We start from the raw sequence: 288,358 nt of genomic DNA, 5'->3' as shown, positions 1-288,358 counted from the left end.
ATTCCACCGCTAACTCCCCAAACATTCCAGCTCTAACTCCCCAAACATTCCAGCACTAACTACCCAAACATTCCACCTCTAACTCCCCAAACATTCCAGCTCTAACTCCCCAAACCTTCCAGCACTAACTCCCCAAACATTCCAGCTCTAACTACCCAAACATTCCAGCACTAACTTCTCAAACATTCCAGCTCTAACTGTTCAAACAATTCAGCTCTAACTCCACAAATATTCCACCGCTAACTCCCCAAACATTCCAGCTCTAACTCCCCAAACATTCCAGCACTAACTACCCAAACATTCCACCTCTAACTCACCAAACATTCCAGCTCTAACTCCCCAAACTTTCCAGCACTAACTCACCAAACATTCCAGCTCCAACTCCCCAAACGTTCCAGCTCTAACTCCCCAAACATTCCAGCTCTAACTCCCCAAACATTCCATTGCTAACTCCCCAAACATTCCAGCTCTAACTTCTCAAACATTCCAGCTCTAACTCTTCAACCATTCCAGCACTAACTCCCCAAACATTCCACCGCTAACTCCCCAAACATTCCAGCTCTAACTTCTCAAACATTCCAGCTCTAACTCTTCAACCATTCCAGCTCTAACTCCCCAAACATTCCAGCACTAACTACCCAAACATTCCAGCTCTAACTCCCCAAACATTCCAGCTCTAAACCCCAAACATTCCAGCACTAACTACCCAAACATTCAGGCTCTAACCCCCCTAACATTCCAGCTTTAGCTCCTTAAACATTCCAGCTCTAACTCCTCAAACATTCCAGCTCTATCTCCCCAAATATTCCACCTCAAACTCCCCAAACATTCCAGCTATAATTCCTCAAACATTCCAGCTCTAACTCTTCAAACATTCCAGCTCTAACACCTCAAACATTCCAGCACCAAATCCCCAAACATTCCAGCTCTAACTCTTCAAACATTCCAACACGAACACCCCAACCATTCCAGCTCTAACTCTGCAAATATTCCAGCTCTAACTCCCCAAAGATTACAGCTCTAACTCCCCAAATATTCCAGCTCTAACTCTTCAACCAGTCCAGCTCTAACTCTTCAAACATTCCAGCTCTAACTCTTCAACCATTCCAGCTCCAACTCTTCAACCATTCCAGCTCAAACTCCCCAAACATTCCAGCTCTAATTCCCCAAACATTCCAGCGCTAACTCCCCAAGCATTCCAGCACTAACTCCCCAAACATTCCAGCTCTAACTCCCCAATCATTCCAGCACAAACTGCCCAAACATTCCAGCTCTAACTCCCCAAACATTCCAGCTCTAACTCCTTAAACATTCCAGCTCTAACTCCCCAAACATTCCAGCTCTAACTCCCCAAAACGTTCCAGCGCTAACTCCCGAAACATTCCAGCTCTGACTCCCGAAACATTCCGGCTCTAATTCCCCAACCATTCCAGCTCGAATTCCCCAGCTATTCAACACAAATTCCCGTAACATTCCAGCTATACCTCTTCAACCATTCCAGCCCCAACTCTTCAACCATTCCAGCTCAAAGACCCCAAACATTCCAGCTCAAACTCCCCAAACATTCCAGCGCTAACTCCCCAAAGATTCCAGCTCTAACTACTTAAACATTCCAGCTCTAACACCCCAAACATTCCATCGCTAAGTCCCCAAACATTCCAGCTCTAACTCCCCAAAACATTCCAGCTCTAACTCCCAAACCATTCCAGCTCGAATTCCCAACTATAACACCTCTAACTCCCGAAACATTCCAGCTCTAACTCCCCAAACATTCCAGCTCGAACTCCCAAAACATTCCAACTCTAACTCACCAAATGTTCCAGCGCTAAATCCCCAAACATTCCAGCTCTAACTCCCCAAACATTCCAGCTCTAACTGTTCAAACATTTCAGCTCTAACTCCCCATATATTCCACCGCTAACTCCCGAAACATTCCAGCTCTAACACCACAAACATTCCAGCTCTAACTCCCCAACCATTCTAGCTCTAACTCCACAACCATTCCAGCACTAACTCCCCAAACATCCCAGCTCTAACTCCCCAAACATTCCAGAGTTAACTCCCCAATCATTCCAGCACTAATTGCCCAAACATTCCAACTCTAACTCCCAAACATTCCAGCTCTAACTCCCCAAACGTTCCAGCGCTAACTCCCCAAACATTCCAGCTCTAACTCCCCAAACATTCCAGCTCTAACTGTTCAAACATTTCAGCTCTAACTCCCCAAATATTACACCGCTAACTCCCGAAACATTCCAGCTCTAACACCCCAAACATTCCAGCTCTAACTCCCCAACCATTCTAGCTCTAACGCACCAACCATTCCAGCACTAACTCCCCAAACATTCCAGCTCTAACTCCACAAACATTCCAGCGCAAACTCAACAAACATTCCAGCAATAACTACCCAAACATTCCAGCTCTAACTCCCCAAACATTCCAGCTCTAACTCCTTAAACATTCCAACTCTAACTCCCCAAACATTCCAGCTCTAACTCCCGAAACATTCCAACTCCAGCTACCCAAACATTCTAGCTCTAACTCCCCAACCATTCTAGCTATAACTCCTCAACCATTCCAGCTCTAACTGTACAAACAATTCAGCTCTAACTCCCCAAATATTCCACCGCTAACTCCCCAAACATTCCAGCTCTAACTCCCCAAACATTCCAGCACTAACTACCCAAACATTCCACCTCTAACTCCCCAAACATTCCAGCTCTAACTCCCCAAACCTTCCAGCACTAACTCCCCAAACATTCCAGCTCTAACTACCCAAACATTCCAGCACTAACTACCCAAACATTCCAGAACTAACTCCCCAAACGTTCCAACTCTAACTCCCCAAACATTCCAGCTCTAACTCCCCAAACATTCCACCGCTAACTCCCCAAACATTCCAGCTCTAACTTCTCAAACATTCCAGCTCTAACTCTTCAACCATTCCAGCACTAACTCCCCAAACATTCCATCTCGAACTCCCCAAACATTCCAGCACTAACTACCCAAACATTCCAGCTCTAACTCCCCAAACATTCCAGCTCTAAACCCCAAACATTCCAGCACTAACTACCCAAACATTCAGGCACTAACCCCCTGAACATTCGAGCTCTAACTCCTTAAACATTCCAGCTCTAACTCCTTAAACATTCCAGCTCTATCTCCCCAAATATTCCAGCTCTAACTCCCCAAACATTCCAGCTATAATTCCTCAAACATTCCAGCTCTAACTCTTCAAACATTCCAGCTCTAACACCTCAAATATTCCAACACCAAATCCCCAAACATTCCAGCTCTAACTCTTCAAACATTCCAGCACTAACTCCCCAACCATTCCAGCTCTAACTCCCCAGACATTACAGGTCTAACTCCCCAAACATTCCAGCTCTAACTCTTCAACCAGTCCAGCTCTAACTCTTCAAACATTCCAGCTCTAACTCTTCAACCATTCCAGCTCTAACTCTTCAACCATTCCAGCTCAAACCCCCCCAAACATTCAAGCTCTAACTCCCCAAACATTTCAGCGCTAACTCCACAAACATTCCAGCTTTAACTCCCGAAACATTCCAGCTCTAAATCCCCAAAATGTTCCAGCGCTAATTCCCGAAACATTCCAGCTCTAACTCCCGAAACATTCCGGCTCTAATTCCCCAACTATTCCAGCTCAAACTCCCCAACTATTGCACCGCAAATTCCCGAAACATTCCAGCTCCAACTCTTCAACCATTCCAGCTCAAAATCCCCAAACATGCCAGCTCTAACTCCCCAAACATTCCAGCGCTAACTCCCCAAACATTCCAGCTCTAACTCCTTAAACATTCCAGCTCTAACACCCCAAACATTCCATCGCTAACTCCCCAAACATTCCAGCTCTAACTCCCCAAAACGTTCCAGCGCGAACTCCCGAAATATTCCAGCTCTAAATCCCCAAACATTCCAGCTCTAACTCCCCAAACATTCCAGCTCTAACTGTTCAAACATTTCAGCTCTAACTCCCCAAATATTCCAGCTCAAACTCCCGAAACATTCCAGCTCTAACACCCCAAACATTCCAGCTCTAACGCCCCAACCATTCCAGCACTAACTCCCCAAACATTCCAGCTCTAACTCCACAAACATTCCAGGGCAAACTCAACAAACATTCCAGCAATAACTACCCAAACATTCCAGCTCTAACTCCCCAAACATTACAGCTCTAACTCCTTAAACATTCCAACTCTAACTCCCCAAACATTCCAGCTCTAACCCCCGAAACATTCCAACTCCAGCTACCCAAACATTCTAGCTCTAACTCCCCAACCATTCTAGCTCTAACTCCTCAACCATTCCAGCTCTAACTGTACAAACAATTCAGCTCTGACTCCCCAAATATTCCACCGCTAACTCCCCAAACATTCCAGCTCTAACTCCCCAAACATTCCAGCACTAACTACCCAAACATTTCACCTCTAACTCCCCAAACCTTCCAGCACTAACTCCCCAAACATTCCAGCTCTAACTACCCAAACATTCCAGCACTAACTACCCAAACATTCCAGAACTAACTCCCCAAACGTTCCAACTCTAACTCCCCAAACATTCCAGCTCTAACTCCCCAAACATTCCACCGCTAACTCCCCAAACATTCCAGCTCTAACTTCTCAAACATTCCAGCTCTTACTCTTCAACCATTCCAGCACTAACTCCCCAAACATTCCAGCTCTAACTCCCCAAACATTCCAGCACTAACTACCCAAACATTCCAGCTCTAACTCCCCAAACATTCCAGCTCTGAACCCCAAACATTCCAGCAATAACTACCCAAACATTCAGGCACTAACCCCCTGAACATTCGAGCTCTAACTCCTTAAACATTCCAGCTCTAACACCTTAAACATTCCAGCTCTATCTCCCCAAATATTCCAGCTCTAACTCCCCAAACATTCCAGCTATAATTCCTCAAACATTCCAGCTCTAAATCTTCAAACATTCCAGCTCTAACACCTCAAACATTCCAACACCAAATCCCCAAACATTCCACCTCTAACTCTTCAAACATTCCAGCACTAACTCCCCAACCATTCCAGCTCTAACTCCCCAAACATTACAGGTCTAACTCCCCAAACATTCCAGCTCTAACTCTTCAACCAGTCCAGCTCTAACTCTTCAAACATTCCAGCTCTAACTCTTCAAACATTCCAGCTCTAACTCTTCAACCATTCCAGCTCTAACTCTTCAACCATTCCAGCTCAAACCCCCCAAACATTCCAGCTCTAACTCCCCAAACATTTCAGCGCTAACTCCACAAACATTCCAGCTTTAACTCCCCAAACATTCCAGCTCTAACTCCCCAAAATGTTCCAGCGCTAATTCCCGAAACATTCCAGCTCTAACTCCCGAAACATTCCGGCTCTAATTCCCCAACTATTCCAGCTCAAACTCCCCAACTATTGCACCGCAAATTCCCGAAACATTCCAGCTCCAACTCTTCAACCATTCCAGCTCAAAATCCCCAAACATGCCAGCTCTAACTCCCTAAAAATTCCAGCACTAACTACCCAAACATTCCACCTCTAACTCCCCAAACATTCCAGCTCTAACTCCCCAAACATTCCAGCGCTAACTCCCCAAACATTCCAGCGCTAACTCCCCAAACATTCCAGCACTAACTACCCAAACATTCCAGCTCTAACTCCTCAAACGTTCCAGCTCTATCTCCCCAAACATTCCAGCTCTAACTCCCCAAACATTCCACTGCTAACTCCCCAAACATTCCAGCTCTAACTTCTCAAACATTCCAACTCTAACTCTTCAACCATTCCAGCAATAACTCCCCAAACATTCCAGCTCTAACTCCCCAAACATTCCAGCACGAACTACCCAAACATTCCAGCTCTAACTCTCCAAACATTCCAGCTCTAAACCCCAAACATTCCAGCACTAACTACCCAAACATTCAGGCTCTAATTCCCCGAACATTCCAGCTCTAACTCCTTAAACATTCCAGCTCTAACTCCTCAAACATTCCAGCTCTATCGTCCCAAATATTCCAGCTCTAACTCTTCAAACATTCCAGCTCTAACTCCCCAAACATTCCAGCACGAACTACCCAAACATTCCAGCTCTAACTCTCCAAACATTCCAGCTCTAAACCCCAAACATTCAAGCTCTAACTCCCCAAACATTCCAGCTCTAACTCCTTAAACATTCCAGCTCTAACTCCCCAAACATTCCAACTCTAACTCCCCAAACATTCCAGCTCTAACTCCCGAAACATTCCAACTCCAGCTACCCAAACATTCTAGCTCTAACTCCCCAACCATTCTAGATCTAACTCCTCAACCATTCCAGCTCTAACTGTACAAACAATTCAGCTCTAACTCCCCAAATATTCCACCGCTAACTCCCCAAACATTCCAGCTCTAACTCCCCAAACATTCCAGCACTAACTACCCAAACATTCCACCTCTAACTCCCCAAACATTCCAGCTCTAACTCCCCAAACCTTCCAGCACTAACTCCCCAAACATTCCAGCTCTAACTACCCAAACATTCCAGCACTAACTACCCAAACATTCCAGAACTAACTCCCCAAACGTTCCAACTCTAACTCCCCAAACATTCCAGCTCTAACTCCCCAAACATTCCACCGCTAACTCCCCAAACATTCCAGCTCTAACTTCTCAAACATTCCAGCTCTAACTGTTCAAACAATTCAGCTCTAACTCCACAAATATTCCACCGCTAATTCCCCAAACATTCCAGCTCTAACTCCCCAAACATTCCAGCACTAACTACCCAAACATTCCACCTCTAACTCACCAAACATTCCAGCTCTAACTCCCCAAACTTTCCAGCACTAACTCACCAAACATTCCAGCTCCAACTCCCCAAACGTTCCAGCTCTAACTCCCCAAACATTCCATTGCTAACTCCCCAAACATTCCAGCTCTAACTTCTCAAACATTCCAGCTCTAACTCTTCAACCATTCCAGCACTAACTCCCCAAACATTCCACCGCTAACTCCCCAAACATTCCAGCTCTAACTTCTCAAACATTCCAGCTCTAACTCTTCAACCATTCCAGCTCTAACTCCCCAAACATTCCAGCACTAACTACCCAAACATTCCAGCTCTAACTCCCCAAACATTCCAGCTCTAAACCCCAAACATTCCAGCACTAACTACACAAACATTCAGGCTCTAACCCCCCTAACATTCCAGCTTTAGCTCCTTAAACATTCCAGCTCTAACTCCTCAAACATTCCAGCTCTATCTCCCCAAATATTCCACCTCAAACTCCCCAAACATTCCAGCTATAATTCCTCAAACATTCCAGCTCTAACTCTTCAAACATTCCAGCTCTAACTCTTCAAACATTCCAACACGAACACCCCAACCATTCCAGCTCTAACTCTGCAAATATTCCAGCTCTAACTCCCCAAAGATTACAGCTCTAACTCCCCAAATATTCCAGCTCTAACTCTTCAACCAGTCCAGCTCTAACTCTTCAAACATTCCAGCTCTAACTCTTCAACCATTCCAGCTCCAACTCTTCAACCATTCCAGCTCAAACTCCCCAAACATTCCAGCTCTAATTCCCCAATCATTCCAGCGCTAACTCCCCAAGCATTCCAGCACTAACTCCCCAAACATTCCAGCTCTAACTCCCCAATCATTCCAGCACAAACTGCCCAAACATTCCAGCTCTAACTCTCCAAACATTCCAGCTCTAACTCCTTAAACATTCCAACTCTAACTCCCAAACATTCCAGCTCTAACTCCCCAAACGTTCCAGCGCTAACTCCCCAAACATTCCAGCTCTAACTCCCCAAACATTCCAGCTCTAACTGTTCAAACATTTCAGCTCTAACTCCCCAAATATTACACCGCTAACTCCCGAAACATTCCAGCTCTAACACCCCAAACATTCCAGCTCTAACTCCACAAACATTCCAGCGCAAACTCAACAAACATTCCAGCAATAACTACCCAAACATTCCAGCTCTAACTCCCCAAACATTCCAGCTCTAACTCCTTAAACATTCCAACTCTAACTCCCCAAACATTCCAGCTCTAACTCCCGAAACATTCCAACTCCAGCTTCCCAAACATTCTAGCTCTAACTCCCCAACCATTCTAGCTCTAACTCCTCAACCATTCCAGCTCTAACTGTACAAACAATTCAGCTCTAACTCCCCAAATATTCCACCGCTAACTCCCCAAACATTCCAGCTCTAACTCCCCAAACATTCCAGCACTAACTACCCAAACATTCCACCTCTAACTCCCCAAACATTCCAGCTCTAACTCCCCAAACCTTCCAGCACTAACTCCCCAAACATTCCAGCTCTAACTACCCAAACATTCCAGCACTAACTACCCAAACATTCCAGAACTAACTCCCCAAACATTCCAGCACTAACTACCCAAACATTCCACCTCTAACTCCCCAAACATTCCAGCTCTAACTCCCCAAACATTCCAGCACTAACTCCCCAAACATTCCAGCTCTAACTACCCAAACATTCCAGCACTAACTACCCAAACATTCCAGCTCTAACTCCCCAAACATTCCAGCTCTAAACCACAAACATTCCAGCACTAACTACCCAAACATTCAGGCACTAACCACCTGAACATTTGAGCTCTAACTCCTTAAACATTCCAGCTCTAACTCCTTAAACATTCCAGCTCTATCTCCCCAAATATTCCAGCACTAACTCCCCAAACATTCCAGCTATAATTCCTCAAACAGTCCAGCTCTAACTCTTCAAACATTCCAGCTCTAACACCTCAAACATTCCAACACCAAATCCCCAAACATTCCAGCTCTAACTCTTCAAACATTCCAGCACTATCTCCCCAACCATTCCAGCTCTAACTCCCCAAACATTACAGGTCTAACTCCCCAAACATTCCAGCTCTAACTCTTCAACCAGTCCAGCTCTAACTCTTCAAACATTCCAGCTCTAACTCTTCAACGATTCCAGCTCTAACTCTTCAACCATTCCAGCTCAAGCCCCCCAAACATTCCAGCTCTAACTCCCCAAACATTTCAGCGCTAACTCCCCAAACATTCCAGCTCTAACTCCACAAAATGTTCCAGCGCTAATTCCCGAAACATTAAAGCTAAAACTCCCGAAACATTCCGGCTCTAATTCCCCAACTATTCCAGCTCAAACTCCCCAACTATTGCACCGCAAATTCCCGAAACATTCCTGCTCCAACTCTTCAACCATTCCAGCTCAAAATCCCCAAACATGCCAGCTCTAACTCCCCAAACATTCCAGCGCTAAATCCCCAAACATTCCAGCTCTAACTCCTTAAACATTCCAGCTCTAACACCCCAAACATTCCATCGCTAACTCCCCAAACATTCCAGCTCTAACTCCCCAAAACGTTCCAGCGCGAACTCCCGAAATATTCCAGCTCTAAATCCCCAAACATTCCAGCTCTAACTCCCCAAACATTCCAGCTCTAACTGTTCAAACATTTCAGCTCTAACTCCCCAAATATTCCACCGCAAACTCCCGAAACATTCCAGCTCTAACACCCCAAACATTCCAGCTCTAACTCCCCAACCATTCTAGCTCTAACGCCCCAACCATTCCAGCACTAACTCCACAAACATTCCAGCTCTAACTCTCCAAACAGTCCAGAACTAACTCCCCAAACGTTCCAACTCTAACTCCCCAAACATTCCAGCTCTAACTCCCCAAACATTCCACCGCTAACTCCCCAAACATTCCAGCTCTAACTTCTCAAACATTCCAGCTCTAACTGTTCAAACAATTCAGCTCTAACTCCACAAATATTCCACCGCTAACTCCCCAAACATTCCAGCTCTAACTCCCCAAACATTCCAGCACTAACTACCCAAACATTCCACCTCTAACTCACCAAACATTCCAGCTCTAACTCCCCAAACTTTCCAGCACTAACTCACCAAACATTCCAGCTCCAACTCCCCAAACGTTCCAGCTCTAACTCCCCAAACATTCCAGCTCTAACTCCCCAAACATTCCATTGCTAACTCCCCAAACATTCCAGCTCTAACTTCTCAAACATTCCAGCTCTAACTCTTCAACCATTCCAGCACTAACTCCCCAAACATTCCACCGCTAACTCCCCAAACATTCCAGCTCTAACTTCTCAAACATTCCAGCTCTAACTCTTCAACCATTCCAGCTCTAACTCCCCAAACATTCCAGCACTAACTACCCAAACATTCCAGCTCTAACTCCCCAAACATTCCAGCTCTAAACCCCAAACATTCCAGCACTAACTACCCAAACATTCAGGCTCTAACCCCCCTAACATTCCAGCTTTAGCTCCTTAAACATTCCAGCTCTAACTCCTCAAACATTCCAGCTCTATCTCCCCAAATATTCCACCTCAAACTCCCCAAACATTCCAGCTATAATTCCGCAAACATTCCAGCTCTAACTCTTCAAACATTCCAGCTCTAACACCTCAAACATTCCAGCACCAAATCCCCAAACATTCCAGCTCTAACTCTTCAAACATTCCAACACGAACACCCCAACCATTCCAGCTCTAACTCTGCAAATATTCCAGCTCTAACTCCCCAAAGATTACAGCTCTAACTCCCCAAATATTCCAGCTCTAACTCTTCAACCAGTCCAGCTCTAACTCTTCAAACATTCCAGCTCTAACTCTTCAACCATTCCAGCTCCAACTCTTCAACCATTCCAGCTCAAACTCCCCAAACATTCCAGCTCTAATTCCCCAAACATTCCAGCGCTAATTCCCCAAGCATTCCAGCACTAACTCCCCAAACATTCCAGCTCTAACTCCCCAATCATTCCAGCACAAACTGCCCAAGCATTCCAGCACTAACTCCCCAAACATTCCAGCTCTAACTCCCCAATCATTCCAGCACAAACTGCCCAAACATTCCAGCTCTAACTCCCCAAACATTCCAGCTCTAACTCCTTAAACATTCCAACTCTAACTCCCAAACATTCCAGCTCTAACTCCCCAAACGTTCCAGCGCTAACTCCCCAAACATTCCAGCTCTAACTCCCCAAACATTCCAGCTCTAACTGTTCAAACATTTCAGCTCTAACTCCCCAAATATTACACCGCTAACTCCCGAAACATTCCAGCTCTAACACCCCAAACATTCCAGCTCTAACTCCACAAACATTCCAGCGCAAACTCAACAAACATTCCAGCAATAACTACCCAAACATTCCAGCTCTAACTCCCCAAACATTCCAGCTCTAACTCCTTAAACATTCCAACTCTAACTCCCCAAACATTCCAGCTCTAACTCCCGAAACATTCCAACTCCAGCTTCCCAAACATTCTAGCTCTAACTCCCCAACCATTCTAGCTCTAACTCCTCAACTATTCCAGCTCTAACTGTACAAACAATTCAGCTCTAACTCCCCAAATATTCCACCGCTAACTCCCCAAACATTCCAGCTCTAACTCCCCAAACATTCCAGCACTAACTACCCAAACATTCCACCTCTAACTCCCCAAACATTCCAGCTCTAACGCCCCAAACCTTCCAGCACTAACTCCCCAAACATTCCAGCTCTAACTACCCAAACATTCCAGCACTAACTACCCAAACATTCCAGAACTAACTCCCCAAACGTTCCAACTCTAACTCCCCAAACATTCCAGCTCTAACTCCCCAAACATTCCACCGCTAACTCCCCAAACATTCCAGCTCTAACTTCTCAAACATTCCAGCTCTAACTCTTCAACCATTCCAGCACTAACTCCCCAAACATTCCAGCTCTAACTCCCCAAACATTCCAGCACTAACTACCCAAACATTCCAGCTCTAACTCCCCAAACATTCCAGCTCTAAACCACAAACATTCCAGCACTAACTACCCAAACATTCAGGCACTAACCACCTGAACATTCGAGCTCTAACGCCTTAAACATTCCAACTCTAACTCCTTAAACATTCCAGCTCTATCTCCCCAAATATTCCAGCTCTAACTCCCCAAACATTCCAGCTATAATTCCTCAAACAGTCCAGCTCTAACTCTTCAAACATTCCAGCTCTAACACCTCAAACATTCCAACACCAAATCCCCAAACATTCCAGCTCTAACTCTTCAAACATTCCAGCACTATCTCCCCAACCATTCCAGCTCTAACTCCCCAAACATTACAGGTCTAACTCCCCAAACATTCCAGCTCTAACTCTTCAACCAGTCCAGCTCTAACTCATCAAACATTCCAGCTCTAACTCTTCAACCATTCCAGCTCTAACTCTTCAACCATTCCAGCTCAAGCCCCCCAAACATTCCAGCTCTAACTCCCCAAACATTTCAGCGCTAACTCCCCAAACATTCCAGCTCTAACTCCACAAAATGTTCCAGCGCTAATTCCCGAAACATTAAAGCTCTAACTCCCGAAACATTCCGGCTCTAATTCCCCAACTATTCCAGCTCAAACTCCCCAACTATTGCACCGCAAATTCCCGAAACATTCCTGCTCCAACTCTTCAACCATTCCAGCTCAAAATCCCCAAACATGCCAGCTTTAACTCCCCAAACATTCCAGCGCTAACTCCCCAAACATTCCAGCTCTAACTCCTTAAACATTCCAGCTCTAACACCCCAAACATTCCATCGCTAACTCCCCAAACATTCCAGCTCTAACTCCCCAAAACGTTCCAGCGCGAACTCCCGAAATATTCCAGCTCTAAATCCCCAAACATTCCAGCTCTAACTCCCCAAACATTCCAGCTCTAACTGTTCAAACATTTCAGCTCTAACTCCCCAAATATTCCACCGCAAACTCCCGAAACATTCCAGCTCTAACACCCCAAACATTCCAGCTCTAACTCCCCAACCATTCTAGCTCTAACTCCCCAACCATTGCAGCACTAACTCCACAAACATTCCAGCTCTAACTCTCCAAACATTCCAGAGCTAACTACCCAAACATTCCAGCTCTAACTCCCCAAACATTCCAGCTCTAACTAATTAAACATTCCAGCTCAAACTCCCCAAACATTCCAGCTCTAACTCCCCAAACATTCCAGCTCCAGCTACCCAAACATTCTAGCTCTGACTCCCTAACCATTCTAGCTCTAACTCCTCAACCATTCCAGCTCTAACTGTTCAAACAATTCAGTTCTAACTCCCCAAATATTCCACCACTAACTCCCTGAACATTCCAGCTCTAACTCCCCAAACATTCCAGCACTAACTACCCAAACATTCCACCTCTAACTCCCCAAACATTCCAGCTCTAACTCCCCAAACATTCCAGCACTAACTCCCCAAACATTCCAGCTCTAACTACCCAAACATTCCAGCACTAACTACCCAAACATTCCAGCTCTAACTCCCCAAACGATCCAGCTCTAACTCCCCAAACATTCCAGCTCTAACTCCCCAAACATTCCACTGCTAACTCCCCAAACATTCCAGCTCTAACTTCTCAAACATTCCAACTCTAACTTTTCAACCATTCCAGCACTAACTCCCCAAACATTCCAGCTCTAACTCCCCAAACATTCCAGCACGAACTACCCAAACATTCCAGCTCTAACTCTCCAAACATTCCAGCTCTAAAAACCAAACATTCCAGCACTAACTACCCAAACATTCAGGCTCTAATTCCCCGAACATTCCAGCTCTAACTCCTTAAACATTCCAGCTCTAACTCCTCAAACATTCCAGCTCTATCGTCCCAAATATTCCAGCTCTAACTCTTCAAACATTCCAGCTCTAACTCCCCAAACATTCCAGCACGAACTACCCAAACATTCCAGCTCCAACTCTCCAAACATTCCAGCTCTAAACCCCAAACATTCCAGCTCTAACTCCCCAAACATTCCAACTCTAACTCCCCAAACATTCCAGCTCTAACTCCCGAAACATTCCAGCTCTAACTCCCGAAACATTCCAACTCCAGCTACCCAAACATTCTAGCTCTAACTCCCCAACCATTCTAGATCTAACTCCTCAACCATTCCAGCTCTAACTGTACAAACAATTCAGCTCTAACTCCCCAAATATTCCACCGCTAACTCCCCAAACATTCCAGCTCTAACTCCCCAAACATTCCAGCACTAACTACCCAAACATTCCACCTCTAACTCCCCAAACATTCCAGCTCTAACTCCCCAAACCTTCCAGCACTAACTCCCCAAACATTCCAGCTCTAACTACCCAAACATTCCAGCACTAACTACCCAAACATTCCAGAACTAACTCCCCAAACGTTCCAACTCTAACTCCCCAAACATTCCAGCTCTAACTCCCCAAACATTCCACCGCTAACTCCCCAAACATTCCAGCTCTAACTTCTCAAACATTCCAGCTCTAACTGTTCAAACAATTCAGCTCTAACTCCACAAATATTCCACCGCTAACTCCCCAAACATTCCAGCTCTAACTCCCCAAACATTCCAGCACTAACTACCCAAACATTCCACCTCTAACTCACCAAACATTCCAGCTCTAACTCCCCAAACTTTCCAGCACTAACTCACCAAACATTCCAGCTCCAACTCCCCAAACGTTCCAGCTCTAACTCCCCAAACATTCCAGCTCTAACTCCCCAAACATTCCATTGCTAACTCCCCAAACATTCCAGCTCTAACTTCTCAAACATTCCAGCTCTAACTCTTCAACCATTCCAGCACTAACTCCCCAAACATTCCACCGCTAACTCCCCAAACATTCCAGCTCTAACTTCTCAAACATTCCAGCTCTAACTCTTCAACCATTCCAGCTCTAACTCCCCAAACATTCCAGCACTAACTACCCAAACATTCCAGCTCTAACTCCCCAAACATTCCAGCTCTAAACCCCAAACATTCCAGCACTAACTACCCAAACATTCAGGCTCTAACCCCCCTAACATTCCAGCTTTAGCTCCTTAAACCTTCCAGCACTAACTCCCCAAACATTCCAGCTCTAACTACCCAAACATTCCAGCACTAACTACCCAAACATTCCAGCTCTAACTCCCCAAACATTCCAGCTCTAACTCCTTAAACATTCCAGCTCTAACTCCCAAAACATTCCAACTCCAGCTACCCAAACATTCTAGCTCTAACTCCCCAACCATTCTAGATCTAACTCCTCAACCATTCCAGCTCTAACTGTACAAACAATTCAGCTCTAACTCCCCAAATATTCCACCGCTAACTCCCCAAACATTCCAGCTCTAACTCCCCAAACATTCCAGCACTAACTACCCAAACATTCCACCTCTAACTCTGCAAACATTCCAGCTCTAACTCCCCAAACCTTCCAGCACTAACTCCCCAAACATTCCAGCTCTAACTACCCAAACATTCCAGCACTAACTACCCAAACATTCCAGAACTAACTCCCCAAACGTTCCAACTCTAACTCCCCAAACATTCCAGCTCTAACTCCCCAAACATTCCACCGCTAACTCCCCAAACATTCCAGCTCTAACTTCTCAAACATTCCAGCTCTAACTGTTCAAACAATTCAGCTCTAACTCCACAAATATTCCACCGCTAACTCCCCAAACATTCCAGCTCTAACTCCCCAAACATTCCAGCACTAACTACCCAAACATTCCACCTCTAACTCACCAAACATTCCAGCTCTAACTCCCCAAACTTTCCAGCACTAACTCACCAAACATTCCAGCTCCAACTCCCCAAACGTTCCAGCTCTAACTCCCCAAACATTCCAGCTCTAACTCCCCAAACATTCCATTGCTAACTCCCCAAACATTCCAGCTCTAACTTCTCAAACATTCCAGCTCTAACTCTTCAACCATTCCAGCACTAACTCCCCAAACATTCCACCGCTAACTCCCCAAACATTCCAGCTCTAACTTCTCAAACATTCCAGCTCTAACTCTTCAACCATTCCAGCTCTAACTCCCCAAACATTCCAGCACTAACTACCCAAACATTCCAGCTCTAACTCCCCAAACATTCCAGCTCTAAACCCCAAACATTCCAGCACTAACTACCCAAACATTCAGACTCTAACCCCCCTAAGATTCCAGCTTTAGCTCCTTAAACATTCCAGCTCTAACTCCTCAAACATTCCAGCTCTATCTCCCCAAATATTCCACCTCAAACTCCCCAAACATTCCAGCTATAATTCCTCAAACATTCCAGCTCTAACTCTTCAAACATTCCAGCTCTAACACCTCAAACATTCCAGCACCAAATCCCCAAACATTCCAGCTCTAACTCTTCAAACATTCCAACACGAACACCCCAACCATTCCAGCTCTAACTCTGCAAATATTCCAGCTCTAACTCCCCAAAGATTACAGCTCTAACTCCCCAAATATTCCAGCTCTAACTCTACAACCAGTCCAGCTCTAACTCTTCAACCATTCCATCTCTAACTCTTCAACCATTCCTGCTCAAACTCCCCAAGTATTCCAGCTCTAACTCCCAAAACATTCCACCACTAACTCCCTGAACATTCCAGCTCTAACTCCCCAAACATTCCAGCACTAACTACCCAAACATTCCACCTCTAACTCCCCAAACATTCCAGCTCTAACTCCCCAAACATTCCAGCACTAACTCCCCAAACATTCCAGCTCTAACTACCCAAACATTCCAGCACTAACTACCCAAACATTCCAGCTCTAACTCCCCAAACGATCCAGCTCTAACTCCCCAAACATTCCAGCTCTAACTCCCCAAACATTCCACTGCTAACTCCCCAAACATTCCAGCTCTAACTTCTCAAACATTCCAACTCTAACTTTTCAACCATTCCAGCACTAACTCCCCAAACATTCCAGCTCTAACTCCCCAAACATTCCAGCACGAACTACCCAAACATTCCAGCTCTAACTCTCCAAACATTCCAGCTCTAAACCCCAAACATTCCAGCACTAACTACCCAAATATTCAGGCTCTAATTCCCCGAACATTCCAGCTCTAACTCCTTAAACATTCCAGCTCTAACTCCTCAAACATTCCAGCTCTATCGTCCCAAATATTCCAGCTCTAACTCTTCAAACATTCCAGCTCTAACTCCCCAAACATTCCAGCACGAACTACCCAAACATTCCAGCTCCAACTCTCCAAACATTCCAGCTCTAAACCCCAAACATTCCAGCTCTAACTCCCCAAACATTCCAACTCTAACTCCCCAAACATTCCAGCTCTAACTCCCGAAACATTCCAGCTCTAACTCCCGAAACATTCCAACTCCAGCTACCCAAACATTCTAGCTCTAACTCCCCAACCATTCTAGATCTAACTCCTCAACCATTCCAGCTCTAACTGTACAAACAATTCAGCTCTAACTCCCCAAATATTCCACCGCTAACTCCCCAAACATTCCAGCTCTAACTCCCCAAACATTCCAGCACTAACTACCCAAACATTCCACCTCTAACTCCCCAAACATTCCAGCTCTAACTCCCCAAACCTTCCAGCACTAACTCCCCAAACATTCCAGCTCTAACTACCCAAACATTCCAGCACTAACTACCCAAACATTCCAGAACTAACTCCCCAAACGTTCCAACTCTAACTCCCCAAACATTCCAGCTCTAACTCCCCAAACATTCCACCGCTAACTCCCCAAACATTCCAGCTCTAACTTCTCAAACATTCCAGCTCTAACTGTTCAAACAATTCAGCTCTAACTCCACAAATATTCCACCGCTAACTCCCCAAACATTCCAGCTCTAACTCCCCAAACATTCCAGCACTAACTACCCAAACATTCCACCTCTAACTCACCAAACATTCCAGCTCTAACTCCCCAAACTTTCCAGCACTAACTCACCAAACATTCCAGCTCCAACTCCCCAAACGTTCCAGCTCTAACTCCCCAAACATTCCAGCTCTAACTCCCCAAACATTCCATTGCTAACTCCCCAAACATTCCAGCTCTAACTTCTCAAACATTCCAGCTCTAACTCTTCAACCATTCCAGCACTAACTCCCCAAACATTCCACCGCTAACTCCCCAAACATTCCAGCTCTAACTTCTCAAACATTCCAGCTCTAACTCTTCAACCATTCCAGCTCTAACTCCCCAAACATTCCAGCACTAACTACCCAAACATTCCAGCTCTAACTCCCCAAACATTCCAGCTCTAAACCCCAAACATTCCAGCACTAACTACCCAAACATTCAGGCTCTAACCCCCCTAACATTCCAGCTTTAGCTCCTTAAACCTTCCAGCACTAACTCCCCAAACATTCCAGCTCTAACTACCCAAACATTCCAGCACTAACTACCCAAACATTCCAGCTCTAACTCCCCAAACATTCCAGCTCTAACTCCTTAAACATTCCAGCTCTAACTCCCGAAACATTCCAACTCCAGCTACCCAAACATTCTAGCTCTAACTCCCCAACCATTCTAGATCTAACTCCTCAACCATTCCAGCTCTAACTGTACAAACAATTCAGCTCTAACTCCCCAAATATTCCACCGCTAACTCCCCAAACATTCCAGCTCTAACTCCCCAAACATTCCAGCACTAACTACCCAAACATTCCACCTCTAACTCCGCAAACATTCCAGCTCTAACTCCCCAAACATTCCAGCACTAACTCCCCAAACATTCCAGCTCTAACTACCCAAACATTCCAGCACTAACTACCCAAACATTCCAGAACTAACTCCCCAAACGTTCCAACTCTAACTCCCCAAACATTCCAGCTCTAACTCCCCAAACATTCCACCGCTAACTCCCCAAACATTCCAGCTCTAACTTCTCAAACATTCCAGCTCTAACTGTTCAAACAATTCAGCTCTAACTCCACAAATATTCCACCGCTAACTCCCCAAACATTCCAGCTCTAACTCCCCAAACATTCCAGCACTAACTACCCAAACATTCCACCTCTAACTCACCAAACATTCCAGCTCTAACTCCCCAAACTTTCCAGCACTAACTCACCAAACATTCCAGCTCCAACTCCCCAAACGTTCCAGCTCTAACTCCCCAAACATTCCAGCTCTAACTCCCCAAACATTCCATTGCTAACTCCCCAAACATTCCAGCTCTAACTTCTCAAACATTCCAGCTCTAACTCTTCAACCATTCCAGCACTAACTCCCCAAACATTCCACCGCTAACTCCCCAAACATTCCAGCTCTAACTTCTCAAACATTCCAGCTCTAACTCTTCAACCATTCCAGCTCTAACTCCCCAAACATTCCAGCACTAACTACCCAAACATTCCAGCTCTAACTCCCCAAACATTCCAGCTCTAAACCCCAAACATTCCAGCACTAACTACCCAAACATTCAGGCTCTAACCCCCCTAAGATTCCAGCTTTAGCTCCTTAAACATTCCAGCTCTAACTCCTCAAACATTCCAGCTCTATCTCCCCAAATATTCCACCTCAAACTCCCCAAACATTCCAGCTATAATTCCTCAAACATTCCAGCTCTAACTCTTCAAACATTCCAGCTCTAACACCTCAAACATTCCAGCACCAAATCCCCAAACATTCCAGCTCTAACTCTTCAAACATTCCAACACGAACACCCCAACCATTCCAGCTCTAACTCTGCAAATATTCCAGCTCTAACTCCCCAAAGATTACAGCTCTAACTCCCCAAATATTCCAGCTCTAACTCTACAACCAGTCCAGCTCTAACTCTTCAAACATTCCAGCTCTAACTCTTCAACCATTCCAGCTCCAACTCTTCAACCATTCCAGCTCAAACTCCCCAAACATTCCAGCTCTAATTCCCCAAACATTCCAGCGCTAATTCCCCAAGCATTCCAGCACTAACTCCCCAAATATTCCAGCTCTAACTCCCCAATCATTCCAGCACAAACTGCCCAAACATTCCAGCTCTAACTCCCCAAACATTCCAGCTATAACTCCCCAAACATTCCAGCTCTAACTCCTTAAACATTCCAGCTCTAACTCCCGAAACATTCCAACTCCAGCTACCCAAACATTCTAGCTCTAACTCCCCAACCATTCTAGATCTAACTCCTCAACCATTCCAGCTCTAACTGTACAAACAATTCAGCTCTAACTCCCCAAATATTCCACCGCTAACTCCCCAAACATTCCAGCTCTAACTCCCCAAACATTCCAGCACTAACTACCCAAACATTCCACCTCTAACTCCGCAAACATTCCAGCTCTAACTTCTCAAACATTCCAGCTCTAACTCTTCAACCATTCCAGCTCTAACTCCCCAAACATTCCAGCACTAACTACCCAAACATTCCAGCTCTAACTCCCCAAACATTCCAGCTCTAAACCCCAAACATTCCAGCACTAACTACCCAAACATTCAGGCTCTAACCCCCCTAAGATTCCAGCTTTAGCTCCTTAAACATTCCAGCTCTAACTCCTCAAACATTCCAGCTCTATCTCCCCAAATATTCCACCTCAAACTCCCCAAACATTCCAGCTATAATTCCTCAAACATTCCAGCTCTAACTCTTCAAACATTCCAGCTCTAACACCTCAAACATTCCAGCACCAAATCCCCAAACATTCCAGCTCTAACTCTTCAAACATTCCAACACGAACACCCCAACCATTCCAGCTCTAACTCTGCAAATATTCCAGCTCTAACTCCCCAAAGATTACAGCTCTAACTCCCCAAATATTCCAGCTCTAACTCTACAACCAGTCCAGCTCTAACTCTTCAACCATTCCATCTCTAACTCTTCAACCATTCCTGCTCAAACTCCCCAAGTATTCCAGCTCTAACTCCCAAAACATTCCACCACTAACTCCCTGAACATTCCAGCTCTAACTCCCCAAACATTCCAGCACTAACTACCCAAACATTCCACCTCTAACTCCCCAAACATTCCAGCTCTAACTCCCCAAACATTCCAGCACTAACTCCCCAAACATTCCAGCTCTAACTACCCAAACATTCCAGCACTAACTACCCAAACATTCCAGCTCTAACTCCCCAAACGATCCAGCTCTAACTCCCCAAACATTCCAGCTCTAACTCCCCAAACATTCCACTGCTAACTCCCCAAACATTCCAGCTCTAACTTCTCAAACATTCCAACTCTAACTTTTCAACCATTCCAGCACTAACTCCCCAAACATTCCAGCTCTAACTCCCCAAACATTCCAGCACGAACTACCCAAACATTCCAGCTCTAACTCTCCAAACATTCCAGCTCTAAACCCCAAACATTCCAGCACTAACTACCCAAACATTCAGGCTCTAATTCCCCGAACATTCCAGCTCTAACTCCTTAAACATTCCAGCTCTAACTCCTCAAACATTCCAGCTCTATCGTCCCAAATATTCCAGCTCTAACTCTTCAAACATTCCAGCTCTAACTCCCCAAACATTCCAGCACGAACTACCCAAACATTCCAGCTCCAACTCTCCAAACATTCCAGCTCTAAACCCCAAACATTCCAGCTCTAACTCCCCAAACATTCCAACTCTAACTCCCCAAACATTCCAGCTCTAACTCCCGAAACATTCCAGCTCTAACTCCCGAAACATTCCAACTCCAGCTACCCAAACATTCTAGCTCTAACTCCCCAACCATTCTAGATCTAACTCCTCAACCATTCCAGCTCTAACTGTACAAACAATTCAGCTCTAACTCCCCAAATATTCCACCGCTAACTCCCCAAACATTCCAGCTCTAACTCCCCAAACATTCCAGCACTAACTACCCAAACATTCCACCTCTAACTCCCCAAACATTCCAGCTCTAACTCCCCAAACCTTCCAGCACTAACTCCCCAAACATTCCAGCTCTAACTACCCAAACATTCCAGCACTAACTACCCAAACATTCCAGAACTAACTCCCCAAACGTTCCAACTCTAACTCCCCAAACATTCCAGCTCTAACTCCCCAAACATTCCACCGCTAACTCCCCAAACATTCCAGCTCTAACTTCTCAAACATTCCAGCTCTAACTGTTCAAACAATTCAGCTCTAACTCCACAAATATTCCACCGCTAACTCCCCAAACATTCCAGCTCTAACTCCCCAAACATTCCAGCACTAACTACCCAAACATTCCACCTCTAACTCACCAAACATTCCAGCTCTAACTCCCCAAACTTTCCAGCACTAACTCACCAAACATTCCAGCTCCAACTCCCCAAACGTTCCAGCTCTAACTCCCCAAACATTCCAGCTCTAACTCCCCAAACATTCCATTGCTAACTCCCCAAACATTCCAGCTCTAACTTCTCAAACATTCCAGCTCTAACTCTTCAACCATTCCAGCACTAACTCCCCAAACATTCCACCGCTAACTCCCCAAACATTCCAGCTCTAACTTCTCAAACATTCCAGCTCTAACTCTTCAACCATTCCAGCTCTAACTCCCCAAACATTCCAGCACTAACTACCCAAACATTCCAGCTCTAACTCCCCAAACATTCCAGCTCTAAACCCCAAACATTCCAGCACTAACTACCCAAACATTCAGGCTCTAACCCCCCTAACATTCCAGCTTTAGCTCCTTAAACCTTCCAGCACTAACTCCCCAAACATTCCAGCTCTAACTACCCAAACATTCCAGCACTAACTACCCAAACATTCCAGCTCTAACTCCCCAAACATTCCAGCTCTAACTCCTTAAACATTCCAGCTCTAACTCCCGAAACATTCCAACTCCAGCTACCCAAACATTCTAGCTCTAACTCCCCAACCATTCTAGATCTAACTCCTCAACCATTCCAGCTCTAACTGTACAAACAATTCAGCTCTAACTCCCCAAATATTCCACCGCTAACTCCCCAAACATTCCAGCTCTAACTCCCCAAACATTCCAGCACTAACTACCCAAACATTCCACCTCTAACTCCGCAAACATTCCAGCTCTAACTCCCCAAACCTTCCAGCACTAACTCCCCAAACATTCCAGCTCTAACTACCCAAACATTCCAGCACTAACTACCCAAACATTCCAGAACTAACTCCCCAAACGTTCCAACTCTAACTCCCCAAACATTCCAGCTCTAACTCCCCAAACATTCCACCGCTAACTCCCCAAACATTCCAGCTCTAACTTCTCAAACATTCCAGCTCTAACTGTTCAAACAATTCAGCTCTAACTCCACAAATATTCCACCGCTAACTCCCCAAACATTCCAGCTCTAACTCCCCAAACATTCCAGCACTAACTACCCAAACATTCCAGCTCTAACTCTTCAACCATTCCAGCACTAACTCCCCAAACATTCCAGCTCTAATTCGCCAAACATTCCAGCACTAACTACCCAAACATTCAACCACTAACTCCCCAAACATTCCAGCTCAAACTCCCCAAACATTCCAGCACTAACTACCCAAACATTCCAGCACTAACTACCCAAACATTCCAGCTCCAACTCCCCTAACATTCCAGCTCTAACTCCCCAAACATTCCACCGCTAACTCCCGAAACATTCCAGCTCTAACTTCTCAATATTCCAGCACTAACTCCCCAAACAAGCCAGCTCTAACTCCCCAAAAATTCCAGCACAAACAACCCAAACATTCCATCTCCAACTCCCCAAACATTCCAGCTCTAAACCCCAAATATTCCAGCACTAACTACCCAAACATTCCAGCTCTAACTCCACAAACATTCCAGCTCTAACTCTTAAACATTCCAGCTCTAACTCCCGAAACATTCCAACTCTAACTCCCAAAATATTCCAAATCTAACTCCCTAAACATTCCAGTTCTAACTCACCAAACATTCCAGCTCTATTTCCTTAAAAATTCCAGCTCTAACTCCCCAAATATTCCAGCTCTAATTCCCCAAACATTCCAGCTATAATTCCTCAAACATTCCAGGTCTAACTCTTCAAACATTTCAGCTCTAACTCCTCAAACATTCCAGCACGAACTCCCCAAACATTCCAGCTCTAACTACCCAAACATTCCTGCAGTAACTACCGAAACATTCCAGCTCTATCTCCCCAAACAATCCAGCTCTAACTCCCCAAACATTCCAGCTCTAACAATCCAACCATTCCAGCCATCTCAAACTCCCCAACCATTCCAACTCCAACTCCCCAAACATTTCAGCTCAAACTCCGCAAACATTCCAGCTCTAACTCCCCAACCATTCTAGCTCTAACTCGCCAACCATTCCAGCACTAACTCCCCAAACATTCCAGCTCTAACTCCCCAAACATTCCAGCGCTAACTCCCCAAACATTCCAGCACTAACTACCCAAACATTCCAGCTCTAACTCCCCAAACATTCCAGCTCTAACAACTTAAACATTCCAGCTCTAACTCCCCAAACATTCCAGCTCTAACTCCCCAAACATTCCAGCTCTAACTCCCAAAACATTCCAACTCCAGCTCCCATAACATTAAAGCTCTAACTCCTCAACGATTCCAGCTCTAACTGTTCAAACAATTCAGCTCTAACAGCCCAAATATACCACTACTAACTCCCCAAACATTCCAGCTCTAACTCCTCAAACATTCCAGCTCTAAATCTTCAACCATTCCAGCACTAACTCCCCACACATTCCAGCTCTAATTCCCCAAACATTCCAGCACTAACTACCCAAACATTCAACCTCAAACTCCCCAAACATTCCACCGCTAACTCCCGAAACATTCCAGCTCTAACTTCTCAAACATTCCAGCTCTAAATCTTCAAACATTCCAGCACTAACTCCCCAAACAATCCAGCTCTAACTCCCCAAACAATCCAGCACTAACTACTGAAACATTCCAGCTCTAACTCCCCAAACATTCCAGCACGAAACCCCAAATATTCCAGCACTAACTACCCAAACATTCCAGCTCTAACTCCCCAAACATTCCAGCTCTAACTCTTAAACATTCCAGCTCTAACTCTTAAACATTCCAGCTCTAACTCTTCAAACATTCCAGCTCTAACTCCCGAAACATTCCAACTCTAACTTCCAAAATATTCCAACTCTAACTCCCGAAACATTCCAGTTCTAACTCACCAAACATTCCAGCTCTATCTCCTTAAACATTCCAGCTCTAACTCCCCAAATATTCCAGCTCTAACTCCCCAAACATTCCAGCTATAATTCCTCAAACATTCCAGGTCTAACACTTCAAACATTTCAGCTCTAACTCCTCAAACATTCCAGCACTATCTCCACAGACATTCCAGCTCTAATTCACCAAACATTCCAGCACTAACTACCCAAACATTCCAACTCTAACTCCCCAAACATTCCAGCTCTAACTACCCAAACATTCCAGCACTAACTACCTAAACATTCCAGCTCTAACTCCCCAAACAATCCAGCTCTAACTCCCCAAACATTCCAGCTCTAACACTCCAACCATTCCAGCCATCTCAAACTCCCCAACCATTCCAACTCCAACTCCCCAAACATTTCAGCTCTAACTCTTCAAACTTTCCAGCTCTAACTCCCCAACCATTCGAGCTCTAACTCCCCAACCATTCCAGCACTAACTCCCCAAACATTCCAGCTCTAACTCCCCAAACATTCCAGCGCTAACTCCCCAAACATTCCAGCACTAACTGCTCAAACATTCCAGCTCTAACTCCCCAAACATTCCAGCACTAACACCCCAAACATTCCAGCTCTAACACTCCAACCATTCCAGCCATCTCAAACTCCCCAACCATTCCAACTCCAACTCCCAAAACATTTCAGCTCTAACTCCCCAAACTTTCCAGCTCTAACTCCCCAACCATTCTAGCTCTAACTCCCCAACCATTCCAGCACTAACTCCCCAAACATTCCAGCTCTAACTCCCCAAACATTCCAGCGCTAACTCGCCAAACATTCCAGCACTAACTACCCAAACATTCCAGCTCTAACTCCCCAAACATTCCAGCTCTAACTCCTTAAACATTCCAGCTCTAACTCCCCAAACATTCCAGCTCTAACTCCCAAAACATTCCAGCTCTAACTCCCAAAACATTCCAGCTCTAACTCCCCAACCATTCTAGCTTTTAACTCCTCAACGATTCCAGCTCTAACTGTTCAAACAATTCAGCTCTAACTCCCCAAATATTCCACCACTAACTCCCCAAACATTCCAGCTCTAACTCCTCAAACATTCCAGCTCTAACTCTTCAACCATTCCAGCACTAACTCCCCAAACATTCCAGCTCTAACTCCCCAAACATTCCAGCACTAACTACCCAAACATTCCACATCTAACTCCACAAACATTACAGCTCTAACTCCCCAAACATTCCAGCACTAACTCCCCAAACATTCCAGCTCTAATTACCCAAACATTCCAGCACTAACTACCCAAACATTCCAGCTCTAACTCCCCAAACATTCCAGCTCTAGCTCCCCAAACTTTCCAGCTCTAACTCCCCAAACATTCCACCGCTAACTCCCCAAACGTTCCAGCTCTAATTTCTCAAACATTCCAGCTCTAACTCTTCAACCATTCCAGCACTAACTCCTCAATCATTCCAGCTCTAACTCCCCAAACATTCCAGCACTAACTACCCAAACATTCCAGCTCTAACTCCCCAAACATTCCAGCTCTAAACCCCAAACATTCCAGCACTAACTAACCAAACATTCCAGCTCTAACCCCCCAAACGTACCAGCTCTAACTCCTTAAACATTCCAGCTCTAAATCTTCAAACATTCCAGCTCTAACTCCCGAAACATTACAACTCTAACTTCCAAAACGTTCCAGCTATAATTCCCCAAACATCCCAGGTCTAACTCTTCAAACATTCCAGCTCTAACACCTCAAACATTCCAGCACCAAATCTCCAAACATTCCAGCTCTAACTCTTCAAACATTCCAGCACTAACTCCCCAACCATTCCAGCTCTAACTCTGCAAATATTCCAGCTCTAACTCCCCAAACATTATAGCTCTAACTCCCCAAACATTCCAGCTCTAATTCTTCAACCATTCCAGCCCTAACTCTTCAAACATTCCAGCTCTAACACCTCAAACTTTCCAGCACAAACTCCCCAAACATTCCAGCTCTAACTCCTCAAACATTCCAGCGCTAACTCCCCAAACATTCCAGCTCTAACTCCAACTCCCCAAATATTCCAGCAATAACTCCCCAAACATTCCAGCTCTAACTCTTCTAACATTCCAACACTAACCCCTCAAACATTCCAGCTCTAACTCTTCAAACATTCCAGCGCTAACACTTCAAACATTCCAGCGCTAACTCTTCAAATATTCCAGCGCTAACTCTTCAACAATTCCAGCTCTAACTCTTCAAACATTCCAGCTCTAACTCCCCAACCATTCCAGCTCTAACTCTTCAACCATTCCAGCTCTAACACTTCAATCATTCCAGCTCAACACCCCAAACATTCCAGCCATCTCTAACTCCACAACCATTCCAACTCCAACTCCCCAAACATTCCAGCTCAAACTCCCCAACCATTCCAGCTCTAACACTTCAAATATTCCAGCTCTAACTGCCAACCATTCCAGCTCCAATTCCCCAACAAATCCAGCTCCAACACTTCCAACATTCCAGCTCTTACTCAACAACCATTCCAGCTCTAACTCTGCAAATATTCCAGCTCCAACTCCCCAAACATTCCAGCTCTCTCTCCCCAAACATTCCAGCTCTAACTCTTCAACCATTCCAGCTCTAACACTTCAAACATTCCAGCTCTAACTCTTCAACCATTCCAGCTCTAACTCTTAAACCATTCCAGCTCTAACTGTGCAAATATTCCAGCTCTAACTACCCAAAATTTATAGCTATAACTCCCCAAACATTCCAGCTCTAACTCTTCAACCATTCCAGGCCTAACTCTTCAAACATTCCAGCTCTAACACCTCAAACTTTCCAGCACAAACTCCCCAAACATTCCAGCGCTAACTCCCCAAACATTCCAGCTCTACCTCTTCTAACATTCCAGCGCTAACTCTTCAAACATTCCAGCGCTAACTCTTCAAACATTCCAGCGCTAACTCCTCAACAATTACAGCTCTAACTCTTCAAACTTTCCAGCACTAACTCCCCAACCATTCCAGCACTAACTCTTCAACCATTCCAACTCTAACACTTCAATCATTCCAGCTCAAACACCCCAAACTTTCCAGCCATCTCAAACTCCACAACCGTTACAACTCCAACTCCCCAAACATTCCAGCTCTAACTCCCCAACCATTACAGCTCTAACTCCCCAAACATTCCAGCTCTAAGCCCGAAACATTCCAGCTCTAACTCCCCAAACATTCCAGCTCAAATTCCCCAACCATTCTAGCTCTAACTCCTCAACCATTCCAGCTCTAACTGTACAAACATTTCAGCTCTAAATCCCCAAATATTCCACCGCTAACTCCCCAAACATTCCATCTCTAACTCCTCAAACATTTCAGGTCTAACTCTTCAAACATTCCAGCACTAACTCCACAACATTTCCAGCTCTAACTCCCCAAACATTCCAGCACTAACTACCCAAACATTCCAGCTCTAACTCCGCAAACATTCCAGCAATAACTCCCCAAACATTCCAGCTCTAACTACCCAAACATTCCAGCACTAACTACCTAAACATTCCAGCTGTAACTCCCCAAACAATCCAGCTATAACTCCCCAAACATTCCAGCTCTAACACTCCAACCATTCCAGCCATCTCAAACTCCCCAACCATTCCAACTCCTACTCCCCAAACATTTCAGCTCTAACTCCCCAAACATTCCGGCTCTAACTCCCCAACCATTCTAGATCTAACTCCCCAACCATTCCAGTACTAACTCCCCAAACATTCCAGCTCTAACTCCCCAAACATTCCAACACTAACTCACCAAACATTCCAGCACTAACTCCCCAAACATTCCAGCATTAACTACCCAAACATTCCACATCTAACTCCCCAAACATTACAGATCTAACACCCCAAACATTCCAGCACTAACTCCCCAAACATTCCAGCTCTAACTCCCAAAACATTCCAGCTCTAACTCCCCAACCATTCTAGCTATAACTCCTCAGCGATTCCAGCTGTAACTGTTCAAACAATTCAGCTCTAACTCCCCAAATATTCCACCACTAACTCCCCAAACATTCCAGCTCTAACTCCTCAAACATTCCAGCTCTAACTCCCCACATATTCCAGCTCTAACTCCCCAAACATTCCAGCTATAATTCCTCAAACATCCCAGGTCTAACTCTTCAAACATTCCAGCTCTAACACCTCAAACATTCCAGCACCAAATCCCCAAACATTCCAGCTCTAACTCTTCAAACATTCCAGCACTAACTCCCCAACCATTCCAGCTCTAACTCTGCAAATATTCCAGCTCTAACTCCTCAAACATTCCAGCTCTAACTCTTCAACCATACCAGCACTAACTCCCCAAACATTCCAGCTCTAACTCCCCAAACATTCCAGCAATAACTACCCAAACATTCCACATCTAACTCCCCAAACATTACATTTCGAACTCCCCAAACATTCCAGCACTAACTCCCCAAACATTCCAGCTCTAACTACCCAAACATTCCAGCACTAACTACCCAAACATTCCAGATCTAACTCCCCAAACATTCCAGCTCTAGCTCCCCAAACATTCCAGCTCTAACTCCCCAAACATTCCACCGCTAACTCCCCAAACGTTCCAGCTCTAACTTCTCAAACATTCCAGCTCTAACTCTTCAACCATTCCAGCAGTAACTCCCCAATCATTCCAGCTCTAACTCCCCAAACATTCCAGCACTAACTACCCAAACATTCCAGCTCTAACTCCCCAAACATTCCAGCTCTAAACCCCACACATTCCAGCACTAACTACCCAAACATTCCAGCTCTAACACCCCGAACATTCCAGCTCTAACTCCTTAAACATTCCAGCTCTAAATCTTCAAACATTCCAGCACTAACTCCCCAAACAATCCAGCTCTAACTCCCCAAACAATCCAGCACTAACTACTGAAACATTCCAGCTCTAACTCCCCAAACATTCCAGCACGAAACCCCAAATATTCCAGCACTAACTACCCAAACATTCCAGCTCTAACTCCCCAAACATTCCAGCTCTAACTCTTAAACATTCCAGCTCTAACTCTTAAACATTCCAGCTCTAACTCTTCAAACATTCCAGCTCTAACTCCCGAAACATTCCAACTCTAACATCCAAAATATTCCAACTCTAACTCCCGAAACATTCCAGTTCTAACTCACCAAACATTCCAGCTCTATCTCCTTAAACATTCCAGCTCTAACTCCCCAAGTATTCCAGCTCTAACTCCCCAAACATTCCAGCTATAATTCCTCAAACATTCCAGGTCTAACACTTCAAACATTTCAGCTCTAACTCCTCAAACATTCCAGCACTATCTCCACAGACATTCCAGCTCTAATTCACCAAACATTCCAGCACTAACTACCCAAACATTCCAACTCTAACTCCCCAAACATTCCAGCTCTAACTACCCAAACATTCCAGCACTAACTACCTAAACATTCCAGCTCTAACTCCCCAAACAATCCAGCTCTAACTCCCCAAACATTCCAGCTCTAACACTCCAAACATTCCAGCCATCTCAAACTCCCCAACCATTCCAACTCCAACTCCCCAAACACTTCAGCTCTAGCTCTTCAAACTTTCCAGCTCTAACTCCCCAACCATTCGAGCTCTAACTCCCCAACCATTCCAGCACTAACTCCCCAAACATTCCAGCTCTAACTCCCCAAACATTCCAGCGCTAACTCCCCAAACATTCCAGCACTAACTGCTCAAACATCCCAGCTCTAACTCCCCAAACATTCCAGCACTAACTCCGCAAACATTCCAGCTCTAACACTCCAACCATTCCAGCCATCTCAAACTCCCCAACCATTCCAACTCCAACTCCCAAAACATTTCAGCTCTAACTCCCCAAACTTTCCAGCTCTAACTCCCCAACCATTCTAGCTCTAACTCCCCAACCATTCCAGCACTAACTCCCCAAACATTCCAGCTCTAACTCCCCAAACATTCCAGCGCTAACTCGCCAAACATTCCAGCACTAACTACACAAACATTCCAGCTCTAACTCCCCAAACATTCCAGCTCTAACTCCTTAAACATTCCAGCTCTAACTCCCCAAACATTCCAGCTCTAACTCCCAAAACATTCCAGCTCTAACTCCCAAAACATTCCAGCTCTAACTCCCCAACCATTCTTGCTTTTAACTCCTCAACGATTCCAGCTCTAACTGTTCAAACAATTCAGCTCTAACTCCCCAAATATTCCACCACTAACTCCCCAAACATTCCAGCTCTAACTCCTCAAACATTCCAGCTCTAACTCTTCAACCATTCCAGCACTAACTCCCCAAACATTCCAGCTCTAACTCCCCAAACATTCCAGCACTAACTACCCAAAGATTCCACATCTAACTCCACAAACATTACAGCTCTAACTCCCCAAACATTCCAGCACTAACTCCCCAAACATTCCAGCTCTAATTACCCAAACATTCCAGCACTAACTACCCAAACATTCCAGCTCTAACTCCCCAAACATTCCAGCTCTAGCTCCCCAAACTTTCCAGCTCTAACTCCCCAAACATTCCACCGCTAACTCCCCAAACGTTCCAGCTCTAATTTCTCAAACATTCCAGCTCTAACTCTTCAACCATTCCAGCACTAACTCCTCAATCATTCCAGCTCTAACTCCCCAAACATTCCAGCACTAACTACCCAAACATTCCAGCTCTAACTCCCCAAACATTCCAGCTCTAAACCCCAAACATTCCAGCACTAACTAACCAAACATTCCAGCTCTAACCCCCCAAACGTACCAGCTCTAACTCCTTAAACATTCCAGCTCTAAATCTTCAAACATTCCAGCTCTAACTCCCGAAACATTACAACTCTAACTTCCAAAACGTTCCAGCTATAATTCCCCAAACATCCCAGGTCTAACTCTTCAAACATTCCAGCTCTAACACCTCAAACATTCCAGCACCAAATCTCCAAACATTCCAGCTCTAACTCTTCAAACATTCCAGCACTAACTCCCCAACCATTCCAGCTCTAACTCTGCAAATATTCCAGCTCTAACTCCCCAAACATTATAGCTCTAACTCCCCAAACATTCCAGCTCTAATTCTTCAACCATTCCAGCCCTAACTCTTCAAACATTCCAGCTCTAACACCTCAAACTTTCCAGCACAAACTCCCCAAACATTCCAGCTCTAACTCCTCAAACATTCCAGCGCTAACTCCCCAAACATTCCAGCTCTAACTCCAACTCCCCAAATATTCCAGCAATAACTCCCCAAACATTCCAGCTCTAACTCTTCTAACATTCCAACACTAACCCCTCAAACATTCCAGCTCTAACTCTTCAAACATTCCAGCGCTAACACTTCAAACATTCCAGCGCTAACTCTTCAAATATTCCAGCGTTAACTCTTCAACAATTCCAGCTCTAACTCTTCAAACATTCCAGCTCTAACTCCCCAACCATTCCAGCTCTAACTCTTCAACCATTCCAGCTCTAACACTTCAATCATTCCAGCTCAACACCCCAAACATTCCAGCCATCTCTAACTCCACAACCATTCCAACTCCAACTCCCCAAACATTCCAGCTCAAACTCCCCAACCATTCCAGCTCTAACACTTCAAATATTCCAGCTCTAACTGCCAACCATTCCAGCTCCAATTCCCCAACAAATCCAGCTCCAACACTTCCAACATTCCAGCTCTTACTCAACAACCATTCCAGCTCTAACTCTGCAAATATTCCAGCTCCAACTCCCCAAACATTCCAGCTCTCTCTCCCCAAACATTCCAGCTCTAACTCTTCAACCATTCCAGCTCTAACACTTCAAACATTCCAGCTCTAACTCTTCAACCATTCCAGCTCTAACTCTTAAACCATTCCAGCTCTAACTGTGCAAATATTCCAGCTCTAACTACCCAAAATTTATAGCTATAACTCCCCAAACATTCCAGCTCTAACTCTTCAACCATTCCAGGCCTAACTCTTCAAACATTCCAGCTCTAACACCTCAAACTTTCCAGCACAAACTCCCCAAACATTCCAGCGCTAACTCCCCAAACATTCCAGCTCTACCTCTTCTAACATTCCAGCGCTAACTCTTCAAACATTCCAGCGCTAACTCTTCAAACATTCCAGCGCTAACTCCTCAACAATTACAGCTCTAACTCTTCAAACTTTCCAGCACTAACTCCCCAACCATTCCAGCACTAACTCTTCAACCATTCCAACTCTAACACTTCAATCATTCCAGCTCAAACACCCCAAACTTTCCAGCCATCTCTAACTCCACAACCGTTACAACTCCAACTCCCCAAACATTCCAGCTCTAACTCCCCAACCATTACAGCTCTAACTCCCCAAACATTCCAGCTCTAAGCCCGAAACATTCCAGCTCTAACTCCCCAAACATTCCAGCTCAAACTCCCCAACCATTCTAGCTCTAACTCCTCAACCATTCCAGCTCTAACTGTACAAACATTTCAGCTCTAAATCCCCAAATATTCCACCGCTAACTCCCCAAACATTCCATCTCTAACTCCTCAAACATTTCAGGTCTAACTCTTCAAACATTCCAGCACTAACTCCACAACATTTCCAGCTCTAACTCCCTAAACATTCCAGCACTAACTACCCAAACATTCCAGCTCTAACTCCGCAAACATTCCAGCAATAACTCCCCAAACATTCCAGCTCTAACTACCCAAACATTCCAGCACTAACTACCTAAACATTCCAGCTGTAACTCCCCAAACAATCCAGCTATAACTCCCCAAACATTCCAGCTCTAACACTCCAACCATTCCAGCCATCTCAAACTCCCCAACCATTCCAACTCCAACTCCCCAAACATTTCAGCTCTAACTCCCCAAACATTCCGGCTCTAACTCCCCAACCATTCTAGCTCTAACTCCCCAACCATTCCAGTACTAACTCCCCAAACATTCCAGCTCTAACTCCCCAAACATTCCAACACTAACTCACCAAACATTCCAGCACTAACTCCCCAAACATTCCAGCATTAACTACCCAAACATTCCACATCTAACTCCCCAAACATTACAGATCTAACACCCCAAACATTCCAGCACTAACTCCCCAAACATTCCAGCTCTAACTCCCAAAACATTCCAGCTCTAACTCCCCAACCATTCTAGCTATAACTCCTCAGCGATTCCAGCTGTAACTGTTCAAACAATTCAGCTCTAACTCCCCAAATATTCCACCGCTAACTCCCCAAACATTCCAGCTCTAACTCCTCAAACATTCCAGCTCTAACTCTTCAACCATTCCAGCACTAACTCCCCAAACATTCCAGCTCTAACTCCCCAAACATTCCAGCACTAACTACCCAAACATTCCACATCTAACTCCCCAAACATTACATTTCGAACTCCCCAAACATTCCAGCACTAACTCCCCAAACATTCCAGCTCTAACTACCCAAACATTCTAGCACTAACTACCCAAACATTCCAGATCTAACACCTCAAACATTCCAGCTCTAGCTCCCCAAACATTCCAGCTCTAACTCCCCAAACATTCCACCGCTAACTCCCCAAACGTTCCAGCTCTAACTTCTCAAACATTCCAGCTCTAACTCTTCAACCATTCCAGCACTAACTCCCCAATCATTCCAGCTCTAACTCCCCAAACATTCCAGCACTAACTACCCAAACATTCCAGCTCTAACTCCCCAAAAATTCCAGCTCTAAACCCCACACATTCCAGCACTAACTACCCAAACGTTCCAGCTCTAACACCCCGAACATTCCAGCTCTAACTCCTTAAACATTCCAGCTCTAAATCTTCAAACATTCCAGCTCTAACTCCCGAAACATTCCAACTCTAACTTCCAAAATGTTCCAACTCTAACTCCCTAAACTTTCCAGCTCCTACTCACCAAACATTCCAGCTCTAACTCCTCAAACATTCCAGCTCTAACTCCCCACATATTCCAGCTCTAACTCCCCAAACATTCCAGCTATAATTCCTCAAACATCCCAGGTCTAACTCTTCAAACATTCCAGCTCTAACACCTCAAACATTCCAGCACCAAATCCCCAAACATTCCAGCTCTAACTCTTCAAACATTCCAGCACTAACTCCCCAACCATTCCAGCTCTAACTCTGCAAATATTCCAGCTCTAACTCCTCAAACATTCCAGCTCTAACTCTTCAACCATACCAGCACTAACTCCCCAAACATTCCAGCTCTAACTCCCCAAACATTCCAGCAATAACTACCCAAACATTCCACATCTAACTCCCCAAACATTACATTTCGAACTCCCCAAACATTCCAGCACTAACTCCCCAAACATTCCAGCTCTAACTACCCAAACATTCCAGCACTAACTACCCAAACATTCCAGATCTAACTCCCCAAACATTCCAGCTCTAGCTCCCCAAACATTCCAGCTCGAACTCCCCAAACATTCCACCGCTAACTCCCCAAACGTTCCAGCTCTAACTTCTCAAACATTCCAGCTCTAACTCTTCAACCATTCCAGCAGTAACTCCCCAATCATTCCAGCTCTAACTCCCCAAACATTCCAGCACTAACTACCCAAACATTCCAGCTCTAACTCCCCAAACATTCCAGCTCTAAACCCCACACATTCCAGCACTAACTACCCAAACATTCCAGCTCTAACACCCCGAACATTCCAGCTCTAACTCCTTAAACATTCCAGCTCTAAATCTTCAAACATTCCAGCTCTAACTCCCGAAACATTCCAACTCTAACTTCCAAAACGTTCCAACTCTAACTCCCTAAACTTTCCAGCTCTAACTCACCAAACATTCCAGCTCTAACTCCTCAAACATTCCAGCACTAACTCCCCACATATTCCAGCTCTAACTCCCCAAACATTCCAGCTATAATTCCTCAAACATCCCAGGTCTAACTCTTCAAACATTCCAGCTCTAACACCTCAAACGTTCCAGCACCAAATCCCCAAACATTCCAGCTCTAACTCTTCAAACATTCCAGCACTAACTCCCCAACCATTCCAGCTCTAACTCTGCAAATATTCCAGCTCTAACTCCCCAAACATTATACCTCTAACTCCCCAAACATTCCAGCTCTAACTTGTCATCCATTCCAGGCCTAACTCTTCAAACATTCCAGCTCTAACACCTCAAACATTCCAGCGCTAACTCCCCAAACATTCCAGCTCTAACTCCAACTCCCCAAATATTCCAGCAATAACTCCCCAAACATTCCAGCTCTAACTCTTCTAACATTCCAACACTAACCCCTCAAACATTCCAGCTCTAACTCTTCAAACATTCCAGCGCTAACACTTCAAACATTCCAGCGCTAACTCTTCAAACATTCCAGCGCTAACTCTTCAACAATTCCAGCTCTAACTCTTCAAACATTCCAGCTCTAACTCCCAAACCATTCCAGCTCTAACTCTTCAACCATTCCAGCTCTAACACTTCAATCATTCCAGCTCAAACACCCCAAACATTCCAGCCGTCTCTAACTCCACAACCATTCCAACTCCAACTCCCCAAACATTCCAGCTCTAACTCCCCAACCATTACAGCTCTAACTCTTCAAATATTCCAGCTCTAACTCCCCAACCATTCCAGCTCCAACTCCCCAACCAATCCAGCTCTAACTCTTACAACATTCCAGCTCTTACTCCCCAACCATTCCAGCTCTAACTCTGCAAATATTCCAGCTCCAACTCCCCAAACATTCCAGCTCCATCTCCCCAAACATTCCAGCTCTAACTCTTCAACCATTCCAGCTCTAACTCTTCAAACATTCCAGCTCTGACTCTTCAACCATTCCAGCTCTAACTCTTCAACCATTCCAGCTCTAAATCTGCAAATATTCCAGCTCTAACTCCCCAAACATTATAGCTCTAACTTCCCAAACATTCCAGCTCTAACTCTTCAACCATTCCAGGCCTAACTCTTCAAACATTCCAGCTCTAACACCTCAAACTTTCCAGCACAAACTCCCCAAACATTCCAGCTCGAACTCCTCAAACATTCCAGCGCTAACTCCCCAAACATTCCAGCTCTAACTCCAACTCCCCAAATATTCCAGCACTAACTCCCAAAACATTCCAGCTCTAACTCTTCCAACATTCCAACGCTAACCCTTCAAACATTCCAGCTCTAACTCTTCAAACATTCCAGCTCTAACTCTTCAAACATTCCAGCGCTAACTCTTCAAACATTCCAGCGCTAACTCCTCAACAATTACAGCTCTAACTCTTCAAACATTCCAGCTCTAACACTTCAATCATTTCAGCTCAAACAGCCAAAAAATTCCAGCCGTCTCTAACTCCACAACCATTCCAACTCCAGCTCCCCAAACATTCCAGCTCTAACTCTTCCAACATTCCAACGCTAACCCTTCAAACATTCCAGCTCTAACTCTTCAAACATTCCAGCTCTAATTCTTCAAACAATCCAGCGCTAACTCTTCAAACATTCCAGCGCTAACTCCTCAACAATTACAGCTCTGACTCTTCAAACATTCCAGATCTAACTCCCCAACCATTCCAGCTCTAACTCTTCAACCATTCCAGCTCTAACACCTCAATCATTCCAGCTCAAACACCCCAAAAATTCCAGCTGTCTCTAACTCCACAACGATTCCAACCCCAACTCCCCAAACATTCCAGCTCTAACTCCCCAACCATTACAGCTCTAACTCCCCAAACATTCCAGCTCTATTCCCGAAACATTCCAGCTCTAACTCCCCAAACATTCCAGCTCTAACTCCCCAACCATTCTAGCTCTAACTCCTCAACCATTCCAGCTCTAACTGTACAAACATTTCAGCTCTAAATCCCCAAATATTCCACCGCTAACTCCCCAAACATTCCAGCTCTAACTCCTCAAACATTCCAGGTCTATCTCTTCAAAAATTCCAGCACTAAATCCGCAAAATTTCCAGCTCTAACTCCCCAAACATTCCAGCACTAACTACCCAAACATTCCAGCTCTAAATCCCCAAACATTCCAGCTCTAACTCCCCAAACATTCCAGCACTAACTATCCAAACATTCCAGCACTAACTACCTAACATTCCAGCTCTAACTCCCCAAACAATCCAGCTCTAACTCCGCAAACATTCCAGCTCTAACACTCCAACCATTCCAGCCATCTCAAACTCCCCAACCATTCCAACTCCAACTCCCCAAACATTTCAGCTCTAACTCCCCAAACATTCCAGCTCTAACACCCCAACCATTCTAGCTCTAACTCCCCAACCATTCCAGCACTAACTCCCCAAACATTCCAGCTCTAACTCCCCAAACATTCCAGCGCTAACTCCCCAAACATTCCAGCACTAACTACCCAAACATTCCAGCTCTAACTCCCCAAACATTCCAGCTCTAACTCCTTAAACATTCCAGCTCTAACTCCCCAAACATTCCAGCTCTAACTCCCCAAACATTCCAGCTCCATCTCCCAAAACATTCCAGCTCGAACTCCCCAACCATTCTAGCTCTAACTCCTCAACGATTCCAGCTCTAACTGTTCAAACAATTCAGCTCTAGCTCCCCAAATATTCCTCAACTAACTCCCCAAACATTCCAGCTCTAACTCCTCAAACATTCCAGCTCTAACTCTTCAACCATTCCAGCACTAACTCCCCAAACATTCCAGCTCTAACTCCCCAAACATTCCAGCACTAACTACCCAAACATTCCACATCTAACTCCCCAAACATTACAGCTCTAACTCCCCAAACATTCCAGCACTAACTCCCCAAACATTCCAGCTCTAACTACCCAAACATTCCAGCACTAACTACCCAAACATTCCAGCTCTAACTCCCTAAACATTCCAGCTCTGGCTCCCCAAACATTCCAGGTCTAACTCCCCAAACATTCCACCGCTAACTCCCCAAACTTTACAGCTCTAACTTCTCAAACATTCCAGCTCTAACTCTTCAACCATTCCAGCAGTAACTCCCCAATCATTCCAGCTCTAACTCCACAAACGTTCCAGCACTAACTACCCAAACATTCCAGCTCTAAATCCCCAAACATTCCAGCTCTAAACCCCAAACATTCCAGCACTAACTACCCAAACATTCCAGCTCTAACCCCCCGAACGTTCCAGCTCTAACTCCTTAAACATTCCAGCTCTAAATCTTCAAACATTCCAGCTCTAACACCCGAAACATTCCAACTCTAACTTCCAAAACGTTCCAACTCTAACTCCCTAAACTTACCAGCTCTAAATCCCCAAACATTCCAGCTCTAACTCTTCTAACATTCCAACGCTAACCCCTCAAACATTCCAGCGCTAACTCTTCAACAATTCCAGCTCTAACTCTTCAAACTTTCCAGCTCTAACTCCCCAACCATTCCAGCTCTAACTCTTCAACCATTCCAGCTCTAACACTTCAATCATTCCAGCTCAAACACCCCAAACATTCCAGCTGTCTCTAACTCCACAACCATTCCAACTCCAACTCCCCAAACATTCCAGCTCTAACTCCCCAACCATTACAGCTCTAACTCTTCAAATATTCCAGCTCTAACTCCCCAACCATTCCAGCTCCAATTCCCCAACCAATCCAGCTCTAACTCTTCCAACATTCCAGCTCTTACTCCCCAACCATTCCAGCTCTAACTCTGCAAATATTCCAGCTCCAACTCCCCAAACATTCCAGCTCTATCTCCCCAAACATTCCAGCCCGAACTCTTCAATCATTCCAGCTCTAACTCTTCAAACATTCCAGCTCTAACTCTTCAACCATTCCAGCTTTAACTCTTCAACCATTCCAGCTCAAACTCCCCAAACATTCCAGCTCTAACTCCCCAAACGTTCCAGCTCTAACTCCCCAAACATTCCAGCTCCAACTCCCCAAACATTTCAGCTCTAACTCCCCAAATATTCCACCGCTAACTCCAGAAACATTCCAGCTCTAACTCCCCAAACATTCCAGCTCTTAGTCCCAAAACATTCCAGCTCTAACTCCCCAAACATTCCAGCTCTGACTCGCCAAACATTCTAGCTCTAACTCCTCAACCACTCCAGCTCTAACTGTTCAAACATTTCAGCTATGACTCCCCAAATATTCCGCCGCTAACTCCCCAAGCATTCCAGCTCTAACTCTTCAACCATTCCAGCACTTAGTCCCCAAATATTCCAGCTCTAACTCCTCAACCATTCCAGCTCTAACTGTTCAAACATTTCAGCTATGACTCCCCAAATATTCCACCGCTAACTCCCCAAGCATTCCAGCTCTAACTCTTAAACCATTCCAGCACTAACTCCCCAAACATTCCAGCTCTAACTCCCCAAATATTCCAGCTCTAATTCCCCAAACATTCCAGCTATAATTACTCAAACATTCCAGCTCTAACTCTTCAAACATTCCAGCTCAAACTTCCCAAACATTCCAGCGCTAACTCTTCAAATGTTCCAGCTCTAACTCTTCAAACATTCAGCGCTAACTCTTCAAACATTCCAGCGCCAACTCTTCAAACATTCCAGCTCCAACTCACCAAACATTCCAGCTGTAACTCCCCAAACATTCCAGCTCTTACACCCCAACCATTCCAGCCATCTCTAACACCCCAACCATTCCAATTCCAACTCCCCAAATATTCCAGCTCTAACTCCCCAACCATTCCAGCTCAAACTCTTCAAATATTCCAGCTCTAACTCCCCAACCATTCCAGCGCTAACTCCCCAAACATTCCAGCTCTAACTAACCAACCATTCTTGCTCTAACTCCTCAACCATTCCAGCTCTAACTGCCCAAACATTCCAGATCTAACTGCCCAAACATTCCACCGCTAACTCCCCAAACATTCCAGCTCTAACTCCCCAACCATTCCAGCTCTAACACCCCAAACGTTCCAGCGCTAACTCCCCAAACATTCCAGCTCTAACTCCCCAAACATTTCAGCTCTAACTCCCCAAATATTCCACGGCAAACTCCCGAAACATTCCAGCTCTAACTCCCCAAACATTCCAGCTCTAACTTCCCAAACATTCCAGCTCTTAGTCCCGAATCATTCCAGCTCTAACTCCCCAAACATTCCAGTTCTAACTCCCCAACCATTCTAGCTCTAACTCCTCAACCATTCCAGCTCTAACTGTTCAAACATTTCACCTATAACTCACCAAATATTCAACCGCTAACTCCCCAAGCATTCCAGCTCTAACTCCTCAAACATTCCAGCTCTCACTCTTCAACCATTTCAGCACTAACTCCCCAAACATTCCAGCTCTCACTCCCCAACCATTCCAGCTCCAACTCCCCAACCAGTCCAGCTCAAACTCTTCAAACATTCCAGCTCTAACTCCCCAACCATTCTAGCTCTAACTCCTCAACCATTCCAGCTCTAACTGCCCAAACATTCCAGATCTAACTGCCCAAACATTCCACCGCTAACTCCCCAAACATTCCAGCTCTAACTCCTCAAACATTCCAACTCTAACTCTTCAACCATTCCAGCACTAACTCCCCAAACAATCCAGCTCTACCTCCCCAAACATTCCAGCATTAACTACCCAAACATTACAGATCTAACTCCCCAAACATTCCAGCTCTAACTCCCCAAACATTCCAGCTGTAACTCCTCAAACATTCCACCGCTAACTCCCCAAACATTCCAGCTCTAACTCCTTAAACATTCCACTCTAACTCCCCAAACATTCAAGCTCTAACACCCCAAATATTCCAGCTCTAACTCTTCAACCATTCCAGCTCTAACACCCCAACCATTCTAGCTCTAACTCCTCAACCATTCCAGCTCTAACTGTTCAAACATTTCACCTATAACTCCCCAAATATTCCACCGCTAACTCCCCAAGCATTCCAGCTCTAACTCCTCAAACATTCCAACTCTAACTCTTCAACCATTCCAGCACTAACTCCCCAAACAATCCAGCTCTACCTCCCCAAACATTCCAGCATTAACTACCCAAACATTACAGATCTAACTCCCCAAACATTCCAGCTCTAACTCCCCAAACATTCCAGCTGTAACTCCTCAAACATTCCACCGCTAACTCCCCAAACATTCCAGCTCTAACTCCTTAAACATTCCACTCTAACTCCCCAAACATTCAAGCTCTAACACCCCAAATATTCCAGCTCTAACTCTTCAACCATTCCAGCTCTAACTCCCCAAACATTCCAGCTCTAACTCCCCAAACATTCCAGCGCTAACTCCCCAAACATTCCAGCTCTAACTCCCCAACCATTCTAGCTCTAACTCCTCAACCATTCCAGCTCTAACTGCCCAAACATTCCAGATCTAACTGCCCAAACATTCCACCGCTAACTCCCCAAACATTCCAGCTCTAACTCCCCAACCATTCCAGCTCTAACTCCCCAAACGTTCCAGCGCTAACTCCCCAAACATTCCAGCTCTAACACCCCAAACATTTCAGCTCTAACTCCCCAAATATTCCACCGCTAACTCCTGAAACATTCCAGCTCTAACTCCCCAAACATTCCAGCTCTAACTCCCCAAACATTCCAGCTCTTAGACCCGAAACATTCCAGCTCTAACACCCCAAACATTCCAGCTCTAACTCCCCAACCATTCTAGCTCTAACTCCTCAACCATTCCAGCTCTAACTGTTCAAACATTTCAGCTATAACTCCGCAAATATTCCACGGCTAACTCCACAAGCATTCCAGCACTAACTCCTCAAACATTCCAGCTCTAACTCTTCAACCATTTCAGCACTAACTCCCCAAACATTCCAGCTCAAACACCCCAACTATTCCAGCTCCAACTCTCCAACCAGTCCAGCTCTAACTCTTCAAACATTCCAGCTCTAACTCCCCAACCATTCTAGCTCTAACTCCTCAACCATTCCAGCTCTAACTGTTCAAAAATTTCAGCTATAACTCCGCAAATATTCCACCGCTAACTCCCCAAGCATTCCAGCACTAACTCCTCAAACATTCCAGCTCTACCTCTTCAACCATTTCAGCACTAACTCCCCAAACATTCCAGCTCAAACTCCCCAACCATTCCAGCTCCAACTCTCCAACCAGTCCAGCGCAAACTCCCCAAATATTCCAGCTCTAACTCCCCAAACATTTCAGCTCTAACTCCCCAAATATTCCACCGCTAACTCCCGAAACATTCCAGCTCTAACTCCCCAAACATTCGAGCTCTAACTCCCCAACCATTCCAGCTCCAACTCCCCAACCAGTCCAGCTCTAACTCTTCAAACATTCCAGCTCTAACCCTTCAAACATTTCAGCTCTAACTCTTCAACCAATCCAGCTCTTACTCCGCAACCATTCCAGCTCTAACTCCCCAAACATTCCAGCTCTAACTCCCCAAACATTCCAGCATTAACTACCCAAACATTCCACATCTAACTCCCCAAACATTACAGCTCTAACTCCCCAAACATTCCAGCACTAACTCCCCAAACATTCCAGCTCTAACTACCCAAACATTCCAGCACTAACTACCCAAACATTCCAGCTCTAACTCCCCAAACATTCCAGCTCTAGCTCCCCAAACTTTCCAGCTCTAACTCCCCAAACATTCCACCGCTAACTCCCCAAACGTTCCAGCTCTAATTTCTCAAACATTCCAGCTCTAACTCTTCAACCATTCCAGCACTAACTCCTCAATCATTCCAGCTCTAACTCCCCAAACATTCCAGCACTAACTACCCAAACATTCCAGCTCTAACTCCCCAAACATTCCAGCTCTAAACCCCAAACATTCCAAAACTAACTACCCAAACATTCCAGCTCTAACACCCCGAACGTTCCAGCTCTAACTCCTTAAACATTCCATCTCTAAATCTTCAAACATTCCAGCTCTAACTCCCGAAACATTACAACTCTACCTTCCAAAACGTTCCAGCTATAATTCCTCAAACATCCCAGGTCTAACTCTTCAAACATTCCAGCTCTAACACCTCAAACATTCCAGCACCAAATCCCCAAACATTCCAGCTCTAACTCTTCAACCATTCCAGGCCTAACTCTTCAAACATTCCAGCTCTAACACCTCAAACTTTCCAGCACAAACTCCCCAAACATTCCAGCTCTAACTCTTCAAACATTCCAGCGCTAACACCCCAAACATTCCAGCTCTAACTCCAACTCCCCAAATATTCCAGCAATAACTCCCCAAACATTCCAGCTCTAACTCCCGAAACATTCCAACACTAACCCCTCAAACATTCCAGCTCTAACTCTTCAAACATTCCAGCGCTAACTCTTCAAACATTCCAGCGCTAACTCCTCAACAATTACAGCTCTAACTCTTCAAACATTCCAGCTCTAACTCCCCAACCATTCCAGCTCTAACTCTTCAACCATTCCAGCTCTAACACTTCAATCATTCCAGCTCAAACACCCCAAACATTCCAGCCGTCTCTAACTCCACAACCATTCCAACTCCAACTCCCCAAACATTCCAGCTCTAACTCCCCAACCATTACAGCTCTAACTCTTCAAATATTCCAGCTCTAACTCCCCAACCATTCCAGCTCCAATTCCCCAACCAATCCAGCTCTAACACTTCCAACATTCCAGCTCTAACTCAACAACCATTCAAGCTCTAACTCTGCAAATATTCCAGCTCCAACTCCCCAAACATTCCAGCTCTATCTCCCCAAACATTCCAGCTCTAACTCTTCAACCATTCCAGCTCTAACTCTTCAAACATTCCAGCTCTAACTCTTCAACCATTCAGGCTCTAACTCTTAATCCATTCCAGCTCTAACTCTGCAAATATTCCAGCTCTAACTACCCAAACATTATAGCTCTAACTCCCCAAACATTCCAGCTCTAACTCTTCAACCATTCCAGGCCTAACTCTTCAAACATTCCAGCTCTAACACCTCAAACTTTCCAGCACAAACTCCCCAAACATTCCAGCTCTAACTCCTCAAACATTCCAGCGCTAACTCCCCAAATATTCCAGCTCTAACTCCAACTCCCCAAATATTCCAGCACTAACTCCCCAAACATTCCAGCTCTACCTCTTCTAACATTCCAACGCTAACCCTTCAAACATTCCAGCTCTAACTCTTCAAACATTCCAGCGCGTACTCTTCAAACATTCCAGCGCTAACTCTTCAAACATTCCAGCGCTAACTCCTCAACAATTACAGCTCTAACTCTTCAAACATTCCAGCTCTAACTCCCCAAACATTACAGCTCGAAAACCCCAAACATTCCAGCACTAACTCCCCAAACATTCCAGCTCTAACTACCCAAACATTCCAGCACTAACTACCCAAACATTCCAGATCTAACTCCCTAAACATTCCAGCTCTAGCTCCCCAAACATTCCAGCTCTAACTCCCCAAACATTCCACCGCTAACTCCCCAAACGTTCCAGCTCTAACTTCTCAAACATTCCAGCTCTAACTCTTCAACCACTCCAGCACTAACACCCCAATAATTCCAGCTCTAACTCCCCAAACATTCCAGCACTAACTACCCAAACATTCCAGCTCTAACTCCCCAAACATTCCAGCTCTAAACCCCAAACATTCCAGCACTAACTACCCAAACATTCCAGCTCTAACACCCCGAACATTCCAGCTCTAACTCCTTAAACATTCCAGCTCTAAATCTTCAAACATTCCAGCTCTAACTCCCGAAACATTCCAACTCTAACTTCCAAAACGTTCCAACTCTAACTCCGTAAACTTTCCAGCTCTAACTCACCAAACATTCCAGCTCTAACTTGTCATCCATTCCAGGCCTAACTCTTCAAACATTCCAGCTCTAACACCTCAAACTTTCCAGCACAAACTCCCCAAACATTCCAGCTCTAACTCCTCAAACATTCCAGCGCTAACTCCCCAAACATTCCAGCTCTAACTCCAACTCCCCAAATATTCCAGCAATAACTCCCCAAACATTCCAGCTCTAACTCTTCTAACATTCCAACACTAACCCCTCAAACATTCCAGCTCTAACTTGTCATCCATTCCAGGCCTAACTCTTCAAACATTCCAGCTCTAACACCTCAAACTTTCCAGCACAAACTCCCCAAACATTCCAGCTCTAACTCCTCAAACATTCCAGCGCTAACTCCCCAAACATTCCAGCTCTAACTCCAACTCCCCAAATATTCCAGCAATAACTCCCCAAACATTCCAGCTCTAACTCTTCTAACATTCCAACACTAACCCCTCAAACATTCCAGCTCTAACTCTTCAAACATTCCAGCGCTAACACTTCAAACATTCCAGCGCTAACTCTTCAAACATTCCAGCGCTAACTCTTCAACAATTCCAGCTCTAACTCTTCAAACATTCCAGCTCTAACTCCCAAACCATTCCAGCTCTAACTCTTCAACCATTCCAGCTCTAACACTTCAATCATTCCAGCTCAAACACCCCAAACATTCCAGCCGTCTCTAACTCCACAACCATTCCAACTCCAACTCCCCAAACATTCCAGCTCTAACTCCCCAACCATTACAGCTCTAACTCCTCAAATATTCCAGCTCGAACTCCCCAACCATTCGAGCTCCAACTCCCCAACCAATCCAGCTCTAACTCTTACAACATTCCAGCTCTTACTCCCCAACCATTCCAGCTCTAACTCTGCAAATATTCCAGCTCCAACTCCCCAAACATTCCAGCTCTAACTCTTCAACCATTCCAGCTCTAACTCTTCAAACATTCCAGCTCTAACTCTTCAACCATTCCAGCTCTAACTCTTCAACCATTCCAGCTCTAAATCTGCAAATATTCCAGCTCTAACTCCCCAAACATTATAGCTCTAACTCCCCAAACATTCCAGCTCTAACTCTTCAACCATTCCAGGCCTAACTCTTCAAACATTCCAGCTCTAACACCTCAAACTTTCCAGCACAAACTCCCCAAACATTCCAGCTCTAACTCCTCAAACATTCCAGCGCTAACTCCCCAAACATTCCAGCTCTAACTCCAACTCCCCAAATATTCCAGCACTAACTCCCCAAACATTCCAGCTCTAACTCTTCCAACATTCCAACGCTAACCCTTCAAACATTCCAGCGCTAACTCTTCAAACATTCCAGCGCTAACTCCTCAACAATTACAGCTCTAACTCTTCAAACGTTCCAGCTCTAACACTTCAATCATTCCAGCTCAAACACACCAAAAATTCCAGCCGTCTCTAACTCCACAACCATTCCAACTCCAACTCCCCAAACATTCGAGCTCTAACTCTTCCAACATTCCAACGCTAACGCTTCAAACATTCCAGCTCTAACTCTTCAAACATTCCAGCTCTAACTCTTCAAACATTCCAGCGCTAACTCTTCAAACATTCCAGCGCTAACTCCTCAACAATTACAGCTCTAACTCTTCAAACATTCCAGCTCTAACTCCCAAACCATTCCAGCTCTAACTCTTCAAATATTCCAGCTCTAACACTTCAATCATTCCAGCTCAAACACCCCAAACATTCCAGCCGTCTCTAACTCCACAACCATTCCAACTCCAACTCCCCAAACATTCCAGCTCTAACTCCCCAACCATTACAGCTCTAACTCCCCAAACATTCCAGCTCTAGGCCGGAAACATTCCAGCTCTAACTCCCCAAACATTCCAGCTCTAACTCCCCAACCATTTTAGCTCTAACTCCTCAACCAATCCAGCTCTAACTGTACAAACATTTCAGCTCTAAATCCCCAAATATTCCACCGCTAATTCCCCAAACATTCCAGCTCTAACTCCTCAAACATTCCAGGTCTATCTCTTCAAAAATTCCAGCACTAACTCCGCAAAATTTCCAGCTCTAACTCCCCAAACATTCCAGCTCTAGGCCCGAAACATTCCAGCTCTAACTCCCCAAACATTCCAGCTCTAACTCCCCAACCATTCTAGCTCTAACTCCTCAACCAATCCAGCTCTAACTGTACAAACATTTCAGCTCTAAATCCCCAAATATTCCACCGCTAACTCCCCAAACATTCCAGCTCTAACTCCTCAAACATTCCAGGTCTATCTCTTCAAAAATTCCAGCACTAACTCCGCAAAATTTCCAGATCTAACTCCCCAAACATTCCAGCACTAACTACCCAAACATTCCAGCTCTAACTCCCCAAACATTCCAGCACTAACTCCCCAAACATTCCAGCTCTAAATACCCAAACATTCCAGCACTAACTACCTAACATTCCAGCTCTAACGCCCCAAACAATCCAGCTCTAACTCCCCAAACATTCCAGCTCTAACACTCCAACCATTCCAGCCATCTCAAACTCCCCAACCATTCCAACTCCAACTCCCCAAACATTTCAGCTCTAACTCCCCAAACATTCCAGCTCTAACTCCCCAACCATTCTAGCTCTAACTCCCCAACCATTCCAGCACTAACTCCCCAAACATTCCAGCTCTAACTCCCCAAACATTCCAGCGCTAACTCCCCAAACATTCCAGCACTAACTACCCAAACATTCCAGCTCTAACTCCCCAAACATTCCAGCTCTAACTCCTTAAACATTCCAGCTCTAACTCCCCAAATATTCCAGCTCTAACTCCCCAAACATTCCAGCTCCATCTCCCAAAACATTCCAGCTCGAACTCCCCAACCATTCTAGCTCTAACTCCTCAACGATTCCAGCTCTAACTGTTCAAACAATTCAGCTCTAACTCCCCAAATATTCCACCACTAACTCCCCAAACATTCCAGCTCTAACTCCCCAAACATTCCAGCACTAACTACCCAAACATTCCACATCAAACTCCCCAAACATTACAGCTCTGACTCCCCAAACATTCCAGCACTAACACCCCAAACATTCCAGCTCTAACTACCCAAACATTCCAGCACTAACTACCCAAACATTCCAGCTCTAACTCCCTAAACATTCCAGCTCTGGCTCCCCAAACATTCCAGCTCTAACTCCCCAAACTTTACAGCTCTAACTTCTCAAACATTCCAGCTCTAACTCTTCAACCATTCCAGCAGTAACTCCCCAATCATTCCAGCTCTAACTCCACAAACGTTCCAGCACTAACTACCCAAACATTCCAGCTCTAAATCCCCAAACATTCCAGCTCTAAACCCCAAACATTCCAGCACTAACTACCCAAACATTCCAGCTCTAACTCCTTAAACATTCCAGCTCTAAATCTTCAAACCTTCCAGCTCTAACTCCCGAAACATTCCCACTCTAACTTCCAAAACGTTCCAACTCTAACTCCCTAAACTTTCCAGCTCTAACTCCCCAACCGGTCCAGCTCTAACTCTTCTAACATTCCAACGCTAACCCCTCAAACATTCCAGCGCTAACTCTTCAACAATTCCAGCTCTAACTCCCCAAACATTCCAGCTCTGACTCGCCAAACATTCTAGCTCTAACTCCTCAACCATTCAAGCTCTAACTGTTCAAACATTTCAGCTAAAACTCCCCAAATATTCCACCGCTAACTCCCCAAGCATTCCAGCTCTAACTCTTCAACCATTCCAGCACTTAATCCCCAAATATTCCAGCTCTAACTCCTTAAACATTCCAGCACTAACTACCCAAACATTCCAGCTCTAACTCTTCAACCATTCCAGCACTAACTCCCCAAACATTCCAGCTCTAACTCCCCAAATATTCCAGCTCTAACTCCCCAAACATTCCAGCTATAATTACTCAAACATTCCAGCTCTAACTCTTCAAACATTCCAGCTCTAACTTCCCAAACATTCCAGCTCTAACTTCCCAAACTTTCCAGCGCTAACTCTTCAAATGTTCCAGCTCTAACTCTTCAAACATTCAGCGCTAACTCTTCAAACATTCCAGCGCTAACTCTTCAAACATTCCAGCTCCAACTCCCCAAACATTCCAGCTATAACTCCCCAACCATTCCAGCTCTTACACCCCAACCATTCCAGCCATCTCTAACACCCCAACCATTCCAATTCTAACTCCCCAAACATTCCAGCTCTAACTCCCCAACCATTCCAGCTCAAACTCTTCAAATATTCCAGCTCTAACTCCCCAACCATTCTAGCCCCAATTCCCCAACCAGTCCAGCTCTAACTCTTCAAACATTCCAGCTCTAACTCTTCAACCATTCCAGCTCTAACTCTTCAGACATTCCAGCTCAAACTCCCCAAACATTCCAGCTCTAACTCCCCAAACATTCCAGCGCTAACTCTCCAGACTATCCAGCTCTAACTCCTTCAACATTCCACTCTAACTCCCCAAACATTCAAGCTCTAACACCCCAAACATTCCAGCTCTAACTCTTCAACCATTCCAGCTCTAACTCCACAAACATTCCAGCTCTAACTCCCCAAACATTCCAGCGCTAACTCCCCAAACATTCCAGCTCTAACTAACCAACCATTCTTGCTCAAACTCCTCAACCATTCCAGCTCTAACTGCCCAAACATTCCAGATCTAACTGCCCAAACATTCCACCGCTAACTCCCCAAACATTCCAGCTCTAACTCCCCAACCATTCCAGCTCTAACACCCCAAACGTTCCAGCGCTAACTCCCCAAACATTCCAGCTCTAACTCCCCAAACATTTCAGCTCTAACTCCCCAAATATTCCACGGCTAACTCCCGAAACATTCCAGCTCTAACTCCCCAAACATTCCAGCTCTAACTTCCCAAACATTCCAGCTCTTAGTCCCGAATCATTCCAGCTCTAACTCCCCAAACATTCCAGTTCTAACTCCCCAACCATTCTAGCTCTAACTCCTCAACCATTCCAGCTCTAACTGTTCAAACATTTCACCTATAACTCACCAAATATTCAACCGCTAACTCCCCAAGCATTCCAGCTCTAACTCCTCAAACATTCCAGCTCTCACTCTTCAACCATTTCAGCACTAACTCCCCAAACATTCCAGCTCTCACTCCCCAACCATTCCAGCTCCAACTCCCCAACCAGTCCAGCTCAAACTCTTCAAACATTCCAGCTCTAACTCCCCAACCATTCTAGCTCTAACTCCTCAACCATTCCAGCTCTAACTGCCCAAACATTCCAGATCTAACTGCCCTAACATTCCACCGCTAACTCCCCAAACATTCCAGCTCTAACTCCCCAACCGGTCCAGCTCTAACTCCACAAACATTTCAGCTCTAACTCCCCAAATATTCCACCGCTAACTCCAGAAACATTCCAGCTCTAACTCCCCAAACATTCCAGCTCTTAGTCCCGAAACATTCCAGCTCTAACTCGCCAAACATTCTAGCTCTGACTCCCCAACCATTCCAGCTCCAACTCCCCAACCAGTCCAGCTCAAACTCTTCAAACATTCCAGCTCTAACTCCCCAACCATTCTAGCTCTAACTCCTCAACCATTCCAGCTCTAACTGCCCAAACATTCCAGATCTAACTGCCCTAACATTCCACCGCTAACTCCCCAAACATTCCAGCTCTAACTCTTCAACCATTCCAGCACTAACTCCCCAAACATTCCAGCTCTAACTCCCCAAATATTCCAGCTCTAACTCCCCAAACATTCCAGCTATAATTACTCAAACATTCCAGCTCTAACTCTTCAAACATTCCAGCTCTAACTTCCCAAACATTCCAGCTCTAACTTCCCAAACTTTCCAGCGCTAACTCTTCAAATGTTCCAGCTCTAACTCTTCAAACATTCAGCGCTAACTCTTCAAACATTCCAGCGCTAACTCTTCAAACATTCCAGCTCCAACTCCCCAAACATTCCAGCTATAACTCCCCAACCATTCCAGCTCTTACACCCCAACCATTCCAGCCATCTCTAACACCCCAACCATTCCAATTCTAACTCCCCAAACATTCCAGCTCTAACTCCCCAACCATTCCAGCTCAAACTCTTCAAATATTCCAGCTCTAACTCCCCAACCATTCTAGCCCCAATTCCCCAACCAGTCCAGCTCTAACTCTTCAAACATTCCAGCTCTAACTCTTCAACCATTCCAGCTCTAACTCTTCAGACATTCCAGCTCAAACTCCCCAAACATTCCAGCTCTAACTCCCCAAACATTCCAGCGCTAACTCTCCAGACTATCCAGCTCTAACTCCTTCAACATTCCACTCTAACTCCCCAAACATTCAAGCTCTAACACCCCAAACATTCCAGCTCTAACTCTTCAACCATTCCAGCTCTAACTCCACAAACATTCCAGCTCTAACTCCCCAAACATTCCAGCGCTAACTCCCCAAACATTCCAGCTCTAACTAACCAACCATTCTTGCTCAAACTCCTCAACCATTCCAGCTCTAACTGCCCAAACATTCCAGATCTAACTGCCCAAACATTCCACCGCTAACTCCCCAAACATTCCAGCTCTAACTCCCCAACCATTCCAGCTCTAACACCCCAAACGTTCCAGCGCTAACTCCCCAAACATTCCAGCTCTAACTCCCCAAACATTTCAGCTCTAACTCCCCAAATATTCCACGGCTAACTCCCGAAACATTCCAGCTCTAACTCCCCAAACATTCCAGCTCTAACTTCCCAAACATTCCAGCTCTTAGTCCCGAATCATTCCAGCTCTAACTCCCCAAACATTCCAGTTCTAACTCCCCAACCATTCTAGCTCTAACTCCTCAACCATTCCAGCTCTAACTGTTCAAACATTTCACCTATAACTCACCAAATATTCAACCGCTAACTCCCCAAGCATTCCAGCTCTAACTCCTCAAACATTCCAGCTCTCACTCTTCAACCATTTCAGCACTAACTCCCCAAACATTCCAGCTCTCACTCCCCAACCATTCCAGCTCCAACTCCCCAACCAGTCCAGCTCAAACTCTTCAAACATTCCAGCTCTAACTCCCCAACCATTCTAGCTCTAACTCCTCAACCATTCCAGCTCTAACTGCCCAAACATTCCAGATCTAACTGCCCTAACATTCCACCGCTAACTCCCCAAACATTCCAGCTCTAACTCCCCAACCGGTCCAGCTCTAACTCCACAAACATTTCAGCTCTAACTCCCCAAATATTCCACCGCTAACTCCAGAAACATTCCAGCTCTAACTCCCCAAACATTCCAGCTCTTAGTCCCGAAACATTCCAGCTCTAACTCGCCAAACATTCTAGCTCTGACTCCCCAACCATTCCAGCTCCAACTCCCCAACCAGTCCAGCTCAAACTCTTCAAACATTCCAGCTCTAACTCCCCAACCATTCTAGCTCTAACTCCTCAACCATTCCAGCTCTAACTGCCCAAACATTCCAGATCTAACTGCCCTAACATTCCACCGCTAACTCCCCAAACATTCCAGCTCTAACTCTTCAACCATTCCAGCACTAACTCCCCAAACATTCCAGCTCTAACTCCCCAAATATTCCAGCTCTAACTCCCCAAACATTCCAGCTATAATTACTCAAACATTCCAGCTCTAACTCTTCAAACATTCCAGCTCTAACTTCCCAAACATTCCAGCTCTAACTTCCCAAACTTTCCAGCGCTAACTCTTCAAATGTTCCAGCTCTAACTCTTCAAACATTCAGCGCTAACTCTTCAAACATTCCAGCGCTAACTCTTCAAACATTCCAGCTCCAACTCCCCAAACATTCCAGCTATAACTCCCCAACCATTCCAGCTCTTACACCCCAACCATTCCAGCCATCTCTAAAACCCCAACCATTCCAATTCCAAATCCCCAAACATTCCAGCTCTAACTCCCCAACCATTCCAGCTCAAACTCTTCAAATATTCCAGCTCTAACTCCCCAACCATTCTAGCCCCAATTCCCCAACCAGTCCAGCTCTAACTCTTCAAACATTCCAGCTCTAACTCTTCAACCATTCCAGCCCTAACTCTTCAGACATTCCAGCTCAAACTCCCCAAACATTCCAGCTCTAACTCCCCAAACATTCCAGCGCTAACTCTCCAGACTATCCAGCTCTAACTCCTTCAACATTCCACTCTAACTCCCCAAACATTCAAGCTCTAACACCCCAAACATTCCAGCTCTAACTCTTCAACCATTCCAGCTCTAACTCCACAAACATTCCAGCTCTAACTCCCCAAACATTCCAGCGCTAACTCCCCAAACATTCCAGCTCTAACTAACCAACCATTCTTGCTCTAACTCCTCAACCATTCCAGCTCTAACTGCCCAAACATTCCAGATCTAACTGCCCAAACATTCCACCGCTAACTCCCCAAACATTCCAGCTCTAACTCCCCAACCATTCCAGCTCTAACACCCCAAACGTTCCAGTGCTAACTCCCCAAATATTCCAGCTCTAACTCCCCAAACATTTCAGCTCTAACTCCCCAAATATTCCACGGCTAACTCCCGAAACATTCCAGCTCTAACTCCCCAAACATTCCAGCTCTAACTTCCCAAACATTCCAGCTCTTAGTCCCGAATCATTCCAGCTCTAACTCCCCAAACATTCCAGTTCTAACTCCCCAACCATTCTAGCTCTAACTCCTCAACCATTCCAGCTCTAACTGTTCAAACATTTCACCTATAACTCACCAAATATTCAACCGCTAACTCCCCAAGCATTCCAGCTCTAACTCCTCAAACATTCCAGCTCTCACTCTTCAACCATTTCAGCACTAACTCCCCAAACATTCCAGCTCTCACTCCCCAACCATTCCAGCTCCAACTCCCCAACCAGTCCAGCTCTAACTCTTCAAACATTCCAGCTCTAACTCCCCAACCATTCTAGCTCTAACTCCTCAACCATTCCAGCTCTAACTGCCCAAACATTCCAGATCTAACTGCCCTAACATTCCACCGCTAACTCCCCAAACATTCCAGCTCTAACTCCCCAACCGGTCCAGCTCTAACTCCACAAACATTTCAGCTCTAACTCCCCAAATATTCCACCGCTAACTCCAGAAACATTCCAGCTCTAACTCCCCAAACATTCCAGCTCTTAGTCCCGAAACATTCCAGCTCTAACTCGCCAAACATTCTAGCTCTGACTCCCCAACCATTCCAGCTCCAACTCCCCAACCAGTCCAGCTCAAACTCTTCAAACATTCCAGCTCTAACTCCCCAACCATTCTAGCTCTAACTCCTCAACCATTCCAGCTCTAACTGCCCAAACATTCCAGATCTAACTGCCCTAACATTCCACCGCTAACTCCCCAAACATTCCAGCTCTAACTCCCCAACCAGTCCAGCTCTAACTCCACAAACATTTCAGCTCTAACTCCCCAAATATTCCACCGCTAACTCCAGAAACATTCCAGCTCTAACTCCCCAAACATTCCAGCTCTTAGTCCCGAAACATTCCAGCTCTAACTCGCCAAACATTCTAGCTCGGACTCCTCAACCATTCCAGCTCTAACTGTTCAAACATTTCACCTATAACTCCCCAAATATTCCACCGCTAACTCCCCAAGCATTCCAGCTCTAACTCCTCAAACATTCCAGCTCTAACTCTTCAACCATTCCAGCACTAACTCCCCAAACAATCCAGCTCTACCTCCCCAAACATTCCAGCATTAACTACCCAAACATTACAGATCTAACTCCCCAAACATTCCAGCTCTAACTCCCCAAACATTCCAGCTGTAACTCCCCAAAAATTCCACCGCTAACTCCCCAAACATTCCAGCTCTAACTTCTCAAACATTCCAGCTCTAAATCTTCAACCATTCCAGCACTAAGTCCCCAAATATTCCAGCTCAAACTCCCCAACCATTCCAGCTAAAACTCTTCAAATATTCCAGCTCTAACTCCCCAACCATTCTAGCTCCAACACCCCAACCAGTCCAGCTCTAACTCTTCAAACATTCCAGCTCTAACTCTTCAACCATTCCAGCTCTAACTCTTCAACCATTCCAGCTCAAACTCCCCAAACATTCCAGCACTAACTCTCCAAACTATCCAGCTCTAACTCCTTAAACATTCCACTCTAACTCCCCAAACATTCAAGCTCTAACACCCCAAATATTCCAGCTCTAACTCTTCAACCATTCCAGCTCTAACTCCCCAAACATTCCAGGTCTAACTCCCCAAACATTCCAGCGCTAACTCCCCAAACATTCCAGCTCTAACTCCCCAACCATTCTAGCTCTAACTCCTCAACCATTCCAGCTCTAACTGCCCAAACATTCCAGATCTAACTGCCCAAACATTCCACCGCTAACTCCCCAAACATTCCAGCTCTAACTCCCCAACCATTCCAGCTCTAACTCTTCTAACATTCCAACACTAACCCCTCAAACATTCCAGCTCTAACTCTTCAAACTTTCCAGCACAAACTCCCCAAACATTCCAGCTCTAACTCCTCAAACATTCCAGCGCTAACTCCCCAAACATTCCAGCTCTAACTCCAACTCCCCAAATATTCCAGCAATAACTCCCCAAACATTCCAGCTCTAACTCTTCTAACATTCCAACGCTAACCCCTCAAACATTCCAGCGCTAACTCTTCAACAATTCCAGCTCTAACTCCCCAAACATTCCAGCTCTGACTCGCCAAACATTCTAGCTCTAACTCCTCAACCATTCAAGCTCTAACTGTTCAAACATTTCAGCTAAAACTCCCCAAATATTCCACCGCTAACTCCCCAAGCATTCCAGCTCTAACTCTTCAACCATTCCAGCACTTAATCCCCAAATATTCCAGCTCTAACTCCTTAAACATTCCAGCACTAACTACCCAAACATTCCAGCTCTAACTCTTCAACCATTCCAGCACTAACTCCCCAAACATTCCAGCTCTAACTCCCCAAATATTCCAGCTCTAACTCCCCAAACATTCCAGCTATAATTACTCAAACATTCCAGCTCTAACTCTTCAAACATTCCAGCTCTAACTTCCCAAACATTCCAGCTCTAACTTCCCAAACTTTCCAGCGCTAACTCTTCAAATGTTCCAGCTCTAACTCTTCAAACATTCAGCGCTAACTCTTCAAACATTCCAGCGCTAACTCTTCAAACATTCCAGCTCCAACTCCCCAAACATTCCAGCTATAACTCCCCAACCATTCCAGCTCTTACACCCCAACCATTCCAGCCACCTCTAACACCCCAACCATTCCAATTCTAACTCCCCAAACATTCCAGCTCTAACTCCCCAACCATTCCAGCTCAAACTCTTCAAATATTCCAGCTCTAACTCCCCAACCATTCTAGCCCCAATTCCCCAACCAGTCCAGCTCTAACTCTTCAAACATTCCAGCTCTAACTCTTCAACCATTCCAGCTCTAACTCTTCAGACATTCCAGCTCAAACTCCCCAAACATTCCAGCTCTAACTCCCCAAACATTCCAGCGCTAACTCTCCAGACTATCCAGCTCTAACTCCTTCAACATTCCACTCTAACTCCCCAAACATTCAAGCTCTAACACCCCAAACATTCCAGCTCTAACTCTTCAACCATTCCAGCTCTAACTCCACAAACATTCCAGCTCTAACTCCCCAAACATTCCAGCGCTAACTCCCCAAACATTCCAGCTCTAACTAACCAACCATTCTTGCTCAAACTCCTCAACCATTCCAGCTCTAACTGCCCAAACATTCCAGATCTAACTGCCCAAACATTCCACCGCTAACTCCCCAAACATTCCAGCTCTAACTCCCCAACCATTCCAGCTCTAACACCCCAAACGTTCCAGCGCTAACTCCCCAAACATTCCAGCTCTAACTCCCCAAACATTTCAGCTCTAACTCCCCAAATATTCCACGGCTAACTCCCGAAACATTCCAGCTCTAACTCCCCAAACATTCCAGCTCTAACTTCCCAAACATTCCAGCTCTTAGTCCCGAATCATTCCAGCTCTAACTCCCCAAACATTCCAGTTCTAACTCCCCAACCATTCTAGCTCTAACTCCTCAACCATTCCAGCTCTAACTGTTCAAACATTTCACCTATAACTCACCAAATATTCAACCGCTAACTCCCCAAGCATTCCAGCTCTAACTCCTCAAACATTCCAGCTCTCACTCTTCAACCATTTCAGCACTAACTCCCCAAACATTCCAGCTCTCACTCCCCAACCATTCCAGCTCCAACTCCCCAACCAGTCCAGCTCAAACTCTTCAAACATTCCAGCTCTAACTCCCCAACCATTCTAGCTCTAACTCCTCAACCATTCCAGCTCTAACTGCCCAAACATTCCAGATCTAACTGCCCTAACATTCCACCGCTAACTCCCCAAACATTCCAGCTCTAACTCCCCAACCGGTCCAGCTCTAACTCCACAAACATTTCAGCTCTAACTCCCCAAATATTCCACCGCTAACTCCAGAAACATTCCAGCTCTAACTCCCCAAACATTCCAGCTCTTAGTCCCGAAACATTCCAGCTCTAACTCGCCAAACATTCTAGCTCTGACTCCCCAACCATTCCAGCTCCAACTCCCCAACCAGTCCAGCTCAAACTCTTCAAACATTCCAGCTCTAACTCCCCAACCATTCTAGCTCTAACTCCTCAACCATTCCAGCTCTAACTGCCCAAACATTCCAGATCTAACTGCCCTAACATTCCACCGCTAACTCCCCAAACATTCCAGCTCTAACTCTTCAACCATTCCAGCACTAACTCCCCAAACATTCCAGCTCTAACTCCCCAAATATTCCAGCTCTAACTCCCCAAACATTCCAGCTATAATTACTCAAACATTCCAGCTCTAACTCTTCAAACATTCCAGCTCTAACTTCCCAAACATTCCAGCTCTAACTTCCCAAACTTTCCAGCGCTAACTCTTCAAATGTTCCAGCTCTAACTCTTCAAACATTCAGCGCTAACTCTTCAAACATTCCAGCGCTAACTCTTCAAACATTCCAGCTCCAACTCCCCAAACATTCCAGCTATAACTCCCCAACCATTCCAGCTCTTACACCCCAACCATTCCAGCCATCTCTAAAACCCCAACCATTCCAATTCCAACTCCCCAAACATTCCAGCTCTAACTCCCCAATCATTCCAGCTCAAACTCTTCAAATATTCCAGCTCTAACTCCCCAACCATTCTAGCCCCAATTCCCCAACCAGTCCAGCTCTAACTCTTCAAACATTCCACCTCTAACTCTTCAACCATTCCAGCTCTAACTCTTCAGACATTCCAGCTCAAACTCCCCAAACATTCCAGCTCTAACTCCCCAAACATTCCAGCGCTAACTCTCCAGACTATCCAGCTCTAACTCCTTCAACATTCCACTCTAACTCCCCAAACATTCAAGCTCTAACACCCCAAACATTCCAGCTCTAACTCTTCAACCATTCCAGCTCTAACTCCACAAACATTCCAGCTCTAACTCCCCAAACATTCCAGCGCTAACTCCCCAAACATTCCAGCTCTAACTAACCAACCATTCTTGCTCTAACTCCTCAACCATTCCAGCTCTAACTGCCCAAACATTCCAGATCTAACTGCCCAAACATTCCACCGCTAACTCCCCAAACATTCCAGCTCTAACTCCCCAACCATTCCAGCTCTAACACCCCAAACGTTCCAGCGCTAACTCCCCAAATATTCCAGCTCTAACTCCCCAAACATTTCAGCTCTAACTCCCCAAATATTCCACGGCTAACTCCCGAAACATTCCAGCTCTAACTCCCCAAACATTCCAGCTCTAACTTCCCAAACATTCCAGCTCTTAGTCCCGAATCATTCCAGCTCTAACTCCCCAAACATTCCAGTTCTAACTCCCCAACCATTCTAGCTCTAACTCCTCAACCATTCCAGCTCTAACTGTTCAAACATTTCACCTATAACTCACCAAATATTCAACCGCTAACTCCCCAAGCATTCCAGCTCTAACTCCTCAAACATTCCAGCTCTCACTCTTCAACCATTTCAGCACTAACTCCCCAAACATTCCAGCTCTCACTCCCCAACCATTCCAGCTCCAACTCCCCAACCAGTCCAGCTCAAACTCTTCAAACATTCCAGCTCTAACTCCCCAACCATTCTAGCTCTAACTCCTCAACCATTCCAGCTCTAACTGCCCAAACATTCCAGATCTAACTGCCCTAACATTCCACCGCTAACTCCCCAAACATTCCAGCTCTAACTCCCCAACCGGTCCAGCTCTAACTCCACAAACATTTCAGCTCTAACTCCCCAAATATTCCACCGCTAACTCCAGAAACATTCCAGCTCTAACTCCCCAAACATTCCAGCTCTTAGTCCCGAAACATTCCAGCTCTAACTCGCCAAACATTCTAGCTCTGACTCCCCAACCATTCCAGCTCCAACTCCCCAACCAGTCCAGCTCAAACTCTTCAAACATTCCAGCTCTAACTCCCCAACCATTCTAGCTCTAACTCCTCAACCATTCCAGCTCTAACTGCCCAAACATTCCAGATCTAACTGCCCTAACATTCCACCGCTAACTCCCCAAACATTCCAGCTCTAACTCCCCAACCAGTCCAGCTCTAACTCCACAAACATTTCAGCTCTAACTCCCCAAATATTCCACCGCTAACTCCAGAAACATTCCAGCTCTAACTCCCCAAACATTCCAGCTCTTAGTCCCGAAACATTCCAGCTCTAACTCGCCAAACATTCTAGCTCTGACTCCTCAACCATTCCAGCTCTAACTGTTCAAACATTTCACCTATAACTCCCCAAATATTCCACCGCTAACTCCCCAAGCATTCCAGCTCTAACTCCTCAAACATTCCAGCTCTAACTCTTCAACCATTCCAGCACTAACTCCCCAAACAATCCAGCTCTACCTCCCCAAACATTCCAGCATTAACTACCCAAACATTACAGATCTAACTCCCCAAACATTCCAGCTCTAACTCCCCAAACATTCCAGCTGTAACTCCCCAAAAATTCCACCGCTAACTCCCCAAACATTCCAGCTCTAACTTCTCAAACATTCCAGCTCTAAATCTTCAACCATTCCAGCACTAAGTCCCCAAATATTCCAGCTCAAACTCCCCAAACATTCCAGCTCTAACTCCCCAACCATTCCAGCTAAAACTCTTCAAATATTCCAGCTCTAACTCCCCAACCATTCTAGCTCCAACACCCCAACCAGTCCAGCTCTAACTCTTCAAACATTCCAGCTCTAACTCTTCAACCATTCCAGCTCTAACTCTTCAACCATTCCAGCTCAAACTCCCCAAACATTCCAGCACTAACTCTCCAAACTATCCAGCTCTAACTCCTTAAACATTCCACTCTAACTCCCCAAACATTCAAGCTCTAACACCCCAAATATTCCAGCTCTAACTCTTCAACCATTCCAGCTCTAACTCCCCAAACATTCCAGGTCTAACTCCCCAAACATTCCAGCGCTAACTCCCCAAACATTCCAGCTCTAACTCCCCAACCATTCTAGCTCTAACTCCTCAACCATTCCAGCTCTAACTGCCCAAACATTCCAGATCTAACTGCCCAAACATTCCACCGCTAACTCCCCAAACATTCCAGCTCTAACTCCCCAACCATTCCAGCTCTAACTCTTCTAACATTCCAACACTAACCCCTCAAACATTCCAGCTCTAACTCTTCAAACATTCCAGCGCTTACTCTTCAAACATTCCAGCGCTAACTCTTCAAACATTCCAGCGCTAACTCCTCAACAATTACAGCTCTAACTCTTCAAACATTCCAGCTCTAACTCCCCAAACATTACAGCTCGAAAACCCCAAACATTCCAGCACTAACTCCCCAAACATTCCAGCTCTAACTACCCAAACATTCCAGCACTAACTACCCAAACATTCCAGATCTAACTCCCTAAACATTCCAGCTCTAGCTCCCCAAACATTCCAGCTCTAACTCCCCAAACATTCCACCGCTAACTCCCCAAACGTTCCAGCTCTAACTTCTCAAACATTCCAGCTCTAACTCTTCAACCACTCCAGCACTAACTCCCCAATAATTCCAGCTCTAACTCCCCAAACATTCCAGCACTAATTACCCAAACATTCCAGCTCTAACTCCCCAAACATTCCAGCTCTAAACCCCAAACATTCCGGCACTAACTACCCAAACATTCCAGCTCTAACACCCCGAACATTCCAGCTCTAACTCCCGAAACATTCCAACTCTAACTTCCAAAACGTTCCAACTCTAACTCCCTAAACTTTCCAGCTCTAACTCACCAAACATTCCAGCTCTAACTCCTCAAACATTCCAGCTCTAACTCCCCACATATTCCAGCTCTAACTCCCCAAACATTCCAGCTATAATTCCTCAAACATCCCAGGTCTAACTCTTCAAACATTCCAGCTCTAACACCTCAAACATTCCAGCACCAAATCCCCAAACATTCCAGCTCTAACTCTTCAAACATTCCAGCACTAACTCCCCAACCATTCCAGCTCTAACTCTGCAAATATTCCAGCTCTAACTCCCCAAACATTATAGCTCTAACTCCCCAAACATTCCAGCTCTAACTTGTCATCCATTCCAGGCCTAACTCTTCAAACATTCCAGCTCTAACACCTCAAACTTTCCAGCACAAACTCCCCAAACATTCCAGCTCTAACTCCTCAAACATTCCAGCGCTAACTCCCCAAACATTCCAGCTCTAACTCCAACTGCCCAAATATTCCAGCAATAACTCCCCAAACATTCCAGCTCTAACTCTTCTAACATTCCAACACTAACCCCTCAAACATTCCAGCTCTAACTCTTCAAACATTCCAGCGCTAACACTTCAAACATTCCAGCGCTAACTCTTCAAACATTCCAGCGCTAACTCTTCAACAATTCCAGCTCTAACTCTTCAAACATTCCAGCTCTAACTCTCCAAACATTACAGCTCGAAAACCCCAAACATTCCAGCACTAACTCCCCAAACATTCCAGCTATAATTCCTCAAACATCCCAGGTCTAACTCTTCAAACATTCCAGCTCTAACACCTCAAACATTCCAGCACCAAATCCCCAAACATTCCAGCTCTAACTCTTCAAACATTCCAGCACTAACTCCCCAACCATTCCAGCTCTAACTCTGCAAATATTCCAGCTCTAACTCCCCAAACATTATAGCTCTAACTCCCCAAACATTCCAGCTCTAACTTGTCATCCATTCCAGGCCTAACTCTTCAAACATTCCAGCTCTAACACCTCAAACTTTCCAGCACAAACTCCCCAAACATTCCAGCTCTAACTCCTCAAACATTCCAGCGCTAACTCCCCAAACATTCCAGCTCTAACTCCAACTCCCCAAATATTCCAGCAATAACTCCCCAAACATTCCAGCTCTAACTCTTCTAACATTCCAACACTAACCCCTCAAACATTCCAGCTCTAACTCTTCAAACATTCCAGCGCTAACACTTCAAACATTCCAGCGCTAACTCTTCAAACATTCCAGCGCTAACTCTTCAACAATTCCAGCTCTAACTCTTCAAACATTCCAGCTCTAACTCTCCAAACATTACAGCTCGAAAACCCCAAACATTCCAGCACTAACTCCCCAAACATTCCAGCTCTAACTACCCGAACATTCCAGCACTAACTACCCAAACATTCCAGATCTAACTCCCTAAACATTCCAGCTCTAGCTCCCCAAACATTCCAGCTCTAACTCCCCAAACATTCCACCGCTAACTCCCCAAACGTTCCAGCTCTAACTTCTCAAACATTCCAGCTCTAACTCTTCAACCACTCCAGCACTAACTCCCCAATAATTCCAGCTCTAACTCCCCAAACATTCCAGCACTAACTACCCAAACATTCCAGCTCTAACTCCCCAAACATTCCAGCTCTAAACCCCAAACATTCCAGCACTAACTACCCAAACATTCCAGCTCTAACACCCCGAACATTCCAGCTCTAACTCCCGAAACATTCCAACTCTAACTTCCAAAACGTTCCAACTCTAACTCCCTAAACTTTCCAGCTCTAACTCACCAAACATTCCAGCTCTAACTCCTCAAACATTCCAGCTCTAACTCCCCACATATTCCAGCTCTAACTCCCCAAACATTCCAGCTATAATTCCTCAAACATTCCAGCACTAACTCCCCAACCATTCCAGCTCTAACTCTGCAAATATTCCAGCTCTAACTCCCCAAACATTATAGCTCTAACTCCCCAAACATTCCAGCTCTAACTTGTCATCCATTCCAGGCCTAACTCTTCAAACATTCCAGCTCTAACACCTCAAACTTTCCAGCACAAACTCCCCAAACATTCCAGCTCTAACTCATCAAACATTCCAGCGCTAACTCCCCAAACATTCCAGCTCTAACTCCAACTCCCCAAATATTCCAGCAATAACTCCCCAAACATTCCAGCTCTAACTCTTCTAACATTCCAACACTAACCCCTCAAACATTCCAGCTCTAACTCTTCAAACATTCCAGCGCTAACACTTCAAACATTCCAGCGCTAACTCTTCAAACATTCCAGCGCTAACTCTTCAACAATTCCAGCTCTAACTCTTCAAACATTCCAGCTCTAACTCCCAAACCATTCCAGCTCTAACTCTTCAACCATTCCAGCTCTAACACTTCAATCATTCCAGCTCAAACACCCCAAACATTCCAGCCGTCTCTAACTCCACAACCATTCCAACTCCAACTCCCCAAACATTCCAGCTCTAACTCCCCAACCATTACAGCTCTAACTCCTCAAATATTCCAGCTCGAACTCCCCAACCATTCGAGCTCCAACTCCCCAACCAATCCAGCTCTAACTCTTACAACATTCCAGCTCTTACTCCCCAACCATTCCAGCTCTAACTCTGCAAATATTCCAGCTCCAACTCCCCAAACATTCCAGCTCTAACTCTTCAACCATTCCAGCTCTAACTCTTCAAACATTCCAGCTCTAACTCTTCAACCATTCCAGCTCTAACTCTTCAACCATTCCAGCTCTAAATCTGCAAATATTCCAGCTCTAACTCCCCAAACATTATAGCTCTAACTCCCCAAACATTCCAGCTCTAACTCTTCAACCATTCCAGGCCTAACTCTTCAAACATTCCAGCTCTAACACCTCAAACTTTCCAGCACAAACTCCCCAAACATTCCAGCTCTAACTCCTCAAACATTCCAGCGCTAACTCCCCAAACATTCCAGCTCTAACTCCAACTCCCCAAATATTCCAGCACTAACTCCCCAAACATTCCAGCTCTAACTCTTCCAACATTCCAACGCTAACCCTTCAAACATTCCAGCGCTAACTCTTCAAACATTCCAGCGCTAACTCCTCAACAATTACAGCTCTAACTCTTCAAACGTTCCAGCTCTAACACTTCAATCATTCCAGCTCAAACACACCAAAAATTCCAGCCGTCTCTAACTCCACAACCATTCCAACTCCAACTCCCCAAACATTCGAGCTCTAACTCTTCCAACATTCCAACGCTAACGCTTCAAACATTCCAGCTCTAACTCTTCAAACATTCCAGCTCTAACTCTTCAAACATTCCAGCGCTAACTCTTCAAACATTCCAGCGCTAACTCCTCAACAATTACAGCTCTAACTCTTCAAACATTCCAGCTCTAACTCCCAAACCATTCCAGCTCTAACTCTTCAACCATTCCAGCTCTAACACTTCAATCATTCCAGCTCAAACACCCCAAACATTCCAGCCGTCTCTAACTCCACAACCATTCCAACTCCAACTCCCCAAACATTCCAGCTCTAACTCCCCAACCATTACAGCTCTAACTCCCCAAACATTCCAGCTCTAGGCCCGAAACATTCCAGCTCTAACTCCCCAAACATTCCAGCTCTAACTCCCCAACCATTTTAGCTCTAACTCCTCAACCAATCCAGCTCTAACTGTACAAACATTTCAGCTCTAAATCCCCAAATATTCCACCGCTAACTCCCCAAACATTCCAGCTCGAACTCCTCAAACATTCCAGGTCTATCTCTTCAAAAATTCCAGCACTAACTCCGCAAAATTTCCAGCTCTAACTCCCCAAACATTCCAGCCCTAGGCCCGAAACATTCCAGCTCTAACTCCCCAAACATTCCAGCTCTAACTCCCCAACCATTCTAGCTCTAACTCCTCAACCAATCCAGCTCTAACTGTACAAACATTTCAGCTCTAAATCCCCAAATATTCCACCGCTAACTCCCCAAACATTCCAGCTCTAACTCCTCAAACATTCCAGGTCTATCTCTTCAAAAATTCCAGCACTAACTCCGCAAAATTTCCAGCTCTAACTCCCCAAACATTCCAGCACTAACTACCCAAACATTCCAGCTCTAACTCCCCAAACATTCCAGCACTAACTCCCCAAACATTCCAGCTCTAAATACCCAAACATTCCAGCACTAACTACCTAACATTCCAGCTCTAACTCCCCAAACAATCCAGCTCTAACTCCCCAAACATTCCAGCTCTAGCACTCCAACCATTCCAGCCATCTCAAACTCCCCAACCATTCCAACTCCAACTCCCCAAACATTTCAGCTCTAACTCCCCAAACATTCCAGCTCTAACTCCCCAACCATTCTAGCTCTAACTCCCCAACCATTCCAGCACTAACTCCCCAAACATTCCAGCTCTAACTCCCCAAACATTCCAGCGCTAACTCCCCAAACATTCCAGCACTAACTACCCAAACATTCCAGCTCTAACTCCCCAAACATTCCAGCTCTAACTCCTTAAACATTCCAGCTCTAACTCCCCAAACATTCCAGCTCTAACTCCCCAAACATTCCAGCTCCATCTCCCAAAACATTCCAGCTCGAACTCCCCAACCATTCTAGCTCTAACTCCTCAACGATTCCAGCTCTAACTGTTCAAACAATTCAGCTCTAACTCCCCAAATATTCCACCACTAACTCCCCAAACATTCCAGCTCTAACTCCCCAAACATTCCAGCACTAACTACCCAAACATTCCACATCAAACTCCCCAAACATTACAGCTCTGACTCCCCAAACATTCCAGCACTAACTCCCCAAACATTCCAGCTCTAACTACCCAAACATTCCAGCACTAACTACCCAAACATTCCAGCTCTAACTCCCTAAACATTCCAGCTCTGGCTCCCCAAACATTCCAGCTCTAACTCCCCAAACATTCCACCGCTAACTCCCCAAACTTTACAGCTCTAACTTCTCAAACATTCCAGCTCTAACTCTTCAACCATTCCAGCAGTAACTCCCCAATCATTCCAGCTCTAACTCCACAAACGTTCCAGCACTAACTACCCAAACATTCCAGCTCTAAATCCCCAAACATTCCAGCTCTAAACCCCAAACATTCCAGCACTAACTACCCAAACATTCCAGCTCTAACTCCTTAAACATTCCAGCTCTAAATCTTCAAACCTTCCAACTCTAACTCCCGAAACATTCCCACTCTAACTTCCAAAACGTTCCAACTCTAACTCCCTAAACTTTCCAGCTCTAACTCCCCAAACATTCCAGCTCTAACTCTTCTAACATTCCAACGCTAACCCCTCAAACATTCCAGCGCTAACTCTTCAACAATTCCAGCTCTAACTCATCAAACTTTCCAGCTCTAACTCCCCAACCATTCCAGCTCTAACTCTTCAACCATTCCAGCTCTAACACTTCAATCATTCCAGCTCAAACACCCCAAACATTCCAGCTGTCTCTAACTCCACAACCATTCCAACTCCAACTCCCCAAACATTCCAGCTCTAACTCCCCAACCATTACAGCTCTAACTCTTCAAATATTCCAGCTCTAACTCCCCAACCATTCCAGCTCCAATTCCCCAACCAATCCAGCTCTAACTCTTCCAAAATTCCAGCTCTTACTCCCCAACCATTCCAGCTCTAACTCTGCAAATATTCCAGCTCCAAATCCCCAAACATTCCAGCTCTATCTCCCCAGACATTCCAGCCCGAACTCTTCAATCATTCCAGCTCTAACTCTTCAAACATTCCAGCTCTAACTCTTCAACCATTCCAGCTTTAACTCTTCAACCATTCCAGCTCAAACTCCCCAAACATTCCAGCTCTAACTCCCCAAACGTTCCAGCTCTAACTCCCCAAACAGTCCAGCTCCAACTCCCCAAACATTTCAGCTCTAACTCCCCAAATATTCCACCGCTAACTCCAGAAACATTCCAGCTCTAACTCCCCAAACATTCCAGCTCTTAGTCCCAAAACATTCCAGCTCTAAATCCCCAAACATTCCAGCTCTGACTCGCCAAACATTCTAGCTCTAACTCCTCAACCATTCAAGCTCTAACTGTTCAAACATTTCAGCTAAAACTCCCCAAATATTCCACCGCTAACTCCCCAAGCATTCCAGCTCTAACTCCTCAACCATTCCAGCACTTAGTCCCCAAATATTCCAGCTCTAACTCCTTAAACATTCCAGCACTAACTACCCAAACATTCCAGCTCTAACTCTTCAACCATTCCAGCACTAACTCCCCAAACATTCCAGCTCTAACTCCCCAAATATTCCAGCTCTAACTCCCCAAACATTCCAGCTATAATTACTCAAACATTCCAGCTCTAACTCTTCAAACATTCCAGCTCTAACTTCCCAAACATTCCAGCTCTAACTTCCCAAACTTTCCAGCGCTAACTCTTCAAATGTTCCAGCTCTAACTCTTCAAACATTCAGCGCTAACTCTTCAAACATTCCAGCGCTAACTCTTCAAACATTCCAGCTCCAACTCCCCAAACATTCCAGCTATAACTCCCCAACCATTCCAGCTCTTACACCCCAACCATTCCAGCCATCTCTAACACCCCAACCATTCCAATTCCAACTCCCCAAACATTCCAGCTCTAACTCCCCAACCATTCCAGCTCAAACTCTTCAAATATTCCAGCTCTAACTCCCCAACCATTCTAGTCCCAATTCCCCAACCAGTCCAGCTCTAACTCTTCAAACATTCCAGCTCTAACTCTTCAACCATTCCAGCTCTAACTCTTCAGACATTCCAGCTCAAACTCCCCAAACATTCCAGCTCTAACTCCCCAAACATTCCAGCGCTAACTCTCCAGACTATACAGCTCTAACTCCTTAAACATTCCACTCTAACACCCCAAACGTTCCAGCGCTAACTCCCCAAATATTCCAGCTCTAACTCCCCAAACATTTCAGCTCTAACTCCCCAAATATTCCACGGCTAACTCCCGAAACATTCCAGCTCTAACTCCCCAAACATTCCAGCTCTAACTTCCCAAACATTCCAGCTCTTAGTCCCGAATCATTCCAGCTCTAACTCCCCAAACATTCCAGTTCTAACTCCCCAACCATTCTAGCTCTAACTCCTCAACCATTCCAGCTCTAACTGTTCAAACATTTCACCTATAACTCACCAAATATTCAACCGCTAACTCCCCAAGCATTCCAGCTCTAACTCCTCAAACATTCCAGCTCTCACTCTTCAACCATTTCAGCACTAACTCCCCAAACATTCCAGCTCTCACTCCCCAACCATTCCAGCTCCAACTCCCCAACCAGTCCAGCTCAAACTCTTCAAACATTCCAGCTCTAACTCCCCAACCATTCTAGCTCTAACTCCTCAACCATTCCAGCTCTAACTGCCCAAACATTCCAGATCTAACTGCCCTAACATTCCACCGCTAACTCCCCAAACATTCCAACTCTAACTCCCCAACCAGTCCAGCTCTAACTCCACAAACATTTCAGCTCTAACTCCCCAAATATTCCACCGCTAACTCCAGAAACATTCCAGCTCTAACTCCCCAAACATTCCAGCTCTTAGTCCCGAAACATTCCAGCTCTAACTCGCCAAACATTCTAGCTCTGACTCCCCAACCAATCCAGCTCCAACTCCCCAACCAGTCCAGCTCAAACTCTTCAAACATTCCAGCTCTAACTCCCCAACCATTCTAGCTCTAACTCCTCAACCATTCCAGCTCTAACTGCCCAAACATTCCAGATCTAACTGCCCTAACATTCCACCGCTAACTCCCCAAACATTCCAGCTCTAACTCCCCAACCAGTCCAGCTCTAACTCCACAAACATTTCAGCTCTAACTCCCCAAATATTCCACCGCTAACTCCAGAAACATTCCAGCTCTAACTCCCCAAACATTCCAGCTCTTAGTCCCGAAACATTCCAGCTCTAACTCGCCAAACATTCTAGCTCTGACTCCACAACCATTCCAGCTCTAACTGTTCAAACATTTCACCTATAACTCCCCAAATATTCCACCGCTAACTCCCCAAGCATTCCAGCTCTAACTCCTCAAACATTCCAGCTCTAACTCTTCAACCATTCCAGCACTAACTCCCCAAACAATCCAGCTCTACCTCCCCAAACATTCCAGCATTAACTACCCAAACATTACAGATCTAACTCCCCAAACATTCCAGCTCTAACTCCCCAAACATTCCAGCTGTAACTCCCCAAAAATTCCACCGCTAACTCCCCAAACATTCCAGCTCTAACTTCTCAAACATTCCAGCTCTAAATCTTCAACCATTCCAGCACTAAGTCCCCAAATATTCCAGCTCAAACTCCCCAAACATTCCAGCTCCAACTCCCCAACCATTCCAGCTAAAACTCTTCAAATATTCCAGCTCTAACTCCCCAACCATTCTAGCTCCAACACCCCAACCAGTCCAGCTCTAACTCTTCAAACATTCCAGCTCTAACTCTTCAACCATTCCAGCTCTAACTCTTCAACCATTCCAGCTCAAACTCCCCAAACATTCCAGCACTAACTCTCCAAACTATCCAGCTCTAACTCCTTAAACATTCCACTCTAACTCCCCAAACATTCAAGCTCTAACACCCCAAATATTCCAGCTCTAACTCTTCAACCATTCCAGCTCTAACTCCCCAAACATTCCAGGTCTAACTCCCCAAACATTCCAGCGCTAACTCCCCAAACATTCCAGCTCTAACTCCCCAACCATTCTAGCTCTAACTCCTCAACCATTCCAGCTCTAACTGCCCAAACATTCCAGATCTAACTGCCCAAACATTCCACCGCTAACTCCCCAAACATTCCAGCTCTAACTCCCCAACCATTCCAGCTCTAACTCCCCAAACGTTCCAGCGCTAACTCCCCAAACATTCCAGCTCTAACACCCCAAACATTTCAGCTCTAACTCCCCAAATATTCCACCGCTAACTCCTGAAACATTCCAGCTCTAACCCCCCAAACATTCCAGCTCTAACTCCCCAAACATTCCAGCTCTTAGACCCGAAACATTCCAGCTCTAACACCCCAAACGTTCCAGCTCTAACACCCCAACCATTCTAGCTCTAACTCCTCAACCATTCCAGCTCTAACTGTTCAAACATTTCAGCTATAACTCCGCAAATATTCCACCGCTAACTCCCCAAGCATTCCAGCACTAACTCCTCAAACATTCCAGCTCTAACTCTTCAACCATTTCAGCACTAACTCCCCAAACATTCCAGCTCAAACTCCCCAACCATTCCAGCTCCAACTCTCCAACCAGTCCAGCTCTAACTCTTCAAACATTCCAGCTCTAACTCCCCAACCATTCTAGCTCTAACTCCTCAACCATTCCAGCTCTAACTGTTCAAACAATTCAGCTATAACTCCGCAAATATTCCACCGCTAACTCCCCAAGCATTCCAGCACTAACTCCTCAAACATTCCAGCTCTAACTCTTCAACCATTTCAGCACTAACTCCCCAAACATTCCAGCTCTAACTCCCCAACCATTCCAGCTCCAACTCTCCAACCAGTCCAGCGCTAACTCCCCAAACATTCCAGCTCTAACTCCCCAAACATTTCAGCTCTAACTCCCCAAATATTCCACCGCCAACTCCCGAAACATTCCAGCTCTAACTCCCCAAACATTCCAGCTCTAACTCCCCAACCATTCCAGCTCCAACTCCCCAACCAGTCCAGCTCTAACTCTTCAAACATTCCAGCTCTAACCCTTCAAACATTTCAGCTCTAACTCTTCAACCATTCCAGCTCTTACTCCGCAACCATTCCAGCTCTAACTCCCCAAACATTCCAGCGCTAACTCCGCAAACATTCCAGCTGAAAATCCCCAAACATTCCACTGCTAACACCCCAAACATTCCATCTCTAACTCCCCAAACATTCCAGCTCAAACTGTTCAAACATTTCAGCTCTAACTCACCAAATATTCCACCGCTAACTCCCGAAACATTCTAGCTCTAACTCCCCAACCATTCCAGCACGAACTCCCCAAACATTCCAGCTCTAACTCCCCAAACATTCCAGCGCTAATTCCCCAAACATTCCAGCTCTAACTCTTCAACCATTCCAGCTCTAACTCTTCAACCATTCCAGTTCAAACTCCCCAAACGTTCCAGCTCTAACTCGCCAAACATTCCAACACTAACTCCTTAAACATTCCACTCTAACTCCCCAAACATTCAAGCTCTAACTCCCCAAACATTCCAGCTCTAACTCTTCAACCATTCCAGCTTTAACTCCACAAACATTCCGGGTCTAACTCCCCAAACCTTCCAGCGCTAACTCCCTAAACATTCCAGCACTAACTCCCCAACCATTCTAGCTCTAACTCCTCAACCATTCCAGCTCTAACTGCCCAAACATTCCAGATCTAACTGCCCAAACATTCCACCGCTAACTCCCCAAACATTCCAGCTCTAACTCCCCAACCATTCCAGCTCTAACTCCACAAACGTTCCAACGCTAACTTCCCAAACATTCAAGCTCCATCTCCCCAAACATTTCAGCTCTAACTCCCCAAATATTCCACCGCTAACTCCAGAAACATTCCAGCTCTAATTCCCCAAACATTCCAGCTCTAACTCCCCAAACATTCCAGCTCTTAGTCCCGAAACATTCCAGCTCTAACTCCCCAACCATGCTAGCTCTAACTCCTCAACCATTCCAGCTATAACTGTTCAAACATTTCACCTATAACTCCCCAAATATTCCACCGCTAACTCCCCAAGCATTCCAGCTCTATCTCCTCAAACATTCCAGCTCTAACTCTTCAACCATTCCAGCACGAACTCCCCAAACATTCCAGCTCTAACTCCCCAAACATTCCCGCATTAACTACCAAAACATTCCAGATCTAACTCCCCAAACATTCCAGCTCTAACTCCCCAAACATTCCAGCTCTAACTCCCCAAACATTCCAGCTCTAACTCCTTAAACATTCCAGCTCTAACTCCCCAAATATTCCAGCTCTAACTCCCCAAACATTCCAGCTCTAATTCCTCAAACATTCCAGGTCTAACTCTTCAAACATTCTAGCTCTAACTCCTCAAACATTCCTGCGCTAACTCCCCAAACATTCCAGCTCTAACTCCCCATTCCAGCACTAACTCCCCAAACATTCCAGCTCTAACTCTTCAAACATTCCAGCGCTAACTCTTCAAACATTCCAGCGCTAACTCTTCAAACATTCCAGCGCTAACTCCTCAAACATTCCAGCTCTAACTCTTCAAACATTCCAGTGCTAACTCTTCAAACATTCCAGCGCTAACACTTCAAACATTCCAGTGCTAACTCCTTAAACATTCCAGCTTTTACACGCCAAGCATTCCAGTTCTAACTCCTTAAGCATGGCAGCGCTAGCCCCTCAAACATTTCAGCTCTAACTCCCAAAACATTCCAGCCCTAACTCCTCAAAGATTCCAGCTCTAACTGTCATGAAAAGCCAATTACCACCACAAATTATTTATGGGAATATTGAACATTTTAAGGAAAATTTGTGTGTTATTATAGAAATACAAGCAAGGATACTGAGCAAAAGATGGCTTATAATGTAAAGTAGCCACTTTCTGGAAAATTCCTATGTGGATTATACTGACAGACCTGTCCTTACTGAAAATGGAATGTCGCACCTGAAAAGGTGTCATGACATTCCACAAGCAGAGACACTTGAAATGAGAATAGGAAAGATGCAAAAGACTCAACTTTTATCTCCTGTGGTTGCAGAGACAAAAGACTGATTGGCACGTCTCAGCAGTCACCTAAAAATCCATCTCCTATTGACGTATATCTCAGAATATGTAAATAGTCTTGAGATGGATGCAGGTCAGCTATTACCGCTCATGGAATGCACAGAGAAAATGGATTAAAAAGCTAGCTGCAGAACAGTGTCTGCTGGTGACAGCACAAGAAGACCAACTTGTCACCCTTGTAGTTGTAAGTGAAGTCTCTCTTTCTCTCTTTGTTGCTGGGCATGCTCAGCAGAAGCCACAATCAAAAAGGAAATAGGACAACCTCCTCAGATACCCTGCAGAACCAAGTGTCGCTAAACCAACTGTGAAACTGCCAAAATCAGTCGTACTGGAATCACCCAACTTAACAGCCACAACGTATTGGCTATCTATGCCTCGTGGACAAGCCAAAGACTAATTCGTATATTTTTAAAAACATTTATTTGGACTCTCAATTTCCCATTACTGATACATGTGTATGTGTATTGCGTTTTTATTACTTTTCTCAGCTTTTAGTGACTAATAAACTGACTATTTGTTTGACTCAAGAAAGCCTGGTTAAATTGGCTTCTTCTAAAAAATGAACACATTTGGACTGGGGGAAAGGTGTCCACGGGGAAAAGGATTCCTTTTAAATTAACCTTGTAATGGCCAACTGAGGGGGTTGATTAAATAAGGGGAGCCAGCTCATTCCTCCTCACCCCAGAGCATAACAAAATTGGGCTTCAGTTCAGGAAGTTAACAAATTGGGGGCATCTTAACCAGAATCATAACAAATTGGGGATCTCGCAAGGGGACCGGTCGTAAATTAATTCCACAAATGTTCCCACTCTAACTCCCCAAACTTTCCAGCACTAACTCCTTAAACATTCCAGCTCTAACTCCCCACACATTCCAGCACTAACTTCCCAAACATTCCAGCTCTAACTCCCCAAACATTCCAGCTCTAACTCCCCAAACATTCCAGCGCTAACTCCCCAAACATTCCAGCTCTATATCTTCAAACATTCTAGCTCTAACTCTTCAAACATTCCAGCTCTAACTCCCCAAACATTCCAGCTCTAACTCCCCAAACATTCCAGCTCTAACTCCTCAAACATTCCAGCTCTAATTCTTCAAACATTCCAGCTCTTACTCCCCAAGCATACCAGCTGTAACTCCTCAAACATTCCAGCTCTAACTCGCCAAATATTCCAGTGCTACCTCTTCAAACATTCTAGCTCTAACTCCTCAAACATTTCAGGTCTGCCTCTTCAAACATTCCAGCGCTAACTCCCCAAACATTCCAGCTCTAACTCCCCAAACATTCCAGCTCTAACTCTTCAAACATTCCAGCTCTAACTCTTCAAACATTCCAGCGCTAACTCCCCAAACATTCCAGCTCTAACTCCCCAAACATTCCAGCTCTAACTCCCCAAACTTTCCAGCTCTAACTCCAAAGTTCCGGCTCCAGCTCCTCAAATATTGCAGCTCTAACTCTTCAAATGTTCCACTTTTAAATCCCCAAAGCTGGGACTTTACAATTGAGCTGGGGGCAGTGGGCAGGAGGGTGAGGGGTGAGGGTAAAATCACACCATATTCTTCCTCTGAAAGCTATCATTAATTGCTGTTGAAAGATGTGTGTGCATGGATGAGGTTATCAGGCGAGAACAGGGTCAGGCTCAATTGTGATGCTTTCCATGGGCAAATAACCTCCCAGCCCTTGCAATCTACATATCCCAGCAATCATAGTTGCTTCAAGAGAGAGGCAAGTCACAATAACAGGTTTATAAGGGAAGTTGTGTCAAAGATACAGAAAGCATCATGAGACACAGCTAGTGTTGCCAGCTCTGGTTGGACATCGTCCTGTAGTTTTCATGGGATGACCACTGCTGACCACTCCATCTGATCATATAGGCTTGAACCCTCCTTCAATATTTTTACAACTGATAAATGAAAGTCTTTGAAGTCAGTAAGAAATTAAACAAGTTAGTTTAATGTCTCCTTGATTTTTGTCCAGGATTTCCTGCAGCAGTATCTTGGGGATTAGTTTTTCATTCCTGAGTACTGCAGGGGAATCCTGGATGTTTGGCAACCCTACAGACAGCATCACCTGTTACTTTTTACCAACTCTCTAAAGAGACTGACAAGAACAGAGGAATTTTATGTCAGCGGGGATTGAATTCCAGAGCAAGCCAGTATTGGACAGGAAGTAACTTTGAATGAAATTACTACAAACCAGGGTATATTCCTACCCTGTAAACGTATGCACAAAATTAGGAAATTGCATGTAAGTAGCTCCTCGTCACATCTCTGAGGATGTTGCAGAGCATTTTACAACAAACTAATTACTCTTTAGATTGTTAATCAGGTAGACATGGCAGCCATTTTGCGCCGATCAGGGCCTCACTAACAGCAATGAGATCATTTACCAATTCCCAGTTTTGTGGTAGGGTTGGCTGTGGGACTATTTGTAAGGACGCTGGTAGAGATCCTTTATCTTTTTCAAGTAGTGTCATGGGATTTTTGATATCCACCAGAACCACTGGGACAGAGGTAAAGGAGGCCTCAGGTTAATGTCACATCCAAATGACAGCACTCCGCCTGTACTGCACTATAGTGCTAGCAGAGATTATGGGCTCAAGACTCTAGAGTCGGGCTTGAAACCACAACCTGCGGTTTGGAGGCAAGAGCGATACAACCTGAGCCAAGAATGCTAATTTGAGAAAACATAGCCACATTTCCTACCTTACAACAGTGAACTTCAAAAGTGTTTCATTGGTTGTAAAGCGCTTTGAGATGTCCGGTGGTCGTGAAAAGCGCTATATAAATGCAAGCCTTAGAAAGAAATGTGGTTAATTTTACATAATGAATCCATATATACAGTGGCAGGTTTGATAATGTGCAGTGAGGGAGGTTGCCCACAGACGGCAGCAGTGTGTGTCTGAAAGATCACCACCGAATGGAACTAACCAATGGAAATCTTCCACATCCAGTTTTGACTATGAGCTCTAAGGGAGGCACCAGCTGTGAAGAGGCAAATAACTTTCAGAAAACCAACAACCTGTGAAACATGCACAGCTCAAGGGACAGCATGCACATGGATCCTCTATCTCTATCCACGCTGAAGCCACAGATGTGTGACATGTATTTGTGTCATTATATGTGTTGTCTGTATTAACTCTTTCACGGTCATTAAACTCCTGGCACTGAATGTCTCTCTGTAGATCATTCTGACACAGATAGTGGCTGAACCAACTCCTGATGTCTCCACAGATAAAATCAATTTGTACCACTAGCACTTATTGTTTGATGCAAGCAGAGCTGTTTTTGTAACCCATCCTGTTCTATCAGTTAACATGACATAAAGTAAGAAGTTAGAAGCACTAAGGAAAATTAGGAGGAACATTTCAATCCAAAAGAAATAGATTTTTGGAACAAGCCATCAGGGAAAGCCATTACAGTGAACAGTAGAAATGGGTTCAAGTGCAATTAGTAGTCTTTTTGAAGAAAGAAGAAATATTTCAGGGATGTCTAAACTACTGCCTCTGGGCCATAAGTAGCTTGAGACCTGCAGTTCAATTTTACTGATGTGAATATTTCTTATTCATTGTTTGTCCTGCTAAATTTCATGGGCCTGAGGAAAGGAGTAATTCTTAGTGCTGTTACCACATTGGTGGATAAATCTTTAATCAGAAAATCAAGATCAATCAGTGTCAGCAACTTGAAACTTATGGAAATTAATGAGAACATGGGCTTAAAGTTTATATTTAAGCTCGATGGTACATATCTTAGGGGCCACTTACACTCCTGGTTTAAAGACTACAGTGAGAAGGTGGAGTTGATCTATGACAAAGAGCTATGCTCACCAGGTTTAATGTGCTTTTTTTGTGTTACTGATTAGTTTCTACTTATTACTGTTCGCACTGGCTGCTTGCCCAAGCTGGGAGGTGGTCAGCTCATACACCACAAACACAATGCAGAAAGGACCAAGGGCTCCTAATAACAATGCAGGCTGCTGCAGTACTGGGAATCTGCCACTAGGGTATAAGGCAATTACCATAAAGACCTTCCGCCTGCTTGTTTGTTCCCTTTTTGTTGACAGGTGAGGGATCCGGTGTACCTAAGAGAGAAACAAAGAGCTTTCAGTAAAATAGGTGATATTTTAGCCATTGCCGTTCACAATGTTCAAGCAGCAAAAACGGCCTTCAAAAAAATACTGATCCAAAAAGATCTGCCTTCATCAAATTAGATTGGTTAACTTAGAACCACTGTTTGCACATGTTATGGGTAAGTGGAGATGATGTGCTTATGTGAGGGGTCAGCAAAGCTGAAATAAGGAAAATAGTTATTCATTACATAAAGAAAAGCCTAAGTAATTACTGAATTGAGATTAAGATCGATTAGTGAAAGTTGGATTTAAATAAGGTCTTTAATGTAGGAGGGGGAAAGGCTCTATACAGAGGGAGAAAGAAATAGACACCAAGCCTTTGTGATGACTTGGGAGAGGTAACTAAAGGGCTGCCCAAATAGCTGGAATTTCAAGTAAAGACAGAAGTAGATAAAGGATTGAGAGTAGTGCCAAGACAGCTGATTAATATTTTCTTGAAGTGAGAGACTTTGAGCTGTGGAGGAGAAAGGGGCTAATTGGGTTACATACAAATCACTAAAAACCAATGAGCAGGTACAAAAGGTAATCAGAAAGGCTAATGGAACTAAAAACAAAAAAACTGCTGATGCTGGAAATCCAAAATAAAAACAGAATTACCTGGAAAAACTCGGCAGGTCTGGCAGCATTGGCGGAGAAGAAAAGAGTTGACATTTCAAGTCCTCATGACCCTTCAACAGAACTTGAGTGAATCCAAGAAAGGAGTGAAATATAAGCTGGTTTAAGGTGTGTGTGGGGGGGGTGGGGTGCGGTTCGGGTGGGGGGAGAGAAGTGGAGGGGGTTGGTGTGGTTGTAGGGACAAACAAGCAGTGATAGATAGAAGCAGATCATCAAAAGATGTCACAGACAACAGAACAAAAGAACACATAGGTGTTAAAGTTGGTGATATTACCTAAACGAATGTGCTAATTAAGAATGGATGGTAGGGCACTCAAGGTATAGCTCTAGTGGGGGCGGGGGGAGCATAAAAGATTTAAAGATATTTAAAAATAATGGAAATAGGTGGGAAAAGAAAAATCTATATAATTTATTGGAAAAAACAAAAGGAAGGGGGAAGAAACAGAAAGGGGTGGGGATGGAGGAGGGAGCTCAAGACCTAAAGTTGTTGAATTCAATATTCAGTCCGGAAGGCTGTAAAGTGCTTAGTCGGAAGATGAGGTGTTGTTCCTCCAGTTTGCGTTGGGCTTCACTGGAACAATGCAGCAAGCCAAGGACAGACATGTGGGCAAGAGAGCAGGGTGGAGTGTTAAAATGGCAAGCGACAGGGAGGTTTGAGTCATTCTTGCGGCCAGACCGCAGGTGTTCTGCAAAGCGGTCGCCCAGTTTACGTTTGGTCTCTTCAATGTAGAGGAGACCACATTGGGAGCAACGAATGCAGTAGACTAAGTTGGGGGAAATGCAGACCTGCTGAGTTTTTCCAGGTAATTCTGTTTTTGTTTTGGATTTCCAGCATCTGCAGTTTTTTTGTTTTTATCTCTGTGTTTAATTGACTGCCACTGCTCTTCAAGAAATGCCTACCTCCTTGAAGAAGTTCTGTTCGTCTCTGCGACAAGATTTCCATATCTCTCTTTTACCTTGCTCACCTTCATTGCTTTCCATTTCTCTCCTGGTGTTTGACAAGGTGTTTACTAAAACCCACTTTCACAGCCATATCTCCTTTCTCAGTGACTGTCTCCGTCTCTGACTTACCCCACGTGGATTTCAACTGAAATTCCACCCCTCATATTTCGAACCCACCCAGGATTACAGGTATCTCCGGGACATAAAACGTTTCTCAGACTGCTGTTCCCATCACATTCTGAGATCCACACTCAGTGCCATGCGCCGCCATAAGAACACACTTGACCTCTCCCTCCAGCAGCACCGCCGTATCCTTTTTCAAAGCTGCGCGTGCCCCCAGTTTCATTTCATTCTTCGTCTCATCCGACGCCTCAACAAGAAACTTTTTCTCTTTCTCTCAAGTGCTAAGGAACACAAGCTCCAACAACTCATCGACACTAACACCCATCTAGGACCCTCCACCCCTGTCTGTCCCTCCGTCCCCACCCCATCTTCCAATCCCAGCCCCAGCCGTGTATTCACTATACCCCCTGACCTTCCCCTCTCCAATGCTGAACGTTCAGTGCACAGCAAAGGACTTGGTTTCATACCCTTACGCCCTCACCTCAATGAATTTCGGGCTCGGCATGATGCTGAACTCTTCTTCTGCCGTCTTCGTCTCCGGGCTCACTTCTTTGGGCAGGAGTCCTCTCCCCGTTCAACGGATCCTTTCACCCACCTCCAATATTCTCCCTCCACCTGGACCCCTCCCTCTGGATTCTTACCTTCTCTTGATCTTTTCATTGAGAACTGTCGGCGCGACATTAGTCGTCTCAATTTCTCTGCTCCTCTCACCCATTCTAATCTCTCTCTCTCTGAACTTACTGCACTCCATTCTCTCAGGTCCCAACCCTGACATTGTCATCAAACCCGCTGACAAGGGTGGTGCTGTTGTTGTCTGGCGCACTGACCTCTACCTCGCGGAGGCTGAGCGTCAACTCGCAGACACTTCTTCCTACATCTCCCTGGACCATGACCCCATCACTGAACATCAAGCCATTGTTTCCAGGACTGTCACTGACCTCATCTCCTCTGGGGATCTTCCTCCCACAGCTTCCAACCTGATAGTCGCCCAACCTCGGACGGCCCACTTCTACCTCCTACCCAAAATCCACAAACAGAACTGTCCCGGTAGACCGATCGTCTCAGCTTGCTCCTGCCCCACGGAACTCATTTCTCATTATCTTGACTCCCTTCTCTCTCCCCTTTTCCAGTCCCTTTCCAGCTACATCCGTGATTCCTCTGACACCTTATGTCACATCAACAATTTCCAGTTCCCTGGCCCCAACCGCTTCCTCTTCACCATGGACGTCCAATCCCTCTACACCTCCATCCCCCACCAGGATGGTCTGAGGGCCCTTAGCTTCTTCCTCGAACAGAGGCCCGAACAATCCCCATCCACCACTACTCTCCTCCACCTGGCTGAACTTGTTCTCACACTGAACAATTTCTCCTTCAACTCCTCTCACTTCCTCCAAATAAAAGGTGTGGCTATGGGTACCCACATGGGCCCCAGCTATGCCTGTCTCTTTATGGGGTATGTGGAACATTCCTTGTTCCAGTCCTACTCCGGCCCCCTTCCTCAACTCTTTCTCCGGTACATCGATGATTACTTCGGTACTGCTTCATGCTCTCATCGGGACTTGGAAAAATTTATTAATTTTGCTTCCAATCTCCACTCCTCCATCATTTTCACGTGGTCCATCTCTGACACTTCACTTCCTTGACCTCTCTGTCTCAATCTCTGGTGATAGACTGTCCACCAATATCCATTACAAACCTACCGACTCCCACAGCTACCTCGACTACAGTTCCTCACACCCCGTTTCCTGTAAGGACTCCATCCCATTCTCTCAGTTCCTTCGCCTCCGTCGCATCTGTTCCAATGATGCTACCTTCAAAAACAGTTCCTCTGACATGTCCTCCTTCTTCCTTAACCGAGGTTTTCCACCCATGGTCGTTGACAGGGCCCTCAACCGTGTCCGGCCCATCTCCCGCGCATCCACCCTCACGCCTTCTCCTCCCTCCCAGAAACATGATAGGGTCCCCCTTGTCCTCACTTATCACCCCACCAGCCTCCGCATTCAAAGGATCATCCTCCGCCATTTCTGCCAACTCCAGCATGATGCCACCACCAAACACATCTTCGCTTCACCCCCCTATCGGCATTCCGTAGGGATCGTTCCCTCTGGGACACCCTGGTCCACTCCTCCATCAGCCCCTACTCCTCAACCCCCTCCTATGGCACCACCCCATGCCCATGCAAAAGATGTAACACCTGCCCCTTCACTTCCTCTCTCCTCACCGTCCAAGGGCCCAAACACTCCTTTCAAGTGAAGCAGCATTTCACTTGCATTTCCCCCAACTTAGTCTACTGCATTCATTGCTCTCAATGTGGTCTCCTCTACATTGGAGAGACCAAACGTAAACTGGGCGACCGCTTTGCAGAACACCTGCGGTCTGGCCGCAAGAATGACTCAAACCTCCCTGTCGCTTGCCATTTTAACACTCCACCCTGCTCTCTTGCCCACATGTCTGTCCTTGGCTTGCTACATTGTTCCAGTGAAGCCCAACGCAAACTGGAGGAACAACACCTCATCTTCCGACTAAGCACTTTACAGCCTTCCGGACTGAATATTGAATTCAACAACTTTAGGTCTTGAGCTCCTTCCTCCATCCCCACCCCTTTCTGTTTCTTCCCCCTTCCTTTTGTTTTTTCCAATAGATTATATAGATTTTTCTTTTCCCACCTATTTCCATTATTTTTAAATATTTTTAAATCTTTTATGCTCCCCCCGCCCCCACTAGAGCTATACCTTGAGTGCCCTACCATCCGTTCTTAATTAGCAAATTCGTTTAGATAATTATCACCAACTTTAACACCTTTGTGTTCTTTTGTTCTGTTGTCTGTGACATCTTTTGATGATCTGCTTCTATCTATCACTGCTTGTTTGTCCCTACAACCACACCAACCCCCTCCACTTCTCTCCCCCCACCCAAACCGCACCCCACCCCCCCCCACACACACCTTAAACCAGCTTATATTTCACTCCTTTCTTGGATTCACTCAAGTTCTGTTGAAGGGTCATGAGGACTCGAAATGTCAACTCTTTTCTTCTCCGCCGATGCTGCCAGACCTGCTGAGTTTTTCCAGGTAATTCTGTTTTTGTTGAGGCTAATGGAACTGTTGGATTTCATCTGTAGTAGGTTGGACTTCAGTAGTACAAAGCTTTGGTCAGATCCCATTTGGCGTACTGAGATCAGGACTTGAAGGGGATATGGTGCCGATCTACTAGAATGATATTGGGGCTTAAAGAGTTAAATTACCAAGATGATTTGCACAAACTGGCTTGCATTCCTTTGAGTTTAGAAGGTTGAAGGGTGATCTAATTGAGATGTTTAAAATGATAAGGGGATCTGATAGGCTAGACACAGAGAAACTACTTCCTCTGTTAGGGGAATTCAGAACAAGGAGGCATAATCTAAAAATTAGAGCTAGGATATTCAGGAATGAAAGCAGGAAGTTCTTTTTTCACACAAAGGATTGTGGAAATCTGAAACTGTTCCCCCCCACTCACCGAAAGGTTATGGATGCTAGTAAAAGAAAAAAATCTGCCTTCACAAGTTCAAAAGAGCAACACAGGCTTTAATTAATGTTGGTAATAATAGAGAACAAACACTTAACATGTTCTTTTGACTTCCTCTAGTTTTTTAATGGATGGCTTTAACCCATTTATTTTGACTTATTAAATTCCATACAACAACTTTTGTCTTTACAATTACAATATATCTAACCATTCCAGTAGGGATTATTTTTTGTTGAAAGACAGAATTATAGGAGGCTCCAAATGCTGTAAAATTCACAAAGCACATTGTCAAAAATCAAAATTTCCAGGGGCGTATGGCCTTGAGAAAACAAGCCTTGCACCTTCATCAGTCACATCCTTTGCAGTAATTTTTAACTTCACTATTGCAACAAACTCCATTTTTATGCACTTTAATATTGTGGTTTTTTTCCTGCATGATGGAAGTGAACAATTATTAGGTTCACCTGCAGTTTAAGAATAATTTTTTGATGTTCCACTGCAACTGTCCTTCTTCACAGCTATATATTTTTTTAAACTTCCATTTCTAGAGCACTTTTCATGACCACAGGGTGTTTCAAAGTGCTTTACAGCCAATTAAGTACTTATTGAAGTGTAGTCACTGTTATAATGTGGGAAGTATGACAGCCAATCTGCAGCCAGAAAACTCCCACAAACTGCAAAATGACAATGACCAGTTAATCTGTTTTTGTAATGTTGGTTGAGGTATAAATATTGGTCAAGATACCGGGGATAACTTCCCACCTCTTCTTAAAAATAGTGCCATGGAATCTTTCATGTCCACCTGAGAGGGCAGACGGAGCCTCAGTCGAACATCTCAAGTGAAAGATAGCATCTCCAACAGTGCAGGGCTCCTTCAGTACTGCCTTACAGTGTCCTGGATTATTATAACTCTTTTGAGTCAAACTAAATCAAAGTAAATGGCAGCCCCTTAAAGGGTACTCAAGCCCTGGTGTGGGACTTGAACCCAGAACCCAGAGACGAGAATGCCACCAACTGAACTACAGCTGATTTTAGGGCTATATTTGCGCTGTTAGCTTTTGTGAAGCTGTTGGCCAGCTTTTGGTAGTTTTCTTAAAAATAAAGTGATGGAACAGGCATGCACCGAAAGCTGGAGTTAGAGGAACGGAGGACATGTAAGGCTGGACAGGTTGGTCAGCAAGTAGAAAACCGCAATTGGATGAATAACTGAAAAAAGTAGGAAATCAAGTAGAAAAATTCTATGCGTGTTAGCATCAAACAGGCACTACGTGGGTGCTGTGCTAATTAGACATGCCCGTTAAAAAATCTGATTTTAGCCCACAATTCTGAGGCTAATTGGTGATTGTCATGATTTAAACATACCTCTAGGCACTAAAACAGACACCTGAAGATTTAGCAATAAAGCACTGGTTAGGTGGAATTTGTTGAAGTGGCACAATTAGCATTCACACACAGCCACTTCCACTGGAGATGTGGAATGTGCTGGCTGAAACACAACAGGATGTTTCAGGATGGTTCAAGGACCAAGGTAGAGAGTGCTCAGCTTTTCGGACACAACTCTGAGGGTCCTGGTGGAGGAGGTTCAGAAGAGTAGGTTGCCCTGTACCCACAGTAGGGATGGAGGCCACTGGTGTTGCTCTGTCTGGTCTCAATTTCTCCTCCCATTCGTCCTTCAGATCAAGGGGAGTCCCTAGTATATTGCCAATCACCAATCCCTTTCTCCTGGTGATTGCTGTAATGTACAAAGAGGTGGAGTAGCATGGCATTCAGTATATCGTCAGAGAATTTCTGGGAAAAATGTTGATAAGAGTGCTGCTGAAGTCTACACAAAGTGTCCCATAAAGTTTTTTTTATTCTTTCATGGGAGGTAAGTGTTGATGGATGCAAGGATGATATGTGACATGGAGGGGAACTTGCAGCTAGTGGGCTCCCACGCATCTACTGCTGTTGTCCTTCTGGGTGGTAGAGATTGCGGGTTTGGAAGTTACTGTTGAAGCAGCTTTGGTGAGTTGCTGCAGTGCATCTTGTAGATAGTGCACACCGCTGCCACCGTGCGTCAGTGGTGGAGAGAGTGTATGTTTAAAGTGGTGGATGAGGTGCCAATCAAGAGGGCTGCTTTGTCCTGGATGGTGTCAGGCTTCTTGAGTGTTGTTTGAACTGCATTCATCCAGGCAAGTGAAGAGTATTCCATCACATTCCTGATTTGTCCATACTTGATGGCAGACAGGCTTTGGGGAGTCAAGAGGTGAGTTACTTGCCGCAAAATCCCCAGCCTCTGACCTGCTTTTGTAGCCACAGTAATTATATAGCTGGTCCAGTTAAATGTCTGATCAATGATAACTCCCAGGATGTCTCAAAACTCCTCTTCAAATAAATTGAGATCAGTCCAACCTCAGCAGCAAGTGAACAATGAAAGTTGAACATAGCTTTATATAGCCCTCACAGTCCTCAGCTACAACTTGTTTACCCCTGTTCACCTGGTCACTGTTTGGAGAGGATGTTAATTGAAGTGTTAGCCAGCAGAATGCACCGTGTAGCCTTGTTATTGAATGCCAGTAGGCAATTTAATTGTGAATCAGAGAATTAATCATTCTCATGTGCATTTCAACATCTTTACAAAGATGGTGTCTTGCACTAAGGATGGGTTAAATGGCATTGCAGTTTAAGATTCTGGGCGGAATTGTTCGTGCCCGCTGGTGTCAGGCGTGTTTGATGGCATGAGCGGACAATATGGCGAGAAGGCCAAAGATTGGTGTCACAATGTCGTGAAACCAGTTTGCAATCGTCCGCACTGCCCGTCGATGGCGGGCCACATTTCCCTTCATCGGATGTTGGGAACCTCATTGTAATACATCTGCATATCATTATAAGGCCAGCCTGCCAGAACCACCCCCACACTGGATTGTCTGCCCACGTCGGCGGGACAACACATCGGTGCAGAACACATCTTGACAAGTGTGACGTGCAGAAGTCAGGACTTACCACCCAGGGCCTTTCCGACATTGCGGTCATCCGAGGAGCAGAAGATGCTGGAGCCTGACAGCAATGGGACCCTGGAGGAACGTCCATGGCATGCTGGGTGGATTCTCATGGATATGGCTTTGTTGCAAAGCAGCTCACAAAGTTGGAAAGTCGCTATTGAAGGTCTGCTCGCAATGGATGATGGTCAAGGGGGTGGAGAGGAAGGTCCAGCTGTGTTTGGGAGTGGAAGATGTATCGGAAGGTGGGAGAGGAAGTTCTGGGATCGACCGGAGAACAAAGGTGTCTGGTGGGAGGTTGGGAAGGGAGGAGGGAGTACGGAAGGAGGAGGAGGGAGCAGGGGAGAAGACGGCAACTGGGGAGGTAGGTGTAAGTGGGGATGGAAGATGTAAGGGAAGGAGTTCAGGGGGGCGAAGGAATGCAGAGAGGGGAGGAACTCCAGGGGGAGGAAAGAGTGTGGAGAGGGGAGAGTGACAAAGGGGAGGAAGGAGTGTGATGAGGAGTGGGAGTTCAGGGGGAGGAAGGAGTGCGCAGAGAGGAGGGAGTCTGGGGAGCGGGAGGAGTGCAGAAAGGTGAGGGAGTAAGGGTGTAGGAAGAGATCGGTAAGGGGGAAGGAGTAAGGTTGGAGGAAGGGGGAAGGACTAAGGGTGGCGGATGAAGAAAGGGTGTCTGAATGAGTCAGGGAGGGGGAAGGACTAAGCAGCAGGGAGGGGAGTCCGGGAAGTGGGAGGGAAAGGGTTCCAAGGTGGGGAAAGGGTCCAGAGATGGGGTGAGGGGGTGATGTCCAGGGGGTGAACGTGCAAGGGAGGGCTCTGATGAATCCATCATTGCCCCCTGGGGGAGCAAACTGAGGGTGGGTGTGGTATGAGGGAATGATGAGAATAACCAAGGGCAGAGTGAGACGGTGGGGTTGGAGGGTGGGGGTTTTATGGTATCAGAGAAGGGGTGGCGAGGGTGGTTGGTGGGGACTCAGAGGTAGACATGGACCTTGGGGGTGGGAAGGAGGAGGTTATAGTGGATGGGCGTGGGATTTTTGGGAAGGAAGGAAATGTGCACGTTCACCTGGACATCCCCAAAAGAAAAGGGTTGTGGCTGGCAGCTCAGGGAGGGGAGGAGAAGGTGATGCCAGGGTGGTCAACATTGATGTGGGAAAGGAAAGGCGTGAAGGAAATAAAATACTGTATCACCACCGTGCTGTATAAATCGAAAGTGAACGAGAATTGTGGTGGGCGAGGTCAGGTGCTGCATGGGAGTGTGATCAGTGGGTGGGTGGAGATGCAGCTCAGCTCAGATGGACAACTGAAAGCGAACCTCAGCAGACAGCACTGAAAATACTCAGAACATTGAGGTGAGTGTGATACGTGAAGTATCTGCGTGTGTGGCAGAGGCTTGCCAAGAGGCTCCAAAAGGCCCTGCCACATACACACTTCTTCCTCCAGAATCACTCTTTAGCCAGCTGCTCCCTCTGTGGCGACAGAGGACGAGGTTGAGGGGCTCACAGACAAAGGGGACTCGGAGGGTGAGGACAGCCTCTGAGACTCCTCAGTGGATGACCCAGGGGTGTCCAGCTACCGCTCCTCCTCCTTTTGGGTGTCCCGGGGCTCCGGCCTGACTCCTTGAGGGGAAAGAGCACCTGGAGGGACATCAAGGTGCCCCATTTCTCTCTTGCGTTGCCACTGCAGGAACCCATGGCTCCCGTGATGGAGTGCAGGTCTGCACACATCCCCACATTCTGCTGGCCCAGGGTCTCCATGGCGTCTGACATCCTTCCAACAGAGACTTCCATACGCACACATGTGGGGACCACTTCATCAGGGAGCAGGCAGACACACTCCTCCGACTCGTGTGCCACTCTGCTGAGGGCTTCCAACAGCTCTGCGTGATATTCCCCCGCCTTTTGCTGGACTCTCCAGGATGAGTTGGAAGGCCAAATCCAGAGGTTCGTCACCAGATTCAGACCTCACAGATGCCTCTTCCCCAGCAGTACTCCGAGTGCCGGGGAGCTCAGCCAAACCTGCCTCCTCCTGCTGCGGACATGTGTCCGTGTGGTGACCACCAGATTATGAACCTAAGCCTGCTCTAGATCTAGGTCCCACCAAGGTGTGTGTCTCTGCGCTGGTGGAGGGTATAGATAAGCTCTGTGACGGGTCTTCCAGGCTGCTTATTTTCAGCTCCTCAATGGAGGAGGGGTCCTCTAGGCTGGAGGTGAGGACCTGGATGGAGCTGAGGGACTGGTTGGCTGAGGGTGTTGGTCGCTTGGCAGAACTCCCTGTGAACCCAAGTAGAGCGAATTAGTGCATGACAGCAGAGTCAAAAGCAGGAGAGAGAGCACTCAAACTTGCATTTAGAGAGGGATGAGGCTGTGCAGGATCCTCAGATGGGTGTTCGCCACCGAACTCACCGTCACCGCAGGCATGGTCCAGGTCCTCACCAGTCAGCACAATAGCACGCTCCTCAAAGTGAATGAGGGGCCTAATGTGGGCAACTCTACCCCCGGTCAGGGACCTCTCCCTGATGTGAGCAGGCTTCTCCTGCATGAAAACAGATGGAGAGAGTGTGAGCAGGAACATGACAACATGTGGAATGTGTGTGTGGTGATTGGAGCTATGGACAGGGTGAAGACACAAGCATGAGATGATATGAACCTGATGGAGATGTGAGGGGATGTGTGAGAGTTAGTAGTGTTGTCCCTTGAGGTGTGATGGGTTTGTGAGTGTGTGAATTGAACGCGATGAGAAGAGTGACATATCCTGGCAGACTGGGTAGCTGTCCACTTTTGCAGGGCATTGGAGCTGACCACCGCTGCCACCACCACTGCTGATGTTGCTGCCCATCCTGAGGTCAGAGTGAGGGTAGAGGACATCACGGCGAGCCTCCACTGCGTCCAAAAGGTGCTCGAGGGACACGTCTTTGAGCCTGGGGGCTGCTGTCTTTTTGCCTTTCGGGGCCACGTTTTCCATGCAGCAGTCCTGGGCTGGAAGCAGTGCGAGGTGTGCGCGTGGCTGGACATTAAGTACGGTGCCTGGTGTGAAGAAGTGGTGAGGTAGTGGCATAGCAGGCAATGAGAGCCCAACTGCCTTCGAAACGGCATGTTTCCCAGGAATGAATAATTAATACGGCGGAGTTGGGGTGTTACGGTGTGAGAAGCCACTATTGCAGCCGCTGGGTAAAACGTTGTTTTTCCCATCCACTACCACACTTGGTGCAAATCTGGGACAATTCCACTCTCTATTTTGGCCACCTCAAAGGCTCTTTAGTATCTAAAGTAGTTGGGGAAAATCGCCCCATGTATCTTTTTTCAAAAAGGAAGTCACTACCTGGTACTGGTTGCAATACTATAATAATTTTTTTCTAAAGTCCTTATATTTTACCCTTCCTTTGCTGAAGGCACGAATTCTTGTTGCGATATAGTTCTGTGGGCATTGGCAGCACTTGGATCAATGTGACCTATCTTCATCAGTGAGCCTAGGCAATGAGTGTCAATGGGCTAGTTGACAGCGGTTCACAGTTAAGCCTGATCCTGTAGTCATCCAATGCCACTTACACTCCTTTCAAGTGAAGCAGCATTTCACTTGCACTTCCCTCAATTTAGTCTACTGTATTCGCTGCTCCCATTGCGGTTTCCTCTACATTGGAGAGACCAAACGCAGACTGGGTGACCGCTTTGCAGAACACCTTCGATCTGTCCGCAAGCATGACCCAGACCTCCCTGTCACTTGCCATTTCAACACTCCACCCTGCTCTCATGCCCACATGTCCGTCCTTGGCTTGCTGCAATGTTCCAGTGAAGCTCATCGCAAACTGGAGGAACAGCAACTCATCTTCCAACTAGGTACTTTACAGCCTTCCAGACTGAATATTGAGTTCAACAACTTTAGATCATGAACTCTCTCCTCCATCCCCACCACTTTCTGATCCCCTTTTTCCAATAATTTATATATATTTTTCTTTTCCCACCTATTTCCATTATTTTTAAATGTATTTCCATCCATTGTTTTATCTCTACCTTTTAGCCTATTTCGATCTCTTCCCCCCCACCCCACCCCCACTAGGGCTATCTGTCCCTTGCTCGTCCTGCTTTCTACCCTTAATGTCACCTATTAGCATATTCCTTAGATAATATCACCACCTTCAACACCTCTTTGTCCTTTTGTCTATGACATTTTTTGGTTATCTCCACCTATCACTGGCCCTCTATCCACCTCTACCTGTCCCACCCACCCCCTTAAACCAGCTTATATTTCACCTCTTTTCTATTTTTCCTCAGTTCTGATGAAGAGTCATACGGACTCGAAACGTTAACTGTGTTCCTCTCCGCAGACCTGCTGAGTTTTTCCAGGTATTTTTGTTTTTGTTTCGGATTTCCAGCAACTCAGTTTTTTGCTTTTACCACTTACACGTAATTTCCAGCAACAGTCACTGAATAGTAATCAGAAGCAGCAAGTACTGCATTACTCCTTTTTCTCCACTCTAGATCAGGAAAGCTGAGACAAATTATAATAGCAACCTGGCACAGGTTGGAGACTAAATCTGGGACTTTCCTGGTTCATGTGGCTAAGTTCTATGTGGGGCAGTGTTTTCCCAACTGAGCTAGAGGTAAGCAATTTGAATACATTTCACTAAATAGTTAAAAGTAAATTTCATTGGTGGAAGACATGACGTCTGGCAAAACAAATTGTGTAGGAAGTGCCCCCACATTTTGTGGAAAACAAATTGGATTTAAATGTAAGCACCTCTAAACTGTGAATTGTTAATTATGTCATTATTTTCCCACACCATCTGGCTTGTTCAGAGTCATCAGTTCCCAAAGATGTGATCTTTAGCACCAGTGGCATCTCCATCAAATCTATTTACATAAAAGCCTGTTCATCTTTCGCACAAGTATTTAGACTAGTTCCGATTTCCAAGTCCTAGCCAAATTAAATAGTACTGTGTAACCAGTTCACTCAAAGACTGTGAAACAAGCCTTTCAGAATTGCCCATAATTGTGTTCGTACCCAACTTGGTGACAGTACAATTGCGGAGTAAAAATGTTAATTGCGCAGTTTACAGAAGATGATTCAAATTAAAACAAACTACAAGACGTCATGCTCCCCTTAATTGTCTGTCAAATGTACAGGCTGTAGATTCTCTTATCAGTTTGCTTTCTCCACATTGAGGCTGTCTCGCTCCTCATTTCTCAACCCTACTTTGCTGTTCGCATGCATGACCCGTACCTACTACTTCATCTGCTCCAGGCCTGTCAACTGCCTAAACATAATTTCAAGAACACAACTTAGCTGATATTCTCTCCTCCCTAGTTGCTGAGGCCAACTGTAGCACCTCTACAACCAACCAGCTGAAATCAAATATCTAGGCATAAACTGGACATCGAAGCTGCAAGGTTGCTATCATATTTGGGAGTACATTTAGCAACAGAGCCTTTGCAAAGAGCTCAGTAGCTATTCTACAAGGATTGTGTTTTTAGGAGGCAAGATAGGAACAACCTTTCTCCTGTGCACTGTCTGAAAATTAAGTAACTGTTAGAATCAAGTTGCTCCAAAACTGCTTTATGTAAATTGGGTTTTGTTCATGTTAGAGTGTGGAACTCACTACCACAACTATTTGCTGTGAATAGCTAGATACATTTATGGGGAAGTTGGATAAACACATGAGAGAAAAGAATAGAAGTGTGGTGCATGGACCATTTGGACCAAATGCCGTGTGTCTCTGTTGCACATTCTTTGTGATTTTATGATATTAAAGCACACACAACTGACATGAGGAGAGCAGGCGCATCAGTGCTTCCAAAGAAACTCTTTCCATACAATTTATTTTATTAAGGGATCATGCTAAGCTGGATGTTCAAATTTAACACAATGTTTAACTCCTTTCTGTGTGGGGAAAATGTTTTTCAGTGGAATGCAACTCTTAAGTTGTGCTAACAAGTCCATTGGTTAAGTCTCCACATCCCTGGTTTCATCCTGAGTTAGCTGTTCTCACCTGGGACAGTGGCTGAAGTAAAGGAGCTGAGCCCCAGAGCCTCTGGATAATGAGGAGAAATCAAGGGCAGCTGTTGATCTTGGCCTCACAACCTCTGCCAGAAAGTGCAACCATGTGGACAACAAGGAGGAGCAGGATGGGCGCTTGATTCCATGCTCGGAGAGAATGTGGCATCAGAGACCTGTCATTATAGTACTGTAGTCCCACCTCCAAGTTATGCTCCCATAGAGTGGGACTCCCTACTGGGAGTACAGCATCAATGAATTTACATTATAGGTCAATTGGTTGTGAAAGATGCAGGCGACATTCACTGTTCAGACAGTTAATTTGTTGCCGAGACACTCAGCGATGAGGAGCATGTTGGAGTCTTTGAAAGACAATGTGGTAATTTTGATCTTTCAGTTTCTTTCCTCCCAGATTCTGGATCTTTATATGTTACATACATATATATATATAATATATATATATATATATAAATATAGGAGGAATCATTTAGTGGCAGAGTTATAATTAAACACAAGGTTACATTTCAACCAACAAAGATGTCAAAGACTTTGTAATAAATGTTATACATCAAAATATCAAATCTTTAGGGTGCCCCTTTGATGTTGATTAGAACAGAAGCTGTCTCTGGCAGCATATCGCGCAGGCATGGCTATTTATGAATGAGCTCTCTGAAGCTCACTTTGCCTGAGGGCCAGTCCATGGATATCACTGGGAACGACTGGAGAAAGGCTGACTTTGTCTTTCATCTCTTCGCCTGCTCTCTGCTGGCTTGCAGGATCAATCTGTGAATGTTCATGATGTCAGTGTACTGAGGCACAAGATTTTCTCTATTCGGAAAGGGTTTCATGTAAGACTCCTTCCTTCACCACCAGCCCCACGACCCCTACGAGCTGCATAAATCTGCCATGGCAAAACTAACTGTGAATTACTAGCAGTCTGATTTATTTATTTATAGGCGCATTTCAGAAAGGCAAATTAACTCAGTTAAACAAGATCTTGCCGATAAGAGAAAGCGTGACTTAGAGAGATTGCTGAGCACAGGATAATCTAATACTAGATAATGAATAGTAGATAGAGGAAGTGCATTTTTTCCTTGAAATAACATCAGTATACCAGACACAAAGGTCAGAAAAATTAAAAGAGGCAGCTTATAGCCTTATGAATGATGCTCAAATACAGCTTGTCTGCAGTAATGCAATGTGAACATGGCACAGTTGTACCCTCTGCGTCAGAAGGCTGCAGGCTGAAGCTCCACACAAGGATTTTTGCACTCAGACCCTGCACTCATAGCCAGCAGTTGCATCACTGTTCTCAATACTGGCCCCTGATGTATTTGTGGGGTTAGAAGGAGGGCACCTATTTTGCATGGGTACAGCAAGTGTCACTGCTACTTGGGAGTGCTCCTTTGGTACCATGTTAGTGGAAATTCTACCATTAAGATGGCAGTGCATATACTCCCACCCCAGTACTGCTCCACTCAGCCTAGGGGCAGAAAGCTCAACCAAAAGAATTTTAAACATTCCCCCCCACCACCCCAAGACCTCCTTGCCAGACCTGAACTACATTGATAGGCCCACAAACTCCTTTTGTAAGGCCAATATACCTCATCTCACATGGTGCATCACATCCCAGGAATGGGAATTCCTGGCTTCAGGATTCCCCATGTTGGTCCCACTCTCATATGCGAAGATCCTATATAACTAGATTTCCCTTTTCACCAGTCTTCTGCTGAAGTTCAAAATCATGAATTTCTTTACCTCCCTCAGTCTAACATTCTTCCTGAATGTCAGCTGTGGCTCAATGGTAGCACTCTTGCCTTAGAGTTTGAAGGTTGTGGGTTCAAATCCCATATTAAAACTTACACATATAATCTTGGCTGACACTTCACTGCAGTACTGATATAGTGCTGCAATATCAGAGTGCTGTTTGGATGAAACATTAAACAAAGTGTCAGAAAGATATAATATTTTCCATAATATAATTGGAATTTATTGTAAAATAGAGTAATAGTGGGATGTGTCTGTGAGACTTAATTGAATTAGAGGCAGCTAGTCTGACTGCTTTGATGTAAGAAGAGAAGTTAAATGTTAATTAGGTAAACATGGGAATGTTTTAGAATGTGAAGTGTAAAGGGAACATTTGCATTTTTAAACAAACTATAGTGGCTTGAATTCAAAGGAGGGGGTGTAGTGCATACCTAGCCAGCAGAAGTAGTACGAAACAGTGCTTATTTATTTTTCACAAAGATTACTGGTGGAATTGGTACTATGATAGATTTTTTATTAGTAGAGAGGTAAAGTTCAAAAGACACAGTGAAACAATGGGAATTTGCATTCAAAGAGGAAAATATGTATAAAGGAGAGAAGGCTGTTTGTAAGGGGGACAGTTTAAGATCCAACAAGTGTGAAAAGCCTGCAGCCTGTATGTACCAAACTGCTGTCTCCAGGGACTGAAGTTAAGAGAACTCATTTTGAATCTGACTGTTCAGGGTATCCTTTACTTTGCCTGGGTCTTTTGAAATCTGTGTGTCTTACTGTTACCTTAACAAAAGTGTAACTGGGAGTTAAAGTAATTAGGGGATTTAGAAGTTATCATAGTAGCAATGTGTAAACATACGAGTGTGCTTACAATCTTTTCTTTTATTAATAAATGTTTAATTTAGTTTTGTAAAAACCTTTTAAGACTCAGTGGTCTTATTACTGAATTCAAAGCCTGCATCTCGAAACTTACAAATTGAAAATTATTGTGACAGTTGTTTCAAGTTTCCCTCTGGGATTTGAACAACTCAGCATTTACCATCTGCTGTGTCATAACACAAGGCCCTGTCTGTCCTCTCAGGTGGATGTAAAAAGATCCCGTGGGCACTTTTCAAAGAAAAGCAGTCGAGTTCACTCAGTGTCCTGCCACTGTTCACCTCTGAACCAACAACATCAGAACATTAACTGGTCATTTATCTCATTTCTGATTGTGGAACCTTGCACTTGGCAGCTGTGTTTCCTTCATTACAATACTTAAACACACGAGTACACTTAAACAGTGGTTAAAAAGCACATTGGGACATCCTGAAGTTGTGAGAGTTGCTATTTAAATGCATTCTTACTCTCTTATTTCCTTCTTACAATTTTCAAGCTTTTAAACCCAATCCTGGCCTCACTTTTTCTGGAATTAGCTCATTGTCTCTCCTTTTCAATTTTGGTGGTGTCCTGCACTAAGGGCCTTAGTCCCTTTTGTTTCTCAATTGAAAAATAATATTCAATATTAGCTCAGAAATAACTTAATCTACTTCACATATAGTGAATTACTTTTATCGACATTAACTCTTATGTGAGCAAGTGCGGTAGTCATTTTATACAAAGTAGGTAAATGACCAGTTAATGGGCTGGATTTTATACTCCTCCGCCTAGTGGATTTGAAGATGGAAAGCACACAAAATCCAGCCTTCCTGCCACCTACCCGTCGGCCCCCAACCTGTCTGAAATTTTACAGGGGGCAGGGAGGTGTTGGGCAGCCGCCCACTCTTGGGCCTGTTGAGGCCCATAATTGGCCAATTAATGACCACTTAAGGACTTCAGCCCGCCACTGCTGATAACTTACCTGCAACAGGGTAGGCCCATGCCATGCGGGAAGCTCAGTAGATTTAGCTGCAATGACTGGTGTCGGGTGGGGGTGGTGGGGTGAATCTTGAGCCCTCCACTTTAACCCTCCCACCCTAGCCTCCTGAACCCGGCCCTCCACGAGCCAGGTTGGCGCTGTTGGATTCCTGGCAGTGCTCTAAGACGTGACTTCCTCCTGAGAGAAAGAGAGATGGAAGTTTCACCTTAAAGAAATTAATGCTGCTCCCAGTATTAAATTGCTGTAGGGTGGCCATCAGGGTCATGGGCAGGCTCCCCCACCCCTGACTTTTTAGATTGGTGGGGGGGGGGGGAGCACATGGGGACCCCGTTGCCCTGTAAAATCCAGCCCATGTATCTTTGATAGTGTGGCTGGTGGTGGGGAGGAAGGAAGAAATGTTGGCCAGTACACTGAAAATCCCTGAGGTTTTGACTAACGTCTCTGACAACATGGATGCTGTCATTACTGCAATGGAGTGTCAGCCTAGATTAGGGGTCAGGTCTTGGGAGTGAAACTTGAACAACCTACAGCAGTGTTACCAATTGAGCCAAGAAGACTCCTGCAGGTTATTTACATTAAGGATATTGTGCTGCATACATTTGTTGTCACTGTGACAGGAATTGCTTGCAGCTCCTCTGACTGTCTTGGCTCCTGAAATGGAGACATCGCCCTTTTAAGAGCTCCATTATTTTAAGCCACATAAAATATTTATAAAACAGCCTCATGCTATAGACCAAAGTACAGGTTTGTGCCAGTAAAATGATCAATAAAGTATTTTCTGGCAGACTGTTGACACATTCAGCATCTCCTGTCTCCTTGTGAGGGTACCAGCAGCTGCAGTCTGCAAGCCGCTAAGGCTGTCTGGAGACTGATGTGCTGCCCTCAGTCCTCTTGCTGAAGCTCTTATCGGACCTAATTCTATTTAAATTCCCTTCATCAGCATAGCAGCATTCATCAAGAGCTATCTGAAATTCCCCACACGTAATTTAACGGAGATGAGCGTCCAGATAAATTCGGACCAGATTCAAAGGTTCCAAAATTTGTTAATCCTCTAAAGCAGAAGTTTTGAAACTAACAAGCTCAGCAGTCGAGGAAGAACCTCCACAGAGCTGCCATAGTATAGCTACAGGCTGTCATTATTTCCCTGTCTTCTTACCTCCCAGAATGCTGCCACTGGGCAAGGGTCTAATTGTTTTCCTCCTCCGGAGCAGTCTCACAAAGCACTGTTGGCCCTCTGCTACTTTGTTCTATATGACCATTCTTCACTGAGCTAGACAGTGAGTACTTTATTCAGTGGTGGAAAGCATTGTGGGCAAGCCCAGTGATCCATCTAACTAAGAGCAGTTAATTTAGTGCAGACTGGGGATCACATCAGGCATCTTCTGTTCCATGGGGCTCTGTCTATACTGGCAGTGGTTTTGGGAGAAGATAAGAAAAGATAAGGGACAAAGAAAGAAAGACTTACATTTCTACAATGCCTTTCATAACCTCAATATGTCCGAAAGTCCTTTACAGGCAATGAAGTGCTTTTGACTATTGTAATGTAGGTACACAACAAACAATTTATATACAAGATCCCTTGAACAGCAAGTTTCTTAATGATGTTGGTTGAGAGATAACTATTAACCAGGACCCTGGGAAGAACTTAACTAGTTTTCTTTGAATAGTGCCATGGGATCTTTCACATCCACCTGAGAGGGTGGATGGTGCCTCAATTTAATATCTCATCCAAAGGAGGGCATCTCCGACAATGCAGCACTCCCTCAGTCCTGCACTGGAGTGTAAGCCTGGATTTTATGCTCAAGTTTTTGAATTGGGACTCACTCAGAGGTGACAGTGCTACCATTGATGGGCTGAAATTACAGCACCATTAGCTGAGGCTTGGGAGCTGGTCACACACCATTGGGGAATGCCACTTGGCACATGCTAAGGATGTGGGACAACTTAAAATAAAATCAAGAGAAAAGAGATGGGGAGAAATGAACACGCAGGAAAAATATAAACCTCAAAGCAATTCTTAAAGGTTTTCTTAGCCACTGAGGCATTTTCAAACTAACAAGCATTCCAAGTAATGAAAGAGTAACTGGAACACAAAGGACTAGCACACTGAAAAATAAATTCTTTGTGGGACTGGCTGACACAATTTTTTTTAAACCAGTGAACAATGTTTTACGTCGCAAGCTCTTCCAGGGTAAGTCACAATAGTGTGATTTTCTTTTTTATAAGTGCAGCTGCTTTCTGCAGACCCATAAAGGAACACTCTGTCTACACGCTTGCTGTGTCTCAGGGAGATGGCTCTCCCATCCAAATGCATTATTCACTTACGCTTCCACTTCTATTTCTGGTGCACTTCAGCATGGTTAATACATCAAGTGCTGTTCCATAAGTGCACAAATCAATACAGGAGGAACGCTAGGGCTGCAATATGTAACTGTCCTATCTGTTTTGTCTAGTCAAGTTACTGGGTTGTTTTTTTATAGCTGGTTAAGGTTGCCTATTTATTCAGTTCAGACCTAGAATGCTATAGAAGGTTCTTCAAAAAATTCTTTTAAACCTTGGCTGCTCCATAGACTTCTAATGACTAAATATGGAATATGGAAAATCAATGAATTACATTTCAAGTGCATGCTGCAGGTTAAAATTTAAGGATCTTGGACAAAGTGCAGTGAATCTGCTTGAATCTTTGCTGTTTTCTGGTGCTGTATTTTGCCAACACATATTACTACTTTGTACATTTCAATTTAATTTTTATTTGGCCGGGGAGGAGGGGCGGATGTGAGGGTGATGTTAATATTTGCACTTAGCAAGGTGCAAGCTATCAGCACTGAGGGTGGAAGAGCTCCCTTTGCTGGCACCTGAGATCTGTATCAAGCACTGTCAGGCCAGCTACCAACAATGTGTCTCCGTCCCCAGCAAGCTCAGAATGGCATCTCTCCTGCACCAAGGTGACACTTCCGGTTCCTGTACTAGCTGCCCTTCATTTCAATTTTAATTTGAGCTATATTAAACACAGTTTGTCTACAGTGCACCCACACCCAATCAGAACTGGGCTGAGACTGTTCAAGCTCAGTTCATTCAGGAGTCAGATGATTATAGAGACTTTCAGCCCAGCAGTTTGGGTTGGATTTGAATCAGGTTCTAATGGTAAGAGGACACTATGTTTACCCAGCATACCACTCAGCGCCAATGCAAGGAGTAGCATTCCAACATAACTCCATAGGACTCCCAAATTTATATCAAATAAGTTTTGTAACTAGTATAGGACATGAAAATAAAACATAGTCCAAACAGTAGCTGGTGAAAGTGAAACTCAGTGGTTGGGGAGAGAGCAATTTTATTAGTATGTTATTAGCTTTAAATGAATAACTATAGGTATTCAAAAATGGTGTCATATTTACTCATGCAGTGAGGAGTAGTGTGCCTTGTCATCTAATCTGAGATGTTTTCTGTCCATTCCTCATCCTTTTAAGATAGCTGATGGCCTGAGTAGTGTTGATGGCATAGTGTTAATTATTGATCAACTGTCTCTAACCTTCTATTAATCTGTAATACAAATCCATAATATAGAGTTTGAATTCCTCCCTATTTAGTCATGCATTTCCTTCATTGTGCCCCTTGAAGTACCCGAGGTGTCAAGTTCCTGCTCACAACTGCTGAGATCAGAAGCTGACAAGTGAGGAGAGCACGGGCAATCACTAGGCCTGCATTGCATCATGAACTGGAGTTCCAGCCTGCTCCATCCAATTATAAAAAAGTTGCTCTCACCTCCTGCTCTCCTGAAGGTGCTGGTTCATGCTGGGGCACAGTTCCATGGATACCAGCTAAGTCTTCATCAGGTGTCCATTCTTCATGTGAAGGTCTAGGCAATGAATAGATGGAGAACTGCACATGGATCTTGCTGCTCTGGATTGCTTAGTGCTACATGAAGTATTGCCCTTTGCCACATCATCATCAGGAGGATGCTCTACCACTTGTTTGTCACTACCTACGCACTCTTCATGGGAGATGCTCCTCAATGACATTTATGAGATGGAACTAGATTTCATATCATCAGTCCTGAGTGAGCAAAGGCCATTTGACCAACAAACCTGGCCCATCCAGGGGCTGTGTATGATTACTTTATCATGGACTTTGCTCTGAGCACAGCCTGTTGATTGTTTTTTTTTTGATAAACAACAAAATCCTTCCAGTGGGGAAAAAATTGATCAAGCATAGCTATTAATGTCTCCGTAATTTTCAATCCTGCAGAAGATTCACTAATGGGCAATTTGAAATTCCCTACAGCCTTTTTTCTGTGAGCAATTGAGGGAAGGGGTCAGTGAAACAATTATGGTCGATCAGCTGACCAAAAAAATTCAGGAATAGTTCAATTCAATTTCCACAAAAGCCAAAGAACCAGGACGTAAAATCGCTATGTGGCAAAGTGAGACAGCTTAAATTCTGCTCTTATTAAAACAAGTCAAAGTCTAAACCTAGCAGAACTCTGGTTTTGGTCCAGCATGCTTAAAATGGCTCAATTCAGAGGTTCTTGTAATTTGAGTTTACTGATTGATAGCTTGAGTCGACCGGTTCCTGTCCAGGTCAGCCTGCCCTCTGTTAACTTGTGGGTTTTCAGCAATGTCAAGCTGGCCTGATCTCCTTTACCAGACCTGTTGATAGCTGCCAATATCTGTGAAGGACTTTGGATTTTAGTTAATACTAATTAACTTCAGAAGCACCAAGGTTGCTATACAGGGCACTGCCAAGGATGAAAAGACAAGGAAAGGAAAGAAAACAAGGAATCTGTAATCAAGTAATGCTAAACTTAGAGTTTTAAACGTGTATAAATTATGGGGGGTGAGGAAGATGAAAAGAGTTGGAAATTCTATAACTGGGAGATCCCAGGAGAGAATGCATTTGTGTAGGAGATGGCACTATGTTTTTTAGGCTTGGTTTTCCAACTTTAGTAGGTAGAAAATCTATCCTTGATTTCACAACCAGTGAGCATGCAGGGAGGGAAGGACTGTAATCTGAGAGGGACTGTCCTATGTATCTCCATATCTGTAGAATACAAAACCTGGATGAATAATTTTACCTGTAATTTTACTCTGGGGAAAATGATCTGCATTTCAGCTCAGGCAAGTCACTTTGATAAATAATTATGAAAGCATCATTTGAGAATATACAAAATTAACCATACAGGCAAGGAGAGGTCGAAGTTGCATGTCAATTCTCTGATGAATTGGCTGATCACAACTAAAGTAGTAGTTAGTGTGCTAATAAGTGATATCAATAGCCCTGAACTAGGGAAGAGAAAAATATGGCAGGTTCCTATTCCTGATGTTCGTCCAGTGAGCCACTGGATAGTGTGTGAATGTGACAGCATGTGTGAGTGTGTCTGTATGGAAGTGTTTGCGAGTGTGTGTTTGTGTGTGTGCACATGCATGCAAGAGAACACCAAGCAAGGACATAATGGTTGCACCCCTACCACTCCCATGGTCCAACAGACTGGCAACAGTTACTGTCCAGGTGCACACATAAAAATTGGTCCTGTACTAATGTTCTTAACAAGAAAATGTAGGGGTGGGTGTGAAGGGCAGAGGAATGGCAAGTTGTGCTGCATTCTAGGTCATGAAGTTCACAGTGAATACGTCAAGTCTGGAAACTCCTTGACTTTCACAAAAAGAAGCCAGCCGCTCCTTCTCAACTGGATTTAAAGGGGAGTTACAGAAGCCGCAAAGAGATCTCCTATCTGCACTTCATGACTAAGAAATGTGTAGAGCTGGAAAATATGGGGAAACTGAAAATGCCTTTAAAACAAATGATGGTGGATGAGAAAGATCCATTCATCTCCAAGAGTTTTGAAGGATTGACTTTGTATTGTGTATTGACTGAGATAGAGTATTCACCATCAGTAGTCCAGCCTGCATGATCAGCAGCCCTGCCCCTGCATTCAGTGTGCATTCTCTCTGCCACTGACACATTTTGGCTGTAATATATGCCATGAATAAGATGCACTGTAGCAACTCGCAAGCTTATTTTAATAGCACCTCCCACAAAACCTCCACCACCAAGAATTACAAGAGCAATAAGACTGTGGGAACACCATCATTTCCAAGTTCTCCTCAAGTCCCACCATTAATATGGACATATAATTGCTGTTTCTTCACTGTTGCTGGGTCAGTATGCTGGAGTCCCCTGTCTGATACCATTGCAGGACCACCATCAGTCTAAGAACTGCTGTGGTTTCCAGAAGGTGGCCCTCCACCACTTTCTTGGGGCAGCTAGGCACGGGCAATAAAAACATGGCTTTGCCAGCACCACCCACATCCTGAAAACAGTTTTTTTTACAAGCAAGCACACCCAGGGACACAGTGTATTTAATAGGGCAACTAATCTGTGGGTGTCTCTGGCACTTGGGCTAGGTTGACAGTAATTGTTTTGTGCACAGATGCAACTGGAGCAACCAATGTGAACTATCCTGTCCTGTCTGCTCTAGTCTCTGCCAATCTGTGTTAAAGCCACAAATGATGGCTCTGGATGAATGTTGATCATCCTGCCAAGCAGACTGCAAAACTAGCAGACACAGCAATCAAGAAGCAAGATCAGATATAAAAGTAACCAGTTGACGTAGATTTTTTTTCTCTCCAAAGGAACTAGGTTAACTTGTCCTTCAGAACATGGGATTTGAATGGAGCTGAGGGAGACAAGGAGACAGGTCCTCCTTTCCCTGACAGCTGCCAGGGCTAAGAAGATTTATAAACAGCAGGTTGTACCTTTTCGGATTTGGGGATTACACAAGGTTTCAGGGGTTGTTAGTGAATTGATTTCCAGCTGCCTTAACCTTGTCCTCTGTAGACATGAGTCTGCAGCATAACCGGTTACCAGATTTGATCCCTGATGTGCGCTGAGGTAGCGGATCTCAGCTGGGGTCAGCACAAGGGACATTACATTGGCTTCATTATGCATGGGCAAAGGAGGGGGAAATTTTGCCAGGATTCCTGCTCCTAATTGCATCCAGTAGAAGCTTTAAAAATGTTCACCACGAGGGAATTTGAAGAGGCCGATAAGTTGGTGATTGCCAGTTGAGGGCCGGATTCACTAGGACACTGCAAGCACCAAGAATTCTGTATTCTATCTTTTATGGGAAAAGAAATTCCTGCATTTATATAAAGCCTTTCACAATCTCTGACATCCAAAACAACCAATTAAGCACTTTTTGAAGTGTAGTAGTGTTGTATTGTAGGAAATTTATCGGCACATTGTTTCTCTTGCTGTGTAGTATTGTACACTCTCAGCAATGATGATACTGTTTTCTTTGTGTAACTGATGTAGTCTTTAGGATGTCACAGCATGGAACGAGATTAAGAGTAGGGGGCAGAAGAGTGTCAACATTTAGAAATGGGGTTGCCTCCTCCAAGACAGGGAAATATTGAAAACTATATGGTAACCGCTGTAAAATACTGCACATGTGTAGGTGCAAGGTCAGGGATGGTGGGATGTGGGGGTTGTCGGGGAAGACAGAACAGTCGAATGGCCTGCCAACTTTCACTCTCTAGGGTCACAAGTGGCCACTCGGCTGAGATAACAGAGGACTGCTAGAGTTTGTGGCACTGTGCCAGAATCTTGGCAAAGGTTGGGGGGGTGGGATGTGGGGAAGGAATTTAAAAAGATTATACATAAACTTGCAAATATTAGCACCTTTAATATAGTAGAACATCCCAAGGAGCTTCACAGGAACATTATTAGGTAAAAATGAACACCAAACCCATTAGGAGATATTAAACCAGTTGGCAAAACATTTGGACAAAGAGGTAGGTTTTAAGGAGCCTCTTAAAGTAGGAGATGTAGGGGATTAAGGAGGGAATTCCAAAGTTAAAAAAAAACACTTGGATTAATATAATGTCTTTCACAATCTCAGATTGTCTCAAAGTACTTCTGAAGTATAGTCACTGCTGTAGTAATGTAGAGTCAAGACAGCTGAAGGTATGGCTGCCAGTGCTGGAGTGATGAAAATTGAGGATGCTGAAGAGGCCAGATTTGGAGAAATGCAGAGATCTCACAGTTGTGGCTGGAGAACGTTACAGAGATAGGGAGCTGCAAAGTAACATAGATGAACTGAAAGTACTGAAGCCTCGGAAATGCCCAATCTTCACTATTACTGTACACTCTCTGGTGTGCCTCTCTCTCCTCACCATCATCCTGTCTGGCTTCTCATGATACCCGATGCCATGAATGTGGTTGAACAGAAGAGCCCTAAAAGCGCCAGAAGGTCACCAAAGTTCACCTCAAAGCCACAAATAAACAGTGCTTCCCCCACAGTTTCTTTATAAATCTCTTTGCAACTCCTGATAAAGGTCAAGAACTGTACAATTTGACACCAAAAATTACACATTCTCAGACCAAGAGCACAGAACCGATGCTGATACACTGTCACATCTCTCCACACTCCCCCATCACCATGGTCACCTTTTTTCCTGTCTTTTTCTTTATCACATTTGGACAAAAAAATTAGGCTCTGCCACTTTCTTGTTGTGGAGTGGAGCAGTCGGTCCTGTGTCTCCACTGCCCTCTGCCTTCTTTAGCTCTTATTACAATCTTCAGTGTGCCTTTGAAATGGGGCTGGAAAAACTGTGGGTGGAATGCAAGGTTACCAGCCACGCTTCAGTTCTCTGCGCTCATTTGTCACTGAAATAGTCTCGACCTGCAGCTTCATTCACATGGTATTGAAACTCAGGCATGGCACAAAGATGTGCAAAAAAAAATAAACTGCGCTTGAACACGTGCAACTGCACTATACTCTCCCAGAGAAAATGGAACAAGATGTGTTCACTAATTTAAAAAAAAATTTAATTACGCTCTGGTTTTGCTTCTTTTAAGGGTTGATGTGGTGATAAAAAAAAGGCTCCAGTCTTCAACAGGGCTAATTACCAATTATTTTTCTCACTCACTCCTGTGATGCTAAACATCTCCACACACTGGCATATGCTGGGACATGTTTAGTGCCACGTTTCACATTCAGTTTCCTATTAAAAATCCTCTAGGTTCTAACAATAGAGGACTGTGCCTGTTGTGGGATAGCCCTGAGGGAGCACAGGTAGGGTGGATTCAGGTAAATCATTACAGCACCATTGCAGCAGCTTAAATGGTAACTCTTAATTAGCCAATTCACAAAGGCTTTGTGAAACTAACCGATCCTGCTTGGGAGAATACAGTGTGAAAATGTTCAACAAAATCTTTCAGGATTAAAATTACAAAGGAAACATCCCTATTTTACAACAGGGACTAACCACATTTCAAAATTACTTCATTGGCTCCAAAGTGCTTTGAGGCATCCTGAAGACATGAAAGGTGCTTTAGAAATGCAAGTTCTTTCTATTTTATATATGGCACTGGTGATCTTTTGAAAGGGCAAGGGGAAAGGCATGCTGCACTTTCACAAAATTAAAATAAAAGGGTCGATTCTATTCGCTATAGATGAGAATCTACATTTGTTTAGGTTTCTGATTTATGAAGGAGAAAATCCAGGTCTTTACAAAGTCAGAAATTGATAGATATGAAGTTTGGGGGTAAAGCAGATACATGTTCACCCAACCTCCCCACACCAAACCTCCAGGGATTCCGCACACGCACACACACAGTCCCCAAACAATCCCAATACAATGCAAATGGACACATCGTCTACAAGACAAAAGCAAAATACTCCAGATGCTGGAAGTCTGAAATTAAAACAGAAAAGGCTGGAACTACTCAGCAGGTCTGGCAGCATCTGTGGAGGTAAACAGAGCTCAATAACCTTTCATCAGAATTTCTCCAGGCACTATGCACAGCTCCCAGGGTTGCACTGACACCACCTCCCTCACCTCTCCAAACACAGGAGCTCTCAGAGATCACAGGAATGGGTATTGGTCCTTCAGCTCCTCAAATCCGTTCTGCAGCTCTACTTCACTTACCCGGTGATCAGGAAGTAGGAGTCCTCCACTTCTCCACTCAATTACATTCCTAACCATTAGATCTCAAACAGCAATGGCAACTTTTCAAAGGTGTATTTCGCCTAAATAGCTGCAAAGAAACATGGATGAGATGCCATTTTATCAGCCTAGCTGACCCAAATGGGTGGGGATGCTTAAGTCAAGGTGGTAAGTATATGTAACAGGGCACTGGGCGATATCCAGATTTATAGGCACAGTGATAAACCAATCTTGAAATACAATGTCAACTTTTCCTATTAAGGTTCAGGATCAATTAACTCAAGGGAGCCTTTGAAAGCTGAATAATCAACAATCACCACTGGACTATCTGGAAATTAACCCCAATCATCCCCTGAAATCTCCAGGTACACGTTAAAATAAACATGTGATGGGGAAAAGAAGCGATTGAAGCCACACACGCACACGTGGACATTGTGGGACTTCACAGGATGCCATGGACTGGGCTTTCAATCTGGTTGTGGTTCAATTTTAGAGAGTGGTGAAAAAGCTCAGCGTTTAGGGAATGGGTTGTAGAATCATTCTGCTGGGTCCAACTGCACTCTTAGGATTACCCACCAGATGTGACGGTGGACACTAAAGATTTCAGGTTGTATTTGGGTAGGTATGTTTAAGCAGGCATGTTTAAAGCAGGTGTTAATAATGTGCGAGCATTAGTCGATCAACGTTTAACCATTTAATATCTGAGCAATGCTATTGCACTCTTGGCCTCCAAAATTGCAAAACAGAATGGAAAGGTGCTAAGATTTAAAGAGCTACATTGACTGGTTAAATTTGCATTTAAAAAGTGCCTTTAATATAGTAAAACATCCCTTGGTGCCTCACAGGAGCGTTTTCAGACACAATGAGCAGCATTTTCCCTAAGGCTTTCCGAACTCCACCCTCAGGATCAAAAGGGGATCAGAAGTGCACACTGTGTTGGAAACAGTCACTCAATGAGATTTTCCCCAGAGCAGTCAATTAATGGCCAGAGGGTAGGCTCGCTGTCCAATTAAGGACATCGGGTGGGTTTTCTAAGCTGGAAAGCCAATTGGTCTTCCAGCATGAACACAGCAGAATTCAATGGAAGGTAAGTGAGGAAAAGCGCATTTCAAAATGGAGACACCCGCTCTCCAAATTTTTTAAAATTTAAATAAAGAAAAGCTTTACAGCTAGGAACCCATCTACAGGGCGGCCTGCGGCTACTGTTGCTTCCAGGCAGTTAAACTGGCCGCCATCGCCTCTGGGAGCTTGGAAGCCAAGTGGAAAACCCTAGGGAACTGGCAGGCTGGCCAGCGATGATATTTTTAATACAAAAACAAAAAGTGCTGGAAAAACTCAGCAGGTCTGGCAGTATCTGTGGAGACAGAAACAGAGCTAACTTTTCGAGTACATATGACCCTTCTTCACACTTGAAGGGAAGTGGAAATGTGATGAAATTGTTTAAGAAGGGTGGGGCAGGTGGAGCTGGATAGAAAGTCAGCGATAGGTGGGGACAAAGGAGGGATTGACAAAGATGTCATAAACTAAATGACAAAGGGAGTGTAAATGGTAGTGGCATAAAGGTTAGAAAGCAGAATGTGATAATAGCAGAACAAGGGTACTTTACCTTAGTGCTATTTTTTAATGCCTGCCCACCTCCACACACTCTGCCCCGGCAGAGGTTAAAAATCAAGCCCAAAGAGATATTGAGCCACTTAATGGGATATTAGTACAGCTAACTGAATAATTGGTCAAAGAGGTAAGTTTTAAGGACATCTTAAAAGAGAAGAGAGAGGTGGAGGTTTAGGGCTTGGGGATTAGCTGCTGAATATACAATTGGCTGAAAGATTTATCTGAGAGTGAGAGAAGACAATTAAACAGCAATACTTATAAGCATTTGACTGTCATGTCTGACTTGTTTATTCATATTCTGACTAATATAGTGAAAACACCTTCAGCTGCCGATAACATACGGGTAAATGCAGCTCTCCTTGAAATGTACAGACATGTAAGATTTGAATCTCAAAGCTTCAATATGGATGGTACATTTGACATTACAGTTGGCCTTGAGCGGGTTGGTCCCTACTCCCGATTGCTATCCTAGAAACCTTGGCCAGGATTTTACGGCCCATCCCATACAGCGGAATGTTACGTTCCCGCCGAACTGAATGGAGATCTAAATGGCTCGCCGCATCCACCGGGGGGAGACATACTGCAGTAGGGCGGTAAAATCCTGGTCCTTTTATGAACCCTGAGAAAGAACAGCTGCTGGCTTGACTCTGATGGTGAATAGCTGCCAACATTCTCTAAGTTCATACATGAACAATGTGTCATTTGGGGAAGGTAATGGAGAGCCCCTAGCACAGCTGCATATAGCCCCTCACAAAGCCTGGCGTAGATCCTGGGGAGAGACCTGGCAATAATCATTGTTCAAGTTTTATCAACTCGTACCCTGCAGTAGGCCACACCTGTTTCAGCTCTTACCCTGCAATGGGCCATGCGTGTTTCAGCTCTTACCCTGCAGTAGGCCACACCTGTTTCAGCTCTTCCCTGCAATGGGCCATGCATGTTTCAGCTCTTACCCTGCAATAGGACACACCTGTTTCAGCTCTTACACTGCAATGGGCCACACCTGTTTCAGCTCTGACCCTGCAATAGGCCACGGGTATTTCAGCTCTTACCCTGCAATAGGCCACACCTGTTTCAGCTCTTACCCTGCAACAGGCCACACCTGTTTCAGCTCTTACCCTGCAATGGGCCATGCATGCTTCAGCTCTTACCCTGCAACAGGCCACACCTGTTTCAGCTCTTACCCTGCAATGGGCCATGCATGCTTCAGCTCTTACCCTGCAATAGGCCACACCTGTTTCAGCTCTTACCCTGCAATAGGCCACACCTGTTTCAGCTCTTACCCTGCAAAGGGCCATGCGTGTTTCAGCTCGTACCATGCAATGTGCCACACCTGTTTCAGCTCTTACCCTGCAACAGGCCACACCTGTTTCAGCTGTTACCCTGCAATGGGCCATGCGTGTTTCAGCTCTTACCCTGCAATGGGCCATGCGTGTTTCAGCTCTTACCCTACAATAGGCCACACCTGTTTCAGCTCTTACCCTGCAATGGGCCATGCGTGTTTCAGCTCTTACCCTACAATAGGCCACACCTGTTTCAGCTCTTACACTGCAATGGGCCATGCGTGTTTCAGCTCTTACACTGCAATAGGCCACACCTGTTTCAGCTCTTACCCTGCAATGGGCCATGCATGTTTCAGCTCTTACCCTGCAATAGGACACACCTGTTTCAGCTCTTACACTGCAATGGGCCACACCTGTTTCAGCTCTTACCCTGCAATAGGCCATGCATGTTTCAGCTCTTACCCTGCAATGGGCCACATGTGTTTCAGCTCTTACCCTGCCATAAGCCATGCATGTTGCAGCTTTTACCCTGCAATGGGCCATGCGTGTTTCAGCTCTTACACTGCAATGGCCACGTGTGTTTCAGCTCTGACCCTGCAATAGGCCATGCATGTTTCAGCTCTTACCCTGCAATAGGACACACCTGTTTCAGCTTACACTGCAATGGGCCACACCTGTTTCAGCTCTTACCCTGCAATAGGCCATGCATGTTTCAGCTCTTACCCTGCAATGGGCCACGTGTGTTTCAGCTCTTACCCTGCAATAGGCCATGCATGTTTCAGCTCTTACACTGCAATGGGCCACACCTGTTTCAGCTCTTACACTGCAATAGGACACACCTGTTTCAGCTCTTACCCTGCAATGGGACACGTGTGTTTCAGCTCTTACCCTGCAATAGGCCATGCGTGTTTCAGCTCTTACCCTGCAATGGGCCACACCTGTTTCAGCTCTTACCCTGCAATGGGCCATGCATGTTTCAGCTCTTACCCTGCAATAGGCCACACCTGTTTCAGCTCTTACCCTGCAATGGGCCACGTGTGTTTCAGCTCTTACCCTGCCATAAGCCATGCATGTTGCAGCTTTTACCCTGCAATGGGCCACGCGTGTTTCAGCTCTTACCCTGCAATGGGCCACGTGTGTTTCAGCTCTTACCTTGCAATAGGCCATGCGTGTTTCAGCTCTTACCCTGCAATGGGCCACACCTGTTTCAGCTCTTACCCTGCAATAAGCCATGCATGTTTCAGCTCTTACACTGCAATGGGCCACACCTGTTTCAGCTCTTACCCTGCAATGGGCCACGCGTGTTTCAGCTCTTACCCTGCAATAGGCCACACCTGTTTCAGCTCTTACCCTGCAAAGGGCCACACCCATTTCAGCTCTTACCCTGCAATAGGCCACACCTGTTTCAACTCTTACCCTGCAAAGGGCCTTGCGTGTTTCAGCCCTTACCCTGCAAAGGGCCACACCTGTTTCAGCTCTTACACTGCAAAGGGCCACACCTGTTTCAGCTCTTACACTGCAATAGGCCACACCTGTTTCAACTCTTACCCTGCAAAGGGCCACACCTGTTTCAGCTCTTACCCTGCAATAGGCCATGCGTGTTTCAGCTCTTACCCTGCAATGGGCCACACTTGTTTCAGCTCTTACCCTGCAATAGGCCACTCCTGTTTCAGCTCTTACCCTGCAATGGGCCACGCATGTTTCAGCTCTTACCCTGCAATGGACCATGCGTGTTTCAGCTCGTACCCTGCAATGTGCCACACCTGTTTCAGCTCTTACCCTGCAATGGGCCATGCGTGTTTCAGCTCTTACCCTGCAATGGGCCATGCATGTTTCAGCTCTTACCCTGCAATAGGCCACACTGTTTCAGCTCTTACCCTGCAATAGGACACACCTGTTTCAGCTCTTACCCTGCAAAGGGCCACACCTGTTTCAGCTCTGACCCTGCAATAGGCCACACTGTTTCAGCTCTTACCCTGCAATAGGACACACCTGTTTCAGCTCTTACCCCACAATAGGCCACACCTGTTTCAACTCTTACCCTGCAATAGGCTACACCTGTTTCAGCTCTTACCCTGCAAAGGGCCACACCTGTTTCAGCTCTTACCCTGCAATGGGCCATGCGTGTTTCAGCTCTTAGCCTGCAAAGGGCCATGCGTGTTTCAGCTCTTACCCCGCAAAGGGCCACACCTGTTTCAGCTCTTACCCCGCAAAGGGCCACACCTGTTTCAGCTCTTACCATACAATCGGCCACGTGTGTTTCAGCTCTTACCCTGTAATGAACCACGCATGTTTCCAGTTAATGAAAGTAAGTCCAGTTTAGCTTCATTCACATTGCTGTCTTTGGCGTTCAATGAATCGATTGTGTTACTTGATTCAGCACTGCTAACCTTCAGCTTGTCAGGTTCTGGCACATATTCCATCAGGGGATAGCGGATGGCATTGAAACCACTGTGTGAACAGAAAACATGAGTTTGTTGTTTTAGTCACTTTCAGTCTGGGGAGAACTCCCCTTTATGAACCTCATCACACTAACATGGCAGCAACTTGAATTCTGGGTTTGAAATACACCGAGTGGGAAGGAAAAAAAAACAGCATCATTTGTCTGCTATTCGGTCACATAATAACTACCTTTCCATTGAGGCTATGCAGCTCTTTGGCCATCCATCAGGATCCCAGTAAAGTGAGTCAGTGGAGAAGCCCCCTCTCTTGTTACCTACCCACCGTGAGCAGGTTGATCTTAGGAACATAAGGATGGTACAGGTGTGCAGAAGAAATCTCACACCCTGGTGACTAAATTGGATCATCCCCAAAAATGGGCACAGGGATTGTGATGTGGGGGATTACCTCACCCATTGATTGGAATGTAGGCAGCATGCCAACTTTGTGCTGTCTGCTCATTAGAATTATTGCTGTGTGCAGCCAACTCTAACTTCGCTGATCATTGGCTGGATCCATCAGCAGGGGGCCCAAAATCATAACTTCCTAGCACTTCTCAAGGTTAGCCTGCACCTCTCGGGGTGATGCACTGTGGTTGGAGTAGGTGCTGGCAGTCATGTAAGAAGTGATTCTGACCGAGGGAACAATAAAGAATGATAATACATGGGAGAACATGTCCTCCAAGGTTTTCAGATACTACACTGGCGGTCTTGGTGATGGCGATGAAGGTAGAAAGTAGGGGAGATGTCCTGTATCTTGAGGGCCTCCTGGCCCCTATGGCTACAAGTGGGGATAGATAGACATGGAGGTCAATGCCAGGAGTCTAGCCCCAAGAACCTGTATGCAGTGCCACAAAATGTTCAGTGCCCTCACATGAGCGGTTGTCAGTGAATGCATCATCAAATGCCATATCCTACCATATGCACTACTAGCCTCAGACACTGCTCAGTTCACCACAACTCCACTCACATACCAACAATCACTATCCATCAGAACTCATATCTGACATGTGTTTCACCTCCCCTTCATACACTTAGATTGTTGGAAGCGTCATATCCACATTTGCTAGGTTGTACACACTGCCAGCTATTCAAGCATGATAGCCATGTCAGCCAAACAGAATTCATGGCACTCACTGACACACTTCTCTCTCTCTCTTTCAGGACAAGGTGGCACACAGCCAGAGCAACGACAGCTAACTCAGAGGGAGACAGGCACATCTGCATATCCTAACCCCATGGAAGAGATTGTACTGATCATTATTGGAATGCTATTTGAAGATGATGGCATCCTCATATCTAATTCCCCTTCTCACATCCCACTTCCTCCTCATCCAATAATTTCTTCTGTTTCGCAAGCTGCTCCCTCCCCACAAGACAACCTTACTGTTGTGCCTTTCTCCTTTCAGATACACAAGAAATGCAAACTAACCAGCCAGTGGACGAACAGTGAGAAGGCAGTGATAGTGAAGACATTCTGTCGCAAACTGATACATGCACAGCTACCAGTTCAGATACTGACACTGTGCGTCATTTAGAATTTAGCATAGATCTGCAAGTGGTGTGACACCTGGCTCGAGTGGTCTCCAGCCAGGCCAAGGACATGGGTAGTGGAAATGTGAGCTTGCCAGAGGGCGAGGTCACAGACAAATTCCGTTACAGAAGACTCATATGACGGTAGGCCCTCAAGATGCAGGGTAAGTTAAAGAAGAAGGCTCATAGGTGTGCACAATGAAATGCTTGGTGCATTGTCAGGCCTGCCAGAAAGTCTGCCTTCAATGTGTAAAAGCATGAAGGAGTCTGGTACCCATTTGGCCCAGGGCTTTGTGCAGAGCTTGCTGCTCATCCTTTCCAGCTCACAGGTGGTGGCCAACTCCAGTAATACACTTGTTGTGGACCCAATTTTGATGTAGCTTCTAAGGACATGTGTCTCAGCTTTAACTACAGTGCAAGCAGCTTACACCAGAGGTCTGAGTGCTGCACTGGAAGCTTAGACCAAAGTCAGCAGGCTCAGGCTGCCGCCGTGCAGGCTCAGGCTGCCGCCGTGCAGGCTCAGGCTGCCGCCGTGCAGGCTCAGGCTGCCGCCGTGCAGGCTCAGGCTGCCGCCGTGCAGGCTCAGGCTGCCGCCGTGCAGGCTCAGGCTGCCGCCGTGCAGGCTCAGGCTGCCGCCGTGCAGGGTCAGGCTGCTGCCGTCATTGCTGCGGATACCAGCGTTCAAAGGGGCTGGCGAGGTGCCACAGCAGTCTAGCCATCTGTCCTTCGACAGATCACAAGGGCAGCTGAGGTGCCATCCCGCCAGAGTGCTCCACGAAGTACGAACCACAGTCCTCTCCCAGGATAACAGTATTCTTATCCCCATCCCTGCCACTCCGCCAGTGCCTTCACTGTTGCCATGACAACCAGCCAGCCCAGACTGCTGCTGCCCAAGTCAAGATGGAGCAGTCTGAAGCCTTGCTTCTAGGCCACGAACTACTCAAGGTTGTCCTCCAAGGCAATCTGCAGCCTCCCCCAAGCAACCTCAACAGCTTTTCACCACCTATAATGCATCCACTGGGGTAGCACAGTGTCAAAGCACTAGATCAGGCAAAGGCACATGGAAGACAGGCACTAAGGAAACTAAGGCACAGGGGATTTAATTCCTGTTTGCCTGCAATAGGTCAATATTTAATTTATAAATGTTGTTTGGGATGTTTATTTTGTGCTAATGTTGATTCCAGCATTGTGGCCAAGGTGACGATGTGATGGTCAGCAACAAAGGGAAGGGAAGTTAGGGGGCAATGGGGAATTGCAGTTGCAGCTACTGGTTTCTCACTCAAAGTAGTATATTCTGGACAGAAAATGGCTGTCTAGGATGCTGCTTCTTCTTGCTCTTGCTGCTTTTCCTCAGCCTGACCTACACCATTATCTCGGTCATGCTATATTCAAAGGGGAAGGCATACTAGTGCACCCATGCCTGGCAGCAACCAGTTGTGCAGACGCTTTGGAGTCAGTGAGAAGTCCTTCAGCACCTGTCATACCATTCCTTGTAAACATTTGCAACTTGAAACAACTCTAGAAAGCACCAAGTGTTTGCTGTATCACAGCAACAGCCAGAAGAAATCAACTAGCAACTAACCTGAAAGTAGTTGAATGACCCATTTAAATAGTGCTGGTGGGGGGAGAGGGCCCTTCCTGCTGTTTAATGCATGTTCGGCTGTGTGAGGTTAAGAAAGGGCATTGGCTGGAGTGTTGAGCTCAAAAATGGCATCACTGGCATTCAAGTGTGTGGAGACGGTGGCATAGTGTTAATGTCAGTGGCCTAGTAATCCAAAGGCCCAGGCTAATGCTCTGGGGACAGGGGGACGTGGGTTCAAATTCCCATCAAGGCAGCTGGTGGAATTTAAATTCAATTAATAATCTGAATTGAAAAAACTAGTCTCAGTAATAGTGACCATGAAACCATTGCTGATTGTCATAAAAAAACCATCTGGTTCACTAATGCCCTTCAGGGAAGCAAATCTACCATCCTTAAAATGGGGTCACAGTGGGGAAAAGTTTGAGAAAGATTGATCTAGTGACTCCTGCTGCAAGGAGTCTATGTGTATGTGCTTCCATTTGTGCACATGCTCAATAAGGCTGCAGATCAGGCTCAGTTTGAGGCACTGAACAATTGAACAGCATGTCAATATTTACTATCCAGGTTCACATATGATGAGTAGCAACTTTGAGTGAGAATTGGTACCTACAAGATGGAGGGGAAATCAGGAGATAAAACACTGTATCAGAGTTTGAATGAAGCATGTCTGCTTTATACCTTTATCTAGAACACTTACAATGGTGTTTCAAAAAGTGATTCTTCCAGGTCCACCATCTCTAGGAAGGTGTTGCTGCTATTTGGGGAGAGCGTAATGTGTTTGACTCCTGCCCAGATCTGCAACACTCGCCCATTTTCAGCTAAAAGGAGACAAATGCACATCACCATTAAAAGTACTGTCTACCCTTTCAGTCCCTCTTCTATATACAAGCCAATGATAGACCAGAGGGGCCTTGGCTCACAGTTGATGACCACATTGGGTGCCCTGGCAACTTGGCTATAATTGTTCTTGTATTTTGTGTCTGTTTGAATAGAGCTGTTGTCTCAATGCCAGATTAGGTTCTGTTAGTATCAGCAACTTGAGATATTTTGGAATTCATGGAGAACATGGATTTATACATGATACATAACCCATAAGGCTCCATGCTACAGACTAAGTGGCCCACAAAGACAAAAGTTTTGGACACCCCTGGTTTATGAGGTCTTCCAAACATCTGAATCACATTACAGCTTGGAGACTATTACATGGCCATTCAAAGATTCATTTCTAAAAGGCAATGTCTGTATTCCAAAACAGGTCATACACTGTGAGCCACATTTTTTTAATTTTTGAATTTAGAGAAACAAACAAATGATATTTTGCCCATCTCCCTTTTGTTTTACATACGCCACTTCCTGGCAAGGAGACCTGCTGTCGAACCTGTTCCAACATCTACCGGAAAACTCATTCTTAGTTTACTCTTTCTCAGGGCATTAGCACAAACAGTTAAATATGTCCACTATCAGGGTTTTATTTATTTATTTGTTTGTTTGTTAATTCCATTCTCTTCCTCCCAAGAGTGCTACTGCTTGCTGGGATATCTTGCCCAAATGGCCATTTTATCTTAAAGGGGGTGCAACATGGATTTACTAGACTGATTGTTGGGATGAGGGGATTGTCCCATGAGAGATTCAGTAGACTACTCCGATATTCTCTGGAGACAAGAAGAATGAGAGGTAATCTCATTGAAACATATAAAATTCTTCAGGAGCTTCACAGGGTGGATGCTGGGAGATTATTTTCTCTGGCTAGTCGGTCTGGAACTAGGGGGTCACAGTCTCAGAATTAGGGGTTTAGTAATGAGATGAGAAGAAATGTCTTTACTCAAAGGGCTGTGAATCCTTAAGAGTTCTCTACCCCAGAGGTCTGTGAATGCTCCATCATTAAGTATATTCAAGACAGAGATTGACAGATTTTATGGTGCGAAGGGTATCAGAGATATGGGGATAGTGTGGAGTTGAAATAGAATATCAGCCACGATCATGCTGAGTTACAGTGAACTCATGATGAGTCAAACTGGGATGACACAAAATTTTGGTTATGACAAAGTTACAGCTATTCCTGCTAGCAGAATAGCAAATCTCATAGAGTATTGCTGAAAAAAGAAACATGTCTAAGCTTTTTAGTCTTGCACTCATCAGGACACTCGCACGAATACCAATATAAGGGGAAGACAACAATTTATACTGTATATGATGTGAGTGTTGATTGGTTGGCAAGTGGCAATGCCTGGAGAATGCACCACTGGTGACTGACAGTTAACTGCCAAGCATTGTTTTAAGTTTAAACCAGGCAGCTTGACTCTGATTGGTCAAGACATTGCCCTGAGGAATGAGTCAGCGAATAGCTATCACTTATTTTGTTTAGCTGAAGCAGACGCAATGTGTGTACACACTCTTTCTGTCTGCAAAGAACAGGACCCTGTGTATTAATATGTAGCTTCCAGCCTGACTGACAACATTAAATTGGTTGTCAGCATAATGCTTAGCACATTGAGGATTATTCAGCAAATGTTGTCCCATTGCGGAATCACACCTGATGTTGGACAATGTTTTGAGTTTTGCAAGCACGGGCTGGTTGGGTACAGTCTGTACCCTGCTCGTTGCGAACAGTGGCTGGGACATGCTGTTTGATACAATCCGCCCTTTGGGACATACGGCCTACATACCTAGTTTCACATTGGCACTGAAATTCATATACCACATTATTCATTTGTGTGATAGGCAGAATGTCTTTTTGGCTTGACGGCAGCATCACAGTAGCAGCTTGAGACAGCTAACTTCACCTGTTGCACAAATTTTTGAGATACCTTGCCCTTCCAGAGTGATCTGAGGTTGACTGGATACTTTTCAGGCCCGAAAGTGATGGTCTTAGGCCTGTCCACGAGCTTGCATGATACACAGCACAAAACGATCTGATCAGGGTAACCATTATCCTGCGGGATGCCTTTGATGCTCCCTATTTCAGCACCAAGTTTGCATGGTGAACAAATGGCTCAGGCCCTATTTACAAGGTTGCCAATCTTATAACGTGTGGAACTGCAATTTGAGCAATAAGTGAAGCTAGCTGCCTCACGCTGCTGCTATGCAGTAGCAACATGAGTGGTATTCGCCACGAACAGGATGCTACCATTAAATGAAAAAGATGTTCTGCCTATCACACAAATGAGTGATGTGGTATATGAATTTCAGTGCCGGTGTGTATGTAGGTATGTGGGCTGTATGCTTCAAAGACTGCTGGATTGTATCAAACAGCATGTCCCAGCCGCTATTCACAATGGACAGGGTACAGACCGTATCCAACCAGCCCCGTGCTTGCAAAACTCAAAACACAGTGTCCAACATTAGGTGTAATTCCGCGACTGGGCATTTCTAAATAATCCTCAATGTGCTAAGAATTACACTGACAACCAATTTAATGTCAATTGGGATTGCAGTGTGGCGCATGTGTGTGTACTGGAAGCTACATACATTAATGCACAGGGCCCTGTTCTTTGAAAACAGAAAGAACATGTGCATATATTGTGCCTGTTTAAGCTAAATGAAATAGGTGACAGTCATTCACTGATTCATTCCTCAGGACAATGCCTTGACCAATCAGGGTCAAGCTGCCTGGTTTAAATTTCAAACAATGCTTGGCAATTAAGTGTCAGTCGCCATCAATGGTGCTTTCCCCATGGCAATGCCACTTGCCAACCGATCAGCACTCTCTTCACATACAGTATAAATTGTTATCTTCCCCTTATATTGGTATTCTTGCTTGTGTCCTGATGCGTGCAAGATGAAAAGCTTAGACGTGTCTCTTTTTTCAGCAATACTCAAGTTCTATATTACCAAATGACTAAATCCTATAGAATGATGCCGGTGATAAGCTGAAATTCTGCAATGGTTACTCCAGATTTGCTGAACTTGTCTAAATTTACCATATGACGGTGGCAACCAGAGCAGAGTTAGACCACACAAGAAAGCAAAATCATGGAGTGCTGAGCAAGCTATCATTTGACATCAAGATCTCCCTGTGAAAGGCCATGCAAAACCTACAAGTTTGGCCAAACTTGTGAGAAAGTTAAAAGTGTTGTCGAGTGGAGAGAAGAAGAAATTTTTACAGCAAGTGAAAAACCATGGTGCAAAGCAGAAAGTGGAAATCGCAAAGGAGTGGGAGATTCCACCATCAATTTTGTCCCCCATAATGAAACACAAGGTAAGCATCTTGGAACAATTTGACAAGCAGGTATTCTTTCCAGCAAGGAAGAGAATGAGAACAGTTGCCTATCCTGATGTTGAAGAAGCTCTGCTAACATGGTTCAAGGCTGCCTGAGCAGAAAACGTTCCCATCTCTGGTCCAATCCTGCAGGAAAGTATGTTCTTCTCCTGAGGAGCCCGAGGAGGTTGATAACCTTGTAAAGTCTGATGAATGTCTGCCTGCTCGAATGCCAGCTTTCAAGGTCAGGTCATTGTAGGTTGTGAATAAAATGAATAAGGACTTCTTCACACACTTACTGTTTTTATTCAGCATTTGGATCTGTTGTTTTTAACATAGACCGCATTTGTAGGCACTTTGAGTTACATAGAGACGCACTCTTGTGGGAATGGGGCATCCTTGGATATTATGAAGCTTCTCTTAACATGAATTTGGAGGCAGTTCCCCTGAGATTCGACTCACTGAGATTTTATTATATGGAGAAAGTTGAAGGGCTGTATTTCTTATTTTTATGATAGAGATTGTTGGCGGGCGGTTTGGTTATGTGATGGCATCACAGCTGAGCCCAAACCTGTCCTCAGCCCAACACTTAAACACACATGCACTTCCCAGCAGGGGCCAGGAGTGGGAATTATGGCTGTTTCTCTCCTCCTTAAATCAGGATCGCTGAGACCAGTTGCAGAAAGTCCTGTCACTTCCCCAGCTGATATCAGCTAATTCAGCCCCAACGAAAAATACAAGTGTGACACGTTTATTAACCTGACAACAAAAAGAAATCCAGTATTTTTTTACATATATTTTTGTTGGCATAGCAACAAGAAAGCAATAAATTCTTTTGCACAGCTGGAATATAACATCTGTGCACTAGCAGATTCTTGTGGATTTTTCAGTTTGAAGCCATCAGTCGAGTGTTTCCAGGTATCTGTTGTCATAACAATAGTTTTGCGTTATTACTGCTATTATATGGGCAACAGATGGGTTGGTCACATGACCGCAAGCAGATTAACCAGGCATTTTATAACTTCCACAGTGAATGCTATAACATCAGAGAGCCGAGCCTGCCAAAAGGAAACATGAGAGAATCTGGCTGCCTCGCCTCTTCCCAAAGATAGCTGTGAGGGGAATACAGCTCCATCCACTTCCAAACATTTTGGCAAAAGGAGATCACTGGAGGGAGATTTTACTGCACTATTGAGTAACTCTCCTGGTTAACCAACTGAATGCTACAAAAACATTTTGCCCAAGCTACCCAACCTGACTCAAAGCTGTTAACACATATCATTGATGCTGGAATGATGCCCAGCACCTGGAGGCAAGCCACATTATAGCTTAGACATAAAGGAAAATCAAAAAGGATTTGTTAAATTTGATTCTTCACACCTAATTTTCTCCTCTACTCCTGAGGTTGCTGAGCCTTGTTGGGCTACTGCCTCATGGTCGACATCTGGTATCTCACCCACGTGGCCACCCCCTTCATGGGAGTCTCGATGGTAGGTCACCACAGACTATTCAAACACAGAGATAAGCTGAGTTTTGTTTTCACCAAATAGTCACACAGCAGGTTTCCAGCATTTGACGGCAATCAGGTAAGACAGCCCTGGCTGATTACTCTGCCCCCTCCCCTCTCGTCCCAGGGACACTGATGCCAATTAACTGCTTCCACTGCTGCCCTGACTACTGGGGCCAATTTTCAGCTTCAGGTCTATGTGATTTCTAAATGATTTAGAGCTGTTGCAAATCCCACCCGAAAGGTCAAATGCTAATAACACTCAACTCTCCAAAGTATGCTCATTTGCATAATTATTCATTACACAGTGCAGGCTCTGATGGGTCCAGGGAAGTCACTGGCGTTAGGAGATGAAAATTGTAAGTCAGTTAAATTTAAAGGTATGGGAACAATTTACACTTGGAGCCAATGCCAAATAATGAGTATCATCAATTCTTCTTACTTAGAAAGAAAGAGTTTTGCCTGCTATAGCCAATCAAGTCAGCAGTGGAAACAGCACGGAAATTCACTTCCTCTGTTTCTCCTCTCATCATCCCATCCTATATAGCTTAACCAAATTCAGCATGTGGGAAGTACCTTTAGAATCGCCACTCCCTAGCACAACTTCATTACAACGTGTTTGTCCTGGCCTGTGTGGCATAGCTCCACACTGGCAGAATCATCGGAGAAGCAAGAAGTACTAGTTTCTCTTATTACAAGTTGGACGAGCAGCCATAGTGAGCCTATCTCTATGGATCCTACTTTCTGTAAACAAAGCAGACTATCATCGGCCCACAGGGAGATCTATCTCTACAGGCCCCATTTGCAAGCTCTAACTCTAAAAAGCTGGACAAGTGCCAGTCCATAGTGAGAGCTGTCTCTGCGGTCCTCGTTTATTGTCTCATTTCTATAATAAAGCTGAACAAGCACCAGTCTATAGCAGCCTGTCTCTGACAGTCCCACATATGCTCTCTCTGAATTTTAAAAAGCTTTTCTTCAAGGTTCACTCCGTCTCCATATTTCCTTTCCATATTTTGCATTTTGAATGAGCTTTTACTTATCCCTTTTTTGTTATTTCTCTCTTTCTTTTCTTCCCATTCTATTAATCACCAAATTATTCTTTGATTTACTGTCTCAGGTTCTTGCTTTTCCCAGTTCTTTTTCTTACGTTTTCTCTCTCTCTTTAACCTTGGACTCTGCTTTTTATTTTATTTTTATTTCTTCGCTACGCTTTCTCTCCTTACCTGGCTATCTGCTTCTCAGGTCCCTCACGACAGGACAGCTCCAGACCAAATATGTCAGCTCTAATCTGTTGGCTTTGGGCCATGCATTGATATAACATGTCTCTTATTAGCTTCATTGGTTTCTGTTATCCGACTCCAAAACTTCTATTTGCTCCTTCAACTTTCTTTCCTTTTCTTTTCTGACATATGCTGTAGTACCTAACTCAGGTAGCTATGTTCCCTTGCATGAACCTCAACATTAATTGCTAATAGGGCATTCCCCTACGGGTGTCATCATATCTGGGCTTGATCCTGTCCTCACCTGACACTCAAATACACACCCTTTCCAGTTTGAGTCACCAATTCACTATCTAGATCAGGTACTTGGTCTGAATTGCTCAGTTTTGTGCCAGGCAGTGAGCCAATAGTGGAAGAAGCCATGAAATAAAAACAGAAAATTATGGAAAAACTCAGCAGGTCTGGCAGCATCTATGGGGAGAGAAAAAGAGTTAATGTTTTGAGTTATATGGACTAGAAACGTTAACTCTGTTTCTCTCTCCACAGATGCTGCCAGGCCTGCTGAGTTTTGCCAACATTTTCTGTTCTTATTTCAGATTTCCAGCATCCGCAGTATTTTGCTTTTAGCTTGTGGAAGAATCCATGCCTATTTACTCTGCAATTAGAGAGTGCATCAGGGGAGTAGCCTGCCCAGTTCACCAGGTTAATAGAAAACGGGCATGATCAGTCTGCATTTACCCATGAATTGAACACCACTCTGCACATTATAAACAAGGCATTGGGTGCAATAATACAAAGTCAGATCAGCATCAAGTCCTTCCAGGACTCACAAATTTGCAAGTATTTGTAGGAAATGATCATATAGCCTGACAGGTTCTTCCTTCCAAAAATTAGTCTTTTTGTTGCCAGCCAGCCAGCTTGTCAGTTTGGGTTTGGTTTGGATCAGTTTTGCTAGTGGGAAACCAGTGTTGCAACTGACAGGTCCTAGCCATTAGCAAGCATTTGCTGTCTCTGAAATAAATTAAATTGGAGCCTTGCTCTTTCAGGTACCCTTTGCGCATTTAAAAGATGTGAAATTAGGTCATCTGCTGCAGGCTGTCGTGCATGACATCTAGTGATGCACAACCCAAGATAATGGGACAGAGCGGCTGCTTTATTCACACCTCCCAGCCCCATTAGATTTTTTAAAGAAGATTCCTGTGGAGGTTCAAACATTTTTCTGCATGCTATTAAAGATTGAATAAAGCTTTAGAGGAGTGTAAAAACACATTGTGACATTGGTACTAGTTTACCAAATAATAATACTGTTTCTGAGGTGAGTTATTAAAATGTGCTGAGAAATTCCACTTTTTCCAGACTACACGTTGTCTATTGCACCTTATCCTGAGCAGTCATCTCTGGCCAGAGCTATTTCATGTCCCCTGTCCTCAGGGTGCTCATTCTGTTGGAGTTTGGTTCCTCACCAAGTGGCACTTCTTCATGTGTAAACTCAGGTAGTGAGTGTTGCCAGTCTATGGAACTGGGGTTTTTTTTGGGGCGGGGGGGGGGGGGGGGGGGGGGGAGTGCGGGTGGGCAATGTTGGTGATGGGAGGGCAGGGAGGAGATGTATCACATCCAAGCCTAATCCTGTTCTTGCCCAACATTCACACAAATGCTCTTTCCGACTGGGGCAACGCAAAGTAATCAGCAGCACCGAGGTCAAATGCAACTGTACAATTGTTACCCTGACTGGGATTAGACAACTGGACACAGGGATCAAAGCCAAAGCGTTCCAAGCCTGTATGACTCGGTTCCATGTTAGATAGTGCATGTATCCACCAAGCTACTGGGGGGACAGTAAGTCATGAGTGGTGTTTGCCTGTGGTGTCAGGGAGCCCTGCAATTATGACAATGGATGGCCCTTACCTTTCATAAGCTCCCCTTCATTGTTTTGGAGTTGAACTTCAATCTTAAAAGGAGAACCCTGCACCACCTCCTGTATTTCATCACCGAGGATCACCAGCTTACTGGCTTCAGCTTTTCCCAAAAAGAGACAGATTATAAGATGTTGTTAGTCACACACTGTAAGATGAGCAACACCAGATTTTACTTAGAAAACAACACAAAGCCTAACTTATAACAAATGGTGCTAGAAGTGGAGTGTATAGATATTAGACTGAGGGTTATGTGTTGGCAAAATCATAATAGTGTCTCCAGCCCCAGACTAATTAATTAATTCTATTAGGAATAAAATGTTATATTTCTTCCTGAATTCTTCATTCAATGTAGGAAAAAAGTACTGAAGAAAAATAGGTGCCAAAAAGCTAAGGATGAAGTTGAAGGATCTGGGAGTATTAATGTTCTCAATGTTCCACAAAATCACTCACTGCAGAGCAACAGTCAACAAGACAAAGATAATACAGTACTCAAGGTGTGATCTGATCCGATCACTGCACAGTTTGAACATGATTTCCTCTGGCTTAGACACTTTCCTTCTAACTTTATGGTTCAGCATTCTTTTTGTTTTGTTGACTGTTGCCCTGCAGTGATTGATCATTTTGAGCGTTGAGAACATTAATACTCCCAGATCCTTCAACCTCATCCTTAGCAACTTGGCACCTATTTTTCTTGCACCTACTGCCCTTGTTCTTCTAGGTGGCAGAGGTCATGGGTTCAGAAGGTGCTGTCAAAGAAACCTTGGCAAGTTGCTGCAGTGTATCTTGTAAATAGTACACACTGCTGCCACAGTGCACTGGTCGTGGAGGGATTGAATGTTTAAGCTGATGTTTGGGGTGATAAGTGGGCTGCTTTGTCCTGAATGGTGTCAAGCTTCCTGGATATTGTTAGAGTTGCATTCACCCAATCAAATGGTGCATTTCATCAGATTCCTGATTGTATCTTGTAGATGGTGGAAAAGGCTTGGGAAGTCAGGAGGTGAGATATTCACTGCAGTATAACCAGCCTCTGACCTACTCTTGTAGCCACAGTATTTTGCATGGCTGGTCCAGTTAGCTGGTCCTTCCAGCTTGATCAAAGAAGTAAGTTTTAAGGAGCATCTTAAGGGAGGAAAGAAAGTTAGAGAAGCAGAGGTGTTTAGGGAGGGAATTTGAGAATTTAAGGCCTTGGCTGCAGAAAGTGTGGCCGTCAATGGTGGAACGATTAAAATTGAGGGTGTTGAAGAGGCCAGAATTGAAGGAGTGGAGATGTTTCGGATGGTTAAAGGGCTGGAGGAGGTCATAGAGGTAGAGAGGGATATGATCACAGAGGAATTTGAAAACAAGGATGAATATTTTTAAATTAAGGCTTTTTAAACAACTAGCCTGAGCAGCACCAACCCAATTTTTACTCTTTTTTATTGACATAGTTCCTCCTTATACCCCTTAAGGCACTGAGTCTTGCTGGGCTACAGTTCCAAAGGAACCTGCTGGGTAACCATAATTCATGTATAATAATTGACAATATATATATTGGCAAACTATTCCATCACGAATGCATCACAGACAATTTTGATTGGATTTTCATCAATTCTCCACACATTTGCACTTCCAGTTGGGGTCGGGCATGGGAACACTGGGTGATTTCTCCCTCCCTAACACAAAGACAGTAGAATCATCCCCAAGAATGTTTCACAAACACTTGTTAGCCAATTCAGAGACTGATGGCAGGTTACATGTGCACATATGCTGGTCCAGGACAGTAATGGACTAATATGCTACTGGACTAGCAAACCAGAGGTCCTGAGCTCAAATCTCACCATGGTAACTCATGAATTCAATAAGTCTGGTAAAGTGTTACTAATATTCAGGAAGGGGACCTGTCACCTCAACATGTGCTCCAGTCCTGCATGACATGGTTGACTCTTATGACTCTTAATGTCCTCTGAAATAGCCTGGTAAACCAATCAGTTCAAAGCAACCAAAGGTGGTCAATAATGCAGCCTCAACAGTGTCATCCATGCTCTGAGGACAAATAGTCCAGAAATTCTATCAAGAGGAAATCTACCTTAACAAAAAGAGGGAGCCTTACCATTAGCAACATTTAAAAACAGAAGTTTATGTTGAAACATAAAGTGGAGAAAACAGAGCTGTCGGGTTCCAAGCAGTGATTACAGGCAATATCCAGAAAAGAGAAAAAAGAAACACACAAAGAACGCTTGCCTCTAAATTGTCATTCAAAACTAAACCTCTCAGTACCCCTCATCACTAAAACAACAGACAGAACGATTGTTAATCAATGACTGTGTTATCAGTGCAACACGTGCAACTGGTAATGTAGTCTAAAGCGTACACACCGGCCGGGCGACCATTGATCCACATTCCATCATAAGTGACTCCACTGCAATGAATCATGGAGCCTTGTCCATTAAACAGGTCATTTCTCCACTGTCCCTGAAACGAAGGGAAAAGGTTTCAACCACTTCATAACGTTGTCTGTTAGTAATCACTCTATTCCCTCATGACAGAACAATATTGTCCACAGAAGCATACCTCCCACAGTACCATATCACCCACACTGTAGAACTACATCCTCCAAATAAACATATGCCCTACAGAACCATATCCCCCACTACAGAACTATATCCTCTACAGAGCCATATCCCCCACTAGAGAACAATATCCTCCCCATATAATTATACCCACCCACAGAACCATAATGCTCCCACAAAACCATATTCCCCACACAATCAAACCCTCCACAGGATTGTACCCCCAGGACAAAACCCTATTTCCCCTCCACTCTAGAATCACCCACAGAACCATATCCTCCCCATTACAGATGACCACTACAGAACCATACATTATCTATAGTACCATACGTCCACAATGTCAGAGCAGGGTAGAGGGAGCTTGCCAGTGCATCTAACAGTGCTATACCTAATCTGGGCATCTTCGCTGTTGGTGCTGGTAAAATGTAAAGTGCTCCAAACCCAGTCCTCATCTTGAAGGGCACAAAATTCACTAAGTTATATACAATCTCATAAATTGTATTAAGTTTAAAGCAGTGATCAGAAACTCTGTGAAACTGCCACCTGCAAACAAACAAGACAATCACTCAATAGGTCATATCTGCCCATCCCAATATCAGCACATCTCCTCTCCTGAGGGTACTGGCTCTTCCTGGCATCTATTGTCACAGGTGCCAGCTGGCTACCATCTGATTCAAACTGGCCATTCTTCATGCAAGAGCCTAGACAGTGAGTGTTGGCAAGCTACCCAACTGTGGGAGCATCTCAATGCCAAGGTTGTTGTATTGGTGAAGAAGCCTTTGTACTGCCAACTTTTTTGAACTGACTCTTCAAATATACATAGGTACCATTACAGCCCTCCCAGCATACATTATCTTGCACATGGTTATGCTGAGACCCACAAACAGTCCCAAAACCACTGGATCAAATTAGCCTCTTTAATTTTTTAATCCCTTGTTGATCTTTAGAGGTAGGCTGCTTACCAAAAGTGAATGCACTTTATTGGTTATGCTTCACTTTACTTGGTCTGGCTGGTTGGCACGGGATCTGATGCCCAGAGATGAAATAATAGCGCTAGAACATATTGTGCCACCCTGCCCCTGAGCACAACAAAAATATTGATGGTTTCCACAGCAACTCCGGTAATAAACGATATGCAACCAGCAACTGTTTGTGCATCTTTTAACCCATGCAGGATGTTTGTGTACAGTCATATCAGTCAGCCTGTAAATAACACCAGTCAGATTCCTGCAGGTGTTCCTAAGAAAGGATCCAGGGAGATAAAATTAATGTGCTCCTTCAGAGAGACTGGAATGCATGGAGAATACATTCCCATTAACTTACTTGCCTAAAATTTCACAGGTGAGAGGATCCACAAGAATCCCCACCTGGGTCCTCACAGTAAACAGCCACAGCTGATTGTGCAGGTTTGGACAAGAGCAAGGTCTCCTCTGGGAAAGATGGCAGCACACAGGCAATCAACAAAACTCTCCGTACTCCAAACATTTGGAAGAATCATAGTAAAATGCCTGCTTTAGAATCTTAGTCAAAGTCTGACAGATGCTAAATAATGTACAAAAGAACATAAGAACTAGGAGGAACAGGACCATATGGCCCGTAAAGTCTGCTCCTTTGTTCAAAAGATCATGGCTGATTCTCAACCACAAATCCACTTTGCTGACCTATCCTCATATCCCTTCATTCCCTTAGTGCCCAAAAATCTATCACTTTCAGTCTTGAATATACTTAACAGCTGAGCATCCACAGGCCTCTCACGTAGAGATTTCCAAAGATTCACAATCCTCTATGTTAAGAAATTTTTCCTCATCTCAGTCGAAATGTCGACCCCTTGACCTGAGACTAAGGGTGGAATTGTCCCAGATTTGCACTAAGTGTGTAAGTAGACGAGAAAAAGGACTTTTTACCCGCTGGCCACAATGGTGGCTTTTCACGCCGTATCATCCCATTTCCGATATGTCCTGCCTCATTAATAATTTAACCCTGGGAAACACGCAGGTCACTGCCTGGCTGGCTTCTGATTCAACCACCCCACTGTCACCTCAGGCCTTCATATTTAAAGGCTGCACCTGCACAGAGCTAGCACTCTTCAAGGGATAGGAAGCAGCTGGGAACTGATGGCTGACAAAGGGAGGAAACATGCTGATCCTCAGATTTCACGACAACTCTCTCTAGCGCCTACTGGACATAGTGGAGGCCTGCCGTGATGCCCTCTACCCCCACTCGGGGCAAAGCCCAGCAAGTACAGTCACCAATGCAGCAGGGGAGGTGCTGGCAGCAGCATTCAGTGCCAACATCCTGCAAAACAGGACAGCCACCCAGTGCCACAAGATGTTGAACGATCTTCTCTGTTCCGCGAGAGTAAGTCACTGTTCTCATCACTCTCAGCTCATACACTCACAAACCCATCACACATCCACAGGGATCTCATTCACTGCCTGTTCAAAGGACATCACCATTTACTCTCTCTCACACACCTTCATTTGCCCTGCGGATCATGTCTTCATCCCATCCATGGCACTACTGACAACCCATACGCACGCTAGGCATTCTTGCTATCTGGCCAGGCAGGTGTCCTGCTTACACTCTTTCCATCTGGATTCATGCAGGACAAGCTGGCACACAACAAAAGGAAGAGTTCGCAGGCTGGTGCAAGAATGCCTGAAATCAACTTTGAGAATAGAGTCATCCAGCTGGCTGTCAAAGATCTGGACCATTCCTGTGCTCATGGTGGTGCTCTACCAAGTGAGGCTCCAGCAGTGTAGCATCCATCAGACAACCATGCTGTAAGTCCATTCCCCTCTTCTGCAGTCTCCTCCCTGCCATGCATTAATTATCTCTCCTTGTTTTCACAGGCACATCTGGGAAGCAGCCGAGGGGATGTACGACCCAGGTCCTCGAGTCAAACCCTGAAGAAACTTCAGAAGAAGAATCTGATGACACTCTCATTGAGGACCAATCAGAGTGCTCACCAACACTCTCCACCAGCGCGGAGACACATACACCTCAGTGGGACCTAGCTCCAGAGTGGCCTCAGGGTCACAATCTGGTGAGCACATTGGACTGTCTGATCCACAGCAGGCGGCAGCAGGTTTCCAACATTCGGAGCACTGCTGGGAGCCAGAAATCTTCTCTGTCCGAGTAGGATGAGGAGCCTATGAACTCGGTCATACCTCAGTTGCTGGAGCTGCAAAGGCAAGCTCAGAAACATCAGGAAGAGGTGACTGCTGAACCCATCAGATTGCAAGGCACGATGGAGGATTCCATTTGCCTTCAGTTTTGGGTGATAGCACCAGCATGCCAACATACCAAGGTCAACACTGGTAGGATGATGGCTGACATGGAGACCTTGGTCCAGGACAGTGGTCCTGCACTGCTGGGGAGACTGAGCTCCATCACTGATGACATAGTTGGCTTCCAACAGTGTCAATGTGAGAGAGGTGCCAGGCAGCTCGATCTTGGTCCAGCTGGAGGAGAATCAGCAGAGGCACACCCTCGGGCCATCCACTCAAGTGACTTCGGGATGTCTGGCCCATCAGAATTCCCTCTTCCTATGACCCCAGCAGCTCCAGCTCCACAGGCCGAGGAGGGCACCACTGCTACAGAGCAGGACCCTGGAAGCAGGTCTCAGCCCTCCAGAGGGCACCTGTCAAGGTCATTATAAACAGGATATAACAGTCAGCAGGCTGCCTCCACCTCCATTGTGGATGTCGGGGAAGCACCGTGACATAGCAGCAGGGTTAGGAAAGTAAAGATGTCGTTTCACAGCCTGAGCATAGGTGTTAATCACTTATATATAGCGTTCACTATTGTAAATAAACCCCCAAGAATGTCTCCTTGCCTACGGCTCCTTGTTCTGATGAGCAGTGTTCGCATCAATCAGATGTGAAACCTTGGTCCCTGAATAAGATAAAGGCAGATATCTTAGTCCAGGGTCTCTTCCCTGTGCTCTGTGCAACCTTCCCAGTACACTGATGGTGTGCCTTCACTGTCCACTGGTCACATCAGTCATGCCTGCACCTCAATGGGGTTTATCATTGCTGCCAGGATGTCCTGGGCCAGCAGCACAGAGTCCCTCGTTCTCTCTGTGTGTTCCCAGCACCTTTGAGGTGTGGCTGCTTTGAGGTGTACCTTCTCTCTGCTGCACACTGAGGCCACCACACTGGCATCATCAGTCAAGTCCTCTGCAAATAGCCCTTGTCCCCAAGGAGCCAACCCTGCAGACTTTGTGGACTCTGGAAGATGTCAGGGATCTGAGGCTTACTGAGAATGTAAGAGTCATGGAGACTCCCTGGTAACCGTACACAGACTTGCAGGATGTGTTTGTGGTGGTTGCACACCAGCTGCATGTTCAGTGAGTGGACGCCTTCGCGGTTGACGTAGTTCACCGCTTGTTGCCATGGAGATCTGAGTGCATGCAGCTGATGGCACCCTGCACCTGTGGGAAACCTGAGGTCCAGGCAAATCCCAGCGCGCTTGCTTCCTGGTTTTCCTGATCCTGCGCAAAATGCACAATAGTGTGTGCCTTAGTGAATATGGCGTCCATGACCTCTTGGATGCATTTGCGTGTGGAGGCTTGCGATGTCCCACAGAGTCACCTGTGGAACTCTGAAAGGAGCCACTGGTGTAAAAATTGAGCGCTGTGTTCACTTTCATGGCTACTGCCAGCGGATGACTCCATGTCCCCTTGGTGCCAAATCCTGCAGCAGGTGGCAGAAGTGACCGACCAGTTCCCTGGACATGCTCAATCTTCGGTGACACTGGTTCTCGATCATCTGCATGAATGACAAGCACCACCTGTAGACCCTGGGTCTAGCTAGGCACCAACCAGCCATGGCTCTTCAGTGGAGTGCGCAGGAGCCCCAGACACCCCTTCTTCTTGAGGATGCTGCTCCTCCCTCTGCCCAGCCAGGCACCTCTGTCGCTCTCTTCTCCATTGTCTCCGCTCCCTGTAAACCATAAGGCATACAGCTAAATGACCAGGCTCCATGCTCTTGATGTACTCCTCCTGCAGGATTTGCCCGGACCTCAGGTTTCCCACAGGTGCAGGGTGCCATCAGTTGCATGCACTCAGGTCTCCATGGCAACAAGCGGTGAACTAGGTCAACCACGAAGGCGTCCACTCACTGAACGTGCAGCTGGTGTGCACCCCACCCTCCTCTGCCCCACTCCACCTGACTGATTGGTGGCAGCTTCACCCACTGGACTGCAGGCTGTGCCCTCAGCTCAGGCACAGGCATTCTCCTAACCCACACTGCATGATTGCATTCTTAGCTTGAACCATTGGGGAGCCTGGTCCAAAACTGAATGAAGACATTGATAAGGGGCTGCTCTATGGCCAGCTTTCGCAAGGAGAGTGTACAACTTTCCCAGTTATCCAATTGTTCTGCTTTCCTCATTAGTTAGCAGTATATGCATTGCTCGAGTGGGCAGATAAGCTAGAGGCCCGACTCCAAGCATGTCAATGTGGCTGCGCCTGAACTGTCTCAGCTGCAGAAGAAAGGTCACTTTATACAAGGTTTGCCTAAAGCATGGCCACTTCCCAACCCCCCCACAACATGTGCTTGTGCACTACCTTCAGATCGTGCTGCCTTGCCCCTCTCCAACTCGCCTCAACCACAGTGCAGCCCTTGTCCCAGCATAGCACTTTCAGCCAGCCGGGAAAAAGCAATGTGCCTGTGTCCTTGCCTGAATGTGCGGCGCCTCTCCCTTGAAGTTGAACGGGTGACCCTCGCGAGCTCTGCGCAACATTAGTATGCACTCACCTCCAAGTTCCCCTTAGAGTTCAGCTTGCCAGGTGCATGCCTTTTAAATGCTGTTGCGAAGCATGTCAGCGTGACCTGGGTGAAACATTGTTGGGGGGCGGGGGGATGGGGGGATGATTCGGCGAGCAGGGCTTATAATTATATGCAGATGTATCAAAACGAGGGATGGGCAACAAATGGTCTTGCCAGTGACATCCACATCCCATAAAAGAAAAAATAAATTACTTCGGTAAGAAAACCAAAAACTGTGCACAGTGCTCCAGGTATTGTTTCAACAAAGCCCTATGTAATTGCAGCAAGACTTCCTTACTCTCATACTCCAACCCCCTTGCCATAAAGGCTAACATAATATTTGCCTTCCTAACTGCATGCTATAATTACATAACTTTCTTTACACCCAAGACCAATATTTATTAGTCTTTCATCTTTTAAAAAATATTTTGGTTTTCTATTCTTCCTCCCAAAGTGGATAATTTCACATTTCCCTACATTATACTTCATCTACCACCTTCTGGCCATTCACTTAGCCTGTCTATATCCCTTTGCAGCTTCTTTCTGTCATCCACAAGGTTCACTTTCCCACCTAACTTTGAATATCAGCTGCCTTGGAAACATTACACCTATCCCCTCGCAAGTCATTAATACAGATTGTAAATAGCTAAGACCCAAGCACTGGCCCTCATGGCACCCTATATCCTGCCAACTGAAAATGACTCATTTATTCTTACTCTCCGTTTTCTATCCAGAAACTAACCCTCAAACCAAGCAAAATACCACTAAAAGGGTCTGTACATCCTGTTGAATTAGTTTTCTGGCCCAACCCATCCCGTTTGGACTCTGTATGTTCAGTGCCTCTACACCTCTGTCCCTCACCAGGACATACAGTCCTTCTATACCTCTATCCCTCATTAGGATACAGACTGGGATCGAACCTTTCTGGTTTGTATAGCTTAGAGATACATGGGTCAGTGCACTTGGAAACTGAGCCACTCATGGCAGCTGCATTTGAATGTTTTCACCATTCTCAACCTTTTGTACATAACAGAATGCCCTTGTGTCCATTGAACAGGACACAGAGGAAAGCAAATGAACTCCCTGGAATATTTTCAATAAAATACATGCATGGAAACAGATGGCCAAGAGGGAATTATAAGAGAGGAATCGACTCCAGAATTTCAGAAGAATGAAGAGGAAAGTGAGAAGAATGTTTTTTCCCCACACAGATGGTTATTAGAACATGGAATACATTACCTCGAGGGGCTGTTGAGGTAGAGAGCATAACATTATTTAAAGGGGAACTAGGTAAGCATTTAAAAAGAATATAAAAGAACAGAGGGAAAGGGTAAGGAAATGGAATTAAGATAGATAGCTTTAGTTGAAGTGCAATCACTGATACTGGTGCAATGGGCTGAATGGGCCTTTTCTATGATTTTATTATGCATCAAACTTGAATAATAAAGCTTCAGCCTATTTATGCATTATTTAAATAGTATGCTTGTCTTCTATTAAGACAATATTTCTATTAAGCTTTAACAAAAAAGAGTCAAAATTAGGGATGGCAGTGCAAGGGAATGGAATATTTTTCCATTGTTTGAACCCAGGGTTAGCAACGAGAATTCCCAAATTGGACAAAGCAGAGGTTAGGCGCATGATAAAGTTCTCAATGCACTGCCTTAATTACACATCTAACCCTCAGTCTTGGGAGCGTATCATTCACTTAACTGATGTAACATTTCCAGCCATTCTTGTGGCTTCCTATTCATGGGATTATCAAAGAGTTCCTGTGTGGTTCTTGGCTAATGAGGAACTGGGTGTGGCCATCCAGTCCTTTCATGTCGGACTCCCACAGGCTGGACAGGGAACACATTCTCATCCTATTAGTCTGAGCCTGAAGGGCAGATGTGCCATCGGTTTTGGGAATGCTGAAGTTAGAAAGTTATTTTTCTTCCATTCCCTCATTCAGGTAGAAATAAAACAGCTTATTTAAATATTCATATTCTCCATTTGTGCCACACCACTTATTTCCTCATCCAAGGGCCCTCTGCATGTGTCAGCTTTGACAGGCTACATGAGTGTGGAGGACATCACAGCTAAATATGATCTTGTCCTCTCCTGGCAATCATCCATGCCCATTTCCAGCAGGGAGGTCAGGAGCAGGAACCTGGGTCAACTTTATGTATGATTACATACAAGGATTGTAAACCACAGAAACTGGCCTTTCAGCTCAATTGGTCCATGCTAGTGTTTATGCTTCACATTATTCAGTTCCCAACCTACAATTATGTGCTAACTGGATATTCATGTAATCTTTCTGTGGTTATTTTAGCTCAATGTCTGTCGGTATCCAGTATTCTGATGAATCCAGCCATTGATAGGATAAATATCTCTTCTCTCTGTCAGCTCTAAGGTTCTTAAGCAAACTGAGTTTTAGTTTCTCAACCAATCTACTGCCCAGAATGAGGTACTAAACTGGCAATCTTCCTCAGGGAGCCCTCAAAAGGTGGTAAAGCCTAATGAAGGGAAACGTCAAGCTGGGCTGTTCTTCTAAGGTCGAAGTCCAGGCATGTGATTGGGGTACAGTAGACCTTGTCTCTGTACCCAAGGGATGCTCAGGCGAGCGCTAGTGCTGCCAGACTTAAATCAGCTAGCGATGAACTGAAACTTACATCAATAAGCAGCTTCATCAAAGTTTTGAAGGAAAGAACGTGCCTTTACATAGCACTTTATCACACCTTCAGGACACGCCAAAGTGCTTCACTACCAATTACTTCAATGAGTGTGATCAACCGAGCCAAGCTAAAAAAAACAATCCTTCGTCTGTCCTGGGCCCGTTGATCTTAGGAGGCCTAGAATGTGGCCTCAACACTCCAGCATTACGGAGGTGATTGTGACCATGGTGTGGGGGGGGGGGGGGGAGAGGGAAGAATTAAGCTAGGAATTCTTGGCTTGCTAGACAGTTTTAAAATATTAAAACCATTACTCCAGTCCCATCTCCACCACCCCCACCTCCCTCTTGCTGGGAATAACTAACATTTTCGCATCGCTCTGACCTTCATAGGGAGGTGAAGGAAATTGCTACTCAAAACCTGAAGGCCAACCCTCAGCATAAATTTGCATTACATTCACATATTTGTCATAGTGCAGCCGAAAGTTTCTAAATGATTAAGTGTTGTTTGCACTAGTCTTTGGTATTTGCAGCAAATCCAAACATTCATTCTTATAGGCGGATAGTAATTCCCCACGCAAAACTCCACAGTCCCAGCCGCTAGTACTCAGAGATGATTCATTACCCAGTCGCTGAATTATTACAGAATTGTTTTGCTAAGTGCATTGCAAAAAAAAAAAACCAAAATCCCACTGTCAGCACTACAGACAAGCAAAGCACTCTTAAGTATAGGGAGCTTTAAAACGAGGACATATTTAGGGTTCTCCGGTTCTTTGTTTGTTTGGATCTATATCTGATTTGCTTGGTTTTTTTTGTTTGGTGATGCTGAAAAATGAGCGCGCTAACTGGCTGCGTGGAGTTGCTGCGTCTTACAGTGCAAGGGAGCTGAAAGTCACCTACACATTCAAACTGACACAACCGCTGAAGCACATAGGGTCTAATTGTCTTTGATCCACTTATGTTAGTTCAGATCTCTTGCACTGTCGGCCTCAGTAACTCCTCCAAGACTGTTCCATAAAGCAGTCCGCCATGTACATAACTTTGTTGGTGCCACTATTTATTGTCTGCCACTTGTTACCATAGTGATAACGTTCCTAACCCACCACTGATGTACTTCACTACTGGTCATGGTGAGACGTGAATTCACGACTTCTGGGTTGTTAGGCCAGTACCAGACTACTGCTGCTGCATTCTCCTTTACCGAGCAATGAAGTAATAAAAATTACATACCATAGAACAAACCTGGTTTATTGCTGAGATTATAATCCTATTTATAGTCAGTATACTTTATTTTCCCAATTGTAGAGTCCAAAATTTTTCTTCAGTTATGTCAACCTTAACATTACAATGTAATTTACGTAAAGTTAAAGAACTTGCATTTATATAGCGCCTTTAACGTAGTAAAACATGCAATGGCATTTCACAGGAGCAAAATTTGAAACGGAGGTACCAAAAGAGATGTTAAAACGGGTGAAGAAAAGCTTGGTCAAAGAGACAGGTTTAAAGGAAGAGACCGACATGAAGAGGTTTATGGGGCAAATTCCAGAGCTTAGGGCCTAAGATGGCTGAAGGCATAGCAGCAAATGGTGGGCAACGAAAATTGGAGATGTGAAAGAGGTCAGAATTGTAGGTGTACAAAGTTCTTGGGCAGTTATCTAGCTGGAGGAGATTACAAGGAAGGCTTTGGAAGGATTCGAACACAGGATAGAGAATTTTAAGAATTTCTCACTATCTGTTCTATAAAAACCCTTCATAGATTTCAATTCCACTATTAATTGCTCTGTTACATTCTATGCTTCAGCGTGTTGCAGAGACAGGTCAAATACATCTGTGGGATAGTTTGGCACAAGAGATGACATTGTAATGCTGATTTTGCTGTTACAATCCCCATGGGGGTCTGTAAACCTAAATAATCAACTTTATTAAATGATCCCCAAAGAGATTTCACTTTTTGCAACTTTAACACAAATCCAAATCAACGTAAATTAAACATGAATTAACAGGCAAATGATACTTCAAATAAGAAGGTAAATTTCACTTGAAATAGGGGGGGATGGGGGTATAGTGGTTATGTCACTTGACTGGTAATTCAGAGGACAAGGCTCATGCTCTGGAGGTAAGGGTTCAAATCCCACATGGCAGCTGGTGGAATTTAAATTCAATTAATAATCTGGAATTGAAAAGCTAGTCTCAGTAATGGTGACCACGAAACCATTGACGATTGTTGTAAAAAACCGATCTGGATCATTAATGTCCTTTAAGGAAAAAATCAGCCAACCTTGCCCGATCTTGCCCCTATGTGATTCCAGACACAGAAATGTGGTTGACTCTTAACGGTCCTCTGAAATAGTGTGGCAAGGCATTCAGTTCAAGGGAAATAGGGGATGGGCAATGAATGCTGGCCTTGCCAGTGATGCCCACATCCCTCGAAAAAATTTTAAAAATTGATACAATCACGATATGTCTTACAAGCACAAGCTTATGCCACAAGCATTTGCATTAGTCCCCACATAAACGTGGCATTACATAGCTACACATTTCCGCAATACGATGTTTTTTATTCACAAAGGGCAGGTCAGGAGTCCTATCCTACAACAGCTTTCGCCTTTAAGAGTTTTACAGGTATGATTATCATCAGTGAGGTACACTTCTACGAACCCTCTCTCCCTCGGGACATGACGGTCCTGATGGTTTGGCTTTCCTGAGTTCCTTTTTAATCAACCAACCAGCAACACCTCAGTCCACAGTTTGGCCACTTCTGGGAAAACACCCAGCTCATTAGCGTCTCCGAGCTATTACACACAACTTTCCAGGTTTTAGACCTTTTTAGCCAGCTAGCACAGTACCTTCAAGAGCTCGTGTTTCCTTTTCTGCCAAAAAGAAAAACTTAAATCTTCCTGAAAGTGATTTGCTTCTTCTCCTCACAAGAATTCTGTGTTCCTCTTTCTATTTCTGTCTACATTCTCCTTACGTCTGCATCAGTGCGCTGATTGCCTTCATCCCCCAGCTCCTCTGCTTGTAGCTTTCCTTTGTGTCTGCCAGCCACACAGCCTCTGTCTTAACTTCCTTCCTGTTGCTACTGCTTCCAGGTCAAGGGTTGCCAGGTCATATAAACTAGTATTTCTTATAATCCAAGAAAATCACATTGATCCCTTTACAATTGATGCAAACTCTTAAAAATCATTTTCAAACATTCTTAAAAACAATTACAGATTCCAAGGGTATTTTAAAATGACAAAGTTTCCTTACTGTACTGCTTCCAGGTTATAGGTCATCGCACCCCTCCCCCTGCCCCCCCACCTCAGAAAAAGAAAGCTTTACCATAGTAGAAGTTTACTTACAACAATGTTTGAAATATAGCAAGTTCTTAACATCATAAACACTTTAAAAACTAGTGTATTCATGTTACACAGGTAACAACAATGATACCTTGTATTTAGAAAACAAGCTTTATAACCAAAATACAGTGTCTTTTTTTTTTACAATAACCCAATATGTTCATGTGGCTTTACAACATTGTTGCCATCCCTTGTTCTTTAAACTCATAACAGGGGCATCTCCAGTCACATTGTTTTGACCTGCAACATGCATAACTTTTAGGGTAAATGGCTGCGGCATCAAACTCCTACGAAACAACCTTTTGCTCTTGGTTTCAAGCTTTTCTAGGAACACCAGGATTGTCACTCTATAGACTAATACCTTGGTTTTGTGCTCTTCTTATTGCTTTTAAAAAAATCTGTATTGGACTTTGTACAGCCAGGGCCCTGGCATCACATTTGTGAGGGGGTCCAAAGGTTTTACAATTTGCTTGGTCCGGTTAAGTTTGTCAAGAACAATATTGCCAATTGCTGGCAAGCCATCTGGTTTCTGGGTACTGGCGGTTATGAACTGGAATCCAGGGAGAATTCCCCTGTCGTATTGCTTCATCATCCCTGGATTCAGCAATTTCCTTTGTTCTTCCTTAAAACCAGACACTAAATTGTCATCAGGGTTTTCACTTTCTAAAACAGATTCTGAACCACTCTTTAGGTTTTAAATCCTGATCTCCATTGTCTTCTGTGTTTGCATGCCTTTCTAATATCCAACTCTTTGGAAAAAAAATTTCAACCAGCCAAGCATCTGAATCGCCCTTCATAACAAGTAAAGGAATAAAAAATAATGAATTCATGCGATGTCACTGGTGCGGGTGGCATTTGTTGCCCATCCCTAACTGCCTTTGAAGTGAGTCCCTTGCTGGGCCATTTCAGAGGACAGCTAACCACAGTTCTGTGGGTCTGGAGTCACATGAAGGCCAGGCCAGTTTGGGACAGCAGATTTCCTTCTCTAAAGGACATTAGTGAACCTGGTGGGTTCTTACGACAATCAATGATAGCTGTCATGGTCACTATTACCGAGGCTACAGATTTTATTTACACTTTGTACAATCAGGACCCTGGCTTTAAATTTCATTGTATTTAACTGCATTTAAATTTCATTAGTTACTGTAGTGAGATTTGAACCTGTGTTCCTGGAGCATTAAACTGGGCCTCTGGATTCCTAGTCCAGTGACATTACCATTACACCACAGTTTGTCCCAAATGTTTAAATTCAGGATCATTTTTAACTTCAAGTTCTTCGCTATGATTTAACCCTTCAGTTTTCTTTTCCAGGAGACGCAGTTTTAAAACTGCCTCTTTTTGTGCAAGCAGTTTATTCTTCTGTAGAGTAAAATCCTCTTTAGCTGTTTAAAGGACTCCATCCAGGTTATGTCGATGTGTACTAAGAAAGCTTGATACTTTTTATTTAGTTCACAAATGTTCTTAATTTCTTTTTGCTTTGCATTCGCCCACTGGTTCAAGCTTTGTCTAAATCCTCTCTAAGATGAACGATTGCCTCTTCCTTTTGAAGTTTTAATTTATACTCAAGAACTCATATCCTTCAAAGCAGCTCTGTAGTGTTAGACTCAGATTTCAGCTCTCTTTCAAAGCATGTTTTCCCTCTTTATCATCATTAGCTTTGAGTGCTGTTGCTAGCTGCTTTGTCTCATCCTGCTCCTACCTTTTCTACATTTTTAGTTCAGATGACTTTACATAGTCTCCAACTGTCATTAACTTTTCCTTTTCAGCCTGATGCTCCGATGTTATTTTTAAATTAGAAGGGGGAGTTGTTGACTTTTGTGGACACAACTTTGATCGAAACATTAATTTTAGTAGGAGGTTTACAAAAGGTAGTTGGGTCTTTCATGTCACCCAGCTTTTCCTGTACAATTTCAGTTTCAATACCCTCAACGGACTTTCCCGAAACCACTGGAGACAGTGATACCATACCCCTGCCAAGATGTTTCCTGACAAGAAATCAATGCCATCAATGGGTAAAGTAGGAAAGATACCCACAGTAACAGGACCAGTAACTAAGCCACATTTTAAATTAACCTTATACAGAGGAACAGGTAAGTAATTTCCATCAATACCCTAAATCAATACCCTTTTATTCAGTAAACCTTTTGGGGAGAACTTCATGACACCTGCCAAAATCAGTGACTGTGCTGATCCTGTATCTCTAAAGATAATAATCAACTTGTCTGCTTCACTTGGGGACAATTTACCCACGTGCGAATAATCTCTATACCTTTCCACGACCTGACACATGTTTTCAGTGAATGTGGGGGAAAACTCCCAGCTTACTGTGAACTTCACCAGTCAGGACATTATCAGCTGGTGGAACACCCTTGACTGGACCAACACTACAGGCTTGGTTTTTAACTTCCAGCATTCAGTCTTCACATGCCCTTTCTTATAAGTTTTATTCTTTCATGGGACATGGGCGTTGCTGGCTAGGCCAGCATTTTTATTGGTCACCCTGATTTGCCCTTGAGAAGGTAGGGGTGAGCGACCTTCTTTAACTGCTGCAGTCCATGTGGTGTAGGTGCACCCATGGTTTTGCTAGAGAGGGAGTTCCAGGATTTTGACCCAGCAACAGTGAAGGAATGGTGATATGGTTCCAAGTCAGGATGGTGCGTGGGTTGGAGGGGAACTTGTAATTGGTGGTGTTCCCATGCATCTGCTGCCAATGTCCTTCTAGGTGGTAGAGGCCGTGGGTTTGGAAGGTGCTGTCAAAGGAGCCCTGGTATGTTGCTGCAGTGCATCTTGCAGATAGTACACCCTGCTGCCATTGTGTGTGGGTGGTGGAGGGAGTGAATGTTGAAGGTGGTGGATAGGGTGCCAATCAAGCGGGCTGGTTGGTCCTGGATGATGTCGACCTTCTTGTGTTGTTGTTGTAACTCTTTCAGGTCCAAACCAAATAAACTAAATTAACAAATCAGGGGACAAATTAAAAGGCAGTACCTTAAAGGGAAACTGCGAAAAACAAAATTTAAAGGAAACTTACCAGCATTAAATCAAAATGTGATTAAGGGGATAAATAAAACACCCCAGTCCCTGCAGTGCCCACTGAACATGGAAGGTCTCGACAGTGCCGGCAGACACCGTGTGCTCCCTCTCCAGGGACATCCAGCTGCGAACGTAGCCGCGGAAGAGGGGCAGACAGTTGGGTCGGATGATGCCCACGATTGTCCGTTGCCTGGACCTGTTAATGGCCAACTTGGCCAGGCCTAGAAGCAGGTTTATGAGGAGGTCCTCCTCCCTCCCTGTCCCTCTCTGCACCGGGTGTTGAGTGTTGTTGGAGCTGCACTCATCTAGGCAAGTGGAAAGTATTGAATCACACTCCTGACCTGTGACTTATAAATGGTGGATATGCTTTGAGGGGTCAGGAGGTGAGTTACTCGCCACAGAATTCCCAGCTTCTGACCTGCTCTTGTAGCCAGTGTTTATATGGTTGGCCCAGTTCAGTTTCTGGTCAATGGGAACCTCCAGGATGTTGATAGTGGGGGATTCAGCGATAGTTAATAGCAATAAATGTAAAGAGGAGATGGTTGGATTCTCCTTTATTGGAGATAATCATTGCCTGGCAGTTGTGTGGTGTGAATGTTACTTGCCACATCAGCCCAAGGCTGAATGCTATTCAGGTCTTGCTGGATATGGGTACAGGCTGCTTCAGTATCTGAGGAGCCGTGAATGGTGCTGAATGGTGGCGTAGTCATATTGTCACTGGACTAGTAATCCAGAGACCCAGAATAATCCTTCAGGGACCTGAGTTCAAATCGCGCCATGGCAGATAGTGAAACCTGAATTCAATAAAACTCAAATTAAAAGTCCTTGTGGAGATGACATTCCATCTTCACATTGAGGGTACCCTCCATCGTGTTGTGTGGCATTACCACCGTGCTAAATGGGATAGATTTTGAACAGATCTAGCGGCACAAGACTGGGCATCTATGAGGCGCTGTGGGTCATCAACAGCCTCAGGATTGTACTCAACCACAATCTGTAACCTCATAGCCTGAGGCATATCCCTCACTGTACCACCAAGCCAGGGGATCAACCCCGGTTCAATGAAGAGTGCAGGAGGTCATGCCATGAGCAACACCAGGCATACCTAAAAATGAGGTGTCAACCTGGTGAAGCTACAACATAGGGCTACTTGCATTTTAAATAGCAAGCGATAGACAACGATTCCATAGCCAATGGATTAGATCTGGGGTCTGCAATCCTGCCACATCCAGTAGTGAGTGGTGGTGGACAATTAAACAACTCCCAGGAGGAGGAGGCTCCACAAAATATCCCCATCCTCAGTGAGGGGGGAGCCCAGCACATCAGTGCAAAAGATAAGGCTGAGGCATTTGCAACAATCTTCAGCCAGAAGTGCCAGGTGGATGATCCATCTCGGCCTCCTCTGGGAGGTCCCCAGCATCTGCAGCCAATTCAATTCACTCCACATGATGTCAAGAAAGGCTAAAGGCATTGGATACCGAAACGGCTATGGCAGCATTACAGCAATAGTACTGAAGACTTGTGCTCCAGAACATGCCACGCCCCTAGCCAAGATGTTCCAATACACAACACTGGCATCTACTTGGCAATGTGGAAAATTACCCAGGTACGTCCTGTACACAAAACGCCAGACAAATCCAACCTGGCCCACTATAGTCCCATCAGTCTACTCTCCATCATCAGTAAAGTGATGGAAGGGGTCATCAACAGTGCTATCAAGAGGCAGTTGCTTAGCAATAACCTGCTCACTGACACACAGTTTGAGTTCCTCAGGGCCACTCAGCTCCTGACTTCATTACAGCCTTGGTTCAAACATGGACAAAAGAGCTGAGCTCCAGAGGTGAGGTGAGAGTAGCTGCCCTTGACATCAAGGTAGCATTTGACCAAGTGTGACATCAGGGATCCCTAGCAAAACTAGAGTCAATGGAAATCAGGGGGGAAACTCCACTGGTTGGTGTCATCCCTAACACAAAGGAAGGTGATTATGATTGTTGGAGGTCAATCATCTCAGTCCCAATACATCACTGCAGGAGTTCCTCAGGGTAGTGTCCTAGGCTCAACCATCTCCAGCTTCATTAATGAGCTTCCTTCTATCGTAAGGTCAGGAGTGGGGTTGTTCGCTGATGATTGCACAATGATCAGTACCATTCGCGACTCCTCAGGTACTGAAGCAGTCCATATCCAAATGCAGCAAGACCTGGACAACATCCAGGTTTGGGCTGACAAATGGCAAGTAACATTCGCACCACACAAGTCCCAGGCAATGGCCATCTCCAACAAGAGAGAATCCATCCATCACCCCTGACATTCAGTGGCATTACCATCACTGAATCCCCCACTATCAACATCCTGGAGTTACCATTGACCAGAAACTGAACTGGACTATATAAATATTGTGGCTACAAGGGCAGGTCAGAGACTAGGAATCCTACAGCAAGTAACCCAACTCCTGACTCCCCACAGCCTGTCCATCATCTACAAGGCACAAGTCAGGAGTGTGATGGAATACTCTCAACTTGCTTGGATGAGCGCAGCTCCAACAACACACAAGGAGCTTGACACCATTCAGGACCAACCAGCCTGTTTGATTGGCACCCCATCCACCAACTTCAACATTCACTCCCTCTACCACTGGTGCACAGAGGCAGCAGTGTGCACCACTGACAAGATGAGCTGCTGAGACTCACCAGGCCTCCTTAGACAGCACCTTCCAAACTCACGACCACTACCATCTAGAAGTACAAGGGCAGCAGATAGGTGAGAACACCACCAGCTGGAAGTTCCCCTTCAACCCTCTCACCATCCTGACTTGGAAATATATCGCCATTCCTTCACTGTCGTTGGGCCAAAATCCTGGAACTCTTTCCCTAACAGTACTATGGGTGCACCTACTCCACATAGACTTCAGCGATTCATGAAGGTATCTCACCGCCACCTTCTCAAGGGCAATTAGGGATGGGCAATAAATGCTGGCCTAGCCAGTGATGCCCACATCCCATGAATGAATAATAAAAAAAAATTGTGCAATCATCAGAGAACATCCCCACTTCTGACCTTATGTTGGAGGGAAGATGATTATTGCCTGGCACTTGGAGGTTGATGAAGCAGCTGAAGATGGTTGGGCCTAGGAGACTACCCTGAAGAATTCCTGCAGCGATGTCGTGGGACTGAGGTGATTGACCTCCAACAATCACAATCACCTTACTTTGTGCTAGATATGACACCAACCAGTGGAGAGTTTCCCCCCTGATTCCCACTGACTTTAGTTTTGCTAGGGCTCTCTGATGCCACACTCATTCAAATGCTACCTTGATGTCAAGAGCAGTCACTCTCACCTCACCTCTTGAGTTCAGCTCTTTTGTCCATGTTTGGGCTAAGGCTGTAATGAAGTCAGGAGCTGAGTGGCCCTGGCGGAACCCAAACTGAGTGTCAGTGAACAGGTTATTGATGAGCAAGTGTCACTTAATAGCACTGTCAATGACCCCTTCCATCACTTTACTGACAATCAAGAGCAGACTGATGGGGCAGGTTGGATTTGTCCTGCTTTTTGTGTACAAAACATACCTGGGCACTTTTCCACATTGCCAGGTAGATGCCATTGTTGTAGTTGTACTGTAACACCTTGGCTAAGAGTGCAGCTAGTTCTGGAGCACAAATCTTCCGTACTAATGCTGGTATGTTGTCAGGGCCATCGGCCTTTGCAGTATTCAGTGCGTTCTGCCGTTTCTTGACGTCACGTGGAGTGAATCAAATTGGCTGAAGACTGGCACCTGTGAAGCTGGGGAACTCAGGACGAGGCCGAGATGGATCATCCACTCAGCACTTCTGGCTAAAGGTTGTTGCAAATGCTTCAGCCTTGTCTTTTGCACCTATGTGGTTGGGTCCCCATCATTGGGGATAGGTATATTTGTGCAGCCTTCTCCTCCAGTTAGTCATTTAATTGTCCACCACCATTCGCAACTGGGTGTGACAGGACCACAGAGCTTATATCTGCTCCATTGGTTGTGGAAACATTTAGCTCTCTCTATCGTATCCTGCTTTCTCAGTTTGGCATGCAAGTTGTCCTGTATTGTAGCTTCACCAGGTTGATACCTCATTTTTAGGTATGCCTGGTGCTGCTCCTGGCATACCCTCTTGCACTCTTCATTGAAACCAAGGTTGATCCCCCGATTTGATAGTAATGGTAGAGTGGGGGATATGCCAGGCCATGAGGTTACAGATTGTGGTTGTATACAGTCCTGCAGCTGCTGATTGTCCATAGCACCTCATAGATGCCCAGTTTCAAGTTGCTAGATCTGTTCAAATTCTATCCCATTTAGCACTGGTGGTAGTGCCACAAAATACAATGGAGGGTATCCTCAATGTGAAGGCTGGACTTTGTCTCCACAAGGACTGTGCGGTGGTCACATTTATCAATACTCAAGGACAGATGCATCTGCAACAGATAGATTGGTGAGGACGAGATCAAGTAGGTTTTTCCCCTCTTGCTGGTTCCCTCAACACCGGCCAAATACCCAGTCTTGCATCTATGTCCTTTAGGATTTGGCCAGCTGAGTTAGTAGTGATGCTACTGAGCTACTCTTAGTGATGGATATTGAAGTCCCCCAGCCAGTGTCCTAGCCAACCTCAGTGCTTCTTCCAAGTGGTGTTCAACATGGAGGAGTACTAATTCACCAGCTGAGGGCAGGGGGGCTGCGGGTGGTGCAATACATGATAATCAACAGGAAGTTTCCTTGCCAACGTTTGACTTTATGTTATGAGACTTCATGGGGTCCAGAGTTGATGTTGAGAACTCCCAGGACATTTCCCTCCCTGCCACCCCCGGTGGGTCTGTCCTGTCAGTGGGACAGGACATACAAAGGGATGGTGATGGTGGTGACTGGGACATTGACTGAAATGTATGATTCTGAGAGTATGACTATGTCAAGCTGTTGCTTGACTAGTCAGACAGCTCTTCCAACTTTGGCACAAGTCCCCAGCCATGTAAGGAGGACTTTGCAGGGTTGACAGGGCTGAGTTTGAATCAGAATTGCTATGGAGGCCATCAATCAGCCCATCGTGTCTACACAGACTCTCCGAATGAGCACCATGACTCAGTGCCATTCCTCTGCCTTTTCCCCATTACCGTGCACATTGTTTCTATTTAAATAATCATCAAGTGCCCTCTCGAATGCCTCAATTGAACTTACCTCCACCATAATTCCAGGCAGTGCATTCCAGACCCGAATCACTCGCTGTGTGAAAAAGTTTTTTCTCACATTGCATTCGCTTCTTTTGCAAATCACTTTAAATCTGTGCCCTCTCATTCTCAAGTGGGATAGGTTTATCCCTGTCTACTCTGTCCAGACCCCTCATGATTTTGAATGCCTCTATCAAATCTCCTCTTAGCCTTCTCCTCTCCAAGGAGAACAGTCCCAACTTCTCCAATCTATCTTCATAACTGAAGTTTCTCATCCCTGGAACCATTTTTGTAAATATCTTCTACACTCTCTCCAATGCATTCTCATCCTTTGTAAAGTGTGGCACACAGAACTGTACACAATACTCCAGTTGAGGTCTAACTTGTGTACTTATACAAGTTCAACATAACCTTCTTGCTCTCATACTCTATGCTCCTATTAATAATGAATTGATACTGTATGCTTTATTAACTGCTCTCTCCACCTGTCCTGCCACCTTTAACGGCATATGTACACATACACCCAGATCCCTCTGCTCCTGCAAACACTTTAGAGTACTATGTCTTATTTTATATTGTCTCTCCATGGTCTTCCTACCAAAATGGATCACCTCACACTTCTCTGCATTGAATTTCATCTGCCACCTATTAACCACTCCACCAACTGGTCTATGCCCTTTTGAAGTTCTACACTGTAATCCTCGCAGTTTACAATGATTCCAAGTTTTGTATCATCCGCAAACTTTGAAATTGCCAAGATCCAGATCATTAATATATATCAGGAAAAGCAAGAGTCCCAATACCAATCCCTGGGGAACTCCACTACAAACCTTCCTCCAGCCTGAAAAATATCATTGACCATTACTCGCTGTTTCATATTACTCAGTTAATTTTGTGTCCATGTTGCTATTGTCCCTTTTATTCCATGAGCTATAAGTTTTCTTACAAGTCTGTTGTGCAGCACCGTATCAAAAGCCTTTTGGAAGTCCATGTACACCACATCAACAGCATTATCCTCATCAACTCTCTCTGCTATCTCCTCAAAAGACTCCAGTAAGTTAATGAAACATGATTTCCATGCTGGCTCTTTCTAATCAACCCACATTTTTCCATGTGACTATTAATTCTATCCCAAATAAATGTTTCTTGAAGCTTATCCACCACCAGAGTTAAACTGACTGGTCTGTAATTGCTGGATTTATCCTTACAATCTTTTCTGAACAAGGGCATAATGTTTGCAATTCTCCAGTCCTCTGGAATCTCCTGAGTCTAGGAAAGACAGAAAGATTGTGGCCAGAGCCCTTGCAATTTCCACTCTGATTTCCTTCAATATCCTTGGGCGCATCTCATCTGGTCCCGGTGCCTTATCAACTTTAAGTGCTGACAGTTTTTCCACTACCTCCTCCTTATCAATTTTGAACCCTTCTACTGACTGAGTTTCCTCCTCTGTCGCCACAGCTTGAGTAGCATCTGTTTCCTTGGCAAAGGCAGGTGCAAAGTACGCTTCCTTTTCGGTCCTTAATTGGCCCTACTCCTTTTTCCACTCTTTTACAATTTGTGTGTGTATAGAAAACTTTGGGATTCGCCTTTATGTTGGCTGCCAATCTTTTTTCATAATTGCCTTATTTGCTTCTTCACCTCTCCTCTGAAGCTTCTGTATTCAGCTTGGTTCTCAATTGTATTTTCTACATGACACTTGTAATAAGCACACGTTTTCTTCTATATCTTAATTTATATCTCCTTTTCCATCCAGAGAGCTCTGGATTTGTTTGCCCTACCTTTCCCTTTTGAGGGAATAGACCTTGACTGTGCCTGAACCATTTCTTCTTTGACATTGTTGAGCTACAGTTTTCTCCCCACGAACCTTTGGTTCTAGTCTATCCAGCCCAGTTCCATTTTTGCCCCAGTGAAGTCAGCTCTCCCCCAGTTAATTATTCTTACGCTGGATTTCCCATTGTCTTTTTCTACCGTCATCCTAAGCCTTATGAGACACTGATCACTGTCTCCTAAATGTCGTTTCCAGTGCCTGGGTCAATGCCGGGAGATCCAGTTGGTTTCATTTCTTTTTGTAGACTTTGTAATGGTTTGATACAACTGTAATGGTCTAGCAAGCCACTCAGAGGGAATTTAAGAGTCAGCTGCTGTGGGTCTGGAGTCACATGTAGGCCAGACCAGGTAAGGATGGCAGCTTTCCTTCCCTATAGGACATTAGTGAATCAGATATGTTTTTATAACAATTGACAATGGTTTCATGGTCATTATTACCAAAACTAGCTTTTTAATTGTAGATTTATTAACTGAATTTAAATTCCACCAGCTGCTGTGGTGAGATTTGAACCAGTACATTAACCTGGGCCTTTGGGTTACAAATCCAGTGACATTACCACTACGCCACCACCTCCTCATTGTAACAAAGGTAGCATGTCGATCTCCTTGAACTAAACCTGTCCTCCAAGCCTTCTAATCCAAGAGGGGCCTCCTTTGTCTTTACCTTATCCATCTATCTCAACAGGACCTGGCCTCTTCTTACCATCGACCTTGCTCTCTTTCCAGTTTCTCTGAAAGATTTCAAAGTACAGCCTCTTACTAATCATCTTATAAGTTAACATATAGTTGCCTGCCATTAATGAGGCTTCCCTTATCTTATGAACTTTGTGGTCTTCCAGGTAAGACCTTAATCCCAAAGTGACACTATTTTTGAATTCCTCAATCAACATCATCTCCCTAAATTATCAAAGTCCTGTTCCACCTTCATCAGCCTACACCATTGATCAAACACTATTTCCTTTTCCATGGCAAGTTCTGCATAGGTCTGGCATGTTCTCTTTCACAAATTTCTAAATTTCTCCCTGTAGGCCTCTGGCACAACCTTGTTGAGTATGGTATTACTTACTTGTAATTACACGAGTGCTCTGAAAGGGATGAGTACACCTCCAAAGTCTTCCCTACAGGAGCACTTTGTAGGGGAATAATCCATTGTTCTTTTGGCTAATTCAGATTCATAGCAATTTTTTACTAAGTGAAAATTCTTCGCCAAATCAAAGTTAACAGGAGTTCTCGCTGAGTCGGCTTCACTTTCCTCATCCCATGGACCTGTATTTCTTATTACCCAAGAAAATTACAATTGATCCCTTTACAAATTATGTAAGCTCTTAAAGTCATTTTCAAACTTCATAAAAACAATTACAGATTCCACAGACATTTTAAAGAATTACAATTTTCCTTACTGTACTGCTTCCAGGCCAAAAGTCGTCACACCACCCAGAGACTTTAAGGATAGTGGGACAATGTTCCAACTGTGCTTTTCCTCACCCACTGGTGGGAAATTCAGGCATGCAATGTAATTTAAAATAATCGCCAGAAAACTGGTGCATATCTGGATTCCCAATGTGTGCTCTCAGCAGGCACTCCTCCCTGTCAGCAATACCAAATTAGAAAATTACCCTAATACTTTAATTATTAATCCCTGAAATGGTTTGCCTTGCTAACTTTGAGATTCATTGCAACTCTAAAAACTGAAGATCAAAAAGTATCTCAAGCTGCATTTGCACAACAATGGGAGGGTTGGCGCTAGGTGGTTTTGCATCTCACTGATGCTAAGAAGTTGCAGTGTAAATCTGAAGTGAGAGGCAAGTTCCAATGGGTGTGTTGGCTAGGGATGGTTGATCTGGGTGGATGTGGTGGTTAGGGGAGGGGGAGTACAAATGTGAAGTTGATGACCTCAATAGCCTTTTCTCCTCCTCAACCTTTTCATATGACCTGTATGGCAATGATTAGAGACAGAGAATTACAGACTGCAGACTGCTCTACTCACAGCTAAAGGGAAAACAGATAGGTTTCAATCTCTTTATTCAAGAAGCCCAAGGCACTACATGCTGAGCATAAAAAGGAATTAGGGGAGAAGACTGAAGGCACAATTGATAACTTTTGAAAATATGGGCGAGGGGCATTGAAGGGCAGGGGTTTAGAGGAGACCAGAGTGCTCAGGTGGCTGACGGGTCAGCGACCAATAGTGGAATGGAGGGAGAGTAAGGGAAGGGTGCAGAGGAGGCCCATATTGGAATAGCAGAGTAGAAGGAATTTTCCAACAAAGGTGGGAGTATATTACCCTATTTACTTCTCACATTATTAACTTTGGCAAGTTTAAGTCCATCAGGATTCCAGGAGATCAGAGTATTCAAAGACTTTTAAAATTTATAACTAACCAAAACTCCCAAACACACACACACAAACCACACTCAGAAAAACAGTTCCAATGAATGGTGTGAAAAGAGAAGTGATTATACTATGGGAAAATGATGTTATCAGGCACTGAATCTGAATTAATTCATTCATTACACAGTGCCATGGTGAGGTAACGTGTTCCTGCCTGCACGCACTCCACACAGCTGCACTACTGACGTCTGGGGAGACTGGAGCCTGGAGCCTACAGTGGGCAATGACGCCAAATGGCATCCACAATCCTGCAGGAATTAACCATTCATGTGCCAAAGTTTTACTTCCTGCCAAGACTGGATTTATATTTGCTGGTCCCTTCTCCCCAAAGGACACAGCCACTAAGAGATGTTCAATAGCACTATGAACTTTTCTGATTCTGTTTTATAACCAGAGCTAAAAATAAAAGGGTAGGAAGCAAAAAGATCGAGGGAAAACTATTTTTGTAGAAGACTATTTATTTACAATAATATTTTTACTTATTCTTTTAATTTAAAAAAAAAATTCATTATTTTGTTCCCATCCCTTTACCCAGCTAAGAGGTTAGTTTGGCCACCAGCCCCCCAGGCCTTTGTCAATGGTGTCCTATAACCCAGCTGCTGCATCCTGCGACAATCTTTCCCCTTCAATGGCACCTCCTGGGGATTCACCACATGTATTGCTCCACAGAGATTCCACCTAAACCCGCATGAACAATTTCACATAGGAGAAGCCCTATTTACTGCTGCATGGCAGAGGTGGCCCTGTGCCCCTTCTGCCATTCTGTGCCTGTATTAAACCCCATTTCCTGCTCAACACTGGGATGAACCAGCATTTACTACTCCATAGTGGGAATGACCCCACACTTACCATTCCACAGGGGCGGTGGATCCCCCATTTACCACTCCATAACAGGAGGAACCTCTACATTGCTCTCAGCAGCCTGAGCCCCTATTCACTGCCCCAAAAGGCTGCCAATGTTGGTCAGAATATTTTTAAAATCACTAAATTGTAAAACCCTTGAATACAAAGAGTTATTCTCAAAAGAAAGGCTTTATGATTTTGTTCAAGATTTGGTACTTTCATTCTGCCTGGTAAGAAATACTTCAACTGAGAGAATCACAATATTTCAACCTGAAAGCTCAGTACAGTACTGTGAATGGACCGTGTGTTGTACTGAATGGGAAGTTGCCACCGTTCATCACCAGACTGCTACATTAGCTGATCTCAGGCCCGACTGGAAAATTAAGTGTCACAATTGATCGAGGAGTTCTATCTAGTAACGTCATGGGAGTGCAACCTTGTGCAATTTTGCATGGGAATGCAGGAGCAGAAAGACTTGGGTGTATATGTGTATAGATCATTGAAGGTGGCAGGATAGGTGGAGAGAGCAATTAATAAAGCATACAGTATCCTGGGCTTGATTAACAAGGGCTTAGAGAGGTTGTGCTGAATTTACATAAGACACTTGTTAGACCTCAGCTAGAATATTGTGTATAGTTCTGGGCGCCACATTATGGGAAGGATGTGAACACATTGGAGAGAGTGCAGAAGAGATTTACAAGAATGGTTCCAGGGATGAGAAACTTCGGCTATGAAGATAGATTGGAGAAGTTGGGACTGTTCTCCTGGAAAGGCGGCGGCTAAGAGGCGATTTCATAGAGATGCTCAAAATCATGAGGGGGCTGGACAGAGTAGATAGGGAGAAACTGTTCCCGCTCGTAAAAGGATCAAGAGCGAGAGGGCACAGATTTAAAGTGATTTGTAAAAGAAGCAAATGTGATGTGAGAAAAAAACTTTTTCACACGATTGGTTCGGGTCAGGAATGCACTGCCTGGAAGTGTGGAGGCAGGTTCAATTGAGGCGTTCAAAAGAACATTATATGATTATTTGAATAGAAGCAATGTGCAAGGGTATGGGGACAAAGCAGGACAATGGCACAAGGTCACAATGCTCATTTGGAGAGCCAGTGCGCAAACGATGAGCCAAATGGCCTCCTTTTGTGCCGTTAAAATTCTGTGATTCTGAACCTACCGCCAAATGAGCCATATCCAGCTCTGGCAATCTAACAGATTGAAAACAAGCAACACAGTTCAGTTTATCCTGGTTTTCTCCATTTGAATTTGATGGGTCTGTGGGTTACAAATGGGTTGTTCTCTTATTGATGGACAAATTCTAAATTCAAACACTGAGATCAGATAGTAACAGCAACTTGAGACATATTAGGAATTAACGGGAACATTGATTTCAACTTTATCTAAAGTCCACAAAGCATGTGGCAGCAGTGGATGAGCATCAGATTGGGGTCAGGTGTGATGGCCTCCATGGTCAACCAACCTGCTGATGCTCACTGTACAAGCTCTCACATGAGAAATGGCCATTTAGCTGAGATATGGCAGGGCTGACACCATTATTGGAGGGGTATTCAGGTAAATGTCAATGTTGTCAGGCAAGGACAGGATGAAGGTTGAAGTGCGGGGATCAGGGTAAAGACGAGAAACCTTAAAACATTTTGCACGTTGTTATTCCTAGACTTATTTTGAAATAACATTGCGACTTTAAAAGTTTCCATTGGCTTCTGCTTCTAAAGATTTTCAGACCGTTAAAGCCTGCAAAGTGTTGCCTTTGAATTGAAGAACATGCTCACAGTGACATCTACTGCCAAATAGGAATACCTCGTAAAGGGAATCGTCTGCATACTGCAGAATGCCATGGCCCTGCCGCCGGTCCAGGACCCAATCTCCCTGGTAGTGCTCCCCATTCCTGAATAAGAGAGGAAAATAGGAGACATGCTTTGTATTTTACTTTTCAGCAGATTCATAATTGATTCATCTTAAAACATTGAATTTAAAAACATGCGGTCAGCTTGTTTGGCCCCTGACCCCACTCCACCACAACTCCCGCTGGCAGTCAAACATAGCCATATACACCAGGAGGTTCAATTCCCTGTTGGTGGCAAGTTTAGCTGATGGTGACCTCGAGGAGAGCTATTGGTAGGGGTGTTGCAATTGACCTTTGAAACCCTGAAAGAGAATGGGATGTGGTTCTTACCCCTGATCATTGTGCAGTGAACCCCCTGTTGAAAAGGGCACACTGAGTAAGGAAAAAATTGGGCTATGCTGCAACTCCCCACTAGGTTAAATAGCCAGCCAACAGTCAATGCTTGTGCTTGCAAATAATGAGTTCTTGGGCAAGACACCAGAAGTGCCCATGGAATCACACACAGAATGTGTCAGCAACTTATAGAAAAATATGAAAAGGCAAAGAAAGTGCTGACTATGTATTAGGGGCAGGTGCAGGACAGAGGACATCAATTCAGCTGAAGCTGCAATGCTGCCAATTTACTATTGGAAAGTTTTCTGCTGTTGCTGTTGTTGGTATGCTCAAACTGCAGAAAAATAAATAAATCTGTTCTCTGCAGGCTCCAGACCGTCTGCTTGAGTTTCCTGAAGCAAAGCGAGACAAAGAGGAAGTACCATAAGAGCCAGTGCAGCAGGCACAACTTTATGCTAAAGCTACAAGCACAGTACAATCCATGCTGTGCTGCCAGGTATAAACTTTCTCATTGTGTAAATTCCACACCTTTTAGTTGTAAATTGATTTATTACAAAAACACCTTAAAATATTTATAAATTTTTTACAATTTTTTAAAAATGTCCTTCAAGAAATAACAGAGGACTGTCACGGGTCACCAATAAGCAAATTTATTGCTGAGACTGCACCAACAATAGCTTTAGTGGAGGAAGCTAAGATGGCAGCTGCCCCACTTCACTTCCTGTCCTTTTCCGTGGCAATTATTCTGTAGAAATCAGTTTCAAAATTTCTAAATAAGCTCCAAATAAATTAATAAAAAGGAAGAAAGAACTTGTAACCTTTCATGTCCTCAGAATGTTTCAAAGTGCTTCAGAGATTAAACATTCACTCCCTCCATCACTGGCACATCATGGCTGCAACATGTGCTATCGATAGGCTAGAATGCAGTAACTTGCTAAGGCTTTTCAGAGTGCACCTCCTTAGCTAGCGACCTTTACCATGTAGAAGAACAAGGGCAGTTGGCATACAGGAACTTCGGCACCTCCAAGTTCCCCTCCAAATCACACATTATCACAAGTTGGAAACATGTCGCCATTCCTTCATCATCACTGGGTCAAAATCCGGGAACTTCCTATCCAACAGCATAGTGATAGCATTTCACCACTTAGAGAGCAGCGGTTCAAGAATGTGGCTCAACACCACCTCTGCAAGGGCAACCAAGGAGGGGTAATAAATGTCACCTTTTCAGTGAAGCCCACATCCCCAAGAATGAATGAACGAATACTGCTCATGAATTACTATTTTACAGGCAGACAGGTGAGACAATTTGTGCAGTCCACCAACGGCAATGAGATGAAGACCACTGTGTGCGATGCCGGTATTGGTTGAGGGATAAGTGTTTGCTGGAACGCCACAAAAAAGTGCGCTGCTTCCATTCAAATAGCATAATTTTAAATGCAGGTAGATGGACCTCAGTTTAATGTCTCATCCAAAAGATAGCCTTCTCAAGACTTTATAAAATGAGTGGTCTGAGTTCAGTATATTGCCATGTTATTTACTCCAAGCCATTAATCTGTATAAGTGATCTTGGCAACTCATCCAGCAGCTAATTGAGTAAAGACATTGCTCAATGTAGCACAGGGTCAAACAGAGGTTTGAATCCCCAGTCTGTGCTAAATCTGCCAATCTCAGTGGCATGAAGGGAGGATCCACCAATTGGCCTTAATGCCTCTGCATAGTGGGAAGTGGGAGTGAGGAAAATCGGCTACAGTTTTCCGCTCCTAAACACTATCAAGTGCTCTCTGTTGGAAAAGTGCAGGTGTGTGGACATAAGGTGCGGCCAACTGCAGCCTCCGCTGTGGTTTACCAGGGTCAAACATTGGCCAGCCACGTCTAGCTAAGAACAAAACTGGACAGGGGTAGGGGAAAGCATAGGATAGTACTTTGCTGATGAAGAAATTTATTAAAATGTTTAATAACACAACAATAAATTAATGTCTGCACAAATCAACTAAAATAGACTTCCAGATAAACAAAAAATCTTTTGGCAGCAGATTTCCATTTTTGGAATTTCCAGACGCCCACTGAAAATCTTGACTATCCAGTTCATGATTAGCTGAACATCTGCCAAAACACACAAAGAAAGGCTGCTTGGGAAAGATATAGGGAAACAGCACTCCTGCATTAGTCAAAGCCTGGGGAACTATACCGCAGTATTACTCAATACCTATAGAACTGCATCCCAATATTACTCAATGCCTTTGGAACTGAACGCCAATATTAAACAGTGCCTGTGAATGGAATTATACCACAACATTGCTCACTGCCGGTGGAACAGCACCCAACATTAATCTGGGCTGGTGGATGGAAGTACACGCCAACATTACTCAGTGTCAGTGGAATAGTACCCCAACATTACTCAGTGCCTGTGGAACTGTACCCCCAACTTTACTTGGAGGCTGTGGATGGAACTGTACCACAACATTACTGAGAACCTGTGGAGCGATATCCAAAAATTATTCCATGCATGTGGAAATGTACCCCAACATTACTCCGTGCCTGTGGATGGAAATGTACCCCAACATTACTCAGTGCCTGTAGAACTGTATCCCAACATTATTCAGTTCCTGTGGAGCTGTACCCCAAGATTACTCGGTGTTTGTGGAACTATACCCCAAGATTACTCAGTGCCTATGAATGGGACTGTACTACAATATTACTAAGTGCCTGTGGATGGAACTGCACCTCAACAATACTCAGCGCCTGTACAACCGTACCCCAACATTACTCAGTGTCTGTAGAAATGTACCCCAACATTGCTCAGTACCTGTGGAACTGTCTCACAACATTATTCAGTGTCTGTGGAATTGTACCCCAACATTGCACAGTTCCTGTGGAAGTGTACCCCAATATTACTCAGTGCCTGTGGAGCTGTACACTGACGTTACTCAGTGCCTGTGGAGCTGTACACTGACGTTACTCAGTGCCTGTGGAGCTGTACACTGACGTTACTCAGTGCCTGTGGAGCTGTACCCTGACGTTATTCAGTGCCTGGGGAGCTGTACCCTGATGTTATTCAGTGCCTGTAGAACTGGTCCCAAGATTACTGAGTGCCTGTGAATGGAACTGTATCCCAAGATTACTCAGCACCTGTAGAACTGTACCCCAACATTACTCAGTGTCTGTAGAAATGTACCCCAACATTGCAGTTCCTGTGGAGGTGTACACCAATATTACTCTGCCTGTGGATGGAACTGCACCCCAAGATTACTCAGCGCCTGTAGAATTGTACCCCAATATTACTCAGTGCCTGTGGAACTGTATCCCAAGAATACTCAGTGCCTGCGAATGGAACTGTATCCCAACATCACTCAGTGCCTGTGAATGGAACTGTATCCCAAGATTACTCAGTGCCTGTGAATGGAACTGTATCCCAACATTACTCAGTGCCTGTGAATGGAACTGTATCCCAACATTACTCAGTGCCTGTGAATGGAACTGTACCCCAACATTACTCAGTGCTTGTGAATAGAACTATAATCCAACATTACTCAGTGCCTATGGATTGCACTGTACCCCAATGTTACTCAGTGCCTGTGGAACTGTAACCCAACATAATGCAGTGTCTGCGGGACTGTACCCCAATATTACACAGTTCCTGTGGAGCGGTACCCCAACATTACACACTGCCTGTAGAACTGTACACCAACATTACTCCGTGCCAGTGGAACTGTACCCCAAGATGACTCCGTGCCTGTGAATGGAACTGTACCACAACGTTACTCAGTTCCTGTGGAGCTGTACCCCAACATTACTTCCTGCCTGTACAATTGTACCCCAAGATTACTCAGTGCCTGTGGATGGAAGTAGAACTCAATATTACTAAGCGCCTGTGAAAGGAACTGTACCCCAACATTACTCAGTGCCTGTGAATGGCACTGTATCCCAAACATTACTCAGTGCCTGTGAATGGAACCGTACCCCAAAATTACTTGGTGCCTGTAGAACTGTACCCCAATATTACTCAGTGCCTGTGAATGGAACTGTATCCCAACATTACTCAGTACTCGTGGATGGAACTGCACACCAAACATTACTCAGTGCCTGTAGAACTGATCCCCAATATTACTCAGTGCCAGTGGAACTGTACCCCCAACATTACTCAGTGCCTGTGGATGGAAATGTACCCCAACATTTCTCAGTGCCTGTAAAACTGTATCCCAACATTATTCAGATCCTGTGGAGCTGTACCCCAAGATTACTCAGTGCCTATGAATGGAACTGTACCACAATATTACTCAGTGCCTGTGGATGGAACTGCACCCCAACAATACTCAGAGCCTGTAGAACTGTACCCCAACATTACTCAGTGTCTGTAGAAATGCACCCCAACATTGCTCAGTACCTGTTGAACTGTCTCCCAACATTATTCAGTGTCTGTGGAATTATATGCCAACATTGCACAGTTCCTGTGGAGGTGTACCCCAACATTGCACAGTTCCTGTGGAGGTGTACCCCAATATTGCTCAGTGCCTGTGGAGCTGTACGCTGACTTTACTCAGTGCCTGTGGAACTGTACCCCAATATTACTCAGTGCCTGTGGAACTGTATTCCAAGATTACTCAGTGCCTGCGAATGGAACTGTATCCCAACATCACTCAGTGCCTGTGAATGGAACTGCATCCCAAGATTACTCAGTGCCTGTGAATGGAACTGTATCCCAACATTACTCAGTGCCTGTGAAAGGACCTGTACCCCAACATTACTCAGTGCTTGTGAATAAAACTAAAATCCAACATTATTCAGTGCCTATGGATTGCACTGTACCCCAATGTTACTCAGTGCCTGTGGAACTGTAACCCAACATAATGCAGTGTCTGCGGGACTGAACCCCAATATTACACAGTTCCTGTGGAGCGGTACCCCAACATTACTCACTGCCTGTAGAACTGTACACCAACATTACTCTGTGCCAGTGCAACTGTACCCCAAGATGACTCCGTGCCTGTGGATGGAAGGAGAACCCAATATTACTAAGCGCCTGTGAATGGAACTGTACCTCAACATTACTCAGTGCTTGTGAATGGAACTGTATCCCAACATTTCTCAGTGCCTGTAGAACTGTATCCCAACATTATTCAGTTCCTGTGGAGCTGTACCCTAAGATTACTCGGTGTTTGTGGAACTGTACCCCAAGATTACTCAATGCCTATGAATGGAACTGTACCACAATATTACTCAGTGCCTGTGGATGGAATTGCACCCCAACAATACTCAGCGCCTGTAGAACTGTACCCCAACATTACTCAGTGTCTATGGAAATGTACCCCAACATTGCTCAGTACCTGTTGAACTGTCTCCCAACATTATTCAGTGTCTGTGGAATTGTACGCCAATATTGCACAGTTCCTGTGGAGGTGTACCCCAACACTGCACAGTTCCAATGGAGGTGTACCCCAATATTACTCAGTGCCTGTGGAGCTGTACGCTGACTTTACTCAGTGCCTGTGGAGCTGTACCCTGACCTTACTCAGTGCCTGTGGAGCTGTACGCTGAGCTTAATCAGTGCCTGTGGTGCTGTACGCGGAGCTTAATCAGTGCCTGTGGAGCTGTACGCTGACGTTACTCAGTGCCTGTGGAGCTGTATGCTGACCTTACTCAGGGCTTGGGGAGTTGTACACTGACGCGACTCAGTGCTTGTGCAGCTGCGCCCTGACGCTACTCAGTGCCTGTGGAGCTGTACCCTGACGTCACCCAGTGCCTGTGGAGCTGTACCCTGACGTCACCCAGTGCCTGTGGAGCTGTACCCAGACATTACTCAGTGCCTATGGAGCTGCACCCTGACGTTACTCAGTGCTGTGGAGCTGTTCCCTGACGTTACTCAGTGCCTGTGGAGCTGCACCCTGACGTTACTCAGTGCCTGTGGAGCTGTACGCTGACCTTACTCAGTGCCTGTGGAGCTGTACGCTGACCTTACTCAGTGCCTGTGGAGCTGCACCCTGACCTTACTCAGTGCCTGTGGAGCTGGACCCTGACGTTACTCAGTGCCTGTGGAGCTGGACCCTGACGTTACTCAGTGCCTGTGGAGCTGTACCCTGACGTTACTCAGTGCCTGTGGAGCTGCACCCTGACGTTACTCAGTGCCTGTGGAGCTGCACCCTGACGTTACTCAGTGCCTGTGGAGCTGTATCCTGACGTTAGTCAGTGCGTGTGGAGCTGTAACCTAACATTACTCAGTGCGTGTGGAGCTGTACCCTGACGTTACTCAGTGCCTGTGGAGCTGTGCCCTGACATTACTCAGTGCCTGTGGAGCTGGACCCTGACGTTACTCAGTGTCTGTGGAGCTGTACCCTGACGTTACTCAGTGCCTGTGGAACTGGTCCCAAGATTACTCAGTGCCTGTGAATGGAACTGTATCCCAACATTACTCAGTGCCTGTGAAAGGACCTGTACCCCAACATTACTCAGTGCTTGTGAATAAAACTAAAATCCAACATTATTCAGTGCCTATGGATTGCACTGTACCCCAATGTTACTCAGTGCCTGTGGAACTGTAACCCAACATAATGCAGTGTCTGCGGGACTGAACCCCAATATTACACAGTTCCTGTGGAGCGGTACCCCAACATTACTAACTGCCTGTAGAACTGTACACCAACATTACTCTGTGCCAGTGCAACTGTACCCCAAGATGACTCCGTGCCTGTGGATGGAAGGAGAACCCAATATTACTAAGCGCCTGTGAATGGAACTGTACCTCAACATTACTCAGTGCTTGTGAATGGAACTGTATCCCAACATTTCTCAGTGCCTGTAGAACTGTATCCCAACATTATTCAGTTCCTGTGGAGCTGTACCCTAAGATTACTCGGTGTTTGTGGAACTGTACCCCAAGATTACTCAATGCCTATGAATGGAACTGTACCACAATATTACTCAGTGCCTGTGGATGGAATTACACCCCAACAATACTCAGCGCCTGTAGAACTGTACCCCAACATTACTCAGTGTCTATGGAAATGTACCCCAACATTGCTCAGTACCTGTTGAACTGTCTCCCAACATTATTCAGTGTCTGTGGAATTGTACGCCAATATTGCACAGTTCCTGTGGAGGTGTACCCCAACACTGCACAGTTCCAATGGAGGTGTACCCCAATATTACTCAGTGCCTGTGGAGCTGTACGCTGACTTTACTCAGTGCCTGTGGAGCTGTACCCTGACCTTACTCAGTGCCTGTGGAGCTGTACGCTGAGCTTAATCAGTGCCTGTGGTGCTGTACGCTGAGCTTAATCAGTGCCTGTGGAGCTGTACGCTGACGTTACTCAGTGCCTGTGGAGCTGTATGCTGACCTTACTCAGGGCTTGGGGAGTTGTACACTGACGCGACTCAGTGCTTGTGCAGCTGTGCCCTGACGCTACTCAGTGCCTGTGGAGCTGTACCCTGACGTCACCCAGTGCCTGTGGAGCTGTACCCTGACGTCACCCAGTGCCTGTGGAGCTGTACCCAGACATTACTCAGTGCCTATGGAGCTGCACCCTGACGTTACTCAGTGCTGTGGAGCTGTTCCCTGACGTTACTCAGTGCCTGTGGAGCTGCACCCTGACGTTACTCAGTGCCTGTGGAGCTGTACGCTGACCTTACTCAGTGCCTGTGGAGCTGTACGCTGACCTTACTCAGTGCCTGTGGAGCTGCACCCTGACCTTACTCAGTGCCTGTGGAGCTGGACCCTGACGTTACTCAGTGCCTGTGGAGCTGTACCCTGACGTTACTCAGTGCCTGTGGGGCTGTACCCTGACGTTACTCAGTGCCTGTGGAGCTGCACCCTGACGTTACTCAGTGCCTGTGGAGCTGCACCCTGACGTTACTCAGTGCCTGTGCAGCTGTATCCTGACGTTAGTCAGTGTGTGTGGAGCTGTAACCTAACATTACTCAGTGCGTGTGGAGCTGTACCCTGACGTTACTCAGTGCCTGTGGAGCTGTGCCCTGACATTACTCAGTGCCTGTGGAGCTGGACCCTGACGTTACTCAGTGTCTGTGGAGCTGTACCCTGACGTTACTCAGTGCCTGTGGAACTGGTCCCAAGATTACTCAGTGCCTGTGAATGGAACTGTAACCCAGTAATACTCAGTGCCTGTGGAACTGTATCCCAAGATTACTCAGTACCTGTAGATGGAACTGCACACCAAACATTACTCAGTGCCTATGGAACTGTATCCTAACATTACACAATGTATGCGGAACTGTACCCCAATGTTTTTCGGTGCCTGTGCAATTGTACTCCAACATTACACAGTTCCTGGGGAGCTGTACTCCAAGATTACACAGTTCCTGTGGAGCTGTACTCCAACATTACACAGTTCCTGTGGAGCTGTACTCCAACATTACACAGTTCCTGTGGAGCTGTACGCTGACGTTACTCAATGCCTGTGGAGCTGCACCCTGACATTGCTCAGTGCTTGTGGAGTTGTACACTGACGCTACTCAGTGCTTGTGGAGCTGCACCCTGACGCTACTCAGTTCCTGTGGAGCTGTACCCTGACGTCACCCAGTGCCTGTGGAGCTGCACCCTGACGTTACTCAGTGCCTGTGGAGCTGTACGCTGACCTTACTCAGTGCCTGTGGAGCTGCACCCTGACGTTAATCAGTGCCTGTGGAGCTGCACCCTGACGTTACTCAGTGCCTGTGGAGCTGTACCCTGACATTACTCAGTGCCTGTGGAGCTGTACCCTGACGTTACTCAGTGCCTGTGGAGCTGTACCCTGACGTTACTCAGTTCCTGTCGAGCTGAACCCTGACGTTACTCAGTGCATGTGGAGCTGTACCCTGACGTTACTCAGTGCCTGTGGAGCTGTACCCTGACGTTACTCAGTGCCTGTGGAGCTGGACCCTGCTGTTACACAGTGCCTGTGGAGCTGTACGCTGACCTTACTCAGTGCCTGTGGAGCTGTACCCTGACGTTACTCAGTGCCTGTGGAGCTGTACCCTGACGTTACTCAGTGCCTGTGGAGCTGCACCCTGACGTTACTCAGTGCCTGTGGAGCTGTACCCTGACGTTACTCAGTGAGTGTGGAGCTGTACCCTAACATTACTCAGTGCGTGTGGAGCTGAACCCTGACGTTACTCAGTGCCTGTGGAATTGTGCCCTGACATTACAAAGTGCCTGTGGGGCTGGACCCTGACGTTACTCACTGTCTGTGGAGCTGTACCCTGACTTTACTCAGTGCCTGTGGAACTGGTCCCAAGATTACTCAGTGCCTGTGAATGGAACTGTAACCCAGTATTACTCAGTGCCTGTGGAACTGTATCCCAAGATTACTCAGTACCCGTAGATGGAACTGCACACCAAACATTACTCAGTGCCTAAGGAACTGTATCCTAACATTACACAATGTATGCGGAACGGTACCCCAATGTTTTTCGGTGCCTGTGCAATTGTACTCCAACATTACACAGTTCCTGGGGAACTGTACTCCAACATTACACAGTTCCTGTGCAGCTGTACTCCAACATTACACAGTTCCTGGGGAGCTGTACTCCAACATTACACAGTTCCTGGGGAGCTGTACTCCAACATTACACAGTTCCTGGGGAGCTGTACTCCAACATTACACAGTTCCTGGGGAGCTGTACGCTGACGTTACTCAATGCCTGTGGATATGTACCCTGACGTTACTCAGTGCCTGTGGAGCTGCACCCTGACGTGACTCAGTGCTTGTGGAGCTGCACCCTGAGCTTACTCAGTGCCTGTGGAGCTGTTCCCTGACGTTACTCAGTGCCTGTGGAGCTGTTCCCTGACGTTACACAGTGCCTGTGGTGCTGTACGCTGACCTTACTCAGTGCCTGTGGAGCTGTACGCTGACGTTACTCAGTACCTGTGGAGCTGTACCCTGACGTAACTCAGTGCCTGTGGAGCTGCACCATGACGTTACTCAGTGCCTGTGGAGCCGCACCCTGACATGACTCAGTGCTTGTGGAGCTGCACCCTGAGGTTACTCAGTGCCTGTGGAGCTGTTCCCTGACGTTACTCAGTGCCTGTGGTGCTGTACCCTGACGTTACTCAGTGCCTGTGGAGCTGCATCCTGACGTTAGTCAGTGCCTGTGGAGCTGTACCCTGACGTTATTCTGTGCCTGTGGAGCTGCACCCTGACGTTACTCAGTGCGTGTGGAGCTGTACCCTGACGTTACTCAGTGCCTGTGGAGCTGGACCCTGACGTTACTCAGTGCCTGTGGAGCTGTACCCTGACGTTACTCAGTGCCTGTGGAGCTGTACCCTGACGTTACTCAGTGCCTGTGGAGCTGTACCCTGCTGTTACTCAGTGCCTGTGGAGCTGAACGCTGACCTTACTCAGTGCCTGTGGAGCTGTACGCTGACGTTACTCAGTGCCTCTGGAGCTGTACCCTGACGTGACTCAGTGCCGGTGGAGCTGCACCCTGACGTGACTCAGTGCTTGTGGAGCTGCACCCTGAGGTTACGCAGTGCCTTTGGAGCTGTTCCCTGATGTTACTCAGTGCCTGAGGAGCTGTTCCCTGACGTTACTCAGTGCCTTTGGAGCTGTACGCTGACCTTACTCAGTGCCTGTGGAGCTGTACGCTGACGTTACTCAGTGCCTGTGGAGCTGTACCCTGACGTTACTCAGTGGCTGTGGAGCTGCACCCTGACGTTACTCAGTGCCTGTGGAGCTGTTCCCTGACGTTACTCAGTGCCTGTGGAGTTGCACCCTGACGTTATTCAGCGCCAGTGGAGCTGTACCCTGACGTTACTCAGTGGCTGTGGAGCTGCACCCTGACGTTACTCAGTGCATGTGTAGCAGTACCCTGACGTTACTCAGTGCCTGTGGAGCTGTACCCTGACGTTATTCAGCGCCAGTGGAGCTGTACCCTGACGTTACTCAGTGCCTGTGGAGCTGCATCCTGACGTTAGTCAATGCCTGTGGAGCTGTACCCTGACGTTATTCTGTGCCTGTGGAGCTGTACCTGACGTTACTCAGTGCGTGTGGAGCTGTACCCTGACGTTACTCAGTGTCTGTGGAGCTGGACCCTGACGTTACTCAGTGCCTGTGGAGCTGTACCCTGACGTTACTCAGTGCCTGTGGAGCTGTACCCTGACGTTACTCAGTGCCTGTGGAGCTGGACCCTGCTGTTACTTAGTGCCTGTGGAGCTGTACGCTGACATTACTCAGTGCCTGTGGAGCTGTACCCTGACGTTACTCAGTGCCTGTGGGGCTGTACCCTGACTTTTCTCAGTGACTGTGGAGCTGTACCCTAACGTTACTCAGTGCCTGTGGAGCTGGACCCTGCTGTTACTCAGTGCCTGTGGAGCTGTACGCTGACATTACTCAGTGCCTGTGGAGCTGTACCCTGACGTTATTCAGTGCCTGTGGCGCTGTACCCTGACGTTACTCAGTGCATGTGAATGGAACTGTATCCCAACATTACTCAGTACTCGTGGATGGAACTGCACACCAAACATTGCTCAGTGCCTGTAGAACTGATCCCCAATATTACTCAGTGTCTGTGGAACTGTACCCCCAACTTTATGTGGTGGCTGTGGATGGAACTGTACCCCAACATTACTGAGAACCTGTGGAGCGGTATTCAAAAATTATTCCATGACTGTGGAACTGTACCCCAACATTAATCAGTGCCTGTGGATGGAAATGTACCCCAACATTTCTCAGTGTCTGTAGAACTGTATCCCAACATTACTCAGTTCCTGTGGAGCTGTACCCTGACGATACTCAGTGCCTGTGGAGCTGTGCCCTGACGTTACTCAGTGCCTGTGGAACTGGTCCCAAGATTACTCAGTGCCTCTGAATGGAACTCTACCCAAATATTACTCAGTGCCTGTGGAGCTGTACCCTGACGTTACTCAGTGCCTGTGGAGCTGTACCCTGACGTTACTCAGTGCCTGTGGAGCTGTACCCTGACGTTACTCAGTGCCTGTGGAACTGGTCCCACGATTACTCAGTGCCTCTGAATGGAACTCTACCCAAATATTACTCAGTGCCTGTGGAGCTGTACCCTGACGTTACTCAGTGCCTGTGAAGCTGTACCCTGACGTTACTCAGTGCCTGTGGAGCTGTACCCTGACGTTACTCAGTGCCTGTGAAGCTGCACCCTGACGTTACTCAGTGCCTGTGGAGCTGTACCCTGACGTTACTCAGTGCCTGTGGGGCTGTACCCTGACGTTTCTCAGTGCCTGTGGAGCTGTACCCTGACGTTACTCAGTGCCTGTGGAACTGTATCCCAAGATTACTCAGTACCCGTAGATGGAACTGCACACCAAACATTACTCAGTGCCTATGGAACTGAATCCTAACATTACACAATGTATGTGCAACTGTACCCCAATGTTTTTCGGTGCCTGTGCAATTGAACTCCAACATTACACAGTTCCTGTGGAGCTGTACTCCAACATTAACAGCCTGTGGAGCTTCGCCACCTTTACACAGTTTCTGTGGGAGCTGTACTCCAACATTACACAGTTCCTGTGGAGCTGTACTCCAACATTACACAGTTCCTGTGGGAGCTGTACTCCAACATTACACAGTTCCTGTGGAGCTGTAACTCCCAACATTACACAGTTCCTGTGGAGCTGTACTCAACATTACACAGTTTCCTGTGAGCTGTACTCCAACATTACACAGTTCCTGTGGAGCTGTACTCCAACATTACACAGTTCCTGTGGAGCTGTACTCCAACATTACACAGTTCCTGTGGAGCTGTACTCCAACATTACACAGTTCCTGTGGAGCTGTACTCCAACATTACACAGTTCCTGTGGAGCTGTACTCCAACATTACACAGTTCCTGTGGAGCTGTACTCCAACATTACACAGTTTCCTGTGGAGCTGTACTCCAACATTACACAGTTCCTGTGGAGCTGTACTCCAACATTACACAGTTCCTGGGGAGCTGTACTCCAACATTACACAGTTCCTGTGGAGCTGTACTCCAACATTACACAGTTCCTGTGGAGCTGTACTCCAACATTACACAGTTCCTGTGGAGCTGTACTCCAACATTACACAGTTCCTGTGGAGCTGTACTCCAACATTACACAGTTCCTGTGGAGCTGTACTCCAACATTACACAGTTCCTGTGGAGCTGTACTCCAACATTACACAGTTCCTGTGGAGCTGTACTCCAACATTACACAGTTCCTGTGGAGCTGTACTCCAACATTACACAGTTCCTGTGGAGCTGTACTCCAACATTACACAGTTCCTGTGGAGCTGTACTCCAACATTACACAGTTCCTGTGGAGCTGTACTCCAACATTACACAGTTCCTGTGGAGCTGTACTCCAACATTACACAGTTCCTGTGGAGCTGTACTCCAACATTACACAGTTCCTGTGGAGCTGTACTCCAACATTACACAGTTCCTGTGGAGCTGTACTCCAACATTACACAGTTCCTGTGGAGCTGTACTCCAACATTACACAGTTCCTGTGGAGCTGTACTCCAACATTACACAGTTCCTGTGGAGCTGTACTCCAACATTACACAGTTCCTGTGGAGCTGTACTCCAACATTACACAGTTCCTGTGGAGCTGTACTCCAACATTACACAGTTCCTGTGGAGCTGTACTCCAACATTACACAGTTCCTGTGGAGCTGTACTCCAACATTACACAGTTCCTGTGGAGCTGTACTCCAACATTACACAGTTCCTGTGGAGCTGTACTCCAACATTACACAGTTCCTGTGGAGCTGTACTCCAACATTACACAGTTCCTGTGGAGCTGTACTCCAACATTACACAGTTCCTGTGGAGCTGTACTCCAACATTACACAGTTCCTGTGGAGCTGTACTCCAACATTACACAGTTCCTGTGGAGCTGTACTCCAACATTACACAGTTCCTGTGGAGCTGTACTCCAACATTACACAGTTCCTGTGGAGCTGTACTCCAACATTACACAGTTCCTGTGGAGCTGTACTCCAACATTACACAGTTCCTGTGGAGCTGTACTCCAACATTACACAGTTCCTGTGGAGCTGTACTCCAACATTACACAGTTCCTGTGGAGCTGTACTCCAACATTACACAGTTCCTGTGGAGCTGTACTCCAACATTACACAGTTCCTGTGGAGCTGTACTCCAACATTACACAGTTCCTGTGGAGCTGTACTCCAACATTACACAGTTCCTGTGGAGCTGTACTCCAACATTACACAGTTCCTGTGGAGCTGTACTCCAACATTACACAGTTCCTGTGGAGCTGTACTCCAACATTACACAGTTCCTGTGGAGCTGTACTCCAACATTACACAGTTCCTGTGGAGCTGTACTCCAACATTACACAGTTCCTGTGGAGCTGTACTCCAACATTACACAGTTCCTGTGGAGCTGTACTCCAACATTACACAGTTCCTGTGGAGCTGTACTCCAACATTACACAGTTCCTGTGGAGCTGTACTCCAACATTACACAGTTCCTGTGGAGCTGTACTCCAACATTACACAGTTCCTGTGGAGCTGTACTCCAACATTACACAGTTCCTGTGGAGCTGTACTCCAACATTACACAGTTCCTGTGGAGCTGTACTCCAACATTACACAGTTCCTGTGGAGCTGTACTCCAACATTACACAGTTCCTGTGGAGCTGTACTCCAACATTACACAGTTCCTGTGGAGCTGTACTCCAACATTACACAGTTCCTGTGGAGCTGTACTCCAACATTACACAGTTCCTGTGGAGCTGTACTCCAACATTACACAGTTCCTGTGGAGCTGTACTCCAACATTACACAGTTCCTGTGGAGCTGTACTCCAACATTACACAGTTCCTGTGGAGCTGTACTCCAACATTACACAGTTCCTGTGGAGCTGTACTCCAACATTACACAGTTCCTGTGGAGCTGTACTCCAACATTACACAGTTCCTGTGGAGCTGTACTCCAACATTACACAGTTCCTGTGGAGCTGTACTCCAACATTACACAGTTCCTGTGGAGCTGTACTCCAACATTACACAGTTCCTGTGGAGCTGTACTCCAACATTACACAGTTCCTGTGGAGCTGTACTCCAACATTACACAGTTCCTGTGGAGCTGTACTCCAACATTACACAGTTCCTGTGGAGCTGTACTCCAACATTACACAGTTCCTGTGGAGCTGTACTCCAACATTACACAGTTCCTGTGGAGCTGTACTCCAACATTACACAGTTCCTGTGGAGCTGTACTCCAACATTACACAGTTCCTGTGGAGCTGTACTCCAACATTACACAGTTCCTGTGGAGCTGTACTCCAACATTACACAGTTCCTGTGGAGCTGTACTCCAACATTACACAGTTCCTGTGGAGCTGTACTCCAACATTACACAGTTCCTGTGGAGCTGTACTCCAACATTACACAGTTCCTGTGGAGCTGTACTCCAACATTACACAGTTCCTGTGGAGCTGTACTCCAACATTACACAGTTCCTGTGGAGCTGTACTCCAACATTACACAGTTCCTGTGGAGCTGTACTCCAACATTACACAGTTCCTGTGGAGCTGTACTCCAACATTACACAGTTCCTGTGGAGCTGTACTCCAACATTACACAGTTCCTGTGGAGCTGTACTCCAACATTACACAGTTCCTGAGGAGCTGTACTCCAACATTACACAGTTCCTGTGGAGCTGTACTCCAACATTACACAGTTCCTGTGGAGCTGTACTCCAACATTACACAGTTCCTGTGGAGCTGCCCTCCAACATTACACCATGCCTGTAAAACTGTACTCCAACATTACTTCATGCCTGTGGAACTGTACCCTGACATCAGCAGTGCCTGTGGATAGAACTGTACCACAAGATTACTCAGTGCCTGTGAATGGAACTGTACCAAAATATTACTCAGTGCCTCTGGAGCTGTACCCTGACGTTACTCAGTGCCTGTGGAGCTGTACCCTGACGTAACCCAGTGACTGTGGAGCTGTACCCTGACATTACTCAGTGCCTGTGGAACTGGTCCCAAGATTACTCAGTGCCTGTGAATGGAACTGTACCCCAATATTACTCAGTGTCTGTGAATGGAACTGTATCCCAACATTACTAAGTACTCGTGGATGGAACTGCACACCAAACATTACTCAGTGCCTGTAGAACTGATCCCCAATATTACTCAGTGCCAGTGGAACTGTACGCCAACATTACTGAGAACCTGTGGAGTGGTATCCAAAAATTATTCCATGCCTGAGGAACTGTACCCCAACATTACACAGTGCCTGTGATGCAAATGTACCCCAACATTTCTCAGTGCCTGTAGAACTGTATCCCAACATTATTCAGTTCCTGTGGAGCTGTACCCCAAGATTACTCGGTGTTTGTGGAACTGTAACCCTAAATTACTCAGTGCCTATGAATGGAACTGTACCACAATATTACTCAGTGCCTGTGGATGGAACTGCACCCCAACAATACTCAGCGCCTGGAGAACTGAACCCCAACATTACTCAGTGTCTGTAGAAATGTACCCCAACATTGCTCAGTACCTGTTGAACTGTCTCCCAACATTATTCAGTGTCTGTGGAATTGTACACCAACATTGCACAGTTCCTGTGGAGGTGTACCCCAACATTGCACAGTTCCTGTGGAGGTGTACCCCAATATTACTCAGTGCCTGTGGAGCTGTACCCTGACGTTACTCAGTGCCTGTGGAGCTGTACCCTGACGTTACTCAGTGCCTGTGGAGCTGTACCCTGATGTTATTCAGTGCCTATGGAGCTGTACCCTGACCTTACTCAGTGCCTGTGAATGGAACTGTATCCCAACATTCCCCAGTACTCGTTCAATGGAACTGTATCCAAAACATTACTCAGCGCCTGTAGAACTGTATCCCAATATTACTCAGTGCCTGTGGAGCTGTACCCTGACGTTACTCAGTGCCTGTGGAGCTGTACCCTGACGTTACTCAGTGCCTGTGGAGCTGTACCCTGACGTTACTCAGTGCCTGTGGAGCTGTACCCTGACGTTACTCAGTGCCTGTGGAGCTGTACCCTGACGTTACTCAGTGCCTGTGGAGCTGTACCCTGACGTTACTCAGTGCCTGTGGAGATGTACCCTGACGTGACTCAGTGCCTGTGGAGCTGGACCCTGACGTTACTCAGTGCCTGTGGAGCTGTACCCTGACGTTACTCAGTGCGTGTGGAGCTGTACGCTGACCTTACTCAGTGCCTGTGGAGCTGTACCCTGACGTTACTCAGTGCCTGTGGAGCTGTACCCTGACGTTACTCAGTGCCTGTGGAGCTGTACCCTGACGTTACTCAGTGCCTGTGGAGCTGTACCCTGATGTTATTCAGTGCCTGTGGAGCCGTACCCTGACGTTACTCAGTGCCTGTGAATGGTACTGTATCCCAACATTCCCCAGTACTCGTTCAATGGAACTGTATCCAAAACATTACTCAGCGCCTGTAGAACTGTATCCCAACATTACTCAGTGCCTGTGGAGCTGTACCCTGACACTACTCAGTGCCTGTGGAGCTGTACCCTGTTGTAGCTCAGTGCCAGTGGAGCTGTACCCTGACATTACTCAATGCCTGTGGAGCTGTACCCTGACGTTACTCAGTGCTTGTGGAGCTGTACCCTGACGTTACTCAGTGCCTGTAGAGCTGTACCCCAATATTATTCAGTGCCTGTGGAACTGTATCCCAACATTGCACAACGTATGCGGAACTGCACCCCAACATTATTTGGTGCCTGTGGAATTGTAACCCAACATTACACAGTTCCTGTGGCACTGTACTCCAACATTAGTCCCTGCGTAAAACTGTACACCAACATTACTACTTGCCTGTGGAACTGTACCCTGACATCAGCAGTGCCTGTGAATGGAACTGTACTCAAATATTACTCAGTGCCTGTGGAGCTGTGCCCTGACGTTACTCAGTGCCTGTGGAGCTGTGCCCTGACATAACTCAGTGCCTGTGCAGCTGTGCCCTGACGTTACTCAGTGCCTGTGGAGCTGTACCCTGACGTTACTCGGTGCCTGTGGAGCTGTACCCTGACGTTACTCGGTGCCTGTGGAGCTGTACCCTGACGTTACTCAGTGCCTGTGCAGCTGTACCCTGAAGTTACTCAGTGCCTGTAGAGCTGTGCCCTGACGTTACTCAGTGCCTGTGGAGCTGTGCCCTGACGTTACTCAGTGCCTGTGGAGCTGTACCCTGACGTTACTCAGTGCCTGTGGAGCTGTACCCTGACATTGCTCAGTGCCTGTGGAGCTGTACCCTGACGTTATTCAGTGCCTGTGGAGCTGTACCCTGACGTTACTCAGTGCCTGTGGAGCTGTACCCTGACGTTACTCAGTGCCTGTGGAGCTGTACCCTGACGTTACTCAGTGCCTGTGTAGCAGTGCCCTGATATTACTCAGTGCCTGTGGAGCTGTGCCCTGACGTTACTCAGTGCCTGTGGAGCTGTACCCTGACGTTACTCAGTGCCTGTGGAGCTGTACCCTGACGTTACTCAGTGCCTGTGGAGCTGTACCCTGACGTTACTCAGTGCCTGTGTAGCAGTGCCCTGATATTACTCAGTGCCTGTCGAGCAGTGCCCTGACGTTACTCAGTGCATGTGGAACTGGTCCCAAGATTACTCAGTGCCTGTGAATGGAACTCTACCCCAATATTACTCAGTGCTTGTGAATGGAACTGTTTCCCAACATTACTCAGCGCCTGTAGAACTGTACCCCAACATTACTCAGTGTCTGTAAAAATGTAGCCCAACATTGCACAGTTCCTGTGGAGGTGTACCCCAATATTACTCTGCCTATGGATGGAACTGTACACCAATATCATTCATTGCCTATGGAGCTATACCCCAACATTATTCAGTGCCTTTCAAACTGTATCCCAACATTACACAGTGCCTGAGGATGCAACTGTAACCTGACATTACTCAGTGCCTGTGAATGGAACTGTACCCCAAGATTACTCAGTGCCTGTGGAACTGTATCCCAAGATTACTCAGTGCCTGTGAATAGAACTGTACCCCAATATTACTCAGTGCCTGTGGAACTGTATCCCAAGATTACTCAGTGCCTGTGAATGGAACTGTATCCCAAGACTACTCAGTGCCTATGGATTGAACTGTACCCTAATGTTACTCAGTGCCTGTGGAACTGTAACCCAACTTGATGCAGTGTCTGCAGGACTGTACCCCAACATTACACAGTTCCCATGGAGCTGTACCCCAACATTACTCACTGCCTGTAGAACTGTACACCAACGTTTCTGGGTGCCTGTGGAACTGTACCCTAAGATGACTCCGTGCCTGTGAATGAACTGTACCACAACGTTACTTAGTTCCTGTGGAGCTGTACCCCAACATTACTCCCTGCCTGAACAACTGTACCCCAAGATTGCTCAGTGCCTGTGGATGGAAGTAGAACGTAATATTACTAAGCGCCGATGAATGGAACTGTACCCCAATATTACTCAGTGCCTATGAATGGAACTGTATCCCAACATTACTCAGTGCTTATGAATGGAACTGTATCCCAACATTACTCAGTGCCTGTGGAACTGTTTCCCAACATTACTCAGTGCCTGTGGAGCTGTACCCTGACATTACTCAGTAGCCGTGGATGGAACTGCACCCCAAACATTACTCAGTGCCTGTGGAACTGTATCCCAAGATTACTCAGTGCCTGTGAATGGAACTGTACCCCAATATTACTCAGTGCCTGTGGAACTGTATCCCAAGATTACTCAGTGCCTGTGAATGGAACTGTATCCCAAGACTACTCAGTGCCTATGGATTGAACTGTACCCCAATGTTACTCAGTGCCTGTGGAACTGTAACCCAACTTGATGCAGTGTCTGCAGGACTGTACCCCAACATTACACAGTTCCCATGGAGCTGTACCCCAACATTACTCACTGCCTGTAGAACTGTACACCAACGTTTCTGGGTGCCTGTAGAACTGTACCCTAAGATGACTCCGTGCCTGTGAATGAACTGTACCACAACGTTACTTAGTTCCTGTGGAGCTGTACCCCAACATTACTCCCTGCCTGAACTACTGTACACCAAGATTGCTCAGTGCCTGTGGATGGAAGTAGAACCTAATATTACTAAGCGCCGATGAATGGAACTGTACCCCAATATTACTCAGTGCCTATGAATGGAACTGTATCCCAACATTACTCAGTGCTTATGAATGGAACTGTATCCCAACATTACTCAGTGCCTGTGGAACTGTTTCCCAACATTACTCAGTGCCTGTGGAGCTGTACCCTGACATTACTCAGTACCCGTGGATGGAACTGCACCCCAAACATTACTCAGTGCCTGAGGAATTGTATCCCAACATTACACAATGACTGCGGAACTGTACCCCAACATTACTCAGTGCTTGTGAATAGAACTGTACCCCAACATTACTCAATACCCGTGGAATGAACTGCACACCAAACATTACTCAGTGCCTGTAGAGCTGTACCCCAATATTATTCAGTGCCTGTGGAACTGTATCCCAACATTACACAATGTATGCGGAACTGTACCCCAACATTATTTGGTGCCTGTGGAATTGTAACCCAACATTACACAGTTCCTGTGGCACTGTACTCCAACATTAGTCCTTGCGTAAAACTGTACACCAACATAACTCCTTGCCTGTGGAACTGTACCCTGACACCAGCAGTGCCTGTGAATGGAACTGTACTCAAATATTACTCAGTGCCTGTGGAGCTGTAACCTGACGTTACTCAGTGCCAGTGGAGTTGTAACTTGACGTTACTCAGTGCCTGTGGAGCTGCACCCTGACGTTACTCAGTGCCTGTGGAGCTGTACCCTGACGTTACTCATTGCCTGTGGAGCTGTACCCTGACCTTACTCAGTGCCTGTGGAGCTGTAACCTGACCTTACTCAGTGCCTGTGGAGCTGCACCCTGACGTTACTCAGTGCCTGTGGAGCTGCACCCTGACGTTACTCAGTGCCTGTGGAGCTGCACCCTGACGTTACTCAGTGCCTGTGGAGCTGCACCCTGACGTTACTCAGTGCCTGTGGAGCTGCACCCTGACGTTACTCGGTGCCTGTGGAGCTGTATCCTGACGTTACTCAGTGCCTGTGGAGCTGTGCCCTGACGTTACTCAGCGCCTGTGGAGCTGTGCCCTAACGTTACTCAGTGCCTGTGGAGCTGTGCCCTGACGTTACTCAGTGCCTGTGGAGCTGTGCCCTGACGTTACTCAGTGCCTGTGGAGCTGTGCCCTGACATTACTCAGTGCCTGTGGAGCTGTACCCTGAAGTTACTCAGTGCCTGTGGAGCTGTACCCTGAAGTTACTCAGTGCTTGTGGAGCTGTACCCTGACTTTACTCAGTGCCTGTGGAGCTGTGCCCCGACGTTATTCGGTGCCTGTGGAACTGTAACCCAACATTACACAGTTCCTGTGGAGCTGTACTCCAACATTACTCCCTGCCTGTAAAACTGCACACCAACATTACTTCGTGCCTGTGGAACTGTACCCTGACATCAGCAGTGCCTGTGGATGGAATTGTATCCCAAGATTAGTCAGTGCTGTGGATGGAAGTAGAACCCAACATTACTCAGTGCCTGTGAATGGAAATGTACCCAAATATTACTCAGTGCCTGTGGATGTGTACCGACGTTGCTCAGTGCCTGTGGAGCTGTACCCTGACGTTACTCAGTGGCTGTGGATCTGTACCCTGAAGTTACTCAGTGCCTGTGGAGCTGTACCCTGACGTTACTCAGTGCCTGTGGAGCTGTACCCTGACGTTACTCAGTGCCTGTGGAGCTGTACCCTGACGTTACTCAGTGCCTGTGGAGCTGTACCCTGATGTTACTCAGTGCCTGTGGAACTGGTCCCAAGATTACTCAATGCCTGTGAATGGAACTGTAGCCCAATATTACTCAGTGCCTGTGGAGCTGTACACTGACGTTACTCAGTGCCTGTGGATCTGTGCCCTGGCATTACTCAGTGCCTGTGGAGCTGTGCCCTGACGTTACTCAGTGCCTGTGGAGCTGTGCCCTGACGTTACTCAGTGCCTGTGGAGCTGTGCCCTGACGTTACTCAGCGCCTGTGGAGCTGTACCCTGACGTTACTCAGCGCCTGTGGAGCTGTACCCTGACGTTACTCAGTGCCTGTGGAGCTGTACCCTGACGTTACTCAGTGCCTGTGGAGCTGTACCCTGACGTTACTCAGTGCCTGTGGAGCTGTGCCCTGACGTTACTCAGTGCCTGTGGAGCTGAACCCTGACGTTACTCAGTGCCTGTGGAGCTGTACCCTGACGTTACTCAGTGCCTGTGGAGCTGTACCCTGACGTTACTCAGCGCCTGTGGAGCTGTACGCTGACGTTACTTAGTGCCTGTGGAGCTGTACCTTGACGTTACTCAGTGCCCCTTAATGGTACTTTACCCCAACATTACCCGGTGCCTGTACAACTGTATTCCAACATTACTTGGTGGCTTTGGACGCAATTGTACCCCAACATTACTCAGTGTGTAATGAAAGTTGTATCTCAGAATGGAGTCAGTTACTTCAGGATACAATGAGGAAAGAAATAGAAAAAGCAAGGTTGTTTTTGCGCAGTACTGGGTAATTGTACATTATTTACTTACTGAACCCCCAGTTAATTGGCTGTATGAGAAGTTGGTGTCATTAGCTGCAGCCTCAGCACAATACAAATGCAGCTAAGTCAGTACCAAGGTCAGTCCTCTTTTCTTTGATTCTGGTTCCTTCACGATGTTACCTGCTTTCTTCCCTCTTTTATTTCCTTCTCTCCCTGAAAATGTCCAACCTTGCCAAGTATCTACTGATGTTTCAATAAGACAGTTGCCATTGTATGTCAGCCCAGAGGCTATCTCAGCTGAGCCGATTGCCTTCCTCACCCAACAATCACAAACACACACTTTCCACCAGGGGTCACTGGAGAGCAAGCAAGAGCAACAGTCCTGGCTGATTTATATTGTCCTAGCCCAGAGGCACAATGTGCCTTTGTTTTGTTCCCCTGCCTCCAACCCAGGTGAAGGTCAGCTAAAACAGCACAGAACAGCGACTGAACTTTGTTGTTTAAACACAGGGAGAGTCAGACAATCAATGCCAATGAAAACATAGTGGATATTATAGGTATGAGAAAGATGCTCAAGAAAAGACAGGCAATGCTTCTGAGCAAGGCACCGCCATGAAACAAGGGCACAAGGTCATTAAAACATGACTATTTGTGGATGAGTGACTGCGAGCAGGCATATTAATGAAATCCTTCACAAAGGAATCCACTTGAGATTTGACAGAATAGAATTTATATTGATGGAGCAACAAAGACTTTCTAACCCAGCAATAAAGGAGTCATTAGTTCTTGTCAAAGCAATCTTTTTCCTCATTAATTGATTTTAGAGTTCATCATATGCAGGGTGTAGTGCCCTGTTCTATGTATTGTGTGTACAGTAAGAGTAGGGGTCAGGTTTCTAAACAGTTTTCTCTGACAGTTTAATCCCCTCCTGAAAGTATCGAGTCCCCATTGAGCTATACCTCCTGGAGCCTATCACGCTCTGGTACCTTGCCCAAAGTGCAACCTTTCAGATTGATTGAATTATTTTCGGGGGGGGGGGGGGGCACGCAAGGAATTTCCCCTCAAAAACACTGATAACATTTCCCCATCTTATTCACCATATTTAAATCTATGTACTTGTGGTTTCTATTTTTGAAAGGATTTCCCAGCCAAAAGGATATGCTGATAGGTAAGATGAACTAAGGTGGGAGGAAGCTTGTGTGAAGAACATACACCAGCATGGAGCATTTGGGCTGAAGGGCCTGTTTCTGCGATGTAAATTCTATTCAATCCTATACATAATACTTTGGGACTTTCAAAATTGGGTAGGCAGAAGAAGAGGTAAAACCTTGGTGAAAATTAGAAAAGCAAATGAGCGGACAGAGCTGGAAACAGCTGTGTGGCTCATTCTACGCATTTGTAAGTACTGTCTCACTAACTAAGAGGACTTGAGTGAATGGGTTCTTAGCTCTAGCATTCACTTACTTATAAAACATCTCTCCTTCTCCTTGTTTCTTATTGTTGTGGAAGGAGCCTCGGTACACCTGGCCCTCATTATCTATCACTGCTCCATGTCCTAGACAAAGAAATAAGGTGGAATTACACATTCTGTCAGTAACAAGCAGAGGGTCAGCCTCTGGCTCTGTAGTTATAGGGAACTCCAAAAGATACAAGGTGCAGTTGCAAAGCCAGGCTGCAGATGTAGTCAAAAATCAGACAAAAATACAATCAATCATTCACCTGCTCGGGCACCGTATTGAAACTCCCCTTCATACCGGGCACCATCAAGGTACTTCATCACTCCATATCCATGGATCTCTCCCTGTGAGAACTGTCCACAATACTCATTCCCTATAAAAATGTAAAAGCATTTTTGAACTTGTTTTTATGTCTAAATTCCTCCCATTCTTTTCCTTCAAGTGCTAAATTTTTGCTCAGATCTGTTTCAAAGAGCAGCAAGCTCACCAGTAAGTAGCCATTCTTTGTGTGAACTGTTCTATATAGTTGCATCTTTTTTTCTTCCCAAAAGGGGCTGACAGCCCTCCAGTACCTCACTGAGCTTCTACTATTCATGTATGAGCCAAGACAATAAGTGACAAGCAGGCTGTTCACCCACGGTGGCCATCACAGAGAAACCCAATCCTGTCCTTACCTGACATCCACACAGAGGCACTTTCCATAAAGGACCCACCGGAAAATGATTCACACCGATCTGCAAAGTGACCACCTTCTTTCACCTTGTAAAATTGCTATCACTGCCTCAGTCTATCTACTGCTAAAACTCTCTTGACTATTCCAATGCTCCCCTGCTGCTTGTACCCTAACTCCACCAAGTCCTATTCATCTATCACCCTTAAGCTAGCTGGCTCACATTGCCTCTCGGTCTGACAACACCTTGATTTTAAAACTCTAACCCTTGTTTTCAAATTCCTCCATGGCCATGCCCATGCTTTATCTCTAAGCTCCTCCAGCCCTAGAAACTTCCAAGGTCTCTGCACTCTTACAATCCTGGTCTTTCACGTGTCATTCATTTTAATTGCTCCACAATCAGCTGCTGTGAATTCAGTTACCTGGTCCTTAAGCTCTGGGTTTTCATCCCTAAACCTCTTCATCTCTCTACCTCTTTCTCCTCCTTTAAGATGCTCCTTAAAACCTACCTCTTTAACCAAGTGTTTGGTCATCTTCCCTAATATCTCCTTATGCGGGTCAGTGTCAAATGTCATCTAATAATGTTCCTGTGAAGTCCTTTGGGATGTTTATTACATTAAAGGCACCATATAAATGCAAGTAGTTGTTGATCAACTGAAGCATGAGACGTGCTTGAAACTGCAGCAATCCAAATTCCCAATTAACATTACACAAAGGACAGAGATAATAGGAACTGTCCAAGAAGAGCCCAAACATTTAGGAACAAAGAAATAAATTAAAGGACACCAAGTCTGTACAGGAAACAGACACTAATAATTTCCAATTGTTTAAGAAACACAAAATATAATATACAAAAATGCTTAATCATGTGTGGGTTAAATCATTGAAGTGAAAATGATACATAGCCAGCTCACTTGCTCAATGTCTCTCAGCTCCGCGTTTGCTAGCTTCCAATTTTCTAAAAGATGATCTGCTTTTAAGCTCATCTGTAAGAGATTATTTTAATAGATAGCAATGTGAGGAGTTTTCATACCTGAGGCGGCCCAGTACCGGATACCATTCCCTTCTATTTCTCCATTCACAAACTCCCCCTCATAGAAACTGCCATCCTTCATGAGAAACTTCCCAATACCTAGTGTGGCCAAAAATAAAATCAATCACAACCTTTCATGTCTGTCAAAGTCAGCGAGTTCAAATTTGAACTGTGCACCTGTTTACAATTCTCAGAATACTGACAGCAAGCAATGACAAAACAGAAACAGAATTACCTGGAAAAACTCAGCAGGTCTGGCAGCATCGGTGGAGAAGAAAAGAGTTGACGTTTCGAGTCCTTATGACCCTTCAGCAGAACTGAGTAATATTAGGAAAGGGGTGAAATATAAGCTGGTTTAAGGTGGAGGGGGTGGGGGGTGGGGGGAGAGAAGTGGAGGGGGGTTGTAGGGACAAGCAAGCAGTGATAGGAGCTGATAATCAAAAGATGTCACAGACAAAAGAACAAAGAGGTGTCGAAGGTGGTGATATTATCTAAACGAATGTGCTAATTAAGAATGGATGGCAGGACTCCAAGGTCCAGCTCCAGTGGGGGTGGGGTGGAAAGACTAACAGGGCATAAAAAGTATAGATTTAAAAATAATGGAAATAGGTGGGAAAAGAAAAATCTATATAAATTATTGGAAAAAACAAAAGGAAGGGGGAAGAAACGGAAAGGGGGTGGGGATGGAGAAGGAAGTTCAAGATCTAAAGTTGTTGAATTCAATATTCAGTCCAGAAGGCTGTAAAGTGCCTAGTCGGAAGATGAGGTGCTGTTCCTCCAGTTTGCGTTGGGCTTCACTGGAACAATGCAGCAAGCCAAGGACAGACATGTGGGCAAGAGAGCAGTATGGAGTGTTAAAATGGCAAGCGACAGGGAGGTTTGGTCATTCTTGCAGACAGACCGCAGGTGTTCTGCAAAGCGGTCGCCCAGTTTACGTTTGGTCTCTCCAATGTAGAGGAGACCGCATTGGGAGCAACAAATGCAGTAGACTAAGATAGGGGAAATGCAAGTGAAATGCTGCTTCACTTGAAAGGAGGGTTTGGGCCCTTGGACGGTGAGGAGGGAGGAAGTGAAGGGGCAGGTGTTGCATCTTTTGCGTGGGCATGGGGAGGTGCCATAGGTGGGGGTTGAGGAGTAGGGGGTGATGGAGGAGTGGACCAGGGTGTCCCGGAGGGAACGATCCCTACGGAATGCCGTCGGGGGGGGTGAAGGGAAGATGTCTTTGGTGGTGGCGGAAATGGCAGAGGATGATCCTTTGAATGCGGAGGCTGGTGAGGTGACAAAACAGACCTGCCTTGCTCTCTAAAAGGGTTTGTTTGAAGATAGACATTACCCATGAGGAAGAAAATAGGAGACAAAGATTGTAACCCAGTTTAAAAAAAAAATCAACCATAACTTAGGGCTAGGGACATGTCGTGACAGGTAACAGAAAGTAGTGTCTATCATGAGCAGGCGTGTAATGTAAAACAAATTTTTAGAAGCATATAATGTTACGACCGGGATAGAAGGAGTGTACCAATTATCAAGCCCACTAATCTGCAGGCCATACCATTAACTTAAATGTTTAACTTTCTCACCAAAATGGCCAATTGTTTACCCATACCTCTAGTGCCCAGAAGAAAAGAGACTCTGACCAGGTTTCTTTCAAAAAAACTCAGAATGACTAATTTGTTATAAAACAAAACTCCTTTTAAGCAAGGTTCAAGAACTGGTTGACACACAATAGTAATCTGAAGTGTAACTAACTCACCTTTTTAAACTGCCCCAGCACACACACACGCGTGTATACACAAACAAAAGACACGCAGATAGCCTCTGCAGAGTAGGGCAGATGGGAAAAATAACTTTCTTAGAAAGAGGAAAATAATTAAAGTTCACGGAGGTTCGATGCTGTCGATCTGAAGTTCCCTCAGGTGAAGACGGGTGTGGAGTGTTCGGGGTGGGGGGAGACTGGGTCCAGTAGATGTTGGGAAGTTCACCAACGATGCTTTAGCGTGGAGGAAAGTATAGCTGCACCAATTCTTCCTGTCTCAGCTAGCAGATCCAAACTTATGCAGGCAAACTACACTCAGGTGAAGATCACTGGCTACAGGCCAAGAACCATGAACGGTTTCACAAAGCAGAGAGGGAGAGAGAGAGCTAGTCAGGGTAGCCTTCTGTTCTCAACCTTTCCCCAACAAGACTGAAAGCAAAACCACAGGTTTTGCCATGTGATTGCCTTTTTGTCTTCCAGCTTCATTAATTAAAGTACTTTGCAGTCCAAAACAATCAACTCCTTCTTAAGTTCCATACAGCTCAGGTGATTTCTTGCGAGAGGCCTGCTTGTTGACAGTTCCAAGGTGAACTTATCACCCTTTTAAAAAAAAAACTCTCGGCAGCCTCCAAATGTCCAAATACTGGAATGTTCTTCCATAGTTTAAAAAGAAAAATCCAGTTTAAAGAGATATGATTCTAACAAGAATCTTACAGGTATCAGCCACTGCACAGTGGGTAGCATACTTTGCCTCTGAGTCAGAAAGTTGTGGGTTCAAGACCGCACTTCAGAGACTTAGCACAAAAATTCAGGCTGACACTCTAGTGCACTGTTGAGGGAATGCTGCAGCATCGAAGGTGCTGTCTTTTTTATGAGACATTAAACCATCTCAGGCAGACATAAAAAAATCCAATGGCACCATTTTGAAAAAGAGCATGGAATTTCTCTCCAGTATCCTGGTTAATATGTATCCCTCATCCAAGATCACTAGAACAGATTACCTGGTCATTATCACATTGCTGTTGATGGGAGCTTGCTGTGTGTAAATAAGCCACTCTCTTTCTTATATTACATCAGTAACCACAATTCAAAAGTGCTTCATTGGCTGTGGAGCACTTTCAGATGTCCTGAGGTTGGGAAACCTGCTATATGAATGTAAGTTCTTTCTTTCTTTGACAGTACATAAAGAAGTGAAATTTGTTATATCTCAGAAAGCAGCACATGGATAACTTACCATGCTTTTTCCCTTTTTTCCATTCTCCCTCATACTGAAAAAAGCTGTTTGGATAAATATACAGACCAAAACCTGGAAGAAAGAAAATCCTAGTTACCTACAAAGTATGGAAATATATCCAAGTTTGTTGCTGGGTGCGTAAAATAAACTTTGTTACAGATGTAAAACAATCAAAAAGCCTCATCTGAGCTGTGGTCAGAAAATTACAAGCAATTTCCTGGTCTTACAAGTTTACAAGCAGACAGCATAAAGCTGACACCAGGGATGTGGAGCTATATTTATAAGAGACCTGACATTCTGGCACCTATTGCCACTAAAAAAGGTTACAAAGAGGAGATTCACTCGAAGCTCAGAAAATGATAGAGAGGGGCTCCAGGCCCTCTTCCATCTGGGCTGTCCTCGATTTCCATCAACATTTCGGTCCTACATTCCTGCTCTTTGGTTGTCTACAATAGAGAGGCCACCAAGTCAAAGGTCCTCCTCAAGTGACTTTGGTCATTGACAGGTCCAAGCAACGAGCAGCCAAGGAGGCTCTTCAGCCCAGCTGCCTGCCTCTGCTCCATGGCTATGTGCACACCTGGGTGCCCCTGGAGAGGGGGCACGTGGTCTCGGCTGGTACACCTGAGGCTTTCCTGCACAACGGATGGATTGGAGTGCATTATTGACACGGCAAAAACATTTTGATGTAATACATTTCCTTTTGTGTTAATTATAGTTTGAAATATATTAGTTTGCTCAGTTAAAAAGGGGACACTCGTTAAACTGATTTCTATTGATGGCATATGTGTCATCCTAACAGGCATTTTAGAAGAGCAGAAAATATGAAGAAATTTGATAGGGTGATTGGGGAAGGAATATCCTTTCGGTTGGGTAAATATTGCAATTGAGAGAATGAGGAGGATTGTTGGAGCATAATTTTATAAAATTTTGTTGATGAGATGTAAGTAATACTGGCAAAACCACTTTAATTGCTTCTCCTATTTAGTGTAATATGGTGCTGGGGGTGGGCCTTGTACTAGTAATGATTTTTAACTACTGAGTGAGGGTGGTAGGCCACTTCAGAGGTTCCCCATTCACTAAAAGAAGCAACCTCCATATATAACAATCCAATTCACAGTTAATTTTTTTTCTGGAGTTGGCATAAATTTACCAAATTGATTGAATTAATTTCACCCACTGTCCCTCAGGTAAGGCATTAAACTGAGGCCTCACCTACACACATAGATGCATACAAGATGTCTCACGGCACTATTCAACTAGCTAAGAACCCTGCAGTACAGAGAAAATTTCTCCCTCAACTAATACCACCTTAAATAGACCGACAGATTATTCAACTCATTCATGGCTCATGGGATCTTTGTTATGATCTGTTGTTATGATCCTAAACCAGACCCCCAAGTTTTTGGTAAGATCTGGTAGGGACCAATAACGTTTTGTTTAAAGTAGACAAAGTTTGAGATTCAAGACACTGACTTAGTGAATAGAGCCATAAGACTCCACGGATTTTGAATAAACAAAAATAAACTTTACTATGCAAGGCCAAAGAGATAAAACAATTTACCATTTCTATCTTATACTCTAACATTCAGTGTTATTAAGGGGTACATGTGAATTAACAAGCAAATTGTGGTAGAATACACCACACTGCACAATAAATGGCAGATGCAACCAAGAGAGAGTCCATGGATTTCTCAACAACCCACCCAGACATCAGTAAACACTGTGAGTCAACCAATCTCTCTGAAACTCTGTCTCTTTGACAAAGGATTCCAGTATTCACCTTCAAAGATCTGTCTTGGGAATTCTCTCCAAACATCACTCCAACCTGGACGGCCTCAACAAAAGCCCACCTCGCAGGATTTCAGTCTAGTCTCCCGAGATTCTGTTCCTTTGGATTCCCAAGTCTACACTCAAGCACCAACTCACAAGCACAGTTTCAGCTCTTCAGCCATGCCAAGCAAAACGCCACTGCTCCAAAGGGGTACCTTTGCCTCAATGGCCTGCAGCACGGAGTCACCAACCTTCAGCTCCCTTCTTGGATCTTCAAGGCTTCTCTTGAGCCCTCTTCGATTACCAAACTTGGATAGCATCAATGACAGCCCAACTCACAGGGTTTCAATTTTGTCTCCCAAGTATGCACTCAAACACCAAATTACACACATAATTTCACATCTTCAGCCGTGCTGAGCAAAACACTACTGCTCCAAAGAGGTACTTTTGTCCCAACAGCCCGCAGTTGCCAACCTTCTGCTGCCTTCTTCACTTAAGCCTGCCCCCTGCAGTCCTTTTCTTGTTTGGAGCCGGCTTCTTTGCTCGTCTCTTTTTAACTAAACTGGGACCTCTTCTTGTCCCTGTCCCGAGTTTCCACGCTATTTTCCTTCTTGTACAGGCACGTTGGGCCCAAAGAATGTAAAAATGCCAATCTGCACATGTACAGCCTGCTCCCGTCTGCGCATGCACAAAAGCGCCAAGGCCCATCGGGAGCTGAAGTTCCTGACCTCTGCTCTCAACATTAAGATAAGTTTGACTTTCATAACACTGCACAAATTTGCTCCTGAATTTACCTACATAACAAAAGCGACTACGTTTTGAATGTAAAGTACTTTTTGAGGGGGGGGCAGGAAGATTTGGGGTTGAGCAGGTGATAAAATCAGGTATAAATGCAAGCTTATCTTTCTAAATTTAAAACAAGTGATGAGGGGACTCAATAGAGTACATACCCCTGCAATGCTGTATTAGCTCAACATTATCACAATTGCACAGATCTTCCTTGAGGTTTTTCCCTGCCTGCTTGATACTCTATAACTGCAAAGCTGAAAAATGAAAACTTTTTTAAGAGGTTCCATCTCACTGAAGGGGCTTCAGGCCAATCTACATTCAACAACCTGTTCTGAAAACGCTGCTCATATTTTGATAGCCATAACAAATTTCACCACAGTAGCTGAGACAATCCACAACATTCTAAAACAATCAAGAACATTCTAACTAAAACAACCCACAACATTCTAAAAAGAAGTCAATTTGCCCCATCTCCCAATGTCAACAGATCTTTTAAAAAAATTCCAGGATCCAGACTTGGATCCGCATCCTTGCCAAAAATTAATCAGTTCTTCCTTAGGCCATACCCTTTTTAAGTTTTGTTGAAATCTGTCCATTAGTTTTTGAGATATATTGTTTAAAAAGATACTAACAGGCTTGGGGGGGAACATTATCTCTATCCATCTTCAGTATGATGTTCAATTGCTAAGTGGGCAACTAAAACACCCAGGCTCCATTCCCACAGCCTATGTTAACCGCAGCTGAACAGTAACATGAAACTCCATGTTCCCAGGTTGGGAGTAGAAAAATCAGCCAGGGATCACAATCTGCTAACTCGTGCTGGGAAATGCGTGAGGGGGCGGTGGATCAGAGGAGGCCAGAATCGGACTCATGTGATGCTCTCCAAAGTACCACAGCCCAGCAACATTTACTGTCTGGCTTTACACATTAACGCCAATGGGGCTCATGGTTAGCATTTAAGGGTTGGGGAATTTACTGCCACATCCCGAATTGCCCTTGAGGTGCTGGTGGTGAGCTACTGCTGCCTTGACCGGTGGCAGTCCATGGGGCATAGGTACACCCACGGTGCTGGTAGGAAGGGAGTTCCAGAATTTTGAACCAGCGACAGTGAAGGAATGGCGAAGGGTAGAGAGCTTAGTGTTTAGGGTTAGAGTTGAGGTTCAGGGTTAGAGTTCATGGTTAGGGTTAGGGCTAATGGTTAGGGTTAGGGCTAATGGTTATGGTAAGGGTTAATGGTTAGGGTAAGGGTTACGGTTAGGGTTAATGGTTATGGTAAGGGTTAATGGTTATGGTAAGGGTTAATGGTTATGGTAAGGGTTTATGGTTAGGGTTAATGGTTATGGTTAGGATGGGGCTAGGGGTTATTGTCAGAGCTTCGTCAACAGGAGAAACCACCGGCAACAACACCGTCATTGCTGGTCACTCAGAGAGACCGCTCCCCCCTGCCCGGCCCAGGCCCCGGCCCCGCCCCTCCGTCCCGCCCCCGCCCCTCCGCCCGGCCCGGGTCGTTCCCCCATTCCGGCTCCTCACCGTCCCGCAGCTGCTGCTTCACCTCCCCGACATAACCACCAGAAGCCGCCGGCACCTCCATCACAGCGCGGCCCTGGCACCAATAACGTCGCCGCCCATTGGCCAGGCCGCCGGCAGCGTTGCTAGGGAAAGGCCACCAATCGCGGTTCGGGGTTTCCGCCGGGTCCCAACGCCTCAACCAACGGTCAACAAGGATGGAGCAAGATGGACCCGGGAGGAGGAATCCTGGAGCTGGTCCTCCCAGCGTTTGTGCCACCTATCGGCCATAATGAACTCTGCTCATACCGTGGGCAGGACTCCCTTATCTGCACCACTGAGGGTGTTGGAACTGGGGATAAAAGGGACATTGCCTGTGGCGGACATATAGCTACAAACATACAAATTAGGAACAGGAGTAGGCTATTCGGCCCCTCGAGCCTGCTCTGCCATTTAATAAGGTCATGGATCTGGGTGTCCTCGGGCTGGCATGGACAAGATGGGCCGAACGGCCTCCTTCTGTGCTGTAACTTTTCTATGGTTCTCAGTCCCCTTGTACGGAATCGTCCCAGAACTCCACTAAGTGCGGTAGTGAGTGTGTAAAATAATGTTTTACCCACTGGTCCCAACGGCGGATTAGCACGGGTATCATCCCGTTCCCGCCTCGTTATTTATGCAGTCACGGGAAACATGCCGTTTCACTGGTGGGATTCCTCCAATTCGCCCGCCACGCCATCGCCTTGCCGCTTCCTCACTCCGGGCGCCAGACTTGAACTTAGCCGCATGCACAGCTCTCAATGCTTGCAGCCCAGAGCTGCTGGTCAGAAGACATAGCCCTGAAAGGCAAGCAGACTGCAGCCTTAGGAGAGGCGATGGCGTAGTGGTACTGTCGCTGGACTAGTAATCCAGAGACCCAGGGTAAAGTTCTGGGGACTCCTGCCATGGTAGATGGTGCAATTTGAATTATATAAAAAACTGGAATTAAAAGTCTAATGATGACTATGAAACCATTGCTGAATGTTGTAAAAACCCATCTGGTCCACTAATGTCCTTTAGGGAAAGAAAGGACATTACCTGGCCTGGCCTACATGTGACTCCAGACCCCAGACCCACAGCAATGTGGTTGACTCTTAAATGCCCTCTGAACAAGAGCAATTAGAGATGGGGAATAAATGCTGGCTTAGCCAGCGACGCCCACATCCCATGAATAAAAAAGCTCACCATTTTTCTGATGCGTCCCTGGAATGCTTTTTGGACGCTGTGGAGGGCTGCTGCAATGTCCAGTACCCCTGCCCTGGCTGCAGGAGGCCCATTAGTGTCACCACTCTGGCTTGGGAGGCAGCGGCAACAGTGGTCAGTACCAACGCCCCACAAAAGAGGTTCGCCATCCCGTGCCACCAGGGTAAGGCAACCATCTCATCGCTCTAAACTCACACACTCACTGGCATCTCACTCACTGCCAGCTCAAGGAACATCACCACTCACTCTCACACACACACCCTCACATGTCCATCTGGCCTCATCTCCACTGGAGACTGCCTCCTCAGCCCTCATCGCCTTGAGGACACTTGCACAGATCAACATGTGTCCCCACACACACACATACACACATACTCTGGGATACCCCCCTGCCCTTCACAACTATTGCCCTAACCCTGCAGCCTTTTTCTTTGCCTGAAGCCACTTCTCCCTCTTCCCCAAGCAAGTCCTAACCCTGCAGCTGTTGTAAAGCTACCCCCACCTTACAGCTGGTCTGGTAAGTGGAAACCTGCCTGTGAGTCACCCTGAAAGTGAACGTGGTGCTGCCAGTGAAGCCTGGCGCTGATGACCACGAGTGCTGCCCGAAGCAAGGTAAGAAAACAACCTTCGGAGTCCCAAGTGAAGCGCAGCTCGGCAGGCGCACGTTGTTTACGTTCAGTTGTGAGACACGGCCGGCCTGACGTGCTGGTCACACCAAGGTGCTCGGACGATGGAGGGATGATTCCGGCCGGCAGGCAAGATGGTGAGATGCAAATGCAATGAAATTAGCTTCCCAATGTTGGACAGCCCCAAATCCCAGGAACCAGTTGACTGGACCTTCTCCGAACTGCTTCAAATGTAACTGGATCCTTTCTTAAGCATGGAGACTATAACTGTGCACACTACTCCAAATGTGGTCTCACCAATTCCCTGTACAGCTGCAGCAAAGCTGGAGCAGGATGAGTCCTGTTAACCTCAGATAAGTGACTTCTGCCAGCTTGATGTACAGCAGACATCTCATTGCACCAAGGATGTAGGGTTGCCAACCCTCCCATATTGTCCTGGATTCTCCAGGAATTGAAGATTAATCACCTAGATGTTGCTGGGAGCAAATCAGGAATCCTGAATTGGGGCATTTACAAAGAAAAATCTATATAACACTTGTTTATTTATAAAAACTGTTGGAAATAGGGAGAAAGTCTGTTTGGGCTGGAAGGTCATTTGATAAAATCTCCAGGAATATGTCCAAACAGAGTTGGCAACACTACAAGGAAATCATGTGACTACTACATTTAATCTTTGATTGGCCTCAGCAGTATCCTCTTCAAATGCAAGACTCTGTGTCTACTAGCTGAACGCGCAGACTTGGATCCAGACTCCAAGTAAAATTCCCCTTGTGACTCCCAAATTTGTATCCTGCTCCTTTGTGCCTCGACTTCAGACTCTGACCTCCTGCTCGCCAATCTTGGGCACCAGGCGGTTCATGATTTTACATATGTTGAACATAATTCTTTAACCTCTTACTGACAAACCACACGCGATCACACTGCAGGAGGTTTAGTGTGTCTGGTAAGAGATCCACATGGATGTTGCCAGCAATGGAGAATTTTAGCTATTAGGAAATATTTGAAAGGCTGGACTTGTTTTCTTGAGAACAAAGGAAGCTGAGGGGAGATTTAAGTGAGGCATTAAAATTACGAGAAGATTATGTGGAGTGGTTAGGAAGGATATATTTCCCTGAGCAAAAAGGTCAATAATGAGGGGACATAAATTTAAAGTAATTAGTGGAAGGATTGGAGGGGAGTTGAGCAGAAAGTTTTTCACTTAGAGGATGGTTGGGGTCTGAAACTCACTGCCTGAAAAAGTATTTAAAAAACACTTGGATTTATTTACACTTGAGGTGCAGTTTAACCTACAGAGCTATGGACCAAGAGTTGGGAGGTGGGGTTAGACAGGATAGACAGGAAGAAGCGGGTGTTTCAGTTATCAAAATAGACTGTAGAGATATATGTGATCCTTGGGGTAAAAGTGATCAGTGTGTTTACCAGAGAAGATTTAACAGACATACACAGCTTAGACGGTGACCACTTACCAGACATCCTAAACCTCATTATAAATAAGAGGATGTTTCAAAATTATTGCAAGAAATAAATCTAAATAAAATCCCGGGTCCAGATGAATTCCCTCCCTGGATTTTAAAGTTAGTAACTGATGAACTGGCTCTAACATTGAACAATCTCTTCCAAGAGTTAGTCAACATCAGCTACTCACCAGGCCAATGGAGGCAAGTCACATCTGTGGCATATTCAAAAAGGGGGATAAAAGTCAGCCAGAAAACTACGGGCCAGCATCTCTCACTAGTTTGTCATTTGCAAATTGCTTGAACATATTGTTCATTCTCATGTCATGAAGCACTTTGAAGTTCACAATATCCTGGTAGACAGTCAGCATGGTTTTCAGTTGAAAAGATCTACCAATGCACAACTTTTACAGAGTGTCAGTGACCTAGTTTCAAGTCTCTGAAGAAAAGAAACTGCACAGATGGCAGTACCAGATTTCTCAAAAGCTTTTGTCAAAGTTCCTCATGAAAAGCTCTCGTCCAAACTTCACTACGATAGAATCCGGGGGACATTATTAAATTGGATCCGGTACTTCCTAATCAACAGAAGAGTGGTGTGTGATGGGGAATCATCTTCTCCTGGAGTTGTCCTGTCTGGAGTGACTCAGGGAACTGTACTGGGACCTTTTTTAGCATTCATAAACAACCTTCCCAACCAACACTTTAAAAACAGGGTGTAACTATTAGCAGATGACTGTGGTTTACGCATCAGGGAAAACTCAAGATCATATCAATTCACTGCAAGATGATCTTCTGGAATTGTAAAAATGGCAGGACCAATAGGACATGGCATTCAATGCCAAAAAATGCTATGTCCATGTGCATTACCAAGAAAGGGATCCACCATTAGATAGCTTTAAGTTCTGTAAACAAATTCTCCAACAGGTGGATACACAACCATACCTGGGGGTTCATCTTAAAAACAATCTTGAATGGGGATTCTACATTCAGTTGATGACATCCAAAGCAAACAGGGTTCTCAGGTTTCTGAGGAGGATTCTTTGCTATTACAACAAAAATACCAGAGTTATAGCTTATCACACATGTGTTCATCCCGTCTTGAAGTATGCTAGTTGAGTGTGGGATCCTTTTTATGGCAGTGGAGTTAAATAAGATTGAAGTGATCCAAAGCCTTGCTGCACGAATCAGGAAGGGAAATACACCAGTGTCACATCCTTGATCAAAGATTTGGAATGGGAATCACTCCAGCAAAGGAGGGAGAAAAACAGACTGACCATCTTCTATAAAATGTTGAATGGACTGTGGGGAATTGACAGAAACAAGTATCCAGTGTCCTCCAGCAATGACAAAACACGGGGTACCCCATCCACACAAACTACAAAGACCATTTGTTTCCAAGACAGTGCATCAACAATCTTTCGTCCCAAGGACAATCCCACAGTGGAACAAGCTGCCAAAGGAAATAGTCACAGCCCCATCACTGGAAATCTTCAAGACCTATCTTCAGATTATTTCCACTTGCAGGTTTTTACTATCAGGACTACCATCTCAGCAGGTTAAACCTGGTTTAGCTAGTGCTGCCCATATAAATGTTGGTGGAATACAGATATTAGTCTGTGATGCCGACACAACTAAATCAGAAGCAGAAGCTCTTTTTCGGCCAGCACAGATACTGTGGGCCAAATGGCCTTCTTCTGAGCTGTAAATCTTTCTATGTTCTTAAACTCCAGCTATTAGTGGACATGAGGGAATCAGCGACCTGTTCCTGCTCTCCACACTGGTAATGAACTTTCATTCATATAGCGCCTTTCACGACCTCAGGACTTCCCAAAGTGCTTCACAGTCAGTGAAGCGCATAGCAAGCTCCCACAAACAACAATGTGACAGTAACCAGACAATCTCTTTATTAGTGATATTGGTTGAGAGATAAATTTCAACCCCGGACACCAGGGCAAACTCTCCTTATCCCGCCCTTCCCAAGTCATATAATGGCTGCTCTTCTGCTCTGACTTTGCTGGAATTGCTCTTGTAACCTAGTCCACAAGTGATTCAACTCTTGTGTGAGGAAAGCTGTAATTGACTCCCCTTCTTATTCCTAACCTCCTCACTTTTAATTTATGTCACTTGGAATTTGAACCCTTCGTCACATTAACCATTAAACAAAGACTTGGATTTATCCAGCACATTTTACAACCTCAGAATGTCCCAAAGCCCTTTAGGAAACATGCAGTCAACTTGCACAGAGCAAAGTCCCACAAACAGCAATGTGATAGTGACCAGATAATTTAGTTTTAGTGATGTTGGTTGAGAGATAAATATTGGCCTAGACACAGGGGAGAATTTCCCTGTCTTTCTTCAAAATAGTGCTACCATAGGATCTTACGCATCCACCTGAGAGGGAAGACAGCGCCTTGCTTTAATGTCTCAATCAAAAGACAGCACCTGCAACAGTGCAACATTCTCGAGTACCATACTGGAGTGTCAACCTAGATATGGTGCTCATGTCTCTCTGTGGGATTTAAACCCACAACCTTTTGACACAGAGGTCAGAGTGCAACCCATTGACCCAAAAGTGACACCTTGGTCAAGTATCCTCTTGAAATTTATGGTCTAAACCATCCCATGAAAAACGACACCCTGGCTGAGGTATGAGGGAGACATTGGTCTCTGTTCCAATTCTGGCCTCTTGTGAATCCCGAATTTCCTTTGCCCCCTCTGCTGGCAGCCATACCTCCAGCTGCCTTGGTCCTAAGCTCTGGAATCCCCTCCATAAACCTCTGCCTCTCTCTCCTCCTATAAATATTCTTTAAAACCTACCTCTTTTGACCAAAAACAGAAAATGCTGGAAAAACTCAGTAGGTCTAGCAGATCTGTGGAGAGAGAAACAGAGTTAATGTCTCGAGACCCATATGACCCTTCTTCAGAGTGGAAGAGAAGTGGAAATGTGATTTATACTGTTTAAGGGGGGGGGCGCAGTTGGAGCTGGATAGAAGGTCAGTGATAGGTAGGGACAAAGGACCAAACTCTGGTTACCTATCATAATATGACTGAGTGTCAAACTTTGTGTAATAACACTCCTGCAAAGCACCCTGGGATAATTTACTGTAATTAAAGGTGCTAGATAAATGCACATTGTTGTTGTGGAATCATTGCCCTGTAAAAGTCAGCACTTTAGAGAGCAGGGGCATTTGTACAGGGAAAGCAGAAACTCTGCTCCCAGCACACAGCTGAGTGGGCTCTGTTCCGATTCTTGCTGGGTTTGCTGTGACATGAACCCAGCCACGAAAGCTGGCATTCAGCAAGAGCTGCTGCACTCTGAAGCAGCAGAGTGCGGTAAAGCCGGACTGTGCTTCCCTCCCCCAGCTGCAGCACTGAGAAAAGATTAAATCCTGCATATGGTTGTCGGTGGAATTCAGAGCAGTGTTCAGGCACAGATTCCACTCCACTAGGGAATTAATTCAATGCTCAGCTCCACCAATATGTCATGTCCGGGCAATAAGTTACAGAAAAGTACTCAGTGGGCTGATCTGTTTGGCGTTATTGTAGGAATTCGGTAGGAATACAGTCCAGCAATTTTTTTTTTTATTTTTTGTAAAAGAAACAACTTTTGACCTGAATCCAACCAAAACACAGACCTTAACACCAGCACGAGTGAACAAAGCGACATTAATAAGATCGCATAAAACAGAACCTTCGACTCATTAGAGGCTTCCACACATTGCAGTTTGGGTCCAGGGTGAACGAAGGTATCAAAAGCCCTTCCCTCCAACAATTTATTGTTGAGCATTCACGTGAAAAATGAAGCCATGGATTTGATTTAAAAATTTATCTCTGTATCATTTACAGATGGATTCCTTTGTCTTTTTAAACTGGACATGGCTTGTTTCCTGATTGTGCAGCCCAATTTTCTTGGCATCTTGTCCAGGGCCTAGAGCAGAAAGACCACATTCCATTGCTCAGCTTTCTCTTTCTCTCTCTCTCTCTCTCTCTCTCTCCAAGCTTTGAACTCGTCCCTGTCCCTGCCTGGAGCCCATTGCTTTGGGAAGTAGGCCATCTGGTGGCGAGTTGAAGAAGGTGGCGGGGAGAACGAAAAAAAAAAGAAGCGCTTTCAGTTCCTGGAAGCCTTTTTCTCCCCACAATCTGCCAAGGAGCTTTCGTGGAGTCTCCGAGAACCCGTCCAACTTCATGAGTGAGCCTAGGGCAGAAGAGTCAGCTTTAGGAAATTAAAAAGAGAAAATGCTGGAAACACTCAGCAGGAAAGGCAGCATCTGTGAGCAATAGCAACTTACATCATGCGTATGAACATACGAGTTAAGAACAGTAGGCCATTCGGCCCCTCGAGCCTACTCCAACATTTGATAAGATGATGGCTGATCTGATTGTGGCCTCAGCTCTAAATCCCGATCCACCCCATTCCGTGGTAGAGAACGCCACAGACTAATGACTCTCTGAGAGAAGAAATGGCTCCTCATCTCTATATTAAATGGGAAAACCCATATTTTGAAGTGGTGCACCCTAGTTCTAGATTCCCCCAGTGAGGGGAAACACCTTGTCAGCATTTACTCTGGTCAGGCCCTCTCTTAGAATTGTACACGTTTCAATAAGGTCACCTCCCATTCTTCTAAACTCTAACGATTAAACCGTAGACCAACCTGCTCAACTTGTCCTCATAACCTTCAACAGTTTGTGCACATTTGCGCCCAGAGGGTATCTGTGCCATTGTTTATAAATACCCCATCCCTCAAACTCACCCACTGGAGCTGCTGCTGGAGATGGGGGAGGTGTTTGGGGGGGGGGGGCATGGGTGCACAGGGGAAGGGGGGGAAACTATAGGGCAATGACTGACTTGGGGAGGGGGTATGGGGCAGGGTATTTGGATTTCTCTTTCTGGGTCTCCAGCCTCTCTCTGTCTTTCTCGCTCACCCCTGGGCCTGAGACACCTTCATTCTAGCACATCTGCATCATCTTGTTTCCTCCCTCCCTCAGGTCCTGTCATCAACACCTTCCCTCCCGCAAGCTCCTCTCTATTACTGTGTTTTTGCATATTTTTAAAATCTTTTATAGTTGCATTCGTATAGCGCCTTTAATGTAATAAAACATGCTGGGCGCTTCGCAGGAGCATTATAAAGTTAAATTTGACACTGAACCATGTAAGGAGACATTACAGCAGATGTCCAAATGCTTTTGCCACAGAGTTAAGTTTAAAGAGCATCTTAAAAGGAAAGAGAGGTAGGGAGGGGGAGAGGTTTAAGAGGGGAATTCCAGAGCTTAGGGCCTAGGCAGCTGAAAACACTGCCGCCAATGGTGAAGCGATTAAATTCGGAAATGCTCCAGAGACCAGAGTTAGAGGAGAGTAGATATCTTGGCTTTAGTTCTGACAAAAGGTCACTGGCCTGAAGCGTTAGCTGTTTCTCTCTCCACAGTTGCTGCCAGACCTGCTCTGTGTTTACAGCATTTTTTTTTCAGTATCTGCAGTATTTTTCTTTTGAAGAGGGTATCACAGCCTTGCTCCGGTGTCCTTATTCACCCACCGTCCAGCAGCAGTGACAGGCAGTGATCAGGAGTGAGAACTCTGGCTGATGTTTGTTCCTTTCATAACCCTCAAGTACCAAGGCCAATTGTAGCTCTGCCTACCGTTCAAGTTACCAACTGTCCAATTTGTAACTAGACTCAAGGTTTCAGAGGTCCTCTTTCGTGTTAAGGCTGGTATGTCATCACCTCCCAGAACTCCATGCTTGAATCCCTTCAATCAGGTTTCAGCCCCTGCCACAGAACCAAAACACCTATTAAAACCACAAATGACATCCTATGAGATTGTGACTTGGGTAAACAATCCATCCTTGTCCTATTCGATCTGTCTGCAGCCTTTGGTACCGTTGGTCACACCATCCTCCTCTAACACCTCCTCAGTGTTGTCCAGCTGGTGGGACAGCTCTCATCTGGTTCCATTCTTATCTAAGCACAGTCAGAGTATCACTTGTGATGGCTTCTTCTCCTGCTCCTGCACCATGTCCCCTCACGGGTCTATCCTTGGCTGCCTCATATTTCTCATCTACATGCTGCCCCTTGGTGATAGCATCCGAAACACATCATCAGCTTTCACATGTATGCTATTGACACCCAGCTCTACCTCAACGCCACCTCTCCCGACTTAGTCACTGTCTCTAAACGATCAGACTGCTTGATTGAAATCCTGTACCAGATGAGGTGACATTTTCTGCTGTTAAATATTGGGAGGAGCGAAGCCATGGCCTTCAGTCCCCGCTACAAACTCTGTTCCCAGGCTGTGGAGTTGATTCCTGTCCCTGGCAACTGGAGAAGGCAGAACCTGATTTTTTTGCAACCTTGGTATCATATCCGACACTGAGATGAGATTATCTCTCTCTCTACAGGTACCATGCCTCTAAAAGGGCAATGGCGACCATGGACCTCCATGTTAATCTTGCTCTCAACATCATCTTCACCGGTACAGTGGTACATTCTCCCAGTTTGCGAGGTTCCTTACTAAGATTGTTCTTTGTCTACCTCGATTTCTTTTACCATTGATCTTTCCCATCAGCATCAGACTTTCTAAATCATACTTTCTTATTATGTGCCCAAGAAATTCCAACTGTCTCTTTCTGATCTTGGTCAGCAGAGTTCTTTCAGGTTTCAGATTTGACTAGCGCCTCTTCGTTGGTAGTGTGATTTGGTCCAAGATATCTCCATTACGACCTCATATTTGCGGTGTCACTAAGCCCGCCCAGCCTGCCGCTGTAACGTTACCTGCCTCATCTCATCTGGTGCTGAAAGCCAGATCTATGAATTGTTGCCTGCAGACTTGACAATTCCAATGGACTCTTGGCCTCTCACATTCTACCTTCTGTAAATGTGAGGTTATCCCAAACTCAGCTGCCTGTGTTCTAATTCACACCAAGCCCTCTTCACTCACCCACCCTGGGGCGCACTGACCTACATGGGCTCTAGGTTAAGCAAGGCCTCAATTTAAAAATTTTCATCCTTGTTTCCAAATCTCTCCACGGCCTTGCTCTCCCCATCTCCAAGATCTCCTCCAGCTCCACAATCCTCTGGTACATCTGCATTTCACTAATTCTGACCTCTTAACCAGCCCCGCCTCTCTGTCTTGCTTTCCTCCTTTAAGGTATTCCTTAAAACCTACTTCTTCAACCAAGCCTCTGGCCATCGACACTAATATCCCCTTATGTGCCTCAGTGTCAAATTTTGCTTTATAACATTAAAGGCGCTATATAAATAAAAGTAGTTGTTCAATGAAATGCCGCTGTTATTATTATCATGAAAATGGGAAAGCTGCTCTCACAAGGAAAAAAGTGGGGACCACCACTAAAACTTCATTCCTCTCCCACGTTTCCCGCTCACCCCAAAAAAGCGATTGGTCCAACAAAACTGATTTTTAAACCAGAACATAGCTGAATGGGAAACCAAGGAATCATTTAGAAATTAAGCCAAAAATTCCAGTACCCAGAGGAAGTCCAGTGCGCTCGTAGAAAGTACATTCAAACACTGGATGCAGAGTACTTCAACACTGCTTCTTGAACCAGGCGTATGTTGGCAGGAAGGTGCCCGATTGCACATATACAGTTACTGGCCATCAGTTACTGGGGCAAACAGCCTCTGGTTTCCACAGCTCTCTGCAATTCAGAATCCTGTTTTGAATCTCGAATTGCTAAATCTCCAGGAATGTCCTGGAGTCTCCAGGAACGAAAAGTTAATCTCCAGGGCATGGCCGCAAGCAAAACCCGGGAGGCAGTTTATTATTTTAAAAAATAAAGTGGCTGGAGGGATACAAGGCTGTTTTATTGGCGGTCAAAGGTCATTCCATTGGGCAACAAAGCCCCTTTTCACATTCCAGTTGGCCAGGGGAAAGGTGGGCACCTCAAGGGTGGGCGTGTCGGTTGACCACTGGTGGGAGTGGAGGATGGGGTGGTGGGAGGTCACGTGATGAAAACCTTCAGGAGCAAGTCCAACCAGAGTTGGCAAAAAGGCAGCTGTCCATCACCTGAACAGGTCAGTCAAATACCTATCAAATAGGGTGTGTGTGGCTCCACACTGTGAAATACACTTACGCAGGTAAATAAGAACATAAGAAATAGGAACAGGAGTAGACCGTACTGCCCCTCGAGCCGGCTCCATCATTCAATACGATCATGGCTGACTTCCTGCCCCAACTTAAGGGCAGAATTGTCCCAGATTTGCACTAAGTGCGGTAGCAGGCGAGAAAAAGGACGTTCTATCCGATGGCCGCAATGGCAACTTTTCACGCCGTATGGCCCAATCCCGCCTCCTTAATCATACATTCCCGGGAAACGCGCCGGGCCGGGTCGCTGGTGGGGCTTCCTCTCATTTGCCCGCCTCACCATCATCTCAGGTCTTCAGTAAACCGGGCGCCATATTTAAAGGCCGCCCCTGCGCAGAGCTAGCGCTCTTCAAGGGATAGGAAGCTGCTGGGAACCGATGGCTGGCCATAGGGAGGAAACATGCTGCCCCCAACCCGGATTTAGCGACGCCTCCCTTGAGCGCCTACTGGACACAGTGGAGGCCCTGCCACGATGTTCTCTACCCCACTCTGAGCGAAGGCCAGCAAGCAAGGTCCCCAATCCAGCATGGGAGGTGGTGGCAGCGGTGATCAGTGCCAACGCCTTGCAAAAGGGGACAACCACCCAGTGCCAAGAGATTCCCCAACCTGGGGAAACAACTTTTCAGTACGGACCTGTCAAACCCCTTCAAAATTTTATATGCTTCAACCAGATCACCTTTCTTTCCTCTAAACTCTAGAGAACATAGGCCCAATTTGCTCAGCCTCTAATCCCAGGAACCAATCTAGTGAATCTTCGCAGTATCGCCTCGAAGACAAGCATATCCAAGGTTCACTTTTCTAAAAATCTATGTAATTTTTAAGTTATTCTTGGGAAATTTGGCATTTCTACAAAAGCCAGGATTTGTTGCCTATCCTTAGTTCCCTTGAGAAGGTGGTTGTGAATCTTCTTCCTGAACCGTTGAAGGCCATGTGGAGTTCCAGGGTTTTGACCCAACGACAGTGGGGCAATGGTGATTTAGTACCAAATTAGGATGTGACTTGGATATTCAAATAAGTTACATTGAACAGTTAACTAAACCTCCATTTGGACAATGCATCACTTTTTTTTAAGTGATTCTCCCTGTCCTAAAGCAGGCAGCGCCTCCTTTTTTAAATTTTTGGCTGCTCATTGTTTTGCAATACACCTTTTCCCAAAGTCCACAGTCAACAGAGCTCCATTCAGCCATGTACCAACGTTCTATAAGCTTATTTTATTAGTGTGGGTGTTTCAGCAAATAGCAGTGTCTGTCTCTGTCAACATTGATGAAACGTTAGGCGTTTGATTCATTATTACAGAAAGTGAGATAAACTGCAAACCCATTTAAAAATTAAATTATAGGAACAGGAGGAGGTCATTCAGTCCGATCATGGCTGAGCTGCATCTCAACTCCATTTACCTGATTTCGTTTCAAATCCCTTGATACCCTTTCCCAGCAAAACTCTATTCATTTCAATCCTGAAAATATACAGCATCCAGCATCAAATCATTTTAAACATCTCAATTAGATCACTTGTCAACTTTTTAAACTCAAGGGAATGCAGGTGAAGTTTTAGCAACCTGTCCTCAGAACTTAACCCTTTAAGGCCTGGTATCATTCTGGCCAATCTACGCTGCATTGCCTCTAAGACGAATGTGGTCTTGCGGAGATGAGGTGCCCAGACCTGGGACAGCACAATTGTGATGGAGTCTGAACAAGGTTCTACACAACAGAAGCTGATAAATTATCAGAAAAGCTCAAATGCCACTAACAAGGTTGGAAATCTGCCGTTGTTACCCCGTTCTGGCCTAGACCTCACTCTAGTTGACCATTAAGCACGATCGGAAGTGGCCAACAAACCACTCAGTTGTATCTCAGAATAATTAGCGATAGATAATTAATTCCAACCTTGGCAGCCAAGCCCATGTCCCATGAACGAATTAAAAAAGTGTGGAATTCTCTGCCACAAATCATAGTTCAAGTAGAGTTCATAAATGTCTTTAGAGGGAATTGAAAAAGAGGAATAATAAATGGCTTGATTGTCAAGCAGGAGACACAAGATTAAACTGGGTCTCTCGTGTTAAGGAAAGCAATGGTGCATACTTGATGTTTCCATTTCTGGACTAGGACATTCTATGATGTCGTGGGGTTTACCATGACATTGACCCCAACAACACTTTATGAGTTGACTAAGAATGGCAATAATTCCTTTTAATGTAAAAATGTAACTGTCCCACTCAGAAAAACACAACCCCTTGTGTTTAAGTCAGTTCTAAATACTAATGAGAGTGATGGTTCCTCTGGAGAGAGCAGTCAGAGCAAGTCCACTGTGCCATAGGTGGTTCAGCTGTACACAGGGAGGTGGTGTGAAAGGAGGAAGGTTGGGAAAGTCATATTGATAGATAGGGAACAGACAAATGTTTCTGCAGCCACAGATATGAATCCCAGATGATATGTTTCTTCCTTGGTGTCAGGGTCAAGGATATCATGAGCAGCTGCAGAGCACTCTGAGGGGGGAGAGTGAGCAGGCAACAGTTGTGATTCATATCAGTTCCAACAACATAGGTTGAAAGAGGGATGAGGTCCTGCAGGCATCTTTTAGAGAGCTCAGGAGACTATCAAGCAGGTCCTCAAGGGCAATAACCTCTGGATTACTCCTGATGACACACGCTAGTCAATGTAGAAATAGGAGGACAGAGATGATGAATGTATTGCTAAAGAGAATGGTGCAGGAGGGAGGGATTTAGACTCCTGGGACATTGGGACCCGGTTCTGAGGGAGGCAGAATCTATTCAGTCCAGCCGGTGGCACCTCGACAGAACCAAGATCAATGGAGAGGTTTCCCAGTGCTGTTGGGGAGAGTTTAAACTAAATTGGCAGGGGGATAGGAATCAGGATGTAGCATTAGAAAGGAGAAACAAGACACACAAAGGATTGGAGGAGACAGATAACACAAGAATAAGAAATAGTAAGGTATTAGGTGGGGTCAGAAAAAGAGCTAATGCAGTAAGGCCTAAATTAGATAGAGGCAAAATACTGCGGATACTGGAAATCTGAAACAAAAACAAAAATTGCTGGAAAAACTCAGCAGGTCTGACAGCATCTGTGGAGAGAAAAAGAGAGTTAACGTTTCGAGTCTGTATGACTCTTCTTCAGAACTAAAGAGAAGTAAAAACGGTGAAATATATACTGTTTAAGGAGGGTGGGACAGGTGAAGCTGGATAGAAGGCCAGTGATAGTTGGAGGCAAAGGAGAGATTTCAAAAGTCAAAAGATGTCATAAACAAAAGTTGGAAGGGGTGTTGATGGTGGTGATACTGGAGGTGCTAATGGTGACATTAAGAGTAGAAAGCAGAATGAGCAAATGACAGATGCCCCTAGCCAGCTTGGCGTGCGTGTGGGGAAGGTGTGGGAAAAAGATCAAAACAGGCTAAAAGGTGGGGATAAAACAATGAATGAAATGGAAATAATTTTTTTTTAAAATAAAAATAGATGGGGAAAATACATAAATATAAAAGTTAAAAAATAAATATTTGAAAAAAGGGGATCAAAAAGGGGTGAGGATGGAGGAGAGAGTTCATGGTCTGTAGTTGTTGAACTCAATGTTAAGTCTGGAAGGCTGTAAAGTGCCTAATCAGAAGATGAGGTGCTGTTCCTCCAGTTTGCATTGAGCTTCACTGGAACAATGCAGCAGGCCAAGGACGGACATGTGGGCATGAAAGCAGGGTAGTGTGTTGAAATAGCAAGCAACAGGAAGGTCTGGGTGATGCTTAGGTTTATATGTGCTTGTACGCACGGTGTATGGTCAAAAAGATTGGTGAGCACAGGCACAGGTAGCCACATGGGAATATGACTTTGTGGCAATAACCAAAATCTGGCTCAAAAAAAGGGCAGAGCTGGGCACTCAAAATGCCTGGATATAAGTTGTTCAGGAAAAGTAGGGAAGGAAAGGAGGAAATGTGGCATTATTAAGGAGAATACAGTATTACAGAGCTGGAGAGAAAGGATGTCCTGGAGGGGCCAATGACAGAATCTATTTGGTTAGAGTTAAGAAACAAGCGAGGCACCATAACACTACTGAGTGTATTCTATATACTATAGGTATGGAAGAGCAAATTTTCAGGGAAATTACAGAGAGGTGCAGGAACTATAGAGTAGTGATAATGGGGAACTTCCATAAATCTAATATATGTAATAGTGTGAAAGGGAGATGGGGGAAAATATCTGATACTTGTTCAGGAGAAGTTTCTGGCCCAGTGAGGAAGGAGGCATTGCTGGCCGTGGGGGGGTCAATTGGATTAAGAACATTGATCACAGTACCATAATGTTTAGATTAGCTATGGCAACTATACAACCTTCAGAGAAAGCTGTGCAAGGCTACAGGGAAAAGGGTGGGACTAGCTGAGTTATTCTAGCAGAGAGCTGACATGGACACGATGGGCCGAATAGCCTCCTCCTTTGCTGTAACCATTCCATCCATGATATGCAAAGTGTCTTTGCATCTTTACCATGATAAAGCTTCCGGGGGTGGGTATACTCCAGCGTGACATGTTGCAACTTCTTGATTGACAAGTCAAGTCCATGTGGCAACGCAGGCGGTGGAGCGCCGTACAATCGATGAGAACCGATCGATGTTTGCCGGTGGCGGACGGTGGGGTCTGGGCGCGAGCGGGAACGAGGCCGCAGTGACGTGTTGAGTTGGGGAGTGGAGGCCGCTGCGAGCGAGTGGCTGTTCAGGTGAGGGAGCGCGGCCAAAAGTGGGCACGGGGAGCGCCCGTTGTCGCCTTAATCTGACAGTACAACCGAAAATATTCCCTAACTTTAACCGTTGCGCTTCGCCGCCTTGTTCTCGCTCGGCCTCCCGCGGCGTTGTCTCTGCCTCGGAAACGCCGCGGCCTTTGAGGGGATGGAGAGACCGGAAACTGCCGGCGAGTGCGCGGGGCATGGCGGGACCTGTAGTTTTCTGACAACCTCCGGCGCTGTATTTGGGGCGGTCGGAACTGACTGCAGGACTACAAATCCCAGCTTCCACTGAGGAGGCCGCACAGATCAGTATTCTTGAGACGCCGACCGGCCAACCTTCATCAATGAGAGCTGACCCTCTACGCTGCAGCTCGCTCTCCTTTTGGCTTTAAACGCCATTATATTCACAGTAAGAACGCCCTGGAGTTAAAGGGAGAGGGGGGGGGGGGGAGGTGGTTCCCCGCTGTGTGTTGTGGGGGATGTAGTTCCTTATTCGCAAACCCCGCTGGGAGGAGTGGGCAGGAGGACTACGCCTCCCATGACGCTCCGCGGTACTGGCGCCTGCCTGGGTCAGCTCTCGCCTGTCTTCTGAGTGCTGTCAGTCAAATTCATTGCTTCCATTGTATTTCAAGAGTTGAAACTCTCATCTTTCCCAGAGGTCATGGCCTCAGGCCACGACGAACAATTTGCAGATGACAGGTGTTTCCTTACTAGTGCCTTAAATCTTGGGTTTCAGTTTCACAGAAAGGCAAATCTGCTATCGGTTTGCTATTTGAGGAAACGTACTATAAATATAAAAAAAATCATTTGATTTTTCACAGCGTTGCTGTTTTGCGATGGATTGACCATGATCTTGAGCAGTGCTGAAAAGGACAGTGTGGGGTGAACTTCAACCTTTGTCACCCATAATTTCATTTGACCTCCGTCACTGTGACAGTAACTCTTCAGTAATCAGTTCAGGGTTGGATATGTGTGAATTAACTTACTGTATACATGGGTGTTGTAATCACAAGAAAAGTACAAATTGCTCTTGGTGTTTTCTGGTTTACAGTCTGAAATATTTTCTCTACTTTTTACTTTCTGTGGCAGTGAGCCATTTTGCTTCTTGAATAGAGAGCTAGGAACACCCAGTGATTCACTCCTCCCTTCTTTCCCTATTTGTTGATGTGAAGCTATTGGAAGCAGCCTTGGGGGCATTTGTTGGTTGCTCTGTCAGGATTTTGTACTGGCTGTGTGGTTGTCCTCAACCTCCCATGTTGTACTCCAGTGATAACATAGGGACGGGAGGAGGCCATTTAACCCCTAGAGCTTGTTCCACTATCAGTTAGATTATGGCTCTTCTATCTCTTAACTCCATTTGCCTGTCTTGGTTCCATAAAACCTTAATATTCTTGGCCAACAAAAATCTATCATCGTTGCTTTGAAATTTTCAATTGGTCCCCAGCTTCAGCTTTTTAGGAGTTACCTTGTACCCAAAATGTCTTCTCGAGTTGCATCTCATGTGCAATTTCTGTGAAGGAATATAGTCAACTTTGCAATAGAGGATATTCTGTTCAAAATATACACTCATCTCTCAATCTGGTAACTAATGACCCATAGTGGATCTGTCACTGTAGAGATTAGTATATTGAAAAATGCTATTACAGAAGTCAAAATAATCTAGGCTGTTGGTAAATACACCATAGAACTCGACCACGCAGATCGGAGATCAGTTTAGATCATTAATTTGCAGAGTTAGCCAATCTCAACCAAAGCAGCAATTGGGATATTACAAATAAGAGTCCCCCGAACTAGAGAGGTTGAGATCATTTAGGGCTACAGTTCATAATTGTTATCCTGCTGGAATTGTATCCAGCCTGAGCCAGTGCCTTCAGCAGAGGAAGAGTGAAAGAGAGAAGTAAATTGCTCCACTGTGTTAAATCTGTACTGAACAATATCTAAATTTCTGAATTCATTTTCCCATTTTGAAGGTGTTAAATTCCTAGTGGGTCTCTGTGTGGCCTTTTTAACAGCTTTGAGTTGTGGGTGAACAGGAGCAATCTGGATTGTACACCAGCTGATACAACTGACATGTTAAGCATATAGTTAAAGGTTTAAAGCCATAAAACCATTTCCATATCTTGAACACAGCAATTTCTACTGAAATTCAGAATGTGCTAACTATACATATTGAGAAACAGCAGTGAAGAAATCACTGATTTTTACTGCAGTGAGTATCTTAGGTAATTCAAGACAATCTTTGAAAGGGAGCTTCAGGAAGTTGCTCTCAGGTGAAAGTGACTGCCCTTGACATCAAGGCCGTATTTGACTGAGTGTGGCATCCAGGAGCCCAAGCAAGACTGGAGTCAATGGGAATCAGGGAAAACTCTCCACTGGTTGGAGTCATACCTAAAACAAAGTAAGATGGTTATGATTGTTGGAGGTCAGTCATCTCAGCTCCAGGACATCACTGCAGGAGTTCCTCAGAGTAGTGTCCTGGGTCCAACCATCTTCAGTTGCTTCATCAATGACCTGCCTTCTTTCGTAAAGTTGGAGGTGGGGATGTTCGCAAAATGTTCAGCAGCATTTGCAACTCAGGTACTAAAGCAGTCCATGTCTAAATGCAGCAAGACCTACACAATATCGAGGCTTGGGCTGACAAGTGGAAAGTAACTTTATTGCCAGACAATGACCATCTCCAGCAAGAGTGAATGTATCCATCGCCCCTTGACGTCCACTGGCATTACCATCGCTGAATCCCCCAATATCAACATCCTAGGATTTACCATTGACCACAAACTGAACTGAACTAGCCATATAAATACTGTGGTGACAAGAGCATGTCAGAGGCTAAGGAATCCTGCAACAAGTAACTCACCTCCTGACTCCCCAGAGCCTCTCCACCATCTACAAGGCACAAGTCAGGTGTGAAATGGTGTACTCCCCACTTGCCTGGATGAGTGCAGTTCCCACAACACTCAAGAAGCTTGACACTGTCCGGGACAAAGCAGCCCGCTTGATTGGCACCACATCCACAAACATTCACTCCCTCCACTACCAACGCATAGTAGCAGCAGTGTCACCATCTACAAGATGCACTGTAGGAATTCAACAAAGCTCCTTCGACAGCACCTTCCAAACCCACGACCACTACCATCTAGAAGGACGAGGGCAACAGATAGATGGGAACACCACCTGGAAATTCCCCTCCAAGTTGCTCGCCATCCTGACTTGGAAATATATTGCCATTCCTTCACTGTCACTGGGTCAAAATCCTGAAACTCCCTTCCTGGCAGCACCATGGGCGTACCTATTGCATGGACTGCAGCGGTTCAAGAAGGCAGCTCACCATCACCTTCTCAAGGGCAACTAGGGATGGTCAATAAATGCTGGCCCAGCCAGCGAAGCCCACATCCCATATGAATTAATTTTTTAAAAATCCCACTCCATGCCTGCTGCCTAAAGCAAATTTGTATGCCTCCACTTTCATGAAATTAAACAACTTATATTTATACAACACCTTTAATATAATGAGAGGTGCTTCACAGGAGCATTATAATCAAAGTGTGACATTGAGCCTTAGGAAATATTAGGTCAGATGGGCAAAAGCTTGGTCAAAGAGATAGGTTTAAAGGAGTGTTGTGAAGGAGGAAAGTGAGGTAGAGAGCTGAAGGGAGGGAATTCCAGAGCTGGAGCCTAGGCAACTGAAGGCACAGCTACCAGTGATGGAGCAGTAATAATGGAGACTGCACGAAAGACCAGAGTTAGTTGAGCACAGATATAAGGGTTGTGGATTTGGAGGAGATTACACAGCTAGGGAGGGGCAAGGCCATGGAGGGATTTGAAAACAAAACAAAGTCGAGAACTTTAATTAAATGATTACTGAAGTTTTAAGAATCTGTTCTGATTACATAGTTACCACATGATCACATTCTGGTTAAAACAGACTGTTCGACCCACTCAGTCTGTGCTGTTCATCCTCCACACGAACAGTATTTCTAATTCCATTTGCCTACTCTGTTCCTGTACCCCTTATCTCCCCTTTTCTTCAACTATTCTTAAATGTTGATGTAGTCTCTGCTTCTACCACTAATGTGCATCCCACAGAATCTCAACCATTTTCTCCCCCTACACAAAGTTTCTCCTGCTCTGTCCCAGATCTCAAGATCTTTGAATCCTGCTTGGTCTTTGCAGTAGGTTGGTATTTAAAGATCCGATAGTGACATTTGAAAAAGGGAAAGGAGATTTCCCCCCCCCCCATCATCTCTCCCCACCAGCACAACAGAGTCACTGGCCACTTTTGTCATTAGCTTTGTGTGGGACCTTGCTGTGCAAAAATGGATTGCGGCATTTCGCACCTTTTTTATTCTTTCTTGGGAGGTGGGCATTGCTGGCTGGGCCAGCATTTATTGTCCATCCCTAATTGCCCTTGAGAAGGTGGTGGTGAGCTACTTCCTTGAACATGCTGTCCATCTGGTGTGAGTACACCCCCAGTGCAGTTAGGAAGAGCATTCCAGGATTTTGACCCAATGACAGTGAATGGCAATATGGTTCCAAGTCAGGATGGTGTGGGGTTTTGAGGGGAACTTGCAGGTGGTGGTGTTCCCATGCATCTGCTGCCCTTGTCCCTCTAGGTGGTAGAGGTCACGGGTTTGGAAGTTGCTGTTGAAGGAACTTTGGTGAGTTTCTGCAGTGCATCTTGTAGATGGTACACATTGCTGCCACTGTGCATCGGTGGTGGAGGGAGTGAATGCTGAATGTGGTGGATGGAGTGTGCCAATCAAGCGGCTTTGTCTTGAATGAATGTGTTTTATTGGATGTGAAGCACATTGGTATGACTTGAGGACATGATGAGTCTCTGAGTGCACGCTTTTTTTTTTCCTTGCTTCTTGCCATCCCCTAAGAGAATATTGTTGCTTGTAGGACTGAATCTGACTTAGCTGAGGCACTTTGGGTGGAAACTTTTGACAGCAAGTGAATGCAATTAATGAATGAAGATTGCTGTAGCAGCCTATGGAGAAAGGAAGTAATTGGTATAGAGTTATTTAAAGGGATCTGTCTGGGAAGGGGCAGGTAATTATTTTGGACAACTTTAATTGCCCTGAATGAGATTGGATTGCTTTATCTATGCTCTTCAAATTGGAATACAGATGATGTGTCAGGAAGGACTGTAAATTGATGGAGTGCTTTTTGATGCAGTGTATTCAGTAGGAAGTGGCTGCATGTGATCTGCTATTCTAACAACGTGGATGGTATTAAGATACATATCAGCCATGATCTAATTGAATGTTGGAACAGACTTGAGGGACTGAATGCCCCTCAGTCTACTCTTGCTTCTATGTTCCTATGGTGTTAGGGTCACTTGTACACCAGTGATCATAGTCTAGTTGAATTATAACATCCACCTGAACAGGCAGCCAGGATCTTGTACTGGTAATTGGTGTTTTCACGATTGAAGATATAGATTTTTTTTATTTGGTAGCGATGGTGGCAATGGTGATGTGAAAGAAATAGCAATCTTCCATGAAGGGCTCATAAGAAATTGGACTGCTTGTATCTTAAAGCACCCAGACACCATTGCTTATCAATTGCAATGATCATCTGACTACCCTACCCACATGACAAATACAGCATTATAAATCATTAATAATAAAAATAATTTATCTACCGGTAGTAGGGTAGGTGTGGTTTCATGTCACACTCCAGAGACTGGAGTACAAAATCCAGGCTAACATTCCACTGCAGTACTGAGGGAGGGCTGCATTGTTGAAAGTGCCATCTTTTGAATGAGATGTTAAACTGAGGCGCTCTCAGGTGAATGTAAAAGATCCCATTGAACTATTGGAAAAGAGCAGGGGACTCTACCTGGTGTCCTGGCCAATATTTATCTTTCAATTGACACCACTAAAACTGTTGAATAGGTCACCACGTTGCTGTGTGTAGGAGCTTGCTGTGCGTAAATTGGCTGCCACATTGCCTAGATTTCAACAGTGAGTATAGACCAGGATTTTCCCAGTGGGGGGCAGGGCTCGCTCGCCGACATGTAAAATGACACACGGTGACGTTGGGTGGAACTCCTGACATCACCGCGCCTGTTTAAAGTTTCAGGTAGGCGGGGACGCAGCAGAATCAGCTGTGCGCCTGCCAACCTTTCAATGGCCAATTGAGACCATTGACAGAGTCATTGAAGTAATTAATGAACCTGCCCGTCCAACCTTAAGGTTGGCGGACAAGCCGGGAGCCCTAGAGGGCTTCAGAAAAAGCATGAAACCTCATCCACGGGCGGAATGAGGTTTCATGTAGGTTTTTAAAACTTTAATTAAAATTTTTTTTAAAGTTACGGACATGTCCCAACTCATGTGACAGTGTCACGTGAGGGGACATGTCAGTTTTTTTTTCTCTATTTTTAATATTTTTTATTGTGGCTCCGGTCTTCCTGAGGCAGCACTTAGCCTCAGGGAGATGAGTCGCTCTTTCATGCGCATGCGCCAAAGAGTGCACTGTCGGGTTAGGGAATTACAACCCCCCCCACCCGTACAGGGAGCACATAGCGCTTCAGGATGGACATCACGCTGGGCGGGTCTTAATTGGCCTGTACACGTAAAATGGCGGCGGGGCCCCAAATGGGGGCACCAATTGGAGGCTCGCCTCTTGTGTGCCCACACTTCAACCTCCACCCCCCCCCCCCCCCAAACGGGGGCAAAATCCTGCCCCGTGTTTTTAAGTGGATCCAAAGTAATACTGGATTGATGTAAAAAACAGACAATTCGGCATTGCAGTCTTACAAACATATCACTCCCAGGTTTTCTGAGTCTGAATTTTTTGTTGTTGTAATACATATAAATAGTTGGCTGATGGACCAGTTGGATGTTGGGATATATTTAAAGGTCAATATTGAGCTGGAACAGGAGTAGTTGAAGCGATTAGCACAGATGCCTTTAAGAGGAACCTAGATAAGTACTTGAAGAAATAAAAGGATATGCTGATAGGGTTAGATGAAGTACAGTGGGAGAAGGCTCGTTTGGAGCATAAATACCAGCATAGTCCAGTTTCTATGTTATGTATTCTATCAATGTAAGACTTTATTGGCTGTGAGGCACTTTGCGGCAACCTGAGATCATGAAGTAAAAACAGAAAATGCTGGGAAAGCCCAACATGTCTGACAGCATCTGTGGAGAGAGAAACAGTCAACATTTTGAGTCCATGTAACTCTTCATCTCAAGAAGAGTCATACAGACTCGAAACGTTAACTCTTTTTCTCTGTCCGCAGATGCGGCCAGACTTGCTGAGCTTTTCCAGCATTTTCAGTTTTTATTTCAGGTTTCCAGCATCTGTAGTATTTTGCTCCTATCATAGCTGCGATTGTGAAAGACTGTATAAATATATAAAAATTGTTTATTTTCTATAAATAACAAACTATGTTATGTATTAAGAGTGTCCTTCACACTCTGGTTTCTGAAGTATATTAAAGAATGGAATAATTGATGGTCAGGTTGATTTATAGGTTAGTTTCTGTTGGTGAGATGTGTTTGGCAACCATCCGTCGCAGATTAAGCTCTGATTGATCTCAGGACCTGCTTAGAACATTTCTCCTGCATGGCATTGTGCCTAAAAAGGACAAGCCATAGTCACAATTAAATAACACAGCAATGCTCCCAACACAATCCCACAGAGATCTGTTCGTACATTTATTATGAAGTAACACTTCAGACTGATGGTAATTGTGTCAGGGTGTGAATTGCTAAGCTTGGCTGTCACAGTTATCTTATGTACAACTCAATAAGATAGCTGCTGTGTAATCACTCCTGGGCATCCATTAACCTCAAAGATATTAACTGGTTGCCATTCAATGCCAGTGATATTTTGATTTTGCTGTGGAAGCTATGAATTGGATAACTGACTGCAACAACTGCTGCTTTTAGCTACAGGGCTGTGACCAACAGTCCAGAATGCTCCAGTAATTCATTCTGGACTGCTACTGTTAGTATTTATTAACAAGCCCAGAGAGCTGAAGGTACTGTGCATGCCGTATCAGACATTAATACTTAGTTGTAGCAGGAAGCAAGGCATCCTGAATGGTAAGATCCATTTTCAGAGTTTTCCAGAGCTGCAGGAACGGAACAGGACATGTGCTAATTACATTTAATACTGAGAATTCTAATAGGTTGGCCAATGATAAAGCTTTGATAAGACTGTATGGGATGGTGGCAGGAGTAGGGCTGGTGAGGGGTGAAGAATACTGCTACTGAATGTACAAATTTCAGTCGACTCACCGTTTGGTATCCAAGAGTGATTCTTGATTGGAATCACGGTTAATATTTAGACCCAGATATGATAGGACAGAAATAAATTGATTTTAAATTAATTGCTTTTCGGGACAGAAACTTTTATTGTTTGGCTCACTGACTTTCTAAGAATCATAGGAAAATATTTATGAACCATTCAGATAAGCCCTGTGACCCGAGGCTATACTTATTTAAGTATAATCCCTCCCAGAAACATGATAGGGTCCACCTTGTCCTCACTAATCACCCCACCAGCCTCCGCATTCAAAGGATCATCCTCCGCCAACTCCAGCATGATGCCACCACCAAACACATCTTCCCTGCACCCCCCTGGCGGCATTCCGCAGGGATCGTTCCTTCCGGGACACCCTGGTCCACACCTCAAGCCCCTCCCATGGCACCTTCCCATGCAACCGCAGAAGATGCAATGCCTGTCCCTTTACTTCCCCTCTCCTCACCGTCCAAGGGCCCAAACACTCCTTTCAAATGAAGCAGCATTTCACTTGCACTTCCCTCAATTTAGTCTACTGCATTCGCTGCTCCCAGTGCGGTTTCCTCTACATTGGAGAGACCAAACGCAGACTGGGTGACCACTTTGCAGAACACCTTCGGTCTGTCCGCAAGCATGATCCAGACATCCCTGTCACTTGCCATTTCAACACGCCAACCTGCTCTCATGCCCACATGTCTGTCCTTGGCCTGCTGCATTGTTCCAGTGAAGCCCAACGCAAACTGGAGGACAGCACCTCATCTTCCGACTAGGCACTTTACAGCCTTCCGGACTGAATATTGAGTTCAACAATTTTAGACCATGAACTCTCTCCTCCATCCCCACCCCCTTTCCGATCCCCCCCCCTTTTTTTTCCAATAATTTATATAGATTTTTGTTTTCCCACCTATTTCCATTATTTTTAAATGTATTTCCATCCATTGTTTTATCTCTACCTTTTAGCCTATTTCAACCCCTTCCCTTCACCCCACCCCACCCCCACTAGGGCTATCTGTACCTTGCTCATCCTGCTTTCTACCCTTAATTAGCACATTCCTTTAGATAATAGCACCACCTCCACACCTCTTTGTCCTTTTGTCTATGACATCTTTTGGCTATCTCCACCTATCACTGGCCCTCTATCCAGCTCTACTTGTTCCCCCCTCCCTTAAACCAGCTTGTATTTCACCTCTCTTCTATTTTTACTTAGTTCTGTTGAAGAGTCAAATGGACTCAAAATGTTAACTGTGTTCCTCTCCGCAGAGGCTGCCAGACCTGCTGAGTTTTTCCAGGTATTTTTATTTTTATTTCTATACTTAATTAACCTGAGTTGAGAGAATTGGTTGCTGTTGTTAGGAATTCATCCCTATTGAAATAAATAGGAGGATGAGCTTTATTCATGGACTAAACTTGCTCTTAAGTTAGAGCTTGCAGTAAGCAGCACTAATATGTGAATAAATTTAAAAAAACTGCAATTAAAAGCTTGACAGTAACGAACAGTTCACTGCCATTTTAAAATACAGCCACTTAACTCTGGTGAATTGATACATATCCAGTAATGGCTTACAGTTAGCATGTAAATTGAAACCTTTGGTCATGTTATAAACCAATTTCATGCTGTAGCATTAGCAAGAAAATCACAGAAATGATAGCATGGAGGAACCCTTTCAGTCTACTGTGCCTGTCCTGTTTCCAGCTCTTTAACCCACACAGCCTACTTTAATCCTGACTATCCCAGTACCTTTTATATGTTCCTCTTCATGTAGTTACCCAGTTGGTTTGCACTGGTATTACAGTCTGTGCCCCTGTATCTATTTGTTCCCATTGTTTTAGTATTGATACAGTCTGCTGATAACCTATTGCCACTTGATATCTTTCACACTTTTGAAAACCTTGATTATTAATTTCAGCAACCTTCACTATTTTCAGAGGGGGAAGAAGCTCGAACTTTTCTAAAAGCAAAAAACTGCAGATGCTGGAAATCCAAAACAAAAACAAAAATATCTGGAAAAACTCAGCAGGTCTGCGGACAGCATCTGCGGAGAGGAACACAGTTAACGTTTCGAGTCCGTATGACTCTTCAGCACAACTAAGGAAAAGTAGAAAAGAGGTGAAATATAAGCTGGTTTGGGGGGCGGGGGAGGTGGGACAAGTGGAGCTGGATAGAGGGCCAGTGATAGGTGGAGATAACCAAAAGATGTCATAGACAAAAGGACAAAGAGGTGTTGAAGCTGGTGATATTATCTAAGGAATGTGATCATAAAGGTACAGATAGCCCTAGTGGGGGTGGGGTGGGGAGAACGGATCGAAATAGGCTAAAAGATAAAACAATGGATGGAAATACATTTAAAAATAATGGAAGTAGGTGGGAAAAGAAAAATCTATATAAATTATTGGAAAAGGGGGTGGGGATGGAGGAGAGAGTTCATGATCTAAAATTGTCGAACTCAATATTCAGTCCGGAAGGCTGTAAAGTGCCTAGTCGGAAGATGAGGTGTTGTTCCTCCAGTTTGCGTTGAGCTTCACTGGAACAATGCAGCAAGCCAAGGACGGACATGTGGGCATGAGAGCAGGGTGGAGTGTTGAAATGGCAAGCGACAGGGAGGTCTGGGTCATGCTTGCGGACAGACCGAAGGTGTTCTGCAAAGCGGTCACCCAGTCTGCGTTTGGTCTCTCCAATGTAGAGGAAACCACATTGGGAGCAACGAATGCAGTAGACTAAATTGAGGGAAGTGCAAGTGAAATGCTACTTCATTTGAAAGGAGTGTTTGGGCCCTTGGACGGTGAGGAGAGGGGAAGTAAAGGGGCAGGTGTTGCGCCTTCTGCGGTTGCATGGGAAGGTGCTGTGGGAGGGCTATCTGTACCTTTATTATCACATTCCTTAGATAATATCACCAGCTTCAACACCTCTTTGTCCTTTTGTCTATGACATCTTTTGGTTATCTCCACCTATCACTGGCCCTCTATCCAGCTCTACTTGTACCACCTCCCCTTAAGCCAGCTTATATTTCACCTCTTTTCTATTTTTACTTATGTCTGTTGAAGAGTCATACGGACACGAAACGTTAACTGTGTTCCTCTTCGCAGATGCTGTCAGACCTACTGAGTTTTTCCAGGTATTTTTGTTTTTGTTTTGGATTTTTCTAGGTTTTCTTCATAATTCTAACTCTCAATCTTGTTATTTTAGTGAATCTTTCCTCTTTGAGTTTCTAATAGCCTTTCTACACTGAGATGCCCAATACTAAACACAGTACTGCAACTGTTGCCAAATCTGTCGTAAAATTCAATATTACTTCCTTGTTTTTAAACTCTGTTCTCTCTGTAGCCTTTTTACACAGTATCCTGAGTGTGGCAATTCAGATTGTGGTCTCCACAGTAACACATTATCTTGATGTATCTAGAGATTCATGCCCTCCACATTATCAGACTATTCTGATTGTGGAGAGTCAGATTGTGACCTCCATAGCCCGTGAGAATTACTAAAGAAAAGGGCAAAGTTCTACATTCAGTCTGTAACCTTTTGTGTTTTATGAAGAAAACTGAAAATCCCGGATTTAATCTGAGACAGCTGATCAGTAAAGATGATACAAATGCTCTTCACATCTACCCTGGGTGAAGCCAGGATTGCAGTTCTTGATCACGAGATGGTGACAATGCTGGAAATGTGCTTGTCTACTGGGAGTTGGATCCACCTTAGCTGTGAAAGCCTCCACAGTGAATAGCCTGTCGAAGGTTTGCTCAAGAATGATTGTGCAGAGACAGGATTATTGGGGGTGGTTGGTGTCTGTGGAATCATAGTCCAGTATCAGCACCAGTCGAAGAAAAAGTGTGAAAATTAGAGAAATATAAAAATTGCGAGTTGTTGGGATAAAAATGTGGTGTGCTTCTGCTCAAATACGCTATACCCTAAAGCAGCAGTACATGGGGGATAGTGTACCCTAAAACAGCAGTACATGGTGGTGTTTGTGTTTGAGTCTGCAAAGAGATATACATAGGTTAAGTGAATGCAAAAATTTGGCAGTGTATAACGAGGGAAAATGTGAATTTTCCACTTTGACAGGAAGAATAGAAAAGCAGCATATTATTTAAATGGGGAGAGATTGCAGAATTCATTGGTAGAGTTGGATCTGGGTTTCCTGGTGCATGAATTTCTAAAAGTTGGTCTATAGTCACAGCAAGTGATTAGGAAGGCAAATGGAATGTTGGCATTTATTGCAAAGGGAATGGAATATAAAGAGTAGGGAAGTTTTACTGCAGCTGTACAGAGCCTTAGTGAGACCACATCTGGAATACTCTGTACCGTTTTGGTCTCCTTATTTGAAAAAAGATACAGTTGTGTTAGAAACAGTGCAGAGAAGGTTCATTCAACTCATTCCTGGGATAGGGGCTTAACCTACGAAGGAAGGTTGGACAGGTTGGGCCTATACCCATTGCACTTTAGAAGAGTGAAAGGTGATCTTATTGAAACACAAGATCCTGAGGGGATTTGATAGGGTGCATACTGGGAGGATGTTGTCATTTGCAGGAGAGATTAGAACCAGTGGACATAGTCTTAAACAGTAGACCTAAACTGAGATGAGTTTTTTTTCTCTCCCAAAGGGTCATTAGTATGTGGAATTCTCTTCCTCAGAAAGCAGTGGAGGCTGGGTCATTGAATTTTACAAGGCAGAATTGGACAGATTTTTGATAGGTAATGGACTCAAGGGTTATTGAGTGGTGGTGGTGAGGTTGGGGGGCAGACGGAAAAGTGGAGTTGAGACATAACCAGATCAGCCATGATCTCATTGAATGGCAGAGAGGCCTTCTCCTGCCCTTAAATCCTATGTTTAGTGTCTTCATTCCCTCCTGCGCACTTAATCACCACTTTATCTGGCCTTTTTAGAATAGGAAGTGGCTGCGAAACAGTATTGACGTGCATCAGATATGTGTGAAGGAAGTGTGCAGAAGAATAATTTCTGTGTTCAGATTGTGAGGTTGTAGAAAGCTGCACCAGTAACATGTGTTTATCAGTGTTTTCTTTTAGCTTTGTACTCTCACTTCTGTCCAAAATAGATGTTATATGTTTTGAGTTGCTTGAGTGAAATAATTTTAAGTCAAGATACTTTGACCTCAACTTAAAGTGAGTTAAGGGACAAGCTTTTGCATCCTGCAAATTCAAATAGAGCCCCTTTTGAAAGTTCAACAATGTAAATTTGTTTATAGAACCTTCAGCCTTGGCATCTTTTATTTTATCTTCTGCAGAGTTCTGAGAGGTTTGCACTGAGCAATGTAAATTTATTTTCTTTTCATCCAATTAAAAATCCACTTCAGATGAAGGAAAACATACCTGAAATGTCCAAATCTCTCTTAACTCTTACAGCATTTCCTGGTGTGTGTGTGTGTTTTTCAAATCAGTTACCTTTCTGTGCATTCTGAAGTGATTGTTTAGGGGTTTTAATGGATTGTGTGATTCTTGCAGCCTTCTAATTCTCTATATCAGGTATTCTACTCTGTGGAGTTTCCTCACCAGTCGATTGGAAAAATAGGAATAGAGGAACGGGGGTTGACTATTCAGCTCCTCAAGCCTGTTTGTCTATTTAGTTAGATCATGACCGATGTAATACCTTAACTCCATCTACCTGCCATTGTTCTGTAACCTTAATACCCTTGTCAAACAAAAACCTGTTCTACTCTGTTTTGAAATTTTCAATTGAACCCCAGCCTCAGCAGCTTTCTGGTGGGAGAAGAATCCAGATTTTTATTACCCTTTGTGTAAGGAATGTTTCTTGACAAACACCCCTGAATAGCCTAGCTCTAATTTTAACGTTCTGCCCCCTTGTCCTGGACTCTCCCATCAGATGAATAGTTTCTCTCTATCTACCCTATTAAATCCTTTAATCATCTTAACCACCTCAATTATATCATCCCTTAAGTCTTCTCTACTTGGGAATACAAGCCTTGGCTATGCAACCTGTCCTTGTAATTTAACTCTTTTAGCCTCACTATCATTCTGATGAATCAGTTAGAAATTGTTTAGCGGTGTTCATGTGGTCTTCATATGCAGAACCAAGGGTACATATTGGATGGGGCTGTGCTTTTTAGAACAGTATGGGTGGTACCAGACTTTGCTAATTGTTCCATGCAGAGCTGCTTACCACAGTTAACGTTAGGCACTGGGTAATGTGTGTTGTATGGCTGACAAGTTTTCAATGTAAGCGTTCCATCTGCCGCGTCACTATGAGTTCACTAACAGTTTTGTTGAATTTCTGCAAGCTTTCCCAAAAATTGTTCTGCCAGAATTGGAAATACTGTGTCTTTTAGTCTGTTATTTTTTATAACTGTGTCTCGTTTAAACCTTTTCACATTTACTGATTGCTTGTCCTGCTTTCCCTTATGTTATTTATAGTTGGAGATATCTGTTTTAAAATAATTGAGTGTTGCTTTTAAAGCATATGCCAGGAAGTAACATTGCTCTGATCTTTTTGCCCATTGTACCCTTTTTCTCCCCCTCTCTTCTGCACACACACCCCCACCCATCTCATATTACCTTTTCTGTAAACATCTCATTGCTTGGGAGAATGGAAAAGTTCAGTAGGGGATATCTACTTCACTTTCTTCCCTTATCCCAAACCAGCTGGCTCCTTCCCCCTCTACTCTTCTGAATGTTGTCCTGGATTCAGGGCAGTTTATTCCTGACCCAAGTTCCTCACAAAGCAGTGTCTGATCTGCTGTTTCAGTTTTATGTTTGTGTGATTTGCACTGTCGATGGTCCTCACGTTCTTTCTTTCAAGCCTTCCTTTTGGTTTGTTTTGTTTTTGTGCTCTCACACACATGAGGTTCTCTGTTTTCTTTTTCAGTTACTGCATCTAATTCTCATGCACCCTGGAGCCTTCTCGTCTGTTATGTTGTTTTGTCCCCAACTTTTAACACTCTGCCTTGATTTTCCTTCATAACTTGAGAGAGTGAAAACTTACATTTATATCGTGGCTTTCACAGCCTCAGGGTGTCCCAAGGCGCTTTACAGGCAATGAAGTACTTTTGAAGTGTAGTCACTGTTTTAATGTGAGAAATGTGGCAATCAATTTTCACCCAGCAAGCTCCCCCAAACAGCTTCAATGTAATGATTGGTTAATCTGTTTTAGCAATATGGTTTGAGGATAGACAGGGCCTCGGTTTAATGTCTAAACTGCAAGATGGCAACTCCAGTAGTGCAGTAACCCCTCAATACGATGCTGGAGTGTCAGCTTAGGTCAATCTTCAACCCACAACCTCCTGACTTTTATGCCAGAGTGCAAAGATTGAGCCAAGGCTGACACTCAGGAAGAATGGAAGGCTGAGGGAGGTGGGGAATTGTTGACCAAGACCCAGTTAGATCTGGTGGTGATATGATTGATTTTAAGTTTTGGAGCGTTACCATTGGACCAAGGCTGTCACGCTTTTGATTCATTGATTATTGATTGCTTGCTCTGTGTTGTATATGTGGTTATTACCTGTTCCTGCCCACCACCAAGTTGGTTTCTCTACCTGTCACATTGGACTTCACATGGACTTCCCTTTTACAGTCAAAAAGATTGGAATAAATGTTACCCTGGTTCAAGTCCCCTCTGCAGCCTGTTCCCTGAGGAAAATCTTAACATTCTTTGCTAGCCCAGGCCCAGTTCTTAACTGTGGCACTGAACTACCACTAATTTAGTGCAAATTAATAATCTCACGCAGACCCCAGGATAATTATTCAAGAAACAAGGTGTCACATTAGAGTAAGAGCTTTGTTGACGTTAAGGCCGAGGTACATTACTGGTAGAGAGGAGCGAGTGCTCCCTGGTGCTATGAGTACCTGAAATAGAGGGATTTCTATTCCCTGCTCTGAGTCGGGGGAAAAAATGTTACACAAAAAGCATATTCCATCGGTTTTATTTAATGAAAGTCTTTCGACAGGCCAAATCTGCTCCTTCTCTGGTTATGTCGCAACAGAGCCTCAATCAGCTGGCTGCTTACTAGTGGCTTTCTCAGAAAGATACAATCTCAGTAAAATTAGTTCAGTAACACAAAGGGATTTTCATTGTTCCATCAGCAATAACCATTGGTCTTTTATCATGACTGGTCATATCCATGGAATTGATCCCACAACACAGGCAAAAAGTGGAATCCCATGTAATAAAAATGTAAGTGGCTCTGACCATTGGTAAATGTGGATGTTGAGAGTGAACCATTTTCTTGAGAAATAATTTGACTTGTGCATCAGATTTGAGACCAGAGTTGAAGTGCTAACTGATGATAGGCATATGAACCACCACACCCTCCTCCTGTTTCCTCTGAAATCTTTACTTGTCCAATTCCACCCTGTTGCTTGAGCTGAATTCCTTCAATTGTATTTCCTCAGAGAAAGATTCCCTGATGAAATCGGATCATTCTTTAACTGAGCAGCATTGTGCACTTGGCAAAAGGAAAGGCGTGTCATCTCTCCCTGAATTCTCAGCCCAGGTACAAGACAATGTAACGTCAAACAGTCTTGTCAGCATAAAATATCTCATAGTTTACACATTCTGTACAGCCCCGATCCGGATCTCTGGCCGGATCAATGTATAGATAGGTTGGAAAAGTTTAAACAAGTACGCAGAACACTTTGCTTACTTCAGTAGTGCTGTTCTAAAGCCTGAGTTTGGCATATCATAGCAATCTGCTTATTGAAGGAAGTGATTCCATTGTTGGAGTTGCAAAACACCTGCCATTAAATCAGGTACGGTAGTTGCTTTTGACCATAAAATCATCATTGCCTTGCAGTTGGTATTTTGATGAGAATCCAGCATATTGTGTATTTTTACTCGATCTTGAGGTGGGACAACAGTAGCAATGCAGCATTATTTGACTATCCCTAGTTTCCTAGAGGGTATTATGTTAATGTCTGGGATGGGTGATATTTGGTCAAACTGGGTAGCGATGATGGGTTCTCTTCTCTTCCATGAAGAGCACTGATGAACCAGTTGGATTTACACCACAACCCAGCATCATTTTTTTCTCTAGTGCTGGCCCACAGATTTTATTGTATTCGATCTTGTAACTTGTCGGGGTGAGATTTGAATTTGCTGGATTGTTAGTCCCATACCATAACCCCTCCAACTTGAATCAGGAAGAGCAGGAGTTGGGATGAGGTTGGAATTGGTAGCGTTATCTGTTCAGGGCAATGAAACAACAATATCTTGCATTTATTTAGCACCTTGAAACAAACCAAGAAGCTTCTTAGTAAGTTGTCAAACTTGAGCAGGAGTAGGGTGTGAGGGGCAGAGACTGAAAGTGTGGCGGAAGAAGGAGGTATCTGAAGATGGAGCAGGATGTAACATGATGAAAGAAGGAGTTCCATATTGTAGGGACAGGCTGGTTGAGGCTTCTACCACTGATGTAGATAGTACAGTTGACCAGGGTTGGGGGAAAGGACAGTAAGCAGAGGGATTGCGAGCTGGAGGAAATTACAGGGTGACGTGGTCTAATCTGCTCATGAAAAGCAGTGTCCAGTCTCTCAAAATTTATTCTGTTTTTCTTTTAGAAACAGTATGTCAGAAGGGGACAGCAGTGGAGATGCCATTCATGGAAAACCATCAGCGATTAGCAGATTTTTTACACAGATTGGACAGGTAAGACATCATCCTTCTCCCTTCCTCTCACCACCTATACCATAATGGTTAATTATCAATTGTCTAATCTCCCAAATCACAATGAGGCATTGCTATCTCTGCGAGGTCAGATCTTGTTTCTTGTGGTTTATTAGGTAATTATAGTTAATTATTGAATAAGGGTAAACCCTACTTTTATCCAGTTTGAGAATATGAGTTGAATTTAGCTAGTGCCCAGCCAAAACTGGACAAATATGAATGTGCAATATTATTCTGTAAGAGGTGTGATTTCATTGCTGTTGATGGTTCAGAGAAATTTTTTTTAACTTCCTGTAAAGAGGAGACAGATTCGTACTGGGGTGTATTCCCATGATTAACTAGCTGTCATGCTGCCCATGTGGCTTTTGTGTTGGCTGGCTATTAGATTATTGAGGGAGAATGGGGGAACATGGATCTCCCAGGTCTTACCTGACATCCACACAGGCAGCTTTCAGCAGGAATCCTTGCGTAACATTCCACCTATGTCTCCTCCCTAGCCCAGGACCCCTGAAATCCATTGTAGCAACTCAGCAGCTGCCCTTGGCTGGGATCAACTAATACAGCACCTTCTGAGCAATTCTGAGGGACAGAATTAATCTACTCTTGGAGAGGCAGGGATTAATCAAGGACAGTCAGCATGGTTTTGTTAAGGGGAGGTCATGTCTGACCAACTTGTTTGAAATTTTCGAAGAGGTGACCAGGCATGTAGATGAGGGCAATGCATTTGATGTAGTCTACTTAGACTTCAGCAAGGCTTTTGATAAGTTCCCGCATGGGAGACTGATAACGAAGGTAAGAGCCCATGGGATCCAAGGCAATTTGACAAATTGGATCCAGAATTGGCTGAGTGGCAGGAAGCAGAGGGTGATGGTTGAGGGGTGTTTTTGTGACTCTTTGCCTGTGTCCAGTGGGGTTCCACAAGGATTGGTGTTGGGTCCCTTGCTGTTTGTGGTATATCTAAACAATTTAGACTTGAATGTAGGAGGCTTGATCAGTAAGTTCGTGGGTGACACGAAAATTGGTGGGGCGGTAAATAGTGAGGAGGATAGCCTTAGATTACAAGAGGATATACACAGGCTAGTCAAATGGGCTGATCAGTGGCAAATGGAATTTAATCTGGATAAGTATGAGGTGTTGCACTTGGGCAGGACAAACAAGGCACGGGAATACACGATGAATGGTAGGACCCTGGGAAGTACTGAGGGTCAGTGAGACCTTGGTGTGCATGTCCGTCGGTCCCTTAAGGGTAGCAGAACAGGTAGATAAATCTTTTGGGATACTTGGCTTTGTTAGCCAAGGCATAGAATATAAGAGCAGGGAGGCTGTGCTTGAACTATATAAAACGCTGGTTAGACCACAGCTAGAGTATTGCATGCAGTTCTAGAATCCGCATTATAGGAAGGATGTGATTGCACTAGAGAGAGTGCAGAGGAGATTTACCAGCGTGTTGCTTGGGCTGGAGAATTTTAGTTATGAGGAGAAATTGGATAGGCTGGGGCTATTTTCCCTGGAGCAGAGGAAATTGAAGGGGGACATGATTGAGGTGTATAAAATTATGAGGGGCATAGTTAGGGTAGGCAGGAAGGAACTTTTCCCCTTAGTGGAGGGATCAGTAACCAGGGGGCATAGATTTAAGGTAAGGGGCAAGAGGTTTAGAGGGGATGTGAGGAAGAATTTTTTCACCCAGAAGGTGGTGGGAATCTGTAACTCGCTGCCTGAAAGGGTGGTAGAAGCAGATACCCACATAACGTTTAAGAGGTATTTGGAAGTGCACTTGCGATGCCATGACATACAAGGCTATGGGCCTTGTGCTGGAAAATGGGTACTTGTTTGACCAGCGCAGAATCGATGGGCCGAAGGGCCTTTTTCTGCTCTGTAGACCTCTATGACCCTATGATTTCCTGATCTGAATATTGTTCACTGATGGAGTAGTACATTAATTCGTTTAAACACAAAATCAGCACAGAAATAAATAGCTCAAATCTTTAAAAATTTTCTCTTTAGGTCTACCAGTCCTTTTTAGACAAGTCCACACCGTATGGCATTATGCGATGGATTGTAACATTTGTCTTTGGCGCAGTCTACATGATTCGAGTTTATATCCTGCAGGTGAGTACATTGTTGTAGACACCCAGTAATGAATGACACGACCAAGTCCATTAATGTTACCATAAAAGTATTGTCGCAGTGCAGATTCTAGCCTTCATCTTCACCAGGACACTGAGAAACAAACTCCCACGGCAACCTTTTTATTTTTGCTGGGGGGTATTTTCAGGATGGGATACAATGCTGGGGGTGGGAGGTCAAAGCGGTTGAACATTGCTCTTGATCTTTGTGAACTGGCTTCAAATCCAGATCAGACTGATAGGATGAGTTTCCATGACCTGATGTGAAAATGCCCCCACCTGAACTGAGTGCAGTATTGGCAGTAGCAATAGTGAAAAGGCAGTGAAGCGAACCAGTTACTCTTGTGCTTTGAGAGGCCATGATCCTTATTAAATGAAAAATGTGGCTGTTTTGATTATTTGTAGTAGAAATTTGATTCTCGTAGCAGAGGCTGGTTTTAGATCTAATAATGTCCAGTTTCTACCAAACTTCCCATTTTCTTCAGAAAAGAACATAAGAGCAGCAATAGGTCATTTAGCTGCTTGAGCCTGTTCTGCTATTCAATTAGGTCATGACTGATCTGTGACCTTACTCCATGTATCTGCCTTTGCCCCATATCCCTTAATGCCTTTGGTTAACAAAACTCTACCAATGTCAATTTAAAATTGACTGCAAGAGAATTCCAAACCTGTACCATGTAGAACTGCTTCCTAACTCCCGTCTGAAAAATCTGACCCTAAAAAATTTATAGGCTATGTCCCTGAGTTCTAAACTATGCAACCAGCATTAATAGGATAGGTAGCAAGAAACTGTTTCCCATAATATCTGAAAACTTTGATAAAATCACAGTTTAATCTTCTAAATTCTGGGGAATATAACTTTAGTTTATGTAATCTCCATAATTTAACGCTTGGAGGTTAGGTAGCATTTTGGTAAATCTATGCTGCAGTCCCTCCAAAGCCAATTTTCCTTCCTAAGGTTTGATGCACAAAACCAAACACAATACTCCAGATGCGGTGTAACTTGTACATTCTATTAGACTTTTTGATTATTTTCTGTACCTGTCTATGATCTTTTAATAATTTGTGTTCTGGATATCTGGACCACCATCTCCCCCACCTCGCCGTCTCTCTTGATGCTAATTTTGGTGTTTTTCTTGTTCAGGGATGGTACATTGTGACGTATGCCTTGGGGATTTACCACCTGAACCTCTTCATTGCTTTCCTGTCCCCAAAGGTCGACCCTTCACTAATGGAAGATTCAGGTACTGAGACTTCGGTGGATTTGTGCGAGTGAGGATTTGACGTCATTAATTTGCAGAATTCTAAGACTTATATGCAATTTGATTCCTTTCATTTAGCGAAATGTGATCAGAAATATTACTCAATAAACTTTTGGAAAAAATAATGATCAAACTCAATTTGTATTTGTGGAGAAAAGTTTGAGTGGGGGAATGGCATGATCCAGGTGTCAACTGATCGGAGAACTGGATAATGCAGGTAAAAGCAGCGTGTATAACTTCCAACTATGACGAGAGAACTGAAGGACAGAGTTAACAAACTTCAGGCGACCTGGAGATTAGAAGGGTTTATTTCTGCCACAAAGTTGCAGATGTGTAAATCCCAGATAAAGCAACTGGTGTGGGGTTTATTAACACCTTTTGAAAACACTTTAATCGTGTGTCCAGACTGTGCCAGTCTTACTGGCCCTGTAATATAACTGGGTCCTGTCATCCCAGCAACTTGAAAATTTCCAAGTGTATCTGTAGCATTGCAGCTGGAGCCATGGTAAAGGGGTCTGCCAGACTGTCACAGCATAAAAGCTGTTTAAAAAGCCAGCAGAATTAGATTGAGAGTTCTAGGCTTAAATAGCGAGAGAGATGGTCCTGAGCTGCCTTAACCATTGAAAAACATCAGAAAGGGAAGGGGTTCAGGATGTAGGATGTAAAATTAGATCGCTCTCCAGGAGGATTCTTTTGATTTACTTTTGAGGAGGCAGATTTAAAAAACTTAGCTGGAATTTTCATTGGAGGATTAAATGGATTGGCTACATTCCATTGTGTGCGGGGAAGGAATAGACTTAATGAGCTGAAGACACAGCGGTGTCATTGGCCCCGGGGAGAATGACAGACAGTGGTTGGTGATTAGTGTGTGTACCCTTATTTAAAAGTGGAGAGATGACAAATATGTTAATGTGAACAAAAAAAAGGAAGGGAATATACATTTTTTAAAAAGTCTGAGGAAACATCATTGAAGTGATGGAACCTATTTCAGTCAAAGAAGAAATAAAAGACATTGGTTGGACAACATTGGGGATTTTCATATAGTTCTGGTCACCATATTATAAAAAGGATCTAGAGGCACTGGAGAGAGAGAGAGAGAGAGAGAGAGTGCCAAAAATATTTACAATGATGATGTCAGGAAGGAAAGGATGAACATGCTGGATCTCGTGTTGAACAGAGAAAACTGAGAGGGTGACCTAATAGAGTCATCATCCTCCTTCAGATACCAGGCCCTAAGGGGGTGTTAATGACACGGACTTCCATGGATTAGTCCATGATTATGCTTGGCAAAGTACTGCAGTGACTTGCTGTTGCTTTCTGCATTATGGCTGACCAGGAAGCTCTCCCGCTCTTACCACCTGCCATCGGTGTATTGGAAAGATTTACAGGTTTGACCATGTTATTATGAACGCACCTTCCGTGACCATCAAGTCCAGGAGTGGGACTTGAACCCAGACCCTCTAGCCCAGAATAGGGAAGCTACTACCACTGTGCCACAATACCTCTCCACCTAATAGAGTAGAGGTCTTTAAGATAATGAAAGATTTTGATAGAGTATGTACAAAGCATTTCTACATGTGGGGAGGAACAAAATCAGTGACCATCAATATAAGATAGTTATCAAAACATCAAATAGGGAATTCAGGAGAAATTTCTGTACCCTGTGAGTGTTGAGGATGTAGAACTCGCCATCACAAGGAATGGTTAAGGCGAATAGCATAGATGCATTTTAGGAAAGCTGGACAAGGACGTGAGGGAGAAAGGAATAGAGGGTTGTGCTGATGGAGTTAGATGAGAAAGTATGGGAGGAGATTCAATGGAGCATTAACACTGGCATGCATTGATTGGGCCAAATGACATTTTTCTACATTGCATAGTCTGTGTCATCAAATTATGTGCAAATTGTTGAGCAAATACCAGTTTAGAGGGGAATGGAAGAAATGGAAAATGTGGAGGTTGGCAGCAGGGAGGTGTTAGGAGTGAAATTAAAACCAGTTTTAAAAAAAAAAGCTATACAGCAAAAGTAATATGGCTGCCTGGACCAGAATTTTCAGCTTTGTAGCAGGGCCCACCCCAAAATAACATTGTCTGTCTGTCTATCCTCACAGCAGGTGCTGATTGACCTGCTATGTACTTCCAGCCCTTTCTGTTTTTGTTTCAGATTTTCAGCATCTGCAGTATTTTAATTAATGAATGAATACTTTTTCTTGCTTTGCTACCATAGAACATCCCAGCAACAAAACAGGCCATTTAACCAGTGGTTTTCTTCATATAAGGCACCAAATCTAACCCCACCCTCCTGCTTGGTCATCATGCCCTTTAACATCCTTCTTTATCAAGTTTTATCTTTAATTATTGATGGAATGTGCCAAGGTCAACATTATTGTCCATTCCTAAATGCCTTTGAGAAGGTGGTGGTAAATAATTTTCTTAAACTGCTCCAGTCCACATGGTGTCAGTATAGCCACAGTGATGTTAAAGAGGGAGCTCTAAGTTATTGAACTAGGGACGATGAAGGAATGGAGATATATTTCCAAGTCAGGATGGGTGAGTGACTTGGAGGGGAACTTGCAGGTGATGGTGTTCCCATGCATCTGCTACCATTGTCCTTCAAGGTGGTAGAGGTCGGCGGTTTGAAAGGTATAGTCAAAGGAACCTTGAGTTGCTGCAATGCATCTTGTAGATGGTACACATAGCTGCTGGTGGTGAAAAGAGTGAATGTTTAAGGTGGTGAATGAGGTGCCAATTTTACCTTTTTTTAAAAAGAACTAGCAGGCTGTTCTTTAATAGTGGCTTGCAGGTAAGAATTTCACACACCCCATTACATTCCACCACGGAATGTGAAGACCATGGTATAGATCTAAAACATTTTGGTGAGCTCTGTATGTGTTTTGTGATGTGCTCATTTTTGCTTTTCCCAAGAAGTGTTTTTAATTTAATCCTGGGTGAAAGCCCCTGTCTTTTAGTGTTCCTTATTCCATAAGGAATGGGTGAGGCTGATCATTCACCTCTGTTTGGTATCCAAGTTGTGTTGTTACAATGATTCAGGGAGACAAAGAAGGTTTGCTAAAGTATGCCCTGTGACTTCCTACAGTAGTTCTGTCCTGTATTTTCCCATCCTCGTGGAACCCTTAAGAGAATTGATCAGGAGATCCGCCTTCCTGCATATCCAGCAACTCTTTAGGCAAGGAATATTTGGGAACTGAGAGACTTTTTTATCTTTATGTTGATACTGAGCCTGTTGCAGATAGCAGGTTGTCAGTGGAAAAATTCTTTTAATGGCTTGCTGCTGTTCATGTACACCAGTGAATGGCTCTCTCCTCCATGTATGTGGGTAATAATTACAGCTGCAAAAGAAATGTCAAATTTAATCAATGAGCTTTACTTGTCTGACTGATCTGGTGCTGTGAATGTGTAGCAATTACGCTGTCATTGAACAGGGGCTCCCTATGGGCTCATGTAGTAGGGAAGAGGCAATTATTAATTCAGGTTGACTCTGTTTTTACATTCACTCTTCCTTTTGTACATGCTTCCACCTGACACTGTTCCTTTGACTGATACTCTGCATTTAGTCTCCTGAGTGCACAGTCAAAATTTGATTGCATACGACTAAGCGTTTGCTTCAAGATGCTGACTGTTGTTGAGATACCTTTCTACAGGTACCAGCACCCCTCTGGTCATGCACTGTGTTTGAGCCTTAACATTGGTCAACACTGTGGCTGAGCCTGATCCTGTTCCTCGACTTGCAGATGGCAGTCAGCATGCGCTTTGGGCAGTGATAGACACTCCTCCTCCATCCTGCATCAAGAATTCAACTAGATTAATAAAATATGACTTCCTTATCACAAATCCACGCTGGCAGTCTGATCAGCTCACACTGGTGCAAGTGCTTTGTCACTCTATCTCTGATAGATTCCAGTAAAGTCAGGTACTGACTCTACCTACTTAGTAATTGGAACTTGAACATAAAACTCATGAGTAAAAGTGCAGGTGAGATTAAAATCCTGCTTGTAACTGATTTTTTTTTGTGGCTGTAAAAACTACATATTTATCATTATAACAAAATCAAAAATTAATATATTGTATATTATAAATAGAATATTTCTTGCACAGCAGTGCAATTTGATAAACACTGGCAGAGGTGATGTCACAGATGAGACAGGGTCTGTTTCTGGATTTCACTGTGACTCATGATATTTGCTTAGAAGTGTTTTGAAGAGAAACATTTGTTTAAAAAATTAACCACAGCTCCAATTACCTTGTCTTAATTTGTGGCTCAAATGGATCCATATTATAAAACCATCACATATCCATGACAGAGCCTTCCCAAACACAATCAAATAGCAAGGAACATTATTGACCTGTTACTCTGCTGACAGCTGTGGCTAAGTTGGTAACACTTTTGCCTTTGACTCAGGAGGTTATAGGTTCAAGTCCCACTCCAGGGGCTTAAGCACAAAAATCTTGGCTGACAGTCCAGTGCAGTTCTGCAATCTCAAAAGTGTGCTGTCTTTTGGATGAGATATTAGAGCAAATGAGTCTTGGTTTGACAGGTGGACATAAAAGATCCCATGGCACTATTTCGTAGAAAAGCAAGGATTTCTTTTTAGTTTCCTGGCCAATTTTCATCCTTCAAACAACAGATAATAACCATGGATAGATATTCTGGTTATTATTACATTAATGATTATGGAATCTTGCAGTACACAAATTGGCTGCCACGTTTTCCACAGTAAAATGGTGACGACGCTTCAAAAGTGCCCGCAAAGTGTTATGGGACATCCTGATTGTGGAAATGCTATATAAATGCAAGTTCTTTCTCTTTCTGAGGCTGCTGCATCCCAACTGGTCAATATTAATATTATTTCTCTCTCCTGCCCAGATGATGGACCTGCTTTACCAACGAAGCAAAACGAGGAGTTTAGACCCTTTATAAGAAGGCTGCCAGAGTTCAAGTTCTGGTAAGTGATTTGGAGTCCAGAACAATCATCTTGCACAGTGACAGCATTGCCAGATCCAAACTCTGTATTGCTGGTCTCTGTTTTATGCTGTCTCAGACCTGGATTTTTCATTTCCTCTAGCAAGCTAACAGAAGAATATGGAAAGAAAGACAGTAGAGGTTATTAGATTTATTTTTGAATGCAGGGGCCCTGGCAGTTGACAGCTAGCCAGAGCTGCACAGCACTGTGCTTGTGTCATGATGCTTTGCATTGTAATTTAAGCACGCTGATGCACTTCACTGGCCAACTGTGTTTATAATACCAAGGGAGGTGATAGTTCTGGGAGCAATTTGATATACCATGAAAAACATTCCAATCACTTTGGACAGGAAAGTAGTACCACTTTGCAGTTTAAAATAATTATCAGCTACCGAGCACATCATTGAATAACATAGAATTTACAGCATAGAAATAGGCCATTCAGCCCAACTTGTCAATGCATGTATTTATGCTCCACATGAGCCCCCTTCAACCCCCACTTCATCTCATCCTATCCTATCGGCATATCTATCCTTCTATTCCTTTTTCCTTGCTTAACTAGCTTCTCCTTAAATGCATCTATGCTACTTGCCTCATCCACTTCCTGTGGTAGTGAGTTCCACATTCTAACCACTCTCTGGGTGAAGTGTTCATTGACAGTTCCTTCACTGCTCTTACTGGTTGTGTGGAGACTTGTACAGTGATATTTACATCACAGGAGTGCTGAGTTGATGTCTGGAAACACTGTTCAGGGCAGAAGGTAAGTTACTATACCTTTATGCAGCCTTGTACAGTGGTCTTGCAAGAGGATGTGTAATATGCATTATACTGAAAGAGCAATACCTTGCATTAAAGTAGCAGTTATAATGTAGGACATCGCAAAGCACTTCACCAAAGCATAAGGGGAAAGAATGGACCTGTGACCAAAAGCCTGGTTTAAAGAGGATCTTAAGGGAGGAGAGGCAGAAGGGTTTAGGAAGGGAATTCCAGAGTTTAGAACCTAGACAGCACATAAGGTTCAACTGAGACAGTTGCTGGGGAGGCTATGAGAGAGATGCTGGAGTATGGAATTTGTGGCATGGATTGAAGACTGTTGCTGACTCCACAGGTCTTTGTGAGCAGAATCTACTTCTGTTAGGATAATCAAGATGCTGTTATGGTGAAAAATTGCCCCAATGGTCAGATTTCCCCTAGAACTAACCAAAACAAACCCAAAGCAGTAGCCATCTGATTTATATCAACCACAGCATCCCCAAAACTCTAATCCTGCACTCCATACCAGGATCAGAAATATCACCTGTGTGAACTCCTCAATAGATTAAGGAGTGTGATCAGTTTCAATCATACCTGATCCCCAATTAATTAGACTCCTCATTTCCAGCTCAATACACTTTGAATTTGTCATGTGAACCACGAGAATTTTAAATTAATATTGCTAAAATTGCAAGACTCCTGATAGTGGCCGCATTATTTCACTAGATATTTATTCTAAATACCTGTCAAACCCTCATGACTTTGCAAGTCAAAATTTAAGGTGTAGCCTTCAGGTGAAACTAGGCTAAAAGGCTGGGGATAATTGGACCTGGACTTACAGATGTAATTCAGTCCCCACGTTAAGATCATATATTCTGCTTATATAAATCTTTAGTTCACTATTATGTATAGCTAAATAGAAAACTTATGACAATTTATTGTTTGGAGCATAGCAGCTTGTCTTTAGTTTAGTCTGAGAATCTGGGAGAGGGACAGTTTTGCCAGCACTGGTGTGAGGACACAATGACAGTGTGACAGGTTTCACAAAGGGATTGTCCATTATAGATGTGAACATAGGAATTTTAATTAGATAAAAGTTGACAGTGTATGTCAAAGTATTTTAATATATTGATAGTATATTTGTGGAAAAGCTTTGAGTTACTGATCACTGAAATCAAATAATAATTCACAATGCCACTGAAAATAAGAGCAATTTGTAAAATGGTTGCTGTGTTTGTCCATACAACAGTAATCTCGAGACTCAAAACAATTCATTAAATGTGAAGTTACTTTAAATGTTGCTCAGGTGTGATGACATGCTATATAAATGAAAGGCTTCTTTCACGCAGTGGAGAGAACTGGAGGGTGCTGGAAAGGCCTTCTGCACAGCTTGTGTCAGTGTTTGGCTAATGGAGGCAGCTCTTCAGCTGGTGTTGTCTCCTTGCCAACCACCTGGCCAATACTCACTGTGCACTGCCCCAGCCAAGCTGGCATCATTGGTGGAGGGGAGGAGAGCGGACACCTGGGTGTTAAAATCTGTTACAAAGCACCAATGATCTTGCTGTTTCCAATTTTATACGTTTATGATAATGTTCACCAGAAATTGTCTTTCAGAACCAGAGTTTAATAGTAATGGATGGGAGGATTTGTTTAGAATTGCCATGTATTTGATGACGTGGACACTATGGGATAGCCACAGATCTCTGCAGCCCAGGGTAGAAGTCCAGACGGCTGTGTTGCCTGCCCGGTGCCAGTGTTCAGGACATCTGCTCTGGGCTGGAGAGGAACTTGCATGGAAGGGGGAGGATCTAGTGATCGTGGTCCATGTTAGTACCAATGACATAGATGGAACTAAGAAAGATGTTCTGCTGAGGGAGTATGAGCAGCCAGGGGCTAAATTTAAAAAGCAGAACCTCAAAGTTAATAATCTCTGGAATACTACCTGAGCCACCAGCAAATTGGTGTAGGGTAAATCAGATTAGAGTGTTAAATGCATGGCACAAAGATTGGTGTAGGAGAAATGGGTTTTGATTCATAGGGCACTCGTACCAATACTGGAGAACGTGGGAATTGTACCGTTGGGACCGTCCTCACCTGAACCATGCTGGGATGAGTGTTCTGGCAAGTCATATAACTAGGACAGCAGAGAGAGCTTTAAAATAAATAGTGGGGGCAAGGCGTCAAGTTTGGGAAGATGTGATCAATTAAATTGAGAAGACCAGGCAGAGAGAGCAAATTAGGAATTAGGGAGATGATGATCAGAGCGTGGCAGAAAGGGGCAGAGCGTACAAAGCTCAGTGCACTAGCAGATAAGGCTAGATGTTACAAAAATAGTAAAAAGACAGAACTAAAGGCTTTGTATCCGAATGCATGTAGCATTCATAACAAAACAGATGAACTAACAGTACAAATAGAAATAAATGTGTATGATCTGATAGCCAATATGCATACATGGCTGCAGGATGACAAAGACTGGGACCTGAATATTCTAGGGGTATATGATATTTAGGAAGGACAGGAAGCCAGGAAAAGGTGGAGGGGTAGCTCTGTTAATTAAGGATGACATTGGTACAATAGAGAGAGATGACCTTAGTACTGCAGAACAAGATGTAGAGTTAGTTTGGGTAGAGATGAGAAATAGTAAAGGTAGGAAGTCACTTCTGAGAAATCAGATAGACAAAGGTAGCCTGTATGATGAGTTCCAAGTTTTTTCAGGACAGTTTCTTAAAGCAGCACGCTTTAGCACCAATCAGAGAGCAGACTATACTAGATCTGGTAATGTGCAATGTGACAGGATTAATTATTTGTCCCAGATGATGAAACTGAAAGCCAGATCCCAGAATGAAACCTCTCATGATGGATCATTTACAAGAGTCTACCAGTACACTTTTAACACACACAATGAAACGGTTATTAAACAGGAAAAATAAACTATATTTCACTAGACCAAAAGGTTGGAAAGATTTCAATGCAAGCACCAGAAGAATGATTCAAACTCACACTGTTCTTCTTATCCCAGCAGTACCCTTACAGACACAAACCCCTGGGGAAGATTTACCACCATCTCAACACCAAGGCTTCTTGCTTGAGCTGATTCAGTTACAAACCGTTTTCTTCCGGCAGACTTCTGAACATTCACGAGGTGCTTTTCCCCAGCTGGTATCTTATACCAAAAAAACCCACAATCTGAACTGTAAGGTTATAAAACCTTAATAAAAATGCATGTATACAAACAGGGCCTCCAGACTCCCTGGCACCAAGCTCACAAAAAACTAAATGAAACTGGAACCATGTTCCACCATTCTCAACACACACATACAAATATAAAAATATAAATTAAACTTAAAGTTATACATTGTTCCAAACATAATGACCTCATAGTGAAGGTGCCCCTTGGTAGCAGTGATCATATTATGATTGAATTTCACATTCAGTTTGAGGGAGAGAGAAGTGGATCTAAGACTCATGTTCCAAACTTAAATAAGGGTAATTATGAGGACATGAAGATAGAGCTGGCTAAAGTGAACAGGGAAATTAGGTTAAGGTATAGGCCGGTAGAGATGCAGTGGCAGATATTGAAAGAGATATTTCGGAATACTCAAGGGTCTTTCTCACTGGGATATATCTTTTCTAAGGGAAGGATGCATCAACTTTGGTTTACTAAAGAAGTTAAAAATAGTATCAAATTAAAAGAAAAGCATATCATTTCACAAAGATGAGTGGCAGATCAGAAGGTTGGACAGAATATAAAGAACAGCAGAGAATGATCAAAAGATTAATAAGGAGGGAGGAAGTACGAGGTAAATCTGGCTAGAAATACAAAAATAGTAAGAGTTTCTACAGGTATTTTAAAAAGGAAAAGAGTAGGTAAAGTGAGTGTTGGTCCTCTCAAGAGTGAGAATGCGGAATTAATAATGGAAAATAAGGGAATGGCGGATGAATTGAACAGATATTTTGCATCCGTCTCCACTGTAGAGGATACAAATAACATCCCAGAAATAATTGTGAATCAGGAGGTGAAAGAGAGGGAGGGACTTAAAACAATCACAATCATCAAGGAAAAAGTACTGAGAAAATTATTAGAACTAAAAGCTGACAAGTCCCTGGGTCACAATGGACCTCATCCTAGGGTCTTAAAAGAAGTGGCATTGGTTTTAATTTTCCAAAATTCCCTAGATTCTGGGAAGGTCCCATTGGATTGGAAAATAGTGAATGTGACTCCTGTATTCAAGAAAGGAGGCAGACAGAAAGCAGAAAACTACAGGCCAGTTAGATTAACATATGTCATAGGGAAATTGCTGGAATCTATTATTAAGTAGGTTATAGCAGAGTACTTCGAAAATCTCAATGCAGTCAGGCAGAATCAACATAGTTTTGTGGAAAGGAAGTCATGTTTGACTAGTTTATTGGAATTCTTTATGGAAGTAACAAGCAACGTGGAAAGAGGGGAACCTGTGGAGGTCCTGTGCTTAGATTTCCAAAAGGCATTTGACGGGGTGACACATCGAAGGTTACTATGCAAAATAAGAGCTTATGGTGTAGGGGGGTAACATATTAGCATGGGAAGAGGAATGATTAGCTAACATTTTTGTGTGGGCAAGATGTGATGAATGGACTGCCACAGGGATCAGTACTGGGGCCTCAGCTATTTACAATTTACTTCAGTGACTTAGACGAAGGGACCAAATGTATGATTGCAAAATTTGCTGATGACGCAAAGGTAGGTAGAAAAGTAAGTTGTGAGGAAGACGTAAGGAATTTGGCGGATGGATAATAAGGTGGGAAAATGTGAACTTGTCCACTTTGACAGGAAGAATAGAAAAGCAGCATATTATCTAAATCGGGAGAGATTGCAGAACTCAGTGGTAGAGTGAGATCTGGATCTCCTGATGCATGAATTACTAAAAGTTAGTCTATAGGCACAGCAAGTGATTAGGAAGGCACTGGGAATGTTGGCATTTATTGCAAAGGGAATGGAATATAAAAATAGAGAAGTTTTACTGCAGCTGTATTGTGGTATTTTACTGCAGAGATTGCAGAACTCTGAGGTACTGAGGGACCTGAATTGGGAAAAGTTAGTATTCAGGTACACTAAGTGATTAGAAAGGCAAATAGAAAGTTGTTGTTTATTGCAAGGGGAATGGAATATAAAAGTAGGGATGTTTTGCTGCAGTTGTACAGGGCATTGGTGAGACCACATCTAGAGTACTGTGTACAATTTTGGTTTCCTTATTTAAGAAGGGATATAAATGTGTTAGAAGCAATGCAAAGAGGGGTCACTCGATTGATACCTGGGATGGTTGGAGAGGCTGGGGCTGTATCCATTGGCGTTTAGAAGATTTATAGGTGATCTTATTGAAACATATAAGATTCTGAGGGGTCTTGACAGGGTGGATGCTGAAAGATTGTGTCCCCTTGTGGGAGACTAGAATTTGGGGACACAGTTTAAAAATAAGGGGTCTCCCATTTAATGTTGAGATAAGAATAATTTTTTTCTCTGGGTGTCGTGAATCTTTGGAACACTCTTCCCCAAAGAGTGGTGGAGGCAGGATCAATTAATATTTTTAAGGCAGAGGTAGGTAGATTCTTGAGTAACAAAGGAATCAAAAGTTATCAGGGGTAGGCGGAATGTGGAGTTGAGGACACAATCAGATCAGTCATGATCTTATTGAACGGGGGAGCAGGCTTGAGTGGCAAAATGACCTATTGCTGCTCCTAATTTGTATGTTTGTATGTTGACATAGTGCAGAATTATATCAGAATTACTGCTGTTTCACAAACAAAAAAATGTAGATTCTGTGGGAAAGAGAGAAACGCCAAAAGTAATGAAATGCACTACAGGAATTTGGTGAAGGATACAGCGGTCAACTGAACCCAGTCCATTTAAATCACCACAACACTAGCACAGTGCTAATTGGGCCAACTGAGAATCAAAACAAAATAAAAACGCCATCAGCCAAACTACAACTTCCTCCATTATGGGTCTCCAGAAAAAAGTAATTGTAAATCTTTTTAGAAGGAAATTTCTTTCAGAAGTCCTACCAAGGGACCCAGGAACCTTTCTGCAAGGAAGATAATTATATAGCATCTTATCACACCTCTCAAACACCACCTGATGTCATCCAATTCATTTTTAAGTGGAGTGACTTCTTTTGTGAAAGAGGGCAGATATTTTTACACAGCAAAATCCTGCTCATGGCAACGGGACAAAAGACTAGTTAGTTCCATTTTTGTGATGTTGCCTGAGAGGAATGCTGTGCTAGGGCATCGGGATTAGTCCTTGCTCTAATTGAACTAGCACAGTGGGATTGTTAATGTCTCCCTGAGCAACCACTGAAGTCAGTTAGGGGCCTTAGTTTAATTAGTCTCATTCAAAGCATGGGACCTTTAACAGTGGAGCCCTCCCTTGGTATTGCATTGGAGCCTGGCACTAGATTGTGCACTTAAACCTGCATGAATGCTACAAATCAAGAAGTAGTGGTTGATGATATTCAGTTTGACTTTTAAAAGGCTATTGAATTGTCGTTGGAAGGGAAGATTGAGAAAGATGAGCTCCACAACTTTGAGGTTCTGGAGAGAAAGGAGTTAAAGTTAGGACGATGAACATCTTGAATTTGCAGTCAGCTTGCTGAAGACTGGACACTAACTGTGCCAGGACAACACATAAGGAAGTCATTCAGCCCATCAAGCCCATTTCTGGTCCTCTCCAAGAGTCCAGCTAGTTCCCCTTCCAACACTACGTTTTCCCCATAGTCTTGCAAATATTTTCCCATCAAGTGGATGGTAAAATCCCTTTTGAGGGCCATGACGGAATCTGCCTTCACCACACTTTCAGACAGCGCATTCCAGATCCTAACCATTTGCTGTGTTTAAAAAATATGATGCCTTTGGTTCTTTTGCCAGCCACTTTGCGCAATGGGAACAGTTTCTCTCTACCCACTTCGTCCAAATCCCACATGAGTTTGAACACCTCTATCAAATGTCCTCTTGACCTTCTCTGCCTTAATGACCAACTATCTGAATGATTGAATTGTTGGAGGCAGAGAGTAGTTAAGCCATGCTGACCAGAAGGTCTTAGGTTTGATTCTCAGCACAATCTGAACAAACTGATCTCAACTGAGGTGATGTTCTGTTGGCCAGGACACTTGCTTCTGATCATTTTCCAGTGAGCCCTGCACATGCTTATGCATTTGAGAGGGATTACAATCATATATGTGGCTGATTCCTCCTGCAGTCAAATAGCGTCCTGACACTTGCTGTCTTAGTTTATGCATAAAGAATGGCTGGTTTATGTCAATCTGTACCGCACCAGGAGTCAGCATGCTCAGATAAAGTGGGATCAAAACTGCCAGATTTGAAAATAACTGACTTTTTTTTTGTCTACATTTGGTTTCAGGCACTCTGCTACAAAAGGAATAATAGTAGCTATGGTTTGCACGTTCTTTGATGCCTTCAATGTGCCCGTTTTCTGGCCAATCTTGGTCATGTACTTCATTATGCTCTTCTGCATTACCATGAAGAGGCAGATTAAGGTAAATCCAATGGATTGTGTGTGACACGCTGCATTATGGACAGAATGCAGACTTGAAATGCCAACCCAACAGCAAAGTTTGCCACTGTGAGCATGTTTTATGTGAGGTAGAGTGTGAAATCTCTATTTCAGAAGGGTCTCACTCAGTGCTTTTGATGGCAAGGCACCAAATTGCTTATAGTGCAGGGTTGATTCTGAAAGTCTTATTGCTTTATTCTGTAATATACAGGGGGCCACACCATTAACTATGTACCGTGCTGGGTACTGAAAGACTTGGGTGGAAAAAATCCCAAACTGCAGCTTTATTGCACAAGGTGGAGTCTTGTAAAATTCCTGGGAACATCAGTCGGCTCATTCTCAGACCATGGTGCCTAAATCCCAATCACTTTCTGTGCTTTATTTTATATTTATATATTAAGGTTTTTGTGAGGTACAAGAAATTGGGATACAGTCTTCTCACTTTAAGAGACTGGCTTCACATCTGCCCCTAGATGATGGGATGTTGATCCTCCAGCGCTGCAGGGTGTACAAATCCCAATGCAAGTGAGTTTGAGCATTTCCAAGTAGGTCTAAGTCAATGGCAAAAAATGCCTACAATTCAGCAAAAATGGGCTGTTGTGATGTTGGCTCCAAGCCATGTTGTTGGGTCATTTGAGGGTTGGATCTCTCAAGCCAGAAGGCCTCCGGTCAGTGCCTCAGTTGGCGCTGTGTTGGTATAGCTGGCTGCGTATCGGGGATGAGCCTTGGGTTGGGGAATAAAAAATCAGCTTGTGAACCCACTGCTGACAACTATCCAGTAAGCAATGATCCATTGATGCCCTTTAAAATTGAGTAGCCTATTAGCAGCCGTTGCCTTGGATCTCATTAAGAGGGGCCATTTTGAGGAGGTTCTGGATGGCATCCAATACCCACATAGCCATACTTCCTGGGGTAGTGCTGCGTGAAATTGTGTGTCAGTATCATTCAGTAATTTTTCTTTTATCCCTTTAAACAGCATATGATCAAGTACAGATATTTACCGTTCACACATGGGAAAAGGACATACAAGGGGAAGGAGGATTCTACGAAAGCGTTTGCCAGTTAGAGAAAGTGCTGCTTGGCACTCCTGGATTATCTTCTCCCCTTCCCCTTTACATGTAAACATTGGACAATGATCACAACAGTGACATGACTTTATTATTATCATGTTTGCTCCAGGCCTTTCTGAAGGGTACATTTTAGAAGGTGATTTAGTTCTGAGATTTTTTTTGGTGCAGAGACATTGTCTTTATATGATATATATGCAGACATTTTTCCTGACCATTTTGATTTAATTTATAGGTGACTTCATTTAAATTTCCCTTTAATTGCATTCCCCATGCCAGTTGCTTCAACTGTACTTCCTCCTTTTTGTCTTTGGAAAAGAATTAAAATATCAAACCGGTTCCATACTTGGGTAATTAGATTATTTGCTGAGTCCCCAAGTTATTAAGGCTTTTGGCAAGAAACTGTTGCAGTATTAAGAAACGACAATGTCAAGTAGTTGGTATTAGTTGGGAAAGGGATGGCTTTTTACTGCATTTTCAGGATCTAATAAAATTTTGGAAGCTCAGCTTTTACATTGAGGCCTCTTTGTGGGGGTTGGGGGAGCAATTGAAGTTGTGATGGGAGGGTTTTGGAGAATGTAAGGAAAGAGGGTTGCAAGAAAAACTCAGGCTTGCAGCTTTTGAAACTAAAATGTTCACTTTCAACAGCTGCAAAACCACACAGCTTGAAGATGGGGATGAGGCATCCCTCTCCTCCCATGTTTAAATCCCAGAATCACTTTAAGGACATTGGCATCTATTTCCTGAGTACTAGCATTGTGCTCTGAATTCATCAGGCTAGACACTAATAACGGGAGAGATATCAAATTTTGATCATAAAATTTTTTAGTATGAAAATGAGATGCTGAGCTTTGAACTTTGTTGTAACAAGGTACCAAGAATTACAAGTAAGCACTTGAGAATTTGCTTTGTTCTGTTTTTTTAAACTGCTAAAGGTCAACAGTTTTCATGTATGCAAGGGGAAAGAGGCAGCTTTAAGGTACAACAGAGCTGCCTTTATTGTACTCGCTGAGGCAACTGTGTTTACATCAAGTAGCAAGCCCACCATAAGGAATGGCAGGTGTGTTTGGTAGGGAGGGTGGGGGCGGGGGTGGGGGGGGGGGGGGGGGGGGGGGGGGGGGGGGGGTGGGGGGTAGGGAGGGAAAGGCTGATGGATTTTATCAGAAAAGATAATGAGACACAAGTACTGAGTAGTAAGGCAAAACGAAGAGATGTTAGAAATGTTCCAGAACAGATCTGTAGACATTAAACCAGTTCAATCACTCATCAGAGAATCTTTCAAATTATAAGTTTATGGCAGACAATAATTTGGGCCTCCAGTTGGAATTGAGTAAGTGGTGAAATAATACATTTGTGTATATATAAGCCTTTAGTGGGTAGTTGGGATGATTATATATTATAGCAGAGTGGATTTTGGAAGAGCAGCTAAGAGAGTTTGCTGTGTAGCTCTGTGATTGGGTTGTGCCGTAGAAATGAAACTCCGGCTACCCATTGTATGCTGTAGCTGCACTAATGCCAGCTGATGCAGCACTGAGGTTGCTCCAGGGCTAGGCAGCAGCTAGGGGCCCTGGCTGCAATTGACAGAATCCCAGCTGGGAAATGAATATTGGTGCAATGTTTCCCCTGGTCAAATAGCCGGCTGAGACTTGCATGAAGCCTGGCTACTTCGTGTGAGACACTGGAAGCCTGATAGACCTGAATGAATCCTCAGCACAACTCAACACATTGAGAGGAGGCATCAAGAGGAACAACTAGCTTATTGTTCATCGGCTTATATGATTTTAAGCTCTCCAGCCCAATAGTAGGTTATGACTTCCCGCCAAGTGAGTTAATCTGTTCCCTGATGGAATAATGTCCTGATTTATATCCTTGAACTAACAGATTAGAAGCATTTTTGGAGGTGGGTGGAAGAGTGCAGGTTATTCCTGCTCCCTCCAACCTCCCCCAGTTTAAATACTTTGATTCCATGGGAGGTTTAACCTCACAATTAGAGAGTACTGCAAAGTGAATGTAAGCTAGATACCTTTTTCAGTAAAATCAGCTATTTAAAAAAATAAATCAGCACAAATATGAAAGCCCTTGCCCTTTAAGAAATGTCTCATTGTCTGTGTGAAATGTATAAACAACTTATTTTCCCTGTGATACATACCAGTCAGTTTAACCCAACTTAAAGAATGAGTGTGACTTTCCATTCCGTATTTTACTTAACACATTCAATAGAAGGTACAGGTACAGTACACCTGACTTTAAGGTGCACTTGTCCAATGGGTTTACTACTGGGGGGGTCATGAGAGTATAAATAATACACTACAGTGCAACGTGCTCATAGTTTCCGCAGAACATTGGTAGATTACTATAACTAACTGATTTTACATTACTTCAAGTGACATCAGTCTCCAGTCTGTACTGGATTTGTTTTCTTCTTAAACTGTGTTTTATTCTAATTCTGTACTAAAAATGATTTCAAAGTAGAAGGAGCTTTAAGTTGGCACAATTAAGTTTTCCCACATTTCTTTCTCCACCTTCCACCCCTAATGAGACCTCAGTTCACCCAACATGTAGACAAAAGCCACATCCTTAAATCTGGTGCTACAGCGTGTGAGGTAGCAAGTGCAGCCTACCAGGAGTGCCCCAGTAACTTTAGGTTTGCTAGTCAGGGTAGCCCCGCAATCAACTTACATTTTTGTTTGCCTTGGAGTGCATTTACTATACATATATAGATATAAGTTTGAACTGTAAATCACAACACAAATGTGATGTGCAGGAACTGATGCAATTAGAATGGGTGTCGAGTCAGTGCTAAGACTGGTGCCAGATTGTACAAATTTCTGCTGGACTTGTCCAGTGTTAGCTAGACTTTTGAGGCAGGGGACTGCTTTGCATTGCCACTTGTTCAGGGTCATAAGACACACGATGGGTAGAGTTTGTGGGTAGGGACAGAATCAGCCGGGTTCCTGATCCCTGCTAAAAGGTGTACATTTATGGGTGTTTTATCAGACTCCTCCGTTATGCATTAATCTTCCTACACCCAACTCCCAGAGGGATTACAGACTTAATTGAGACTGAAACAGGAAAAATTGTAACTGGGTGAAGGGGACAGCCTGTGCAACTGTGCCCTAGTATGAGTCAGCAATGTCAGGAGCTAAGGGGAGAGAACTAATGGGGAACAAAATAGAAATAAATAGGTCTGGAACCAAGGGTGCAACTGTATTTGAGAAAAAAAGTTGAAAACTTAAGTCATGCTGCTGTACTCATGTTGTGAACCAGTGTGTGTTTGAATTGCAACATGCCAGGAGTTATTTAACATGTCATACATTTACTGGGATTGCTTGCTATTGATGGTACCTGTTTTTGAACAAACTTTTCACCTCACAGCAGGGCATAGGGCAAGAGCAGCCTGCTGGTGTACACCGTGTAAATGCAGTACTGCTGGGCAGGTGGGCATAGAGATACCTTACAATCCACCCGTTCCCTCCCTCTGATGTCAGGTGAAGCAGCTCCACCAGCGCTGTGCTTGTACAGAGATTTTATTTTTTTAAGATTAACCCTGGCTATCTGCTGCTTCACACTGAAAAATGTCCATAGTTCTACTATGTCACCAGTATTTGTGCCAGAACCCTGCAGCATTTCATACTTTGTCTGGAGGTAATATTCTAGCTTAAGTCCCATTTCCCTGTCTTTTTATTAAAAAAAGCCTGTCGCTTTCTGAACTGGGGTTGTATTGAGAATTGGAAATTTGAGCTCATGAGGGTAGAATTATTGGTGGTTACAGATCTGTTCACTGGTGGTGGGAATAGTTGGAGATGAATTTAGAACATTGTACAGGAAGTGTTTTATGCAACATTAAAGTTGTTTATTTTAACTTAAGTGGGATTTTTGTTGTAGTGTTGTCCCAGTGTGATGTAGGTGAGATTGATACTTTGAAACCAGATTAGAAAGAAAGTAGCCCTTACAATGGTGCATTTATATAATTTTATATGAAACCAAATCACCAGTCATTGTCCAAATGACACATTTGCTGCACTCTGCAACACCATCGTTCTACAACTTCATACACATCTAATTGCCTTTCTTTAACGAAACATGTTTCTTGTGCTAGGTTTTAAGATCTCCCAATTCTGCATCACAGATGTTATTACTTTTATTTTACTTGTAATAAAGCTGAACAAAATAATTAAATTTGTAATGCTGTTTCTCAGCCCTCTTCCCTCTGGGAAAACAAAAATGAAACTATTAAATGAATTAAATAAAGTGACTGGCCTGACCATTGAATTCTAATTACTTATTTGCATAGTCATTTTCCCAAATTATGAGCAAATATGTTGGAAATGTTTAATGATTCTCAACTCAGCCAAATGCATCAGGAAGGTCTCAGGTGTGTGTGTGTTGTACTAGCCTGAACAATCGTTGCCCTCATTCACACCAGGGCCGGTGAGATGATCAGCCAGGACTCCGGCGTGCTCACCAGTGAACACAGCACTGCACTCTTCTGAGGTGCTGAAATGATCTCATCCCCTGATATGTACAGAGAACAAGTCAGCTATTAGAGAGTTGCTGCAGCCAATGGAATTGGACCACAGGAATAATGTCCTCGAGGATAGGAAAGAAAACAGTGGCAAAGCAAAAACTTGGCACTTCAATTCCTCTAATGCTCGTAAAACGTTTGAGAAACGTAAAGCTAGGCATCAAACAACAGTCTGGACTTCAGGGTTCTTGTGCAATGTTGAAAGCAGTAATCTTTAGGCCCATTTGTCCAAGTCCAATTTACTATTTGACAAATCCCTAGAGTGGACACACTGGTGACCCAGCTGTTTCATTCTATCACCAGATGATCATCAACATTGCTGTGGAGGATCAGTACCACCCAAATGAAAGTGCAGTCAGGAGATTATCGCGGGTCCTCTTTCCTACTTTACACTGTGATTGCATTTCAAAAATACTTTCATTAGTTGTAAAGTGCTTTGGGATCTCCAGAGGTTGCGAGAGATGCTATAGAAATGCAAGTTCTCTCATCCTAAATGTAATGACGCAAGTAGATGAGTCTGTGTGGCTGGAACATCTCCCGGCAAAGCGGACACTCTGCCTGAAAGTAAAATTAGAAACAAATTAACAACTGGTCCAACAGCAGGAGGAGGAAATCAGTGTTAATACAGTGCCTTAGAACAGCTCAAAGCTCTTCATCTAGTATGCTACTTGGATATGGCATAGTGAGTCAGATTGCCACCCCTTCTCTCATTTAAAGAAACACTGTTAGAAAGACAAAAGCAAAATACTGTGGATGCTGGAAATCTGAAATAAACACAGGAAATGCTGGAAAAACTCAGCAGGTCTGGCAGCATCTGTGGAGAGAGTAACAGAGTTAATGTTTTGATGCTGTATGGCTCTGAGCAAAACATTAACTGTTTATCTCTTCACAGATGCTGCCAAACTTGCTGAATTTTTCCAGCATTTCCTGTTTTTATTGTTAGAAAGATGGTCAGGAGGTAGCCCTGCTAGAAATTGGACAAAGTTGATTCCTCCTTTTCCCAGCGTGTGCACTTCTAATCCAAGTCCAAACCAGCCCTACAACCCCGAGATCTCTACACTCCTCAAACTCGGCCTTCCTGTGCATCTCCGATTTTCATCACTCCACCATTGGCAGCTGTGCCTTCAGCTGCCTAGGCCCCAAACTCTGGAATTCTGTCTTTTTCCTTTAAGATATTCCTTAAAATATACCCCTCTTACCAAGCTTTTGTTCAGCTGTGCTAATATCTCCTTCATGTGGCTCAGTTTCAAATCTTATTTGGTAATGATCCTGCGAAGCACCTTTGGATATTTTACTCCATTAAGGGTGCTATATAACTGCAAGTTGTTTGCTGTGGTTTCACCTTTGTATTGCACCATTCGGTGATGCATTCCCAGCAGAAGAGGTGTCCACATGGTGTGGCTGTTGAATGCCTACGTTCTTCCAAACACAGTATACACCTGGAGCGGCGGACTGAAAGATCCTGAGAGGAATTTCTATGAGAAGAAAGTAATGCTTCCATGAGTTGTCAACCTGTTTCTGTTCATGTTTTTAACCCTGTATTTAAAAAAATCTTGCTGTATCCATTTGGTCAAATTCCTATATACGTCTATAATGATAATTACCTATGTAAACTTGTCACGCTAATTGCACTTCCCTTCCAGAAATGGTGCATTTTGAATTGATCTTTGAAATCATGCATTGTATTTTTTTTTAAAAAGTGAGAAATGACATATCTCTGTTGCAAGACCCTGGTATTGAATTTCTCCTGTTCTAACCCAGGATTGTTAAGATCTATAAGGTTATCTGTGGCTCAGGGTAGCTCTCTTACCACCAAGACAGCTGGTTGTAGGTTCAAGACCTACTCCAAAGACTTGATCACAATTTAAGCTGCCACTCCAATGTAGTACTAGTACTGAGGGAGTGCTGCACTGTTGAAGAAATCAAGGCTCCATCTACTCTCTCAGGTGGATGTAAAAGATCCCTTTACGCTACTTGGGGGAAAAGCAGGGGTATTATCCTCGATATCCTCGCAAATATCTATCCCACAATCAACAGGTTACATGGTTATTTACCTTTTTGCTGTTTTTGGGACCTTGTGGTAAAAGTGACTGTTGTGTTTCTAACACTTCAAAAGTACCGCTCTGGCTACAAAGCGTTTGGGATGGTGTTTTGGATGCCCTGTGATTGTTAAAGGTGCTAAATAAATGTAAGTATTTCCTTTAATGGTAGTGCCCCAACTGGAATCAGTTGGCTCCACAGTGACCAGGAATTAAACATGATTGTTTTTGGCTGTAACACCCAGTACCACACAGAACATTTTAGCTAGTGTTAATGAGTGAAGATTTCAGCTTCCTCGCTCTAACTGGCATAACTGCACTAATTGGAACCTTTGGAAATTCTGTTGATAATTAGTAACGATTGTGGAAAGCAGGGGGTATTTCACCTGTACCTTGAGCATGGAAGGTTGCGGTGAAGTTTCCACTCTTGCCGGGCACGCCGCCTTTGTCGGTAGCTGTTGACCTGCATAGCGACAGTCAGGGCCAGCTGCAGCAGAGAAACCTTCCCCAGCAACTCATAGCTCCACCGGAGTCCAACACTGTCACCGAACAAACCACGTACACACAACTACACAGCATAGAAGCAACAAGGAGAAACAGTCAGTAAACTGCATGGTAAGATAGCAACATTGAAATATACACGGACCGCACTAATCTATAATACGTATTTCCCCAAGGGTTGTTCTTCCTTAGAATATACACAAGATCCCTTCTTGTCTGCAATATACAGTTGCTACCACATTTTCTATATCACATTGGTGTAGTAATATTTACTGTTTCTAATGGATTGGCACATAAACGGCTTACATAGGTGATGCTAGTGAATCTTTTGGCAATGTGGTAGAAAGCTCCGTTGAGGTAGAAGATGCCCAGGTGCAGACGATGCAGGAAGGAGACTGCCTGTCGAAGGATATAGACAGTTTGCAGCAAGCCTTTCTTCTGCTGCTCGGTCAGGGCATTGACAGCCCCCTGCAGCCATTGGGAGACCCCTGGTCTTGCTGGTGCCCGTCTGTGCTCTGGTGCCTGGGATCCCTCATTCTCCACCTGCAGGTCCTGCTCCAGGCGGTTCAGTCCTCGGTCCAGCAGGTAAGGAACGCAAGTGTGAAGGATGATGAGGGCTGCTCGTCTGGCTGGGGATGGCACCCGCTGCCCACTGGAGTCCACCTGGACAATGTTAACATACTCTTCACCCAGTGTCTGGTAACCTGCACAGTCAAGTCATCAGATTGGTAAGCAGAACTTGTAATTACAACAACAGAAACTTGCATTTATATAGCACCTTCAAGATTGGAAAAAATCTAAAGGCACTTCATATATCCAATTACTCTTGAAAATTGGCACAATGGTGGGACATGTTACGAGCTCCCTGATACTGTGCCAAACAGAGCAAGATGGAGTCTCGACCCAACCATCAACCAACGATGATCTCAAATGGCAGAACAGACTTGAAGGGCTGAATGGCCTTCTGTTCCTGTGTCGCTTCCACCTCTCCCCACAGTGAACACACAATTTCAAGGATAAGGACATTTACAACAGGCATTTTATTTGTCTACCTGACAGCTGAGATCAGCACAGATTGAGGTGCAAATCAGGGATATGTTGGGTGCATTCATCTTAATGAAGTGCCTTCTATGATAGTCTAATGGAAACAGCCTGACCTCCCTCTAGGTGACAATGATTCCAACCTGCAGATTGTTGAGGCACCTTGCTAAGGCCTTGACCAATATCCCTGGTGCCCTGGCAGAGTCAAGGCAGAGTCCAGCTTTCATCCTCAAGAAATTTAAATAACAGGATTTATCTTCCAGGCTGAGCATAGGCAGAGGGTGGTTGATGGAGTGAAGCAGTGTGCCAATGTTAGACACAGGCACTAAGTCTGTACGCAGAATTGAGGAGGAAAGAGGCGGGTTAACAGTTAGAGACGGAGACAAAATGGACACATACTGACAGTTTTGTGGCAGACGGACAAGGGACGTGCAAGAAATGGACAGGCAGTCACACATAATTGATAGAAGCACTTAAAAAAGAGAGGGACACATGGAACAGAAAGACCTGTTTAGTAGACAGATTCATGTGATAAACTCATTATTAGTAGGTACAAAGGGTAGGATCTGCTTACAAAAAGAATCAAAGCAGTGCTCAATAATAATGGAGCCTGACCTGCAAAGGTTGTTAGAGAAAAGTATGTCAGGTCTGCCAATAACTCGATCTCCTTCCTCCATTCCAGCCATTGCTTAGCACCTGTATAGTAGAGGAAACAAATTAGCTCCATATCTGCCTGGTTTCAGGAGAGTACTATGCCACAAAAATACATACGCTGGATAACACACTGGCTCCAGAGTAGCACGGGCCCCAGAGCAGCACGTGTTTCAGAAGGGGGCACCATAGGTTCCAGAGCAGTAAGTGTTCCAAAACAACGCAACCCTGCCAGCGCAACACGGGTTCCAGAGCAGCACAACATGGCCAGCACAGGTTCCAGAGGAGCACAACACGGCCAGCACAGGTTCCAAAGGAACACAACACGGGTTCCAGAGCAGCACAGCATGGGTTCACATTCTAGAGCATGTAATGTGAGTACAGGTTCTTGAGCTCATGGGATTAGTGTAATATATTCATTTGGATTGAGGATTGGTTAATAGACAGAAAGCAAAGTAGGAATAAACAAATAAACTAATCATTTTCAGATGGCAGGTGTGGTTAATGGAGAGTCACAAGGATCAGGGCAAGGGTTTCAGCTACTTACAAACTATATCAATGACTTGGACAAGAGGGCCAAGTGTCATATATCCAATTTTGTTGGTGATACAAAGCTGGTTGGGAATGTAAACTGCAAGGAGGACGTAAAGAAGCTGAAAAGGGATAAAGCGATTTGGTGAGAAGATAGCAGATGGGACAATGGAGTACAATGTGGGGACAGTATGAAATTATCCACTCTGGCAGGAAGAATGGAAAAGCAGAATATTTTTTTTAAAGGTGACAGACTAGTGAATGTGGTATTCCAAAGGAATTTGGCTGTCCTTGTATACAAATCACAGGGTTAACATGCAAAAACAGAAGCAATTAGGAAGGCAAATGGTGTCTCCTACTTACTGCAAGGGGTTTGGTGTATAAGAGTAAGAAAATCTTACTGCAATTGTATAGGGCTTTGGTGAAACTACACCAGGAGTAATAGATACAGTTTTGTGCTCTTTACCCAAGGAAGGATATAATTACCCAAGAGAGCATGAACATAGATTCACTAGACTGATTCCTGGGTTCACGGGACTGTCCTATGAAGAGGAATCGAGTAGAATGGGCCTGTGCTCAATGAAGTTCAGAAGAGTGAGATGATCCAATTGAAACATATTAAATTCTTAATGGGTTTGACAGGCTAAATACTGAGAGGCCATTTCTCCTGGCTGGAGAGTATAGAACTAGTGGTCATTGTCTCCAGATAAGGGGTCATTCATCTGGGACTGAAATGACAAATTTCTTCATTTAGAGGGTTGGAAATCTTCGGAATTCTCTACCCCAGAGAGCTGTGAATGCTGAGTATATTCAAGACTCTTTGGGTGCCAAGGAATTCATGGCAAATGGGGGATAGGAAAGGAAAGCAGCTGTTGATGTAGAAGTTCAGCCATGATCTTCTTGAAGGACTGAGTGGACTCGATGGGTCATACAGCCGACCCCTATACCTTACCTTCTCAGGCTCTAGAGTGTGTAACGTGGGTACAGATTCTAGAATGGAGTAAAACTGGTCCTTCAAAACATGATCATCTCAGAATAGAGACTGTAATGTGGGAGAGGGCAGTTGTCAGGGTGCTGTGTTTAGAGGGGAGGCAATTAAATTGTAAAACCAGGAAACATAGGAAACTATTCCAGGACCACTGGGGGAAGGGATGCAGGGAGTAGTTTATTGCAGCAACCATTGTAATTTTAAACAGAAATGGTGTGAAGAGAAGAGATGCACTGTTTTGTAACACAGGACAATGCACATGACCTGATCTCAGGGGACTTGGAACGAAATAGTCAGTAAAATTGTCTAGAGAAAAGTTCGAACACAGAGTATCCAAAGTAAGGCCAAGGAATCACAGCTAGCCCCAGCAATTCGGTAAAGTCTAAGTGGCTGTTCTACTTGTCCTTTATATTTCTCCTTTGCTGGTTTGTTTGAACTTTCTGAGCCTGAATGTTAGGAAAAAGACTCTTGTCAATACGGTTGTTGGATAAATCCAAAATCAGGATTCTGACTGGTGAGCTATGCAAACAGGGAATAAAGTTTATATCTCCCGAAGCTCCATGTTGCACAAACATAAAAGCTCAGATGTTCCTGCCAGGTTGAAGCAGGTTGTGGGTCACAGGCCCTCACCCACACTGTGCACACATTTAGACATTCTCACCAGCAAAGATCTGGAAAGCCTCGTTGGCATAGCTGCGCAGTGAGTTCAGGTAGTACTCATCCTTCTGATTGGAGCGGATCAGCTGAGGCTGGTTCACTGGTAAGATGGGCATCGCAGACCCTGCGACAAAGGAACAAGAGCAGGTGATAGCGGCACTGCTGTATCGTGAGAAGCTGCATCCAAACTAGCAGTAGCAACCCCCGAGACCCCACGCCCACTGACCACCCCCGAGACCCCGCACCCACTGACCATCCCCTCCCTCCCCGAGACCCCGCACCCACTGACCCCCCCGAGACCCCGCACCCACTGACTATCCCCTCCCTCCCCGAGACCCCGCACCCACTGACCCCCCCGGAGACCCCACACCCACTGACCACCCCCGAGACCCCGCACCCACTGACCACCCCCGAGACCCCGCACCCACTGACCATCCCCTCCTTCCCCGAGACCCCGCACCACTGACCATCCCCGAGACCCCGCACCCACTGACCCCCCCGGAGACCCCACACCCACTGACCACCCCCGAGACCCCGCACCCACTGACCACCCCCGAGACCCCGCACCCACTGACCACCCCCGAGACCCCACACCCACTAACCATCCCTTCCCTCCCCGAGACCCCGCACCCACTGACCATCCCCTCCTTCCCCGAGACCCCGCACCACTGACCATCCCCGAGACCCCGCACCCACTGACCCCCCCGAGACCCTGCACCCACTGACCCCCCGAGACCCCGCACCCACTGACCCCCCGAGACCCTGCACCCACTGACCCCCCCGAGACCCCACACAGTGACCATCCCCTCCTTCCCCGAGACCCCGCACCACTGACCATCCCCGAGACCCCACACTGACCCCCCCGAGACCCTGCACCCATTTAGCCCCCCCCCCCCCCGAGAACCTGCACCCACCGCCCCCCCCGAGACCCTGCACCCACTGACCCCCCCCTCAGACCCCACATCCACTGACCCCCCCCTCAGACCCCACATCCACTGACCCCCCCCTCAGACCCCACATCCACTGACCCCCCCCCAGACCCCACACCCACTGACCCCCCCAGACCCCGCACCCACTGACCATCCCCTCAGACCCCACCCACTGACCCCTCCCCGAGACCCCACACCCACTGACCATCCCCTCAGACCCCACACCCACTGACCCCTCCCCGAGACCCCACTCCCACTGACCCCCCCACCCGAGACCCCGCACCCACTGACCTCACCCCAAACCCCGTACCCACTGACCCCCCCCCGAGATCCCACATCCACTGACCATCCCCGAGACCCCAAACCCACTGACCCCTCCGCCGAGACCCCGCACCCACTGACCCCCCCTCCCGAGACCCTGCACCCACTGACCCCCTCCCAGACCCCGCACCCACTGACCCCCTCCCAGACCCGGCACGCACTAACCCCTGCCCCCGAGACCACGCACCCACTGACCCCCTACCCGAGACCCCACACCCACTGACCCCCCCCCCCCCCCCCTCCGAGACCCAGCACCCACTGACCCCCTCCCCGGGACCCCACACCCACTGACCCCCCAAGACCCCGCACCCACTGACCCCCCCCCCGAGACCCCGCACCCACTGACCCCCTACCCGAGACCCCGCATCCACTGACCCCCCCCCCCGAGACCCCGCATCCACTGACCATCCCCTCCCTCCCCGAGACCCCGCACCCACTGATCCCCCCCCCCCCCGAGACCCCGCACCCACTGACCATCCCCTCCTTCCCCGAGACCCCGCACCACTGACCATCCCCGAGACCCCGCACCCACTGACCCCCCCGAGACCCCGCATCCACTGACCATCCCCTCCCTCCCCGAGACCCCGCACCCACTGATCCCCCCCCGAGACCCCGCATCCACTGACCATCCCCTCCCTCCCCGAGACCCCGCACCCACTGATCCCCCCCGAGACCCCGCACCCACTGAGCCCCCCCCCCCCAAGACCCCGCACCCACTGAGCCCCTACCCGAGACCCCGCACCCACTGAGCCCCCCCCGAGACCCCGCACCCACTGACTCTCCCCCCCCCCCCCCCCCGAGACCCCGCACCCACTGACCCCCCCGAGACCTCGCACCCACTGACCCCCCCCCGAGACCTCGCACCCACTGACCCCCCCAAGACCCCGCACCCACTGACCCCCCCAAGACCCCGCACCCACTGAGCCCCTCCCAGACCCCGCACCCACTAACCCCCCCCCGAGACCCTGCACCCACTGACCCCCCCCTCAGACCCCACATCCACTGACCCCCCCCTCAGACCCCACATCCACTGACCCCCCCCTCAGACCCCACATCCACTGACCCCCCCCCTCAGACCCCACATCCACTGACCCCCCCCTCAGACCCCACATCCACTGACCCCCCCCTCAGACCCCACATCCACTGACCCCCCCCCAGACCCCACACCCACTGACCCCCCCAGACCCCGCACCCACTGACCATCCCCTCAGACCCCACCCACTGACCCCTCCCCGAGACCCCACACCCACTGACCATCCCCTCAGACCCCACACCCACTGACCCCTCCCCGAGACCCCACTCCCACTGACCCCCCCCGGAGACCCCGCACCCACTGACCCCCCCCGGAGACCCCGCACCCACTGACCCCCCCCCCCTCAGACCCCACACCCACTGACCATCCCCTCAGACCGCACACCCACTGACCCCCCCTCAAACCCCACACCCACTGACCATCCCCTCAGACCCCGCACCCACTGACCCCCCCCCTCAGACCCCACACCCACTGACCATCCCCTCAGACCCCGCACCCACTGACCCCACACCCACTGACCATCCCCTCAGACCCCACACCCACTGACCATCCCCTCAGACCCCACACCCACTGACCATCCCCTCAGACCCCACACCCACTGACCATCTCCTCAGACCCCACACCCACTGACCATCCCCTCAGACCCCACACCCACTGACCATCCCCTCAGACCCCACACCCACTGACCATCCCCTCAGACCCCACACCCACTGACCCCTCCCCGAGACCCCACACCCACTGACCATCCCCTCAGACCCCACACCCACTGACCATCCCCTCAGACCCCACACCCACTGACCCACCCCCCCCCCCCCCCGCGGACTCACGCTCCGGGCCTGTGGGGCTCCCGCTGGGGGTCAGACACCGCCTGACGGGCCGAATGTCCTCCGTCCGGCCGCCTCCTTTATTAAAGTTGTCGGCTCGAGTCCGGGGCTCAGGATGAGCCGACTTCAGGGGTTTAAATCTGCGGTGGGACGATCCCCGGAGCCTCGGGGTCTCTCTCACAAACCGGCGCCTGTACCCAGAGCCCAGGCCTGGGGCCTGCGGACCCGGCAATACCAGGCCGCAGCTCCGACACCGCGGGACCGGCCTCTGGGACGGGGGTTGGAGAACCTGAACTGCGCCTCGAGCAGCTCGGGATCCAACCCGGGCTCAGCACCGCCACCTGGCGCCCGGAGGAGAGACAAACCCGGTCAATAATCAACCCAGTAACGCAGTCAATAATCAGCCCAGAAGCTCGGACAATAATCTACCCAGAAACCGGGTCAATAATGTACCCAGAAACCCAATTAGTAATCAACCCAGAAACCCCATCAATAATCCACCCAGACACCCGGTCAATAATCTACCCAGAAACCGGGTCAATAATCAACCCAGAAACCCGGTTAATAATCAACCCAGAAACCCGGTTAATAATCTACCCAGAAAACAGATTAATAATCAGCCAAGTAACCCCGTCAATAATCAGCCCAGAAACCCGATCAATTATTAACCCAGAAACCCGGTTAATAATCAGCCCAGAAACCCAGTCAATAATCAACCCAGAACCTCGGACAATAATCTACCCAGAAACCGGATCAATAATCAGCCCAGAAAACCAACCCAGAAATCAGGTTCATAATCAGCCCAGATACTAGATCAATAATCCACCCAGAAACCCAGTCAATAATCCACCCAGAAATCGGTCAATAATCTACCCAGAAAACCGGTCAATGATCAACTCAGAAACCGGCTCAATAATCAACACAGAAACCGGTCAATAATCTACCCGGAAACCGAGTCAATAATGTACCCAGAAAACCAGCGAATAATCTACCCAGAAACCCAATTAGTAATCAACCCAGAAACCCCATCAATAATCAAGCCAGAATATCAGACAATAATCTACCCAGAAACCCAGTCAATAATCCACCCAGAAACCCGGTCAATAATCTACCCAGAAACCCGGTCAAAAAGCAACACCAAAGCCCGGTCAATCTGCTACCCAGAAACACTGTCAATAATCAACCCAGATACCCCATCAATAATCAACTCAGAAAATAGGTCAATAATCAACCCAGAAACCCGATCAATAACCAGCCCAGAAACCCGATTATTAATCTAGCCAGAAACCCAGTCAATAATCAACCCAGAAACCAGGTCCATAATCACCCCATGAACCCGGTCAATAATCAGCCCAGAAACCCGGTCAATAATCAACGCAGAAACCAGGTTAATAATCAGCCAAGTAACCCAGTCAATAATGAGCCCAGAAACCCGATCAATTATCAACCCAGAAACCCGGTTAATAATCAGCCCAGAAATCCGGTTAATAATTTACCCAGAAACCCGGTCAATAATCTACCCAGAAACCCATTCAATAATCAACCCAGAAACCCAATCACTAATCTATCCAGAATCCAGATTAATAAGCAACACAGAAACCCGGTCAATAATCAACCCAGAAACCAGGTCAATCATCTACGCAGAAACCTGTTCAATAATCAGCCCAGAAACCCGGTCAATAATCCACCCAGAAATCGGTCAATAATCTACCCAGAAACCCAGTCAATGATCAACCCAGAAACCCGGTCAATAATCAGCCCAGAAACCCGGTCAATAATCAATGCATAAACCTGGCCAATAACCAACTCAGAAACCCGCTCAATAATCAACACAGAAACCGGTCAATAATCTACCCAGAAACCGAGTCAATAATGTACCCAAAAAACCGGCGAATAATCTACCCAGAAACCCAATTAGTAATCAACCCAGAAAGCCCATCAATAATCAAGCCAGAACATCAGACAATAATCTACCCAGAAACCCAGTCAATAATCCACCCAGAAACCCGGTCAATAATCAAACCAGATACCCCATCAATAATCAACTCAGAAAATATGTCAATAATCAACCCAGAAACCCGATCAATAACCAGCCCAGAAACCCGATTATTAATCTAGCCAGAAACCCATTCAATAATCAACCCAGAAACCATGTCCATAATCACCCCATGAACCCGGTCAATAATCAGCCCAGAAACCCGGTCAATAATCAACGCAGAAACCAGGTTAATAATCAGCCAAGTAACCCAGTCAATAATGAGCACAGAAACCCGATCAATTATCAACCCAGAAACCCGGTTAATAATCAGCCCAGAAACCTGGTTAATAATTTACCCAGAAACCCGGTCAATAATCTACCCAGAAACCCAGTCAATAATCAACCCAGAAACCCAATCACTAATCTATCCAGAATCCAGATTAATAAGCAACACAGAAACCCAGTCAATAATCAACCCAGAAACCAGGTCAATAATCTACGCAGAAACCTGTTCAATAATCAGCCCAGAAACCCAGTCAATAATCAACCCAGAAACCCATTCAATAATCAGCCCAGAAACCCCATCAATAATCAACCCAGAAACCCCGTCAATAATGAACCCAGAAACCTGGTTAATAAACAACCCAGAAATCCGATCAATAATTTACCCAGAAACCCGGTCAATAATCAACCCAGAAACCAGGTCCATGATCACCACAGCAACCCGATCAATTATCAACCCAGAAACCCGATTAAAAATCAAGCCAGAAACACAGTTAATAATCAGCCAAGTGACCCAGTCAATAATCAGCCCAGAAACCCGATCAATTATCAACCCGGAAGCCCGGTTAATAATCAGCCCAGAAACCAAGTTAATAATTTACCCGGAAAGCTGGTCAATAATCTACCGAGAAAACAGGTTAATAATCAGCCAAGTAATGCAGTCAATAATCAGCCCAGAAACCTGATCAATTATCAACCCAGAAACCCGGTTAATAATCCACCCAGAAACCCGGTCAAAAATCAACCCAGAAGCCAGGTTAAGAATCAGCCAAGAAACCCGGTCAATAATCAGCCCAGAAACCCGATCAATTATCAACCCAGAAACCCAGTTAATAATCAGGCCAGAAACATGGTTAATAATCAGCCCAAAAACCCAGTCAATAATCTACCCAGAAACCCGGTCAATAATCTACCCAGAAAACAGGTTAACAATCAGCCAAGTAACCCAGTCAATAATCAGCCCAGAAACCCGATCAATTATCAACCCAGAAACCCAGTCAATAATCAACCAAGAAACCCATTCAATAATCAACCCAGAAACCCCGCCAATAATCAACCCAGAAACCCCGTCAATAATCAACCCAGAAACCCGATCAATAACCAGCCCAGAAACCTGATCAATAATCTAGCCAGAAACCCAGTCAATAATCAACCCAGAAACCAGGGCAATAGTCACCCCATGGACCCGGTCAATAATCAGCCCAGAAAACCAGTTAATTATCAACACAGAAACCCGGTTAATAATCAACCCAGAAACCAGGTTAATAATCAGCCAAGTAACCCAGTCAATAATCAGCCCAGAAACCTGATCAATTATCAACCCAGAAACCCAGTTAATAAGCAGCCCAGAAACCTGGTTAATAATCTACCCAGAAAACCAGTCAATTACCAACCCAGAAACCCAGTCAATAATCTATCCAGAAACCCAGTTAATAATCAACACAGAAACCCGGTCAATAATCAACCCAGAAACCAGGTCAATAATCTACGCAGAAACCTGTTCAATAATCAGCCCAGAAACCCAGTCAATAATCTATCCAGAAACCCGGTTAATAATCTACACAGAAACCCGGTCAATAATCAACCCAGAAACCAGGTCAATAACCTACGCAGAAACCTGATCAATTATCAACCCAGAAACCCGGTTAATAATCAGCCCAGAAACCCAGTTAATAATCTACCCAGGAACCCAGTCAATAATCAACCCAGAAACCCGGTCACTAATCTATCCAGAAACCCGGATAATAATCAACACAGAAACCAGGTCAATAATCTACCCAGAAACCAGGTCAATAATCTACACAGAAATCCGTTCAATAATCAGATCAGAAACCCAGTCAATAATCAACCGAGAAACCCGTTCGATAATTAACCCTGAAACCCAGTTAATAATCTACCCAGAAAGCCGTTCAATAATCAACCCAGAAACCTGGTCAATAAACAACCCAGAAACCTGGTCAATAATGTACCCAGAAACCTGGTCAATAATCAACCCAGAAACCCAATTAATAATCCACCCAGAAACCAAGTCAATAATCAACCCAAAAGCCATGTTAAGACTCAGCTAAGAAACCCGGTCATTAACCAGCCCAGAAATCCAATCAATTATCAACCCAGAAACCCGGTTAAAAATCAAGCCAGAAACACGGTTAATAATCAGCCCAGAATCCCAGTCAATAATCTACGCAGAAACCCGGTCAATAATCTACCCAGAAACCGGATCAATAATCAGCCCAGAAAATCGGTCAATAATCTACCAATAAACCCTGTCAATAATCTACCCAGAAGCCCGATCAATAATTTACCCTGAAACGCGGTGAATAATCAACCCAGATACCCAGTCAATAATCAGCCCATAAACCCGGTCAATAATCAGCCCAGAAACACGATCAATAAACAACCCAGAAACCCAGTTAATAATCAATACAGAACCCGTATCAATCATCGTCCCAGGAACTCGATGAATAATCAACCCAGAAACCAGGTCCATAATCACCCCATGAACCCGGTCAATAATCAGCCCAGAAACCCAGTTAATAATCAGCCTAATAACCCGGTCAATAATAAGCCCAGAAAACCGATCAATTAACAATCCAGAAACCTGGTTAATAATCAACACAGAAATGCGCTTAATAATCAACCCAGAAACCCATATCAATCATCTTCCCAGAAACCCGGTGAATAGTCAACCAGAAACCAGGTCAATAATCTACGCAGAGCCATCCAATAAACAACCAAAAAATGCAGTCAATAATCAACACAGAAACCCGGTCAACAATCAACCCAGAAACCCCATCAATAATCAACCCAGATACCCCATCAGTAATCAACCCAAAAACCAGGTCAATAATTTACCCAGAAACCCGGGCAATAATCAGTCCAGAAACCCAGTCAATAATTAACCCATAAACCCGATCAATAACCAGCCCAGAAACCCAATCATTAATCTAGCCGGAAACCCAGTCAATAATCAACCCAGAAACCAGGTCCATATTCACTCCATGAACCCGGTCAATAATCAGCCCAGAAACCCAGTCAATAATCTACCCAGAAACCCGGTCAATAATCTACCCAGAAAACAGATTAACAATCAGCCAAGTAACCCAGTCAATAATCAGCCTAGAAACCCGATCAATTATCAACCTAGAAACTCAGTTAATAATCAGCCCAGAAACCCAGTCAATAATCAACCCAGAAACCCATTCAATAATCAACCCAGAAACCCCGTCAATAATCAACCCAGAAACCCGATCAATAACCAGCCCAGAAACCTGATCAATAATCTAACCAGAAACCCAGTCAATAATCAACCCAGAAACCAGGTCCATAGTCACCCCATGAACCCGGTTAATAATCAGCCCAGAAACCCAGTCAATAATCACCCCAGAAACCCATTCAATAATCAACCCAGAAACCTGGTCAATAATCAACCAAGAAACCCCGTCAATAATCAACCCAGAAACCAGGTCCATAGTCACCCCATGAACCCGGTCAATAATCAGCCCAGAAAACCAGTTAATTATCAACCCAGAAACCCGGTTAATAATCAACCCAAAAACCAGGTTAATAATCAGCCAAGTAACCCAGTCAATAATCAGCCCAGAAACCTGATCAATTATCAACCCAGAAACCCGGTTAATAATCTACCCAGAAACCCAGTCAATTATCAGCCCAGAAACCCGGTTAATAACCCAGAAACCAGGTTAATAATCAGCCAAGTAACCCAGTCAATAATCAGCCCAGAAACCTGATCAATTATCAATCCAGAAATCCAGTTAATAAGCAGCCCAGAAACCCGGTTAATAATCTACCCAGAAACCCAGTCAATTATCAACCCAGAAAGCCAGTCAATAATCTATCCAGAAACCCGGTTAATAATCAACACAGAAACCCAGTCAATAATCAACCCAGAAACCAGTTCAATAATCTACGCAGAAACCTGTTCAATAATCAACCCAGAAACCCGGTCAATAATCTATCCAGAAACCCAGATAATACTCGACACAGAAACCAGGTCAATAATCAACCCAGAAACCAGGTCAATAATCTACACAGAAATCCGTTCAATAATCAGATCAGAAACCCACTCAATAATCAACCCAGAAACCCATTCAATAATCAACCCAGAAACCTGGTCAATAATCAACCCAGAAACCTGGTCAATAAACAACCCAGAAATCCGATCAATAATTTACCCAGAAACCCGGTCAATAATCAACCCAGAAATCAGGTCCATTAGCACCCCAGAAACCCGGTCAATAGTTAGCTCAGAAACCTGGTCAATAATCAACCCAGAAACCCAATTAATAATCCACCCAGAAACCAAGTCAATAATCAACCCAGAAGCCAGATTAAGAATCAGCACATAAACCCGGTCAATAACCAGCCCAGAAACCCAATCAATTATCAACCCAGAAACCCTGTTAAAAATCAAGCCAGAAACACGGTTAATAATCAGCCCAGAAACCCAGTCAATAATCTACCCAGAAACCCGGTCAATAATCTACCCAAAAACCGGATCAATAATCAGCCCAGAAAATCGGTCAATAATCTACCCAGAAACCTGGTCAATAATCTACCCAGAAGCCCGATCAATAATCTACCCTGAAACGCGGTGAATAATCAACCCAGATACCTGATCAATAATCAGCCCATAAACCCGGTCAATAATCAGCCCAGAAACACAATCAATAAACAACCCAGAAACCCGGTTAATAATCAATACAGAACCTGTATCAATCATCTTCCCAGAAACTCGATGAATAATCAACCCAGAAACCAGGTCCATAATCAACCCATGAACCCGATCAATAATCAACCCAGAAACCCAGTTAATAATCAGCCAAATAACCCGGTCAATAATAAGCCCAGAAACACGATCAATTAACAATTCAGAAACCTGGTTAATAATCAACACAGAAATGCGCTTAATAATCAACCCAGGAACCCATATCAATCATCTTCCCAGAAACCCGGTGAATAATCAACCAGAAACCAGGTCAATAATCTACGCAGAGCCATCCAATAAACAACCAAAAAATGCAGTCAATAATCAACACAGAAACCCCATCAATAATCAACCCAGATACCCCATCAATAATCAACCCAAAAACCAGGTCAATAATTTACCCAGAAACCAGGGCAATAATCAGTCCAGAAACCCAGTCAATAATTAACCCATAAACCCGATCAATAACCAGCCCAGAAAACCGATCATTAATCTAGCCAGAAACCCAGTCAATAATCAACCCAGAAACCAGGTCCATATTCACTCCATGAACCCGGTCAATAATCTACCCAGAAACACGATCAATAATCTACCCAGAAAACAGGTTAACAATCAGCCAAGTAACCCAGTCCATAATCAGCCCAGAAACCCGATCAATTGTCAACCCAGAAACCCGGTTAATAATCAGCCCAGAAACCCAGTCAATAATCAACCCAGAAACCCATTCAATAATCAACTCAGAAACCTGGTCAATAATCAACCCAGAAACCTGGTCAATAAACAACTCAGATATCCGAACAATAATCAACCCAGAAACCTGGTCAATAAACAACCCAGAAAGCCGATCAATAATTTACCCAGTAACCCGGTCAATAATCAACCCAGAAATCATGTCCATAATCACCCCAGAAACCCGGTCAATAGTCAGCTCAGAAACCCGGTCAATAATCAACCCAGAAACCCAATTAATAATCCACCCAGAAACCAAGTCAATAATCAACCCAGAAGCCAGATTAAGAATCAGCACATAAACCCGGTCAATAACCAGCCCAGAAACCCAATCAATTATCAACCCAGAAATCCGGTTAAAAATCAAGCCAGAAACACGGTTAATAATCAGCCCAGAAACCCAGTCAATAATCTACCCAGAAACCCGGTCAATAATCTACCCTGAAACTGGATCAATAATCAGCCCAGAAAATCAGTCAATAATCTACCCAGAAACCCGGTCAATAATCTACCCAGAAGCCCGATCAATAATCTACCCTGAAACGCGGTGAATAATCAACCCAGATACCCGGTCAATAATCAGCCCATAAACCCAGTCAATAATCAGCCCAGAAACACGATCAATAAACAACCCAGAAACCCGGATAATAATCAATACAGAACCTGTATCAATCATCTTCCCAGAAACTCGGTGAATAATCAACCCAGAAACCAGATCCATAATCACCCCATGAACCCGGTCAATAATCAGCCCAGAAACTCAGTTAATAATCAGCCAAATAACCCGGTCAATAATAAGCCCAGAAACACGATCAATTAACAATTCAGAAACCTGGTTAATAATCAACACAGAAATGCGCTTAATAATCAACCCAGAAACCCTTTCAATCATCTTCCCAGAAACCCGGTGAATAATCAACCAGAAACCAGGTCAATAATCTACGCAGGGCCATCCAATAAACAACCAAAAAATGCAGTCAATAATCAACACAGAAACCCCATCAATAATCAACCCAGATACCCCATCAGTAATCAACCCAGAAACCCAGTCAATAATCTATCCAGAAACTCGGTTAATAATCAACACAGAAACCCAGTCAATAATCAAACCAGAAACCAGGTCAATAATCTACCCAGAAACCCAGTCAATAATCAGTCCAGAAACCCCGTCAATAATCAGCCCAGAAACCCTGTCAATAATCAGCCCAGAAACCTGATCAATTATCAACCCAGAAACCCGGTTAATAATCAGCCCAGAAACCTGGTCAATAATCAACCCAGAAACCTGGTTAATAAACAACCCAGAAACCCGATCAATAATTTACCCAGAAACCCGGTCAATAATCATCCCAGAAATCAGGTCCATAGTCACCCCAGAAACCCGGTCAATAGTCAGCTCAGAAACCCGGTCAATAATCAACCCAGAAACCAAATTAATAATCCACCCAGAAACCCGGTCAATAATCAACCCAGAAGCCAGGTTAAGAATCAGCTAAGAAACCCAGTCAATAATCATCCCAGAAATCAGGTCCATAATCACCCCAGAAACCCGGTCAATAGTCAGCTCAGAAACCCGGTCAATAATCAACCCAGAAACCAAATTAATAATCCACCCAGAAACCCGGTCAATAATCAACCCAGAAGCCAGGTTAAGAATCAGCTAAGAAACCCGGTCAATAATCGGCCCAGAAACCCAATCAATTATCAACCCAGAAACCCGGTTAAAAATCAAGCCAGAAACACGGTTAATAATCAGCCCAGAAACCCAGTCAATAATCTACCCAGAAACCGGATCAATAATCAGCCCAGAAAATCGGTCAATAATCTACCCAGAAACCCGGTCAATAATTTACCCAGAAGCCCGATCAATAATCTACCCTGAAATGCGGTGAATAATCAACCCAGATACCCGGTCAATAATCAGCCCATAAACCCGATCAATAATCAGCCCAGAAACACGATCAATAAACAACCCAGAAACCCAGTTAATAATCAATACAGAACCCGTATCAATCATCTTCCCAGAAACTCGGTGAATAATCAACCCAGAAACCAGGTCCATAATCACCCCATGAACCCGGTCAATAATCAGCCTAGAAACCCAGTTCATAATCAGCCAAATAACCCGGTCAATAATAAGCCCAGAAACCCGATCAATTAACAATCCAGAAACCGGGTTAATAATCAAGCCAGAAACCCGGTTAATAAACAGCCCAGAAACCCATATCAATCATCTTCCCTGAAACCCGGTGAATAATCAACCAGAAACCAGGTCAATAATCTAAGCAGTAAGCCATTCAACAATCAACCCAAAAATGCAGTCAATAATCAACACAGAAACTCGGTCAACAATCAACCCAGAAACCCTGTCAATAATCAACCCAGAAACCGGCCAATAACCTACCCAGAAACCCGGTCAATAATCTACCCAGTAACCTGATTAATAACCTACGCAGAAACCCGGTTAATAATCTACCCAGAAACCGGATCAATAATCTAGCCCAGAAACCTGATCAATAATCTACCCAGAAACCCGGTCAATAATCTACCCAGAAGCCCGATCAATAATCTACCCTGAAACGCGGTGAATAATCAACCAGAAACCAGGTCAATAATCTAAGCAGTAAGCCATTCAACAATCAACCCAAAAATGCAGTCAATAATCAACACAGAAACCCGGTCAACAATCAACCCAGAAACCCTGTCAATAATCAACCCAGAAACAGGCCAATAATCTACCCAGAAACCCGGTCAATAATCTACCCAGTAACCTGACTAATAACCTACGCAGAAACCCGGTTAATAATCTACCCAGAAACCCGATCAATAATCTAGCCCAGAAACCTGATCAATAATCTACCCAGAAACCCGGTCAATAATCTACCCAGAAGCCCGATCAATAATCTACCCTGAAACGCGGTGAATAATCAACCCAGATACCCGGTCAATAATCAGCCCATAAACCCGATCAATAATCAGCCCAGAAACACGATCAATAAACAACCCAGAAACCCGGTTAATAATCAATACAGAACCCATATCAATCATCTTCCCAGAAACTCGGTGAATAATCAACCCAGAAACCAGGACCATAATCACCCCATAAACCCGGTCAATAATCAGCCTAGAAACCTAGTTAATAATCAGCCAAATAACCGGTCAATAATAAGCCCAGAAACCCGATCAATTAACAATCCAGAAACCGGGTTAATAATCAAGCCAGAAACACGGTTAATGAACAGCCCAGAAACCCATATCAATCATCTTCCCTGAAACCCGGTGAATAATCAACCAGAAACCAGGTCAATAATCTAAGCAGTAAGCCATTCAACAATCAACCCAAAAATGCAGTCAATAATCAACCCAGAAACCAATTCAATAATCAACCCAAAAACCCAGTCAATAAGCAACCCAGAAACTCCGTCAATAATCAGTCCAGAAACCCTCTCAATAATCAACCCAGAAACCAGGTTAATAATCAGCCAAGTAACCCAGTCAATAATCAGCCCAGAAACCCGATCAATTATCAACCCAGAAACCTGGCTAATAATCAGCCCAGAAACCCGGTTAATAATCTACCTAGAAACCCGGTCAATAATCTACCCAGAAGCCCGATCAATAATCTACCCTGAAACGCGGTGAATAATCAACCCAGATACCCAGTCAATAATCAGCCCATAAACCCGGTCAATAATCAGCCCAGAAACACGATCAATAAACAACCCAGAAACCCGGTTAATAATCAATACAGAACCCGTATTAATCATCTTCCCAGAAACGCGGTGAATAATCAACCCAGATACCCGGTCAATAATCAACCCATAAACCCGGTCAACAATCAACCCAGAAACCCGATCAGTAATCAACCCAGATACCCAATCAATAATTAACCCAAAATCCAGGTCAATAATTTACACAGAAACCCGGTCAATAATCTACCCAGAAACTCAGTCAATAATCAACCCAGAAACCGAATCACTAACCTATCCAGAATTCCGGTTAATAATCAACCAGAAACCCGGTCAATAATCAACCAAAAATGCAGTCAATAATCAACACAGAAACCGCGTCAATAATCAACCCAGATACCCCATCAATAATCAACCTAAAAACCAGGTCAATAATTTACCCAGAAACCCGATCAATAACCAGCCCAGAAACCCGATCATTAATCTAGCCAGAAACCCAGTCAATAATCAACCCAGAAACCAGGTCCATATTCACCCCATGAACTTTGTCAATAATTAGGCCAGAAACCCGGTCAATAACCAACCCAGAAACCAAGTTAATAATCAGCCAAGTAACCCAGTCAATAATCAGCCCAGAAACCCGATCAATTACTAACCCAGAAACACGGTTAATAATCAGCCCAGAAACTTAGTTAATAATTTATCCAGAAACCCGGTCAATAATCTACCCAGGAACCCAGTCAATAATCAACCCAGAAACCCAATCACCAATCTATCCAGAATCCCGGTTAATAATCAACACAGAAACGTGGTCAATAATCAACCCAGAAACCAGGTCAATAATCTACGCAGAAACCTGTTCAATAATCAGCCCAGAAACCAGGTTAGTAATCAGCCAAGTAACCCAGTCAATAATCAGCCCAGAAACTCAGTCAATAATCAACCCAGAAACCCGGTTAATAATCAGCCCAGAAACCCGGTTAATAATTTACTCAGAAACCCGGTCAATAATCAGTCGAGAAACCCCGATAATAATTAACCCAGAAACCCCGTCAATAATCAACCCAGAAACCCGATCAATAACCAGCCTAGAAAACTGATCATTAATCTATCCAGGAACCCAGTCAATAACCAACCCAGAAACCAGCTCCATAATCATCCCATGAACCCGGTCAATAATCAGCCCAGAAACCCGGTCAATAATCAACCCAGAAACCCGGTTAATAATCAGCCAAGTAACCCAGTCAATAATCAGCCCAGACACCCGATCAATTATCAACCGAGAAACCCGGTTAATAATCAGCCCAGAAACCAGTCAATAATTTACCCAGAAACCCGGTTAATAATCAAGCCAGAAATCCGGTGAAAAAACATACCAGAAACCCGGTTAATAATCAACCCAGAAAACCGTCAATAATCAAACCAGAAACCAGTCAATAATTTACCCAGAAACCCGGTCAATAATCTACCTAGAACCCGGTCAATAATCAACCCAGAACCCGGTCAATAATCAACCCAGAAACCAGTCAATAATTTACCCAGAAACCCGGTTAATAATCAAGCCAGAAACCCGGTGAAAAAACATACCAGAAACCCGGTTAATAATCAACCCAGAAAACCGTCAATAATCAAACCAGAAACCCCGTCAATAATCAGCCCAGAAACCCCGTCAATAATCAATCCAGAAACCAGGTTAATAATCAGCCAAGTAACCCATTCAATAATCAGCCCAGAAAACCGATCAATTATCAACCCAGAAACCCGGTTAATAATCAGCCCAGAAACCCGGTAAATAATGTACCCAGAAACCCGGTCAATAATCTACCCAGAAACCCAGTCAATAAACAATCCAGAAACCCAATCACTAATCACCCCATGAACCCGGTCAATAATCAGCCTAGAAACCCAGTTATTAATCAGCCAAATAACCCGGTCAATAATAAGCCCAGAAACACGATCAATTAACAATCCAGAAACTTGGTTAATAATCAACCCAGAAACCCGATTAATAATCAGCCCAGAAACCCATATCAATCATCTTCCCAGAAAGCTGGTGAATAATCAACCGGAAACCAGGTCAATAATCTACGCAGAAAGCCGTTCAATAATCAACCCAAAAATGTAGTCAATAATCAACAAATAAACCCGGTCAACAATCAACCCAGAAACCACATCAATAATCAACCTAAAAAGCAGGTCAATAATTTACCCAGAAACCCGGGCAATAATCAGTCCAGAAACCCTGTCAATAATCAACCCAAAAACCCGGTCAATAATCAACCCAGAAACCCAATCAATAGCCAGCCCAGAAACCCGATTATTAATCTAGCCAGAAACCCAGTCAATAACCAACCCAGAAACCCGGTTCATATTCACCCCATGAAGTCGGTCAATAATCAGCCCAGAAACCCGGTCAATAATCAACCCAGAAACCAGGTTAATAATCAGCCAAGTAACCCATTCAATAATCAGCCCAGAAACCCGATCAATTACCAACCCAGAAACCCAGTTAACAATCAGCCCAGAAACCTAGATAATAATTTATCCAGAAACCCAGTCAATAATCTACCCAGAAACCCAGTCAATAATCAACCCAGAAACCCAATCACTAATCTATCCAGAATCCCGGTTAATAATCAACACAGAAACGCGGTCAATAATCAACCCAGAATCCAGGTAAATAATCTACGCAGAAACCTGTTCAATAATCAGCCCAGATACTCGGTCAATAAACAACCCAGAAACCAGGTTAATAATCAGCCAAGTAACCCAGTCAATAATCAGCCCAGAAACCCGATCAATTATCAACCCAGAAACCCGGTTAATAATCAGCCCAGAAACCCGGTTAATAATTTACCCAGAAACCCGGGCAATAATCAGTCCAGAAACCCCGTCAATGATCAACCCAGAAACCCAGTCAATAATCAACCCAGAAATCAGCTCCATAATCATCCCATGAACCCGGTCAATAATCAGCCTAGAAACCCGGTCAATAATCAACGCAGAAACCAGGTTAATAATCAGACAAGTAACCCAGTCAATAATCAGCCCAGACACCCGATCAATTATCAAACGAGAAACCCGGTTAATAATCAGCCCAGAAACCTAATTAATAATTTACCCAGAATCCTGGTCGATAATCTACCCAGAAACCCAGTCAATAATCAACCCAGAAACCCAATTACTAATCTATCTAGAATCCTGATTAATAATCAACACAGTAACCCGGTCAATAATCAACCCAGAAACCTGTTCAATAATCAGCCCAGAAACCCAGTCAATAATCTACCCAGAAACACGGTTAATAATCTACCTAGAACCCGGTCAATAATCAACTCAGAAACCGGTCAATAATCTACCCAGAAACCCGGTCAATAACGTACCCAGAATCCCCGCAAATAATGTACCCAGAATCCCGGTTAATAATCAAGCCAGAAACCCGGTGAAAAATCACACCAGGAACCCGGTTAATAATCAACCCAGAAAACCGTCAATAATCAAACCAGAAACCCCATCAATAATTGACCCAGAACCCGATCATTAATCAAGCCAGAAGCCCAGACAATAATCTATCCAGAAACCAAGTTAATATTCTACCCAGAAACCGGGTCAAAAATCAACCCGGAAACTCAGTCAACAATCTATCCAGAAACCCAGTTAATAATCAGCCCAGAAACCCGATCAATAATCAACCCAGGATCCCGGTCAATAATCTAACCTGCAACCCGGTCAATAATCGACCCAGAAACCACGTCAATAATCAGCCCGGAAACCCGGTTAATAATCAGTCCAGAAACCCGGTCAATAATCAGTCCAGAAACCAGGTTAATAATCAACCAAGTAACCCAGTCAATAATCAGCCCAGACACCCGATCAATTATCAACCGAGAAACCCGGTCAATAATCAGCTCAGAAACCCAATCAATTATCAACCCAGAAACCCGGTTAATAATCAACCCAGAAACACGGTTAATAATCAGCCCAGAAACCCGGACAATAATCTACCCAGAAACCCGGTCAATAATCTACCCTGAAATGCGCTGAATAATCAACCCAGATACCCGGTCAATAATCAGCCCATAAACCCAGTCAATAAACAACCCAGAAACCTGGTTAATAATCAATACAGAACCGCTGTCAATCATCTTCCCAGAAACCCGGTGAATAATCAATCCAGAAATCAGGTCAATAATCTACGCAGAAACCCGGTCAACAATCAACCCAGAAACCCCATAAATAATCAACCCAGATACTCCAGCAATAATCAACCCAGAAACTAGGTCAATAATTTACCCAGAAACCCGATCAATAAACAGCCCAGAAACCTGATCAATTTTCTTCCCAGAAACCCTGTGAATAATTAACCCAGAAACCAGTCAATAATCAACCCAGAAACCCAGTCAATAACTTATCCAGAAACCCAGTTAATAGTCTACCCAGAAAGCGGGTCAATAATCAACCCAGGAACGCGGTCAATAATCTACCCAGAAACGCAATAAATAATCAGCCAAGAATCCCGATCAATAATCTACACAGAAACCCGGTCAGTAATCTACCCAGTAACCCGATTAATAAACTACCCAGATACATGGTCAATAATCTACACAGAAACTCAGTCAACAATCAGCCCAGAAACCCAGTCAGTAATCTATCCAGAAACCCGGTTAATAATCAGCCCGGGAACTCGATGAATAATGAACCCAGGAACGCGGTCAATAATCTACCCAGAAACGCGGTCAATAATCGACCCAGAAACCCGATCAATAATCGTCCGAGAAACCACGTCAATAATCAGCCCAGAAACCCGGTTAATAATCAACGCAGAAACCTGAGCAATATTCTACAAAGAAACCAGGTCAATAATCAACCCAGAAACTCCGTCAATAATCAACCCAGAAACACCGTCAATAATCAACCCACAAACCCTTTCAATAAACGACTCAGAAACACCATCAGTAATCAACCCAGAAACACGATCAATAATCAACCCAGAAACCCGGTTAATAATCTACCTAGAAACCCGGTCAATAATCAACCTAGAAACCGGTCAATAATCTAACCAGAAACCCACTCAATAATGTACCCAGAATTCCGGTCAATAATGTACCCAGAATCCCGGTTAATAATTAAGCCGGAAACCCGCTTAATAATCTACCTAGAAACGCAGTGAATAATCAACCCAGAAACCGGTCAATAATCTACCCAGAAACCCGGTTAATAATCAGCCCAGAAACACGATCAATAATCAACCTAGAAACCCGGCCAATAATCTACCCAGAAACCCGGTTAATAATCTACCTAGAAACCCTGTCAATAATCAATCAAGAAACCGGTCAATAATCTACCCAGAAACCCAGTCAATAATGTACCCAGAATCCCGGTCAATAACGTACCCAGAATCCCGATTAATAATCAAGCCAGAAACCCGGTGAATAACTACCCCAGAAACCCGGTTAACAATCAACCCATAAAACCCGCCAATAATGAAACCAGAAACCCGGTCAATACTCTACCCAGAAGCCCGATTAATAATGAAACCAGAAACCCAGTGAATAACCACCCCAGAAACCAGGTCATTAATCAACTCAGAAACCCCATCAATAATCAGCCCAGAAACCCCATCAATAATCAACCGAGAACCCGATCATTAATCTGCCAGAAACCCAGACAATAACCTATCCAGAAACCAGGTTAATAATCAGCCCAGAAACCCGATCAATAATCAACCCAGGAACCCGGTCAATAATCTACCCAGAAACCCGGTCAATAATCGACCCAGAAAGCCGATCAATAATCATCCCAGAAACCACGTCGATAATCAGCCCGGAGATCCGGTTAATAATCAACCCAGGAACCCGATCAATATTCTAACCAGAAACCCGATCTATAATGAACTCAGAAACCTGGTCATTAATCAACCCAGAAACCTGAGCAATAATCTACCCAGAAACCTGGCCAATAATCAACCAGAAACCCCGTCAATAATCAACCTAGAAACCCGGTCAATAATCAACCCACAAACCTGTTCAATAATCAACCCAGAAACCCCATCAGCGATCAACTCAGAAACCCGATCAATAATCAATCCAGAAACCCCATCAATAATCAACCCAGAAACCCGGTCAATAATCTACCCAGAAACCCGATTAATAATCTACCTAGAAATCCGGTCAATAATCAACCCAGAAACCGGCCAATAACCTACCCAGAAACCTGGTCAATAATCTACCCAGAAACCGGATCAATAATCAGCCCAGAAATCCGATCAATAATCTACCCAGAAACCTGATCAATAATCTACCCTGAAACACGGTGAATAATCAACCCAGATACCCGGTCAATAATCAGCCCATAAACCCGGTCAATAATCAGCCCAGAAACACGATCAATAAACAACCCAGAAACCCAGTTAATAATCAATACAGAACCCATATCAATCATCTTCCCAGAAACTCGGTGAATAATCAACCCAGAAACCAGGTCCATAATCACCCCATGAACCCGGTCAATAATCAGCCGAGAAACCCAGTTCATAATCAGCCAAATAACCCGGTCAATAATAAGCCCAGAAACCCAATCAATTAACAATCCAGAAACCGGGTTAATAATCAAGCCAGAAACCCAGTTAATAAACAGCCCAGAAACCCATATCAATCATCTTCCCAGAAACCTGCTGAATAATCAACCAGAAACCAGGTCAATAATCTAAGCAGTAAGCCATTCAACAATCAACCCAAAAATGCAGTCAATAATCAACACATAAACCCGGTCAACAATCAACCCAGAAACCGTGTCAATAATCAACCCAGAAACCAGCCAATAATCTACCCAGAAACCCGGTCAATAATCTACCCAGTAACTTGATTAATAACCTACGCAGAAACCCGGTTAATAATCTACCCAGAAACGGGATCAATAATCAGCCCAGAAACCCGATCAATAATCTACCCAGAAACTCGGTCAATAATCTATCCAGAAGCCCGATCAATAATCTACCCTGAAACGCGGTGAATAATCAACCCAGATACCCGGTCAATAATCAGCCCATAAACCAGGTCAATAATCAGCCCAGAAACATGATCAATAATCACCCCAGAAACCCGGCCAATAATCTACCCAGAAACCCGGTTAATAATCAATACAGAACCCGTATCAATCATCTTCCCAGAAACTCGGTGAATAATCAACCCAGAAACCAGGTCCATAATCACCTCGTGAACCTGGTCAATAATCAGCCTAGAAACCCAGTTAATAATCAGCCAAATAACCCGGTCAATAATAAGCCCAGAAACCCAATCAATTAACAATCCAGAAACCGAGTTAATAATCAAGCCAGAAACCCGGTTAATGAACAGCCCAGAAACCCATATCAATCATCTTCCCTGAAACCCGGTGAATAATCAACCAGAAACCAGGTCAATAATCTAAGCAGTAAGCCATTCAACAATCAACCCAAAAATGCAGTCAATAATCAACACATAAACCCGGTCAACAATCAACGCAGAAACCCGGTCAATAATCTACCCAGTAACCTGATTAATAACCTACGCAGAAACCCGGTTAATAATCTACCCAGAAACCGGATGAATAATCAGCCCAGAAACCCAATCAATAATCTACCCAGGAACCCGGTCAATAATCTACCCAGAAACCCGATCAATAATCTACCCTGAAACGCGGTGAATAATCAACCCAGATACCCAGTCAATAATCAGCTCATAAACCTGGTCAATAATCAGCCCAGAAACACGATCAATAAACAACCCAGAAACCCAGTTAATAATCAATACAGAACCCGTATCAATCATCTTCCCAGAAACTCGGTGAATAATCAACCCAGAAACCAGGTCCATAATCACCCCATAAACCCGGTCAATAATCAGCCTAAAAACCCAGTTCATAATCAGCCAAATAACCCGGTCAATAATAAGCCCAGAAACCCGATCAATTAACAATCCAGAAACCGGGTTAATAATCAAGCCAGAAACACGGTTAATAAACAGCCCAGAAACCCATATCAATCATCTTCCCTGAAACCCGGTGAATAATCAACCAGAAACCAGGTCAATATTCTAAGCAGTAAGCCATTCAACAATCAACCCAAAAATGCAATCAATAATCAACACATAAACCCGGTCAACAATCAACCCAGAAACCCTGTCAATAATCTACCCAGATACCCCAACAATAATTAACCCAAAAACCAGGTCAATAACTTACACAGAAAACCGGTCAATAATCAGTCCAGAAACCCCATCAATAATCAACCCAGAAACCCTGTCAATAATCAACCCAGAAACCCGATCAATAACCAGCCCAGAAACCCGATCATTAATCTAGCCAGAAACCCAGTCAATAATCAACCCAGAAACCCTGTCAATAATCAACCAAGGAACCAGGTTAATAATCAGCCAAGTAACACAGTCAATTATCAACCCAGAAACCCGGTTAATAATCAGCCCAGAAACCCAGTTAATAATTTACCCAGAAACCCGTTCGATAATCTACCCAGAAACCCAGTCAATAATCAACCCAGAAACCCAATCACTAACCTATCCAGAATCCCGGTTAATAATCAGCCCAGAAACCCAGTCAATAATCAACCAGAAACCCATTCGATAATCAACCAAGAAACCAGGTCCATAATCACCCCATAAACCCGGTCAATAATCAGTCCAGAAACCCTGTCAATAATCAACCCAGAAACCCCGTCAATAATCAACCCAGAAATCCGATCAATAACCAGCCCAGAACCCAATATTTAATCTAGCCAGAGACCCAGACAATAATCTATCCAGAAACCCAGTTAATAGTCTACCCAGAAACCGGGTCAATAATCAACCCGGAAACTCGGTTAAAAATCTATCCAGAAACCTTTTTAATAATCGCCTCAGAAACCCGATCAATAATCAGCCCAGAAACAAGGTTAATAATAAACACAGAAACCCGATCAATATTCTAATCGGAAACCCGGTCTATAATCAACTCAGAAACCCGGTCAATAATCAACCCAGAAACCAGTCAATAATCTACTCAGAAACCCAGTTAATAATCCGCCCAGAAACACGATCAATAATCAACCCAGAAACCCAGTCAATAATCTACACAGAGACCCGGTTAATAATCTACCCAGAAGCCCGATTAATAATCAAACCAGATACCCTGTGAATAATCAGCCCAGAAACCCAATCAATTATCAACCCAGAAACCCGGTTAATAATCAACCCAGAAACACAGTTAATAATCAGCCCAGAAACCCGGCCAATAATCTACCCAGAAACCCAGTCAATAATCTATCCAGTAACCTGATTAATAATCTACCTAGAAACCCGGTCAATAATCTACCCAGGAAACGGATCAATAATCAGTCCAGAAAATCGGTCAATAATCTACCCAGAAGCCCGGTCAGTAATCTACCCAGGAACTCAATCAATAATCTACCCTGAAATGCGTTGAATAATCAACCCAGATACCCGGTCAATAATCAGCCCATAAACCCAGTCAATAACCAACCCAGAAACCCGATCATTAAACAACCCAGAAAGCTGGTTAATAATCTATACAGAACCCGTATCAATCATCTTCCCAGAAACCCGGTGAAAAATCAATCCAGAAACCAGGTCAATAATCTACGCAGAAGCCCGTTCAATAATCAACCCAGAAACCCAGTCAATAATCAACACAGAAACCCGGTCAACAATCAACCCAGAAACCCCATCAATAATCAACCCAGATACCCCGTCAATAATCAACCCAGAAACTAGGTCTATAATCAACCCAGACACCCTGTCAATAATCACCCCAAAAACTAGGTCAATAATCAAGCCAGAAACCTGGTCAATAATCACCCCAGAAACCCGATCAATAAAGAACCCAGAAACACGATCATTAACCAACCAGGAACCCGGTCATTAATCAAACCAGAAACCAGGTCCATACTCATTCCAGAAACCCGGTCAATAATTAGCCCAGAAACCCAGTTAATAATCAACCCAGAAACATAGTCAATAATCAACCCAGAAGCCAGATTAACAATCAGCCAAGAAACCCGGTCAATAATCAGCCCAGAAACTCAGTTAATAATCAACCCAGAAACACGGTCAATAATCAACCCAGAAGCCAGGTTAACAATCAGCCAAGAAACCCAGTCAATAATCAGCCCAGAAACCCGGTCAATAATCTATCCAGTAACCTGATTAATAATCTACCTAGAAACCCGGTCAATAATTTACCCAGGAACCGGATCAATAATCAGTCCAGAAAATCAGTCAATAATCCACCCAGAAGTCTGGTCAATAATCTAACCAGTAACCTGATTAATAATCTACCTAGAAATCTGGTCAATAATCTACCCAGGGACCGGATCAATAATCAGTCCAGAAAATCGGTCAATAATCTACCCAGGAACTCAATCAATAATCTACCCTGAAATGCGCTGAATAATCAACCCAGATACCCAGTCAATAATCAACCCAGAAACCCGATCATTAAACAACCCAGAAAGCTGGTTAATAATCTATACAGAACCCGTATCAATCATCTACCCAGGAACTCAATCAATAATCTACGCAGAAACCCGTTCAATAATCAACCCAGAAACCCAGTCAATAATCAACACAGAAACCCGGTCAACAATCAACCCAGAAACCCCGTCAATAATCAACCCAGATACTTCATCAATAATCAACCCAGAAACTAGGTCAATAATTTACCCAGAAACCCGATCAATAAACAGCCCAGAAACCTGATCAATCATCTTCCCAGAAACCCGGTGAATAATCAACCCAGAAACTCAGTCAATAATCAACCCAGAAACCCAGTCAATAACTTATCCAGAAATCCGGTTAATATTCTACCCAGAAACCCAGTCAATAATCTATCCAGTAACCTGATTAATAATCTACCCAGAAACCCAGTCCATAATGTACCCAGTAATCTGATTAATAAACTACCCAGATACTCAGTCAATAATCTACACAGCACCTCAGTCAACAATCAACCCAGAAACCCAGTCAATAATCTATCTAGAAACCCGGTTAATATTCTACCCAGAAACCGGGTCAATAATCAACTCGGAAAATCGGTCAATAATCTATCCAGAAACACGGTTAATAATCAGTTAAGAAACTCGATGAATAATGAACCCAGGAACCCGGTCAATAATCTACCCAATAACCCGGTCAATAATCGACCCAGAAACCCGATCAATAATCGTCCAAGAAACCACGTCAATAATCAGCCCAGAAACCCAGTTAATAATCAACGCAGAAACCTGAGCAATATTCGACCCAGATTCCCGGTTAATAATCAAGCCAGAAACCCGGTTAATAATCTACCTACAAACCCGGTCAATAATCAACCAAGAAACCAGTCAATAATCTACCCAGAAACCCAGTCAATAATGTACCGAGAATCCTGGTCAATAATGTACCCAGAACCCCGGTTAATAATCAAGCCAAATTGTTGATAAATAACTACCCCAGAAACCCGATTAATAATCAACCCATAAAACCCGTCAATAATGAAACCAGAAACCCGGTCAATAATCTACCCAGAAGCCCGATTAATAATCAAACCAGCAACCCAGTGAATAACCACCCCAGAAACCAGGTCATTAATCAACCCAGAAACCCCGTCAATAATCAGCCCAGAAACCCGATCAATAAACAACACAGAAACCCGGTCAATAATCAATACAGAACCCCTATCAATCATCTTCCCAGAAACCTGGTCAATAAACAACCCATAACCAGGTCAATAATCTACTCAGATACCCCGTCAATAATCAACCCAGAAACCTGGCCAATAATCAACCCAGAAACCTTGGCAATAATCATCCCGGAAACCCGGTCAATAATCAGTCCAAAAACCCGATCATTAATCTACCCAGAAACCCAGTCGATAATCAATCCAGAAACCAGGTCCATAATCACTCCAGAAATCTGGTCAATAATCAGCCCAGAAACCCAGTTAATAATCAACCCAGAAATCCAGTCAATAATCAACCCAGAAGCCAGGTTAATAATCAGACAAGAAACCCAGTGAATAATCAGCCCAGAAACCCGATTAATTATCAACCCAGAAACCTGGTTAATAAAGAACCCAGGAACCCGGTCAATAATCTACCCAGAAACCCGGTCAATAATCGACCCAGAAACCCGATCAATAATTATCCCAGAAAAAACATCAATAATCAACCCAGAAATCCGATCAACATTCTAACCAGAAACCCGGTCTATAACCAATTCAGAAACCTGGTCAATAATCAACCCAGAAACCTGATCAATAATCTACCCAGGAACCCGGTCAATAATCAACCCAGAAACTCCGTCAATAATCAACCCAGAAATCCAATCAATAATCAACCCAGAAACCCGGTTAATAATCTACCTAGAAACCCGGTCAATAATCAACTCAGAAACCTGTCAATAATCTACCCAGAAACCCAGTTAATAATCCGCCCAGAAACACGATCAATAATCACCCCAGAAACCCGGTGAATAATCAACACAGAAACCCAGTTAATAATCTACCTAGAAACCCGGTCAATAATCAACCCAGAAACCTGTCAATAATCTACCCAGAAACCCAGTTAATAATCCGCCCAGAAACACGATCAATAATCACCCCAGAAACCCGGTGAATAATCTACGCAGAAACCCAGTTAATAATCTACCTAGAAACCCGGTCAATAATCAACCCAGAAACCGGTTAATAATCTACCCAGAAACCAGGTCAATAATGTACCCAGAATCCCAGTCAATAATGTACTCAGAACCCCGGTTAATAATCAAGCCAGAAACCCGTGAATAATCACCCCAGAAACCGGGTTAATAATCAACTCAGAAAACCCGTCAATAATCAAACCATAAACCTGGTCAATAATCTACCCAGAAACCCGGTTAATAATCTACCCAGAAGCCCGATTAATAATCAAACCAGATACCCAGTGAATAAGCAACCCAGAAACCAGTTCATTAATCAACACAGAAACCCAATCAATAATCAAGCCAGAAACCCAGTCAATAATCAAAACAGAAACGCGGTCAATAACCAACACAGAAATCCCGTCAATAATCAACCCAGAAACTAGGTCAATAATCAGCCCAGAAAACCTGTCAATAATCAACCCAGATACCCCGTCAATAATCAACCCAGAAACACGATCAATAAACAACCCAGAAACCTGGTTAATCAATACAGAACCCGTATCAATCATCTTCCCAGAAACTCGGTGAATAATCAACCCAGAAACCAGGTCCATAATCACCCCATGAACCCGGTCAATAATCAGCCTAGAAACCCAGTTCATAATCAGCCAAATAACCCGGTCAATAATAAGCCCAGAAACCCGATCAATTAACAATCCAGAAACCGGGTTAATAATCAAGCCAGAAACACGGTTAATAAACAGCCCAGAAACCCATATCAATCATCTTCCCTGAAACCCGGTGAATAATCAACCAGAAACCAGGTCAATAATCTAAGCAGTAAGCCATTCAACAATCAACCCAAAAATGCAGTCAATAATCAACACATAAACCCGGTCAATAATCTACCCAGATACCCCAACAATAATTAACCCAAAAACCAGGTCAATAATTTACACAGAAAACCGGTCAATAATCAGTCCAGAAACCCCGTCAATAATCAACCCAGAAACCCTGTCAATAATCAACCCAGAAACCCGATCAATAACCAGCCCAGAAACCCGATCATTAATCTAGCCAGAAACCCAGTCAATAATCAACCCAGAAACCTGGTTCAATAATCCACCAAGAAACCAGGTTAATAATCAGCCAAGTAACCCAGTCAATTATCAACCCAAAAACCCAGTCAATAAGCAACCCAGAAACTCCGTCAATAATCAGTCCAAAAACCCATTCAATAATCAACCCAGAATCCCCGTCAATAATCAACCCAGAAATCCGATCAATAACCAGCCCAGAACCCGATATTTAATCTAGCCAGAGACCCAGACAATAATCTATCCAGAAACCCAGTTAATAGTCTACCCAGAAACCAGGTCAATAATCAACCCGGAAACTCGGTCAATAATCTATCCAGAAACCTGGTTAATAATCGCCCCAGAAACCCGATCAATAATCAGCCCAGAAACAAGGTTAATAACAAACACAGAAACCCGATCAATATTCTAATCAGAAACCCGGTCTATAATCAACTCAGAAACCCGGTCAATAATCAACCCAGAAACCTGATCAATAATCTACCCAGAAACCCCGTTAATAATCTACCTACAAACCCTGTCAATAATCAACCCAGAAACCCAGTCAATAATCAACACAGAAACCTGCTCAACAATCAACACAGAAACCCTGTCAATAATCAACCCAGAAACCCAGTTAATAATCAACCCAGAAACACGGTCAATAAACAACCCAGAAGCCAGGTTAACAATCAGCCAAGAAACCCAGTCAATAATCAGCCCAGAAACCCAATCAATTATCAACCCAGCAAACCGGTTAATAATCAACCCAGAAACACGGTTAATAATCAGCCCAGAAACCCGGCCAATAATCTACCCAGAAACCCGGTCAATAATCTATCCAGTAACCTGATTAATAATCTACCTAGAAATCCGGTCAATAATCTACCCAGGAAACGGATCAAATATCAGTCCAGAAAATCGGTCAATTATTTACCCAGAAGCCTGGTCAATAATCTACCCAGGAACTCAATCAATAATCTACCCTGAAATGCGTTGAATAATCAACCCAGATACCCGGTCAATAATCAGCCCATAAACCCAGTCAATAACCAACGCAGAAACCAGATCATTAAACAACCCAGAAAACTGGTTAATAATCTATACAGAACCCGTATCAATCATCTTCCCAGAAACCCGGTGAATAATCAATCCAGGAACCAGGTCAATAATCTACGCAGAAGCCCGTTCAATAATCAACCCAGAAACCCCGTCAATAATCAACCCAGATACCCCGTCAATAATCAACCCAGAAACTAGGTCAATAATCAACCCAGATACCCCATCAACAAGCAACCCAGAAACTAGGTCAATAATCAAGCCAGAAACCTGATCAATAATCACTCCAGAAACCCGATCAATAAAGAACCCAGAAACACGATCATTAATCTACCCAGAAACCCGGTCATTAATCAAACCAGAAACCAGGTCCATAATCATTCCAGAAACCCAGTTAATAATCAACCCAGAAACACAGTCAATAATCAACCCAGAAGCCAGGTTAACAATCAGCCAAGAAACCCGGTCAATAATGAGCCCAGAAACCCAGTTAATAATCAACCCAGAAACACGGTCAATAATCAACCCAGAAGCCAGGTTAACAATCAGCCAAGAAACCCAGTCAATAATCAGCCCAGAAACCCGGTCAATAATCTATCCAGTAACCTGATTAATAATCTACCTAGAAACCCGGTCAATAATCTACCCAGGAACCGGATCAATAATCAGTCCAGAAAATCAGTCAATAATCCACCCAGAAGCCCGGTCAATAATCTAACCAGTAACCTGATTAATAATCTACCTAGAAACCCGGTCAATAATCTACCCAGGAACTCAATCAATAATCTACCCTGAAATGCGCTGAATAATCAACCCAGAAACCCGATCATTAAACAACCCAGAAAGCTGGTTAATAATCTATACAGAACCCGTATCAATCATCTACCCAGGAACTCAATCAATAATCTACGCAGAAACCCGTTCAATAATCAACCCAGAAACCCAGTCAATAATCAACACAGAAACCCGGTCAACAATCAACCCAGAAACCCCGTCAATAATCAACCCAGATACTCCATCAATAATCAACCCAGAAACTAGGTCAATAATTTACCCAGAAACCCGATCAATAAACAGCCCAGAAACCTGATCAATCATCTTCCCAGAAACCCGGTGAATAATCAACCCAGAAACTCAGTCAATAATCAACCCAGAAACCCAGTCAATAACTTATCCAGAAATCCGGTTAATATTCTACCCAGAAACCCAGTCAATAATCTATCCAGTAACCTGATTAATAACCTACCTAGAAACCCGGCCAATAATCTACCCAGAAACCCGATCCATAATCTACCCAGTAATCTGATTAATAAACTACCCAGATACCCGGTCAATAATCTACACAGAATCTCAGTCAACAATCAACCCAGAAACCCAGTCAATAATCTATCTAGAAACCCGGTTAATATTCTACCCAGAAACCGGGTCAATAATCAACTCGGAAAATCGGTCAATAATCTATCCGGAAACCCGGTTAATAATCAGTCCAGAAACTCGATGAATAATGAACCCAGGAACCCGGTCAATAATCTACCCAGAAACCCGGTCAATAATCGACCCAGAAACCCGATCAATAATCGTCCAAGAAACCACGTCAATAATCAGCCCAGAAACCCAGTTAATAATCAACGCAGAAAGCTGAGCAAAATTCTACCCAGAATCCCGGTTAATAATCAAGCCTGAAACCCGGTTAATAATCTACCTAGAAACCTGGTTAATCATCAACCCAGAAACCGGACAATAATCTACCCAGAAACCTGATTAATAATCAACCCAGAAACACGATCAATAATCTACCCAGAAGCTTGGTTAATAATCTACCTACAAACCTGGTCAATAATCAACCAAGAAACCGGTCAATAATCTACCCAGAAACCTGGTCAATAATGTACCCAGAATCCCGGTCAATAATGTACCCAGAATCCCGGTTAATAATCAAGCCAGAAACCCGGTGAATAACTACCCCAGAAACCCGATTAATAATTAACCCATAAGACCCATCAATAATGAAACCAGAAACCCGGTCAATAATCTACCCAGAAGAGCGATTAATAATCAAACCAGAAACCCAGTGAATAACCACCCCAGAAACCAGGTCATTAATCAACCCAGAAACCCCGTCAATAATCAGCCCAGAAACCCGGTCAATAAACAACCCATAACCAGGTCAATAATCTACTCAGAAACCCGTTCAATAATCAACCCAGAAACCCAGTCAATAATCAACACAGAAACGCGGTCAACAATCAACACAGAAACCCGGTCAATAATCAACCCAGAAACCCAGTTAATAAACAACCCAGAAACACGGTCAATAATCAACCCAGAAGCCAGGTTAACAATTAGCCAAGAAACCCGGTCAATAATCAGCCCAGAAACCCAAACAATTATCAACCCAGAAACACGGTTGATAATCAACCCAGAAACCCAGTCAATAACTTATCCAGAAACCCGGTTAATACTCTACCCAGAAACCGGGTCAATAATCAACCCAGGAACTCAGTCAATAATCTACCCAGAAATCCAATAAATAATCAGCCAAGAATCCCGATCAACAATCTACCCAGAAATGCGGTTAATATTCTACCCAGAAACCAGGTCAATAATCAACCCGGAAAATCGGTCAATAATCTAAACAGAAACCCGGTTAATAATCTACCTAGAAACCCGGTCAATAATCAACCAAGAAACCGGTCAATAATTACCCAGAATCCTGGACAATAATCTATCCAGAAACCCGGTTAATAATCAGCCCAGAAAATCAATGAGTAATGAACCCAGGAAACCGGTCAATGAACTATCCAGAAACCCGGTCAATAATCGACCCAGAAACCTGATCATTAATCATCTGAGAAAACACGTTAACAATCAACCCAGAAACCCAGTTAATAATCAACGCAGAAATCTGAGCAATAATCTACACAGAAACTCAGTCAATAATCAATCCAAAAAACCCGTTCAATAATCAACTCAGAAACCCCATCAGTAATTAACCCAGAAACCCGATTAATAATCAACCCAGAAACCCAGTCAATAATCTACCCAGAAACCCGGTTAATAATCTACCTCGAAACCCGGTCAATAATCAACCGAGAAACCGGTCAATAATCTAACCAGAAACCCAGTCAATAATGTACCCAGAATCCCGGTCAATAATGTACCCAGAATCCTGGTTAATAATCAAGCCAGAAACCCGGTTAATAATCTACTTAGAAACCCGGTCAATAATCAACCAAGAAACCGGTCAATAATCTACCCAGAAACTCGGTCAATAATCTACCCAGAAACCCGGTCAATAATGTACCCAGAATCCCGGTCAATAATGTACCCAGAATCCCAGTTAATAATCAAACCAGAAATCCGGTGAATAACTACGCCAGAATCCGGATTAATAATCAACCCATAAAACCCGTCAATAATGAAACCAGAAACCCGGTCAATAACCTACCCAGAAGCCCGATTAAGAATCAAACCAGAAACCCAGTGAATAACCACCCCAGAAAGCAGGTCATTAATCAATCCAGAAACCCCGTCAATAATCAGCCCAGAAACCCAATCAATAAACAACCCAGAAACCTGGTCAATGATCAATACAAAACCCCTACCAATCATCTTCCCAGAAAATTGGTCAATAAACAACCCATGACCAGGTCAATAATCTATGCAGAAACCCGTTCAATAATCAACCCAGAAACCCAGTCAATAATCAACCCAGAAACGCGGTCAACAATCAAGACAGAAACCCTGTCAATAATCAACCCAGAAACACTGTCAATAATCAACCCAAAAACCTGGTCAATAATCAACTCAGAAACTCGGTCAATAATCACGCCAGAAACCCGGTTAATAATCAATCCAGAAACCCGATCAATAAAGAACCCACAAACCCGATCATTAATCTACCCAGAAACCCAGTCGATAATCAATCCAGACACCAGGTCCATAATCACTCCAGAAACCCGGTCAATAATCAGCCCAGTTAATAATCAACCCAGAAACCCGGTCAATAATCAACCCAGAAGCCAGGTTAATAATCAGCCAAGAAACCCGGTGAATAATCAGCCCAGAAACCCAATCAATAATTATCCCAGAAACCACGTCAATAATCAGCCCAGAAACCCGGTTAATAATCAACCCAGAAACCCGATCAATATTCTAACCAGGGACCCGGTCTATAATCAACTCAGAAACCCAGTCAATAATCAATACAAAACCGCTATCAATCATCTTCCCAGAAACCCGGTCAATAAACAACCCATAACCAGGTCAATAATCTACGCAGAAACCCAATCAATAATCAACACAGAAACGCGGTCAACAGTCAACATAGAAACCCTGTCAATAATCAACCCTGATACCCGGTCAATAGTCAACCCAGAAACTAGGTCAATAATCAATCCAGAAACCTGGTCAATAATCACCCCAGAAACCTGGTCAATAATCAATCCAAAAACCCGATCAATGAAGAACCCAGAAACCCGGTCAATAAACAACCCATAACCAGGTCAATAATCTACCCAGAAACCCGGTCAATAATCACTCCAGAAAGCCAGTCAATAATCAGCCCAGAAACCCAGTTAATAATCAACCCAGAAACCTGGTCAATAATCAACCCAGAAGCCAGGTTAATAATCAGCCAAGAAACCCGGTCAATAATCAGCCCAGAAACCCGATCAATTATCAACCCAGAAACCCGGTTAATAATGAACCCAGGAAACCGGTCAATAATCTACCCAGAAAAACAGTTAATAATCAACCCAGAAACCCGATCAATATTCTAACCAGAAACCTGGTCTATAATTAACTCAGAAACCTGGTCAATAATCAACCCAGAAACCTGATGATTAATCTACCCAGAAACCCGGTCAATAATAAACCCAGAAACCCCGTCAATAATCAACCCAGAAATCTGATCAATATTCTAACCAGAAAGCTGGTCTATAATCAAGTCAGCAACCTGGTCAATAATCAACACAGAAACCCCATCAATAATCAACCCAGAAACCCGGTCAATAATCAACCCAGAAACCCAGTTAATAATCAGCCCAGAAATACGATCAATAATCAACCCAGAAACCCGATCAATAAACAACCCAGAAACCTGGTCAATAATCAATACAAAACCCGTATCAATCATCTTCCCAAAACTTAGTCAATAAACAACCCATAAGCAGGTCAATAATCTACGCAGAAACCCGTTCAATAATCTACGCAGAAACCCGTTCAATAATCAACACAGAAACGCGGTCAACAATCAACCCAGAAACCCTGTCAATAATCAACCCAGAAGCCAGGTTAACAATTAGCCAAGAAACCCGGTCAATAATCAGCCCAGAAACCCAAACAATTATCAACCCAGAAACTAGGTCAAAAATCAACCCAGAAACCTGGCCAATAATCACCCCAGATACCCGGTCAATAATAACCCAGAAACCCCGTCAATAATCAACCCAGAAACCCCATCAATAATCAACCCAGAAACCCGTTCAATAATCAACCCAGAAACCCAGTCAATAATCAACCCAGAAACCCGATCAATAATCAACCCAGAAATCCCATCAATAATCAAAACAGAAACCCGGTTAATAATCTACCTAGAAACCCGGTCAATAGTCTACCCAGAAACCCAGTTAATAATCAGCCCAGAAACACGATCAATAATCAACCCAGAAACACGATCAATAAACAACCCAGAAACCTGGTCAATGAACAATACAAAACCCCTATCAATCATCTTCCCAGAAACCCGGTCAATAAACAACCCATAACCAGCTCAATAATCTACGCAGAAACCTGTTCAATAATCAACCCAGAAACACAGTCAATAATCAACACAGAAACACGGTCAATAATCAACACAGAAACCCTGTCACTAATCAACCCAGATACCCTGTCAATAATCAACCCAGAAACCTGGTCAATAATCAACACAGAAACCCGGTCAATAATCAATCCAGAAACCCAATCAATAAAGAACCCAGAAACCCGATCATTAATCAACCCAGAAACCAGGTCCATAATCATTCCAGAAACCCGGTCAATAATTAGCTCAGAAAACCAGTTAATAATCAACCCAGAAACCCAGCCAATAATCAACCCAGAAGCCAGGTTAATAATCAGCCAAGAAACCCAGTCAATAATCAGCCCAGAAACCCGACCAATAATCTACCCAGAAACCCGGTCAATAATCTGTCCAGTAACCAGATTAATAATCTACCTAGAAACCCGGTCAATAATCTACCCAGAAACCGGATCAATAATTAGCCCAGAAAATCGGTCAATAATCTACCCAGAAGCCCGGTCAATAATCTACCCAGAAACTCAATCAATAATCTACCCTGAAATGCGCTGAATAATCAACCTAGATACCCGGTCAATAATCAGCCCAGAAACCCAGTCAATAATCAACCCAGAAACCCGATCATTAAACAACCCAGAAACCTGGTTAATAATCAATACAGAACCCGTATCAATCAGCTTCCCAGGAATCCGGTGAATAATCAATCCAGAAACCAGGTCAATAATCTACGCAGAAACCAGTTCAATAATCAACCCAGCAAAACCAGTCAATAATCAACATAGAAACCCGGTCAACAATCAACCCAGAAACCTCATCAATAATCAACCCAGATACCCCAACCATAATCAACCCAGAAACTAGGTCAATAATTTACCCAGAAACCCGATCAATAAACAACACAGAAACGCGATCAATCATCTTCCCAGAAACCGGGTGAATAATCAACCCCGAAACCCGATCAATAAACAGCCCAGAAACCCGATCAATAATCTAGCCAGAAACCCGGTCAATAATCTACCCAGAAACCAGTCAATAATCAACCCAGAAACCCAGTCAATAATCTATCCAGAAACCCGGTTAATAGTCTACACAGAAAACGGGTCAATAATCAACTCAGAAACTCGGTCAATAATCTACCCAGAAACCCAATTAATAATCAGCCAAGAATCCTGATCAACAATCAACCCAGAAACCCCATCAATAATCAACACAGAAACCCGGTCAATAATCACCACAGAAACCCGGTCAATAATCAACCCAGAAACCTGATCAATAATCTACCCAGAAACCCGGACAATAATCAACCCAGAAACCCCATCAATAATCAACCCAGAAACACGATCAATAATCATCCCAGAAACCCGGTTAATAATCTACCTAGAAACCCGGTCAATAATCAACCCAGAAACCAGTCAATAATCTACCCAGAAACCCAGTTAATAATCAGCCCAGAAACACAATCAATAATCAACCCAGAAACCTGATCAATAAAGAACCCAGAAACCCAATCATTAATCTACCCAGAAACCTGGTCAATAATCAATCCAGAAACCAGGTCCATAATCACTCCAGAAACCCGGTCAATAATCAGTCCAGAAACCCAGTTAATAACCAACCCAGAAACCTGGTCAATAATCAACCCAGAAGCCAGGTTAATAATCAGCCAAGAAACCCGGTGAATAATCAACCCAGAAACCCAGTCAATAATCAACCCACAAACCCGTTCAATAATCAACCCAGAAACCCCATCAATAATCAACCCAGAAACCCAGTCAATAATCAACCCAGAAACCTGATCAATAATTTACCCAGAAATCCGGTTAATAATCTACCTAGAAACCCGATGAATAATCAACCCAGAAACCAGGTCAATAATCAGCCCAGAAACCTGGTCAATAATCAGCCTAGACACCCAGTCAATAATCAACCCATAAACCCGATCAATAATCAGCCCAGAAGCCCTGTCATTAATCAGCCCAGAAACCCATCTTCCACCATGTTTCATGGTTTGTTTGCCCTCAGTTAACTCAGGAGTCCAATGCTGCAGCCACAGGTCTTTGGACACAGAGGTCAACAATTGCCCTGAGGAAGGTGGTACCTCATGACAGGGTTCTGCTCTATCTTGTTCTCCTTTCATCCCTTCTCTACATCAGGGATTTGGCGGTCAGTGTCTGACTTTGTTACATACGAACATATAAATTTGGAGCAGAAGTAGGCCACTTGGCTCTTCGAGCCTGCTCTGCCATTCAATAGGGTTATGGTTGATCTGGTTGTAACCTCAACTCCACATTCCCACCTACCTTTCACCCATTGCTTATCAAGAATCTATTTACGTCTGCCGTAAAAATATTCAAAGATCCTGCTTCTACTGCCTTTTGGGGAAGAGTTCCAAAGACTCATGACCCTCTGAGGGAAAGAATTTCTTCTCATTTCTGTCTTAATTGGGTGACCCCTTATTTTTAAACAGTGACCCTTAGCTCTCAATTCTCCCACAAGAGGAAACATCCTTTCCACAGTCCAGACCCCTCAGGATCTTATAAGTTTCAATCAAGTCGATACTCACTCTTCTAAACCCCAGAGGCTACAAGCCTCGCCTGTCCAACCTTTCCTCATAACTCAACCACCCATTCCAGGTGTTAGTCTAGTAAACCTTCTCTGACCTGCTTCCAACCATTTACATCCTTCCTTAAATAAGGAAAACAATATTGTACACAGTACTCCAGATGTGGTCTCACCGGTGCCCTGTACAACTGAAACATAATCTCTCTACTTTTGTAATCAATTTCCCTCGCAATAAACAATAACATTCTATTAGCATTCCTAATTATTTGCTGTACCTGCATCCTAGCCTTTTGTGATTCATGCACTATGTCACCCAGATCCCTCTGCATCTCAGAGCTCTACAATCTCTCACCATTTATCTAATAAACTTCGTTTTTATTCTTCTTGCCAAAATGGACAATTTCACATTTTCCCACATAATACTCCAATTGCCAGATCTTTGCTCACTCACTTAACCTACCTATATTCCTTTATAGCCCCTTTCTGTCCTCTTCACAACCTACTATCCTACATATCTTTGTATCATCAGCAAATTTAGTAACCATACCTTCGATCCCTTCATCACAATCATTAATATAAATTCTAAAAATTTGAGGCCCCAGAACTAATCCCTGTGGCACACCACTCATTATATCTTGCCATCCAGAAAATTACCCATTTATGATTACTCTCTGTTTCCTGTTAGCTAGTCAATCTTCGATCCATGCCAATATGTTACCCCTTACACCATGGCTGGGATTTTCTAGCCCAGCTGTGGCGGGACCCCTTGCGGCAAATGTGGCAAGCCAGCCAAAAGTCTTCGGTGGTGCTGGTAAATCCCGCTGATTGGCGGGACCGGAAGATCCAGTGCCACGAGCTTTTATTTTCCACAATAACCTTTGATGTGACACCTTATCAAATGCCTTCTGGAAATCTAAGTTCAGTACTTCCACTGGTTTCCCTTTATACACAGAACAAGTTACTTCTTCAAAGAACTACAAAACATGATTTCCCCCTCTCACAAAAGTATGTTGTCTCTGCCTGATTACCTTGAACTTATCTAACTGCCCTGCAACAACGTCTTTAGTAATAGCTTCTAACATTTTTCCCATGACAGCTGTTAAGCTAACTGGCCCATAGTTTCCTGAATTCTGTCTCCCTTTGCAGTGTTGCAGCTTGTTGGGTGAAGAACTGACCATGGTTAACGACAAGTCCCTCCCATGCACTGCTCCCCTGTTTTTCAATGAGGCCTTCAGAATGTCCTTAAAACACTTTCTCTGTCCTCCTTGAGATTGGGTGCAATCCTTAAGCTGTGAAAAGAGAATCTGCTTCAGAAGCTGAATTTTTGGAAATGTAGATGCAGTGTCCAGAACAGCAGAGCTGATTGCGCATGATCATGGTTACAATGTTGGAGGAATTGGCTTCAGTGAGGATTGCCAGTCTTCCCACTTGACTTTGAGTATTCTGCAGAGACACCACTGGGGGGTGCAAATTCTCCAATGCTCAGAGTTACCTTTGGTGGGTGACCCAAGTCCCACTGCCATATTGAAAGGTGGTGACAGCAACAGGGTTGTAGACTAAGAGGATTTTACCTTCTTATGGAGATGTGTTTGATGAAGACCCGGTTGGGCAATTTTATGGAAGACTGCGCGGTCAGAGCAGATTCTTTGCTGAATCTTCACTTCGAGGGTGACCTTTTGCGAAACGTAGCTGCCAAAATTAGCGAATTGTTCAACAACTTCTAAAGTCCCCCCAATAACAACAGCTGGAAATGTAGATACTTGTCCAGGGAAGGGCTTGTGGAGGATTTTGGTTTTGCTGATTTTGAGTGAGTGACCAACCCTTTTGTACACGGAGTTGAAGAGGTTGATGGTGGTCTGAAGGCCACTTGTACTGTGGACCATGACTGCACAGTCGTTGGTATATTGTAAGTCGTGGATATGCTGAAAGATCATCTTCGTTTTGACTCACAGCCTGTTGAGGTTGAAAAGTTTCCCGTCGAGTCAGAACATGATCATGGCTCCTTGTGGAGGTTGGTTATGAATGATTCCCATGACCAGGCTGAGGTAGATGGTGAATAGAGTTGGTGCATTAGCACAATCTTGCTTGGATATGAAAAGTCTTGGTCTCCTAGCCATTGCAAAGGACATTTGCTGTCATGCTGTCATGCAAGAGCTGTAGGATAGTAACAAATTTTTCGGGACATCCAAGTCCCTGGTTGAATTTCCAAAGGGCTTCACAGTTGATGGAGTCGAAGATCTTTGACAGATCAATAAAAGGCTCTTTGTACTGTCCCATACACTTTTCTTGGATTTATTGAGCATCAAAGATCATATCTGTGGTTCCCTTGGAAATCACATTGAGTCTCTGGAAGTATGTCTTTGCTGACAAGTAGCAGGATTGTGTGAGAATCTTCCCACAGTGAACAGAAGGGATTTGCCTCTCTGTTTCTCACAAATTAACTTATCACCCTTCTTAAAAGGTGTAACAATTATGGCACAGCCAAAGTTGGGAGGTAGTACCTTTTCTTCCCAGATTTTTGTAATAAAATCTGAGAATTTGAGAGAGAGTTCATGACCACCAGCTTTATGGATCTCTGTGGGAATGTTCTCACAGAATCACAGAATCACACAGTGCAGAAGACGCCCTTTGGCCCATCGAGTCTGCACCGACACATGAGAAACACCTGACCTACTACCTAATCCCATTTACCAGCACTTGGCCCATAGCCTTGAATGTTATGACATGTCAAGTGCTCATCCAGGTTCTTTTTAAAGAATGTGAGGCAACCCACCTCCACCACCCTCCCAGGCAGTGCATTCCAGACCGTCACCACCCTCTGGGTAAAAAAGCTCTTCCTCACATCCCCCCCTAAACCCCCTGCCCCTCACCTTGAACTTATGTCCCCTTGTGACTGACCCTTC

At 44.6% G+C, this 288,358-nt stretch overlaps 3 protein-coding genes and 1 long non-coding RNA gene across 7 annotated transcripts; 1 reads left to right on the top strand and 3 right to left on the bottom strand.

Moving 5' to 3' along the window:
- Positions 1-75,823: 75,823 nt before the first annotated feature.
- LOC121288461 (MORN repeat-containing protein 1-like) lies at positions 75,824-185,282 on the bottom strand. Its single transcript, XM_041206993.1, has 13 exons — positions 185,137-185,282; positions 181,048-181,119; positions 178,061-178,159; positions 176,620-176,730; positions 176,365-176,455; positions 152,021-152,108; positions 124,983-125,079; positions 122,618-122,728; positions 114,485-114,605; positions 110,507-110,685; positions 77,521-77,583; positions 76,434-76,487; positions 75,824-76,005 (listed from the first exon to the last, which is right to left on the bottom strand). The coding sequence occupies exons 1-13, from the start codon at positions 185,195-185,197 to the stop codon at positions 75,824-75,826; spliced, it is 1,329 nt and encodes a 442-aa protein (XP_041062927.1). The 5' UTR covers positions 185,198-185,282.
- LOC121287747 lies at positions 118,721-120,845 on the bottom strand. Its single transcript, XR_005945246.1, has 2 exons — positions 120,716-120,845; positions 118,721-118,907 (listed from the first exon to the last, which is right to left on the bottom strand). It is a non-coding gene; the product is annotated as an uncharacterized LOC121287747 (long non-coding RNA).
- A 15,821-nt stretch (positions 185,283-201,103) lies between the features above and the next one.
- rer1 (retention in endoplasmic reticulum sorting receptor 1) lies at positions 201,104-237,766 on the top strand. Of its 2 annotated transcripts, XM_041207095.1 has the most exons (8): positions 201,131-201,240; positions 217,859-217,959; positions 219,020-219,107; positions 221,130-221,234; positions 222,396-222,495; positions 227,396-227,474; positions 235,642-235,777; positions 236,771-237,766. In XM_041207095.1, exons 3-8 carry the CDS (start codon positions 219,027-219,029, stop codon positions 236,858-236,860), a joined length of 591 nt encoding a protein of 196 aa, XP_041063029.1. In that variant the 5' UTR covers positions 201,131-201,240; positions 217,859-217,959; positions 219,020-219,026; the 3' UTR covers positions 236,861-237,766. The 2 variants fall into 2 exon arrangements, with proteins under 2 accessions (XP_041063028.1, XP_041063029.1); XM_041207094.1 differs by lacking the exon at positions 217,859-217,959 and having other exon boundaries at positions 201,104-201,240.
- A 3,053-nt stretch (positions 237,767-240,819) lies between these two features.
- Positions 240,820-251,215, bottom strand: pex10 (peroxisomal biogenesis factor 10). 3 transcript variants are annotated; one of them, XR_005945313.1, is made up of 7 exons: positions 250,905-251,215; positions 247,799-247,918; positions 245,583-245,663; positions 244,233-244,630; positions 243,818-243,993; positions 242,586-242,861; positions 240,820-241,944 (listed from the first exon to the last, which is right to left on the bottom strand). XR_005945313.1 is itself a non-coding variant. In XM_041206502.1 (7 exons), the coding sequence occupies exons 2-7, from the start codon at positions 247,908-247,910 to the stop codon at positions 241,876-241,878; spliced, it is 969 nt and encodes a 322-aa protein (XP_041062436.1). In that variant the 5' UTR covers positions 247,911-247,918; positions 250,905-251,214; the 3' UTR covers positions 240,820-241,875. The 3 variants fall into 3 exon arrangements, 1 of the variants encoding a protein (XP_041062436.1); XR_005945314.1 differs by having other exon boundaries at positions 240,820-241,940; XM_041206502.1 differs by having other exon boundaries at positions 242,729-242,861; positions 250,905-251,214.
- Between the last annotated feature and the right edge of the window lie 37,143 nt (positions 251,216-288,358).

This window comes from Carcharodon carcharias, chromosome 15 (assembly GCF_017639515.1).
Source record: "Carcharodon carcharias isolate sCarCar2 chromosome 15, sCarCar2.pri, whole genome shotgun sequence".
Lineage (NCBI taxonomy): Eukaryota > Metazoa > Chordata > Chondrichthyes > Lamniformes > Lamnidae > Carcharodon > Carcharodon carcharias.
Note: the sequence above shows the minus strand (reverse complement) of the source record. Positions and strands in the feature narration are given on the sequence as shown.

Bases quoted from the DNA above. Each gene is read 5' to 3' on its own strand.
- rer1 (XM_041207094.1), top strand. From the start codon at position 219,027: ATGTCAGAAGGGGACAGCAGTGGAGATGCCATTCATGGAAAACCATCA. The intron at 219,108-221,129 runs GTAAGACATCAT...TTTTCTCTTTAG, and splicing joins TTTTTACACAGATTGGACAG to GTCTACCAGTCCTTTTTAGA. The intron at 221,235-222,395 runs GTGAGTACATTG...TTTCTTGTTCAG, and splicing joins TTCGAGTTTATATCCTGCAG to GGATGGTACATTGTGACGTA.
- LOC121288461 (XM_041206993.1), bottom strand. From the start codon at position 185,197: ATGGAGGTGCCGGCGGCTTCTGGTGGTTATGTCGGGGAGGTGAAGCAG. The intron at 181,120-185,136 runs GTGAGGAGCCGG...TCTTTCTTCCAG, and splicing joins GAAGCAGCAGCTGCGGGACG to GTTTTGGTCTGTATATTTAT. The intron at 76,006-76,433 runs GTTAGTTCCATT...CCTCTGTCCCAG, and splicing joins GATGTGGAAGATTTCCATTG to TGGTTCTGGTGGATATCAAA.
- pex10 (XM_041206502.1), bottom strand. From the start codon at position 247,910: ATGCCCATCTTACCAGTGAACCAGCCTCAGCTGATCCGCTCCAATCAG. The intron at 243,994-244,232 runs GTAAGCCGTTTA...TATGCTGTGTAG, and splicing joins GATTCACTAGCATCACCTAT to TTGTGTGTACGTGGTTTGTT. The intron at 242,862-243,817 runs GTACAGGTGAAA...TTCTTCTCATAG, and splicing joins CGCAACCTTCCATGCTCAAG to AAATTCCTCTCAGGATCTTT.